This window comes from Panthera uncia, chromosome A2 (assembly GCF_023721935.1).
Source record: "Panthera uncia isolate 11264 chromosome A2, Puncia_PCG_1.0, whole genome shotgun sequence".
In the NCBI taxonomy this organism is placed as follows: Eukaryota; Metazoa; Chordata; class Mammalia; order Carnivora; family Felidae; genus Panthera; species Panthera uncia.
Window position 1 is genome coordinate 105,232,006 of NC_064816.1, and position 288,358 is coordinate 105,520,363.

General features: G+C 38.1%; 4 protein-coding genes and 1 pseudogene across 8 annotated transcripts in view; 3 read left to right on the forward strand and 2 right to left on the reverse strand.

Moving 5' to 3' along the window:
- The window catches only part of BZW2 (basic leucine zipper and W2 domains 2), a 62,782-nt gene extending 16,220 nt beyond the window's left edge, over nt 1–46,562 (forward strand). Inside the window, exons 1-12 of one of the 3 annotated variants that reach the window (XM_049641575.1) lie at nt 3,768–3,985; nt 6,775–6,839; nt 15,075–15,251; nt 19,625–19,728; nt 22,060–22,125; nt 25,475–25,610; nt 28,584–28,693; nt 33,588–33,758; nt 35,623–35,769; nt 37,089–37,227; nt 44,528–44,650; nt 46,102–46,562. In XM_049641575.1, coding sequence (XP_049497532.1) covers nt 6,782–6,839; nt 15,075–15,251; nt 19,625–19,728; nt 22,060–22,125; nt 25,475–25,610; nt 28,584–28,693; nt 33,588–33,758; nt 35,623–35,769; nt 37,089–37,227; nt 44,528–44,650; nt 46,102–46,130 — 1,260 coding nt within the window. In that variant the 5' untranslated portion in view covers nt 3,768–3,985; nt 6,775–6,781 and the 3' untranslated portion in view covers nt 46,131–46,562. Of the gene's footprint in view, nt 1–3,767; nt 3,986–5,477; nt 5,972–6,774; nt 6,840–15,074; nt 15,252–19,624; nt 19,729–22,059; nt 22,126–25,474; nt 25,611–28,583; nt 28,694–33,587; nt 33,759–35,622; nt 35,770–37,088; nt 37,228–44,527; nt 44,651–46,101 lie in introns of those variants that run through there. The other 2 variants (XM_049641574.1, XM_049641576.1) reach the window with 2 other exon arrangements.
- Nucleotides 46,563–90,633: 44,071 nt separating this feature from the next.
- On the forward strand, nt 90,634–195,869 carry TSPAN13 (tetraspanin 13). Of its 2 annotated transcripts, none has more exons than XM_049641587.1 (6): nt 90,634–90,886; nt 113,102–113,269; nt 113,977–114,057; nt 114,691–114,804; nt 116,028–116,141; nt 195,429–195,869. In XM_049641587.1, exons 1-6 carry the CDS (start codon nt 90,824–90,826, stop codon nt 195,456–195,458), a joined length of 570 nt encoding a protein of 189 aa, XP_049497544.1. In that variant the 5' UTR covers nt 90,634–90,823; the 3' UTR covers nt 195,459–195,869. The 2 variants fall into 2 exon arrangements, with proteins under 2 accessions (XP_049497544.1, XP_049497543.1); XM_049641586.1 differs by lacking the exon at nt 195,429–195,869 and adding an exon at nt 121,282–122,411 and having other exon boundaries at nt 90,636–90,886.
- AGR2 (anterior gradient 2, protein disulphide isomerase family member) lies at nt 128,380–138,702 on the reverse strand. Of its 2 annotated transcripts, none has more exons than XM_049641589.1 (8): nt 138,641–138,702; nt 135,687–135,832; nt 135,376–135,439; nt 135,205–135,257; nt 134,672–134,745; nt 132,353–132,416; nt 129,865–129,948; nt 128,380–128,682 (listed from the first exon to the last, which is right to left on the reverse strand). In XM_049641589.1, exons 1-8 carry the CDS (start codon nt 138,652–138,654, stop codon nt 128,633–128,635), a joined length of 549 nt encoding a protein of 182 aa, XP_049497546.1. In that variant the 5' UTR covers nt 138,655–138,702; the 3' UTR covers nt 128,380–128,632. The 2 variants fall into 2 exon arrangements, with proteins under 2 accessions (XP_049497546.1, XP_049497547.1); XM_049641590.1 differs by lacking the exon at nt 138,641–138,702 and adding an exon at nt 138,425–138,519.
- Nucleotides 195,870–196,237: 368 nt separating the features above from the next.
- LOC125930431 (histone H3.3-like) lies at nt 196,238–197,382 on the reverse strand (annotated as a pseudogene).
- Nucleotides 197,383–206,634: 9,252 nt separating this feature from the next.
- LOC125929979 (ADP-ribosylation factor-like protein 6-interacting protein 1) lies at nt 206,635–207,847 on the forward strand. Its single transcript, XM_049641588.1, has one exon. The coding sequence runs from the start codon at nt 206,711–206,713 to the stop codon at nt 207,320–207,322; it is 612 nt and encodes a 203-aa protein (XP_049497545.1). The 5' UTR covers nt 206,635–206,710; the 3' UTR covers nt 207,323–207,847.
- The last annotated feature ends 80,511 nt before the right edge of the window (nt 207,848–288,358 follow it).

A 288,358-nucleotide genomic window follows, 5' to 3' on the forward strand; every position in this document is an offset into this window, starting at 1 on the left:
TGAGTGAAGTCATATGATATTTGTCTTTCTCTGACTAATTTCACTTAGCATAATACCCTCCAGTTCCATCCACGTAGTTGCAAATGGCAAGATTTCATTCTTTTTCATTGCCAAGTAATACTCCATTGTGTATATATACCACATCTTCTTTACCCATTCATCCCTCGATGGACATTTCGGCTCTTTCCATACTTTGGCTGTTGTTGATAGTGCTGCTATAAACGTGGGGGTGCACGTGTCCCTTCGAAACAGCACACCTGTATCCTGTGGATAAATGCCTAGTAGTGCAATTGCTGGGTCGTAGGGTAGTTCTATTTTTAGTTTTTTGAGGAACCTCCATACTGTTTTCCAGAGTGGCTGCACCAGCTTGCATTCCCAGACATTACACATTGTCTTAATTTATTTCTCTGAAGAAGTTGTACATTGATACTTAAAATGTGATTTTTAGAATATTTCTATTTTTGCTAAAAGGAAAACAAGGTATCACCATTCAGAACCAAGGTAGATACGCTAATAAGTGTAAGGTGTGAAATTGTTTTGGAAATATGATAATGAAAATTTTATCATGATGCCTCTATATCAGAAAAAGATTTAGATGAGTAGTAAGCTCTTAGTGCTTTTTTTCCACAGCACAATTCCTTTGGGTTTTGGTCACTCTTCCCTTGTAAGGTGGTTGCTTAGCACAATTTAAATTTCCACCATTAGTGTCCCTCTGGAGATGGTTGTCAAGTTTTTGAGGGGAGAACTATTATTAAGTTTGGTACTCTTTAAGAAAGATTATTTTTGTTCTTTCATACCATTAAGGATAAGAGTAAATGGGACATGAATATAATAGTGATATTTAAATTTTTTTTTTTTTTTTTACCGTTTATTCATTTTTGAGAGACAGAGAGACAGGTGTGAGTGGGGGAGGGGCAGAGAGAGAGGGAGATACAGAATCTGAAACATGAAACAGGCTCCAGGCTCTGAGCTGTCAGCACAGAGCCTGACATGGGCTCCAACTCACAGACCACGAGATCATGATCTGAGCCGAAGTCAGATGCTTAACCAACTGAGCCACCCAGGTGACCTTGGCCTATATTTCTTTAAAGTACTATTTTAGATTTTAGAGGGAAAATGTTTTTGTCATTCACTGTGTAAGAAGACTCGGTAACATGTTTATATGTATGTAATCTGAACCAGTATTAAGTAGAGTGGCATTTGAGTGACTAATATTTTTGTACTAAAGAAGGGAATATCTGATTTTATTTAGAAACTTTTTTTTTTTATAGATAGGCTACTATTTGAAATTTCGTTGTTTGTTTTTTTTTTTTTTTTTTCCAATTATTATAAAAACTAAAACTTACATAGAATGTGCCTGGAGATATAATGAAGAATTCTGTAGAGGCTGGGGATGATTTTGAGTACAGAGGCTGTTTGGTACAAAATCATAAGGACATTTAAAAAGATAATGTTGTTCTTGGCAACAAAGTGTAGTGTTATTGTAGGCATTTATCTGGTCTATTGCTTTAGAATGTTAGTAATTTACACTTTTAGAGAGCAACTTAATTATTTTTGCTTCTTCTGAGATCATTTTTATGAACCTGAATGACTCCTGGACACAACTTTTAGTGAAGGATTTTATGATGTATGTTCCTAGAGTTTTAGCTTTAATGGAAAGGAGGAGAGTTTATAACTTTAGGAAATTTTTAGTTCATTCTTCTTATGGTACATTATTTCGCTCATTTGGAGTATAGAATAAAAGGTAGTTCTTGAACGTTCCTCCTGAGCACAAAGTGCTTCATGGGAATGTTGCCGTGAAGTGGCAATCACATTGCCAGTTTTGTGTGCTGGTGTTACGGTGCCATTCCCAAACACTTTATACTTTGGAGATGATGTTGCTGCCTGGTAACTTTTATTATCTTAGAACGGAAAGTCTTTTTTTTTTTTTTTTTTTTTCCTTCATACTGTCTCCAGGGTTATTTACTACCCAGAGAGAGTTTCACTTTGAAGTTTGCTGGATTCTTCTTTTCTCACAATAGCCACCAGGTTTTGAAATTTGGGCAAAACGCTCCTCCAAGCCACTTTATTTAAAAACGTCATATTCTTTGTATGTATTTTCACCTTTTTATTAAATTGAAGTGGGTTAGGCTATAATGAATGCTTTAGAACTGGGTTGCCCACCGTAACGACTGGCCACATTGGCTATTTTCATTGTAATTCATAAAAATTAAATTTTAATTCCTCAGTTACACCAGCCACATTTCAAGGGCTCAACAGCTACATGTGTCTAGTAGTTGCCGTATTAGACAGTACAAATCTAGAACATTTCCACCGTCACAGACACTCCTGTTGGACGCACTATATTAGAATGGGGGGTGGCAGACTGCAACCTGGGAGCCCAGCCTGATCTACCACTTGTTTTCTGTAAATAAAGTTCTATTGCCATACAGTCACGACCGCCTGTTTACATATTGTCTGTGGCTGCTTTCAGTCTATAACAGCAGAATTGAGTAGTTGAAACAGACCATGTAGCTCACAGAGCCGAAACAATTTTCTTTTATCCCTTTGCAGAAGATTTCCACCCCACTGTCCTGTGTGCATACTCATGATTCTTAAAGGTCAAGTTGTTTTCCCAAACAACTTTTTTTTTTTAATGTTTATTTGTTTATATTAGAGAGAGAGAGAGGGAGACACAGAATCCGAAGCAGGTTCCAGGCTCTAAGCTGTCAGCGCAGAGCCAGTTGCGGGGCTCAAACCCACGAACTGTAAGTTCATGACCTGAGCCAAAGTCAGATGCTCACGCAACTGAGCCACCGAGGCACCCCCTGTGTATGCGTATTCCTAAAGTTGAGGTTGTTTGGATAGCATAGTTATATGTGCATATTAGCAGTGTAACATATTACATAAGGCAGATTATCACACTTCAAATATTATCCAGACCAGAAGAACAATCATCCCCTTTTAGGAACAGTAAGAAGTCCTTCTCTGGCAGATCACATTCTTTCCAAAATGAAGGGAATGAAAGAAGGAGAGCACCAGCAAGAGCACATACAACAGGGCAGTCTACTCACGGTGTGCTGGACAACTGGCAGAATTAGTGCACTGTTGGCAAGAGGCCAGTCCATCTGAGTGCTGGCCCATCATCACACTTGGGCCCTGAGTCCTGTTGGGAGTAAGGGATGGAATCTGCAAAGGACCCAGGACAGCTAGAATATTAATAGAGGGAGGTGGGTGAAATTCATCTATTATGTTAAACCTAAAACTCTTTCCATTTAGACTTAAATAGGAATGTATTCAAAAAATGTTTATTTCATGAATAGGGTGCTTAGTTTTGAATTTTGGTTGATTGAATCATTTTAATACTTCACTGTCTTTTTTGTCTTGTGGAATATCCAAGAAATTTTGTCTCTTAGATGGCAGGTGAAATATTTAAATCCATTTTGTTTTACCATTTTGCATACAGTTTTCTTGAATAATACTATTTTAAACCCTGGAGCTTTTCCATTTTGGGGGACAGCATGAGCTTATTTTTATTTTGTCTGTGTGTTTGGCTTATTGTTTTATATGCATACATATATGCATGCATAGGTTGTACCACACATAAGTTTTGTCTCTGAGGATTCTGTAAAATTTATTTTAAAACACATACACATAGACACATACACACATAAGTATGCATTTCTAGTTGTTGTCAAGTTGTAAATTGTAATGCAACCCAATAAAAATAAGCTTTTGATGTTGGCCTAATAGAGCTGTCTTTGTTACTTTTTGTTACTTTCCCAGGTTTAAACTAGCACAGTTTCTTATTCAAAGTGCCCTTGCTTCTCTTTTGCCACATCTTCAGTGAGTGCCTTATAAAGCCTGACCCTCACTGGAGCAGATTATAATGTAGCGTGGATTGCTAAATTTAGAGAGAAGCCAGACCTCTGCTCTAAATAGTAACAGCTAAGCGATAGAGACTTGCTGAGCAGAATATCTTCATTTAGTCTTTCAATACCAGTAGGTGAGTTTCTGTTTGTGTTTGTTTTAATATTTGCTGTTGTGTTCGTCAAGATCTTTGTATACTTTTTTGTTTGCATGTTTATTATGTTATCTTCCACATATAGTATATGGAGAGTGTGAATGGTAAGCCCAGGAAACTAGACCACGAAGAAACAAACTTTTGTGTTTAGAACTGAAGAAAGTATAAATATAAATGGAGCTAAAGATGTTTAAAATAGAGTAACTCTGTCGTTGGTAGGCTGTGTTTTGTGGTGATTCCTCATTAGCAGAAAAAAGAGCAACAAAATGCAAAGGTAGAGGTAGAGAATTCTGTGAGTTTATCTTCTGGACCTTAAAATAAAACTCTTAGTGAAGGCTCACACTTCAAAAGTATTTTTTATTGATTACAAAATGGAGACATCTTTGGCAAAGAGTAACTCGTTCCTGCGTGTTCATCTGCTGGAAAAGCTTCTGGCTACCTGGGGTCTATTTTTCTTATATCTCAGTATGAGCCCTAAACTCTTTACCAGGTGTTTTTCTTTGCTGGCACAAGAAAACATTTTATGTGATATTTGTGATGTTTGGGGAGGGGGGGTAGAAACTATAAACATGTATGTGCGCGCCCATTTATCACATGTACCCCCAGTGACCTGTTTGCTAATCCAGAGTGAATCTGCTGAAAATGCCAATGAGGAACTTTCTGAATGAGTTTTGTGGTGAATGTAAACAATGCATGAGAAGCTCTGTTTCTGACTTGTATCAAATAGAGTTTATTGCATTTGTAATTATTTCAGTATGTAGCAGCTGCCCCAAACACCAAGAGCCATCACTTTCTCTGAGCTTGTTCTAGGTTGTACTTCTGTTGAGTTGTAAATGTTTGTGGATTTTATCTCCCCTAGGCGTGCTCCTTGAGGGCACGGAATCTGGCTTAGTCACCTTTATATCACAAAGCATGATATATTAAGTTCACACTATAGTATTAATAAAAATTGTCTGTACTGAAACTATAGAAGAAATTTTTGTGTTTGTTACTTTATTTTTTAATCAATTCCAATTAAATTATGATTAAAGTTTTGAGTGATAAGCAGATTGCTTTCTATATGAAAATAGGAGATTTTCTTCTTTTGTTTGTGGAAAGAAGGTTTTGGTGTATAAAGTGAATAATTTTTCCATGTTATTGAAGATTTTTTTTAAACTTTGAGACATAAATAATTCGCTTAAATACTGCAAATTTTCTTGATTGTTTAATAGTGACTTAATCAGAAAAAATCTAAACATTTTCAAATCACAATTTAAAGAAGACCCTTGAAAGGTAATTAAATCATTTGCTTGACATTCTCTTAAATTGTTTGGTCTTCATAATTTAGGCAACCTGGATATATCTTCAGGTTATAATATTAATGCCAACAAAGTTATTCTTAATTTGTAAAAGATCTTATGGAGCAGGGTTTTTTTTTTACTTTTTTTTTTTTTTAAGATAATTGATTCTTTTTAAAATTTTCCTTGCAGAGAAAAGCAAATATTGCATATACTCTCTTTTTAACCAAAAAGTTATGCTTCACACTTTTATTTAACTGGCTTTTTTCCATTAACACTGTGCCTTGAACATCTTTCCATGTCTGCAACAGCTTATTTAACGAGTATTTACTAAATGCTCACTCTTTACTTACCATTGTGTTAGATGCTAAAGATACTGCTTTTAGTAGAACGGACAAAGTCCCTACTCACCTAGAGGTTGCACCCTCATGGGAGAAGTAGACCTCAGGCAAACAGATAACAGTGGAATGTCAGGTGCTGCTAAAGGCTGTGAAGCGAAGTAAAGCTAGGTAAAAGGAGAAAGAACAGACACCAGTAGTGGGGATGTACAGGTAAGGCCTCTCTGAAAAAGAGGCCCTTGAGTGTGTCAGTGAGGGAGCCACCTCAAGGGCTGGGGAGAGATCTTCCCAGAGGAGAGGAAACCTTCTCTGGCACATTGGAAGAAGAAAGAGGGCAGTCTGGCTGGAGCACAGTGAGTGATGGGGAGAGATGCAGGTGTGGGAAACATAATCAGAGAGGTAGCCAGAGCAAGAAGTGCAATACATTTATTTAGATTTAACTCATTCTTCTGTATAGCTTCATAACATTCCACTTAATGGCTTATGATAACTTATCTAACCAGATGACTGTTTATGAGCATTTAACTTTGCATGTTTTTATGCATTCAACAATGCTGCAGCTAAACCTTTATACACACACATAAATATGCATATTTGTGCAGGTAAAATGGTAAATTTCTAGGAAAAGAAATGCTAGACTACACGTTATAACATGTAAATATTTATATTCACCAAATGCTTCCCAAAAGTATTGTGTGGAACTTATTCCCTATGCCAGAGTTTATGTCTGTGGTTTTCCCTATGTCTTTTGTCAACACTAGATATTATTAAACTTTAAAAATTTTTGCCAGTTCAACAGTTAAAACTATACCTTGCTTTGGGGTGCCTGGGTGGTTCAGTTGGTTGAACATATGACTTCAGCTCAGGTCGTGATCTCATGGTTCCCTAGTTTGAACCCCATGTCCGTACTGACAGCTCAGAGCTTGGAGCCTGCTTCAGATTCTGTGTGTCTCCCTCTCTCTCTCTCTGCCCCACCCCTGCTCACATTCTGTCTCTCTCTCAAAAATAAATAAACATTAAAAAAAATTTTTTTAATTACACCTTGCTTTTTAAAAGTATATTCAGTATAGGTGAGGTTGAACATATGCTTATTAGCCATACATTTTTGTATGAACTGCTTATTTGAAATATATAATCTTTTTTTCTTTGTTTTCAGAAATTTTATGAATAAGCATCAGAAGCCAGTGCTAACAGGCCAGCGGTTCAAAACTCGGAAAAGGGGTAGGTTGTGCTGCATATTTGTGGGACTGGGGGGCTGAGAGAGTAGGTGAAGTTCTCAGCAAGACAGGAGTTTGGGGAAGGATTCAAATTATCCTTGTTCACACCTAACTAAGCTCACTAGTTCTACTCTCCTGGGCTCTGAATGTAAAATCTGAAGTTCTTCTGCCTCCAAGCCTCTGAAAGGTTATTTAGGTCTCTGACCTCAGACAAGTCATTTAACTTGTCTAAACTTTGTGTCTATCTACAAAATGAGGATGATTCTGTCTGTTCGGTTTCCTCACTCTCCTGTGAGGCTAGGAAGACACTAGATAAACTTTACTATTTTTGACATCACATTTATATTTGAGTTTTTCTTTCTTTGTTGTTTTTAAGGAAATGTTGAAAGCAAAGATGGTAAAACTTGGGAGAGAGGTAATCTAGGGAAGGAGATATTGAGGAGTTTTTACTCTTGAGAATTTAAGAGGTCACATTAAATGTATTGCCTAAGTATCTTGAAAACTCAGTATTTTCAAGTGTCTTTTATTGTGGAAAGGTAGTGTCGAACCTGTTTAATGACTGGGGAAATTTCTGTTTGTGTGAATGACTTATTGTTAGGTCATGTTCATCTCCCTACCCTTTCTGCATAAAGAATGGTTTTAAATTTCAAGTGTTTAATCAGTTTGGCATTCTTATACAGAAGTCCTCTTGGACTTAAAAGAAAAAAAAAAAAAAATAGCTGAGCCATAACCTGATTAGGAAACTTTTTAAAAGGAAACATGGTACAAGATTATTATGTTGACTAACACTAGGATAGTAACTGAAACGTATTTAAGGAAATATCATGTAGAAAGCTAAATGATGGTGGGATATCTCTCTGAAGGCCTCACTACTGATTATGAAACATAATGGCATGTAATGGTATCATGTGCTACATTGTTGAATTGATGACCCATATGTTACGGCTTTGGCATTTCCAGTGTTGAGGTGGCCCCTGAACCTTCCGCTGTCTTGCGTAAGGATTGTGTCTGCATAAGTAGCAAGTCTAGCCTTGCAGAAGAAAAAGAAGTCTCCATGCAATCAATGGAGTGGAAGAGTTCATGAGAGTAGCTAGATAGCCGTGAGGCTGGATTTCTTTGTAGATGCTGCTTGCAGGGAATTCACATTCGTACTGAAACAATGAAACTAAGAAACTGTAAACTAAGCAAAAGGTGGTTATTTTGTACAGTAATTTTTGTCTTGTGCTTTCCCGTTTTCTATTTTTTTTCCATCCCTGGCTCATCCCTATAAACTAATATACATATGACCTCAGCCATCTCCTTCTGCTTAGTCCCATCTTTGTCATATAAATTGTGTCCCCATGATATTTCCCCATTGAAATCTGGACCCTGATATTAACACAAGGTGTTACAGTCAATGTGCCTTCCTTATCTCATTGTTTAAAGCAGTCAATGGGGGGGAAAATGATGTGGATGATTTCAGAAGGATTTCATCAGTAAGGAATGATATAGTTCAGAAAGCTAATTATAGTTAAGGTATTGTTGGGCCTGGTAATGTGATAATAGCTAATATATGTCCAACTGTGAGGTGCAGAAAGGTTTGCCATCGCCTGCCCACTGGGGGAACATGTTAATCTCAGACCTGGATCTCCAGCTTTATTCGTGGGACGCTGATTCACGGTAACTGAGCTTAAAAGCCAAGAGAGGGCCCAAGGGTGTATTGCACAACAGCAGGCGTGATTCAACAAGTCAACTGGCCCTTAGAGTCAGTCTTCAGTTTTAAGCCAGAAAGGTTTTCTCTAAATCTGAGCTGGTTTATCTCTGATTCATTTAGTGGGCAAGATTGTGCCTGTGTCTTACCGCTGCTGGAATACTCAGAGCTACCCAGAAATATATATTATTTGCCATTGATGTGGATTCATATAACTCAGATCTATTGGGGATTTAAGCACTTGAGCTATTTTGTGCCAAACTGCTGGTTGGAAATCCAAAAAAAAAAAAAAAAAATGGAGTCAACCTCAATTTCTGCTCTTCATAATAGTGAATTGCATCCTGATGATTTATCGTGCTTTGGCTTTTCTTTTGCTCTTATGATAGGGCTGACTTCAGATAAATGGCTGGCAGTTTTGTAGAGGTAAGGAAAAAAATCTAGTGAGGATATCTCAAGGTCATTTTGCTAGGCTGTCTTCTGAAGGTCTGTCTTCAATTTGAAATTGTTTTCTAACAAAGCTAATAATGCTCTTCCATGCCAAGTCTGGGAAACAAAACTATTTTTATTGCCTAAGATCAAAATTAAACATTATGACGCGACACATCATTTAGAAATCCATTCAGACTCTTTTCCTTTATAAAATATGCACATCTTGTTTATGATACTTTCTTCAAAGAGATTATGTTTTCTAGTATGGCTTGTGGGAATTTGAAATGATGGAATTTCTCCCCTGAGCCATTGTTATGCTTAGCTAAATGAAATAGTTAATGACTGAACTCTCCTCTTTATAAATTTTGTAGAGAAATTGGATTAAAATTACTGAAAATAGGAGAGAGAAAAAAGTAACCAACTACAGGCAACCAGAGTGACCACATACTCCATTTCATCTGTGTTGACAGTTTTAAACACTCTTAGATTTTCAGTAAGTGTTAGCAATTAAGCTAGTAAATGTTCAAATGTTGAACTCTGTGTGTGTGTGTGTGTGTGTGTGTGTGTGTGTGTATGCACATAGGTAGAAAACCCATCATAGTTCTTACTCATTTATTATAACTAAGTGACATTCAAAAAGGGATGTAAGTTATGCTATTTATCACTTAATTAACAGGTAGGAAAAGTGTTATATTAAACAGTTACCATGGTTTCCAGTGAAAGCATTTTGTTTAGATAACTTATGGACATATTTGAGCATCAGAAATAGACCTGTTTCTCAGTGTCAGTACAAGGGCCAGCATGACTAACTCTGTAGTGTCACACTTCTGATTCACCAACACAGTATAAATTTGAGACCCTAATTATATACTTCCCGCTTCTAGGGAGGTTTGACCTGTCAAATGGAAACTCAAGGAGTAATAGCATATTTTCATTAGGATTTTGTTAGTTTTTTTGCTAGACTGTCCTCATGTGAAGTACAAATTACACATAATGTTGTTTCAGATAAAAAAGAACCTTTGGGTAAAATGTCATGTTTCTCCAAACGTTTGACAGGGTTGTGGCCATTTTCTTGTTGGGGAATTTTGTATTCCACTGGGTGGGCATTTTATCTCAGCAGATGGGAGTTGCTTTTCAGCCTACAAAAGAATGATTAATCCTTTCATGCCATCACAATTTCTTTAGATTCCCGAGCTACAAGGGATCATCTTGACCTACTGCGTTATTGCTCACTGTTGAAGTATCTTCGGCCGTGATCTGCTGTCTCCCTCCTTTTACTTTCCTCTTCCTTGGCAAATCTCTTAGGAAAATAAAACCGAAATGAAGGGCTTTGTGCAGACACAAGTTTTTAAGTTGTCTCTTAGATTCAAAACAAAGCCCTCTGCATGAATTCTTAGCATAGTCTAGATTTTTACCTGTGTACCAGCTTTCATTTTCCACTGCTTCAAATTAATAATTTTCAAATCATCAAAGTCTGTTCTACCACCTGAGTCAACATCCAAATGTGTCGTAGTGCCATTGCAGGAATGGCGTCAGTTGATTTTGAAAGCTGGTTACAAGACAGTAAACAACTTGTAGAGTCTTTTCTTCTCATGTTCTCATATTACAAGGAAAGAAAACTTTCTCTCCCAAGTGGAAAGGAGAATTACCTTTTGGTAAATCTGGACCCTGAGTGGGGAGTGAAGTTTCCCTTGCTTGCCAGTGAGTTCCTCGTGTGCAGTCACGATTACCCCCTCTAACAGCCTCTCATAATCTATTCCTCTGGAGTTCCCATTCTCTTCCTCCCCCTCTACAAAACAAGACCTTAATTATATATATATATATATATATATATATATATATATATATATATAATTTTTTTTTTTTTGCATTCAACATTTGCATGTTCTGGGCTGCCTAATGTTTTGCTTATGTCATCAAAAGGACTTTTATCTCTTGTTCATGAAAAATAGTGTTCAATTTATGTCTGTCTTTATGGCATCTTATGCTGTGTGACTCTGACTGGTACTGGGAATGCCATTCTTCTCTGGTTCTTGTGCTGTGGTGTTAACCCCTTACAACTCATCCCTTCTACTAGATCAGGAAAACAGTGAGTCTGTACAAACCAGGCAGGTGCTGTCTGGTTTTCAAGTAGTTTTTAATTGTATCACAGTCACGCGTTTTAAATAGTCAAAAGAATTCTGCAAGACACATGATAGAGACAGCAAATCTGATCCCCCAGAGAAATGCCTTCTGCTTTTTACGTGCTTCTTTTAATTTTTACATTCATGTAACCAAATACCATCCTTACATGGTTATTTCCTGACTTTCCTGTTTATACTCTGGAAGATGAAGATTTAGCTCTCTTTCATGTGCAGACCTCTTCTCAATTCTTTCTCTGTGACGCAGTTTTAGCTTGGCCACTATTTAGGGTTTATATTATTGGGACTTTATACCTGCTATTCATAGCTCAACTGTTATGCGGTTGGTTTGATCTCTCTGAACATCATTTTGTCTCTGGAGTTAATGTTTCATAATTTATCTTCCCTTTTTTGCTGAGTTTTCTGTGCCTTAACACTAGTCGATACTAACCTTTCCCTTTGTTATGTAAATCTTCCAATACAAAAACTTTAGGAATTCTTATCCTCCATCACGTTAGACTCTTAGTGAAAAGCTCCCCTGGTCAGTTTGCTCCCTGGGCCTGCAGTACAGCTGTCAACATGAAATGTTTGAAATGTCTTTTCACCGGTGTCCTGGAGAATCCTATTTCCTGGCTCATGTTCTTTTTTCCTCCTTTTTCCTGGGATCTCCTGACTTAAAATCACGAGTTATTCTCTCATTTTTGGCCGAATGTCTGCTTCAGTAGCTCTTTTAAAAAAGATTCTATGAGAAACATCATTTTTGAGGCCTCAGGTGTCTCAAAATACATTTATCCAGCTTTTGTGCTGAGTTAACAGTTTGGCTGAACACTGAGTTGTGGTTTCAAAATCGTTGTCCCTCAGAATTTTGAAGAAATTTCATCTGGTTTCTGATATTTCTGTGGAGCAATTTAATGACATTCTGGTTTTTTGGTAGTTTGTATGTGATTTGGGTTTTTACCCCCGAAACTTCCAATAGCCGCCTTATTCCCAGTGTTGAGATTTCTCGATAATGTGTGAGCCTTGTTGGGGGCCCACTTTGAATCCTTGTGCTGGTGTCTAGACAGTTCTTTATTGGGAAACTCATGTCCTTCAACTCTGTAAAACTTTCTTGAAATTTTTAAATCATTTCTTTCCTTTTTGAAAAAAGAATTCTGAGGGCATCCAGCTGCTCGCTTGGTGGAGCGGGTAACTCTTGATCTTGGGGTTGTGAGTTTGAGCCCCGCCTTGGGTGTAGAGATTGCTTTAAAAAAATTCTCATTATGCTCATTATTTAAACATTTGACTTGTCTGCTCTTTTTCTTATTTTTTTGCACTTATTTTCTAGGTCTTTTTTTCTTGACTTTTAAAATCTCGTTTCTAAGAGATATTCTCAGCTTTGTCTTTCAGCTCTTACTATTGAGTTTTTAACTTATTTTATCATACATCCCATTTCCAAGAACTCTTTTATTCATGAAATGTTTCTTTTCTTTATATAATATATTCTTCTTCCTCTCCTTTCCCTCTTCCCTTCTTCTTAGAGTTGCAGTATCCACTTATCTCCCTAAAGGTATTTATGGTAAGATTTTTGTGAAGTATCTGTTTCATCTTTTGCCCCTCCCTTTCCACACCCAACTCATTCTCCCTAAAGGGAAGGTAAAGGTGAAGAAGTCCTTTGAATTGAATCTTACTTTTACCTTTAATTTAGCTTTTTTTTTTTTCTGCCTCTTCTGACCTCCTCCAATTTATCATCTTCACTTCTTTTCAACAGTGTATGATCCTTGCTTTGTTTAAGATCAGGTTTGTTTAAGGGGTGCTTGACTGGCTCAAGCAACTCTTGATAACTCTGGATCTGCTGGTCATGAGTTCGAGTACCGCAGTGGGTGTAGAGATTACTAAAAAATAAAAATTTAAAAAAAAAAAAAAAGATCTGACTCCAAATGACCTTCCACAAGAAGTCTCTCTAGAGTCTGCTGAGGATAGAAAGCTACATGTATTTTTATTCCCAAATCCTCTGAAGCCCTTTCAGGGCTTCTACAAATTCAAAAATATTGTCATTATAATGCTAGGATATTATTTGTCTCTTTTACATGTTTACTCTGGTTTATGGTGGTTTCCCAGAGGCTACATGATGTGTGATATTACAGTGGATATGGGACTCCATCTGTCTGCTATTAAGCCAGGTGTTAAAGAGATTCAAGAAAGCCTGGTTCATACTAATTTTTTTTTATTTGATAAATATTTTTTAATTTTCTGGTTTAATTTCTATAAAGTAAGTATCCATAGATACAACCTCCTTACACAAAAATGCTCTTTGGCATCCTCAGTACTTTTTTTTTTAGTAATTTTATTTTGTAGCTTTTTTTTAATGTTTATTTTTAAGACAGAGACAGAGTGTGATACAGGGAAGGGGCAGAGAGAGAAGGAGACAAAGAATTTGAAGCAGGCTCCAGGCTCTGAGCTGTCAGCAGAGTCCAACATGGGGCTCAAACCTATGAACAGAGATCATGACCTGAGCCTAAGTCGAATGCTTAACCGACTGAGCCACCCAGGCGCCCCTGAATCCTCAGTACTTTTTGTAAAGGGTGGCAAAGGGTCATGAGACCAAAAAGACTGAGAGCGTCTGCTCTGAAGCTATAAATATACATATCTAGTTCATGATATATATTAAATACTTTAAGTGTGCCCTGGAATAACTTACCTTGTAAAAAGAGACATCCCTCCAAGAAATAACAAGTGTTAATGTAGATGTGGAGAAAAGGAAATCCTCATGAAATGTTGGTGGGAATATAAAGTGGCACAGTCACTATGGAAAACGGGTTGGGAGTTCCTCAAAAAATTTAGAACTGAAGAATACCAAACTAAGAAAATTTTATCTGAAGAAAATGAAAAGAGTAATTCAAAAAGATATATGCGCCCCCATGTTCATTGCAGTATTATTTATAATAGTCAAGATCTGGAAGCACCCTAAGTGTTTATTGATGGATGAATGGATTAAACAATGTGGTATATACATATGTAATAGAATATTATTGAGCCATAAAGAGAGGGAAATCTTGCCATTGGAAACAACTTGGATAGACCTGACGACATTATGATAAATGAAACAAGTCAGAAAAAGACAAATACCATATGATCTTACTTAGGTGTGGAGTCTTTCAAAACAAAACAAAAAACCCCAAACTCATAGAAAACAGATTGGTGGTTGCCGGAGGCAGAGAGGGAGGGGTGGGCACAATGAGTGAAGGTAGTCAAAAGGAACAAACTTCCAGTTATAAAATAAATAAGTCCCAGGGATGTAATGTACAGTAGTTAATGATACAGTACGGTATAAGAGAAAGTTGTTAGGAGAGTAGATCTTACAAGTTCTCATCGTAAGAAAAAAAAATCTAGCAATGCATGGTGGTGGATATTAACTAGACTTATTGTGGTAATCATTTTGCAAAATATATAAAATTGAATCATTATGTTGTATATCTGAAAGTAGTATGTCAATTATAGAATTGATATATTGATGATTGAAACTAATGTTATATGTTAATAATAAAAATAATTTAAAAAAGATATGTCCCTCTTTATTTCCTCCCTCCTAACCTTTGTTTATTTATATATTCTCCTTTATTCTTAGGCAGTTGTCCCTGGATCATTTTCTTTATCTCAGATGAAACAAAATTTTAAGTTTTGATTGTTCCACTTTATTTTTTTTCGGATGGTTAGGATTAGTAGATTACATTGGCCTATTCTCTGAATGACATAAATGATCAGTTATTAATTCTATTATGTATTAGATAGAATTAATGTATTTTTTGGCACCTCTAAATAGAAAGTAAATTACTTGATTTAATAAATGTTTAAACAAGGGGTTTAGAACATCGAAATCTAGTAGAACTTAGTTGTCTTCAAACTTTTAAATAATTACACTGTCAAATAAAGAACAATGAACCAGAGAAATGCATAGTTGCTCTTGGGATAGAATGTGTTTAAAAAAAAAAAAAAAAAGAATAATTTGTAACATTTATTTTAGATGAAAAAGAGAAATTCGAACCCACGGTCTTCAGGGATACACTTGTCCAGGGGCTTAATGAAGCTGGTGATGACCTTGAAGCTGTAGCCAAGTTTCTGGATTCCACAGGCTCAAGATTAGATTATCGTCGCTATGCAGACACACTCTTTGATATCCTGGTGGCTGGCAGTATGCTTGGTAAGCCATGCATTATAGCTTCTTCTTTAGTACTTTAAATTCCATTGAAATAGTTTCTTACAAGATAAAATCTTTATAAATTTACATTTATGAGAGTTGGTAAAAAAAAAAACACAAATGGGAGTCTCTATGATTTTTACCTTGTTTACCATTTGGGATGGTAATGTGGCTGTAGAAACAGTTATTTGTTAAGAGAGGCACAGAAATGATGGTTTTTGTTAATGTTACAACACGGCTACTTGCTTTATAGCTAAAGGACAGCTTCCCCATGTGTCCCTAATTCAAAATGTTTCTGGAACAAAGTCTGCTTTTGTATGTCACTAGTTTCTTCCAGTATATTTAATTAACCCCCAAATGCCCTAGCACCCTTTCCCTTAAAGCCCACCCTTTTTCCATGCAGTGAAACGTAACCCTCCGCTTTTCCTTAAATTCTGTTTAATCCAAAAAATGTCAGAAATATAGTTTAAATCTGGTTTTTTAAAATATGTAATTGTGAGTATATAGCTAAAAGGATTAAAGGTAGAAGTTTGAAAATTATTAAAGTTAGTTTCTTTTTCTTTTTTTTTCTTTTTTTTTTTTAATATGAAATTTATTGTCAAATTGGTTTCCATACAACACCCAGTGCTCATCCCAAAAGGTGCCCTCCTCAGTACCCATCACCCACCCTCCCCGCCCTCCCACCCCCCATCAACCGTCAGTTTGTTCTCAGTTTGTAAGAGTCTCTTATGCTTTGGCTCTCTCCCACTCTAACCTCTTTTTTTTTTTTTTTTTTTTCCTTCCCCTCCACCATGGACTTCTGCTAAGTTTCTCAGGATCCACATAAGAGTGAAACCATATGGTATCTGTCTTTCTCTGTATGACTTATTTCACTTAGCATAACACTCTCCAGTTCCATCCACATTGCTACAAAAGTTAAAGTTAGTTTAAAAGCAAAATAAAAATAATAGAGCAGAGGCATCAAGGTAGAAGGCTTTTCTAAGTGACATGGTATGTTGATCTAAATGTTGATTAGGTATCATAATGACCCATTGTTCTTCTCATGTTTATTCTTAGAACTTAGTTTGTGTAATCAGTTTGTGTGGTAACCATAAATCACTAGAAGTGGTCCAATCCTCTAGGCCAGTGATTTGCAACTACTGAGGGGACATTTGCAAATGTGTGAAAGTGTTTGGGTTGCTATAAAGACTTGGTAGTGGAGGCATGCATGCCACCTACTTTGCAGGGGGAATCAGTACAATGAAAATTCGCCCTACCCAGTGTGCTATCAGTGCCTTTCATTGAGAAACACTGTGTAAGCCAGCCTACTTTAGGACAAAGTGTGTACTTTCATCCATTTTGAGGTATAGCCACATTTTAATTCCTCCTTCTGAGAAATCTTTCCATTTTGGTATGCGGGCTCTAATTACTACCAGGCTCCCTTTTGATCTGTATTGCTGCTTTAGTTTTTTGTTGTTACTATTTGTAAAGATCTCACATCATCACTGTGGATCATTCAAATCCAAGCATAAGAACTATATGTATTGTGTTCAAATCCCATTACCTAGAGACAACTGTTATTAATATTTTGGTTAATTCCATTCTAGAAATCTCTTTACCTACATATGCTAATTTTTGAGAATGGGATGATATTATACAAATAAGGTACTCTGTATGACTGTTTTGTATTTATTCAGCAATCTGTTGTTGCCTTTCATACCTATGAGTGTTACCTTGAATGATTTCGAAAAGAACCAAAATCATACTGATTTTGAATCATATTTAATTTGTTCCTAGTTTCATTGTAAGCACAATATATAATCAGTATCTGTATACACATAGCTTTGTACCTTTATCTAATTATGTCTTTATATATTTAGCAAGGGATAAATGAATTGAAGAATAGAGATATCTATGTCTATCTTTGTCTACCTGTCTATCAGAGAGACACCAGCCCTCAAAAAGAAGATTCTAATTAACATTGTATCGAAAATGGTGTTCTGTTTATCTACACCTTTAGCAACATTAGGTACTCTTATGCTTTTCAGTTTTTTAGGTGTTTGCCAATTAGGTAAGTGATATTTACCTTCAAAATTTCTAAATTAATAGTGAAGTTGAATATTTTCTGATGCAATGATTGGCTTTTGTATTTCATGAATTACGATATACTTTCATTGGTGCACTGCTAAATTCTATGCAAGTCTTCAATGAGTTTTGGTACTTGCCAAAGTCACATGTGACTGTATAAGTCAATCCTATAGACCTTTTTCAGTTCTTCGTGCCCTCCTGGCAGTACTGCTGACCCTCCTATCATTCTTGAAATGTTTACTTTCTTCCCCTACATGAGACCATGTGTTTCTCTGAATGCCTCTTACCTGACTCTTGGGTTTCCATATTACTGCCCCCATATATCTGTTAAATTATCTGTATACTTTGCTTTGATGATCTCAAAGCGTCATTGACCATCTATATAAGGATGATCAGCAAATTTATATCTGTAGCTCAGTTTTCATTCCTTCACTCTACCTCCATACATCTAAGAAGGTAAGGCCAAAGGTATGGTAAGATTTAGGAGCACAGCCAGTACAACCCCCAGGTACCTACCGAGGCCAGACCTTTGATATAATGAATAAACCCAGCCAGGCACATTCTTTTTATATAAATACTTTGTTTACTTATTGAGTATGGGAATTTTCTTAACACCTACCCCAAAATTTACCTTCTTCCATTGTTCTTAAAACAATAGTCATCTTGGTTTTTCAGTTGTGTTTTTTGAAGAGTAGATACAAGAAATATTTTTCATTTCTTTTAACTTACATTTTGAGGAAAATAGCAGGCTCACCAAAATTTTAGAAAGGGTAATTAATTCTTTGTCCCAATATCAGAGGGAAAAAATTTTAATGCAAGCTGTAGCAATATTATTCATGTATAACATGTTTTGTATAAGAATACAATTTTTAAAACTTACCTCTAAAAGAAAAGACTGTAGATTTAATTTCAATTATATAACTAACTTCTGTCAGATAGGAGTCATTAGCCTGGAGTTTTTAGAAGATTATCATCTTAATAAAATTTTGTTCCAGGTGGTTGTTTTCATTACAGAGGGCTAATTAAATCTTATGCATAAATTAATTGCCTGAAAATAGATTCCTGAAGGAGCTCACTTTTCTAAAAAGTAATTTGCTTATGAAATGGTATGCTGGGATCTGAAAAGGTTTGGCTAGGTGTAGCACTTTTCATCCAAAGATCTGAAATCACGAGTTAAATAAAGGCAGTTACATAAATGCATAAAGGAAGTAGCTGGTACAAGTGTATATTCTCCAAATATGTGTTGAGTATATGGAAGACATTAGTCTAACTTGGCTTATTCAAACCTTCTAGAATCCTACCCTAATTATAATGAAGTACAATCAGAAAACAAAAATACCTAGTATGGATTCTGTTCTTCTCATCAGCCAGTGTTTCTAATGGCCATGATTGAAACTTACAGGAGGAGCCTTTGAATGTAGAAAGTTGAGTCATAAGAAAAAAATGCATTCTTTTATGCTAGTACATTAATTCCATGATATTGTGTAGGCCAAGGGGGAAAAAGACGATAGAGAATAAAATACACTTTCCTAGCCAACACAGCTGCCTGATGACCAAATGCAAATAGCGAGCAGTCGAAGTGTATACTGTTCAACTCTGCATGGATAATTGGGCTAGTGGAGGAGGGAACAGTTTTAATACCTACTCAAGTAGAAACCAACAAGGTCTAAGGGAGCCTGAGTAGCTCAGTCAGGTAAGCATCCGACTCCGGCTCAGGTCATGATCTTGCGGTTCATGGGTTCAAGCCCCATGTTGGGCTCTGTGCTGACAGCTCAGAGCCTGGAGCCCACTTTGGATTCTGTGTCTCCGTCTCTCCCGCACTTGCTCTCTCTCTCTCTCTCTCTCTCTCAAAAATAAACAAACATTAAAAAAAAAAGTTAAGAAACTAACAAGATCTACAAGAGCCAGGTTCTGGCCGTTCTCAGTGTTGGTGAAATGGAGTCTGGCAAAATATTATCAAACCTAAAAAGTGAACTATGTCCTGATGTCAGAAACACCAGGAACTACATTGAGAATAAATGAGTCCAGACTTAGAATGTTAGGAGCCTGGTGAAGTCAAGGATCTAGAACAATAATCTCACACACTATGGTAGTAGTGTGAAATGGAACAACTAGCTTGCATTAGATTAGAAACATAAACATAACAACATATGTATCTACATGTACACCTCATCCTATCAATTTTTATGTGATTTTTAGATTTTACATCCACTTTTACTGTTTTCCTTGAGGTGCAGGAATTCATCTGCTCTGTAAATGTTCCTATCATTTCAGTATTGTCTTAACTGTAATTACCTTTGTCTTTTCAGCCCCTGGAGGAACACGCATAGATGACGGAGACAAGACCAAGATGACCAACCACTGTGTGTTTTCAGCAAATGAAGATCATGAAACCATCCGAAATTATGCTCAGGTAAAGCCCATCACTGAGAGATTGTTGTGCGAGGAGGGAGACATCTGAATAGGATTTAGGGAAACCTTAGGTTCAGAAATTCTACAGGCCACTTTTTCGGTAGAAATGTTAGAAAACTCTTGCACATATGAAAAGATACTCAATTGCATTCTTAGTAAGCAGTGGATATTAAAACTTAGCTAAGGTAGATTTATTTATATATATATATTTTTTTTCTTTTCTTTTCTTTTTTTTGCCTCTCATCTGTACAGAACACAAGGAATCAGAGGCTCACATAAATTCTGGTGAGAGTATAAATTGGTCCAAACTTCAGGGAGAGCACTTTGGCACTATCTTTCCAAACTAAAACTGCACATTCCCTTTGACTTAGCAACTCCACGTCTAGGACTTCACTCTCAGATGTGCTTGCATATGTGTAGAATGACGCATACACATATGATGGGAATTATCAGTGATGCTTGTAATAGTATCAAAGGTTGGAAACAGCATAGAAGTCTATCAGTAGAGTACTCATTAAAATTTTCTAATTCATATTAGATATGAATGTAGCTATTCATAGCTATATTAGCTATATTAGACTATCATGTAGCTATTAACAAGAAAGAGACAAGAAGATATTTGTAATATCTATGAGGGATTCATACCAGGATTAAATAAAAAAAATTGCAAGTCACTAGAGAAGAAGACAAGCTGCCTATTAGGAAGAGACGTAGGCATTTCAAAGAAGAGGAAACACAAGGCTCCCCCAAATCAGATGAAGACATAATCAAACCTGCTAGTAATTAGGGAAATGGAAGTAAAATCATGATATCGTTTTGCATTTATTAGATTGGTAAAAAAATAAAATTAGAAGTCTTTAGGCCCTAATGAAGGTCTGGACATTGCAGGACTGTAGAATGGAGCAACCTAGTAAACGTTAACACTATAGAGCTGAACGTACATGCATCATGAGTAGCTGGTTCCTGTTCTATCACTGACTTGTGTTAACAGCCAGTTGTTCTCAGCTAGACTACAAGGGCAAGTACTAGGACTCGAGTGATCAAATCAAATTTATTGGATCTCAATACCATTGATTCTTTTTCCTTATTGCATACTACTTCCCTGCCTGGGCCACTATTTCCTCATAAAGGGCAGCACTGTAATCTTTACTCTTGTACCCCATCTTGATCACATTAGGGGATAATCTAAACTAAAAGTTTTAGATGACAGTGTATTATGTGTATAGAAGAAAAAGGAATTAGGGGCACCTAAGTGGCTCAGTCAGTTAAGCGTCTGACTTTGGCTCAGGTCATGATCTCGCCTTTCGTGAGTTCGAGCCCCCACGTTGGGCTCTGTGCAGACAGCTCAGAGCCTGGAGCCTGCTTCAAATTCTGTGTCTCCCTGTCTCTCAGTCCTTCCCCCACTCACACACTCTCCCTCTCAACAATAAATAAACATTAAAAAAAGAGAGAGAGAAAGGAATTAGATTCAGAAATCGTTTTCAATTATAAAAATAATCAATATTTATAAAAATCTCTATTTAAATAAGAACACTTATTATTCTATTCAGACTACCTTGACAAAATACCATAGACTGGGATTTCTATAAAACAATAGAATTTCATTATTCGCAGTTCAGAAGGCTGGGAAGTGTACATTTAAGATGCCAGCCAATTGGGTTCCTGGTATAGTCTCTCTTATGGCTCTTATAAGGCCATCCGTTCTATCAGGTTAGGGCCCTACCCTTATGACCTCATTTAACCACCTCCTAAAGTCTCTACTTGCAAATATAGTCACATTGGAAGTTAAGTGTTCAACATTTGAATTTAGTGGGAATACAAACATTCATTTCACTTAAATAAACAGCCTAGAATTCCACTGACACACTTACAAACCCTGTTTGTGGGTTCTAACTAGATGGGGTGGGGGGGAGGCAGTAATCCTTTATTACTATGAAGTTATACCAAGTTTTGCTTGTCTTCTAAAGACGTCTTTGTGTCCACCCAGAGTACAATGTGTCTGAGGTCTTCTCTCTCCATCGTATCCATGGTCTCTGTGATTATATGTCACCCCCTTCATTTCCTATTGCCTTTCTCTGCATCTCACAGGTTTAACATTATTGTGTTTTTATCAGCGTTATTTTTGGTTTCTCACATGTTATACTTTTGTTTGAATTTCTTTTATTGTTATGTACACATTTCCCCCCTTGTTATAACTCCTTCGAAATGCTTACAGTTCTTTTACAGTTATCTTTTTACTTAGGGCCATGTTGTGATTATGGTGAGTTTCTACACCTCCTATTGTCTTTTAAACTTGTTCACATAATATTGAGTGCTTCTGTTTTATGTTTAGGTCTTCAATAAACTCATCAGGAGATATAAGTATTTGGAAAAAGCATTTGAGGATGAAATGAAGAAGGTAAAAATTCAAATGTAATGCCTTACCTGTTTAAAGTAATGAAATGGAGGGGGATGAAAATAGTTCATTTACACCGATAGTGCAGAAGTGCCAGGGACATAGTAAGTTTTTTAAAAATGTTTGTTGAATGAATGAGTACAACAGGTCATTAGCTAATTGCTATAGGGGAAAATACACGATTAGCCTAGATTTTGTTCATTCATCTTTATGTAAGACCACATACTTTGCTCTATAGGAGTGGTTTTATAGCATCTGATCCTTGACCTTGCAGAGCTTAAAAATAAAAACTAGAGTTTCCAAATATGCAAGAAAAATAAATATATCAAGGGGGAAATCTAGATGTGGTGATTTAAGCAATTAAAGCATGTGAAGGAGTATATGGCACAACAGCTAATACCCAGTAAAATTCTTTAATTTTCACAAATACAGTCTGGCAAAGAGGATAAAAGCACATCTTGGGAGATAATCTGTGGGTGTAAGTCTCAGTGGTGTTTCTCACTGTAAAATAGCTGCGGTAAGATGCCATACCTTAGGATTGCTGTAGGAATCAATGAGATCACATATAAGGTACTGAATAGAGTAAGTGGCCTCTAGTAAGTAGCAAAATAAATAGTAGCACCTCATTAAAGAAGACCTCCTTTCTGTCATTGCAACATGTTCCCTCTTGAAATTTGTAACTCTTGTGTGTGTGTGTGTATGTAGCACTCACTACATTAACTTGTTACAGATTTGCATGTTGCTTGATCATTATTTCCAATTTTAGATATCTGCTAAATTATAAACCAAGGGAATAAAGGAACCATAGCATCTACTTTACTACTTATTCGCTTCCCCATGTTCAGTGCAGATCCATACATCATGAACATTTGACAGTAAAATCCCTTTTTAAAACAATTTGCATTCTCTATGACTCCATTTTCCCATTTCTTAAGAATAGTTCAGCATGGATACGTAAAACTATATGTATAAAGATGTTTATCACAGTTTGGAGAAATAAGCTAAGTGCGCATTAATGGGAGACTGATTAATTAAATTCTGGTCTGTCCTTACCGTGGAATACTGTACAGTCATGTAAACAATGGAGTGTAACCACATGAATTGATTGGGGAAAATGTCCATGATAAATCGTTACGTGAAATAGGTGCGGAGCAGCCATTTGGTAGTTTAACTTCAGGCAAATTAGTTCATTTCTATCTGCCTCAGTTTACTTTTCTGTAAAGTGAAGATCAAGGCTGGTGTAAATTTCAATACACAGAAAGTATTCAGAAAAATAGCTGGTACCCTTGACAAGTTTCAGCTGTCATCAATGAATAATTCAGTAAAAACAATACATGTTCATGCATATAGTTATGTATATAATATATAGAGGTATATAAGTACATTTAAAAATCTGGAAGGACACATCAAATAGTTATTAATGAACACAATAACAGTTATTAATTCTAAGGAAGCGGGATTAGAGAGGAAATCACATTTTTATATTATTCTGCAGTGATAGATACTATTCTACTAGCATGTATTACTTTTATAAATATGAAAAAAAACTTAAATGGAAAAAAATGTCCATTACATTGCTAGGTGTCTAGAAAATAACAAGCACCTGATTAAACAGAGGAATTGATATAACAGGGAGGGAGAATGTAAAGCCTTTAAATGACATTTTACCACTTTTGTCTCATAATACCACTTATGCTTTTCTTAGCTCATTTGTAACTTGAAAATTTCCTTACTATTTTATTCATGTGATGTATATGTATGCTTCAAGAATGATTTATTTTTCATAGTATATCCATTTTAAAAGGAATATTCTGAAGTACAGGCAGCATCTGATTTTAATGTTGATTAACATAATTGATGAATGAGAATATGAATTTAAGAAAAAGATGTAACTTTTGCACTATTTTAATGAATGAGAGTATATTGATGGGCTTAAAAAGTAGTGTTTAATATTTTATTTTGGGAGCCATTTTTCATTGTTCACTTGAATCTGAATCATCTTTTCAATCAGAGGGAAAGGCCAGATTGATACAAAGTGTCTATGATTTTGTCAGTTCTTTTACTGTGTCCCATTCCTGGTATTCCCTGGAGCTTTACACACTGATACTCTCATTCCCTCCATGTTTTTTTTATGAACTTTGAAGGTGGCTTTGTTTTTAATTCACTGACACTTTAATAGGCATAACCTGGGAGTGAAATGGACTAGTTTGATTCCAGTTCTGCCACTCACTCATTACTCATAATACAAATATTTAGACTCACATAACTTCTCTGTAATGTAATAATCCTTTAACTGTCAAGGATAGTAAGTTAATATTGCCCTACCCACTGTACAGAGTTAATGGCATTTCATTGGTGCAAAGTAATGAGAAAGTGAGCAAGGCCCCAGTAGTGATATTGAGCCCCGGGGATCTGAGTAACATGCCTAAAAACTGATGAACTAGAGAAAATAGCCTGGAATAGAGTCAGAGGAATGCAGGGGGGGGGGGGGGGGGGGGGTAGCCTTAAGAAAGAGGAGGGTACTCCACATGACTGAGAACTCATAGAATGAAAAATGGGAAATGGGGTATAATCACCTTTGCTTTGGTTCTCCTTTAACCATCCTGAGGTTGTTACTTTCTCAATTGCCCCCTCTGAAATTGCTCTTTCCAACTCGCATCAGAGGGCTTTTCTTTCTTAAGAGGCTTTGTCATATCCTCCATTACCTCATCACCAGGGCTGCTAAGACTACATGCTCTAAGAAATACTGAGTTTGAATCTTGTTATTTTAGAAAGAGCAGCAGAAACTTAGAAAACCCCTTTCTCATGCAACAGTCTTGTTTTAAAGAATATTATATGCTCTGAACTCAGAAAAATATATGCTGATGTCAAAGCTTAGTGACTTTCCCTGTTTTTTTGTGTGTGGTACGATGTAACAAACCCCAAGAAAGTGGGTAGCTATAGTATGGGGACAAGGGCATCCCAACACTGAAAAATATGAAGGACAATAATATATTTCAGTAAATGTTCTGCTCATTATGTAAAACTTACCCTTTCTTCTGTACAAAGTCCAATGTAAATTTTTTATATAACCTATTCACACCATTCTCCATATGTCTCTTTTTGTTCCTGTGGATGTTATCTATAGCTACGCGTAAGTGAACTTGGAAGCAAGGAACTGTGCCTGAGAAAGTCACTTTCCTTAGCATCCAGTTTATAAGTGAGCACGCGCATGTGTTTCTGATGGGTAATACTTGCGCTGTGCGTACGACCGACTCGTTGTCTGCCATTCAGCCATGCATGTACCTTGTCTGTTATTTTCCTACCTTAGTCCTTTGCTTTATAGACCTGGTTTCTTTTGTTTGACCCACAGCTTCTCCTCTTCCTTAAAGCCTTTTCCGAAACAGAGCAGACAAAGTTGGCGATGCTGTCGGGGATCCTGCTGGGCAACGGCACCCTTCCCGCCACCATCCTCACCAGTCTGTTCACCGACAGCTTAGTCAAAGAAGGTAATGACGCTTGCGTTTTCTTACCTGTCATGTGTCAAAAGACAAGTAAAGCCACAGGTGATTAGAAAAGTACCGGCAACTCCTCTTAGTGTTCTCTTCTACCCACCCATCATCTGTATGAGCGAATGTGTGTATATCTCTAAACAATAAGAATCGTACATGTTTACTGGAGGAAACTGGAAGAAAAAATATGCACACTTGTACAAAGACAAAAACTATTAGTGAACTGAATTTCAGGGTGTAAGGCTTAATGCCTGGATCAAATACCCTGAAGTGGATGTCGTCCAAACTGTTTCTCTCAATGTAGTTGCCACTGGCATATTTTGTTGGGAGAATGCTTCATTGTACTTTGTGGGGCATTTAAACTGCCAGGCTCTAGCACCCACCTCTATTTAGTGTAATGAAAAAAGGCCCCTTCATGTTCCCAAATGCCCCCCCACCAGACTGTTATTTCGCTGGTTAGGACCGTTCTTCTAAACCGTTACCTCTCAAAGTCTTGTGTTCGATGTTCATTTTGATCCCATTTTTAAGATATTCATTATCTCAGTTTTAGAAAGAAGTCCAGATGGTGGCATCGAAGTCTTGCTTTAATTTTAAGGCAGTAAGAGTTTGATAGGCGTATATACAATCACTTGGTTATGGAATAAAACAAAAGTGGGCTCTTGGAGGAGGATAATGATATTCGAGTTATAATGCAACACAAAACAAAGAGTTATTTTTTCCTTAAAAATAAAAGAGCTTTTGTGAACACATCTGTTTCTTCTTAGAACTTAGTTTCTCTCCTACAAATGTTGAAGTCCCAGCCTCGTTCATGCCTGCAGTGAAATGGATTGTAGTTTTCTTGTAGCTGAGAAAAGAATAGTAAATTGCGAGTCAAGTGATCTTAGAGATTTTCTATAGTTTTGGGCTTAATATAGCTCAGATTTATGACAGTTCAGATTCTGTAATTTATGTGAGCCATTTTACCCTCAGAAAAACACAAGATAACATGTAAACAGTAAATGTTAATTATGTTAGATTTCCCTAGCCTTCATAACAGAAAATAATTGTCTTTCTGGTTGTATTAAAATCCTAAGTGATTTCTACAAATTCCTCAAATAATTTGATGGACAATGATGAAGCAAATATAAAATATTAATGATTATAAAATTTAGATAGTGGGTGTAAGTAACTAACAGTGTTTACAGTTCGAAACACCTGTTTTATTGTCCTAGCCATAGTGGGTTTTTGGGTTTTTTTTTGTGGGGTGTGTGTGTGTGTTTGTTTTGTGTGTGTGTGTGTGTGTGTGTGTGTGTGTGTGTTTTGTTTTGTTTTGTTTTACTCGTTCCTCTGCTCATTCAAGTGAAGAAATTTGGGCAAAGTTTGTGTTTGTATAAATGATACATTGATTGAATGCTCTTACTTGGAACTAACTAGAAGATGGAACTCAAATTGCTGTATAAGAAATTTTGTTCCATATAAGAACCTTTATTTCTTATGTCCAAAACAATAATATTCACGTCTTGGATATTTTCTCCTGTTATTTCTCACTACCAATCATAGCATTATCAACTTTATTCCAAGTATGGTTTCCCTGGTCATTATACGATGTCTGCTGGTACAGTTATGGGACATCCTTTCTTGTTTAGATTCAGTGGGAGAGTACTTCTCAACATAGAATAATTTATCATGCCTTCAGCTGATTGGCCACCATAGGCCACATGACTAGTTTTGGCCCAGTAGCAGTTGCCAGGGAGGCACCCTGGGCAGATGGGCTTAAAGCGAGGACTCTCGACTAATCATTGCAGAAGGAAATGGTACCGGGACTTAGACTTGAAGTCACCTGGCCTATGCAAAATAGAAATTCTCTTAGGAAAAAAAGGGGGTGTGAGGGATTGAGGCTGCAACAGTGAAGACTTCAGAAAAAATCAGTTCAATATTTCAGTTGCATTTTAACTTGGAAATTTAAAAAATGTAACATTAACTTGGAAATTTGTAGTGTTCACAGAGGAACTGTCTTCTAGCTATCTAATTACTTATATTTGGAAATAAATCCTAATGTCAATATGGATATGTAATTGAGTGGTTTTCTGATTAACATTAGCTCTTTTAGTAATCTCTTTTAAAATATCTAGAAAAGACTTCAGTTTGAAACAGCATCTGTATTTTTATAGCTTGACTCATGAGGGTTTTTTTTGATTTTTTAATTTTTTTTAACATTTATTCATTTTTGAGAGTGAAAGAGACAGAGCATGAGCAGGGGAGGGGCAGAGAGAGAAGGAGACACAGAATCAGAAGCAGGCTCCAGGCTCTGAGCTGTCAGCCCAGAGCCCAACGCGGGGCTTGAACTCACGGACTATGAGATCATGACCTGAGCCGAAGTCGGACACCCAACCGACTGAGCTACCCAGGCACCCCATCATGAGTTTTTTTTTTTTTTTTTAATGCTTTTTACAAGAAATAAACTTACAAAGTAAATATTGCCTGTGCATCTATAGCTTTATTTATATCTTTCACTATTAATGCATTTTGCCTAGTATCATTTATCAGCATGTTAATTAATGTGCTGCCATTTCATTTTTATGTCTCAAGATTTAGTTGTTATACCTCAGGATCACTGTTATAGACATGAAATACTGGTGAACCACAGGTGGAAGAGAAGCAAAAACAAAACAAACAAAAAAACTAGAGAATATTGGGCTTTCAATCTGTTTTGAACCAAGGTAAAAATAAAGACACGGTTATTCCAGGTTGGAATTAGGGAGTCTCACTTTGAAAAATGTTTTAACTGTTTTTCCTTTTCTTTTGAGTAATGGAAACAGAACTGTGCCTAAAGAGCTATCCATTTTTCCTCTGTACCAAATCACGTCTTTGAGCAGCAGACTCCTTTCAGGAAACCTAGTGAGCAGCTTGCCCCTGTCTGTCAATTACCGGTGTTTTTGCTTATTAAAATAATTCAACTCTCACTGTTTCTTTTTCTGTTTTTTTAAACAGGCATTGCAGCCTCATTTGCGGTCAAGCTTTTTAAAGCATGGATGGCAGAAAAAGATGCCAACTCTGTTACCTCTTCTTTGAGAAAAGCCAACTTAGATAAGAGGCTGCTTGTAAGTATTGTCTGGATAAGGGGTTGATGTTTCTGTCGTGGCTTTGGCAATGCAAGACTGAAGTGCTTGGGTCTGTGTTAAATCAGAGCATGGTCCCTTTTATTTCTGTATTACTGGCAGAGGGAAATTAATTCCATTTTAACATTTATCATATAAATGAATGGAATCAGAAAATTAAAGAGTCATAGGGTCTATTGTGATTTTCGGATCTGGATATTTGTTGAGATTATGTTAACATTGATCAGAATTAACCTTTTTTTTTTTTTTTTTTTGGAACTAGTAAGTATGCAGATTTAACGTTGCAATATGATAAAGTGCCATCAGTCTAATTAAACATTTCTGATGTGTTAGTTTGGAGATGGGTGACACCAATCTCACATACTTATTAATGTGTTAACAGAATAAGAGTTTAAACAGAATTCCTTGTTTATACCAAGACACCATGGAAATGACTTAGCTATTTAAGAAAGCAAACAAATTTGTTATGGTTGATTTGAAGCTCCCACTATCATAGTTGCTTGATTATGTTTTTTATTTCTCTTTCTTTGTGGTTTTCAAAAACAAATGAAGAGAAATATTTTGTTCTTAATATTTCTATCCACTCCCTACAATTTCTTTCTGCTAGAAGTCACACATGTGCAGAAGACAGAGATTTCTCCGAGTGACATTGCTCTTCTAGTCTAGGACAAAGTCTAAAATTGAAAGACGCCCCTTGGGGCGCCTGCCTGGGTGGCTCAGTCGGTTGAGCGTCCGACTTCGGCTCAGGTCATGATCTCGCAGTTCATGGGTTTGAGCCCTGCTTTGGGCTCTGTGCTGACAGCTCAGAGCCTGGAGGCCGCTTCCGATTCTGTGTCTCTCACTCTCTCTGCCCCTCCCTGTCTTGCACTCAGTTTCTCTCTCTCTCTCTCTCTCAAATATAAATAAACATTAAAAAAATTTTAAAAAAAAAAGAAAGAAAGAAAGACACCCTTGCCATCTTCTCTTCACCTTTTCTCTCGGTTTTCACTTCCACTGTGTTTTAGTGTGCAATTCTGTCTGTCAGTCCAAGGGATTACTGTAAAATGGGCTCCTCCCCTCAGAAAACCTAAGAATAATTTTAACTGTAAATGCTTTTATTCTCTATCTCTTCAAGTTCCTTTGTCTCTTGAAATTTACCTTCAAATAGCCCTTTGGGTATTTCAAGTCTTTAGACTATGATAAAGACCAACGATTAACTAGATGATCATCTAGTTGATTTCTGCCGATAATTATTTTCATTCAGCCTATGTTTCTGTGCCAGACATGCTCCAAGAAGCTATGGAGCCAAGAGAGAACAGGAAGGAAAAGTTCCCTGCCCTCATAGCAACTTACTTTCTCCTGGACTTAGGGCACATCCTTGTGTACAGAAAGAGGAATCATAAAAGATAAGTGAATAGGTTGCCAAGCAGGGTGGAAGTTCATATGAAGGCAACGTATTCTCATCCTTGAGTCTGTGGATTAACTGTATCTGGGCTAGATCCCTCCGTGATCTATACACCTTTTCATTCCGGGACCTAGCCTGCAGGAACACTTCCCATGCAAGCCATTCTGTCCTTATGGGAAAGGGCAGAAACACGGGAGACTGAAGTAAACCCCTCCAGTGCAGTCAAAGCTTACCTTCTGCTGGCCAAAAGTCAGAGTGAAGCCTGGCACTGGAGTAGGAAAGTTCATTCTGTCACAGCTTACTGTTCCACCCTTGCAGGCAGACACAGCAAGGAGGGACTTTAATACTCATTTAAAGAGAGGGGGCACATGACTGGTAATAAAGATACAGTCTGTTACGGTTTGCCACAAAAGACTCAGGTTTATTTGTTTGTTTGTTTTTAAGTTTATTTTGAAAGAGAGAAAGGGAAAAGAAGGGGAGGGGCACAGAGGATCTGAAGCAGGCTCCGTGCTGATAGCAGAGAGCCCAAACTCACGAACGGCGAGATCACGACCTGAGCCAAAGTCAGACACTTAGCCAACTAAGCAACCCAGGTGCCCAAGACACAATTATCTCTTAAGGCATCGTTCCTCACAGATGCCCATGGCAGAGCTTGGTTAACTTAATTAGGTCACTTCATAGATTTATTCTTAAAGTGTCTTTCCTTTTTGAGGAATACATCATTTAACTGTTCCTACTTGGTTTCTATGTCTGCATATATTTTGGGTACGAGAAGCACAGGTAGAAGTTTCTAGCAGAAACACTGTAAGCTCCATGAGGACAAGGTAATCCTCTGTGGAGCCTACCTGCTTGATATTTGCTAACTCAGTGAATGAACGAGAAGCTAGAGGGTCAATTTCACCATCAAGGAGGAAATTTTTATTTATTTAACACATACAACAAAATTCTCTCTGGCCGTACTAGTACATTTTAGGGGAAAAGAAGCATATCTCAAAGTTTGCAGTTACCCGTTTCTGTAATACAGAAGCAAGAAAAACAGCAACTCTGAAAAGAGGGGATGGGAGGCAACAGACTAAATCAACCATTGATTAGGAAACCATAAAGTAGGAAAACTCTAAGGAATATCAGAGTAGGAGGCAGTTTTCAGTGGCAGAGGAAGATCTCTCTGATAAGGTGACTTTTTTTTTAACTGTTTTATTTATTTTGGAGAGCACAAGCTGGGGAGGGGCAGAGACAGAGGGGGACAGATGATCTGAAGCAGGCTCTGCCCTGACAGCAGCAATCCCAATGGGGGGCTCGAACTCATGAACCATGAGATTATGGCCTGAGACAAAGCCAGACACTTAACTGACTGAGCCACCCAGCTGCCCCAAGGTGACATTTGTGTAAAGACTTGAAGGAGTTGAGGAGTGAGCTTTATAGATATCTCCAGAAGAGTTTTCCAGGCAAAGGGAACAGAATGCAAATTTGGGGGCATGCCATGTTGGGGACAGCAGTGGGGAGTGTTTGGTAAGAACAAAAGTATAGATCAGCATGGAGACATAGCAGGTCCCATATCATCTAGGAACTTTGGCTTTTATTCTCAGTAAAATGGAAAGCTTTGTGGAAGTTGGAAAACTCTGGCTTTGCTTTGAATAGACTCAGAAGCAAGAGCAGAAGCAGGGAGACCTTAATCTAGGGATGAGGTGATGGAGATTTGTGCCTGGGTAGGGTTTTTCTGACTAATGCAAACCATGCTCCAAGCCAGTAAATATCATGATAGGACTTAGACTGACTTTACTTCAGCTTAATCTGAATAATAATCCTCACTGTCTTAAATGTGTCATTTATAAGGACTTTGAATATAGTTCATAAATAAACCCCCAGGAATATGTTTGATATATTCCTCTGAACATAACTTTAGATCAAACTTTGCAGTCACATTGTTCCTAAATTGAATACTCAATGTTGGCACGGAGTAATGGAATAATTACCGGCTATGGGCATAGTCTGCTATGTCCTTAAATATACCTGACTACATAATTTGGGTCAAGCTGTTTAGCCTTGTTGAGACTTAATCTATCCTCTATAAGAGTTTTTACTTTATGTAATTTTCAGGAAAATAGCCACATTTTGATTCCTAGAAGAAAATCAAAATTAAATTTGTTCCCCAAATCCCAAATTTGTTAGACCTTTTGAATGCTAGAACCAATGTCAGTGACTAAATTTCAGTCTGATGTGAAATGTTTGTTTTACCATGAATGCGTTTAATAGCTGCTCCCACCAACTCTTCTGACATTTTGAAACTCCTAACTCAACAGGGGAAGTTATGATACAGAGACTGTTGAAATTTGAGTCATGTCATAGAAGCCTTTGGCTATGTCCCTCTACATGGTAGCAAAACTATTAGAGATTTTTCTACTGAGATTTTTACTAGAGGCATATAGCTATCAACCATATATGTGCAAATCTAACCACCATAAAAATTTGGATCTACTTTTTAGACTGCAGCAGTCTGAAAAATGTGAAAGCTTTGAAAATTGCCTTAATATCTTAGCTGGGTGTTGAAGTCACACAGGATTAGAATATGACTAAGTGTTACTGGGACTTTTCCAAGCTGTGTAAGGTAAAATGGAAATGAGGTAAAAATATGCAAGCAGCCATGGTGTATTGCTCTTTAAAAATTTCCAACAGAATTATGTAATGAACTGAAGAGTTGGGAGGGTGGGTTTAGATTAGATCTTCCTGTTACTTAATTTAGAGCCACCACCATTAACAGATATCACAAAAATTCTCTTTAGCTCCAAGCTAGTATTAGACTAATAGCAGCATTTTCTCAGATTGTGAATAGAAGTTCTTGAGATAATAGTCAGTACTGTTTCCTAATATTACCTCACGTCATCTCAGCATTATTAAAACTGACTTTTGGGGCACCTGGGTGGCTCAGGCCATGATCCTAGGGTCATGAGATTCAGTCCTGCATCAGGCTCTGCGCTGAACGTGGAGTTTGCTTAAGATTCTCTCTCTTTTCTCTCTCTCTCTCCCCGCCCCCAACTCGTGCACTCTCTCCCAAATATATATATACTATACATACGTATATATGTATGTATGTATGTATAGTATATATATCAGAAAAACCTGACTTTTGTCCATTAACTTGTAAGCTACGTTATTTACATTTAATTTAGCAAGTTCACTTCTGTATTCATATATGCTATACTTTGAGTAAAGTGAAAGAAAAAGTAAATAATGGTTCAAAATAGGTGAAGCTAGTTTATATAAGTTGATTAGCATTTTTTTCTTTCTCTGTAAACCTGTCCAATTTAGAAGGTGCTTAGCAAATGCTCCAGAAAGATACCCAAGATTCATTCATTTGAAAATCATTCTTTGTTCTGTTCTTCCCACTGTATGAGATAATCTAAGTGCCATTCTAATATGAAAAGTTTGTCCTTTATTGCTTGCTGACATTTGAATAGTTTGTTGTGAAACGGTCTTTTTCCTTTTGTCTTCAAGGAACTCTTTCCAGTTAACAGGCAGAGCGTGGATCATTTTGCTAAATACTTCACTGACGCAGGCCTGAAGGAGCTTTCCGACTTCCTCCGAGTCCAGCAGTCCCTGGGCACCAGGAAGGAACTGCAGAAGGAGCTCCAGGAGCGTCTTTCTCAGGAATGCCCAATCAAGGAGGTGGGGACCTGGACTTATTAGATCACTGCAGAACACACGAATGAGAGGATTAACATCGAAGAGCATAGGCTGGACCTTCCTTAAGAAGACCCACCTTTGTTTACTGCTTGGAACTTAATGTACCTGTTCATACCATCTCAATTGCAAAGTGTTGATTCAGAATCCTCTGGCATATTCCAGAAATTAATGGTTATTTCCACACAAGTGATTTATTTTATCACACTACTGTGATTAATGAAATATTTTAGTCTGTCGAATAGATTTGCCATCTACTGTCAGTTATGCACCATTTATGGTGGTTTTTCCATTTCATCACAGATAATATAATATGGTTAAGTATATGATTAGTGTTTGAAATCAACACTATGTATTGCGTGCATCACTGGGTATGAATATATAGGGTTTTGGTTTTTTTTTTTTAATTTTAAGACAAAAATTTTTGATGGTTTTTGAATTCGTAGCATGGGAAAAGACCAGTTGAACCAATGGCTTGTTTGATCATAGTCACAATAACTGCATATCCCTATAATATAAATACTACATTTTTTATAATAGTTCATGTAGCTATCGCTGTATCTTTTTAAATTTTTAAAAAATTCCTGCCTGAAGAAAACTTCCCATGTGAACTTTAACAACTTTTATGTGACAATCCAAAAATTAAATGAAGTCCTTTCCTTTTGCCATTTACTTCTGAGTCCCAAACCCTTACCACTGTATGTGCCCTAAGCCCCACATGGGACCTTACATGGCTTAAGACTAGAGAATTCCAGACCGATGCTATCCAGCAGATGGAGGTGTTGGAACAAAAAATATTTCTAAGTCTCATGGCAGTAAGGTCAGCATTATAGTCAGTAACATTTCTCCAAGCAAGACCTTGTGATTTTCCATGAGGTGGAAAAAAAAAGCAAACCCAAAAAACGCTGTGATGCTTCTAGATGCAGAGATGTCACCTGTCTTTGCATCTTTCTCTGGCCAGCGCAGTCTCTGGGAATTAACCAGAGCTTCTTAACCCATTCCTGATACCTCTGCAACCCAGGCCAACAGGAAAGAAAAGAATGTATTTTCACTAAAAAGGGGCAATGAGGGGAGTGGTAGTTGTGTTATTCACCAAGTCGTAGTGTACTTGAGGTATAGATTATGGTGTTTTATCACTTTTGAGGACGTAACCTCAATTTGTGGTTGTATTTCAAAAGGAAAAGTTTTTTTTCCTGACAAGTGTGATATAAAATACATTAGGCTAGGCAGACCTTTTATTCCATACTGTCAGATTTGAGGATAAATTGCATATCAAACATAATTTTAAGGGGAAAATAACCTGTCCAGTGTTGCTGCATTAATATGTATCATATAAAAAATGGCTTTGGCACTTCACAGCTTATTTTCATGGCTCATGAGAGTCTAAAGTAATAATTAAGAATGAATTGTGGTAAATCGACTTGTACAAACCCAACACGTTATTCATCTAGAGGTTTAAAGTTGTGAGTTGGAGGTAAAGATTCACAGCTCCGTGAGCTAATTTCAAACCCAGAGAGTCAAACCAGCTCAAGTCGTCTGTTCTGCTGGACCCAAAGGGGTGCTGCATGTAAAAGAATAACTTCTAAGAAACAAAGATTCCCTCTCACTTCCTATTATCCAGCAGCTCCTGGCCAGAGATAAGCCTATTAATTTTGGAACTAAAAATAAATCTGCTTTGAGAACAAATCATTGTGTTTTTCCTCCCTCTTGTAATCTGAGAGTATGTACTGGGAAGGGAGGGGCTGAGCAGAATATTTATCCACCCAAAGCTTTTTACTGACCAGGCATGGTGACAGGGAAACTGCCATCTGCCTGTTAACTCTCTGACCCCTTTTTCCATGAAATGTAGGTGGTGCTCTATGTTAAGGAAGAAATGAAGAGGAATGATCTTCCGGAAACAGCAGTGATTGGACTTCTGTGGACCTGTATAATGAATGCTGTTGAATGGAACAAGAAGGAAGAACTCGTTGCAGAGCAGGCCCTTAAGCATCTGAAGGTACGGGATCAACAGGAAACAGTCTTGGCCACAGACCAATTGTAGCCCTTAACTGTATGATATGTGGGTTCTAACTGCCATTCACCCAGGTTTGGGCCAAAGGCATTATTTCCCGTCTAAGAGTAAAGTCTTACTAAACACAATGTCAGAAAACACACAGAATAATTAAAGTTAAAGAGAAATATGGTCTAACTGTATTGGTTTCCTTTTACATGACAAAAATTCCTGGTAATATTTTTGTTTAAGTAAACTACAAAATGGTATTAGAATTTGAAAAGTTTCTACTCCTGAAACCAGTATTGTACCGTATGTTAACTAAATAGCATTTAAATAAAAATTCCAAAACATTTGAAAAGTATCTGAGTGGTGGAAGAGATCAACTGATTGTGTAAATAGCATGTTTTTGAGCAAGGATAAATGTTTTTGCTTTCATTAATTGTCTTCTCCCTATAAAACTATATTAAGATGAATGAAAGACATATCTTCCTTCAGAGTTTACATTTGAATTGGGAAGTCAAAGACTACCTAGTAGAGGGGCACCTGGTTAGCTCAGTCGGTTGAGCATCCATCTCTTGATTTCACCTCAGGTCATGATCTCATGGTTCATGGGATCAAGCCCCACCTCGGGCTCTGCACTGACAGCACAGAGTCTGCTTGGGATTCTCTCTCTCCCTCTCTCTTTGCCCCTCCCCTCCTCACATGCACACACTCTTTCCTTCTCTCAAGATATAAGTAAATGTAAAATAAAAAGACTGCCTAGTGGAAACTAGGTAGCATACAAATTAAAGATAATCCTTTGTGTTTAGAACAGAGGAGTGAGTGAAATATGCAGGTTAAGTTGATCAGGGAAAGCTCCTTGGAGGAGATTTGTGTTGAAATGAGAAAACGTTGGGTCAACATCAGTGACTAGAAGCCAAGGACAATTAGGACAAAGGGAACAATAGGAACTAAGCCATAAAGATGACCTGTGAGGGTGTCTGGGATGTCTAGGGAAAGAACTCCACACTCCACCAGTACTAAATGTGGCCACCCCAAGACCTCACTCTGCCTCCTTTTCATAGTGCCCTTTAAACAGCAGCATAAGTTACCTTTAATAGTGTCAGAATTTTATTTGGTCTCTTTTAGTGGGTACATTGAGAGAAATCTGATAAGATGCTGGGCTAAAAAATTAATTTTGATTGGACACAATGTTCTAATGAGATAACCCTTAAAGTGAAAGCTTCCTAAAGAAATCTCCAGATTTCTGTTGTGTTTCAAGTATTGTCTCTGTACCTTCCAAGAAAGTTAATGGTTGGTTTTACTCCCCACTTGTATTTCAGCAATACGCTCCACTCCTGGCTGTGTTCAGCTCCCAAGGCCAGTCAGAGCTGATCCTCCTCCAGAAGGTTCAAGAATACTGTTATGACAACATCCATTTCATGAAAGCTTTTCAGAAGATCGTGGTTCTCTTTTATAAAGGTATCTATCCATGTTGCCCTACCGCTCTGTTTCCCTGTTTTGTTGAAGATCTTTGAGGGCCAGTGCAAGGGCTAAGGCAGAGGGAGACATGGGATTCATGCTAAACTTTGTCAGTTTTAGTGAGACAGCCGTATTATGTTAGAAGAGAGAAAGTGCATATGCCACATATTCATGGTCTCAAGAACCAGCCTGATGAAGCCCCTGGGCACATTGCCAGAAGACTACTGATAAACCGGTTATTATTTTGTGGGAGGGTGGGGGGGTGGTGAAAAAGACTGTAATAACAGAAAGTAATTAGGTCTATTTTTGAATTGTAAGAATTAGCTCTAATAACTATAATTACCAAAGTCTGCCTATAGTATATTGAGATCTTCTCAGATGCCATAAAGCTGACTAAAATTATTGAAATAATTAGCTTTTTACTTTGTATTTTAATTATTTGGCCCAGCCATGCTCCTGTTTTTGAAGGAAATGACTATTTTTAGATTTCCCTTTACTGTCTTTTCATTATATTTGTAAGGATTAGGTTGTCATGGCAACTGGCACTGCCTTCAATAAATGAATGCTATTAGGGTTTTAACTGATCTCCATCTCTATACCTACAGTATATAAAAAATAATCTTGGACTATTCTTTGGTCTGAGTTCATGTAGTTTTATGGGGGAGGAGGAAAGAACACTTAGGAAATAACACATTTTGAACATTATAAAATGTTTGGTAGAAGGTACGGCAATCTTAAATGGCAATTTAATATAGAAAGAAAAAGTAAAGTACAAATTAACATCAGCCAAATCTTTCTTTTCCTTTTGATGTGTTCTTAAATTTGTCTACTTTTTTAATGTGTATTTTGAGAGAGAGAGAGAGCGAACAAGCAAATTGGGGAGGGCGGGAGAGAGAGAGGGACGCAGAGGATCCAAAGTAGGCTCTCTGCTGTCAGCAGGGCTCAACCTCGTGAACTGTGAGATCATGACCTGAGCCAAAGTCCAGTGCTCAACCCACTGAGCCACTGAGGTACCTCTTACATTTGTCTATCTTGGATGATCATTTGGGCAAATTAGTATAAAAATTTTACATTATTTATTAATGACTATTTTATAGATGTTAATGTTATTTTATAGTTATAGATGTACTTCACAGAGTCTTAACTGGCCGTTGAGATTCTTCAGATGGATATATATCTTGCCCCAGGTGTTTGGGTGATATTTTACTTTCTCAGCATTAAGGTATTCGGCACAATCTTTATTATATCAGTAGGAGAAAGTACTGACTGCTAAGTCTCATTTGAAGTAATTTGAGTTTTCCTCCGGCCAAGTTAGGTCCAAGTTAGATCCAAGTTAGGTCCTCTTGGACATGGTCATGAGAGTCAACATCCTAAAACTAGGGCATAAATGGTCTCCATGGTTACCCATCAGAACCAAATCTGCAGATCATATTGCTAGCCCACCTTCTTTAGCAGCCAAGGAGAAGCCATGCCCATCTAGCCTATGGCCATTCTGTCCAGACGCACCATAGCAGACTCCACTATAAACAGGTAGAGAGACCTCTGAAATTTGTTTCCCATTTGCTTTGTGAGTGGCTAGTATTTTCCACTACAGAAAAGCGAACTGTTTTATAAACTAGTGCCTAAGCCCACAATTTGCTTTCTTGTCATTTAATAGCTAACCCAACCAGTGTCTCTAACCAAATCTTTTTGTAACTGAAACATATGTGTTGGAGCTTTATCTGTAGGAGCACCTCATTTTATTATTGAACTTATTCACCAAAACAAACAAACAAAAAAACCCTACTTTTTTGTCAGTAATGGCATCTATTAAAACACTTTTCCACATTTCTCATTTTAACCATCAGTGTCAACATCCTTCCCCGTTGACCTCCTTTTAACAACTACTGACAAAACCGGTTGCTTTCAGTTATTTCCTCTTGTTCGGCCCCATATGCTAAGGAACAGTGACCAGAAATGATAAAATAACCAAGAAATGGGTACCAAAAAGTAAAAAAGGAGAAGAATAAACTCTTCCTTAGGCCATTGATAGCTAGGTGGTCACTTTTTAAATAATCAAAAGTTAGTAAGGTCTGTGGAAACTATGAGCAGACCCACGGGAACATAGGAAGGTGTCAACGTCAATTTTATTCTGGCCTCGTTCTTTTTGTAAATGAAATCAGGAAACTGTAAAGTGAAGACTGAAAATAAATCATTGAGAAGTTAAAACTAAATGTTATTTTCTAGGTAATTTCATAATTTCGCACAAAATTATATATGTAGTCTTTTTCTGAAAGAAGTAATTATATATATATATTTTTTCTTGGAAACATGGAATCCCCGAGGAGCGATTATTCCATCCCATTTTTTAAGAGAGTTATGGTGTTTACCTTCTTACCTTTTTTGGATAGTGGTCTTTTATTTGACCTAATTTTATCCAACAAATATCTGGGCACCAGGAGACATATGTTATTTGTTTTTACAAGGATTTGGATGTCCTTGTTCTGTATTTAATACACCTGGAAAGGCTTGATGAACAGTGTTATGTATTAAAGCCCTCTTTTCCCAGCACTGTAACACATATGAATCACCTGGAGAGCTTGTTAAAACACAGATTCCCCAGGGATTTGGGTTCTTTTTAATTTTTTAATGTTTCTTTTTGAGAGAGAGAGCATGAGCAGGGGAGGGGCAGAGAGAGAGGGAGACACAGAATCTGAAGCAGGCTCCAGGCTCTGAGCTGGCAGCATGTAGCCCGATACAGGGCTCGAACCCATGAACCAGGAGATCATGACCTGAGCGGAAGTCAGACACTTAAATGACTGAGCCAACCTTTGGGGATTCAGGTTCTGAAGGTGGGTCCAGGGTTGGGCCCACAAATTTGCATTTTGAGAAATTTCCAGGTGATGCTGTGACTGTTGGTCAGGACCACTTGTCTGATGGGTCATTAAATGCCAGAAATCACAAATTCCGTGAACTATGGTAACATGTTTCAAGATTATACTTCTCATTAATTCCACATACACATACACATTCAACAAATATCAAATAGTATCTTGTTTGTGTCTTTTATGTAATGATGTGGATTCCTTTTATTTACTATAGGAACACTTTGCTTTATAGCAGGGTTGTTTTTTTTTTTTAATGTATTAGAAATAATTTCTTTCCCATTTAATCTATTATATACACACACATCTTCTCTGTATTTCTAGAACTTGAGGATGACAGAAACTTAGGAATTTGATTCCCCATGTCTCTGACAAACCTTTTTTTTTTTTTAAACAAATGCCATTATTGAAAGATTTTTTTTAAACATATAAATAACAGGGAAATAAAAGTGAATAAACTGTAAATAATAATACTTTTCACTAATGAACTAAAAAAGTGGTGATTTGTCATTTAGTAAAGATTCTCTTTCTGATTTAAATCTAGATTTTTGTATTTCTGTGCAATAGGAAAAATAAATCCATCACTAACCTTCAATCATCACATTATTCATTTTTGAAATAATTTCTTTCTCTTCCTTTCTAAAGCCAAGTACCATACTCTCAGCATGTCCATCTGAGAGAAATATAAACCTGTCAGGTACTGGCACTATCTGTGTCATGGGTTTTATTGTTTGCAGATACTTCTTAGGTTAATTTCTGTCCCTTGTGGATATTTTTCTGAAAGAAACTTCCTGTTCTCATTCTAAAAAAAAAAAAAAAAAAGGTGAGTGGCCTTCTCGCTATACATTATCAATATTCTTAGGGTAAATTATTTTTCACTTAATGTCCCTGTGTGATGCCCGTAATGAATATTTTAGTTCATTAAAAAATAATGAATTTCCTAAGTTCCAAGTCATAGTTTTTAACTTAAATATGTAAGTAATGTTCTCGAAAGCTTTGCCATTCTCAAACCACTCGTACAGTAATTCCTCTTTGATCATCACAAAAACCTAACATTTAAATTCTAACTCTGCAAATTGAGAAATATGTAGTTGTTCTCATCGAGTTAATTAATCTGTCCATCATACATTTATTGAATGCACAGGAGATGGCAGGCCTTCCATTAAATGCTGGAAGTGAGTTAATGAACAGAATAGTTCCTGAGTTCCTGGATTTCAGAGTGTAGAAGAAAACCAAGGATTACAGTCCTCGTTTCATTTCTAAAATGAGGCGCACACAGAGGGTGATACTGAGGAAGGGCACACAGCATTCCACCAGACGTGATGAGGAAGTTGGCCAGACAGGATAGAGAAAATTATTTTTTAATCTGAGGGAGTTCTACATGCAATTGTAGGATGTCTGCTTTTCTTACGGGACTTGCGCTGATATTCTGTATTCCTAGTAGGATTTCTCTGGGAGATCCCAGCAAACACTTTGCTGCTTCTGTTAATGAGAACTCTCCCCACTTTTCCTTAGTGGAGAGAAAAAAAGTTCTCTCTTTATTTCTCAAGAAGTTCTTTACTCTTTAGATTAGACTTTTCACTAAACCAAAGTTGAGTGTCTTTTTAAGCTTTTTGATGTTTGTGCTTTGCCCCCTAAGTTGCCCTGGGTGGTTGCTTTTGTCCCTTTGTTATTATTTATTCCCCCCTCTACAAGGAGTATGGTCTTGCAGGCAGAATTCATTACAAAATTAGGCTCTTCTAAGAACTCAGCTTTGCACCTGGTCTCCTTTTCTGCTAACAGTGTATCTGATAAGTTTTACCTAATGATCTAGTATCTGTGGTTGACAAGATTTTAGTAGCTGCATGCCCTCTTTCAGCCTCTGTGGGGCAATAAAACACATGAATGAGTTCTCCATCTTCAGAAGAAAAACCTGAAAAAAAATAATAACCTTAAAGTGCAGCCTCAATCAGCTTTCCACCATGAGCATGGTATCACCACAATTCATTACAGTGGGGAGTTAACATAGCATTTCCCTATGTGTTTGTCACATTTTAAATTCCATTTGTTTTATAATAATAGTTCTGTAGTACTTGCGTATAATTTATAAGCTGAAAAGCATACATATGTTGGTTGTATGCGCTCAAAATTGTCCCATTAGGGGAGCATGATTAAAAAAGTTTGGAACTTAAGCTGTCTAAATCACAAGCATCTTAAAAATGCTACAAAGACAAAATATTAAAAAGGACATTTATCTATTTAAAGTTTATTTATTTTTGAGAGAGAGAGAGGGAGCACACAAAAGTGGGTTAGGAGCAGAGAGGGAGAGAGAATCCCAAGCAGGCTCCACACTGTCAGCACAGAGCCCGATGCCGGGATCAAACCCACAAACCATGAGATCGTGACCTGAGGCAAAGCCGGGCGCTTGACTGACTGAGCCACCCAGGAGCCCTACATAGGACTTTTAAGCTCCATGTTGGAGGGGCACCTAGATGGCTCAGTCAGTTACTAGTCCAACTTCGGCTCAGGTCATGATCTCACGGTTTGTGAGTTCGAGCCCCACATGGGCTCTGTGCTGACAGCTCAGGACCTGGAACCTGCTTCAGATTCTGTGTCTCCCATTTCTCCGCTCTTCCCCCACTCCACACACACACACTCTCTCTGTCTCTTTCTCTCTCAAAAATAAATAAACTTTAAAGTAAATAAATAAATAACATAAAATCCATGTCGGAGCTAATAAGTGTTCTCAAAGTCTGCGCAAAGCAGCCTTGCACAAGAACAAGTCACTTCCTCAGGCTGGGAAGCATTTGCTCCTCGCCTCAACTAACGCTGGGATTCGATGGCAGTTTTTCATCGTTGTGAGTGCAGGGTGTGAGTTGGAAGTGGAAGCTAAAAGCTAACAATAATTCTCTAGGACAACTGATTCTGATTTTTACACCGAATTCTTATAGATGAGTAAATCCAGACTTTTTTCTCCCTTTACACTTTGTAGTGTGTTTAATAATAAAAACAAACAAAACAAACTTGATATTTTCTAAAGCCAGTCCTGTGTATTTTTCGTCAGTTCATTCTCTTCCATTGAATCCAAGCCAGTTATTAATTTTGGAAAAAAAAAAACACTTCAGGTTTTGGTTATGAAAACATCAGTGGTGTTTTCAATGAAAACAATAGTGGTGTTTTCATTAAAAACAATCTCATTATTTTTCTCATTTTTTGTAAGTTAAAATTCTCTTTCAACTGCACAAACATCATTAGCATGATTTATCGGCATTTTTGGTGGATTGCACAGGCATTGAGGACAATAATATCCTTTTTATCTGCATCCCATCTCGTTTCTTACTCTGAAATCTGAAAAGACAACCCATTGGAACATTGGCAAAATATGTAGACTATCATTTTCATATTTTGCTTCCTAAACATTAAATGGTCTAAATTAATGGTAACTTGAGGGTTTCAAGGCACATTTCTGGAGTTTAGAATTTAAGGTAACGAGTATTAGTAGATAATTCATTTTGCTGGAAACCTGTAAGAAGTCCACCTAATGTCTCTTTTTCTCTTAATGGAGTACAAGGAAAACATTACTCTTGTGACTTAAGATATTATGCTATAAGAGATTCATGACTTAGCAGTAGAATAAACATAGGGGCACCTGGGTGGCTTGGTCAGCTAAGCATCTGACACTTGATTTCAGCTCAGGTCCATGATCTCATGGTTTGTGAGATTCAGCTCCACAAAGACCTCTGCACTGACAGCATGGAGCCAGCTTGAGATTATCTCTCTCTCTCTCTCTCTCTCTCTCTCTCTCTCTCTCTGCCCCTTCCCCCACTCACACTCTTAATATAAACTTAAAAAAAAAAAGAGAGTAAAATAGGATTTTGAGTGTGTTGGTCCTGTGATACACCCAGAAAGCTGATCTTCATATTTAATTGTAAATAGCGTTATTACATTCTAGTTATGTGTTTTTATTTGCCATTTTTTTTTTCCTCCTAAAAGAGTAAATCGCCTTAAAAGACCAGTCATTTGAGGTTGCTATTTAATCAAGACGTGTTTGGAGTTGGCAGGACACATAGTGTTCTGAATCGCTGGGATTGCTGATTCATTTGCAAAATTACAAAATAACCCAGTTTCCTACCAGCAAATTAGCACTGAGAAAGACTTCCAAGTCCCAGTAGTGACTCACAGATAAGCTTGCAATATATCATACCTGATGAGATATATATCATCGTCATCACTAAAGTATTTGCCAAGCTAACTCCCAAAATACAGCACTGTGCTATATTGGAAATGAGCTTGGTTCCTGTTTTCTTAATAAGTGTCAGATACGGAGTTCTTTTATAACAGCACTTTCAATATTTAAAGTCATTGCTTTCTATTAAATTATGAGACATAAAGTTGCTTTTTTTTTTTTAACATCATATTTATGTAGTAACTTGGAAATCTTTGCTTTGAAATTGCAGCTGATGTACTGAGTGAAGAAGCAATATTGAAATGGTACAAAGAAGCACATGTTGCCAAAGGCAAAAGTGTTTTTCTTGACCAGATGAAGAAATTCGTTGAGTGGCTACAAAACGCAGAAGAAGGTATGATTCCGTTTAACGACTTTGGTGGTCATTTAGCAAATACTTTCTCATTATAATTTAAGGTATCTACCTCTTGCACAGATTTTTGTTGTTGTAGTTGCTTCTCTAAAACTGAAGGTCTTAGGGTGTCTTCCATATCAAGCATCTTGCCTATAATCTTAGCCTTCCTTTCTGAAATCAAAGCAATGAAAAGTGCTATGTGTTAAAAAACAAAAGACAACCTTTTCAATTATCCACCCTATAGGAGACAAGGGGGAAGAAATCATCAGCAGTTGTGAAAGGAGGAAAAAAAGCATTTGGCTTAATTACACATTATGGGATTATTATTAACCAGTTGACTGGTGCTAAAAATGGGAACACAAGATGGCAGAATAATAATGGATGAGAGTGAATCCCACTAAGCCTGAGAAGTTTATTTTAGATGACCCAGAAGGATAAAAGTAATTACAGTCTTCAATAATATTTATGAGCATGCTGCATTATTAGAAAGGCAAAGTTCAACTACTAGGTGTTTATCCAGGAGATACAGGTATGCTGTTTCGAAGGGGCACACGCACCCCAGTGTTTACAGCAGCATTATCAACAATAGCCAAAGTATGGAAAAAGCCAAAATGTCCATTGATGGATGAATGGGTAAAGAAGAGGTAAATATATACAATGGAGTATTACTCGGCAATCAAAAAGAATGAAATCTTGCCATTTGCAACTACGTGGATGGAACTGGAGGGTATTATGCTAAGTGAAATTAGTCAGAGAAAGACAAATATATGAATTCACTCATGAGGACTTTAAGAGACAAAATAGATGAACATAAAGGAAGGGAAACAAAAATAATATAAAAACAGGGAGGGGGACAAAACAGAAGAGACTCATAAATATGGAGAACAAACTGAGGGTTACTGGAGGGGTTGTGGGAGGGGGGATGGGCTAAATGGGTAAGGGGCTTAAGGAATCTACTCCTGAAATCATTATTGCACTATAGGCTAACTAACTTGGATGTAAATTAAAAAAAAAAAAAAAAAAAAAAATCCACATCTTAAACTCACCAAGTTGTGCATGTTAAATATGTATAGCTTTTTGTATATCAGTCATAGGTCAATAAAATGGTTTAAAAAAAATAAACAAATAAAATAAAAATTAAAAAATAGAAAGGCAAAGTTCATTTAAAAGCAAAAAAGGAATGAATGTTTGACTGTTTTTCCTAGTCAATGCATGACCAGGGCAAAAAACAATGCCTTTTGGGGGTTGGGGTAGGTAGCATATTGGAAACTCTTTCATGACTCTAAAGGAGTCTTTGGGGGCCCCTGGCTGGCTCAGTTGAGAGAGTCTTCAACTCTCCATCTCAGGTTGAAAGTTCGAGCCCCTTGTTGGGCATAACGTTTACTTAATAAACATTTTACAAAAGGAATCTCTGAATAAAAAACCTGACTTTTCTCTCTCATCTCTCCTAGAATCTGAGTCAGAAGGTGAAGAAAATTAGATGGCTCAAGAAGCACAATAGGCCACCACACAACACTTTTACTGGGAATGCTGAACCATTTGAGAAGAGAAAACTTGGCTTCCGTTTTCACAAAGGAAAAAAAAAAAAAAATAGGATAGGCTGCCCTTGTGCGAAGGGGGAAATGGTTTTTGTTTTCGTTTTGTTTTTAAATGGAGCCCTGAGGCATCAGCTATTATACTTGGGACTCTACCTCTCACTCACTATATGCTAACTTAAAGCCATTCAACAAGGAGTCCAGTAGGTATCTGAAATTCAATACTCAACAGACTCCTCTTTTTTAGCTGTATTTTTCAGGTACTGTGTGGTGAACGCCCCACTGGTGTCTATTACAGGGCCACTTTGGTAGTTGTGTATCTGCTCGTGTATGTGATTTGACAAACCAGTTTTTTAAAATAAATGGCTTTTTAAAAATCTGGGCTTATATTCTCAGAGCTTTAATTTCTTCAGAGCACATGACTTCTTCCACAGACGACATTTCAGCGTTAGGCTTTTTTTCTCTGTCCAGAATTTTGAAAGGTTCCTCTCTTGTCATTTATAAAAACAACTCTGTTCCTTTTGCCATGATAAGTACCACATCTCAGTTGTCTTCATACTGAAATGGAAATTGACCCAAAATACATGCACGTTAGCACAAACACCAGGAAATGATCGTATTAACAGTTTTTAGGTATGTAAATACATTGTTCCACACTTCTTGTGTTTACCCTCAGCGCAATTTCCTCCCTGTTTGGATGAGAGGTAATGTACATATGTAAATATATCTTTGTTTATATTTATAACTAGGGGATTTTAGTCTTTAAAATATCTTGTTCTCAGTAGTAGCAGTGGGAGGCATCTTACTGTTGGGTCAAGCTCTTCGTTTTAGGACACAGTTCTTTCTTAACCCTTGGAAAACTTAAGGGCTGCACCTGTTGCTGTTAGGGTAATGGTAATCTTCAAGACAAACATTTTAAGTAAGAGTTGAAATGGAGAGGATACACTGGAAACAACAGTCACCAAGTTAAGTATATGAAGAGCTTTATCACTACCGTGTCACCATCCTGTATCAAAAGATAGTTTTCTAGTTTCCTGTTTGTCCTCAGGAAGAAAAGGAAATCTTTTCCCTAGGACTAGACCACACACGTAAATCTGTAACATGATGGATTCCTCCTGTCTTTTAAGTAATCAGCCTTTGATAACTTTCTGTCTTCCCATAGAGCACTCTCAGGTTCACTGTCCCAACAGAGAAATATCGATTCGAATAGATCTTTTTGAAAAATCATCTATATGTGAGAATATCATTTTCATAACATGAGAAATAATAATGACAGGAATGATGGGAAGTCAGAATAAAGAGCCTTACAGCACCTTGAAGTGATTAGAATACCCCCAATGTATGTATATGTATTCTTTCTTAAAATTCTGCTGAGAAATGCCCCTGTTTCCCAGTCTGCCGTTCTATTTTATAGAAGAAAGTATGAACTCATCCATCCCATTATGGTACACTGCTTTGAAGATGAAAATCACCTGGAAATAAACAAAGGGACAATTCTAGAATGCATTGTCTTATAGGACAATCCTTTGAGAGAAAAGCAGGAAGGAACCTGATATGAGAGGTGTCTGATACCTTCTGGGCCATTGATTCATCACAAGTCTCCATTATCTACCCTACATCCATCTAAAAATTAGAATTATGAAGTGATAGTTACATCCTAGAGTACATACTAAAAGTGTTTATGTGAATTGAAAAAGAAGTGAAAAATTTTAATGGGAAAATAAATTTGGCCATCTCATTTGATAAGTGCTGACCGCCAGTTGGGATACATGGCATATTTCACAAGTAGAGTAAGTTAAATCTGCATCTGATATTTTGACAAAAAGATCTATGAAAGGTAGAACTTTGAGAATTAGATGCAGTTGGTAATAAAAAAATTCATGTCAATGTTTATCTTTTATTCTATATATGTCATGTTGCATTTTATATGCCAATGTGTAAGAGGCTTTTCCCTTCATTTTAGGGGATCACAAATAAAGAGTGTGTTAGAGGATATTTGACTTCTCTCCCACTATATCAAAGGTAGCCACACTGAGATCTACAGAAGCACAGAGCTGTCCAGGGCCTTAGAGTTAGTGACCAAGATGGAACTAGAAGTCCCATCTTCTGAGTCCCACACTTATACTTTTTCTCCCCTATGTTCTGCAGGCAAATTATTTATAATGACTTATGTCTCTACAGTTCAAACAAATGTTTTTGTTTTTGTTTTTAAGAAGCACTTTTTTTTTATTAGAGAGTACTCATGAACAGGGGAAAGACAGAGGGAGAGAGAATCTTAAGCAGGCTCCTCACTCAGCCTGAAGCCCCATGGGAAGCTCAGTCTCATGACCCTGAGATGGTAACTTGAGCTGAAAACAAGAGCTAGACACTTAACCGACTGAGCCACCAAGGGGCCTGCCCCTAAACTACCACTTTCAATGAATAAACATCTGGAGATATCCAGAAAATCAATTTTCTAAACTATAAAATGTAACGATTATAGAATACTAAATAGTCCATGTTTTCTAGCACAGATGTTTTTCCCAAACAGAATTTGAGATAGTGACTCTAAAGAAAGCAAGCATGGAGGGGGGAAATGCTCAAATAGCAAGGACTTATTTAATAAATTCTCAAACCAAAGTCCTTTCTTTTTCTGAAGGACAGGTGTCTCTTTTCTTAGAAAAATAAAACCTGTCCTAATTATAAAAGTAGTTGCTTTAGTTATCTGTTGCATAACAGATTGTCCCCAAAATTTTCAGCTTTAAATAACAATTAACATCATGGTTTCTGTGGATCAGGACCCAGGAGCAGCTTAGCTAGGTGGCCATAACTCAGGGTCTCTCCCAAGTTGTAGGCAAGCTATTGGCTAGAACTACAGTCATCTGAAGGTTATAGGATCTACTTCCAAGTTGACAGTGGGGCTTGGTGGGTCTCAGTCCTTTCCTATTAGCCAGAGACTAGTTCCTCACCACAAGGTCCTCTGCTTAGTCTGCCTGAGTCTTCATGACATAACAGCTGCCCCCTGGCCCTGTTCAAAATGAGTAATCTGAGAGAAAGGGAGCGCTAGAAGGAAGCCATTTTTTTTTTTTTTTAATGTTTATTTTTTGAAAGAGCATGAGCTGGGGAGGGGCAGAGAATGACGGAGACATAGAATCTGAAGCCCACTCCAGGCTCTGAACTGTCACCACCAAGCCTGACACAGGGCTCAAACTCAAGAGCTGTGAGATCATGACCTGAGCCAAAATCAAGAGTTGGGTGCTTAACCGACTGAGCCATCCAGGTGCCCCAGGAAGCCATCTTTAACAACCTAATATTGGAAATGACATAGCATCTCTTCCGCCACATTCTATTGGTCACACAGACAACCATGGTACAATGTAGAATGCTGCTGCATGAGGTATGAATACCAGTTAATGGGGTTAATTGAAGGCCATCTTGGTGGCTGGCTACTGCAGTAGTACATACCCACATACTAAAATAGTTTCTGCATCAATAGAAAAATGGATAAAGAGAAGATATTGTATATATATACATATATATATATACACATATACACAATATATGTTGTATATATACATACATGTATATATATACATACATGTATGTATATACATGCATACATATATACATACATGTGTATATATATATATATATATACACACCCTTGACATTTGTGACAACATGGATGGACCTAGAGAGTATTTTGCTAAGTGAAGTAAGTCAGAGAAGACAAATGTCATACAATTTCACTAATATGTAATATCTAAGAAAAGAATAAACAAAAAGCAAAAACAGACAAATAAATACAAAGAACAAACATGGTTGGCAAGAGGAGGTGGGTGATGGGCAAAATGGTGAAGGGGAGTGGGAGACACAGGCTTCCAGTTATGGAATGAGTAAGTCATGGGAATAAAAGGTACAACATAGGGAATACAGTGAAAGGTATTGTAATAGCGATGTATGGTGGTAGATGGTAACCACACTTGTGGTGAGCATAACATAACAAATTGAGTTGAATCACTATGTTGTACACCTGAAACTGATGTAATATTGTGTGTCAACTACTCAAAAAAAAAAAAAAAAAAGGAAGAAAAACATCCGAAGAATTCTTCCAAAGTTTTAGAGTGCCTAGGTGTCTCAGTCAGTTAAGCGTTCCACTCTTGATTTTGGCTCAGGTCATGATTTTATGATTCAGTTTGTGAGTTCCAGCACCACAATGGGCTCTGTGCTTACAGTGCCAAGCCTGTTTAGGATTCTGTCTCTCTGCCTCTCTCTCTCTCTGCCACTCCCTCACTCATGCTCTCGTGCATGGTCTATCAAAAATAAACAAAAAAATAAAAAATGAAATAAAATAAAAAGTCAATTCATGTTAAAAAAATTTAAAGGTTTAAAAAGTTTAAAAATTTAAAGAAGTTTTAAAATGTTTCTGGATAGATTTAAATTCTTCATTTAATGTTAAAATAAAAGTACTAAAAAAGTGTAGGAAATACCTTTATAACTGAGGCATGGAAAAAACATTAACACAAAAGCCAAAAAAAATCTGATTATAAAATGTCAATACTTTTTCCATATTTAAACATATGTGATTAAAAATGTTTAAGGTATCAGTAGAGTTTCAACAGATTGGAAGAAAAAAATTTTGATACAAATGAAGAATTAACAACAATACGACATAAAGAGCATCTATAAATCAATAAGAAATTGAGAAAATGTAAAATGAGTATGAAAAGTCAATTAAAATGAGCAACATGGAAAGATGTTCAATCCTATTGTTAATCAGTATGTGTAAAATAATAAGATAAAATAATTTACTCACGGTGTTGGAAAAAATTCCTAAAACCAATACTAAATGGTCGTGTGTATGGGAAAAATGGGTTCTTTGCTTTTGCACACAGCCATTAGAGTTATAATTTGGAAATAAATATTAACACTTAAAAATAAATATTAACTCATATTCTTTGACTCAGCACTTTCATTCTAGAATTCACTCCATAGGTGTACCCCCAGATTTACATGTAGTGATCATTCTGTTAGTAATGAAACAGGAACGAACTGAGACATTCTTAAAATGTTAGTGTCCAAAATGTCTGAGAAGAGGACTAGCAGAATAAATTAATAGAAATTCTTATCAGAGAATGAGGTAGACTCAAAAATTTGTTCAAAATATATCATTAAAGGAAAATGCAAGTTAAAAACAATATTTTTCCCACTAAGGAAAGCTGTGTTTATATAATATACCTTTATAAGTACATAGAAAGGGAATAATATTTTCTAATATTTGCTATTCCTGTGTAAGTCTTGGGCAGAGCCGGGAGGAGAGAAGGGAAAGGAGAATTTTTCTCTTTTTACTTTGTGTACTTGAATTTCTTTAGAAAGAACATGCACTACCTTTTTTTAACTTTTTTTAAATTAAAAAAAAATTAATTTACAACCAAATTAGTTAACATACAGCACAATAATGATTTAAGGAGTAGAATCCAGTGATTCATCCCCTACATATAACATTCCGCTCATCCCAACAAGTACCCTCCTCAATGTCCCTTGACCATTTAGCCCATCCCCCTACTCCATATCCCTCCAGCAACCCTGTTTGTTCTCTGTATTTAAGAGTCTCATGCTTTGTCCCCTCCCCATTTTTGTATTATTTTTGCTTCACTTCCCTTATGTTCATCTGTTTTGTATCTTAAATTCCATATATAAGTGAAGCCATATGATATTTGTCTTTCTCTGACGGACTAATTTCACTTAGCATAATACCCTCCAGTTCCATCCCCGTAGTTGCAAATGGCAAGAGTTCATTCTTTTTGATTGCCAAGTAATACTCCATTGTATATATAGACCACATCTTCTTTATCCATTCATCCATTGATGGATATTTGGGCTCTTTCCATACTTTGGTTACTATTGATAGTGCTGCTATAAACATGGGGTGCATGTGCCTCTTCGAAACAGCCCTCCAATATCCTTTGGATAAATACCTAGTAATACAATTGCTGGGTCGTAGGGTAGTTCTATTTTTACTTTTTTGAGGAAACTCCATACCGTTTTCCAAAGTGGCTGCACCAGTTTGCATTTCCACCAGCAGAAACATGCACTATCTTTATGATTTAAAAGGTAAATGCATGTTTATTTTGGAAAATGTAAAAAAGCTTTTGGAAGAAGCTACCACATAGTTTTCTGCCACAGAGATGAGCCCTTCCAATATTTTTATATTTTTAAAAATATGGTTTTCCCTAATTATTTAAACAGTAAGTCCATTGTGTAACAATTTTATGCCTTGCTCTCTGTTAAATATTATTCTACAACATTTTACCATATCAATAACTCTTCTTCAAAACCATGATTTTCAAATATATGTAATTGTTCTCGCTATGGATGGAGCATATTTATCACTCTATGTTCAATACAAAGCAGTTTTTAATTTTGCCTTTAAAAATAACCATTTAAAATATTTTTATATAAATCTTTGTTTGTCCATGGTTATTTAGAAAAATAGAAATGGATTTTGGGTTAAAGAATTTGAATATTTTTAACACAATGTGATCTTATTTCTTAATTTGCATTTATACATTTGAATACGTTTTACTCCCATTTTGGGAGTAGTTCAAGGCAGTATCATTTTAGTCACAAATTTTACAACTTTCTTTTTTTTTTTAAATATATGAAATTTATTGTCAAATTGGTTTCCATACAACACCCAGTGCTCATCCCAAAAAATGCCCGCTTCAATACCCATCACTCCCCTCCCCTCCCTCCCACCCCCCATCAGCCCTCAGTTTGTTCTCAAAAACTATTTTTAAGAGTCTCTTATGCTTTGGCACTCTCCACTCTAACCTCTCTTTTTTTTTTTTCCTTCCCCTCCCCCATGGGTTCCTGTTAAGTTTCTCAGGATCTGCGTAAGAGTAAAAACATATGGTATCTGTCTTTCTCTGTATGGCTTATTTCACTTAGCATAACACTCTCCAGTTCCATCCACGTTGCTACAAAGGGCCATATTTCATTTTTTCTCATTGCCACGTAGTACTCCATTGTGTATATAAACCATATCTTCTTTATCCATTCATCAGTTGATGGATATTTAGGCTCTTTCCACAATTTGGCTATTGTTGAAAGTGCTGCTATAAACATTGGGGTACAAGTGCCCCTATGCATCAGTACTCCTGTATCCCTTGGGTAAATTCCTAGCAGTGCTATTGCTGGGTCTAGGGTAGGTCTATTTTTAATTTTTTGAGGAACCTCCACACTGTTTTCCAGAGCGGCTGCACCAATTTGCATTCCCACCAACAGTGCAAGAGGGTTCTCGTTTCTCCACATCCTCTCCAGCATCTATAGTCTCCTGATTTGTTCATTTTGGCCACTCTGACTGGCGTGAGGTGATATCTGAGTGTGGTTTTGATTTGTATTTCCCCGATGAGGAGCGACGTTGAGCATCTTTTCATGTGCCTGTTGGCCATCTGGATGTCTTCTTTAGAGAAGTGTCTATTCATGTTTTCTGCCCATTTCTTCACTGGATTATTTGTTTTTTGGGTGTGGAGTTTGGTGAGCTCTTTATAGATTTTGGATACTAGACCTTTGTCCGATATGTCATTTACAACTTTCTATTTGTCTCTAAAAACATGAAAGTTTAAACTTCTGAAATTCAGCAGATTGAATTTGTAAAATCATAGGAATATGGGAAAGTAAAATATTTCATTTTCAAGCCAAGAAAACCAGTAGTCTGGAAAGACCTCAGGTGTTGCCTGGCTATAGAATCATTGGATTTGAGCCAATGTGGTGTCCTCAGCTCAGCTGATTCAGCATCTCTGACATCACCTTCTCTGAGCTAATGGCAATTACTTCTTTCCACTTTTGAAAGACAGTAGGATTCAAGGTCCCTCTGGATAGGTGCTTCTACACTGCCATGGCCCTCTTCTTGGAGACTAGATTTGAGTAAGACATTTCTTTCATGAAAAAGACATTTTTAGAGCTATTCTTTACACACTTAAAATCTCTATACCTTGGTTTTGTGTGTTTCAATTACATATTGATAAATAAATAAAAAATGCATAATCTATGGCTTAAATAGAAACAGCACACCTGTGTAATCAGCTGTCAGATGAGACAGTGAACATGAGCAGAGTCCCGTATGCCTCTCCCAAACTCCACCTTCACGTCCCGCTCGAGGTAATCATTGTCCTGTGTTCTGACAGCATAGATTCACTTTGTCTTTAAAGTGGATGCGGACGGTGATATTGCGTTTATGCCTCCTTTTGTTCAACTTTGCTTTACCTCTTTTGTGGTTGTCCTTTGCGTTTAGTTCCTTTCTCGTATGTAATTAAGTGAACACAGGCTCTCTACCAACAATAATACTCAGCTCTTTCAGCAAGGACACGCGTAACGTGAGAACATTATTTTTTAATGAGCCAAAATGTTGTGCTATTTTATTTTGGCACAGAGAATAATTCCTAGGCACGTATCTGTTTTTCAGAGATAGTTTTGGAACACGCGCATTTCCTCCTGTAGCCATTACAAAAAGAAAATGACCCCTCCCTTCTCTGAAGGAGGATTCCCATTTTATGTGGGCAGATCGATTTTTAAAGACTCAAATCATAGATTACTGTGGCTTCAATGACACGTACTGCCTCCCATACTGTGCTCTTGCTGCTCCTGCTACTGGAGGATAGAGATTCATTTGGAATTGTTTGGCTTAAGCTTGGAGGCAGCATCCTGCCATTAATTAGCTGTTTAACCAATTAGCAAGTCACTTAACTCTTAGTATTTACTGTGTTTAAGTGTAAAATAAGGGTCTGTTCAAAATTATCCCTTAAACTGGGACTTCACAGTTCACACCACCCAAAGTTTTAGGGGAGACTCTGTTTTCTGCAGATTCTCCGAGTGGTCTGTGACCTAGGAAAGGTCAAATATAGTTAGGCTAGGTTGATGGTTCTCAAACCTCAGCATGCATCAAGATCACCCAAAAAGCTTAACTTCAATTTCTGGCAGCACCTCTCCTATCCCTGCCCCGGGAGTTTCTGACTCAGTAGGTCATCTGGGGCAACTGGGGCAAGGTCTAAGGACAAGTTTTGGGTGATCACTGATCTTCCTGGTGTCAGGACCGTACAGACACCGGGCCAGATGGTTAGTAGGGCCTGTTCCAGTATGGCTTTCTGCAGTTTATTATGTCTCCAACAAAGGAGGTGGGTTGTATTTTGCTCAACTGTGTATCTTTGATTGCCATTCAGCACAATGCATGGCTTGGCAAGAAGTTGTTGTTCAGTGAATGTTTGAATGAATGAATAAATGAGCGAATGTGCCTTAAGAATTCCCTTTTTTTTTTTTCAATATATGAAGTTTATTGTCAAATTGGTTTCCATACAACACCCAGTGCTCATCCCAAAAGGTGCCCTCCTCAATACCCATCACCCACCCTCCCCTCCCTCCCACCCCCCTTCAACCCTCAGTTTGTTCTTAGTTTTTAAGAGTCTCTTAAGAATTCCCTTTTAAAGTGTTGATCATCAATTCAGTCTAATGTTTCCCTATACCTTCTTTTAAAAGTTCAGCATTGGGACCACAGCCTGACTGCTACTTAGTAAGAGTTTGGATTATTGCACTATACAGAAATGCATCATTATTGATTGTGCCTTCTCTAAAACAGAGCCAATAAGATGTGGGCCCATAACTTACAAAATGATCCTGACACTTTCCCTTATCTGTTTCCGAAAGAAGCAAAAATACTTTCCTGAGTATTGTCTAGCCATATTCTGTAAGAGTGCATTATGGGTGTTGACAACACAGTGCTGAACAACTGTGAGCCCCTCAGCCCACGCCCCGCCCCCCCCCCCCCCCCCCCCCCCCCACCATTTCTAGAACGGATCTAAGAAAGGTAAAATATCCCTGGGCTAGATCCCTAGCTCTCAGACTAATGCATTAGTGCATTTGAATCACCGGGAGGGCTTGTTAATTAAGGTTGCTGAACTATAACCCACCCCCTCCCCCCAGAGTTTCTGACTCATACACCTGAGGTGGGGCCTGAGGATTTGCATTTCTTAACAAGTTCCCAGGTCCTGCTCCTGCTGCTGCTGCTGGTCCAGTGACCACACACTGAGAACCATTGGGCCAGATGGTTTCTAATCCCTCAGTCACTGGGATGCGGAAGCAACCCAATTCCATAAACTGGAACCTTGAGTTAGACTAGCTTGAAAGCTTTTGAAGTTCTATAATTTCTTCCCTAGCTCTCTCAAACTCCTGTCTTGTCTGAAATTCTAAAGTATTCTCAAGACGTGTGAAAGGATTTGAAACATCACAATTCAGTCTTGACATCTCACAAGAGGAAAAAAAAAAAAATCTGTTGAGTAAATACTTTCTTAGCATTCCTCTTTCCCTTTAAACAGGAAAATCCTAGACCAACAGCATCAGCATCACCCGGAGGCTAGAAATGGATATTGTCAGAATCCCCTCCAGACATGCTAAATCAGAAATTCTAGGGGGTAAACCCTGCAATCTATTTTAACAAGCACTCTGAGTGATACCGATGCATGCTTAGTTATAAGAGCCACTGGCCAGATGTAAACTTTAAGTGACCACCTTGGAAAACATCCCTAAAGACATAAGTGTAGGAAGACAGTTACAATAGAAGCTGGACCAGGATTTCGCACAAGATCAGAGGTTAGTGAAGTGATACACTTTTTTTGAAGGTTGATCACTGAAAAATATCTCTCGAGACAAGATGACCTGGCATACTTCAGTGATATAAAAGGATAGACGATGTCAATGCCCTGTAGCTATATGACATAGATCAAACTATGGAAGTAGCTGGCAGCTATGAACTCAGCTTGTAACAAGAGATTGTTAAATTCTGATGCTGCATTAATGCTGGGGATAAAATAACAGATGAAATATGTGATCATTTATCTTCTTTTGGCCAAACCTTAAAGTTTTCCAGGGATCTTAGAAAAGCTGTTTACTTTGCCCATAAAAGTCTCTACTCTTTTGTTCATATCAAAACACGTTTCACATCATAGAATGTGAATACCCAATGGCTTCTAAAATATTATGAACAATGGCAATGGCCCATGGACTGTTTACAAGTGCATTTTAAAATTTCCAGATATCGGGGCGCCTGGCTGGAGATTACTTAAAAATAAAATCTTAAGAGACACCTTGGTGGCTCAGTTGGTTAAGCATCAGACTCTTGATTTCAACTCAGGTCAAGATCCCATTGAATCGTGGGACTGAACCCACGTCGGGCCCACATTGAACCTGGAACTTGCTTGAGATTCTCTCTCCCTCTTCCTCTGTCCATCCTCTGTTCACACTCGTGGCCCCATCTCTCTCTCTTTCATTTAAAAAAAAAAAATCTTAAAAAAAAAAAAAAAAAACTCTTTAATAAATAAATAAATAAAATTTCCAGATATTTGTTTTTCTAACATTACTGGTTTTTACTGTAATTTCATTATAGTCAGAAAAGATACATATTCTATATGATTTCGGAGTTTTTATGTTTATTGGGACTTGTTTTACAGCCCAGCACATGGTCTATCTTGGTGAATGTATCATGTGCATTTGAGAATAATGTGCAATCTGCAGTTGTTGGAGGGAATATTCTATGAATATATGTAAGATCATGGTGGTTGATGGAATTGTTCAGAGATTCTGTCTTCAATGATTTCTTTGTCTGGTAGTTATATTAATTGCTGAGACAGGGGTATTAAAATCAACCTCAATTGTAAATTATCTGTCTATTTCATTTGATCAATTTTGCTTCATGTACCTAGAAGTTCTGTTATTAGATGCATACACATTTATGATTGCTATGGCTTTCTCATGAATTGGCCAATTTTTCCTTAAGAAATGTTTTCCTTAAGAAATTTCCTTAAGAAATGTTCCTCTTTACCTCCAATGACAATCTTTGTCTTGTGAAGTCCACTTTATCTGATAGTATAGTCCCTCCACCCTTTTTAGGCTTCCGTTTGTATAGCATATCTTTTTTTATCCGTGCTATCTGTGCCTTTGTATTTAAAGGTAGACTCTTGTACACAGCAGGTAACTGAGTCTTGCTTTAAAAAAAAAAAAAAAAAAATCCAACCTGATAATCTTTGCCTTTTTAAATGGAGTGTTTGGTCCATTATTGATATCATTAAATTTAAATGTACAATTTTACAATTTTTTCCTACTTCTCCCCTCTGGTTTTTACTCCTTTGTCTTTTGTTTCCTGCCTACTTTTATAATTAATTCAATGTTTGTTAGAATCCCGTTTAAATCTGTTGCCTTCTAACTATACTACTTTATGTTATCTTTTAGTGGTTGCCCTGGGGATTATAATGAACAAATGTTATTGTTCAAAATTATAATGAAAAAGTTTCAGTCTAGTTAGAGTTAATGCTGTAACACTTTACATAAAATATAAGTATATTGTAACAGTACAGATATCTTTACCCTTTCCCCATTCTTTCTTATAAAACTTGTACATACTGCATCTATAAAAATTAAACCATCCAGGGGCGCCTGGGTGGCTCAGTCGGTTGAGCGTCTGACTTTGGCTCAGGTCATGATCTCACAGCTCATGAGTTCGAGCCCCGTGTCGGGCTCTGTGCTGACAGCTCAGAGCCTGGAGCCTGCTTCTGCTTCTGTGTCTCCCTCTCTCTCTGCCCCTAACCCACTCACATTCTGTCTCTGTCTCTCTCGAAAATAAATAAACATTAAAAAAAAAAAAATTAAAAAAAAAAAAATTAAACCATCCAGAAAACAATAACCTCTTGTTTTAACAGGTCCATGTGTTTTTTTTAATTTAAGACAAACTTGTTTTATGCCTATCCATTTATGTACCATTTCCGGGGCTTCTTTTCTGCGGTCCGAGTTTTCACCCTATATCATATTTCTTAATGATAAAATCAAAACCAAAAAGCCCCATTTTTAGAATTTCTAAAGGTATAGATCTGCTGACAAATTATCTTAGTTTACTTTTACTTGAAAATGTATTTTGCTTTTATTATTAAATAATATTTTACTGGATATAATGTTCTGAAATAGTAATTATTTTTTAATGTTTATTTTTGAGAGAGAGGAGACACAGAGAGAGAGTGCAAGGGGGGTTGCAGAGAGAGAGGTAGACACAGAATCTGAAGCAGGCTCCAGGCTCTGAGCTGTCAGCACAGAGCCCGACACAGGACTTGAACCCATGAACCATGAGACTATGACCTGAGCCAGAGTTGGATGCTTTACCAACTAAGCCACCCAGGTGCCCCCGGTATTGCGATTTTTATCTTTCAGTGCTTAAAAAAGCCTGTTTCACTGCATTTTGGCCTCCACTTTTTTGGATGAGAGGTTGGCAGAGAGAAGATTCGAATCAGTATTCCAGAACTGCCCCCACGTGCAAAGCTTTTACGCCCGCACACACTTTTTTGAAAGTATGGAGGAGACATACCCCACCCAGTGCTCTTCTCTTCTTCTAAGTGTCAACTCCTCCCATTGTTTGCCCCCCAAGTAGCATCTGCCTGATTTCTTGTCATTCTCCAGTGCCTTCACATAATTGTTTCTCTTACTTTGTTTGGAGTTCATAGTTGTTACCTATGGAGAGTTTGATCTCGTAGACACTACTTGGTCATTAGCAGAAGCAGAAACTTGAGCAATGAATTCTTTTAGGAATCTTATTGACGAGCCCAACATTCCAGCTTATAGCTATATACATACAATGCCCACACCTCTCCTTGTTCAGGTATACATTTATTACTTGTAAGCTTTTTTCAACTCTGTTACATTTGTCTCATTTAAAAACCTGGGGGGGGGGATAAAAAAAAACCTGGGGGTTCCACATCTGGAGAACTAACACTAGAAGCAATTTATCATATTATTGTTAATGGCCTAGAGTGGGATTCAGCTTACCCCAAAAGTCAAGAGAGACCGAAGAGATAACAAAGAAGAGCCTATGTCAGGAACTCACTGTAGAGTTGTGGCTTTAAAAACTCAGGTAATAGACTTGAATTGTTCAAAACAACAGTGAACTAAGGAGTACGGACCATGAGTGTTCATTTTGGAAGGCAGCTGTGCTTACCACTCTACCGACATTCTTCATACTAGTGTCTGACTCTACGACCCTCAAACAAAATTCACATTCTATACCACGCCTAGATCCTACTCGGGGATAGGTATGAGCGTCGGTTAACTTATGTTCAAATCGATTGCTCACAGTTCCAAGGAGAAAGCTCTGGTTCTAGAAATCTCCTTTTACCTTAGATGTTATTCCCATCAGCCATTAGTTACTTAGCAGAAGCAAGAAAAGCAGATGTTCTGCAGAAATCATCTTAAGTTCCATAAGACAAAAATCTCTATTAAAACTTAACCACGAAGACAGTTATGTTCACCACTATCAAAATAATAATGATAATACTAATAATAAATTTTTAAAAAAGATCAAGGACTGGGAATTTATGTGGAGAAGAGAGAATTCCTTTAGGTCATGATTTATGTAACAAAATTATTATAACTCAGTGAATGAGCATCAATATCACACGTGGGAGATAGGGGCAGGATTGTTTTGTATTCTGATGGGCACCTTTAAAAGCTATTATACCTTGTTATTTTCTAGTTGATAGGAAGAACACAAAATTGTAATTAATGCTGTGTATCTTCGTAGTTTTAATATCACCTCTCCTGGCAGCCTATTCAAAGCACTTAAAGACAATGATGACAACTTTAAAAATAGATATGGGTTTCATTATGTTACAGAACTTATTCAATGATTCAGTGTTTTTAGTGTAATATGATATCCAGATATAAGAATACCAAAATCTGTATTGGTCAGAGTTCTACCAGAAGAATAAAACCAGTAGGAGGTAGATAGATAGATAGATGTCTATCATTCATTTATTTTTATAATAGCTTTGGAGAATCGTGTTTGTTTATTTATGTTCAAAGGCTGGAGTAATGTGGTTTTGGGGACAAGTGCATCATATGGGATTCAAGAGACTATGGTCTCTCCCTCCCCAATTTTTTTTATTAAAAAAAAGAGGCCATGTGCTGTCTGTTCTTCATTCTTATCTTCTCTTGAGTTACTTCTCTTGCAAACTCCGATGATTAGACATGATGGCCTCTAAGAGCATATATCTTTCTACACATGTGTGATGGCATAATTCCATGCATACATAGAACCTGAGACTTGGAGATACTCCAAAACTGCTTTCTGACCTCTTTGAACCCTACATCTGTGCTCTCAGGACACCGTAAAAGAATGTTATAATAAAAAGACTTAAGGATTTGTTAATACCACAATCACAATTTTTAAAAATGCTAACAAAATTAATAAAAAAAAAACACTGATCAGTTCCTCCACTATCCTGTGGTTAAAAATATTCAAGTCAAATGTCAATTCTTAACGTTGTTTTAGATGGAGTCCAAAGATTTGCTTGTCTTTTCCCTTTGTATTTATAAAGAAAATATTTTCCATATACGATGACCAACAAAGTTTCAAGTAAACAAATTAATTCCCCAGAGCTTTTTATGATTTGCACATGTGGGGAAACTATGTTGGTTCTTCAAATCATGCTGAAAATTAAAAAAAAAAAAAATTCTAATAGGGAAAGATTTGTAAATAATTAAATGAATACAGTAGATGTCTTTGAAGATGGGCTTGCAAAATATGTTAGAAATGTGTGCATTCAGGAAAAGTGCATAGAACTCATACACGAATATGAGGATTTAAAAAAAAAAAAAATTAGCAGCCAGCTGGCAAGGGCTTATCAAATAGTGGTATCAAGTTAGCTACTGGCAGTTATAGCTGGACAGGCTGACTCCCACATGAAATGCATGTGCCATTGTCAACTCCCATGCTAGCTTCACATTTTTGTCCCGGGTGCTATTCTTTCTTCCTTCTGACATATGATCACAATGCAAAAATGAAGAGCAGGGGCGCCTGGATGGCTCGGTCGGTTGAGCATCTGACTTCGGCTCAGGGCATGATCTCGTGAGTTCAAGGCCCACCTCAGGCTCGCTGCTGTCAGCCTGTCAGCCCAGACCCATTTGGGGTCCTCTCTCCCCCTTCCCTGCCCCTCCCCCAATTGCGCTCTCTCAAAAATAAACAAACAAAAAAAAAAAAGGGAAAAAGGAATTGGAAAGGGATCTCAGGGTATAGAGATATGAAGGGGCAAAGTTAGGGCTGATGTAATGAAGCGCTTGCTGTAGTGACTCACTTCTTTTTGTCTATCTCAGGAGTTGGCTCTAGAACCCTCTAAGGTACTGTTTCCGAAAAAGTCCTAGCTCATTTTCTAAGAAATATGGAGTAGTTTAGGCAACTCGCTGTACATCTCTGACTTTAAAAACTCAGGTAATAAACTTGAATTGTTCAAAACAATACTGAACTAAGGAGTAGGGCCCATGAGTGTTCATTTTGGAAGGCAGCTGTGCTCACCGGTCTACCACCACTCTTCATACTAGTGCCTGTTTGGGATAAAATAGGTTTGGTTTTGTTTTGTTTTGTTTTTCTTATCCTTATAAATACTGGAAAAAAAATTAAATTAAAAATTAAATTAAATTAATTTAAATTAAATTAAAATTAAATTAAATTAATTAAAAAAAATTAAATTTAACCTAGTGTTAAAGATCTAATTTTTGCAACTTGATTGGGATGTTTAGAGGTAGTACTAGCCTCTAGAATAGTAAAACCCAGAGTCAACTATATATAACTTCTTGCCATGCCTTGTTAAAAATCTTTTCTCTTAGAGACCATCTTTCAGCAGAATTTCAGCCGACAAAACTGGCGGACGTGGGCACACACGTACACACACAGAGACACACACTCAGACACTCACATACACGCTATCTCTGAGGTTATTATCTCAGAAGGTAAATGAGGGAGGAGATGAAAAAGCAAGAATAAAAACCGAGAAGAATAAAAGGAGACAGGCTCACACTCTTAATTTTACGTGGAAGCAGAAGTAAGCCGTAGACAATCTGGGCTCTGAACCAAATAGGAAAGAAGATAATCAGAGGAAACCTCAAAGATCGATATTTAATTAAAGAGAATAAAAGTATTGCAGTTGGGAAACATTTTTCATATCAGTGTGGTCTGATTGTTCCAGACTTATCTCAGAACAATAAAGGTTCAAGATGAATATATTCTACTCAAATTTACAGGAAACTCAAATCAGATTAAGCAGTGATGAAGAGCAGTTGAAACTTACTGATTAGAGTCACTAATTGGGTTCAGGTATTGCCATTTCCTTGAATGGTCCTCTAAGTTGTCTATCTTATTTAAAATTAATTTGTTAGTGTTTTTATTACAGTGAATAGCTTTCTAATCTGTATCTTGGGTAGGGACACGGAAGAGAAACCCAGCTATTTAGTATAAGGCAGTTTAGGCAGCCCCATTCACCTTGGGTTTCAACCACTTTTTAGGCCACTAACTGGAGGTGCTCCCTAGAGCATTACTGACCTCATAAACACACCTAAAACCAACACCACAAGCAACATATGCAGATCCCACAAAGGGGATGAGTAAAAGCTGCTTGCAGACCATTGTTGTCCTAATTTCCTCCCGGCACTGTAGCAAATCACCACAAATGCAATAGCCTACAAACACACAAATTTATTATCTTCCTGTTCTGGAGGTCAGAAGTCTAAAAGGGGTCATCAGAACTGTGTTCCTTGTGTAGGCTCCAGAGAAGAGTCCTGGCCTTTGTCAGCTTCTAGCAGCTGTCTGTCTTCCTCCGCTAGTGGCCCCTTCCTCCAGCTTCACAGCCAGCAGCATAGCCTCTGGCTATGTGCATCTCCCTCTTACAGGACTCTTGTGATTCTTCTATGGTAATTCCATCACACTTGGATAATACACACGACAATCTCCCCGTCTCAAAATCCTTAATTTAACCTTATCTGTAAAGTCCACTTGTCCTATAAAGAAACATACTCACAGGTTCTGGAGATTAGGACAGGGGTCTCTTTGGTAGGGAGTGGGTCACATTATATAATCTGCAACAATTGTCAAAATGCCAACAGGATATAAAGAAACTTGGTCCTAATGCTCATTCACAATGAACTATTATAAGAGGAAAAAGAAACGATTAGCCCAGGATACTTTAATTCAACCTTGATTAAGCTAAAGGAAAAGAGCCAATGTAGGTAAAGATTCCTAAAATGTAACCTGAAAGGAAAAATAAAACAGTACTGAAACAATTAACTCCAAGGATTCAAAGTACCAGGTCAACCATTACTATATGTTTAGAGAGATAAGGAAAAAGTATAAAGAACAAAGAATATTTGGCCTTTATTTGCCATGTATTCTGTTCCTTATCATCCTAAAGTGAATATCTTAGCCTGTTTACTAAAAGAAGGGAAATTTCCCCTAACATTTCAATTTTTTATTTGTTTTTTGTATTGATATTTAATATGTTTTTATTAAGTATTCTCTAAGCACTGTTGACCTTAGAACTACTTTGACCTTAGAACTACTTTTTAACGGGAAGCAGTGTTTGTGAAAATACTCGTTCTGGAGAATTGTTTGTTCACTTAGAGTTGTAAACAATGTTTGTCTTAGGAGGTTGAACTGACTCACCAGCCCTAATAAATTTCTGTGATTTAATTGATCCTGTTAGAAGCAACTCAGCCAATAGAAAAATAAAAGTTTAGGCATTTAAATGAGGAGAGTGTCCCATAGCCTTCTTATTTGTAAAACTTGATTTTGTAAATAAATACTTTGTTGATTTTAAAACCAGTTGTTTTTAGGGGCACTCGAGTGGCTCAGTTGGTTAAGTGTCTGACTTTGGATCAGGTTATGATCTCACGGTTCATGAAATTGAGCCCCTCATCAGGCTCTGTCCTGTCAGGAAGGAGCCTGCTTGGGATTCTCTCCATTCTTTGTTCTCTCTGCCTCTCCCCTGCTTGCTCTCTCTCTCTCTCTCTCTCTCAAAATAAATATATAAATATTTTTTTAAAAATGTAACTTTTTAAAATCAGTGACACTGTATTTTTATGAGTCTTCTGACCCAACAAGTCCTTCAATAGTATGCAATTGAATCTTAAATGTGGATATCCAATCATCCCAGCAGCTTTCTTCCTTATACATTTGAAACTTTTCATATTTCAAAGTAAAAAATATATATATTTTTATACCTATTCTAAAATATACACCTAAACTTTTATTTTATTATTATTATTATTATTATTATTATTTAGAGTGGGAGAGTGCGAGCAGGGGAGAAGAGCAGAGGGAGAGAGAATCCTCGGGACACCTGGGTGGCTGAGTCGGTTAAGTGTCTGAGCCTTGATTTCTGCTCAGGTCATGATCTCACAGTTTTGAAGACTGAGCCCCTCGCTAAGAATGAAGAGCCTGTTGAGAGTCCTCTCTTCCCTTCTCTCTGCCCCTCCCCTGCTTATGCACACATACGTGCACTCTCTCTCTCTGTCTCTCTCTCTTAGAATAAATAAATAAACGTTAAAAGAGAGAGAGAGAGAGGGAATGAGAAAGAGAGAGAGAGAGAGAATCCTTAGCAGGCTCAGTGGGGAGCCTGACATGGAAATCGATTCCACGACCCCAGGATCATGACCTGAGCCAAAATCAAGAGTCGGATATCCAACTGATTCAGCCACCCAGACGCCCCTCAACTTTTAGAATTTTGAAGCTGTACCTGGTGAGAGCTCGCACAGAGCCTCTGGGCTTTGAGCCCCCAAGCAGCCACACCTGGGACTACTTGCCTTCTTCCATGTGGAATATAATACCTACGGCTCCTCCCTGGGCTGTGTCGATGATGGGCAGTGTCACCCATAGCCAGATGACAGAACACCTCTTGGGCATCACCAAGGTATCAGAGGAGCGGTGAGTACCTCTGTCATTCATTTTGCTTATTGTTTTGGAGACCATGACATGCCCTTAAACTCCTCTCACTTCAAGAGCCCCTGAGGTAACTGAATGGGGCTAGAGGTCAGCAGACTGGGACCTCCCACAGCCCCAGAGCCTGCCTGGTCACCAAAGAGCTGCAGATGCCCTGTTGCATTAGATAACAGAGTCTTCTTTCTGTTGGTGTTATTCTTACTTAACTCTTAACAATTTGTTTGTTTTTATCGGGGCACCTGACTCAGTTGGTAGAGCACACAACTCTTGGTCTTGGGATCGTGAGTTAGAGCCCCGCCTTGGGCGTGGAGCCTACTTTAAAAGATTTGTTTGTATTATCAATATTACTGTTCTGCAAGCTGGTGAAAACTTTTGAGAACCAACTTGCTCTAGACTATGGAGTATTCAGAATACTTGCAGCATCTTTTTGGCTCTGTTAGAGACTGCATTGGGTAGTGGCTGTGTCTAAAGGCTAATAAATACAAACACATAGAAGGAAAGTCATAATAGTATTTTAAATTTACTGTGGGTTATTGTGTGCCACTGGGCTCGAATCTGTGAAATGTGACTTGCTAGTTCCTTCTGAATCATTTGAAAACCCAGAGTGGTACATAAATAATTGAATAGTGACTTTTAATTAAGGCTCTGTAGTGAAAGCTGCTTTATGCAAAATTAAATGCTTTTTAATAGCTAATTTAGAAATCACTTTTAAACACTGGAAGTACCATACAAGGAAACTCAGCAAATTACTAATTTGATTTGGCAAAGTGTTCTCAGATGACACTTAGGATTCAATTTCTTTTTGTAAATGAGCGTTTCCTTTCATTCACAAAGCTCAGAATTTTATTTCAATTGCCTATACTTCTCAAAGAAGAGAAGACATCAAATGAGAAAACAGAGACCACATAATATATTAAATAATATTTTATCTTAATGTGAAAAACTAATACGGCCTACGAATACATGGGAACTAAATAAGGTTTCCTATCCTTGTCTAAGTTTTATACTTTTAGAGGTAACTAGGTGTTATGGATTGAATTGTAGCCCCCATTCGTATGTTGCTGTCCTAGCCCCTAATACCTTACAATGTGAATCTATGCAGAAGTAGGACCACCGCAGATGTATTTAGTTAAGATGAGGTTATTCTGGAGCAGGGTCGGCTCCTAACCCAATGACTGGTGTCCTTATGGCCTGGGGAGAATTGGACACAGAGACACGCAGGGAGAACATTGTGTGAAAATGAGGGCAGAGATCAGATTGATGCAGCAGAAGCCAAGGAATGCCAGAGCTTGCCAGCAAACTAGCAGCGGCCAAGAAAGTGGCATGGAAGAGGTTCTCCTGCATAACTCTGAGCAGGAACCAGCCCTACTGATATTGATTTTAGACTCTCAGCCTCCACACCTGGAAGACAATAAGTTTCTATTGTTTATACCACCCAGTTTGTCATACTTTGTCATGACAGCCCTAGAAATGTTATGGACTGAGTGTTTTCATCCTTCAAAATTCATACGGTGAAGTCCTAACTCCCCATGTGATGGTACTTAAAAGTAGGGTTTTTAGGGGTTAAATGAGGTTTAGATGAGATCGTGCTGGTAGGTTCTCCATAATTATATTAGTGTTCTTATAAAAAGAGACAATCGGAGAGCATGCACTGTGTATCTCTCTGCCCTGTGAAGACACAGTGAAAAGGTGGCCATCTGCAAGCCGCGAGTTCTCACCAGAATCCAAGCATGCTAGCATGGCATCCTGATCTTGAACTTCCCAGCCTCAGAACTGTGAAAAATAAATGTGTGTCATGTCAGCCACCCGGTCTATGGTGGTTTGTTAGAGCAAGCAGCCTAAGCCGACCAAGACACCAACTAATACACGAGGTGATGTGTGCGGAACTCTGAGATGCAGCACCAGTAGGTCTGCTGGCTGTCCCAAATCAAGCTGACATAAAATTTCTTCTAAAGTATTAGATGTAATTATGATCAAGAGCCAAATTTTCAAGCATCCTAACATCAATCAGAAATTGCTTTTAGAAACAGATGAATATAACAAATATCATTAAATATGCAGTATAATACCATTTTCTAAAATTCTTCAACATTGGGAATTTTATCACCCAGAGCTAATTTAAACATTTGCTAAATTAAAACATATGGTAACCAAACACGGTTTCCATAAATGTGACTAAGGCAAATAAAATGTTCATTTCAGTAATTATACTTCATTTCCTAAGGCCAAATAATTATATTATCTTTTAATCTTCAAAGCAGCACTGTAGGATAAAGCTAGTATTAATCTGACTGTACAGTTGATGAACCAGCTTAGCAAAGCGAAGTTACTCATCCAAATGTTTACAGAAAACAAGTCATGGAAATCTGATTTTACTTTCTTTGACTTAGTTTTGCCTTCCCACACATGTTCCTCCAAGCCTCCCTTTATTAATGTTATTATAGTCCCTATGAAAAAGTTTATTCACTCCTCATAGGGTCACAGCTGAATAAGATGAAAGTTATTTCATAGTACAATATCTCATATATAAAGAGTATATATCTCATATATAAAGTTATTCAAGTTACTTAGCCTCTAATTGTAGTCACAATTAGGCGAAATAATACATATAATATGCTTAGCGCGTTGTCAGGCCCCCAGTAGGCACTGACTACATATCACCTGTTAATAGCAACAAAATTCTTTTAATAATGGATAAAGAGATTTATGTTACAATAATGGGTCATTATTATATTATATGTATACATATACACTGATAATAAAAGAATGGTGAAAAAGGGAAATAAATCTTTTGCCTATGCTCAATAAACTTAAAACTATGTAATTTTTTGTCTTTTCTTTATACCTGTACACCTTTGTACTTTTACCTGTTTATCTGTAGGGATGACCCAGAAAGTTGAACAAAGAGACCCAGATTGCTCATGGGGGCCTGGACTGCTGTTGTACTTGGTCTCTACAGGTGTTTTATGACTTGTCTCATTCATTCTCCAGGGCTTCCCCTGAGACCAGAAAACAGGTCTCCAAGCCGTGGATGACTCTATTAGTTGGCTGCCCTGAGATTGCTTCCCATTATTTGCTGTCAGGAGGTGCTCAATATATTGAAATTTGTAGCTCCTCATGAAGATGACTGAGCTCATGATATCAGATATCTGGAAGGATGAAGGTTATGCATGCTGCATTCTTCCGCTGGGTAATACTTTCAGGAGTTCCAGCAATTTCTTAGTTCCAGAACCTGGTTAACTCTGTCATTGTCAAGTAGCTGAAGCCAGATGTATAGGTAATTATGTCTGTGCTATCTTCTTACATAGTTCTAGGTACCAGAGTCTTTCTTTCTTTACACTTACTATTTGCCAAATGTATAAGTAATTATATCTTACAGAATTCTAGATACTACAATCTCACTTATTTTTTACACTTATTATTTTCCGTAAAAAAGTAGATTGTTTTTCCATTGGTGATTAAATTATTAGATGACTGACAAAAAAGAATAGATTACTCTTCGATTGTTTTAATGCCGCTGGGCCAGAACAAAATTTGCATAAGCATTTTATATTTCTGTGAGTAGCTTCTGAAATAGAAATGATTCAACCAATCTTATTGAATAGAAACTCTAGTTACATAGCTGATATAATAGTGGAGGAACTTTAGAAATGTCCATGTGGTAAAAGGTTAAGGATGATTCTAGACTGTATAGCTCCTCAAGAAGAGATACATTAATAATGTCGCTGGAGCAGGGGATGGAATCACTAAAGTATGTTAATGGTTGGAAATCTCTTGTTCCCCTGGTGTCCCCGGGTGATTCGAGTGGTATTCCTAGCTGTCATACCTCCCCCACAGCTCATGTTTTATGAGCTACATCACATCTTGCCTGACAGATCTCTGCTTTAAAATAATACTCAACAGTAATCCACCAGGACCCTTTGGGCAAACAGGCACATGGTTTTATCCAGGAAGATAATCTTTCAAACCATAGACTGGCTTGAAAGAGCACAGATTACGAGGAAGCTTCAGTGTTAGGATCCAGTTAGGATCGTAAAGTCTCTTACAATCTTGATTTCCTCATCTTCAGCTCCTCCCTGTGAGAGCCAACCTAGGAATAATGAGTACTCCTCAATCTTCCAGTCAAGAGAATCCCATGGATATTGATACCACGAAAAGAGGAAGCTCCAATTTTAATCATTTGTTTAACAAATATTTAGTGTTTGAGGACTAGGAGACCCGTACGGTGATCCTTCGTGGGCACTTAGCACCAATGAGACAGAACTAGTCTATGACTTCGTGGAACACAAGTTTTCCTGGGAAAGGAAAATCTATAAACACAAAAATAAATGCTTAATTGCGATTATTGGAAATGCTTTGAAGGAAGAATACAAGGTGTTAGTGCATTTATTAAGTGGACCTGATTTAGAATGAGGGTAACATTTAACTTGAGAAACCCAAGGTGCCCAGAATTTGGTCAGGCCAGCATGACAGGGAAGTGGTATGGGGAATAGGGATGTGGGACTGGGGAGAAAAGATGTGAGGACGGGTGCTTCAGGCAAAATAAACAATGATCCCGTATGAAGGCCGCACAGGAGACCAGATTTGATGCGGCCTAGAAATAAAAAAAGAAAAAAAAGTCGGTGAAGACATAGAAACAGGGTGAGTTAGGGGTGGGGGTTGAGAAATTAGCCTGTAAAGTGGACTGGGCCAAGTAGGTCAAATTAAACAAGTTGAATTTTATTCTTAGAGCAAAAGAAATATCTTTTTTATTCTGGGCTTATTGAGATATAATTGACATATAATGTTGTGTAGGTTTACAATGTATAACCTATTGACATGACGCATTTATATATCGCAAGAGGATTACCACTGTAGCATTAGTCAGCACCTCCGTCCTATCACATAATTGCCATTTTGTTTTTGTGGCGAGGACATTTAAGTTCTATTCTCTTAGCAACTTTTAAATATATAATACAGTAATGTTAGCTATAATCACAATGCTGCACAAAGAGCCCCAGAACTTGCTAATGTTATAACTGCAAATTTGTACCCTTAGACCAATACCTTCCTACTTCCTCCATCTCGACCCTGGTAACCATCAGTCTGAGAAAGATCTTGAATGATCTTCAGCAAGAGTGAGTCATAACCAAATGTATATGGAGGATGAATTGTAGGAAAACAAGAGTAGAAGAGAAGCTGGTTCAGAGATGATCCTAGTAACCCAGGTGCATGTGAGTGGGGACTGGAGCCCTCTGAACACAGGAGAGACACGGGGAAATAGGTAGATTTTCCAAAAGTAAAGTCAGCAGGACTTGATGACTGAATGTGGGGGGTGTGAGGTACAGCAAGATGTCAGGTGGTTTTTCCCACCAGTCAGGGGTGATGATGCTTGTTTGAAGTGATAAAGATACCTGGGAGGAGAGGGCAGACACAAGAAGAATGAAGTTGAATTTTGGGGAGATGTGTATAAAAATCAAGAGTTAAGTTTGGAGTAAAACAACACGTGTAGTTACAAGGGTAACTGTGGTCACATGGATAGTAGTCATTATAGCAGGAGGCTAGCAGATCACCTAGGGCAGAGGTACGCAATTCTGCATTTTCATTAAGATCACCTGGAGGGGTGTGTGTGTGTGTGTGTGTGTGTGTGTGTGTGTGTGTGTTTAGTATGGATGTCCAAGACCCAGTCTGAAGGAATTGGATCAAAATACGTGGAACTGAAGCCAAGAAACCAGTATGTTTAAAAGCTTCCTCGGGCAATTCTTGTAGGTCACCAAAATGAAGAATTACTGGCTAAGATGAGGGAAAAGCTAACATTAAGTTGCTTCTCACCTCATGTTCAAATTTTCTTATATTCTTGTGCATCTTAGGACTAACATCACCTAACTGATGATAACCTCATTTGCTCACACACCATTTCTTTTGCGTCTACTATCACCCTGGACCTGGGTTCTTGCTCTTCCCTATTGCCTGGATTAAATCTCCTGGGTCTAACAAGAACAACACAATTTTACAGTGGACAAAATCAAAAGCGGAGACATCGTCCATGGGACAATTTGAAGGTTTAAGGATCTTCTGAATAATTAATATTTGGAGGTCTCCTTAGAGAGTGAATGCCTGTGGATGACATTGCCACACACAAAGAATCCAGAGGCAAACCACAATGCTCTTGCCAAACTGTGTAACATCTCTTTTCAAATGCAAACATCTCAGAGGCTGGGGTATCTTTTACTCTTTCTAAAGAAAAGGTGGATACCCTCAGACCTCGGCAGGACTTCACCCCATCAGCTCAGCTCTTCAGTCACTGTCAGTGCAACTAAAAGAATAATTTCCTGCCTGGTGAGCTGCTGTGGCTTGAAAATTTAAGTATAAATAACAAGTGTCAGAAAGTCTTTAATCAGTGAATTAGCATTTCAAAGATCAAAGATAATAGACCTTGAAGTCTCTGCCTGCTCTATAGAGCTGTCACTAGGCTAATAGTTTAGACACTCCTGTCTCCTTCCTTCCTGTCTCTTTATAGCCCTTCTGTGGCCTAGAGTGTGGCACCCCCCTCCAGTTTCAGGAATGTGCTGGTCACTCCTTTTCCCTTTGTGGTTTTTCTATGAATGTCTTTTTCTATTTCCTGTGCTTGTCCAGCTCTTCTTCCGCCTGTATCTTTCATTACACAAATACTTACTGAGTTTTCAGTTAGTTTTATGCTCTGTGCTAAATTCTGGATAGTTAACTAAAAAATAAAACAAATATGATCCTTGCCCACATATGCATATTTCCTGTTTGCCTTTTCCTTTTCCTTCAGTTTGTCTACTTCATTCTTTTTCTTTCTACTTTGTTAAGAAGAAAACCACAGACCCCAAATGGCATCATTTAGGTTAAAGGCCCCAAAATCAGTAAACCAAGACTTAATACCTAACCTAACTGCAGTTTCAACCCCCTAGAAATAGAACCTTTAACTGGAGGACATGGGAATTTCCTGGTCAGCACTAGGAAATTTATCGATAGTCCCCTTCTTTTTTCCCCAGAAGGGTGACCTTGCCTAAAACAATGGATTCTTTGCTAATGATTTCCTTTTTTTCACTCCCTCTCTACCTGTAGAAACCTTTCCTTTTCTGTAGTCCTTTGGAGCTCCCCTCTGCTTACTAAGTGGGACGCTGCCTGCCTGATTCATGAATCAATTAATAAAGCCAGTTAGATATTTAAAATTTACTCCGTTGAACTTCTGTTATTTAACGTCTTACATCTCCATTAACTGGCAATAACGTGGAATTAAGTTTTTTAGAAATGCAATTTATGCGTATTGAATCTAATCCCCTTCTTTTCACTGTGTCATGTTTTAATGCTTTTTTCCTTCAAAGATTAAAGTAAAACAGTCACTAAAGCTAACTGAGCAGAGTCTGGGATATTATCTGGTATTCAAGCACATTAGTAATTCTCAGTAAAATGTATTAAAATTATTCACACCAAGTGGAATAAATAAAAGACTGTGCTTAGTCTCATGTCATTTTAGGTCAAGTTTTGCTAAAAAAAAAAAACAAACAAAAAAAGAATTTCTGCGCCAAACTTATAAAAACTTTATAATTTTCAGAGCCTTTTAGATTTTAGAATAAGGATGAAGATTTTGGACTTGATTAGCACATGCCTGCCCACAGTAGGTGTCCTTAGAAATATGTGTTCAATTTGCATTGCATCCACGTTATTGTCTGGGACACTAAAATAAAATAAAAATGCATGCATAATGCAAGGATAAATATAAATTAAAAATAAGAGAGACTTGATCTCTCTGTTGAAAATAAAAGATTTTCCTCCCTTTGTTTTTTCAGAAAAGTTGTAATTGGAAGTACTTTCTCCTCCCTTTGAAATGTATATAAATCCTTTTGAGGACTAGATTGGCAGTTGGTCAGTGATAGGACAGAGAATGTGCTTCTCAAGGACCTGATAACCGTCTCTTTGAACCATCTCTTTGAACGTAAGGGAGATAGGACCCTTGTTTCCCAGTTTCTGGGGCGAGGGAGGGGGAGATAATGGCGGCCTAATTTGGTGGGCACCCTGCTCCAAGTTGCAAAACTACTTTCTGTCATAAAGATATGAGAAGTTTGTTTTTCATCATGATAAAGCCAGTTAGCTAACATAGGTGGTCACCCAACTGCCAGGTAAAGTTAGGATGAACTATGTGTGACAAATGGTGTTGTCACATCTTCTTACTTGAGGAGTAGTTATCATTTATCTTGCAAGCATGTATATTACGGGTTGTATCTTCTTGGCTATCTAAAGGGATGTGAGTCCTTTCTGTTTTTGCAGTCACTTAGAGTGTTGCCTGTGATACGTATGACATCTTGGTTTAATGCTTAATTGGTTAAAAAAATTTTTTTTCTAGGGGAGCCTGGATGGGTTAGTTGGTTGGGCGTACGACTTTGACTCAGGTCATGATCTTCCCGTCCTTGGGTTGGAGCCCTGCCTCAGGCTCTGTGCTGACAGTTTGGAGCTCAGAGGCTGGAGCCTGCTTCAGACTCTGTCTCCCTCTGTCTCTGCCTGCTCGCACTCTGTCTCTCTCAGAAATAAATAAACATTAAAACAATTTTTTTTAAGTGTTTCTCAACTACCTTTGTGGAGAGGATTTCTGGGTTGGAAGAAGATTTTGTTTTTAATTTTACTTCCCTAACAATTTATACCATGATATAGTAGCCACATTTTAAAGATCGTATTCAGCTAATTTTAATTCTTTCCTACCAAAACTTTTGCTTGCTAATTAATGATAAATATCAGTTAATGTTAAATTAACTCCTTGCATAAAGTATGGGCAGTTGGCAGATACCACTTGTAAAAGTAATATGTGTACCTCTTAAATATTGCTGCATAAGTCAGACTGTTGGGACAGTGGGAAAGGGATGATATTTGAGTGAAATGAAAGAAAGATAAGGAAATTTTCTAAAGTCTGTCACAAAAGGTAAAGAGAGGAGAGAAAAGGATCAGGGCTGAGCTAGTCTGAGAGATTATTTTATTCAATGAGTGTGAGGGTTAATTTTATGTGTCAACTTGACTGAGTTATGGGATGCCCAGAGATCTGGTAAAACACCATTTCCTGGTGTGTCCCTGAGGGGGTTTTCAGAAGAGATTAGCATACCCTCACCCATGCCAGTGGGTGTCATTGTTTGAGGCCCTGAATAGAACAAAAAGACAGAGGAAGCTCAAATTTACTCCTTTTGCTTGAGGTCAGACATCCAGCTTCTCATGGCCTTGAACAGCAGCACTTTGGATTCTCCAGTTTTCAGACTCAGACCTAGACTTATACCATTGTCCCCTTTCCGATATTGGGGCCTTAGTACTCAGACTTACACCATTGGCTCCCTTGGTTCTCAGGCCTTCAGACTGAAAATGAATTACACAAGTGCTTTTTCTGCTTTTCCAGCCTTTAGACAGTAAATCATGGGACTTCTCGGCCTCCACAATTGGATAAGCCAATTCCTATAAATCAATCTCCTTCTCTCTCCCTCTCTCTCTCCTATTGGTTCTGTTTATTTCTGGACAACTTTGACAAATACAATGAGGTTCATTACAGTGTTCCTGTAGAGTTATCAATTTTTAACTCAGTTAGGATCCCAAACACATGCGCTGTCATGTAAACTTAGTTTATTGGTCAGCTCACTGCATGTATTTGGACTTATTGTAAATATTGTAGACATGCAGATATTTTCAGAATTTAGGTGTTAAATCTGTTATAATATCTTTGGCTGCACAGAGAATACCTGACTCAACGGCCTTTGAAGATTTACGCTAACTCCTTTGACTGCAAGTTTAGAGGAAGGGCAGGACTTCATCATTGACTAAATCCAGGGCTTCAGACTCCATTTCTTTTTTGTTCTACTGGTTGTGATTTTGCGTTAGCATGATCTTCAGACTTTATCATGGTATGTTCCATGCTTTACATCTGCCTACCATGTAAGGAAACTGTTGACCAACTATTTCAAGCAAGACTACTGAGATTCTCCTTAATCACACCACTTAATTGACATCTCTACATCTGGATGAGAGCTTCTGGACAAAGGAAGGCCATTCATCAAACCATGTAAGATCCATCCTTTAGATAGAGTGAAATTACCTTCCTCTGTTACATGTACTGCTTGGGAAATTAGTGTGTACTTTCATCAAGGAAGAAGGTAGTTGGAATAAATGGACACTGGGGAGATACCCAAGTGTCCCAATACATCATGTATTGTATAGGCCAACACGTGTCTGTTACATCGAATTGTACAATGTACCATCTACCAAGGAACATATGAGTTTGTTTTACTAGGTTCTAGAGGAGACTCAGGGTGTATCTGCTTTGTGTATCTTTTCATGCCAGTAATATCATACTAGCAATAAGTCATTACCATGTGACATGCCTGTGGGTAAGATGAACAGTGCTGACTACATTTGGCTTTCTGAACAACACCATAGTCTTTTGCAGTAGTTATTTTAGAAAATGAGCTCTACGGAGTATCTGGGCCATAAGTTCCTTATGCCAGTTTAAGCCTGCCATGCTCCCTCTTCCTGCGCTATGACAACCTTAGAAGCCTCATGTTGAGATATTCACATCACTAGGTGATAGAGCCTCCATTAACCCAAACTGGGTGATAATATAGAGCAAAAGTCTCTGCTATCTCTGATGAGACAGGATTGGCCAGAAATAAACCTTACTTCTGTTAATCCATGAGATTTCCAGGTCATATGACCACAACATAACCTAGTCTATCTTGATTAGATATTATGTCATTATTATATCATATATGGGATTATTTGAGCATTATTATAACTTTCAAGTGTTTTTATCTCATATTTATAAGGTAATATTTATATTAGCAGGTGTTGACTGTGGGCTTATTGAAACATTTTCTCCTTATGGTCCATCTTTGTCTCTTTTAGGGCTATAAATTAGTATATAAAACATGTTTTCCTTACCCAGCCTTGTCATTGCACCTATAGTTTAACAACAAAAGTATGTCACTTTTAGGAGTAAAAATTTTAAGCTTTGAAGTATGAATTTCATGGTTAAGGATTCAAGTAACTACTATACAAGAGTCCACTTAAGAGCACAATTGAGCTACATTGAAAATGCTGCTTTGTTGCCACTAAGTTGAGAATATACAATAATGTTTACATTATAATGCTTTCATGTTTTCAAACATTTTTTTTAGTATGGTTTCTCTCTTTTTCTCTTCACTGTGATTCAATGAGGTATTACAAGAAGAGTATAATTACAGGTTATAGATGAGTACACTGAAGGTCAGATTTAACCAAGGTCTAATCCATGGCTAAAACAAGATTTATAGACTCTCAAATCAGTGGTATTTATATCATGCCACATGTCAAAACCGCTTCTCTAAATAAATGTAATAGTCATATTTCCTATGATTTTCTAAAAAGATGAGGCAATAATTAGTCTTACTTTTAGCAGTATAAACTAATTTACTGCATTTTGCCTTAAGCTAATTGGTTAGAACTGGAAGTTTACTTTATGCTTGCCAACTAACGCAACAATGATTGAAAATTCTCTTATTTAATGCTATTTAGTAAGTAAGCTCCAAGTGTAAAACTATGTATCTCTGAAAATTAGCATTGGCACGTTTTATTATACAAGAGTTAATTATAAAAAGCACTTATTTTCCAACTGGGATCCTAGCCACTAGAAGGAGTCAGAAAGGCTGTTATATGCATGTTGGAGTTTATTATTTATCCAGTGAGAGGATACAGATTAAAATCAGCAAAGGAAAAAGGTGCATGGGGAGAGGCCCAGGAGTCATCAGGTTCAAGTTTTCAGGCGTTCCCTCCAAGTGGGGTCTCAAGGGGACACACTTATTCTCCCAGCAATGATGCGTGACAACACGTACAAAGTGTCGTGAACTATGGAAGCTCACTTAAGCCTTGACGTCCACGGTTTTTGTTGGGGGTCTGTCATGTAGATGTGCAGCCCAGTGACTGACCACAACTCAGACTCCTGTCCTTCCCCTGCTCCCATCCCCTGCTGGAACAAAACAGACATTCACTATAAAAACAGCATACCCCAAGGCCTCGGGCATACAAACACACTTAGGTAAGCTATTCCAAGGGCTCTGGCCTTCTCTCAGGAACTGGTCCAGGGCAGTCCTAAAGACTGGCTTTTCTTTGGAATGCTCAGGATTTGAGCAACGCAGGCCTGCACGAAATAGTGAATGTTTTTTTCCCTAGATATAGAATGGGACTTGAAATTAGAACAAAGGAAGTCTGCCATATGACCAATAATGAATCCTTTGTGATCCCTAAACCTCAACTTTGTGATCTCTAAAATGGAGTAAGTAACATAAAAAATCATAATGATCTCACTGGAGTATAATAAAAGCCAAGTAAAGGAATAGACGTAAGTAAGTTTTATAACATACTTTATTCAGGTGATTATGGGGCTAGACATCTTGTAAATACATGATAGCATCAATATTTTGTGCATTTATTTATTCATTCAGTAAACACAAATTGAATGCCTAGAATTTGCTGAGACTAGGAGAGAAAAAAAATATTAAACCATACTAACATGTTTGTTCTCTCACAAAATGTACCATATACTAATAAAAGGTAGAGAGAGAAGTGAAAAGACCTGGGAACATTGTGATAAAGATGGTGATGGGTCTGGTAGGAGCTATGATGGGGGTAGCTTAGATGAATAATGTGACTAAGTTAGTGGTGTTCACCAATTACTACAGTAATTTGATACATTCTAGTCAAGCAGAAAGTGCATGGAGGCCTTAATAGCAGGTCTCTGTTCTCCAGGCTCTCGGGTCACTGCATGGAGGACAGCCCTTCTGATTTCGACTTCTTCATGTGGGAGGAATAAATGTCTGTATTGCTAGGATAATGAAATTTAATGGTCAAACTGTTATTGCAGCTCAGTCTACCTTAGTTGGCTGATAGGGTACCCAACCCAGACCTAGGAGTGAAGAAGACCCAGAGTGAAAGAATACCAGGGAATTAAAATAATTTAATGTGATTGGATTAAAGAGTGCTTGAAGGGCAGTAAGGAGTACTAAGATGAAAGGTAGTTATGGTCCAAGCTTTGAAAAGGCTTGTAAGCCATGTTAAGGAATTGGACAAATGGCAAAGAACCACTGAAAATTTTAAGCTAGGGGCACCTGTGTGGCTTAGTCATTTTGACAGCCCTGATTTCTTGATTTAGGCTCAGGTCTTGATCTCACAGTCATGAGATTGAATCCCATGTTGGGCTCCATGCTGAGCATGGAGCCTGCTTTGGATTCATTCACTCGCTCTCCTTCTCTCTCTCTGCCCCTCTCTCCCCTCAAAATAAAGAAACAAACATCTAAAAAGAAAAGTTTAAGCTATCATGACAATCAGGTCACATTTATGTTTTAGAATGATTACTCTTGTTGCAGGATAGAGAATAGATTTAAGTAGGCCAAAATCTGAGGTAAGGAGGCTCATTATAGAGGCTAGCGAAGAAAGCCCCAGGAAAGGTATCCTGAATTGATGACAAGACCAGGGTGAAGGGTGGGGGTGGGGTGGAGAAGAATATAAATAAATCTTTCACAGGCTTTGGGAGGGATTCTAGCAATGTGTTCAAATAATTCAATGTTTTTGTAAAATTTGCAAACATAAGATATTTTAACGCTAATCAGGTGACTCTCTCTACTCCAACTTGCCCTCTGTTAATCTTCTCCATCTAGTTGAATGGCTTTGTAGAGACTGTGAACATACTTGGGTTCAGTGAGGGGAAGTTGAGTTGGGAACACATTTAGTTTGGGTTTAGTGTGATATAATTATGTAGCCTGCAGCCACTTCCATATGTAGTTAGTTATTCCATATGTATATTGCATGTATAGTTTAGCTAGTCCCATATAGGAATGGCTTCCAGGAAAATTCATATTGACACTGTGTCAATTCACCCTATGAAACAAGGTGCAGTGCCAGAAGTCATAATGTGTTATGGATTTATCCTATGGAACCCAGCACAAAAAGAATATGAAAAAGAAAGTTTTGTGATTTATAGGGCCAGAAGGAAGTCTGTAGAATTTTTTTTTCAATCATTAGATATGTAAAATTGTAAATGGAAGATTCCATTTCAATCACACCTCATCAAAATGGAAGTTTTCTCATAGCAGATAGAATTACATAAAACTCATAATATTTCACTGCACATGGACATCCATGCAAACTTACTGGGTGTTGTCAATTCAAGAGTATTTAGGATTATGAAATGCCTTGAATTGGAAGAAATTTGTTAAGTGGTGGCAGCTAGCACCAAAGATAGCCCCAAATGCCTCCTGGCGGCTATGCCCTTGTATATAGTCTCCTCCCCTTAAATCTGGGTTGACCATATCAGGCTTTGACAAATAAAATATGGTAGAAGTAGTATAGGGGAGTTCTGAAGCTAAGTTCCAAGAAGTCTTTCAGCTTCTGCCTGGATCTCTTGGAACACGTACTCCAGGAGCAGCAATACATTGTGTAAGAAGTCCAGTTACCCTGAAATTGCCATGTGAGGAAGCTCATGCTACTCATGCGAAAAGCCTGCATCCTCCACCTGCTTCAGCCATCCCAGCTGAGGCTCCAGACGTGTGGTGAGGAAGCCATCTTGAATATCTGGCCATTTTGAGCCTTCGGATCACTTTAACAGTCTCCAACTGATAGCAACAGAATGAGAAATCTGAAGTGAGAAATGCCGAGCTGAATACACAAAAGACACAGAATCATAAGAGTTGATGACAAATTGTTGTTTAAAAAATTTTTTTAATGTTTATTTATTTTTGATAGAGAGTGAGAGCGAGCAGGGGAGGGGCAGAGAGAAAGGGAGACACAGAATCCAAAGCAGGCTCCAGGCTCTGAGCTGTCAGCACAGAGCCTGACCCGGGCTCAAACTCATGAACTGTGAGATCATCACCTGAGCCGAAGTTGGATGCTTAACGGAATGAGCCATCCAGGTGCCCCACAAGTTATTGTTTAAAGCTTTGGTGTTTGAGGGTGGTTTGTTGTATAGCTGATAGGTAACTGAAATAGAATCACTGTGGTATAATTAAAGCCACAAAATCTTTGCCACACTCCCATCAAGAGGGTGGGTCTATTTTCCTTTCCCCTTGAATGTGGCCTGGCCTGTGACGGCTTTGCCCAACAAGTTCTGTGGAGATGATACTGTGCCAGTTCTGAGTCCCATCTTTGAGAAGATTATTAGTGTCTTCCTTGCTTTTAGAGCACTGAGCCACGTATGTAGTCAATTCACAGACACTGCATGAAGAGGCCTTGAGATGACATGGAGAAGGGGTGTCTCAGGTGAACTCCAGGATGTGAGGATGGACCCTCCAGACCAACTTGGCTGCTACCTGAATATCACCAAACAACCCTGTCAATTCTGTACGGAACAGAAGAATTGGCCAGTCAAGCCCTGCTCAAATTCTTGACCTATAAAATGGTGAGATATAATAAAATGGTTATTGTTTTAAGCTATTAAATTTAGGGGTAATGTGTTATGTAGAAATAGATAATGATTAGGGGTTTCCCCCAAATTTATATAGCATTACCAATAATGCATTGTGATTGTAAGTTGTAAAGCAGAAAATGTTAAACTAAATTATTGATAATAAAAAATAGATTTCAATCAACCATGCTAGAGGAAACACTGAATTATGTTTCCATCCTTTTTGTGGAAAATACTACAAAATGGTTGTCATGTAAAGAAGAAATCAGAGTAAGAAGACAAAAGAGTAGGGAAAATGTATTATAGAGTTAGATAAGTGGTTAGTAAAAACAATATGAGTTTTGTGAGGTTTGTAGAATTTATCGTTTATTTTAAAAATTTATAATTTGCTGTGTTTTCTTTTTCCATTTTAGACAATTACTTTTTGCACCTAAGTTTTTTTTTTTATTTTTATTTTTGTACTCTAGTATCCTTTTTCTTAAAGAGCTCCTCCAAGTTTTCAGAACACTGCAGTCAAAGGGAAGGTCTTACAAGCTTCCAAAGAGAGAACAAAAAATATAAATTGTCATAAGCAAAGTATCAGGAATCAGAAAGACTGGATTTTTCAAAAGCACTGCATGATAAAATTTATTAGAGAAAGACCTTCAAACTTATAAAGAGAAACAAATTCCAACCTAGAATTCAATACATTAGGAGCCATTAATAAAATGAGAAGGCAGGATGAAAATATTTTCTGACTAGTGTATGGTCTCAAAAAATTTACCATGCTTCCTATTTCAGGAAAGTTTTAATCATGTGCCAGTATACTTAAACTTGTGTAAATAGGATATGACTTAACTCTGGCACACATTTATTTCCAAAAACTAGGTCTCTTTGCCCTAAATTGTACCTGCTAGACTTTGCCAAAAATATCTTGGAGACACAATTGGCACTTTATGGTAGCAACAGTTAATATACAAAACCCTCTGATGTGAAATGACAAAGGTCACCTTATCAGCTACATTCCCTAAAAAAACAGTTACTGTTCAAAAAAAAAATTTGTGCAAGAAACTAAGTTTGAAAATACACTGATGATTTTTTTGTATTTTTTTCTAGAATAACAATAATATCGTTTATATGATATAAAATCTCAGATTACTCGTACTTCAGGCTGTAAGTTTTTTTCCCCTCCTCCACTCTTCATCAGAGTAATCATCAGAAAGGGATCCTCGAGGAACATGAGGACACTCCAGGAGACCCCCTTTACACTTTTCCAATCACTGTTTCCACACATACCTCCCCAAACGCATGACTATCCTGACGTTTATGGCTACCCATTCCTTGCTTTTATTTAGTTTGCCTCTTTAGTGTTCATCTCTGAATACTGCATTAGAATTGATGTTTTTGAGTTTTATATAAATGGAAGGATGCACTATACATTCTTGTATTTCTGGTTTCTTTTAACCCAGTGTCTGTAAGACACATCCATATTATGGAGGTAGCTGTATTTTGTTCAGTTTCAGTTTGGGATACGTTTCCACTATGTGAGTTTACCATGATTTCATTATCTATTTCCAGTACTGATGGATATCTGAGTTGTTTCCAGCTTGAATGATTTCCAGTGTGCCAGGACCTGCATTATACTATATCAATCTTATTTTAGAACTCATAAACTGTTTATAGGTAAGAGTCAGAAAGATACTTTAAAAAAAATTAAGTACATTTGGTCACCCTTATAAATGTCAGGTTTCCTTTCATTTTCTCAAACATAATGACAGCTTATTTTAATAAATTCAGTTGACCCCTATAATTGTACCTTTTCCTATTCATTTTTTACCTATTTTTTCTCTGATATATGTGTCTTAACGAAGGCAGTATTATTATTAGCTTTCAGATATAAAAATTATGTATTTACTGAAGTAGCCACTGGACTAAATAAATGCAATACACAGTGATCTACAGTACTCAAAATGGAAAGCCTTAGATTTCCAGAAATTTCTTTCATGTGATGGAACCTTAAAAATATCATCAATTTACTTCCAATTGTACTCTCATTGGTACATCATTAATATAGCACATGAAAAAAAAAAAATGGAAGGGAAGATGTGGAGAAAACAGAGGCAAAGGGTAAGCAGATTATCTCATGCTTAAAGCTGATTGTCCCCCCTCATTACAGGCAGCTGATCAGTGGTCTGGTTGGTTTGTCTGGCCATCAAGCTGGATTTGCCTGTTAGGCCCTGGAATTCTCTGCAATGCTGTAAAAGCTGAATTTGCTACTACAAATGGTCACAGAAATTTAGAATTGAGATTTTAGTGCCATAGCATATGACAAGATAGTCATATATATGCATATATTTTAGTCCCATTGACATTACATAGAAGGAAATAAGTCGGTAAAAGCAAGAAAAACTTCAAGTTTAATTTGTGGTTGAAAGAAAAACTTTCTCTGAAAATGAATTATCATTTGAAGTCCTTTGGCATTAATGTTGAAACATTCTGCATAGCAAAAGGGAGACAATATTATTGTAGGATGGAGGAATATGTCACATACAATTGCTAAAACCTGGCAAAACATCAAAAAGGATAACAGGGAAAATAGCGGAAGAGAGAGATTTGGAAGGAGAGAAGTAACAATTGATCAGCTGCTTTGTCTTATTCTTGGCCAAGAAATTCCCTTCTTATGCTTCACTGGATCCAAAAGATTACAAATCATCTCAAATGGAAGATTCTACAGTCCTTTCTTTCATTTGTCCAGGAGACAGAAGAATATCAGAGAATAATGGACCAAAAAAAATGTGGAATAAAAAATGTATTTGTCATTAGAAATCATTTAGCTGGATCAATTTTAGTTAAAACCATTGACAGACATTTTAGGAATTGGCATTTAATTTATTTAATAGTATTTTATTGGTTAAAACAATATACTGGGGTTTAGCTATAGCAAGGTGTACTGTAGTTGAAGTGTTTTAAAATTGCTATATTATTTATGTGGCCATAAAATGTGTATGAACAATTTCATCTTCATATTTCTGAGAAGTCTAAAAAGTTTTTTGGTAGAGTAGTTAACAATGTTGTACAAAAGCTTAGGAGTCATTTTGTTTAAGATTTATTGAAAACAATGAAATCCTTGTATTGAATTATTAAGAGGAAAATGTGGAGGTGCGCTTGGGTGGCTCAGTCTGTTGGGCGTATGGCTTCAGCTCAGGTCATGATCTCACAGTTTGTGAGTTCAAGCCCCACGTCAGGCTCTTGTGCTGACAGCTCAGAGCCTGAAGCCTGCTTTCGATTCTGTGTCTCCCTCTCTCTCTGCCCCTTCCCTGCTCACACTCTGTCTCTCTCTGTCTCAAAAATAAATAAATACTAAAAAAAAAAAAAAAAAAAAAAAAAAATAAAAATTAAAGAAAAATTAAAAAAATATATATATTGACCTTAAACTTGAATGGCAAAAAATAATAAAAAATTAAGGGGCACCTGGTTGGCTCAGTCAATTGAGTGGCTGACTTGATTTCGGCTCAGGTCATGATTTTGGAATCATGGGATGGAGCCCCATGTCAGCCTCTGTGCTGAGCATGGAACTTGCTTAAGATTCTCTGTTGATCTCTTCCTCTGCCCCTCTGCCCTGCTTGTGTGCACACACTCTCTCTCTTTCTCTCTTAAAAAAAAAAAAAAAAAAGATTAAAATAAAAAAGTTAAGATAATATCAAGCTAAATCTAAACCATGAAGAATTTAAATTTATTTTTTATTAAAATTTTTTTTAAAACAAATTATTCTCATTAATTTTTTTAAAAATCTGTCTTTTAAATGTTTCTTTTTTTGAGAGAGAGAGAGACAGAGCATGAGCAGGGAAGGGGCAGAGAGAGAGGGAGACACACGATCAGAAGCAGGCTCCGGGCTCCAAGCTATCAGCACAGAGCCTAATGTGCTGCTCGAACTCATGAACCATGAGATCGTGATCTGAGCCAAAGTCCGACACTGAATCGACTGAGCCACCCAGGCACGCCCCTGTTTAAAATTTTTTAAACAGACTCTTTTTTATTTTTAAGTGAACTCTACACTCAACATGGGGCTCAAATTCACAACCCCAAGATCAAGAGTCCCATGCTTTCCCAACTGAGCCAGCCAGGCACCCCCATGAAGAGTTTTTAAATGTTCATTAAAGCCTGAAGTGGATTACCCAGATGAAGTTAGAGAATTTCCTGCCCTGATAAAATGATGAGGACTGAAAAATTCAAAGATGGTTTGAAATGTGAGTAGGGAAATATTTTTAGGGGAAAATATAGTTAGACTTATCTTTCAAGAAAATGGACCTCTCAGATCTATTGTGGAGAGCATAATTGAAGCCAGTCCCAATGTCCATCACTGCATTTGTGCTGATGTTTCTAGCCAGTGACTGAGTGTGGCAGGGATACTGAGGCAGCTGCATTGCAGGAGAGTGTGCTAGATTCTTTGCACATCTGACTCAAGGACTCTTTGCTGGCCTTGCCAAATCTTCTTAAAACCGCCCTGAAGTCTAACACCTTCCTCTCTCCCTCCTTCTCTCCCTTCTTTCCTTCCCTCTTTACTTTCACGGAAGTCAGACCTCTGTTGCATTCTTTTAGTGCTCACAGCCTTCTGTAGCACCTGTGAAACCTCACAGATGTGTCTTCCAATAAATCTCTTGCATATCTAGTACAATCTTGGTGTCTGCTTCTCAGAGGATCCGGACTAACGCACAAGAATGCTGTTTCCCTGGCTAAAAAAAAAAAAAGAGGAAGAAAGCAAGCAAGCAAGAAAAAAAAAAATTAAAACAAAGGAGAGAGGAGTATAGCAATCTCCTAAATTGTTAAAAATTCATTTCACATTCAAGGACCAAGAAATTATATGTAAAGCTAATTAATTTAGTTTATCTTTGTTATTTCCATCTAAAACTATTAAAAACAATATGCTTAGGAGACCCAATTTTAATTAATTAACTAATTAATTATTTTAAATATTTATTTTTGAGAGAGAGAGAGAGAGAGACAGAGTGAAAGTGGAGGAGGGGCAGAGAGAGACGGAGACAATTCAGAGCAGGCTCCAGGCTCTGAGCTGTCAACACAGAGCCTGACATGGGGCTGAAACTCAGACCACGAGATCATGACCTGAACCGAAGTCGGATGTTTAACCAACTGAGCCACCCAGGTGCCCCAGAAGACCCAGCTTTTAAAGAAAGTAAGTTTCAATTGTCCATTTTATTGATTTTATGGCCAAAGACAATTTTATTGTACAAATACAAAACTTCCTCTTCCACTTAATAAAATAGTCTCTGAGCTTAGTCTCCATTGAAACTCTCTGAGAACTATAGTCCAACGTTCTATTCTTTTTCTCACATTAAAAAAAAAAAAAAACACAGTTTGTTAACAAAGGGGCAATATGGAGGCATTATATGGAAAAAGGACATTACCTATGGCAGATTTTATTTTCCAAAGACACACTGCAGCATTTCCCATATATGTGCTCCTCTGCAATGTGACCTTGCAACCCTCCCATAATAGGTCTGTGTTCCCTCACCTTAATATGGGCAGGCTCATACTGCTGTGGGCATACCAGTAGGTAGAAGTGACCATTCATGGATCCGTGAGTTGATATCTCTTACTAACTTTGGAAAATTCCCGACCGTTATTCTCTTTATATATGTCTTTTGTCCCTTTTTTTATTTTTTTTTTTGTTTTCTCCTTCTGGAACTGCACACACGCTATTTGATTTTGTCCTAAAGGTATCAGAGGCTCTGAACTATTTTTTTCACTTTTTTTTTATCTTTGTGTTTTAGTCTAATTTCTATTTATCTCTCTTTCAACTGAATTTTTTCTTCTGTTTTATCCAGTTTTCTTAAATCACATTAAATTTTTTTTCTGATTGTATTTCTCATTTCATTTACATTTTTTCCAATAATCTTGATCTTTCTGCTGAAATTCTCCATATGTTCCTGCATGTTTTCCACTGAATATTTAACACATTTATGATGTTTAGTTTTCAGGACCTGTCTGAAAATTTGAACATCAGGATCATCTCTGGGCCTGATGCTATGGATCATTTTTTTCTTTTGACCATAAGCCAAATTTTTTTGATTATCCACACCTTTCATAATTTTTGATTGTGTGTCACAAAGTGTATATAAAAGAACTGTTGAGAATGTATTAAATGATACAGGCCTTATTCTATCAGGCTGCTATGCTGGGTGCCTACCTCGATAGAAGAAAAAATACAGGTTTAATTAGATTCAGTCAGCATTGGCTTCAAATATTTTGATCAAGACCTTTTTTCTACAGGAAGGAGGTCTGTATGGAGAACGCTTTGTACTTTGTGCTCAGTCACCAGCTTTCTGAACCTTGGAAGTTCTCTGTTTTATAACCTGGCTGCTGCCATTTTGTCTGCTGTGGAGTGGTCTTTGCTCTCCAGTCATGTTCTCTGCTTTCAGTCATGTCTTTGTAAGATATCTCCTTATCCTGCTGTTCTATTTCAGGAATGGAGGATTCTTACAATATATCATAGGGGGATTTCTCTCTTCTACCCCCTTAGCCTTGAGTAGCCAATGCCTTGGATTAGGTCAAGAGTCAGATTGCTCCATAGGGGTCTTTCTCGTCTTGCCCATCCTGATCCAGCTGTTAACCACTTTCTTGTATTTGGGGAAGATCTGTGAACCTTGAGATAGTTGGGGAAGGAGTACTCTTCTCTGACCACAGACTTTGAAACTTGTAACCCCTGTACTAAGTGAAGGTTCATGGGTTAAATATGGCAAGCAATCATAGACTCACTCTGTAGCTGGAGCCCCCTGGATTATACACTGTCACACCAGTTCACACACGGGCAATAAAACATGGTTAAAAGATCACCTCATTTCTCTTTGTCCCTCTCTATGCAGTCTTCTTTCTACAGCCAACCCACACAAGATAATGGAAACTGTGAACTTTTCTTCCTAAGACTGTCTTATTACTTCCCGGATTTTCGTTCTTTTAGATGTCTTTAGGTCTTCAATTCTCTGACAGTTTTTGTTGTTGTTGTTGTTTTGTTTTGTTTTAAACTGTGAATTTGTAACATATCTGGCTCATTCTTATTGGGATGGAAATAAGTGGTCTTTTATAAATCCTAAGGAGAAATTCATCATGTTCACTACCTCCCACCCTCCTCCCAATTTGCAGTAGTTCCTCGGCTTTCCCCATCAAAGCCCATAAATCCTATGAGGCAATGCTTCTACCACTACAGCTCTTGCCCGGCTTCTGTAATTGTTCCCTAAATTCCCCTTTAGACTTCAGGAAAATCATAACTACCCATTCTTGCTGGAGCTGAGCCGCTCCATTATTTTTTCTTAGCTTCCTTCAACTTTGTCCGCGCTTTAAGAAATAGTCTCTTTATTAAACTCTTTTCAATTATGCTATTTGAATGAACTATATCCTTCCTGCTGGACCCCTAACCAATAGGTGGCCTTTCGTTGAGATAAAGAAAGAGATTCAGCCCACAGGGAGATAGTAGAAGATATTATGAAGGAGACAAAAAAAGAGTTGCCATGACTAGGGGGAGCAATGTAGTGGTACAATATTGGTGGCCTCCAGGAATGAGAAGTGGATGAACCGATCTCCTCGCTCGGACTTCTTTAGTAAGTTTTTGGCTTTTACAGTGGAAGGCTGAGCAGCATTGTATTGTTTGGGTTGGATGGTCATTTTCTAGAGTGATTTTTGGAATACTTCGGGGTGTACAGAAAAGATTAATGTGGAATACAAAAGCAAAAGAATCGATGGAGCCTTCTTGGTGTGGTGGGATTTGGGGAAGTAAGGAGAGCTTAGAAGACAGAGCAGGAAATTCCAAGAACACTAACTATTTCAACCAATTGCAGTGTTCTACTTAACATATGTTTTAGGGCCACCTGGGTGGTTCAGTGGGTTAAGCGTGGGACTCTTGATTTTGGCTCAGATCATGATCCCAGCATTCCATTTGTGAGTGCTGACAGCATGGGGCATGCTTTGGATCCTCTCCCTCTCCCTCTGCTCCCCTCTAATAAATAAATAAACTTTAAAAAATCCATATATTTAGCATTTGCTATCACATAATTTACTCAGTATGAACCTTTAGGTTCCATATAAATATCTGAACATTTCTTTAGAAGAACCTGTTTTGGTAGATGGTACTATGAAACAACCAAGCCTTTACTGGCTTAGCTTAGGTGCCTGGAACACAGCAGGCATTAGAAAACTATTAGTCTTGGGGTGGCTGGGTGGCTCAGTCAGTTAAGTATCTGACTTCAGATCAGGTCGTCTGTGGCTTCCAGCCCTGCCTCAGGCTCTGTGCTGACAGCTCAGAGCCTGGAACCTGTTTCAGATTCTGTGTCTCCTTCTCTCTGCACCTCCCCTGCTTGTGCTCTCTCTCTTTCAAAAATAAATAAACATTAAAAGAAAAAAGCCTATTAGATCTACTAATACTGGCCTACACTTATTGAGCACTTAGTTTGTGCCAGGCACTGTGCAAAAAAGTGCTTAACATAATATCTCAATTTATAGGTGAGAAATCTGAGGATACAAGATGCATTTCCGCAGTAGACAGTCAATAAAGTGATAATGGACTGACTTGAGGTGAAGACTGTATCATTTAAATATTTTTCACAATTCTTATTTGGGAAAAAAAGAAAAATTTATTGATATTTAGTATTGAAAGACAAAAATAATCTCTCCTGATTTTCTCTGGCATGCACGTATTCATAGTTTATCAGTATTTGCAAATTCCTGTAGGGTAAATTTGACATGACAGGAGTCACATTTATGGGCCATGTACTGTACCTATTTTCCTAGAGAAGCCGAGAATTCGCTCTCTTTTTATTCCTTCCCTTATTTCCTTCCTTTTATTTCCCCCCACTTCATTCTCTCTTTTAAATCATTCACATTCGTTTATTTATTTCTCCATTTATTCCTGCCTTCCTTCAAACAAGGCCAGGTGCTTAATTTTAAAATCTCATTCAAAATGGTGCCACGTCATCCACCAGGGCCAAGAACCGAGAGGTGCTGTCATATTTCTCCCTGCCAGCGTGGATCTCCGTCGAGCCCCGCCCTCTTCTCCTCACCTGCTCCCCAGGAAACGACAGGGAGGCCGCTGTCACACGGTCTGGCCTCGAGCTAGGTCCCCTACGGCCTCCACCCCCTCCCCCTCGGCCCCGGGCCGTCTAGCCTCTCCCGGCTGCCGGCAGGCGGAGCGCATTTATTTGCATATTTCTACCTTTGTTCCCTGCCGGCGGCCAATCAGCGCGCGGGGCGAGGCGGGGGTGCTGGGCGGGGCTCGGGCTCAGGCTCCAGCTGCTGCGGCCGCAGGTTCCAGAGCGGGTTCGAGCCGCGGCGGGCGCGCAGCGCACTGCAGCCGCAGCCCAGGCCTCCCACCCCGGCCTCGGCCAGGCCTCTAAGGCAAGGACAAAGAGGCTGTTCCGGAGGCTCCGCCCGAGCCTCGTTTACCTGCGATTTCGGCAACCACAGGCTCCAAGATGGTTTGCGGGGGCTTCGCGTGTTCCAAGAACTGCCTGTGCGCTCTCAACCTGCTGTACACAGTGAGTACCCTGAACCGGTTCCTCCCCGCCTGCGGGCTTTGCACCTGCTCGGTTGCTCCTTGGTTCCCCTGCCTGACCAGCGACTCTGACTTCATTCCGCACCCCTTCCCGTCTTCCCACGCTCTGCGCGCCCCTGACCTCACCATCACTCCCCGCCGGAGACCAGGAGCCGGCTCTTGTCGCAGTCTCTTCCTTTCCCTCATTGTGAAGCCGCCGTCTTTCTGGCTCACTGGCCGCGTCTCTGCCACATTGCTCTACCCCGCCCCCTCACCCACCGCCTTGTTTTTCTGCCTTTTGACCAGACCTTTCCACTTTCCCATCCCTATCCCTTCTGATACTCGCTCCTGGCTTCCAACCCCGTCTGGGGCGGGTTTGGAGGCGGGAGAGCAGCCTCAGGTTTGAGGACAGTTTTGCAAAAATAGCGTGATCTAAAACTGACAAGGCGGCATATGGATGGTGTGCATCTTGGTTAGCTCTCCGTGCTCTTGTGATTTAAATTGAGGTCACCGAGTAGGTTCACAGGATATCCGCAGCTTCCGAAGTTTGTTTCGTGCTTACATAAAGGGATGCCTTTTTTTTTTTTTTTTTTTTTTTTTGTCAGTTTGTTCATACTGGATGCTTTTTCCATGTGGTCTCCCGATTTATTAATATCCTAACTCCATTTTAAGCAAAATCCTCCAGTAAATAAGCAAGCCTCCATCCAAGTCATTCCTTTCTCTGCTAATAAGCTTGGGCCTTTTAGTTTTAATGGTGCAGTCTACCTCTGTGATTTTTGAGGTGCAATTCTGGACGAATGGAGAATGGGAGAGCAGTTGCCGTTTATTGATTGCCTATCACAGCCCAGGTCTTCATTCATGATTTCATTCCTCATTCTGACAGCCATCTGAGGCAAGGGACATTGTGTAAATCTTAAACATGAGATAACAGACCAAAAAGGGTTTTAATAAGTTGGCAAGTCAGGAATAGAACCTAGGCTGTGAGATCCAGATCTTTCCACAGGCTTCTCTCCCAGGTGGAAGAAACTTCCTCTTCTGTCATCATCCCTCCATCATAGTCTATCTCCCTTCTATAAATACACCTGCTGGTTTGCAGCACCCACCCTGAAAACAAACCCAGTTCTCCTGTATTAGCAGCGAGCTAGGCCATCTGTGCAAGCTTAGGTTACATCCTAGGAATGGAGAGGCTGCCTTGTGGTCACCAACAGGAGAGAGAGGCTGGATTGGTTTACCATTAATGTTCCTTTGTACATGAACATGCTTGCAAAGCTTTGAAGGCAAGACAGTGGAATCAAGTATGCTTTTCTGGTTAGTTAGTAGGAATCTAACCAACATGGTCACAGATAGTAGACTTGGGAGAAAAATTGTAAAACACCTGGTGATTCAGCTCCTTGTAATTGGAGAACCATGTCAAGTTTCAGACCAAAATTCACCTTTGTCTTGCTTGAAGCATGCTTATCTTATTGACTGTATATTAAGTAAGTGCTGACCAATTCTCCAGGTATTTTCTTTTCTTGGCATGAATGGCCTGCTATTCAAATTCATCATGTTGTGCCCTGACTTTCGCCCTCTCCCCATGATTTGGTCACCTGTTCCCCAGACACTTAGTCTTATAATATCTGCTTACACACAGTAGAAAGTTTTCTTTGCATGCTTACTTGGCTGTGGGGCCTATATAAATTAATGTGCAATCTATGTATGTATATCTATATCTATATACACATATATATGTATAATATATATTATATATACATGTTAAAAGACAAGTTATTTTTAAGTCTAGTTGTTTTCAAGATATATCATTTTTGGTTGTATTTAGTGTGTATCAGGAAAGCAAGGAGAAAGGTGATCTAAAGGAACATTTTAAGATTTTTATATCTATTCCAACTTATTGGCCTTCAGAATGTATTCTATTGATTTTTAATAGTTATGTAGTAAACCTTAATTAGAAGTCACAAGGCTATATAATAGTTAGCACCCTATTAAATCCTAGACTTTTTAGATAAAACGGGCATTTCTTAAGATGAATTAGTGTCTACTCTTTATGCATTGTGAACAAGCTTAAGTAAGTTCAGCAGTTTAAATTGGAGGTGAATGAGACTTACAAGTTGGACCAGGTCTTAAATAGATGCTGACAATAGCCACTACTATTATTTAGATTCCATATCTTCCTTGGAACATTTTAAGATGAGAAATGTGAAGTAGTTAGGATTGAGGATTGAGGTTGAGGGTGGATTGAGGGTGAAGGATTGAGGGTGAAGACTGAGGAGACATTTCCTTCTAAGGTGGAACTAGGTGGACCTTTCATAGGTTCCAATCCCACCAGGGTAACTACCTCTAAAATAGGCGCAAAGTTGCAGGATGAGTCTGAGATCATTCCTGAAAGTGTTAGTAAGATCAGGATTGCATACGGGAGTGGCAGGTGTAAAGGCCATGGCCTGCTTTTGTGTTGAAGCATTTTCTTGAGGAACTTAAGACTCTACAAGCCCAACTGTCCACATGCTCAAGTGGCCTGCTGGTGAGCCTAAATTGAGAGCAGAATTCATGATCAGACCAGAATGCATGTCACTGAAATAGCTTGGAAGGAACTTCCCCTGAACCTGTCTTGGACTTCTGATCACTAGCCAATGGAACAACAGTTGATTTTTGTTGTTATTTATGGTTGGGTCATTTTAAATCAATAGGATCCCTAGCTTTGAATAAGTTTAAGTTAGTGTAGTGAATATAAACTGTTTATAGATATGGTAGGAAGAGGAGAAGCCGAGTTCTCTTCCCTGCATTTTCATGGTGTTATGAGAAAAAGAAAGGCTTGCTTCAGAACTTCGTATTAAAGTAACTGAACATTTCTTCATTCAGTAAATATTTATTTATTTATAACAGGCACTGTTCTCAGCCTGGGAAGACAGCAGTGAACCAGACTGGGCTTTAAAATTAATGTGCTTTGTGAAGCCTCGTTTTTTAAAATGTACTTTTTTTCCGTATGACCTCAGGAGCTTTGTTCAGTGAATAAATTTGCCTCGTGTATATCCCGCTGAGAACATTGAGAGGTAATAAACACATACAAAGGCAAATACCAATTCTGTGAAAACAGGATCTAATTGGGATTCGTGAAGTGGGAAAACTAAATGTGATGTAAGGGAGGGACTGACGTTAGCTGACGTAAAATTTAGGACTAGGAGACATCTTTGTGGATTAGAGAAGTGGGAAGGGAAGAAGCTGTAATAGAGTCAGGGAAACATAGAAAGAGTGTGAAACTTTTTCATAGTGCTTAGGATATAAATGCAAATGAGAGCTACTTTGGGAAAATGGTCTATTTTATTTTTCATGGTTTATTAGAAAATAATTTTGGTTGGAAATGTTCTGACAAATCATGAAAAACAACTTTTTTAAATTATAAGGGGCGCCTGGGTGGCTTGGTCAGTTGAGTGTCCAACTCGGCTCAAGTCATGATCTCGGGGTTCTTGAGTTTGAGGCCCACATCCGGCTGGGCTTGCTGCTGACAGTGCAGATCTCGCTTCTGTTCCTCTTTCCCCCTGTCTCTACCCCTCCCTGGCTTGTGCACTCAAAAATAAATTAAAAAAATATATAAAATCATACTTCTGATTTATGGGGAATTTTCAGAATATGAAATAAATGTTATACTAAAATATGTTAACATTTAGAAGATTTATAATTTATCTCCTTGTGCTTCCTAAACAGAGAAGAAGAGGCTTGAAGGAGTTGTGCTAATTTTCAATATATATATAATATATTATATATAAAATACACATGCACATGTATGAATAGTTTTAATTGAGAATGTAAAGAACATAAATAACTAATCTTAAAATGAGAAATGTCATTTCAGGAGTTTGTTTCTTTTTCCATATTCATTCTTTAAATTCTTTCCAAGTTTGTTTTATTGATTTATTTTTTGCAATTTTTTTTCCCTATACCTTTGGTTGCTTTGGGAAAAATCTCCATACAGCATCAAAAATTATACTGATTTACATCCATTCTAAGACACTGAATTACAATGATTTACCTCTTTCTCTCTCGGAAATTGTATTGTCTTAAAATAGATAAAACATACCATATTTATAGATAAAAAATATATCTATACAGTCTATAGGGAGAAAAAGGGATTCAGGAAGAAAACGTAAGTCTAAATACCAACTCTACAACTTGCTTGGAATTTATCGTTGGGCAAACAGCTCACTTTATTTGAGCTTCAGTGTTTCCATTTATAAACTGGTGATGATATTTTTCACTCTTCCCAATGAGTTTTTAGGATAAAATGGAAAAATGTGGGCAAACGCTTTGGATGTACTACAGAAAGCCAAAAAAAAAAAAAAAAGTTGTTCCAGCCTCAAGTGGAAAAAGTTTATTTTAAATTTCTGAATTACAAACCTGCGTGTGATGATGAAAATATTTTTAGGCTATTGGGGTTTCTAACACTTAAGGGTAGTTAGTGTTGACTCAAGCAGACTCTATGGAGGCATGAGTTCATGGCCTGAAAATAGTAATGTTAATCTTTCAGTTGTAAGGAAAAAATGATGGAAGCACAGTAGGTGTAAATATGGAATGATTAACCTGTGTATGTTTTTTTTTTTTTTTTTTTTTTTAGTCACTCTGGTCATCAGGGTGCTGGAAAACTATAATTTTGTTCAGTCTTAACTCTAAAATAAATGCCACCAGCACCGCAGCCAAAGAAAAACCTATGTATTGCTGTTACTTTCAAATGATGACACTTGTCATTTTTCAAAATTCGGAGCGTCAGTTTTCAAATTATTCCTGTTTCATATTTTAATGTGTGGTTAGGTGTATGTGATTTCTCCCTGTGTTCCTGTTCACACTGCTGAATGAATTTAAAATGGTTACATGGTTGCTGAATATTTTCTTGCGTTTTGAATTTAAAAATGATTCACTGTTGACAAAACCTGAGATTTTTCACATGATGCTGTTGTGCTGATATTTATAGTCTGCCTTTGTGCCAAATGCGTTTGTAAAATTTCCCAACTTTCGATTTAAAAATGGTAACCCAAATGTGCTATTTATGCCATTTCTCACTTGAAGTGAGGTTATTGACTTTCGTAAAGTTTAACAACATGAGTCAAGAGGCATTGCAAAAAAAGAAACAATTCATTTTGGGAAAAATTGCATTTCAGCCCAAATCCGAAAAGTGAGATTTGAGTATGTCAGTGGCTTGATTTACACACAGTTTTAAGTGGTTTAAAAATGGGCTATTATCACTTCGAACACATTTGGATTACTGGTGAAGGCAGGTTAGGTTTAGATACTCTTCCTTCACCTGAATTTATCCTCCCAATTATTTTATGGCTGTGAAATGAATGACCCAAACCCATTTGTGATAATAGAGGAAAACTCTTAGTGAAATCAACCCAAATTCTTTAACACGGCATTCAAGATCTTTCCCCACCCACCCCTCCTGTCTGCATCCCTTTACATATTTCAGCCACACAGAATTCCCCACACAAAATGCCCTTTGTTGCCTTTCCATCTTTGCTGATCCCCTGCCCTCAACCTATAGTACCTTGTCCTGTCTTTGTAAAGTTACTCGAATAAAGCCTCATTTCTTTTCAAAGGCGTTGTTTCCTTAAATTTTTCCTTGGGTATCTTAATACTCAAGTGCCACTCCAGACTAATTCAGTCAGATCCAGGAGAGAGGGAAGGCATGTGATTATTTTTTTAAACCTTTTTAAAACTTCCTACCTAATTCTAAATTACACTGAAGGCTGAGAGTCAGTAATGTAAGATTTTGTTTTACTCTGTCTTTGCCCTTGACCATACCTACTCTCCATATTGTAGATTGCTTTGTGTTTGCTATTTACCCCAGCTAACCATTAACCGTTTGTTGTTGTTGTTGTTGTTGTTGTTGGCAGAGATCATCGCTTTTCCTTTGTTGGATCCTTCAGTGTGTAGCATTTTCTTTTTTTTTAAACACAGAGGCTATACTCTTCAAATACTTCTTGAATCGAATTGAGAGAATTGGCTGCCCCCTTTTCACCAGGAGTAAGACATACCTAATGAAAACTTCATAAAAATGATAATTTGGTCAAAATTAAATCTAGAAGACAGCGAAATATTTTAAAACGTGGAAGTTAGCATTGGGTTACAAAATAATATTAAGTAGGCATTACATTTATATATCCAACATAGAATCTAATGTGTTTCTTGAAATACTCTTTTTTCCTCTACTGTTGGCCAACCTTTCATATACTACTACTCAGGTTTTCCTGTAACGTTTCCCATGAACAAATACACTTCCTCTAAAATTGGACTGTAAATCATAGTTGGCTAGGGATTTCACATTACTAGTCTAATATACTGTTAGTCTAATATAAATACAAGATGAAACCAAATAATTTTCTTTCCTTTATTCATTCCAATAATAAATACCGACTGAGCATCAAGAGCAGTGAACAAAACAAACCGAAATGTGCTGCCTTTATTGGTCTTTTATTTATGGGACAAAGTTAGATGATAAATAAGTAAATACATTATATATCTTATGAGAAGGTAGGCAAGTGCTGTGGAGAAAAATGGAGTAAGAGGAATGAAGAGTGGTGAGGCAGTGGATAGGTAGGGGGGGATAAGTACATATTTAATATATGGCCAGGATTAGTCTGCTTGGGAAGACAGCACTGGAGTAAAGATTTGAAAGTGATGAAACACAAATAGGAAATAGGAAGTGATGAAAGTGATGAAAGACAAAGAGGAAAAGTGTTTCAGATGGATGGAACTTTGAAAAAGATCCACTAAGAGGAGCATTCCTGGTTTATGTAAGGGACAGAGACGAGTCCATTGTGACTGGGACAGAATGAGCCAGGGGTGGAGTGGTACAGGATGTGAGTCAGAGAAGGTCTGAGGTGAAGATTGTGAAGGGCCTTGAGAACCCTGGAAGGATGAGAGCTTTTATGCAGAATGAAATGGGCAGCCATTGGTAGCTTTGGGCCTGATTTTCATTTAAAAGATTGTCTGGCTACTGAATTGGGAATAGATGATAGAGGGCAACAATGGAAGCAGTGAGATCATATGTAAGGTTACTGCAGTAATTCAGGCGAGAGGTGTACCAGTATAATCTCAATGGAACAACATTATTTTCTGATGGTTTGGAATGAGGTGTGAGAGAAAGAGAGGAGTCGTGGATTACTCATGATTTATGGCTTAAGCCACTGTCAAGATGGATCTTCTATTAATAGGAATGGAAAGACTGTGGGAGGAGAAAGCTTTGGGAGGAAAATAAGGGGTTCAGTATTAGATATGATTGGCCAATCAGATACCCAAATGGAGATGTCAGGTAGCAGTTAGACTACCAACAGTGCAGTTCAGGGGAGAAAAGTAGCTGGAAGTTTAAATCCTGGGAGCCATCAACATAGAGAATGGTAGTTAGAGATTATATTGGATGACATCCACAAGTTAGTAAGGTTAGAGGGAGAATAGCACTTATCTGTGGATTGATCCAGGGGCACTCCTAGTAAGAGTTTCAGGAGCCAGGAAAGAAGCCAGAAAAGGTAAGAGGAAAACCTGGTAGAGGTTGGTGTCCTAGAAACCAAGTGCAAATCTTTTTAAGGAGATAGAATTGAACATCTGTGTCAAATGCTGTTAAGTAAGATGAGGACTAAGACTTGATTCTAGAATTGATCAGTGGAATCATTGGAAAGAGCAATTGCCCTCCTCCTTTTCATATGATCAACTGTGTACCTCTCAGCAGTATGGGCAAGGTCCTAATCACTTTTCCTTTCCTGGGTGCCCAACACAGCCTTGACATATAGTTGACATTTAGTTAATTGAATGAAGGAGTCATTGCAGGGTTCTTGCTTCCATAACTCTATTTCTTGTCTCCCAGAACTGCTCCAGAGAAGGAAGGGGTAGGATACAGTTGGAACTTGGTTGGCAGCCGTGAGCGCCGCCTCAAACTGTGATCCTTGGAACATGATAAGTCAGGATCCCTTACTTTTGATACCTTCTATATCATTTCTTAGCAGATATTATATAATAACTATATGTTATTTTGTGCCTGGTAAGTATAAAATCTGCTTGGCACCAGGGAGAACATAAGGAAGAAAAATATGTGACAAATGCACTTCAGGCTTCTTTGTGTCATTTGAAGAATGAAAATGACACAGAGAACTGAGGTCTTGGCTTCAACACTAAATGTCTGGATATTTAGCAATATCTAGATTATTTATAGAATCTTCAGATTTCTATCCAGATGTTTGGCATGGTAGAAACACATGCTTGATCATCCATAGCTGAGTTGTTCTTCAGTTTTCCGTATTAGGCAGAAGTTCAGAGGGAGAATTGAGCGTTCAAGTGTAATTGCTCATTGTGAATGTTGAAGCATGAACAGGGAAGACAGTCTGGGGCCTTTGCTTTCTTTATATGTCTGGGTGGGGGGTACATTTTGGTGGTATAGTCCCTCTGAACCTTATTACTGTTTTGAATTTCTCATCCTCTGCTACCATCACAACCTCTCTCCTGTTTTAGTGCTGACAAACCATTTTTGAATAATTTAACTACAGAATCGAATCCAGTTCTTTTCAAATGTTCTATCTTCCTTTTTCATCCTTAAAGCAGTTCACTTACATAGAATTCAGATGCTAAAAAAATGCGGAAGTGACTAGAAATATTTTGGAAACAATTCACATTTTTCTTTGCATCTCATTTTGAAATGTGGATATTTGATGAAACAATGAAAATCTTTTTTATAGCTTATATAGAGAAAGGATAATCTGGAACATCATTAAGCTAAATTTCTTTCTCCCAAATACTGTATTGGTTAGGGACTAAGCATTTGCCTGTCCTTAAAACATAATGAGCGCTATCATGAGCTCTTTCTCATTCAGCAGTGTATTTTAAGTACCTCTTCTGTACCAGGCATTTAGCCAGGTGCTAGGAATATCAGAAAAAACATGTGCCTTGCTTGTGTGGCACTTAAAGTATAGAAGGCTCATTGGAAGAATTGGAAGTATGGCTGGAGGTGGGGAATAGTGGCCAATGAATTACCTCCAGTGGTAATTCAGGCTCTGCACATCCTTGGATTTGTTAGCCTGGGATTTGGACTTTATTCTAAGATTAGAGACAAAAGATAGCTGGCCTGAGAATGGCCTGATATTGCTGGCTTTAAAAAAGGACCAAAGACCACTGTATTAGCAATAGGTAATAGAAACCCAGCTACTGCTGCTTAAAATAGTAAGCTTTATTATTTTCATGTAGTAAGATGTCCAGAAGCAGGTAGTGTAGTCCAGAGCAGGGGCACAATTCAAGGATCTTATCAGGCATCACTCTTCATTGTTTTCCTGCCCTGCCATCCTTGGCATGTAACTTTCTTCCTTTTCACCAAGTTACATCAGCAACTCCAGGCATTATGACTTGTTCCATTCCAGAACAATAATGATACTGTAAAATGCTTTTCCTTGGAAAGGTGTATCTTTTTTTGAGACAATTTTATTGAGGTATTATTTACATATCATGAGCTGCCCATATTTACAGTATAGAGTTGATAAGTTTTGAAATATACCTGTGAACCCATTGCTACATTCAAGACCTTGAACATATCTATTACCCCTCACAGTTTGCTTATCCTCCTTTGTAATCCCTCTCTCCTGCTGCACAACCCCTGCTCCCCATGTGCAAGCAACCACTCACCTGCTCAGCAATAAAATTTAGGCTGGAGTTAAATTTGGTAATTCTCGAGAGCGTGTTTGCACAAAGAAGATGCTGTGGGCATTTTTCTGGATCATTGATTTACCTTCTTGTTTTGTCCTTAAAGAGTTTTTGGGAGGGAGGTGTTTTCAGCTAAAAAGGAAGGGCTCATTTTTTTTTAAAGCCTACATTCAAGGTGAATGATTTAGTCTAGGTAGGGAAGGTGGTCTCAATTGTGAAGGCAAAGTTTCTACAAGTATAGAGGTATGAAAAAACTTACGATAAACATTTGCAAGATGAAGCTTGTGTTAACCAGAATTCCTGATGTGTTATAGATGAGCTTTAAAGACTACGTTGATGAGAGAGCACAAATTCTTGAAATAATACATAGAATTGGGACATCCAGGAGTTGGATTGTCAAGTATGGCTTGACCAAGGGGATCAGAAAAGGTCAGAACTCTCTTGCTCCTTTTATCTACTTCTCAGCTCAGCTTGCTTACATTCTTTTTGAAGATCTTACCATGTGCCAAGATGGCCACTGGCAGAATCAATTTTAAATTTTTTTTTTTTTAACGTTTATTTCTTTTGAGACAGAGAGAGACAGAGCATGGATGGGGGAGGGGCAGAGAGAGAGGGACACACAGAATCGGAAGCAGGCTCCAGGCTCTGAGCCATCAACCCAGAGCCTGACGCGGGGCTCGAACCCACGGACCGCGAGATCGTGACCTGAGCCGAAGTCGGCCGCTCAACCGACTGAGCCACCCAGGCACCCCTCAATTTTAATTGTACTTGTAACTTACTGTGCCGGAGAAACTCATTATTATTTTTTTTTTTTTTTCTTTCAATATCCCTATTGGTTTATGGACCCATCCCATGGACCAGTAACTGTGGACAGGAGGATGAACAACCATGGTTGATAGGCCTATGTTGTCTGTCTCTGCCACCGGTACTGGTCAGATGGAGCCAGTGAAATACTATGATTAAGAGGTTTACAAGGGGTGGGGCACCTGAGTGTCTCAGTCAGTTAAGTGGCCAACTTCGGCTCAGGTCATGATCTCACTGGTTCATGAGTTACAGCTCCATGTTGGGCTCTTTGCTGCCAGCTTGGAGCCTGGAGCCTTTTCAGATTCTGTGTCTCCCTCTCTCTGCTCCTCCCCCACTCACACTCTGTCTCTCTCGAAAATAAACAAACATTAAAAAACATTAAAAAAAAAAAAAACGGTTTACAAGGGATGAATGTGCTGGCTTATAAAGGCAACATGTGTCCATTACAGAGGTCATTCCTCTTCTGAGCAGTAATTTGGTTCTTCTATTCCTAATTCTAGAATATTCTAGCAGCTCCCTCATTCGAAAAGCTTAGTGTTTTGTTTTAGTACTTCAACACAAACCTAAGCTAGATTACAAAGAACATTATACACAATGTATTTTTTTCCTTGTTCTGTAATGGCATTGCATGTATCCAGAAGTGTACAAGTACATGTTTATTAGTTATAAACAATTTTACCTGCTGCAGTGATGTTGAAGATAGACTTTTTACTCTTGCCCCTCTACTCTGGGCGATGCACTGTGTGCTTTTGTGTGAAAGTAGGCCTATGTGACAACATTTCTAGGTTGGGTAAAAGGAAAATAGAAAGCACAAAATGAACAAGCTACCGTTTGGTGGTTAACTAATAGAAAAATCCTGTGAGTAGAAGACTTCCCTTTTTTTTTTCTTTTATACATGTTCTTTTATACATGGCTGTGCAGTCAGGTCTCATAAGGAGTAAGCTAAAGAGATACTGTACAAACCCGTAACGATCTGGCCACAAAGCAAGAAGTACATCTTATGCAGTATAATACTGTCTTCAGTATTATATTTCAGTGTTAATAATTACCTAAATATAATGCTAGGCACTATGATATGGAGAAAAAAATGCACCAAGCAGAAAGCTCTACTCTGTGTCGTTGGGCGTGTGACTTAGCCATTCTGATTTATCACCTCTAAGGAAGGGGATATGTCACTGGCCAGGTAGCTTTGTGCCTCACTGTTCTGTGAGTTTGTGCTCTCTTGTGAGCCCTGGTTGAGAATTGCTTTCCCTTCCGCTAGCACCCTCCTGTTGCTTCCTTCCTCACAATCCATCCCTGTGTGGACTACTGGTTCTCCCACCACCTCCTCCTTTTAGGACTTGGTTGGGGAAGTCATGCCAGTTGTAGATACTTTTATAATCTTGCTTTGGTGTGGCTTTTCCATTATAGCTCATCTAATCTCTCTTCTAGAAGCTCTTTTTATGTGATGTACTTTTCTTTGTTTTAAAGAGAAAACAGGAAGGGTTGGTGCTTCCTGCTCATAAAAACATTGCTATTGCGGACTTAACGGATCCATAATCTGTTTTTATCAGTACTCTGTCTCCCATGCGAAGGAAACTATTTGTTATAGATCTAAATTTACTTTCTATTACAATTGGTCTCATAAGGAAACTTGTTATTATTGAACAAAGGATTCTTGCAGTTTCTTTGTCTACCAAGTTCTGGTGACAAACTTAGGCTTTTTAATTATACAGTTAGAATTAATTTTATTGGAATCAATAATTTTTAGATCACTAGTTTGGAAGACTTCATCCAGTCCTATTCTCTTCAAAATTACAAACCAACCATAACATATAATTACCACTACTCAGAAATAAATTGTTGCATTACTATCTTTAAAGGGCTTCTTTTCAGTAAGTCAAAGAAACGCTTATAAGCAAATCTAATTAAAGCCATATCATAAATCTTTGGGTGCTATTTCTACGTAAAAAAAATTGTGTATATTGAGGGCTTTGTGTTACAATGTGTTAGAAACACCAGCCACACAGAACAAAACGTTTATATTGTTTTCAATTATTTTATTTAAAAAAAAAAACGGGCGCCTGGGTGGCTCAGTCCGTTGAGTGTCCGACTTTGGCTCAGGTCATGATCTCACGGTTCGTGAGTTGGAGCCCTGCGTCGGGCTCTGTGCTGTCAGCTCGGAGCCTGCTTCGGATTCTGTGTTTCCTTCTCTCTCTGCCCCTCCCCTGCTTGTGCTCTGTCTCTCAAAAATAAATAAATGTAAAAAAAAAAAAAAATTAAAACAAACAAACATATTTTGGGGGTTATCAGAAAATTGACTAGCCCAATTAAGTTTATGTTTGGCCAAAGTATAGTCATAACTGCAAAGTTTGTTTTGGATTGGACAGTTAAATCTATGGTCTCTTCCATCTTACAGATGAGGATGTATGTGTGTGTGTCAACATGCCTGTGCTTGAGAGCTGGATACAGGAAGGGGAGATAGTGTGGTGTCATTTTCACACATGAGATCATCCAAGTGTGACAGATCTAGAGTGTTGCTTTCTGTTATAAACAAGGGAAGATTCAACAAATTATTGGCTACTGCTTTCAAGTATATACCACCGTTGTTTTAAAGCCTTCCTTTTTCCTAAACGGAAGCAAATTACAGGATAGAATGTGGACAGTACTTGAAGGTGCACAGATGAAAATTAATGTGAAATATTTGAGAAATGAATGAGAATATCTTGATTTATGTGGCTGTGTTTGAGGAATAGTGGGAACAAAGGCTTGATGAGGCAAGTTAGAACAATTTACAAAGGAAGGCACAGCAGGAGAATTGAGAATTGGTGCCCTGGTAAGAAAGGGGATGTTAGATTTTCAAGGCTCATTTAAATTAGGAAATATTTCATGTGCACAGAAAATATGGTAGACTCTTGTGAACCCAACAAGCTACAGATGCCAGTGTTTTGCCACATCTCCCTCTTGTTTAGAAGTACAGGGGTGCCTGGGTGGCTCAGTTGGTTAAGCGTCTGACTTTGGCTCAAGTCATGATCTCTTGGTTTGTGGGTTCGAGCCCTCCTTTGGGCTCTGTGCTGACAGCTCAGAGCCTGGAGGCTGCTTAGGATTGTGTGTCTCCTTTCTCTGCCCCTCCCCCACTCTCACTCTGCGTCTCTCTCAAAAAATAAACATCAAAAAAATAAAAAATAAATAAAGAAGTTCGGTGTTACAATACAGGTAAAGGATCACTCCATTCCCTTTTCCATTTTTCCCCTCTTGAAAGTAGTCACTATTTTAAAATCAACATCTGTCATTTCCATCCATGTTTATATACTTATGACAATTTTAACTATTAACCACAAAGAACATGCGGTGGCTTTTTATGTGTTTGAAAATTGATGAAGTGGTATGTCTTATCAGTATTTATGTAATGTGTTTCATTTCTTTTCTGTTTGAAACTTATTGATTTAATAGAAATAGATTAAAATCATTTGTATTCTACTGTGTGATCACATTAGAGTTTATGAATGTCATATTCATGGTCTCTGAGGTTGTTTTCAATTTTTTACTGTGACAAACAAGACTGCAGGAAAATCCTGATGTATGATGTCTAGTTGGGGACATGGGTATTTCTCTTGGGTATTAATCTAGAAGCAGAATTGCTGGTTTAGTAAGGGATACATTTCTTTAATTTTCCTAGGTGCTGCCAGATTGTTGTGTAAAGTGACTACAAAAATTTACACTTTGACTTAAATGAGTTCTAGACTCTCCACATCATTAGTGTCATCAGGCCTAATTTTTGCATGTGAGATGGTATCCTGTTGTTCTAATTTTTGTTTTCCTGATATATAATGTGATTTAACGTCTTCCGCGTGTTAATTGCCTTTTGGATTCTTCTTCGGTGGATTGCCTATCATTGCCTTTGGCTACTTTACAGTGTGCTTTTTGTCCTTTTAAATTGTTTTGCAGGTATTCTTTAATATTTATGTGCTGGAAATATCCTCTAGTCCTAGGCTTATTCCGAAGTTGTCTGGTGTTTTTTTTTTTTTTTTTATCATGTAGAAGTTTTAAATTTTCACATCAGGTGTAGTGTGATAGGTAAGAACACAGAATCCACAGCCATACAGCCTCTGGCTTCAGATCCCCTCTTATCCCCAGTTCTGTCTCCTCTTTGCTGTGTAACGTTGGGCAAGTTACTTCACATCTCTGTGCATGACTTTCCCCATCTGGAAAATGGAGGCAACAGTATTACCTACCTCTTAGAGTACTAAGTGCTTTATGTAAAGCACTTAGAATACTTCCTTGCACATAGTAAACATTACATTAGTATAATATTTGATTTTGGGGGCGTTGTGTTTAAGAAGTTTTTCTTTAACCACAAAGTCAAAACAGTTTTCTCTATTTTTTCCTAAAACTTTAAGTTTTGCCTTTTATATTTAGGGTTTAAATCTATGGTATTAGGTAGGGACTACTGCTATTTTTTGTTTGTTTGTTTTAATGGGCAGGGAATTGTCATAGGGCTATTAATTAAAGACTACTCTTTCCCTACTTATTTGGAATTCTATCTCCTTCCAAGCCCAGATTATTGGCTTATTTAGTTTTGTGTCAACGACTTGATTTTAATTTCCAAACTGTTACAGTAAGTTGTGATACTTGTTTGGATTTGTAACTTATTTGGTTTTTTTAGTTTTATTTATATGTTTAATTTTACTAATTAAAAAAAATAATAAAACATGCCCAAAAGATGTAGAGTCAGGGTCAGGTTTTGCAGAGTGTGGTGAAAGCAACAAAAAAGAGTCTGGGACAGTTCCTTGTAAGCACTGACAAAGTCAGTTCCATTTGCCACTAAGAGCATTTCTTATGCATAGTGCTGGTGACAGTGCAGCCGGGCTGAGAAAGAGTACAACAGCTATAGCCTTTCTACTTAAGCTTGAAAATGTTCCTAGCCCTTTGGTGACATTTATTCTTCCATGTAAATTAATGGATCATTGTATAAAGTTCTATCCAAAACAAACCTTATTGAGCTTTGACTAGAAATACATTGAATTTGTAGGCTAAATTGGAGGTGAATTGATACTTTATTATAGTCAGCGTTCCTACCCATGAACATGTTACATTTCATTTTAGTTTACTATGTTCTTCAATTAATTTTATAATTTTCTCCATGAAGGTCTTTAATACTTTTGGTAGATTTATTTCTGTGTACCTGATATTTGCAGGGCTATTACAGATCACCTCCGAAAAAATACATTAAAAATTTGGGGCAATGCATGAGCACACTGTTGATGTTTGTATATTGGTCCTATTTATAGCAACTTTTCTCATCTTACCAATTTTAATATTTGCAGTCTCTTGGATTTCCCATGTGGATACTCCTGTTAATATGGATAACGAGAGCTGTGTTTCCTTCTCATCTGTGTTCAGTGCTCAGGCTTACTCAGTTGTCTAAGATCTCCATTACAATGCTGAATAGAAGGGGTGATAGCACCTTGGTTTTATTCCTGAATTTTGAAGGAAAGTTTCTCAGGTTTTATCATGGAGTATGATTTTTGCCTTGGGTTTTTGATGGCTATTCTTTATCAGTTAAGGAAATTTGGGAGAATTTACTCTTGTTCTCATTCTTAGAAAATAATTTTGCTGAATGCCTGTCACCTTTTTTTTTTTTTCCTTTTTTAATAAAGCTTTATTTATCCTTCTTATAATATGCTTTTCTTCTTCCTACTTTCTTTGACTTTGCTCTGTTTGGCTCTTTTTCCAGTCTCTCTTTTTAAATATGGTTTTGTTTTGTTCATATTGTTTTTATTTCTTCTTTTATCTTTTTAGTCAGTTTAAACATAATAATTTTAGGGGCACCTGGGTGGCTCAGTCAGTTAAGCCCCAACTTCGGCTCAGGTCATGATCTCACTGCTTGTGAGTTCGAGCCCCGCGTCGGGCTCTGTGCTGAGAGCTCAGCCTGGAGCCTGCTTCCAATTGTGTGTCTCCCTCTCTCTCTGTCCCTCTCCTGTTCACTCTCTGTCTCTTTCTCTCAAAAATAAATAAACGTTAAAATATTTAAAAAAATAATAATAATAATTTTAGTCTCATTTGGTTAGTTCTAGTACCTCAACTTCTTGGGGACTCTAATTCTTCTTTTGCTGTGTCTGTTGTATCTCTCTAGTGGTAGATTTTTTTTTTTTTCTTACGTGTTTTGTGATTTTTGACAACAAAGTTTTTACTTTTTTCCCTGGGAATGGTGTGAGGGCTAGGACTTGCAGATGTTCCCCCTGAATCATTTTGAATTTGCTTCTGTGAGTTTTCTTTCCCTAAATACCATCACTGCCTGTGATGAGCTTTTATCTGGATTGCTTGGCGTGAAGCTTCCTGCACGTCTGGGTAGTGACATTGAGACTCCATACATTTAGACTACAGACTCTAAGCTTGGAGTTTCTCTTTTTTACAAAAAGCTTTTTAAAGGGACTCAAAATTGTTTGCTGTCTTCCTGGATGTGGTGGTACAGTTTCTATAACTGCTTGCCCTGAAAATATAGCTTTCTGGAAGACCTCATTATGTTAGCGTCTTTAGTTTCACTTCCCAGTCCTGCCTGGTTTGAAACCCAAGTCCCTCCTCTTTAGGGACTCTTCTGATCTAGGAACTCGTTTCTATCCTTCCCATCCAGGAACACCTGCCCACCCCCTACCAGTTGTATGCTTACAGTCTGAGTTTCCATTTTCCCTTCCTTTCTGGCCTGTAGGACTTTCCCATAGTTTTTTAGTGCTCAGCTACATATTTAAACAAAATATTATAATCTTTTTCAATAATTTTTATTGAATTTCAGTCTTTTTAAAGTATTTGTAGTAGGAAAGATTCTATGGTAGCTCGGTTGCCCATTATCCCAGAACCCTCTAAGGTAGGCTGAATATTATCCCTCTGCCCCCAAAGGTGTACATCCTAATCTTTGGATATGGGTTGCTATGTTACCTTACATAGCAAAGGGAACTTTGAAATGTGATTACATTAAACATGTTGAGATGGGGAGATTATTCTGGATTATCTGGGAAAGCCCTGTGTAATCACAAAGGCCCTTATAAGAGGGATGCAGGAGGGCTATCCTCCAAGAAAGAGACCCGCTGAAAAAAATAGGTTGTAGTCTGAGAGGTTTGAATATGCTGCACTGCTGGCTTTGAAGGTGGTGGAAGGAGTTACAGGCAATGGAATGCATGTGTCTTCTAGAAGGTGGAAGGGGCAAAGAAGTGAATTCGCCCCAAAAGCTTCCAGAAGGAATGCAGCCCTACTGACACTGTAATTTAGCTTAGTAAGAGCCATATTGGACTTCTGAGCTCCAGTATTGCAGCAGAATAAATATGTGTTGTTTTAAGCGACTAGACTGGTAGTAATTTGTTAAAGTGACAATAGGGAACTGATATACTTTCTTCAATGTTCTTAAAGGAGGAGTGCTTTGTATTGTTATAGGGATAAACTGACAACTATGTTAGAGACACAGAGAGTAAACTTGGTGAGGAATACTCTTGACAGAGAGCTATATAGAAGGGAGTAGGCTGTTTCTTCCCCTATTAAAAAAAAAAAAATCAGAGCAGAGATACCCACTAGAATGTTCTAGATAATGTTTCCAATAATAGCATAATGCCTAGCCTGAGACCTGGAATATTTTATAGATGTGATAAAGTATCCTTTTCTTTTAGTTGTGGACATTACTTTTCAAAAGGCAAAAGATTCTTATTAATGAGCCTGTAAGTTGGTAGCTGAGAGAGCAGAAGACAGTTTTCTCATTTTGCTGAGATGTTGCTGCTGTACATAAAGGATTTGGTCTGCTAGGAGGGTGCTGACAAGGATACTTGAACACTTTTCTCCAGCTGCATGGTAGGATTTCATTAGTGGCAAAATATTAGGCAGGTTTCTGTAATTGTTAAGCGAGTTGTTCCTGCCTTGTCCAGTGCCAGGCGTGTGAATTGTTCCATATTAGTTTCCTAGGGCTTCTTTGATGAATTACCTACCACAGACATGGTGGCTTAAAAACATTAGACATTTATTCCCACAGTTCAGGAGACGGACACCCAAAGTCAAGGCATCATCAGGGTTGCACTCTCTCTGAGAGCCCTGGGGGAGCATCTCTTCCTTGCCTCTTTCACCTTCAGGTGGCTGGCAGCATTCCTTGACTTGGAGCCACACCACTCTCTGCCTCTGTCATTACGTGGCCAACTCCTCTCTGTGTCTCCCTCTGCGTCTGTCTTATAAGGATATTTATGATGACATTTAGGGTCAACCTGATCATCCTGAATAAGCTCCTCCTTTTAAGATTTTTAATTTAGTCACATCTTTTGCCACATAAAATAATATTCATTCTCTTTTTCTACCATTCTACACTATGGTCATTTTTTGGGCTTACTACCTACTCCTTTACTATTTCTTTGCAGTGTTTGGCCTCCTCTATTTATCTGGATTTTTTGGATTATTGTTATGCCCTCTGACCCATCCTATAAAAATGTCTTATAAAGAGATTGTCCCATTGTAATTTTTTATTCTCTCCTACACTGACTTCTAGAGCAAGGGCTCGCAAACCACGGCTCATGGGCCACATCCATTCCACTGCCTGTTATTGTAGACTGTCAGCTAAGAATGGGTTTATATTTTCAAATGATTGAAAAAAATTAAAGGAAGAGTAATATTTTAGTGCATACAAAAATTACATGAATTTAAATTTCAGTACCTGTAAATGAAGTGTTATTGGAACACAGACCTGCTCATTCATTTGCTGATGCTTTTGTGTTACAGTAGCAGAGGTGAATAGTTGTGGCAGAGACTATGTGATCCACAAGGCCAGATGGTTGCTATCTGGCCCTTTACAGAGAAAATTGGCCCACCTTTGTTCTAGTAGGGCTTGTCCCTGGCCTTTAACGTATAGTGAGCACTAGTCATTTGTTACTGAGTATTTGACTTGTAAGAATGTCATCAACATAGTAAGGATTTGATATGATTCCCAAAAGGATTTTTTAAAACTAGGAGGTTAGTGGGGCGCCTGGGTGGCTCAGTCGGTTAAGCGTCCGACTTCGGCTTATGTCGTGATCTCATGGTCCGTGAGTTCAAGCCCCGCGTCGGGCTCTGTGCTGACAGCTCAGAGCCTGGAGCCTGCTTCGGATTCTGTGTCTCCCTGTCTCTCTGACCCTTCCCCGTTCATGCTCTGTCTCTCTCTGTCTCAAAAATAAATACACATTAAAAAAAAAATTAAAAAAAAAAACAAACTAGGGGGTTAGAAGAAGTGTAATTATTCTATTATTCATGCTTCTGATCTTTTTGGCTCTAAGACTCAAAGAATTAGAGAGTGATAAACCCGCTTCCAAATTTAATTGAATTAGGAAATAGGCATCATACCTAGGAACTGAAGTTGGGAAGTGTGATGGTTATTTTATGTGTCACGTCCAGGCTATGGTGCCCAAATATTTGATTGAATGCTAGTGTATCTATTGATTTGAAGGCACTTTTTAGATTTAACATTTACACTGAATTGACTTTAAGTAAAGCAGATTACCCCATTGTGGTGTGCCTCATCCAATCAGTTGGAAACCTTAAGAACAAAACCCAAGATTTCTTTCTTTTCTTTTTCTTCTTCTTCTTCTTTTTTTTTTTAATGTTTATTTATTTGAGAGAGACAGAGACGGCGTGAGTGGGGTATAGGGCAGAGAGACAGGGAGAGAGAGAGAGAATCCCAAACAAGCTTCATACTGCCAGCACGAGTCTGACGCGGGCTCGAACTTACAAACCCCGCGAGATTATAACTTGAGCCAAAACCAAGACTCAGACACTTAACTGACTGGGCCACCCAGGCACCCCAAGACTAAGGTTTCTTAAAGAAGACAGATTTCTGCCTCAAGACTGTATCATAGAAAGCCTGCCTGAATTATCAACCTGCTGTCCTTGTCCTACAAATTATGGACATGCTGTCCCCACAACTGCATGAGCCAATTCCTTAAAATACATCTCTATTTCTAAATATATATCCTATTGGTTCTCTTGCTTTGGCTAACCCTGACTGATACAGCAGGTTACTGTGATGTGTTGCAAATGTGGAGCATCTGAAGTGTTGGGTCCCACGATGCAGTGAGGATGCTGAGTATAGGCAAGGCAAAGGGCTGTCCCTTCATCAACTCCCCTCGTTCCATACCTTGTGGAAGGAAATGTGTTATATTTGGATACCATAGAGTCAGAAATAAGCTCACTGGTGATGGAGTAGAAGATTTTTTCTCAGTCCAAGATAGCCTGAGGTCCTGAGAAGATGGTAAGAGAAGTGATAAAAACAAGACAGAAGCAAACGGCCTTGCTGATAGGAGAACTGGAGAAAACGAGAGAGGGACCAAGCAACTTCCGGATGGCAAAGTTTTTGAGAATTTCTTCCTTCTTCTTCAACCTCTGAAGACAAAAGCTTTTTGTGTATAATAACTGCAGTGGAGAACACCGAGTCCATGTATCTCCCTAACTTGGTTCTGTCACACTGCACACCGTTTCTTTCTTTCTCAAGTTCTGCTTTATGATAAATGGATAAAAATACAAATAGGTGTCCTATTTGTCAATGTTTGGCAGCTTTGCTTGTGTCTCGACACGTGTAAGAATTTTTAGATACCAGGATATTTAAAATTTGTGTTAATAAACTGTATTTACATATGGAAAATAAAATATTTGAATAAAAATCCATTTGAGTGACTGTTGATTTATATTTCAAAACAAATTTTATTGGGTCTTGAAATGGTGCTAGGAGTATATTTTATGATTTTATGTATTTTAATTCCTCTCAATTGTATTACACTGTCACCTGCTCCAAGAAATGGTTGGCTCCCAATTGAATTGAAGATGCTGTCTCCTTCCTGCCCCACAACACCGACCCCACCCCTCCCACATACCTGTTTGAGCTTTATCTTCTATCAGTTCATCATAATCTTTCTAAGGCATGCTCTTTATTTGCTCTTTTAAAGAAGTAATTGTAACTTTGAGTTTTACAGGTAAGTTTCACTTACCTCTTCACTTGATTTTATTTTATGAGTAAATGATTAGAATGTAAAATAATTTCTTCTTGCTCACAATGCCATTTTACTCAAAATAGTGCAAGTCTCTTGCACTGTTTTTGTCCTAAGAGTTTTAATGATCTTTCACTGTCTGAATTCAAATAGAATACATAATGACATCTAAAGAAGTTATTTTCAACAGTTCCTTGAGAAATTTTGGACTGTTCATAAGGCCTGGGTTCTGAGATAGGTTTCAGGGATATAGACAGGTAAGAAGATGGGAGCCCATTCTCAAGGTGCTCTGAGTCTCCCAGGAGAGACAGGCTTGGCGACAGAATGTGAGTGTGTTCAAGGGAACAGTAGAACCATATTTAAAGAACAGAGTTTATTAAGGATGGGGAAGGTTACAGTGCAACTGGGCTTTGAAGGAAACATAAGTGATTACCATGTGAAGAAATCAACATGTTGGACTGAGATGTATTGGCATTGATAAGTTCTTCATATGCCATTATTTCAAAAGCGTAGGGAGAAATCATATAAAGCTTAGTAAACCAGATGACCTCTGACTCTCCGTAATAATTTCATAGATTATTATTAGTTTTTTTAAAGCATGACTGATTTGTTAAAACAACATTATCTACTAAGATTTGGGTGTATTCTAGTATTGAGTATGAGCAGTCATTTGCAAGATACTGAAAAATGTTCTTGATATTATTCTATAAATTGATGTTTTTCTCCCCTGTTTCTCTTTCCTTTTTCCCCTACCCCATCCCTGGCCCTTTTGGTTGTTTTTGCAGTTGGTTAGTCTGTTGCTAATTGGAATCGCCGCATGGGGCATTGGTTTCGGGCTGATTTCCAGCCTCCGGGTGGTCGGCGTCGTCATTGCAGTGGGCATTTTCCTGTTCCTGATTGCCTTGGTGGGGCTGATTGGAGCTGTAAAACACCATCAGGTGTTGCTTTTTTTTGTATCCTTTTTTAAAAGCCAAATTTTTACCCCAATTGAATTTGTTCTTACCTTTATTGATTATTCTTTCGATAACTTACAACGGATTTGGAATTATCATTAGGAAATTAATTGCCAGACAGCAACTCCTAGCATGCCCTATGTGTATTTGTTGTGTAATCACAACAATTTTTTGTGTAATCAACATTAGGAATGTTTCTTAACAGTGAAATTACTGTATGTTCATATGTTTCCATTTTCTCCTTTTCACATCGTGAAGAGTGTATTCTGAGAGTTCAGTATAGTCCTCTTTATGTGTTGCAAATTCAAAGTTCCGTTGAACTGATTCAGTGACCTATAGACCCTTTCTAGAAGGTTAATATTTGGTTGAGAATTTCAGTGATTGTTTTTTTAGATTTAATAGTAAGAAATCTTACGTATGTTTATCTATACTTATTTCTTGTTTTATACATGTAAAAATGTTTATTATAATATAAATGAAGTTCTGGTATATCAGCTGTTAGTTAAATATTAGTATTTTTTATTATGAACTTATACCTACAGTATATTAATGAAAATAACAATCGTGTGTCTTCTTTTTGAACTTTCTCTAGGTGCCATTTGTTCTGTTTTCTGATTGAATCCCTTCTAGTACATTCTGATGTTGTCAGTACCTCTATTTTATATTATTTTAAGAGTATCAAGAAATGCCTTAACTTCAGTTCTCAGTACATGATTATTCTCTTACTCGTATTCGTTGTTCAGTTTTCTGTATCATGTGCTTGCTTAGCCCTGAACGAGGAGCAACAGGTAAGCAAAGGCATTTATCTCCAGCTTTGTTAGGCCACATAGGGTGTGCAAGAAAAAAGGGGGAGAAATGATTGGAATATAAAATAACTTCTTGCTCAGAATGGCATTTCACTCCACATACCTAACATCTTTTGTTCCCGATTGCCTTCGTGGGGCTGATTGGCGCCCTGAGACACCATCAGGTGTTGCTATTTTTTGCATCCTCAAAGTAGAATTTTGCCTTCCCTGGGTAAAAAGTGCTACTACTAAAAGATGTTCACCCAGTCTTTCCCCACCATTATGCAGTGAAACATTTGTGATTCCATTCTCACAACTACGCTTTCCAAACTCTAGTTGGTAAAAGACTAAGGATCTCTGGGGCAATGGAAAATTTGTCTTGTTTCAGTCTGAGAATTTTTTGAACTCAGTGCTTTTTTAAAAAATGCATGTAAAAATTGAGACTTTTCATTCTTGGGATAGACACAGTGCTTTAATTTTTGTTGCAGATTCAGTTCTTGCCCTTTGAAAACTTCTAATGGTCTTCCAAAGAGTATTTATTTTAGATACTCTCAGTATTAAAAGTTGCAGTCTCTAGCTTTATACATTTTGTCCAGGGATAACTCATTTTAATGCATATACTAATGCATTTTCTAGGGTCAGCTTCTCGAAGTTGGTTGGAACAATACAGCAAGTGCTCGAAATGACATCCAGAGAAATTTAAATTGCTGCGGGTTTCGAACTTATAACCCAAATGACACCTGTTTGGCTGTAAGTACAAAGCATAATGTATTTTTTGGAGATGTATTGCATACAGATGAATAATGATTACTATGAAATAAATGGATTTTCTGATGCTCAGTTGTATTTTTAAAATGCTTTACATATACCATGGACATTATTGTATCATTTGTCCTCAAGTATCTACTGCTAAGAGTGCTAAATATCCCATGGCCCTGCCAGACACAGATGTTTCTGGTTCTGCCCCTAATTCATTCCCATTCTACTCTTCCTAAAACAAGTTGTGAAAGAAAAGTAAGAGCCCATCAGCCTTCAAGATGCAGAGGAGCCGTACAAATATCTTGGTTTTGAAGCATATCAGGGTAGTGGGAGGAGACCTGTCTCTCCTAAATTGTGCTTTTTAACCATTTAAATGTCGTGGGGGAAGGATATGTGGATCCTATTTCCTCCCTCCCTCCTTCCCCATTACAACTGCATGCTCCTTCTGTGTGGGAGCTGAGCTAGCAATGGACAAATTAGAGCCATACTGTTGTCCCAGGCCAGACCCCTGTATGAGGTCAGAGTTGGAGCTTAGCTCTCCTAGGAAGTTCACATGTGTTAAAATTTTGGGGAAACTCCTATAACATCTCTCTGAGCCCTGAACTGGCTTGTCCCTCAATGAGGCCTCTTTCATGGGATTATCAACTTTCTACTGCTGTGGAACACACGAACAACACCCGTGTATTATCTCAGTTTCCATGGGTCAGAAGCGTGAGTGTGGCTTAGTTGGGTCTTCCACTTAGGATCTCCCTTGGGGGAAATCAAGTTGTTGGCCAAGGCTGCAGTCTCATCAGAGGCCTAGCGTCCTCTGGCAAGCTCAGTGGGTTCTTGGCAGAATTGGGTGTCTGTCTGGTGGTTGTAGGACTTAGGTCCCGTTTTCTTGCTCTCACAATATGGCAGCATCAAAGTCAGCTTGATAATTTCCATTCTATTAAGATGATATCTTATGTAACACACTACAAACATGGGAGTGACTGTCTATCGTATTCACAAATCCCATCCACAGTCAAGGGGGGTGATTACTCAAGGTGTGTACACTGGGGGTGGGAATCGTGCGAGCCATCTAAGAATTTAGGACAGTACTAAATAGCCAAGGCCCAGACTGGATATAATACTCCAGCCACTCATTTTTATGTGGGTTCAATTTTTATCAGCTTTTTATAACTGTACTTTGAAATAAAAGTCCTCTTTTTTTTTTTTTTAAATTGATACAGAGCTGTGTCAAAAGCAGCCACCCATGTTCACTGTGTGCTCCAATAATAGGAAAATATGCTGGAGAGGTTTTGAGATTTGTTGGTGGCATTGGCCTCTTCTTCAGCTTCACAGAGGTATGTGCAAATAACTCGCTATCTTTCCACTTTTGTCGTAGGGTTCCATTTTATATGGCAAGAGAGCATTACATTTTACCTTAGCATGGCCCTTAACTTTTGGAATGTATCGATGAATATTTTCACTGAGACTTAGTATTATAATTGTTTGAACCCTGGCTTGAAATCAGAAGACCTCACAGATCTAGCATAAACTTTAGACAGGGTGAGATGCTTCATCATTAAATCATTTAAAATTTAATGAACTAATAAAATGAATTTGGACTGGTTTATTTCTAGAGTCTCTTCTATTTATAGAGTTGTATGATAAGTTATAATTTTAAATTTTGGAATAGGTAAGACATTCATACTGTTTAATATATATAGTATATAACACACACACACATATACACATATAAAGATAAGCTTTGAAAAATTGCCTTCCAAACCCATCCTCCATTGTTCCTAGCCTTCCAAAACCTACAGGTAAACAGTATTATTAATTTCTTATTTATATAACTTGTATTAATATATTTTTCATATTAATACAGTTACAGATAATATATGTGTCTGTAAGCAAAACCACACTCATATTGTTTGATAATTGTAGAGGAATGCTAATTCCTTTTGCATCGTCTTTATTAAATTCTCAGTCTCTGTGGACATTTCTTGATAAAGCTGAGTTGGCAATATGTATCAAATTTTTTTTTACTCATACATTATTTTGAGAGAGTGAGCGAGAGAGAGAATCCCCAACAGGCTCAGCACTGTCAATGCAAAGCCTGACATGGGGCTCAGACTCATGAGCCGTGAGATCATGACCTGAGCCAAAATCAAGAATCAGGCACTTAACTGACTGAGCCACCCAGGCACCCCTATAGCACATTATATATGTGCTATATATTATATATTGTATATATAATATAATTACATATATTATATATTTATATGTTATATACATGTATATATGTTATCTATTTTATTGTTTTCAGTTTCCTTTTTTTTCTCCTCATGAGAAGAAAAAATTCACACTTGGCTGTTATTTACAAAGTGGAGATAAAGACCAAGGTTAATATTCATTTTTTAAAAGAAGTCTCCCCTGACATATCTTCCTATTCTAAGCATTTTTTCTGTTTCACTTTTTCTCAAGAAAGAGCTGTCTAGTGGGTTGGTTGTGACATCGGAAAAGAAAATTGATGTATTGTTTAAAAACAATTCTGTGCATTATTTCTTCCTTTCCTTTAATCAGTATGATTTTTTTTTCCCCCATGAAACAACTTAAAAATACAGATAGAAAAAAATCGGGATGAGCCATCTCCATTACCCCATTAGCCAGATTCAACAATTATCAGGATTTTGCTACTTGGTTTCCTTTTTATTTTGGGATTTATTTTGAAAATTTAATTCTTTATTTATTTTTTATTTTTTTAAAATGTTTATTTAAAAACAAACCATGAGATCATGACCTGAGCTGAAATCAAGAGTTGGATGCTTAACCAACTGAGCCACATGGGTGCCCTGAATTTGATTCTTTTGAGCAGCTCCGTTTTCTTCTCATCAGGTTACACTACCTTCAATTATGCCTATTTTTTTTTAATTTTTTTAACGTTTATTTATTTATTTTTTTTGAGACAGAGAGAGACAGAGTATGAATGGAGGAGGGTCAGAGAGAGAGGGAGACACAGAATCTGAAACAGGCTCTAGGCTCTGAGCTGTCAGCACAGAGAGCCTGATGTGGGGCTTGAACTCACAGACTGCGAGATCATGACCTGAGCCGAAGTCGGACACTTAACCGACTGAGCCACCCAGGCGCTCCACCTATTTTTTTTTCTAAAAACAGACTTTATTTATTATTTTTTTGGAGCAGGTTTTGGTCCATAGCAAAACTGAGAGAAAGGTACAGAGATTCCCATATATCCCTGCCCTTAGATAGGCATGCATAGTCTCCTCCATTGTCACCATTACTCACCACAGTGGGACATTGTTACAATTGATGAACCCACAATGACACATCATAATCACTCAAAGTCCATAGTTTATGTTAAGGTTTACTTTTGTACATCATATGGTTTGGACAAATGTATAATGACATGTATTATAATTACATCATTATAATATCATACAGAATATTTTTTGCTGTCCTGCCCTGTAGGTCTTCTCTGTTCTACCTATTCATCCCTCCTCCTACTGTTTGTTTGTTTGTTTATCATTTCTGTTAAGAATATAAACTCTTGAGTCTTAGGTATCTAAGAGCTAAGAAGACATTGTTCTTTCATAGACTCTTGCTTTATATTTTATATACCATGTCCTTTGAAACCTGGTTAGAGATTTTAAAAATAATTTATCCCACATGATATTTTCTGGATAGTAAATATTTTATGGGTACTCTCACTTTTCAATTTTTTGTTGTATTCGGTATTTCACTGAATCATAGGGATGAGGCTAACTAACCGAACCAATGATTTCCTCTCATAGGTGAAACAGAATGATTTGATTTGAACTATTTATCATGCCTGAAAATAAACTTAAACCCTAAAAAAAACATTTAGAATCTGAGAACAAAGTTAAAAAGTTAGCACATGTTCTTTGTAGAAACTGTAGAAAATACAGAAAATTATTAAGATGAAAAATTACATGTATTTACTAACTAAAATTACAAATACCAATCTTTATATTTTGGCATATTACCTTTTGTCTTTCTATATTTAACAAATAAACATAAAGCATAATATATAGGCTTATGACACAATTTCTATGTTGGTGACCTCCATTCTAGACGTAGGTTCTAGGATCAGCTGAGTTCATGATCCCTTCTAGTCAAAGTTACCCTTGAAAATCTTCAAATCATTTTAAGCAGCTTTGTAAGTTTAAAATCCATTATCTAACTTTGATCTTTTTGCACTTTGGGTGTGGCCTCCCTTCCAAACTCCCTGGAAATGAGGGATGAGATAGTGGCTCAATAATAAGGCAAAAGAAGAGACTGTCTCATTTTGTCACAGCTGAATTGGAGGAATTAAGTTTTGGTAAAATGTGGCCTCCGATTATGAGGGTCTAATTTTACCCATTTGCTGTGTTTCCCCTAAGAACTGTAACATACACTATCGGCATATATCCAGGGCTGATAGTCAGAATATTTAAGGGGCGTCTGAGTGGCTCAGTCAGTTTAGCATCCAACTCTTGATTTCTGCTCAAGTCATGATCTCCTGATTTGCAGGATCCAGTCCTGTGTTGGGCTCTGCAATGACAGCAAGGAGCGTGCTTGGGATTCTCTTTTTCTGCCCTCCCATCTCTCCCTCTCTCTCTCAAAATAAATAAGTAAACATTAAAAAAAAAAAAAATTAAAACCGCAAAAATTCTCACCAAAAGCTCTTTCCATGTGCAGCATTTCTGAGGCAGAGTGAAGGAAATGATGCTTGGGTGGGTTGGGGGGTGTCCACGGAGTTGCTCTTTGACAACAGGTGTGTAAATATTTCAGCATTGTAACAACCAGCCTGGTTGAAGTGGTAGGTGGAATGTAAGCCTGAGAATGGCCTTCAGCACATCAGATTTCACATACAACCACAAACACTGAGAGCATCACTCTGGGTTTGAACCACGGTTCTAGCACTCATGACCTGTGTGACCAGCACTCGGTTATTTAGCCTCTCTTGGCCTCAGTTCCTTTGCTGGTGGAATAAGGATAATGATAGTTCTCATCAAGTAGGGTGTTTGGGAAGTTGTCTGAATTTGTAAAGTGTGAAGAACAGAGCATGTCACAAAGTACTCTTGGTGTGTTAAGTAAATTCCTTTTCTCCCCCTGTCGTATGTATTTCAACTCAAACTTTCCACTTCCTTAAAGTAGACTTATTTTTCCTTGATTCACCTCAGCGATCGTAGTTCCATCAGCTCTTACGTGTTGTAACTAATCAGTGCTGGTTGTCAATTTTATAACAACACCGAGGTTATTATTGTGGTAAGGGAGAAAATTGTGGAGTGATCATAATTCTCTAGAAGTAGTTTAGAGGGCTCATGAGTAGTAATGAAGTCAAATATACAAATTTAGGTGAAAAGTTTTTACAGATCTAAAGTGGAAAATATAATTTGAAATTCATTTTGTTCCGTTAAATTTTTATATCTTTTCAGTCTAGGAATTTTTGATTATTTTAAGTAAATCAACTTTGAGAGGGCAGAAACAGAATGAACACATTTCTTAATTAAAAAAAAAATTATGTTGGTTAACGCTTTGGTAAACCTGGTGTAAGAAACAGCACAATAACAACTTAGTACTTTTCGAAAATTACGGATCTTTGTGCCCTTCGGGAGGTAGGAATTGTAACATTTTTTATTGATCTCCATTAGCAAAATTTGTTACTGTGGGGTTTTTGTTACTGCTGAATTTTCCCTCAACTCAGCTTGTTTCTGAATTATCAGAATATGTGATATTTTAGCTATCCAGACAATTCATTGTTTGTAATAGGTTCCTAGTGCTGCTCTAACAACCACGATTGGAGTTGCTTCAAGCAACACGGGTTTATGATTTTATGCTGCTAGAGGTCAGAAGTGTCAAATGCAGACTCCTTCTGGAGGCTTTCTGGGAGAGCCTGTTTCCTTGCCTTTGGCAGCCTCTAGAGCTTCCTACGTGTGCAGCTTGTGGCCGTGGCCTCCATCTTTGAAGGCGGCACGTGGACTTCGCCTCCATCGTCAAAGGCAGCAGTGCAGCATCCTTTCTCTGACTGTCCCCTCTGCATCTGTCATCACATCACCCTTTCTCTGTGACTCTGATTTTGTTTGTCCTTCTTCCTTCTTATGATTACATCAGCCAGCCCACCCACATAATCTCCCTGTCTGAAGATTTTTAACCCAATCACATCTGCATAGTCCCTGTTACCATGTAAGGTAACCTATTCTGTCAGGTTCTGGGGATTATGTTGCAGACATCTGTGGAAGGCCATTATTTGGCCTACCACAGTAGTCATAGTAATTGTTCTCAGGGCCTCTAATTTGGGCTAGTCACTACACTTTAAAAGGAAAAAAGAAACCTCTTCCTCTTTGAACAAATAATGCAAAGCGCTTCAGAGGTCCAGAATTATGTATTGATGCACTGAAGAAATATATGCAACTGTTACTTTCTCTTTCTTTTTCTTTTTTTTTTTTTTCTTTTTTTTTTTTTCTTCCATTCCAGATCCTGGGTGTTTGGCTGACCTACAGATACAGGAACCAGAAAGATCCTCGTGCTAATCCTAGTGCATTCCTTTGATGCGAAAACAAGGAACATCTTTCATATTCTGATCTTGTTCACTTTCTCTAACTTAAAGTTCAGCTAATTTGCCTGTTTAAGGAAGCAGTATCTGAAAAGTTACATTATTGACAGTGGAATTATATATTTTTATTCTTACGTTTCTCTAAATGTTTTCCTTTTCCATTGCTGAAAAAAATTAGATACTCGTGGTCTCCTCTGAACCTCAGTGGTACCTGTAATCTACTGTATTCACAGTGTCTGGCACTGTCCACTGTGGCCTTTCTTAGCATTTTTACCTGCAGAAAAACTTTGTATGGCACGATTGTGTTGATCATATTGTAAATCTAAATATACATCTCACTGGAATAATTAATTGTATGTAGCACTGTGCTGTGTAGATAGTTCCTACTGGAAAGAAGAGTTGACATTTATTAAAGCCAGAAAGGGTGAAATTCTGTTAGGTTAAATTCAGTAAGGGAAATCCAAATTCCCCCATTTTTTTTTTTGTTGTTGTTGTCTTTTTAGGAAAGCTGTATTGTGAAAATTGTTAACATAAAAGTGATAATTTAGTTCCAGTAGTCTTTTATGATTACACTAATGTAGCCTAGAAATAGCTATGTCTTTAGGAACGTGTGGTTTAGTTTTTGATTCTTATAGGTAAGTACAAAGGAGAAATGGTCTCATGAATGTTCTGATGTGTATATAACATTTGCTTCAGGTTTCGAGATGTAATGAGTTTGGGAAATTGAGAAAGTCTAGCTATGTAACCTTCTTATTCTTTTATAATAATTTGAAGTCCAAAAGACTTCGTTTTTAAACAAGTTACTATTAATGCATTGGCCCATGTAGCAAAAAGATATTTGATTATCTTACAAATTGTTAAATACCTTTTTCATGAATTTTCTCAGTATTGTGACAGCAACTCGTCAAATCCAAGCATATTTGAATGTGAGCTCCCATAATTTGAATTTGAAATAGTATTGTGGTTCTGTAGATTATGTTAAAAAATTAAAGAATGGAAACCTTTCTTTGTGTGTGAATGTTTCAATTAAATTAATGGAAGAATTGCTAAATGAATTCAGTGAAATGGAATTCTTTTCTTTATTGCTTTATTCGCTCTGACCGACAGTCCAGTCCTGCCATTGTAGTGTATAATCTAGCCATGGAAATGAACTCCCAGCATTGATGTCTACTGGTAGTCCTCCCCACATTCTTTCTTGAAATGTTTCAGTGTTTAATATTTTCTCCACAGTGAGAATTCTCCATAGCATTTTTTTAAAAAGAGAAGTCATTCGTATTTATTTGTGGAAAATATGTAAGTTCCTTCGTGTTATTGACAGTTCATAAGTTCTTGCATTCTATGTGCTATATAGTCTTTCATTGGTAATTGTCACGGCGATGGGTTTTAGGCCAAGAAAGGGGGCAAATGGTCGATATATAGAATTTTAGAGCATTTGGTGGTGGTGTCACCTCTATGACTCTGGAAGACCGGGTGATCTTAACAAGAAAACGAAATTGTGCAGTTCCCATGGTACTGTAAGGAAGGAAAAATAGTTTTCCCTTTGCTCTTCCGAGTTCTTGTCTTAGACCATGTGTAAGAAAAGTCAGATCAACAAGGGAAAAGCAGGTTTATTAACATGAATATCTTATGTATACATAGGAAATACCCCTGAAAACTGAGAAACTCCCCATGATAGCCAAGACATCATCTTAAATACTGTCTTTAGCTAAAGACTAAAGAAAGGGGTGTGTGTTGGGAGGTGGAAATTGGAGGGAAGGATAGTTACAGGGGTTAACAGGAAAAGCAGTGTAAACAAAGGCACGTCTTGTAAAATGGGTTTTGGTCAGTGACTTCTACATTGCTACCTTTCTTGTGATTTAGAGTCATTCTCTTCCTGGTGCAGAGAAGGAGACACCTTTACATATAGGTATTTCCTTTATACATGTAAATTTTCCTTAAAGAAGGATTAACCTCTACTCTCATTGCAGAACTGCTCCTGTGTCCTCTTTTTTTCAAGAATAATCAGCTCAAGGGGTGCCTGGGTGGCTCAGTTGGTTGAGCGTCTGACTTCAGCTCAGGTCATGATCTCATGGTTAGAGGCCTACATTGGGCTATCTGCTGTCTGCACAGATCCAAAGATCCTCTCTCTCTCTCTCTCTCTCTCTCTCTCTGCCCCTCTCCTGCTCATGCTCTCTCTCAAAAATAAACATTAAAAAAATAATCAGCTCAAAATAATCTTTATGTCAAAGAGTGGCATAGTCTGCTCTCCTTCAATGCCACATTGAGCCCTGGGCAACCATAACATTGTTCCTACTTATCCCATAAGATGAGATTGGAAGTGATGCATGAAGCAAGTGAGATTTTTGAACACTGTCTTTAAGACATTTTGTATTTTCCTCATTTGCTTTGTTAAATTTGGAAGTTCCCTTGAGATTCTGGTATCTCTTGATGTAATACTTTTCTTGGTACAAAATGATTATATGTGGAAAGGGCTCTTCCATAGCCCTGTTTGCGCTCTAATTGCAGTGACCTTATTTGGGTCAACCCAATTACGAATCAGGGCCTGGGAAGCATGAATCTTTAGGGCTACTAAACTATAGCATTCTAAGAGTGGGTGGTAGCTAATGATTAACCATTCAAGAAATAATACATTCTCAAGTACCAAGAGCAGCCTTGTTAGATTAATCTGGGCCTCTGTTCCCTTGGGCAGATCTGAAGGTGATGGATTGTCTAGCCTCTTCTGGGAGGTCTCCTGTGGATCTTTGTTTGTGTTCTGCAGGCAGAGATAAAGCTCCCATTGCACACTTTATTATAAACCCACTGGAAAGGCCTCTGAATGGGTCTATCCTGAATCCCAGATGGCCACTAATGCGGCTACAGAAGTCAGGCTGATCCCAGCATTACAGGAGGGCCACTGCCTACGTGCACAGAGATGTTGCCACAAACACACGGCATCAGAGGAGGGTGAATTTCAGATCAGAGTCAGTCCTTGTGTTACGACAAACGGCTGTAATACACACTCAAGACTCTAGAGCTCCTCTCTTCTAAAACTAACATTTATTTTAAAAAAGAAGCTACACTTGTTTTTTAAATTTCTTTTTTTCTATTTACATATTCCATTAAGAGGGATATTTATTTCTTAGAACATTTGCCTAGTCAACCTCGATATGAAGGGTGAAATTTTAGTTAATATAATGCTAATACAAGGGAAAAATGTGAGGCTATAATTCCTAAAATCAGAGTTCATGTAGCATACATTCATCTCAGGTACTCTGTGATCTAAACAGTGACTTTGGTATGAAAACCACTTCTGCATGTTCAGCCTAACTAATATGCTACTGAGTACAACCGTGCAGAGAAAAGAAAAGAATCCAGAAGAGTGGCTTAAAATCTTAGTTCCCTTAAGCCCAAAACCTCCTCCTACCTTTTTTGTTTTTAAATATTTGTTTATCCTTGTTTTAGTTTATGCGTCCTTTTGAAAATGCACTGAGTAAATGTATGAGACGATTTCACCTCATAGCTGGTATTGCACAAATTACAATCACATTTTTACACCGTATTTTGTGAGAGAAAAACACTTTCAGACATTGTGACTGTACAAATAGGATCATTCACATGTCAATTTTATTATTAGAGTTGACAATAAAGTTAAGTACCGCGTTTTTCAGGTTTCTGGAAATTCCAGGGGATTTGTATGGAGTTGCTATGCACTTGTTATGCTTGGGGCTAGCAGTTAATTTTCCACCTGACAATGCCAAATGTAATTAGAGTGCGTGTTATTGGTCAATGCTTTCTGAACAATTTTAAGGGAGCAATCCAGTAATGCCCTTTACCCCACGTCTCCATTCAACCCCAGAGAGAGAGAGAGAGAGAGAGAGAGAAGAGAACAGAGGTCTTCTTGTTTGTCGTGATCACAACCGGGCAATTGTAGTCACTGAAATACCTCTGGAGATAGTGGGCAAGGGGGAAAATCAGACTCCTGTACCATGTGCCAGGCTACTTCTCATCCGTCTCCTCAGGAAAATCAGCTTTTGGAATTCCTTTTCAAATGAGGGCCGGAGGGCGTTGCTTGGAGTTAGAATATATGGTAAACAATGGACTGTGATATCACTCGGAGGGTGAAACCACCTTTGCTTACTTTCAAGTTCTTGCGTTTTACAGTTTAGGAGGTCACAACTTGACGAGTGGCTTTTTCAAAGGTTAGGCTCATTTTACTTGGACTTTGAACTCTGACTCATTGGTGAGTGACTGAAGAAAGTTCTGTTCTTGACACAGAGCATGTTTTAAATTCTCCGCCAGCTCCTGTGCTCACCAGTGATTGCTAAATATAAGGACTTTAGAAGCTACTTAGGATTACTGACTGCATGAAACACACAAAAAACCAAAACAGAGCTAAGCAGTCATAGATGATCATTTGAAGCCTGCAGCTCTTAAGCAGGTGAAAATGGTTTAACCAGGCATGTTGAACATCCGTGTAAATGACTCATAGGTGATTTATGTTACCAAATTTTTTTTCTAAATTACTTTCTCTTTTTCCACCTAAGCCATGGGGCCACCAATAAAACTGAGAAAATATTTTTTTTTTAGTGCGGTAAAATACACATAGCATAAAATGTATCATTTTTAACCATTTGTAAGTGTATAATTGACAGTAAGTACATTCACATTGTTCTACAACCATCACCATGAGCTTTTTCTCCCGTCCCCCCCCCCCCCCCTTTTTAATCTGGTCTAGTTAGTTAACATACAGTGTAATATTGGTTTCAGGAGTAGCATTTGGTGATTCGTCCCTTACATGCAACACCCAGTGCTCATCACAACAAGTGCCCTCCTTAGTACCCATCACCCATCTAACCCATCCCCCACCTCCCTCAGCCCTCAGTCTCTTGCGGTTTCCATCTTTTCTCTTTCTCCCCCTCCCATACATTTATCTGTTTCTGAAATTCCACACCTGAGTGAAATCATATGGTATTTGTCTTTCTCTGATTGACTTATTTTGCTTAACATAATACATTCTAGCTCCATCCACATCATTGCAAATGGCAAGACTTCATTCTTTTTTGATGGCTGAGTAATATTGCATTGTGTATATATATATACTTCATCTTCTGTATACATTTATCAGTTGATGGACATTTGGGTTTTCTCTATAGTTTGGCTGTTGCTGATAATGCTGCTATAAACATTGGGGTGCATGTACTCCTTCAAATCTGTTTTTTTGGTATCCTTTGGGTAAATACCTAATAGTGCAATTGCTGGACTGTAGGGTAGTTCTACTTTTAGTTTTTTGAGGAACCTCCATATTTTTCTCCAGAGTGGCTGCAAACTAGTTTGCATTCTCAACAACAGTGCGAGAGGGTTCTCATTTCTCTGCATCCTCACCAACGCCTGTTGTTTTTCTTCTGTTGTTAATTTTAGCCATTCTGACAGGTGTGAGGTTGAATCTCATCATGGTTTTGATTTGTATTTCCTTGAAGGTGGGCCATGTTGAGCATCTTTTCATGTGTCTCTTAGCCATCTGGACGTCTTCTTTGGAAAAGTGTCTATGCACCATGAGCTTTTTCATCTTCCCAAGTTCACAGTGCACACCTGGTAAACAATAACACCTGCCTCACCCATTCCCCTTAGCCTTCAGCCCCTGACGACTACTATGCTCCTTGCTGTGTTGGTGAATCTGACTATCCAGACACCTCATGTAAGTGGAAACAACGTATTTGTCCTTTTGTGACTGACTTATTTATTCACTTAGCATAGTGTTTTCAAGGTTCATCCATGTAGTATTTGTCACAATTTTTTTTTTCCTTTTTAAGGCTGCATAGCATTCCATTGTACGTGTTTATCGCATTTTGTTTATCCATCCATCCACCGATGGACATTTGGGTGGCTTCCTCCTCCTGACTATGTGACAAACGCTGCTATGAACATCAGTACACAGATAGCTTTTCCCTGTTTTCAGGTGTTTGGGGGACATACTCAGAAGTGGATTTACTGGATTATATGGTAATTTTGGGTTTAATTTTGTAAGGAACAGCCATATATATATTTTTTTTATAGTGGCTGTGCCATTTTTGTGTTGACACTGTGCCACCAACCTTTTTATTCAGCTGTTTGAAATAATACTCCCTTGACCTACAGCATTCTTCCAATTCTGTGTAGTTAGGTTGTCAACATACGCTTTCACTTAAATTTATTTGAACACAAAGGAAAGATAGGGAGATGGCAAGAAAGGGTTTGTTAGAACAGGCTTTGCTGATGTTTCCATATGCTTAAAGCAAAAGTTTATGTGTTTGCATCTTCTCTTTCTAACCTGTGTGTGCACACACTTCCTCCTTTTGCCATTACAGCACATATTCCTAAATTCTTTTTCACTTATCCTTTTGTTTCTTCATAGTGTTTATTTTTATAGATGACAACATAGTGCCGTGTGAGTTCATAAACTATGTAACCATTATATTTCCAGGTTGCCTTTTTTTAAAAGTATGTTTAAATAATGTTGCCATTGGCATCTTCACAGAACTCTGTTTTTCTTGAATGATTTTGAGAGATCAAATGTATCATAAGGCTAGTTCTTAGCATTTCTTGAGGGTATGTTCAAGGGTGCAGATGTTCTTTGAATGACCTTTTCACTGAATTAGTGCTCTGATGGAGAAAGCTGTCTGCTAGAGGCTTTCTCTGAGAGGGTTAAATTGTGCAATATCTAACTAAAATTGAATTCTTAAAGTGTGTATAAGGAGTTCCCCACCAGGGTGGGGAGGGGTTGTCTTCAGTTAGGTACCCAATCTTCTTGGGATGCCTTTGTACATATTCTTTTACACTAACACATATTCTGTGTTGATGCTTCTGTTGACTAAGCTCATGACTATTTTAGGCACCCAGTGACAAACTACATAATGAGGTGAGGTGATAACTTTGGCTGTCTTTGGTCTTCATTGCTCCAGTGAAGTTTGTCTTCTTGTCTCCTCTTTGAACATTTTGTGTGTCCAAAAGTCCTATTTGGTGAATGAATTAAATAGCTTTTCTCTGAAGAACTAAGTTGGGGGAAGAAATAACATTGAACACCCCCAAAAGGATTTATTTTTTTAAAAAAAAAATCATGGCTGACTATGGTAGTATGCAAGATTGTTTTCATACATATATACTTCAAATTAAAAAAAAGTAACTGTTGTAACAATAACCCTGATCTAATTAATCAGTGTGTCCATCTGTGTTCCTGCATTCTCCAAAGTCTTCTAGGATCTTCTTAAGTCTCAAGGCCTGACACAGAAGGAAAAGCTTGCAGATGTTGCTTTTTCTCTACAATTCAGTCTTCAGCAATTTGAGAGCTTTCTTCATGTTGTCAAGCACTAATGGGGGAAAAGGTTGCCACAGTCAAGATGCCACCAGCAATTGTGTTGATCTAGTAAACCCCTAAACTTGGGTACTTTATTCATTGTCTAAATGGGGTTCTATTTCATGATAGGGTGAAGAGTTGGTAATCTTATTATGAAATTTTTTCCCAAAAGTATGTGAATGGCTTTTATTTACATTCCAGTTCTCTTCCAATATTTATTGCATGCCTTTTCTACAAAGCACTGTGATATTACCTGTGCAGGATACCTGCCTTCAAGGAGTCCAAAGTCTTATTAAGATATATGCTCTTATCTCGAGAATGTCCAGTGCTTGGAATGTGCTTCCCTGGTCCTCCCGGCACCCACCAGAGGCATTGCCAATGGACCATGATAATCTTTGCTGCTGCCCAGATGCAGCTACACTGTCTTTCCCAGTGTAATATTTTAGGTCAATGCCGCTCAATAGACATTACGGTGATGATGAAAAGTATCCAGTGCCGGTGCACTGAGTACTTAAACTGTGGTTAGTGTGCCAGAGGAATTGAATTTTGAATTTTAATTAATTGAATGTTGAAGTGCTATGTGTAGCTCATGGCTCACATATTGGGCGATATAGTTCTACGCAGCCACTAGTCATTGAGCAGAATTGGTTCTTGGGATAAAGCCCAACTTTCTTCCCAGAAGGACTAATTAGATGTGACAACTAGGTACAGTCTCCCACTGAGGTGCTTTATCTGCACTGTCTTGTCTTTCCATTTTATGGCAAATCCAGGCAAAGTGAGAATCTTTCCAACTACTGGGAGCCGTCTTTCCTTCTGATCTTTAAAATTAAACTTAAACTCAATGTCAACAGACTGGACTACGTTATTTCATTTTCATCTTTTGGAAAAACTACATAAGGCATGCAGATTACCACTATTACTATTGTAATAAAACAATTACTACTGCATTTATTCTTTGGTAGGAGTTATGGGATAGACTGCCTGAGGGAAAGTTGAAAAGCAGGTAATGTGGTCACAGAATCCTCCAAGAGAAAAGGATACCTAATCTAAATAGTCTTTCATTGAGATTTAAAATAAATGAGATCTAGGTGAGTATGATTTGCACAAGGCTAGTTAGGGTCAAACTGATTCTCCTCACCAGAGCTCTACTCCTAGAGCAACAGTAATAGATATGTTCACAGGAGGTAACACTTACAGAGAGCTACATCTGAAGGTTCGTAAGCGTAGAGACGATTTGAGTATCTTCCAGTGATGTCAGCTCTAACTGTCAGGGATGGGTCTACAAAGAAAAACCAAACAGGAATGAAGTCTCTGTTTTCAAGTAAGCTCTGCTGTGTGAGAAAGCCTATGTGTTTGTCCGTGGCCACGCAAGGAACACAGCGTGTGATCTGTCTCACGAAGTTCCATGCCATCCACTCTGCATCCCGGCCAGTGGATGCAGTCCCCCAACCAGGGCCCGGAGCATTTGACAGCTGTGGAATGCTATTTGTGGGAAAGGTTATGAACCCTGCTGTCCTATCTATAGCAACTCGAAAACACAATAATACATACTTTCGGGGTGGTGTTTGGTGCTTTGGTGGAAACATTGGCATTCCCTACTAAAGAATTATTTTAAACTTTTGAAATGCTTATGTGGTAATTGCAGTGTGTTACCAAGAGCAACCTAGATAATTAGAAACTCACATCCAATGCTAGTTTTCAGAACCCAGGGTTGTTTTTAATCAAGTAAAGAATGCCAACCGTAAGAGAAGCGAAGTTCAAATAAGCATGTAGTTCCCCTGTTTTTTTTTTTTTTTTTTTTTTTACTTTATTGTTATCTGGATACATTTGAAAAATAAAGACTTAAGAGTCTTCCCTCATGCATACATATGTCCCTATAGGTTTAAGTCCATTTTTTCATGTTTTGTATTTAACTTGAAGCTTTCAAGTTAACTTTTCACTTAATGAGAAAAAAAGGTATTTTAACAATAAGGTGGATCGAAAAGGGAGATACTAGGGTCTACACATGTCTAGGCACCTTGTCTTGCAAGAGAAGATTGAAAGAGCTTAAGGTACATGTCCTGAAAATCAGATGAAGAGGTCCTGTGAGAACCAGATGCTTGTATGTAGAGTCTGTTGCTGGTACTTAAGTGGGCAGTCTTTCATTTCAGAATGTTGGAATGGTACCAACTGACATTAATTACAGAAAGCAGACATCTATTTGTTCAACAAAGACTTAAAACCTATTATATTTCTGCTACGTGCACAGGATACAAACACACGGTCTACTCTTTGTAATAAATTAACATAAGAAAAGCTTTTTAACAACCATTGGCTCACAAGCCATGGCCTGCACCCTGGAACCACTAAGAGAGCTTTAAGAAATACCTCCAGCCTCCCCAGCCCCCCCCCCCCCCCCCCCCCCCCCCCCCCCCCATGCCTTCCCCTGCGCAAGATTCTGATTTAACGGGTTTGAGATGTGGCTGGGTAGCTTGAGTTTTAAAATCTTCTAGGTGATTCTAATATGCAGGCAGTGTGGAAACTCCGGAGCTGGAAGAGCAAGCAAGCTGCCTGAGGTGGGTTTTTTGGAAGGCATTGAATGTGGGTTAAAATGCCCTTAGACAGGGATAGTATGAAAAGAACTCCTGCACAGAATGTAACTGGGTGACCTATAAAGTCCCGGTTTAAGGGCTCTCAGTTTTCTAAATCCTAACAAAATGGAATCTGTACTATTAGCTCCAGTTCAGCTTTTTTCCTTTATATCCCTCACTTGTTCCTCTCCCCTGTTAATGTGTCTTTAGTGAGTTAGATGGTCCAATAGTGAGTTAGAGCTCAGTGAGCGTGGGCTCTGCCATGGGGTGGATTTATTTATACAGTGTCCTTAAATCACTCTGACTTGGTTCAAAGCCACTCCCAATTCATTTGTTTAATCGTTTAACAAATATTTATTGCCAGCCTACCGGAGGGTCATTCTGCAAATAGGAGGGTGAGAAGAAACAGACACAGTACCTGCCCCCAAGAGCTGTGGTACTGTGGGGGAAAATATATACTAAACAATCACCCACTAAATGCGAACTTATCACTGAGATAAGTGTGACTCTTGAGAGGAACATGATGTCACAAGAGCACATAGTGGGGATTGTGCCAGGTCAGTGAACGACAGGGATGACGGAGGAGGTGATGGGGGAAATGCATGGGGGAAGCAGGAAGACCTTTCCAGCAGAGAGAACAGCACCTGAAAAGTACCGGTGGCTGGAAGGAGCATGACTCCTCTGATTTCTTTTATTCCAGTGCATCTTCCTCACTTTCCCCAAAATAATTATCAAAAATGTCAGAATGAAAAATCCAACATACGAATTGGAAGTTTGCCAGATGAAAAATAAGTATTTACAGGCCTGATGTATTCAGGAAAATGGGCAATGCATTTAAAGAGTTAATGGGAATGCTTCCTTTTCAGATGTATTTGTGACAGGACATGATAAGTTAATGTTAGCAGATGAGAAACAGATGAGGAAATAGGCAGAAGCTTGAATTTTCTAATGAAAATAGGTTGAGAAGCGTAAAGGAATATCATACCCCTTGTTAGGGCATGACAATGGCAATGGCCATGACTGAATAGGAGATGGGGAGGGGGAGTCGAGAAGAGATACCGCAGCACGTGGGAAATGACAGGTGTGCTTAATCTCACTGTCACTTTTACTTACCAACAAACATGATTCTGGGGACATACTGGCCATCAGGAGAAAGGTGTTTATCAGTTGTTTCATACTAAGATTAAAAGAAAAGACAGCTTTTAGTTGGTCTGTTCTTTAGTTGTTTTCATACTTGTTAATCCAGAAATGTGTCCGTTACAGGGCTAGGCATCTTGAGATACTCTAAGGCACATCTCTTCCACAGAGAGTTTATAATACACATGGGGAGGCAGGTTATACACATGAAATAATAAATAAGATAGAACAGACTGTAATTCAAAACCTGATGTAGAGGACTGAATGATAGGATCAAGAGGAAAAACATTCAAGAAGTGAGAATATGGAGGGAGTTATAATGTTTGGGAAGACATGTTGGGTGAGATAGGAAATAGAATAATGAAAGAAACAGAAGTCACATTTAGAGAAATTACAGAAACAAACAGGCTTGTCTTATAGCACTTACCTTTAAGGAATGCACTGTCAATTGAGAGATACAGGTAGGAAAATGAATATCAAGGATCCAGTTGGTGAAGTGTTATGATGGAGGGTGTTCAGGTGCAGTGGGTGACCAGAGCAGGACATTTAGCCCCGTGTGCAAGTTTTACTTAGACTTTCTGAAGTGAGTAGGGAGGAGTCTTAAAAAATGAACAGGAGTCGGTTACGTGGAAAATGAGGTCACTGCAGACAGTGGGGAATGACTGCACAAAGGTAGAAGAAAGGCACAGCACTTTCTGGTCTGACTACGTGTTTTGGGAGGATTGAAATATAGGGGATGCATGAGGTATTGGCGAGAGAAGATGCTAGAGAGCTGCTTCTGGGGCTGGCTCTTGAGCAGTCTTTCACACTATGCCAGTGTTTGCATTTGTTCATGAGTAGACAAGAACAACTGGAGAGATTTAGAAGAAGTACCATAACCCCAGTTTGGTTTTTGGAATCGTTACCCTGATGGCCATGTGGGACTAGCTGGGACTTATTTTGTAGGCACAGAGCCATTTAGCAATGCTGTAGTCAACTAGGCTGAGAAAAATTGTGACACTAAATAGTAGTCCTCATTCTACAGGGAAATGACCAATAGCAAGAATATGTAGCAGTTAGACCACAGGGTTTCTTGACTGCTGAAGGTGAGTAGGAGATTGCCATCTAGAGTAACACTTACAGTGAAACAGGGAATAATGAAAGAAGAGCTCTTTGAAAATCTTGAACCAAGCTTATAAATTCAGCCTTGGACCTGTTGAATTTAAGCTTAACTAATGCAATATCTGGACCACGATTGCACACACAAGTTGGAAATCGTCATGTGTTTGGATGAGATGTGGGGATTACCAGTGTGTGGGCATTGGTTAAAGACAGCTGTAGATGAAGTTGTCCATAGAGAATATAAAATATGAAAAAGACAAGTATGTCAAGTAGAGATTCACCAAGTCACTAATACTGAAAGTTAGAAAGAGGAAAGTGAACCCATGGAAGAGCACTGAGGAAGATGAGAATGCTCTTTGTTTGTTTGTTTTTTTTAATGTTTATTTATTTTTGAGATGGAGGGAGAGAGAGAGAGAGAGAGTGAGAGAGAGAGAGAGAGAGAGAGGGAATGAGCAGGGGAAGGGCAGAGAGAGACAGAGACACAGAATCTGAAGCAGGCTCCAGGCTCTCAGTTGTCAGCACAGAGCCTGACACGGGGCTCGAACCCGTGGACCGTGAGATCATGGCCTGAGCTGAAGTCAGATGCTTAACCAACTGAGCCACCCAGGCGCCCCGAGAATGCTCTTTGAAGAAGCCAACCTATGTCAACTTGGAAAGAAGGGGGAGAGAGAGAGAGAACTTGCAGTAGAAAGCACTTGCAGACAGAAAGCCTGACCAACAGGAGGGGTGTTGATGGTGAAGGAAAGTGGGAATGAAGGGAAGCTATTTTGCATGTGCAGTGATTTCATTTAGACCACCAGGAAACTGTCTCTCAGGGAGAGAGGATACAAGGACTAAGAAGGACTGCAGGCAAAGGGGCACAGGAAGAGGCTTGCGAAGACAAAAACCTTCCAATTATTATAGCCACAGAGAAAATCCTGACCACAAGAGCGCATTTTTCAGACAAGCTAAAATTATTAATCACTAAATAAAAGCATATGCATGCAAGATAGATTATTAATGAACTATGTTTCTCTCTCTCTCTCTCTCTCTCCCTCTCTCTGTCTCTCTCTCTTTCTCTCTAATCTGTGAGAGGAGACATTTGGAACAGACCCCAGTCCGTGCCGTGTGGCTAGAATGCATAGGAAAAGATAGATTGTCGATTTCAAATAATGAGTCACGGAGGAATGTCAGCAATGAAAAAAGTGAACTTACAACTAGATTGAGGAGGATGAACTGCTCTGCCAATTTCTGGATTTCTTTATTTTCAGCAAACACTTTCTTTAAAGCTAGAATACAAAGAAGAATCACTAAGTATCCATTTCATCAGTGGCTGAAAGCATTGCTTTCAACTGTATTTTAAGTTGAACTGTACTTTTATTTTTTTTTTAATTTAAAACATGTGTATTTATTTGACACACACACACACACACACACACACACACAGAAGGGGAGGTGCAGAGAGAGAGAATCCCAAGCAGGCTTCGTGCTGTCAGCGCTGAGCCTGATGGAGGGCTCAAACTCACAAAGTGTGAGATCATGACCTGAGCTGAAATCAAGAGTTAGATGCTTAACTGACTGAACCACTCAGGCGCCCCTGGAGTTACTTTAAAATAGGTTCTTACTACATAAGATGTTATGTTTCATTCAACTATGCTAGGTGCTAAGGATATAAAGATGAATGACCTGAACCTTGGCCCTAAAGCTAAAAGCCTATAAAGGAAATTATATTTAGAAGAACAAATTACCTTGACTGTGTGGGCATTCATCCAAGTGATGAATAATCATTAAGGGTTTGTTGCTGTAAGAGACAAAGAGCGATTGGGTAATTTTTAATGAGTAAGATTTCATGTACAGCTACGTATCACTAGGTGGCGCACTTGCGAGCTTTAGGAGAACTCTGTAACCCTCCTCTTTACCTTGTCTTGGATTTGTATAAAGCTTCTTCGTATGTCTGAGTCCAGATGAGTTGGTCACCCCAACCTAGAACAAAATGAATCAGTATATTTAAAGCTATTATAATTTCAGACTAAAAATGTTGAAAAGCAATGGTGAAGACTGGGATAAATATACACTGGATACCAAACAAGTATAAAACCCTTTAGAGAAAGCAGAAACATTGATAAACTTTGATGAATTTAGAAGAAACACATGCAAAAATATGTTTGGCACACAAGTCTCAGCTTCTCAATTAAGTGGCATTGGAAGCCGACCGGAAGCTCTCTCCTACCTCTGGAGAGGGTCTGGGGCAGTTTGGGTGCCGAGTCCTTTGTGTCCTTCTTAGCTCCTGATTTGACTGTGATATCTTTGGCCAGAGTGTAAGAGAGGGCGACAAGGAGCAAGAATGCTGACACTGAGATCTTCTCCATGGCAAATCTGATGTGGAAATAAGCAAAATATCAGTAAAACAAAAGGGAACGAGCAGCTTTAAAATCTTCAGACTGCATCACGGCCATGGGATACAATGGAATTGAGGCTTAGCTGGTATGAAAAACTACCTTCCACAGAATTTTCCTAAAAATACATAGTGTGGATATCTATTGACTTTTCTACTAACAGGCGTACAACCGTGTGTGTGTGTGTGTGTGTGTGTGTGTGTGTGTGTGTATACTGATGTAGATCTCCATAGAAACCTACAGTATAGAAATAGGTTTATAGATATTTTTTAAGAAAGTAGATAGATGTATATACTCTTATAGCTAAAGGAGTTTACATTTAAACTTTATATTTTGAAATTTTGAGTACTGGACGGCACCTTAGGGGCTACTCCTCCATTCCCACTACCCATGCCTGATGTTATAGATGAAGAGTCTGAAATTCAGAGAGATGAAAGCTTAGGAGGTTGGTACAGAACCCAGTCTTATGGATCTTTCCATTTGCAGGGCTGGCTCCCATTTTCCCATCCTGAAACAAGGGCCCTAAACATACACACGTCTCCAGCCTTCTTGTAAAATGGGGACATTGCCATTAAAGAGTAAGATCTAAGTAAAATGAATCCTTATTTAAATTAAAACCTGCCAACTTTGTCGCTTCACTGAAAACTTGTACCCACATAACTCTCTCCCTAGTCTAACATTTACTCAAATTCCATTTTTAGTTCTGAATTGACTAAAATATGTCGATGCAAGTTCAGTCTACTGAGACAGTTCTTCGACTCTCTCCATGGGCCTGTATCAGTAGGTGACTGTGGGCATGTCTTTCAGTGCCCAAAATATTCTATGGGAATCATAATACAGAGAACCAACCCATGGGTATCTCTTTGTTAATTTTTTTTCCCTTCCTGTATTTCACAGTTAATTCTTTGGGAAAGCTTCACTACTACAAAGCAGATGCCTATAAGTAGGAAAGTGAACGGTAAGATGAGATCCATGAGTGAGGGAGGGAGAGAGCTAGCTGGTAAAGAGAGTTGCATTAGCAAGTTGCTGTAGTTATTGATCACATGCAGAATTGGGGATGGGGTTCCAGGAAGGACAAAGACTGAAATTGCTTAAACATATCTCACTCATATTGGTGTAGGTCTGAATAAATTCTGCAAAGGAAACAGGATGGATTACCAATGGTTAGTATTTTTAAGCTGGGGGTGGGGGAGACCTTTCTCATGTTCTGATAGCTTGAGTGGAAATTGTTGTTGAGCGTTAGCTGTTTTTGAAAAAAAAGCATTGCTAAGTTACCAAACCCAGATGATGGCTTGGATTAAACTGACCAGTTACTATCCAAACCATCACAGGTAGCCACAAACGTCTAACTCAAAAAAGACAAACAAAAAGCAAGGATACGCTTCCTTCATTTTCTACACAGAGAGCCAACAATTCCCAGCCTTCTTAGTACAAAGACATCTTTTTAACACTAGAAAAGAAAAAAACAAAACAAAACAGAACTTTGACATGAGAATAATTGTACTTTTTAGATGTTAGTTGGTTCATAACAAATAATTACTTTGTGGCAAATAATTACTTTGAATTTATCAACAAACATTTGATTTTGTATTTTACTTATAGCAACAGCACCTCTTTATGTTAGAAAAAATAATCACCAACTGATGGTGAGACGTTTTATCTATTTTGCTCACCGGCCGTTCTTGTTGCCTGACTGTCAGGACCCCTTGTAATAGCTGCACAGCTTACCGGCTGGAACTGCTGACATAATACATGCATTTTATGGCAGGGTGACCCATTGAAGCCTAATGTCACTCCTGCTTTATAAATACACCACTGTGGGCTCACTCCTGACATTCATTCTACTGAGGTTTCATGCGAAGTGGACTCTGCCTGCAAATTCCCTGCATAAACCACCTCAAAACAGAACGCCAGCGTGCCTGGGTGGCTCAGTCAGTTAAGCCCCTGACTCTTGATTTCAGCTCAGGTCATGATCTTAGGGCCGTGATATCAAGCCCCTTATTGGGCTCTGTGCGGGGCATGGAACCTGCTTAACATTCTCTCTCTCTTCCTCTGCCACTGTTCATGCTCCCTTCCCCTCTCTCTCTAAAACAAAAGAAAACAAAAAAAATCACAATGCTAACCATAGAAAATGATGAGAATTTGGATACAAACACACACTCTATGAAACGGTGGTTGTATGTCCGTCCTCTTATCTTTAGCAAGGAATGAACTTGCAGGAGGTTTCAGTGTCCCTGTTCGTAAATGCTTCAGGAAAGCCAGCCCATCTCTTTTCTTGTAGCCCATCCCATGAATTTCAAGATTGAAGGTGCAACAAGAATATCTTTACAACAGAGAAAAAGAACCATTTTTCTGATCTGCAGTAATATTCCCAAGTGTAGTTCCTAGCGGGCAGTCTGAGCTGAGATTTCGTAGTCCTGGGGAACTGTGCTTTAGCCAGTGGGAAAGAAGCAGAGCATTAGATGATGAGCAGTACATAGTGACAGAAGACCATAGGCCCTGTCCCAGGCTTGAAAGCTCTTAGAGCTCACCCACTCTTAAACCCCTTGTTTCTAAAAGGAGAAAGCATTACCTTGAAATAGCTCAGGAATGCAGCCCTCTACCAGCTCTGGCCAAGGAAAGGTCCTGGTAAGACTTTGATGGAAATTCCCTCCCCGCATCTCATTTCATTGCCCTGGGAACTACCTTGCACTTCTCTCTCTATTGATTCCTGTAACTTGACACGGTAATCAGAGCCCCAAACTCACTCTAGCCAGTGCCCTGCCAACATTATTGTCGGGAGCCTTACCTGGATTTCCCCATCCACTTGTCTGTGCGAGCCAGCTGGCCTCACTGCGGTCCAAACCTCCTAGTGAGCCAGCTCAGCTGAGCCTCTATTTATGCTCCCGAGCACAGCTCAATCCCACCCACTAATCCCGTAAGGACAGGTTGCAAACTCAGAAAGGAACTTTCCTTTACCCCAGCAAATAGCTCAAGAGTCCCTTGTTTTTAAAAATAGCATCGCAAAGGGTATGCTTTTCAGTGTGCCTGTTTTTAACTGTTTGTGAAAGTCTATTGTTAAAGAGATTTGGAAAGTGGGCAGCGTGCCAAATCCAGGTAAGCTTTAAATGAAGACATTTGATTTGCCTGGAGGCTGATTTGTCTTTACATGATTGGATGGAGTGTGTGGTGTGTAGAATTTTTTTCTCCCCCTTGGGCAGATTGCCTTTTTTGAGTTGAGAACACCCAGGGGTGATTCACAATTCAAACTTCGGCAGTCATTGGACCTGCTACTCTCCATTGTGGGACACATTATTTTCTGCCATACACTTCCTCTTCCTGACGAACAAAATGTACATTCACCATGGCTATGAAAAAATTGCAAATCAAGCATGCATGCACAAAGTATTTCAAAGCTGAGGAAGTCATTGAAAGAAGATACCTAACACTATGAGTTTTTATTAATTACATTGTCGTTGAAAATATGCAACAACTTCCCTCCAAAAAAGTTCAAAAGTGATCCACACATAATCTCATTTAATGGCAAACTTCCCTGCTAGGCAAGCAGAAGCCATTTACCTCAGTTTTCAGACCTGGAGCCTCATGTCTGCGACTTCTTTTTTCACTCAAGATTATGTAATTATTTACAAAAGATTTTAAGACTGAACTCAGATTTTATGTAAAACATTTCAATCCTGTGTTTTGTTCATGAAGCTATGTGCAATCCTTAAAAGCTCAGAATGGATAAATCTTTAGCAACAGAAAATTAACTAATGGGATACAAGCCCTATGAAAGTAACTTTTTAAAATGAGTTAAGATCATAATGTTTCCAAACACCTTCATGTAGATATATTTTTTTTGATAAAACCAAAATTTCCATGGGAAAAATAGTGATTCCCAAAATGCTGAATTTTCTTTCACTTCTAAATGAGTTTACAGAGAGGGGCCACCTGGATGGGTTAGTCGGTTAAGTGTCTGACTTTGGCTCAGGTCATGATCTCGTGATTCATGAGTTCGAGCCCCGCATCGGGTTCTGTGCTGACAGCTTGGAGCCTGGAGCCTGCTTCAGATTCTGTGTCTCCCTCTCTCTCTGCTCTTCTCCCACTCATGCTCTCTCTCTCTCTCTCTTTCTCTCTCTCTCTCTCTCTCTCAAAAAATGAATAAACATTAAAAAAAATTCGGGGCACCTGGGTGGCTCAGTCGGTTAAGTGTCCGACTTCAGCTCAGGTCATCATCTCACAGTATGTGAGTTCAAGCCCTGCATCAGGCTCTGTGCTGACAGCTCAGAGCCTAGAGCCTGCTTTGGATTCTGTGTCTCCCTCTCTCTCTGCCCCTCCCCTGATCATGCTCTGTCTCTGTCTCTCTCTCAAAATAAAATAAAAACATTAAAAAAAACTAAAAAATAAATAAATGAGTTTACAGAGATAATTTCTTTAGATATTTGAAGACAATTATTTGAGTTGAACTTTATTTAAAAAAAATTTTTTTAATGTTTACTTATTTTTGAGAGGGAGAGAGAGACAGAGCAGAGCATGAGCATGGAGGGGCAGAGAGAGGGGGAGACACAGAATCCGAAGCAGGCTCCAGGCTCTGAGCTGTTAGCACAGAGCCCGACGTGGGGCTTGAACTCACAGACTGTGAGCTCATGACCTGAGCCCAAGTTGGACCTTCAACCGACTGAGCCGCCCAGCTGCCCTGAGCTGAACTTTAAAACTGGAAAGGCTTTTACATAAACCCTTAGTCTATTCAGCTCTTAGAGGATTCAACTCAGCCCCCGCATTGTGCAGATCAAATAGTAAAGATGTTTAAAAAACGAATGACTCTGAAGGTCCCACAACTAGTTTAGGGCATTGTCGGGACCAAAGCCCAGGTGTCATCCAGTGCATCACCTGCTCAGAGTGGACAGTGGGTAGGATTTGGGGTCGCAGGATTTCAGTCTGAATCCTGCATCCTGGTGCATGCTCCCTGGACAATCAGAGCTGGCATTTAACTCCTCTGAAACTTCGGTTCCCTTTTCTATAAAATGAGGGTACTATGATCGTAGATGACTGTTTTGAGTGTTAGATGAGATTTTAATGAATTAAGAAATGAGAAAGTACCTGGTGTATTAGTTTGCTAGATCTGCTGTAACAAATGACCACAGGCTGGGTGGCTGAGACAACAGAACTCATTGTCTCACAGTTCTGGAGATTGGAAGTCTGAGATCAAGGTATATCAGCAAATTGGGTTTCTTCTGAGGCCTCTCCTTGGCTTCTCAATGCCATCTTCTCCCATCTTCACCCAGCCTTCCCTCTGTACTTGTGTCCTAATTTTGTCTTATAAGGACACCAGTCATCTTCATTACCTCTTTGAAGACCCTATCTCCAAATATGGGCATATTCTGTGGTACTGATGGTTATGATTTCAACCTGTGAATTTTGAGGGGATAATTCAGCCCATACACTTGGTGATTAAAAGTGTCTCTGGTTTGTTATAATTCATCGTAATAATATCGTAACTATTTTACTATACTCCTGTGCCTGCTGTTTTGTCAATAAATACCTGGTATTTGTCGTAGTGACTAAGATACAGCAGGAAGGAAGTAATTATTCGAACATATCTTACACACATTGTAATGACTGTGGTATCTTTGGCTCACATATCTGTCTTGGTGTGAAGCAATGAGGGTTTTGTAGATGGTACCAGTTTTTCTTATATATTATTAAATGTCGTTACTTTTAATAGCGATGTCCTGTAATCAGTATTTCAGACTTGCCTGATACTGTAAAAATCTGTTGTTAATAAATAACCATTTTATTAATTTTCTATTTATTTTGAAAGGGAGCGCATGCACACGAGTGAGTGGGGGAGGGACAGAGAGAGAAACGGAGAGAGAGAATCCCAAGCAGGCTCCACGCTGGCAGGGCAGAGCCCAGTGCAGGGCTCGCTCTTAACAACCGGGAGATCATTACCGACGCTGAAATCAAGAGTCTGTTGCTTATCCGACCGAGCCACCCAGGTACCCCTGGAATTCATCCTTAAGAGGAAGTGTCCTGTAGTGGTAAAGAGGGCGAGTTGTAGATTCAGACTGGTTTGAGTTCAAATCTACCTTTATGATTATTACATTTTCTACTAACCCCTTCAAATTACTTCAACTTTCTGTACTTCAGTCATCTCATCTGTAAAGTGTGGATAGACAGCAAGACGTGCTTTATATAATCCGTGTAAGATTATGTAAAATAACTGAAGCAAACTGCTTAGAATGGTAAGTAGCACATAGTAAGTGTTCAAAAATATTAGTTATTGTTACAGAAGGTATCACTTGCTTCTCTGTATTATAATCATCGAGGCCTTGGTCCGTTAACTCCATTACATAATATTGAGTGTGTGAACTCCGTGACAGAAGAATCTTTGATTCCTCTTTGATTATAGCCTATCATAGGACTTAAGCTTTCAAACCATGTTGTTGGAAAAATGAATTTGTCATCGTAACAACCTCACCAGATATGATTCTTTTAAAAATAAAGAAAATAAATTCAGATGTGTGGCGGTAACTGATCCAATGACATGAAACTGATGAGTAGAGAGATGACTCAAAGCCCTCATAATTGCTGATAATGAATCCAATATTCCTTTCAGTCTACCAAGCTGCCTTCTGATGTTAGGAAGTAAAGAGAGGAAACTGTAATCAAATGTTAACCTTCCCAAATGGAATGATGATGAGCTTTATGTAGAGGAAGATGAAAATAGCTTCATGTCCTCAAGGACTTTGCCTCCGCTGGAGGCTTTTCAAAAATATTCATCTAACCAGCAAACCAGACTGCTGAATAAATAAGCTTTCTCTAAACTCTAGCTTAGAGAAATAGACACATAGCATTAGTGTTTTGACATATAGGATGAGTTGATTGCCATTGCAGTTTAATCTTGACATACGATGGGGGCTTTTGTGTACAAAATTAATTGTTTCCCACGTCTTGGGGTTTAAATGCTATTCAGTTTATTAAAGGTAAAAATTTCAAGCCTAGCTTTTTCCTAAATCTACAGGCTTAAGACTCAATTTCAGTAAATTAAATTTACCAGATTAAATGTAACCTATGGACTTCAATACATTAAATTAAAAGATCATAAATTGGAACCCCCAGGTGGCTCAGTTGGTTAAGTGTCCGACTTTGATTCAGGTCATGATCTCACGGTTCATGAGTTCGAGCCCCACGTCGGGCTCTGTGCTGACAGCTCAGAGCCTGGAGCCTGCTTTGGATTCTGTGTCTCCCTCTCTATCTACCCCTCCCCTGCTCATGCTCCGTTTCTCTCTGTCTCAAAAATAAACAAACCTTAAAAAAAGTTAAAAAAAATCACAAATTGATATTTTTATTCCAATAGATTAAATTCAATTAATAATTTATTTTACAAACTTTGTTAATGAAATTCCCTCAAATGCTTTTAACTCGAGTTCACAAATTTAATACCTGCATAACTAATTCTTTTAAACTTTACTTGTTTTTATGTTTATTTGTTTATTGTTTGTGTGTGTGAGAGAGAGAGAATCCCAAGCAGATTCTGCGCTCTCGGTGCAGAGCCTGATGTAGGGCTTGATCCCATGAACCTGTGAGATCACAACCTGAGCCAAAATCAAGAGTCAAATGCTCAACTGACTAAGTCACCCCAGCGCCCCAGTTCTCTTAGACTTTTGAAATGCCCCACAGGGCAGATTTGCAGATGTCATTAGCAAAACCATTCTAACCACTTTAGCAATTCTTTTAAATATTGTAAATAGAAATTACTGGATAGTAATTTGAGTACTATGAATCATTTAAATATTGCTCATGAACAGTAAATATCATTTTCAAATTAATATTCTAATTTTAGTTTATTTTTAATCAGTCACAGGCTAATATTAAGATTCTTTAAAATATTAGCTTTTCTTCTATCTTACCAACACTTAAAGAACAAACACATAAAGGTATTCCAATGCTTTCAAAACTTATTCTTCCATTTCACCTAGAAGTCTTGATACTATGAATCTGAGTGAGGAACTTTGTCAGTTTTATTCTTACTTCCATTCCTCCTAGGGGTTAGCAAAGAGAGAGCAGATTTACCTCTCATGTGGACAAATGTTTCTGGGACTCAAGTTTGGGACTATGATAGGCATCAAAGGCTGCAACATCGTCACTGACATGTTATACTGAGAGTTGTACAATTAGGTGTGTTTCTCAAGGGCAAGTGTAGAGCAGAAGCATCAGCACCGAGCCTTGGTCATATTCTTCCATTTAGGAGAGTGAGAAAAATGTGCTTGTAAAGCACACAAAGAAGCAGACAGAAAAGTACGAGGACATCCGAGACGTGCCACGCCCTGAATCCCAGTGTAGCAGGACCCCCAAGCCCTAGTCAACAACCAGCGTCAAATGCAGGTGAGACAGTTCAGGGCTGGAGCAGGGTCCCTATGCATGGGCTTATAAGCATTCGAATGGTTTCCAGAGCTGTTTCTGGAAAAATACTCACACACGGATGATTTTACAGTTATTTCAGAGGGCTCATTTGTACACTCAAACTAATTTCAGGATCCTTTTGCAGGATCCATACACCCCAGGTTAAAAACTCTTGCTCAAGCATTTGTGTATCTATTAGCCATCGTAAGGAGCCCACAGCTTTAGGATTTTGCATTTGTACTTGTTTTATAGCACAGTCTAACATTTCTTCCTGGCTATCAGAAATTTTATACCTGGTACTAAACTGGAAGGAATCCTAATCTCATAGGCATTAAAGTCTCTTGTTTGACCTGAATGAAGGTCCACGTTTGGAAATCCTTTTAGATCATGGTAGAGGTGTGCCTTATTATAGGGAAGAAGAAATAAAAAGCAATTTAAAATGTATCCAGTGTGGGTAAGTGCTTTCCCTATGAACTCTAAAATCTTTTTGAAGATGAGTATTTATAAAGGAAACATTAACATCGTCCTGTTAAATTGAATTGAAAATCAGGAGAATTTGAAGTGAATAACCTCATAAATACTTAGAACCTTCTGTTGAAGTGATATGCTAGCGACGAGTTTGGATAGGCTGGGATCAGGGGTAATTAAAAAAAATACACTAGATGCTGTAACTACTTTAGCTATATATGAATGAAGTTTTCCTAATACATTAAGGAGACGTGTCCTTAGCAGTTGGAGTCTGACCCTAGAGTCAATATTGTTACATGACAAATACACTTCTGAGGGTGGGGACCTGAACAAGCAAAGATGCTGTCTGAAGCTGTCATTCCTCCTTATGCAAGTGACGTTTTTAAAAAACCTAATCCTACCTTCTGAGATAGTTTTACTATATAGTTTCAGATCCATGAAATTTCTTCTGGTGATTTTTTACCTTTATTTCTTTAAAAGCTATTATACCATTATTTTCATATCCAAAGTGAATACATTGTCATACAGTCACGAGTAGAGTTTTCTGTCTTATTATCTGGCCCTCTGTGCACTGACATGACAGGTGTTTTGTAAGGGACAGTGGTAAATGAATACAATATGCAATATGGAAACACAAAAACATTACATGTCAATATCAGCTTGATATATAAAACACATGGTATACTCTATCACATAATACAACACTTCAAAATTAGTGAGGTCTTCTTTAACAAGCAAAAAGCTTATAAATTTTAATATTTTCACCTATAGCAGAAAACACTATTTACTATTAAAACAAATGGGTTAAAAAAGAAAGTACTATTATACTTTTCTCACCTTACAAATAGTCATAAGTAACTTTCTAAAACCTCATTTTTGTGTGTGCCTATAATTGAATATATTTCTTGGAAGATCAAAATAATCCTTCTGTGACTCCAAATTTCCCTTGAGTGTGCTTGTGTGTGTCTTTTATATACCAATTAATTCTGTTATATTGTTTCTCCAAATGGAATAATTGGTTTCAAAATCAGAGTTTGGATAATTGTGAGGTTTTCAAAAAAAAAAAAAAACACTTCTATAATGTTGACTTAAAGAAATATGATCACTAATGGCTTTCACAAATTGATCTTTTTGGGACACTTTGCACTATCCAATTTTTATGTTTTATCCTTAAAGTTAAGCACCAATGAAACAGTAACACGTACTCGTGTTCTCAGTATTCTATTTGCCTGTGTTTTCTGTGTGACTCATTCTGTAATAACTTTATTCTCAAAGTCCTCAGCAATCAGTCAGCCCTGAAAGCAAACAGGGAAGAAACTCATCACATTTACTTTCTTCCTGATTTAAGACCTCGTCATCATTCCAAGACTAAGTTTTGTGATGTTCACCACATTGTATTTTTCTCATCTTTTTTCCAATGTAAATATCACATTTGTTCATTATTTATAGCTTTTTTGACTCTCCACAGTAAGACAAAGTGGGTTCTAATTCAGTCAATATTTAGGATTTTATTTTATTTATTTATTTATTTATTTAGTGTTTATTTATTTTTGAGACAGAGAGAAATAGAGCATGAGTGGGAGAGGGGCAGAGAGAGAGGGAGACACAGAAGCCGAAGCAGGCTCCAGGCTCTGAGCTGTCAGCACAGAGCCCGACGCGGAGCTCGAACTCACGAACTGTGAGATCATGACCTGAACCAAAGTTGGAGGCTTAACCGACTGAGCCACCCCAGCACCGCATAGAGAGGGAGACTCTTAAGCAGGCTCCACGCTCAGCACAGAGCCCAATGCAGGGCTCAATCCCAAGACCCTAGGATCATGATTTGAGCTGACATGGAGAGTCAGACGTTCAACCAACTGAGCCACCCAGGTATCCTGAAAGGCAGCTATTCTATAAGGAGGTTTTCATTTGGAATCATTCAGGTCATTTTGTTTAAAATACTAGAATTAGTACAAGGATTTTTTTTTTCAAGCACCAAGTTATGTATAGGACATTTTTTTTTTAAAAATTCGAACAAATACATGGACATTTTTTACAACTTAAAGATTATTCTTATCTGATTCATTTCACTAGCCCTACTCAGACTCATTTTATACTGCTCTTAAATGAAAATCTTCACTTCCTCAAAGTAATTGCAAAAGACTTTTATGTGACATGTCCAAAATTTGTGTCATGTACAGCTCAGATCAGTTTAGAAAACAGGGATTAATGGCTTTCTGAAGATGGACAAAGGAAATAATGCAAAAAAAAAATCTGTGCAAATGATTGAAATTTCTGAAATGATACATTTTAGTGTATGTCTTAAATTGTTATTGATAGCTATAGCTATGATCTCTGAAGTTTTATTAAGGTGCTAACACAAACAGTTTTCTCAAAATGTAATTGACTACTGATCCTATGTTGAATATTCTTTTGATTCTTTTTTTTTAATATTTATTTATTTATTTTGAGAGAGAGAGAGAGAGAGCATGCCTGTGCAAGAGCAGGGTGGGGGGCAGAGAGAGAGAGGGAGAGAGAGAATCCCAAGCAGGCTCCATGCCTTTAGTGCAGAGCCATACACGAGGCTCAGACATGGGGCTCAATCTCACAAACCGTGAGGTCATGACATGACCTGCCGAAATCTAGAGCTGGTTGCTTAAGCCACTGAGCCACCCAGGTGCCTCTCTTGACTCTTGGTAGTAAATTGGGTGCCATGGTTAGACCATTTTCCCATTGCAGTCCCGTTTGTCAATGTTTATCATAAGCTTTTCCTGCATAATTTTGCCTGTTAGAGTCATTTAAATAGTTTGGTACTACTGCACTATGGAAAAGTGGATAAAAGGACTTCAAATGATAGCTTTGGGATTACTAAACTAACACATGAATTTTAATGAAGAATTTTTTTCTGCAAAATTACTCTCGTAAGTAAAAATAAAATTTTTTATTTCTATTGGTTTTGGGTGTTACTTTTGTAACCATTCCAAACAGTATACATTACTGAATTTTGGCAAAACTGCCTGCCTTTGTTGACTGACTACATGTTCTGAGCTAGATTAAACCAGAGATCTAGTATGAAGTAACAGAATATTTATTCTGGCATGTGATCCAAGACAGGCTAGACTTAAAAAATGAATCCCCAAAGCATATCATGCTGGAAACAATAATACATCCTAGGAAACACTTCAGGTTTCAGTGGAACTGCAGATTGAACTAGCTCATGATGTTTTTAAAATGACAGCGTTCACAGGTAGCTTTGCATACCGTTCTGAGTTTCGGATTCTGTGGCCATTTTCCCTTTTGCAAGGCACTCTGGAAGAACGTTTCAGGGTTTCAGGTTAGGTAATAATGCAACACTGATGTATGATGCTCAGAAGAAGGACACTACCAATGCAAAAGTGGTGCCCAGGGCACCACTTTATGCTAGCTTATTGCTAGGTGCTGGGTGAGTATAAAGAGTTTCATATTTTATTTCCAACCACAAGTCATCATCGACTATATGGCTACAAAAATGCATTGTTTAGTCTGTCTTGTTATCTGAAGTCCAAGACAAAAAGTAATTCCAGAGTCATACCTGAATGATTAATGCAGAAGAAGAAGAAAAAAAGACAGTGCTTTTTCCACCTAACAGCAAGAGCCAGAAGACCCTGGGCCCTCTTTATACCCTCAGCATGTCTCCACAGCTACATGTGCTGCTCTCAAAGCTCCTCTTCCAAGGTTGCCTGTATATTCACTAGGCAGAGCACTGTGTTACAAGAAGTTGTGCAAACCAGAATGGAGTCATTCCTCTGTTAGTATAATGGCACTGGGGCTCTGAAGAGAATTATCTTGTGTTCTCATTGCTAGAATTGGGGCAGAGTGCCGTCCTTTGACATTTTGGAACAGTGTCTTTTTATAGAATTCAAATGAACTCACTTCACGTTTTCCTGGAGAGCACCCGGATGACGTTCCACTGACACTTCCCCAGTTCATGGAGATGGTAGGCTCTGATTATTTTTAAACGACGTTTTCTGTCATTTCTAGAAGTTTAATTGGATTCTTTATCAACCCACCTGTTTATATCGCATTATACCATTATTGTTTCTTTCCTTTAAACATTTCTTTAGTAATTTTAAACCTACTTATTTGAATTGGCAGTGCTAACCAAACCTCTTCTTTGTTAATTGCTCGTTCACTCTTCCTTGGGGAACCAGTTTTTGCAGAGGTCTGTACTCTTTGCTTGTGAACGCATTCTTCCACTGGGGTTATTTTTCTGCGGGAGTCCAGTTGCTGGGTTGTAGATACGTTTCTATAGAGAAGTTTCAAATTTGTGTGTGGCAGGTGCCTGAGTAGTATCTTTGATGAGGACAGTTTTTATATTCTCCTCTAGAAGATTCCAACACAATGGGGATAGGAATCCCCATTGTTTGCTTTATTTTGACTTTCTTTACTAGGTCTCTGGAAAGACAAGTTGTTTTCCTGTGTTTCTTGGCCACAGGGTGGATTTTCAAGCCCCTTTTCCCCTGTTCTCTAGTTTCAGCAGAGATCGTAGTTTTAGCTCTCTATCTTGGACCAAAATCACTTTTCCTGAACCATTTGGCACTGTCTGGAACGGTCAGTTGGCGATAAGTAGGGTATAAAAGCAACCCAGTCCCCTACAATATCCAGGTCTGAGTTGATCTGTGTTCATGCAAGTGATTACTTTTTACTCTGTATTTGCTCAGCGGAAAAGAGGGTCCAGTGCGACAGCATAGAGTGTTGCCTAAGAGGTGATTATTGCCATGGCGATGAGGGAGTGTCTTTATTTAAGGTTGTGGTGGAGCCAGCCCTAGGCTTTACTTATTGATTGGTGAGAGGAGACTAAGGAAGGGGAGTAGGTGAGGAGGGGAGCTGGCCACAAGCCTGGGATGAGCCAGGTGGTAACTACAAATGTAGTGCATAGCAGATGGATACCCAGTGACAGGCCTGATGCAGGCTGGGTAGAATGACAATACTATCTAATTCTTTCTGTAAGGGTAGAAGATGGCCTCTATTTCCTGCTTTTATATATTTATTCTCAAAATAGGAAGTGATGACATTCAGGATATGTGTGCCCCAGTGTAAACATCTAAGAAAGTAAGCTAATGGGATAGAGGATGAGTTAGAATATTTCCTAGGATGTGTGTCTTTATTACAAGAACACACAGTGTTTAATACTAACCATGCTCTTTTTTTTTTTTTTTGATTTTTAAAAAAATGTTTTATTTATTTTTGAGATAGAAAGAGACAGAGCATGAGCAGGGGAGGGGCAGAGAGAAAGGGAGAAACAGAATCTGAAGCAGGCTCCACGGTCTGAGCTGTCAGCACAGAGCCCGACGCAGGGCTCGAACTCACGGACTGTGAGATCATGACCTGAGCTGAAGTCGGATGCTTAAGCGACTGAGCCACCCAGGCGCTCCATACCATGCTCTTAATTTAGCTAATATTCTATCCAGGGGTGTTTATGTGTACATGTGAGTATACATATATGTATACATATAAATACATATTTATATGTGCATGTATATATGTATATATCATCTATATTTATATCTACATCTATATCTATACCGGGTGCATAAGTATTTTGGTGGTAGTGAACCATTATAAAAGTGAAGGAAACTTAATTCAGTCGAAAAATAATTGTTACGTGCTACCTGTTCCAGGTATTTTATAAACATAGGGGATTCAGTAGTGATGAAAACAGCAAAATTCTTGCCCTCATTAAATTTACGTTCTTGTGAAGAAAGGCAGGTGATAAATAAAATAAGTTAGCCAAACCTAGAGTGTGTTAGATGGAGGTAAGTGGGGTAGGGGAAAATAAAGCGAGCGAAGGGACATGGAGAGCTGGTGGTGGATGCCTGTAATTTTAAATCAGGCGTTTCGGGAAGACCTCACAGAGTAAAAGGTTAAGGGTGCCAGCCAGGCAGAGGCAAGAGCAAGGGCAAGTGTGTGGAGGAAGGAGTGTCTGTGGAGGTGGAGCTGAGTGCTCTAGGAGGGGAGAGTAGGAGACAAAGCCAGAGCTCCACTGAAGGGCTGTGGAAATTTCCGGGTGCGGCAGAAGGCACCTCGTCCAGTCTCCATGAAACTAAGAACACTGGGCCAAAGTGCTGGGATGTTTGTGTGAGCAAATTCTTTGGATTAAAGGGTGGAGCAGAATTCTGGGTGGTGTTAGAGGGGGCGCACTTTGTTCCCAGGGTTGGCCTTGGCAATGACAGAGCCCATGAAACTTCCTGCTGAAAGCCATCTCAATTCCTACTTCGACAGTTTCAGACTGTGTTGCATCCCTGAAGCATTGCTTCAGAATCCTTGCTCTGCGGTGATCAGTCATCTGACAAGCCTGTCGATGCCTAAGTGCTGGATGATACCTGGTTGTCACCCACTTTGCCTCTATAGGATGCTTGAGGATGAACTTCCTTTAAGATTCAAAGAGAATTCAATTTGATTCCTTGCGCATAGAAATTTACTTTTGTATTTAATTGCACGTATGGCATTGTGCTAGGTCCCTCAGGGAGGTACACAGAGGAGGGAGACGTGACACTTGCTCCCAGGGAATTTACTGTATAAGACAGGGATGGAAAGGAAACAGACTTGCATAAACAACCACAAATTCTAATGACAGAATTTCAGAGATGGTTACTGACAGTATGGGAGATATGTTTTGGGAGGGGAAACATACCGGTAATTTCTATTTTTATTCTTTATTTTTTTAAATTTATTTATTTTGTGAGAGAGAGCACAAGTTGAGCGGGGGAGAGGAACAGGGAGAGAGGCAGAGAGAGAGAATCCCAGGCAGGCTCCACAATGCCAGTGCAGAGCCTGATGTGGGACTCCAACTCATGAACCATGAGATTGTGACCCAAGCTGAAATCAAGAGTTGGATGCTCCACCGACTGAGCCACCCAGGTGCCCCTCGCTGGAGAGTTTTATAACATAAAACCGTGAACAACCGTAAAAATTGATTTATGTTGAGCTGTGATCATCAGTGCCCTGCATTAGCCTGGACCATGGCGCGGTCCTTTGGGACAATCTGATGCTGTGTTACCAGCATGGGACACAAAGACAGCACTTGGGTTTCAATCTTGGTTAGTAACTGAGGGATCTTAGATAAGTTGCTAATCTTTTTGTTGTTCACTTTCCCACTGGTAAACTAGGGATAAGATAGTAGCTATGGTACAAAGTGTTTTAGAAGAAAAAATGATATTAATGTAATGGACTAAGAATAACACCTGGAACACACCAAGACCTTTGCAAATGTTACATATTATCCCAAGTAATAGATTTTTCTCCTCTTTCCCCTTTTCTAGCCCTTACTTTTCTCTAGTTACACTATCTTTATAACAACATTTATTGCATAAACAACACAAATTATTGCTCCATTAAGAATAATCTGAAAGCTTTCAAGAGAAAAATATATGGAGACATCCTATGAGCCTTGGGAAAAGAGATCTTAATTCCCCCAACTGTTAAGGATGACAGAAATTTCTAGATAGCTTCTAGAATTTAACGTTTGTGGATGTTACACATATACCGTGTGAGGGGTGGTGTAAAATAAAGACTGAAAATAGCCTTAGGGAAGCAGTGGAGGAATTCTTGTGGAAGGGTTTTCCTTGACAAGAAGGTGGAGTATCTTTTCTTGAGCAGCAGGAAGAAACGTGGGAAAGAGGCAGAGGGTAGTTGATGAAACTTGATGTGATTTGTTTTAGTGTCCTTTGCAAATAAGCGATGATTTTGTCTGCTTAAATGAAGCTGGAAATTGGAGAAGGAAAAGGCTCTTTCACTCATCACAAATAGTAAAACTCCACTTACCCAAAACTGAGGTAACTTGCACACCCTATGTGTTGGGGATGAAGCACAAGTTGTGAATGGGATAAGACATAATAAGAACGGATAAAACAGGTATAAGTCAGTAAGGGCCAAACTGAGATCAGAGCATGACTTTGAAGTCATGGACAGCCGATGTTTATAACCTTTCTTCAGAAGAACAAATTGTTTTTGAATTAGAGAAATCATACAGCAGTGGCTCGGCAGTTCCAATTCATTCTTAGTGGTTTTGCCTGTTTGTTTTTAGTCTAAAGTTTGTCATTGCTTGGATTTTTTTTTTCCTCTCTGACCAACCCCTCCCAACAATTTCACACTAGTAGGAGATAAGCTGATAGCATATTTCATGGATAATTTAGCAGATAATTTGGATAAGGGGGAAATATATTCAAAGTAGAGAGGGAAAGAAGAATTTCTTTCATATTAAATAACACAGTAATATTTTTTATTGTATAGCACTAGATTCATATTCTATCTAAGCTTTTTTTCCTGCTAGGATTAAATCTCATTTGCATAGTCAAATGTACTTTGGGGATACAATTTTTAAAAAGCTAAAAATGTTCAACTTGATGACTTCCTTCTCACTTGACTCAGAGTGAGGATAACATTGATGGTTACGCTTGATCAATTTTGTATGCCTTGGGGCCTCAGCTTCTTCATTTCTAAGAAGAATATGATAGTAATGAACTAATTTGGGTTGCTAAGAGGAAAATAAACAGTAAGATTGTAAAAGGTTGGCTAAATATTAAATGCTATACAAATACCTTTGGTGCTGCTATTCAGGAAGAACTCATGACCTTTAGATAAAGTTTATTAAATTTCCAAGGTAAGAAAATGAATGAACAACAAAGCAGTCATTGCAGTTGGAAATCAGTCCTGTGGTACTTTGCTGATAAGTAGACTGTTTTCCAGTTACTTTCCTTTTGAGGAAGTACAAACACTTTAGTAACATGATCTTATGAATAGTCCTAGTCTCATGAAACAGGGGGCCGTTTTTACAAAGAAGGAGGCTTGAGCAAAGAATATAAGTGACTTGATAAGGAAAAGCAGTATGTTAGGTGAGAGGGAAAATTTATATCAACATCTGGTTCTGTAGGTAATGAGTCACTTACTCCATAATTCAACCACAGTTGCACCAAGAGCAGCTCCTGGCACCTAGTAGGTGTTCAATAAAGTGTTCATGGCTTGAGTGAATATTGTTTCCAAAATGTCCTGTTGTACAACCAGCAGTCTGTTAAATACTGTGAAATATGCTATGAACAGATTTGTTCACGACCGTTTCATAAATGTTTTAGCACCGTAATCCTGAGGTTATTTTTTTTTCTTTTGGCCAAATTTTATTTCTATTTGGCTAAATTTTCTTTTTATTTCTTTTTCCACAAAAAGAATAAGCAGTGGCCCAAGTGGAGTAGAAAACAGTCCCTTTTCTAAATGTTACACATTAACCATTTGCAGAACACTTTTACATTCACTTTCTCTGAAACTCCATGAGGTAGGAAGGGTAGGGATCTGTGCCACTTTTCTGAAGAGGAAACTGAAATCAAGGTCACATCCCTGCCCAATGTATTATGACTACTACTTTGCTAGAAATTAGTGTGACTAGAAAGGATGTCTCCTGATTCATATCCCCAGGTTCTTTTTCCTTCCTAAGAAAGATCCTCTGGTAAAAAATAAACAAATGAATACATAAATAAAATTTGAAGCTCAGTCCTTCAATAAAAGGATTAAAGTACTAAGAACCTCTGTTAAGTAGGAATAAATTGCCTAGAAGAGGTCTATTATTAATACTCATGGAATTTTTATGTCATATTAGTTGGAACAATAGGATTAGGAAGTACTCACTATGTGCCAGTCTCGTTACAGATGCTAATTTAATCATCACAATGACTCCACAAGGTAGGTACCACAAATACTCCTTGCTATCAAATTTATTTAGTGTTGGGTAGCAAAGTTGGATAACAAGGGATATCATGCCATCCAAATCAATTTGATTCCTGATTTTCAGACAGACGTAGTGGGAATTCAGACAGGAAGGGATTTATTCAAATTTATTCAGTTCCTAAATTTAAATACTAAGGATATCTATTTTATTCTATTTACTCATAAGGAAACTGAGGCCAGGGAAAGTGAAACAATTTGCCACGCAGCTAGTAAATTGTGGATGTTGAACCTAGGACTCGAATCCAAAGTCACGGGACTTCTTATTTACTGTGATACGCTGTCTTTCACTAGGATACTCGGGGAGTCCCAGTAAGTTTAGGATTTTAAATGCTGAATAGAAAAGCAAAAGAAATCGTTAGAACACGAGATACTAGAATATGGGCTCGCGGTGGGGGGTAAAAAGGGAGACCAGCTTTGTGATATGGGTGTGTAAATTTCGGCCAATTGACATCAGCTTACCTGTACTTTCACTTTAAATCCTGGAAAGCAAAACAAAAAACAAAAACAAAGACCTTGTCTCTAGAATATCTGCTGCTCAGAAGCCCTATTTAGCAATTTAGTTTAATGTTGTTACAAAAGTGATTAACCCAGCTGGAATCAGTGTTTGCTACTCTGGCTTCTTCCTGTGTGTCTGAGGCACATGCTGAATAGGTTCTGCTTCATTCAGCAAGTTGCACCAAAACCAAACATTTTTATTAGTGCTCTGTTTTCTAATGATACTCTGTGGACATTATTGCTAAGAGATGTTGCCTGGGAAAATGGTTTTATAGTCAAATAAACTTCGAAATCACTGCATTCTATAGTGCCCTTGGTGTATTGCACATTAGCATATTAAAGGCATTATGAAGCTCTATGGGAAAGAGGTCTGCTTAACTTTGCTTAACCAAGCATTTTTCCAAATTATTTGATCAAATACAATTTGTGTTTTGTTGTTGTTCTTATTTGCATAATATCTATTAGCATTCAATGGAACAAACTTCAGGAAATCTTGCACGAGTATAAAAATATGTTTATCAAAATAGATATTTTATAGGGGGCACCTGGGTGGCTCAGTCACTTAAGTGTCTGACTTCAGCTCCGGTCATGATCTCATGGTTTGTGAGTTCGAGCCCCACGTCGGCCTCTGTGCTGACAGCTCAGAGCCTGGAGCCTGCTTCGGATTCTGTGTCTCCCTCTCTGTCTGCCACTCCTGTACTCGTGCTTTGTCTCTCTCTCTGTCTCTCTCTCTCTCTCTGTCAATATAAATAATCATTAAAAAAATAAAAAATAGATATTTTAGAGAATCAGACTACTGCTTTGTTGTTATGATAATGTGCAACCTTATCCTAGAAAGATATTCCTACAAAGATTTCTTATTCCTAGAAAGATAGAGCTACTTATACATTTGCATGTCAGAATGTGTCTGTGTTCACAAAGTTCTTTCATGTGCATCATCCCATTTGGCTTTTAAAACCATTGTTTGAGAAACTAGGTCAGCTCTCCTTCTCTGACTTGACATAAAGAAAAATATGGCTTGAAAGGGTGCTGTCACTCTAACTCCTCAAACAGCCAGAGCTATGAGGATGGCTGTCATTTTGTTTCAAAAATGTGTTGAATTATTGTTGGGGGTACTTGTGATCTCAGTTGTGTTCTTCATCCTGGTGACTGGTCTAACATTGATCCATCAACATCCTTTGCGGTTGTCCCCATTAATTGTCAGTGGGAGACATCTTATATAACATCTGGCTGTTGTGGAAAGAGAAGTTTATGGCCATGAAACTGAAAATAGAAAAAGAAATGTTCTGTAAGAAAACAGTGGTATCGATGTGTGTTCTATACAGTTGAAATAACTAAACACCACTAAAGCACTAGAGATTTTTATAAAGATTGGTCGTTGTGAAGTTGTGTTAACTTTCGGAAAAAATACTAAACATTGGGTAATACCCTGGAAGCCGATGGGAATTATAAGTATTATATTCTTCAAACAATCAGGGCTAGGGATATATCCCTAAAATATTTTTAATATTATCATGGAATGTGACTTTTGGAAATGACTTTAGAGATCACTTACTCCAGATTCCTTATTTTACAAATGGGAAAATAGGCCTAGAGGAGTTAGGGGGCCTGCCGAACACTTACTGCTTTAGCACAAGACTGGACAAAGAAAAGCACAAGAAAAGGCCGCTTGCTACAGTGAAAGACAGTGAGGGGAATTTTCAGGGCCAGATCTAGATTGCTTTAGATACGCAAGTATGTCAAAATCCCTCAAGAAAGCCAGACTGAAGAGAAACCCAGTCACTGTATCAGAATCTGTCTATAAGACTCATCCCTTCAAAGGCCCCCTTATGTCTAGAGTAACGCTTGAATACCTGCTATCTAATTTATAGAATTCCCACCCATGATTGATTCCTGAATAAACAGTACTTAGGAAGCTCCTCCTTGTGTGAGAACCTATCAAGGTAATTCAATGACTCTCCCTCTTACTTCATGGTGGCCATAGAGATTTTTCTTTGGTTCTTGTTTCATTGGGTATCTATATATTCAGTCTACTCTTCTGGCTATGTATCTTCTGGGTTGCCTTTTAACGTTGTGATTGTAATTCCTGTCAGCAATTTTTCTCTCTTCTAAACTCAGGATTTCTCCTGGTATCTTCTCTTAACGCTTTGAAATGGCGAAAAAACATTTTTCCAATAAAATTCTCATACCGTGACAGTCTGACTGAGTGGAGACAGACAGATACAACTGGGACTTTTGGCTCAGATACTTGTAAATGAGATAATATACTTCCAGGACTTGTTTCAAAGATTAATAATAATTTGTACAAGATATCCGGTGTGTAGCTATTTAAGAGGGGCTCAATAAGTGGAGGGTATTAGGATTATCACTAATATTGGATGCAGGACTCCCTCTCTGCAAAGCTTTCACATCAGTGTAGCTGACAGCTTGTGCCAAAATGCAATATAGTAAAAGCTATTCTGTATGTGGATGAGGGAGGGAGGGGGGTACAATTCAGTGCAGTCCGAGTGCCCTTATCGCATGATCTTGCTTAATCCAAGGCTTTATTAAGTCTCTGGGAAAACAGGTCTCTTGTTCTTCCGATAGTCAGCCCTATGTATTATTTTTCTCAACACACATTATTATTGATATTGAGTCTAAGACTGTAGTGGCTATTAGGGGGTCCCCACTGAGTATAGACCATGTGTTGAAATTTCTTTTTAATGTTTATTTTTGAGAGAGAGAGAGAAAGAGAGAGAGAGAGGGCGGGGAGCAGAGAGAGAGAGGGAGATACAGAATCTGAAGCAGGCTCCAGGCTCTGAGCTGTCTGCACAGAGCCCGACGTGGGGCTTGAACTCACGAACTATGAGATCATGACCTGATCGGAGGTGGGACCCTTAACTGACTGAGCCACCCAGACGCCCCTAGACCCATGTGTTATAATCAGCAGTCACAGTAGAAGGAGGTTGAAGCTGGGGAATAGCTTTGTATTGATGAAGAACATGACTAAGCCAACAGCATTTTTTTTAAGTTTATTTATTTTGAGAGAGACAAGACAGTGTGAGTAGGGGATGAGCAGAGAGAGAGGGAGAGAGAGAGAGAGAGAGAGAGAGAATCCCCAGCTGGCTCCACACTACCAGTGCAGAGCCTGTTGGGAGGCTCAAACCCATGAAACTGCCAGATCATGACCTGAACTGAAACCAGAGTTGAATGCTTCACTGACTGAGCCACCCAGGTGCCCCAGCCACCAGCAGTTTTTACCCAAATCTTAACAGAATAAGATTCCACCCACCCCCATCTTCATTAGGTTACTTAAACATTTTTAGAATTCCATTTTGAGTTATCTATAGTATTTTTGAGTGTATCTGTGTATATTTTCTAGTTGTAGTAATAGGTTATTCACTTATATATTCATAACAATTTATTGCCATCAACATTTTACCAATTTGAGTGAAGAACAGAAATTTTACTTCCCTTTGAGTCCCTTTATCTTCCTCTTTTAATATAAGGTCTTACATATTTTTCCTCTACACATCTTGAGCACCAAATGATATCTTACAATTTTTGCTTCAGGCATCAAACATAATTTGGAAAACTCAAGAGAAGAAAGCACATTCATTGCATTTATCCATATTTTTACTCTTTGTTATTCTTCCTTCCTTCTTGAAGTTTCAAGATTCTCTCTTTTAACATTTGTATTGTGTCATGTTTTCTTTTTTTTTAATGTTTGTTTATTTTTGAGAGAGAGAGAGCAAGTGAGCGTGAGTGAGGGGGTGGGGGCAGAGGGAGAGGGGGACAGAGGATTTGAAGCAGGCTCTGCACTGACAGCAGTGAGCCCGAAGTTGGGGCTTGAACTCATGAACCAACCGTGAGATCATGACCTGAGTAGAAGTCAGACACTCAACTGACTGAGCCACCCAGGCACCCCTCAAGTGTTTTTTTAGCCATTCTTTTAGAGTAGGTGCCAGCAAAAAATTCTCAAGTTTTCTTTACTGCAGAATATCTTGATTTCCATTTAATTCCTGAAGAATATTTCATGGGATACAGGATTCTGGGTTTACAGTTTGTTTTTTTTTTCTTTCAACATTTGAAAAATGTCCCCTTTCTCTGGTCCTCCATGGTTTCTGATGAGAAATCTGCTGTCATTTCAATCATTATATCCCTGTAAATAGAGGAATGTATTATTTCTCTGTTTTCATTCACTTTATCTTTTCTCATTCAAGTTGAGATTTTCTTTGTTCTTGGTATGTTGAGAGTTTTAACTTTTTTAGTGGATTTTGGACATTTTTGATATTATGAGATTCTGGGTCTTATTTAAATCTGATTTATTAGTGACACATCTGATGCCATACTGATGATAGAAGTGGGGAACTATCTCCTTACTGCTCAGTGGTGATGGAAATCCAGATTTTTCATCAACCTCTGTTGACCCAACCTCTGGGGCCGAGTACCTTGTTAGTGCTATTAGAGGTGGGACTTCTGACTTCCCACTGGGGATATCCTACAGGGATAACATCCTGCCAGAGAAAGGAAGGGGTGCCTTGTTACTCTTCCCTGCATACCTTTACTGACAACCCAAGGGTGGAGAGATGGTGTAATTAATGCTGGGAAGTGGCGAAAGTCTTCTCTTCCGCTTGGTCTCCTTGACACCATTGCACCTGGGAGGGGTGCCATATTACCACCAAATGGTGGTGGAACTCTTGGCTTTCTGCCTAGCCTTTGCTGACAAGAGTGATGGGGAAGCCTCAAATTTTCCCATAGTGTGTGCCTAGAGTAGAATGGTTATTGTCTAAAAGTTTTCTGTCTTGCTGGGTTGTGTCTTTCCTGCTCTTTTGACTAGAAGTGCAGGCTTTTCTTGGAGATTATTTTGCGTGTATTCATTACCTGTTTCAGGTTGCCAACTTCTTCAGTCCCACGTTTAGGATGTCTGAGGCAAGAAGAAAACCCAGGGAACCCAACACAGTGCCATTCCTTGGGTCCTGAGGTGTCTACCTGCTTTGCTTTCTTCTTTCTGTTTTTGAGAGTCTCTATCTCTGTTTTTCTCTCTCTCTTGGTCTCCCCCTGTCTCTCTCTGCCTCTTTCTCCTTTTAAAACATAACATCCATGAATAAGAGGTCTAAGGGAAGGATATACTTTATCGTGTCCCAAACTGGAATTTCAGAGTGAGATTTTTATCCTTACAAAGACTCAAATAACTCAGTCTAAGACGAAAGCTTAGAATTAGGCAGAACTAAGACAAAGAACTGTAACAATGTTGTTCCCATCTATCAGAGTCAATTCTGTGCCAGGAACATACAATATTTGTTTCTAATCCTTATGATACCATGATAAGGCAATTATTATTCCAATTTTGTAGATGAGGTGAATAGCTTCGTAGAGGTCAGTAATCTGCCTGAGGTCTCCCAACTCATAAATGTTGGAGCCAGGAATCAAGTCCTTGTCTCTGTGATCCTAAAGGCTGAGCTTTTGTTTATATACCAAAATATACAGATGAGGTGGGTATGGAGGCTGAACCTGCAGACAGAAAAGAAACGAGTACCCCAAGTTTCAAACAAGTATGAGGCGATATAAATGTGAAAGTATAAATATTCCCTAAAGGGTCAGGGTTAGGGTTAGGGTTAGTGTGCTGGTGTACATGAACAGGCTGGAAGAAAATATGCCCACTAGTGGCAGAGAATGCAATATTCCCTCTTTTTGTACTTGGATCATTGTAGTAAAGAGCTCTGAATATACGAATATTAGGATGGGATTCCCTTCCATTTGTATGACTCATAATTCTTTGTAGCTCAAAAATCATAACATTGGTAGTATTGTATCCACATTTATTGAATAAACAATCATCATAATCAAACACTTGTTAGGCGCTGAGCTAGTTGCCTTGCTACAGTATTTCTCTCCCCTGCAATAGTATGTCAAGTTGGTATTCTTATTATTACAATTTCTTACATGAAGAAGCAGAGGCTTTGATACAAATTAGGTGACCTACCTAAAGTAGGATAGGTAAAAAAAAAAAAAGAGAAGCTAACATAGGTTAAAAATGGCTGAACGAGGATTTGAGTCTAACACCACTCAAAATATGGGTGCTCGACCACAACCCACACTGCTAAGGAGGGCTGAAGAAGCCAGAGGTATGACCATGACTCAAATAGGGAGCAGAGCATCTCTGTAAATTGTCCTTTATTCGAGCCAAGAATCAGATTATGTGATTAATTAACAGCTGTCAGTCCAGCCACTTAGGAAGGCACTTCAAATTTGACCTTTTAGGGAGGGTTGTGGTTTATTTTGATGCTAAGACCCAAAGACATGTGTCCCAAGTTTATCTTAGTCTGTTAGTTATTTCTAGAAAGCCCTAGAATAGCTTCGTGACATCCCAAGGGATGCCCAAGGGCATCATTTTTACATACCATTATTTCTCTCTGGTCCCTTTTTGTTCTTTTAATCCAAATCTTGGCCATTGGTGAGTCTGAGTTTTTAGGTACAGTAGAAGGAAGAGACAGGTAACTTTGTATGGACCACTTTCATAATGCAATTGCATAAATGGTAAGTTCCCCTTTGGAACAGTGCCTTTGTGTTGCCATGAAGTCATACTGCCAATTATCATTAACTCGGACTTTATGATAATGTATATCCGGCTAGTTTGACGTTAAACTTTGATACGCCTTTGGGAAAGGGAGCCTACGCCAACAAAAATGGTATAAATAAGATTTCCAGTGGGAACATTAACCTATTTAAGAAAACGAACTAATTAAAACCTTGAGCAGTTTAACATAAAACCTAGTATTAGTGAAATAAATGCTTCTTACACAGTTTACCTCCTGTATTAAAAACAGACTTTTTTTTTTTTTAATCCATTTGCTAACCATTTAGTAACAGGATCCAGTTATTATCTAAACTTGAAAATAAACTATATTTCTTTTTAACTAGTCTATTTTATGCTGTGTCCTGCAGTAGGAATGAGGCATTTACAAAGGATCCTGGGGTGGGGGTGGGGGTGCCGAAGTGTCCAGATTTTCAACAAATTTAACAGTGTTTGTGAATCTACTGACTGGTGGTATTTGATGGGTGTCTTTGAGGCTCTGAGAGCTGTGAAGGTAGCAAACAAAAACAACAAACGACTACTTGTAGGGAATGGTTTGGAAAGCCTGGCACTGTTTCTAATCCAAGGGGATTTTCCACACCCTTAAGTATATGTAGTTCCTTCTAAAAAACTCTTCCTAAAAATTCTCGGGCTTCTATGATGCTGTGCTCAACATATGAGTGTGGGCTTGGGCTTACTAACCAGTTATCATCGCCTTGGGTCCCACTTGTACTGCCAGATCAAAGCTTGAAAAAATGGCTCAAAGTATGTGCAACTCAATGATGGATTTGAATTTAAGTCCTTAGGTGCAAATGAATAATGAGGTTCATTTCCCGAACAGCATTTTTCCTATTTCTGAAGGTAAGTTGAAGATGGTAAAGTGTGGTCCTTTGAGTGCCTATAATTTAAAGGAAGGTGAACATTCACCGAGTATCAGGATCTGAAATTTCTTCTCTTTTTAGGGACTAGGTTACAGCAGCCAGAGCACTTACATAAGCCAGGAAGCACTGGCTTGATCTCTGGTGGTTTTGTTCAAGTCTATCCGTCCTGAGTCAAATGACCCAGAGGGAAATGGCAGACAGATCTCCCTGTAATCCCTTGCTAGCTGCAGAAATATTTTATCTGCTGCGTTTCCCCCCACCCCCAAATGATGATGTTATGGTAAAATGGTAAAAAAACACGTTCTTAATTGGTTATTCTAGATTTTGAAACTAAAGCTTGAAAAAATCATATCTCTGATATAAAAGCTTTTGAATAGGAAAGGATTTAAACTACCAGCACTAGCTTTAGGTAATATAGAAAGATACTTAAAAGAGAGAGAGAGCGAGAGGACTTCTTTTGTTTCTTCACTTCACTGTGTGTCTGTGTATGTGTGTGCGTGTGCACATGCAGCATTTAAAATTACTCTTACATGGAGACATCCAAATTTGTGTAATTAATAGCTTGGGTCAATTTGACATTTTGTTATAAAATGGTATTATGTAAGCACTTATTGTCAGAGACTTCAATAAAGGGCTCCACCCCCCCCCCTTAAATAGTCAGAACTGGCTTATTTGTGGAAAGAATGTAGTTTAATTACTCTTAATTTGCTTTTCCATTCTCTACTATGGACCTTTATGTTGTGAGGTGTTTCCATATTTTAATTTAAGAATGAAAATTTCACCTACCTTCTTCAGTAAGATGTTGGATAATAGCCAACATTCTAGGAGAGCTTAATGCATTCCTTAGATGAAAAGTATAAGGATTAGATTATTTTTCAGAAGTTAAGTTCTATCATTTGTTTTGTGTTGTGATACATATGTTTAAAAAACACCCAAGGGGGCGCCTGGGTGGCTCAGTCGGTTAAGTGTCCGACTTCAGCTCAGGTCACGATATCGCGGTCCGTGAGTTCGAGCCCCGCATCCGGCTCTGGGCTGATGGCTCAGAGCCTGGAGCCTGCTTCCGATTCTGTGTCTCCCTCTCTCTCTGCCCCTCCCCCGTTCATGCTCTGTCTCTCTCTGTCTCAAAAATAAAATAACGTTAAAAAAAAAAATTAAAAAAAAATTAAAAAACACCCAAGGGTGTTGGGTGGCCCAGTGGGCCGACTCTTGATTTTGGCTCAGGTCATTATCTAATAGTTCGGTTCGTGAGATTGAGCCCCACATGGGGCTCTGACAGCACAAAGCCTGCTTGGGATTCTCTCTCTCTCTCTTTACCCCTTCCCCACTTTCTCTCTCTCTCTCTCTCTCTCTCAAAATAAAATAAACATTAAAAAATAAAGAATAAAATAAAAAACACCCAAGATTCCTTTTTGTTTAAGTAGCACAATAAAATGTCCTTATGGCACTGTCTGGAAATAAAGCTTTCTATATAAAAAAGTTTCACTAGCTCATTAAAATAATTTATTATCTGACAGAAATCTGGAAGGTCATGTTAATTAGACAGTGAGAAAAAATGCAACGTGACTGTGTCTCTAAGGAAATTTCAGGTTATAGCCTAAGAAGTTAAAGAATAAAGAAAATAAATAAAGGGCCTTTTGAAGAGTCTGCCATGTCAATACTTTTGAAATATTTTGCTGTCAGTGTTGATTTTTTTAATGGCATATTGAGCTTCAGAAGCATTGATTTGACATTTATATTTATTTTTCTAGCCAATTAGCACAAGTCTGTATTTCTCTTACTCATTTGTTCCCTAATGATTTCTAACATTTACTTATTTTTGAGAGACAGAGAGAGACAGAGCACGAGCAGGGGAGGGGCAGAGAGAGAGGGAGACACAGAATCCGAAGCAAGCTCCAGGCTCTGAGCTGTCAGCACAGAGTCTCACGAGGGGCTCGAACTCATGGACCATGAGATCATGACCTGAGCCAAAGTCGGATGCCCAACTGACAGAGCCACCCAGGTACCCCTTTTCCATTTTATAATAGAAGACATTTACCTTCTCTTTGTTATTTTGGAGGTTTTCTCCTTTCCCTATACTTGGGGATCCTGTTGACCTTGGTGTTATTCTTTAAAAAAAATTTTTTTTAAATTTATGTTTATTTATTTCTGAGAAAGAGAGAGACAGAGCATGAGTGGGGGAGGCACAGAGAGAAAGGGAGACACAGAATCAGAAGCAGGCTCCAGGCTCCGAGCTGTCAGCACAGAGCTTGATGCAGGGCTAGAACTCATGAACTACAGGATGATAATCTGAGCCGAAGTCAGTTGTCTAACCCACTAAGCCACCCAGGTGCCGCATGACCCCTAATAATTTCTGAAACTACCTATAAATATTTGTACTTTTTTGTTCAAAAATTAATGTCTTGTCTCCTTAGGTAGTCTCCCTGAAGATGTCTGTTTTCTATCTGTTTCTGTCTTTCTTTGTTGGCTCATGTTCCTCACAAAAATACTTACTCCTTTCAAAGCATGTTGCTTCAAAGACCCATTGAGACCCGTTGCTGTTGACTGGGACATTAAATGCCCTCTTCTTTAGAATGTTTTTGGTATGTTAAAAATATAAAGCTTTCTATAATACTTCGATTTTTTTTTTTTTTTTAAAGCAGACTTCATGCCCAGCACAGGTTTGAACTCACAACACTAACATCAAGACATAAACTGAAATCAAAGTGTCGGGCACTTAACCAACTGAGCCACCCTATAGTAGTTTGTACTATAGTACAAAGAACCTTACAGTACTACAGGCACCCCCATAGTACTTTGAATTCTATTTCCCTATTTCCAACTCTGGCCAGAAGTGTCTATTTGGTACTTTCAAAATCCTCTACAAGATAAATTAAATCAAAAGCATTGTATAGTAATGGAAATTGCATAGACTTAGGAATCAGGTAGAAGGGCAAATTGGTTATACCTTCGAGCCTCAGCTTTTTTACCTATAAAATGGGAGCAATTATACTAATTTCATAATGTTTCACAGATATGAAAAAGCAAATACTCTAGTAGACCACACTACATATAAAGGCACAAGAAAAGTCATTATTTTTAACTCATACGAATTCTTTAATCTTAAACAGAATGCTTATAAGCAGAGTTGTTTTTGCCTGCTTTTCTAGGCACATGCTAGCTCTACTGAATTTCTCTCCTTACTCAGTTTGTGATGGGTCCTGAGTGTTGGTATTTCTGACAACTTTATTTTCTGTTAGCTTTGCTCAATGTAGCTAGAGAAGCAAGTTTGAAAATTTTGTTAGCATTGGCTCTCTTTCCAAGTTTATGAGCCTAATGATCTTTTGACGTTTCTGAGTGGGTTTCTGTGCATGGGCAGTGGGTACTTGACGTTTCAAGATTAAGTGTCTCTCCCAGATGTTTTGGTGCATGACTCTGCTGAAAGAGGTACTCGTCTTCCGGGTTGTCTTAATGTTGGTCTCTGTCTCTTCCACTTTATCTAACTCTCTCTGGCAGATGGCATTTTCCAAACAGCTTGTGACAATACCTCCCCTTCCACTCGCTCTCTTTCAGTGTGACTACGACATTCCTCCCATTGAAATGTGGGTTCTGTGCTTCCTCTTTGTAAATCTGGTGGTGTTCTGTGACTTTTTGTGACTTCTAAGTCTAGGTCGTGAAAGCAATAAAATCTCTTGGGATGCTTGCTCTAGGAACCCTGCCACCATACTGAGAGGACAACCCAATTAGTGCCTACTGGCAGAGCAGGAGGAGAATGCACATGCACATTTTCTGGCTGACAGACCAGCTGAGGTTCCAGTGACAACCAGCAGCAGCTGCCAGACATATGAGTAAAGACACCTGAAGATGATTACGGCCCTCGATGAGTTCCCCTTCCCCACCTTCAAGTCTTCCCAGCTGAGGCCCCCAACATCATGGAGCTGTGCTCCGTGTGAAGTCCTGACTGACAGAATCAGGGTGCATAACAAAATAGCTCTTTTAAGAAACCAGGTTTTCAGGTAGTTTGTAAACTAGCAATAGTATCTAGAATGCTTTCCTTTCCCACATGCCTTCCAATGGGCATGTCAATAGAACTTGATGCTATATTACTTATGTATATATATTTTGAATGAATGTAAAATTATAATAATAGCTTACATTTACTCAGTGATTGCTACGTGCTAGGCTCCATTTATCCCAACCACTTTACACATCTTACTTAAGTCTTCAGTAATACTAGGGACGCCTGGGTGGCTCAGTCGGTTGAGTGTCCAACTTCGGCACAGGTCATAATCTCACCGCTTGTGGGTTGGAGCCCCGCATCAAGCTCTATGCAAGCCTGGACCTGCTTTGGATTCTGTGTCTCCCTCTCTCTGCCCCTCCCCTGCTCATGCTCTGTCTCTCTGTCTCTCTCTCAAAAATAAATAAACGTTAAAAAATTTTTTTCTAAAGCCTTATAATAATACTATAAAAGAACATAATTGAAAGTAATAATATATAATACAAGGTCAGAGAGAGCTTGATTTACTTTTTGGGTGTATAGATTGAAAATGTTCGTTGGCAAATATACCAAAAATACTTCATTCATTTAAAACTACTTCCTTTTAGGGGTGCCTGGGTGCGTCAGTTGGTTAAGCGTCCAACTTCAACTCAGGTCATGATCTCATGGTTTGTGAGTTCAAGCCCCGCATTGGGCTCTGTGCTGACAGCTCAGAGCCTGGAACCTACTTCAGATTCTGTCTCCCTCTCTGTCTGTCCCTCCCCAGCTCACTCTCTGTCTCTCTCTCTCAAAAATAAATAAAAACATTTAAAAAAAATAAATAAAACTACTTCCTTTTGAACTTTAAGCAAAATACCAGAAGTTACCTTTTCTTTCAGTAACTTAACTAGTTGCTGAGATCCAGGGAAATGCGAGTTAGTAATTCTAAGCTTAGAAACCAAGATTAGCACCACATTTTGTCTTTGACAAACATTTCTATTCTAAGATGCACATTTTTTATTGTTTTACCAGCCCTGAAAGGGTCATGCTTTTTATAATTGATCATGTGTTGTAGTTGGATTAGCAACACTTTTAATTGTTTATAGTGTTATATATACAAAAAAAATCTTTCTTATAATAGATTGTATCTTTCTTTGGTAAAATGCACATATTACGTTTTCATTTATATTTTCAACCTATCAGATTCTGGAATCTGCCATATGCTGTTGTTGCAACAATGGCATACATATACAAGGAAATGATATATAACTCAAGAACCATTTGAAATGGCTGACGCAATGCTAAACTGAATAGTTAAAGACTGTCAAAGATCTAGCAGGCTCTAAAATGAAGCCAGCATTAGCATCCCATTTTTGCCATGTACATACATGTATTTTTACTGAGAGAACTGTCATCACATACTCACTTGGTAATCAATATTAACGGGGTCTCTACTGAATGAGACTTATAGGGATACAGCCAAAACCCAGTGAAATTTACTAGGACAATTGCTTGTGGTATTACCCATTACTCCCCCCTTCTGCAAATAGAGGCATCTCCTGCATTAAATGTCTCTGGGACCTTGTTGTATCCTGACATTTCTCTTGTAAAACTTTCTTCTAAGTTAATTATCATAAATTTAGATTTTCCCAAAATATCACAGCATATCTCCAAGCTTTTATACCAATTTTTAGTTTTGCCATCCTTGTTGTAGTAACTGTGCTAAACATAGATTATTGTTTTCATCTACAGTATCTAATTTTCAAAGATTAATCATACTTCTAAAAGTTTAACTTAGTTACTTTACTACAGTGGATCAGTCTAAATTCTTGCGATTCATAAGAAAATGATTACAATATAGTGCTTTAGATAGTGCTTCTGATCAGGTGGCAACATGTCTGCCTGTAATCAGGGTTATTGCATCTTCTGTGGCCATTGTAAATAGGTCTCTGGCTCCAAAGCTCCAAATGTGTTAGTTTATATTTCTTCCTTTAGTGGAGTTGCTAAAATAACAGAATTTCTTGTCTACTCAAAAACGCAAGGTTTCAAGATTCATTCTTTTCATGCTTCTCTGAGAGTTTCTTTCTTTCTTTCTTTCTTTTTTTGAAGGAGAAAATGGCTAATAACTATTTTAAAATTAAAAGAAACCTCTATTTCAATTAATACTATATAAATCATTATAATTAAAAGTAGACAGAACTTTTAAGTCATTATACTGTATGTGATGAAGTCTCTGAGAAACGTAGTGATTTCCAAGACCCCATGGGTAGATAGCTGGCATGTATAATGTCACAGTTTATTAAATAAACCAGAGTTAAAGATGCAGTGTTCTGAATTAAGATCAGAGGAACAAAAGGAATCAGCCACTTGAAGAGCTGCTGGAAGAAGAGTATTTTAGGCAGGAGCAGTGAGTGCAAATTATCTGAGGTCTGAAAGAGCTTCTTGGCATGAGAGGGCAATATGAGGGCCAATGTACCTGGATATGGTGAGTGAGAGGAGACTGGTAACAAGACTGCTGGAGAGAAGGCCCAGAGAAGGGAAATAGATCATTAGTATCTTACAGGTCATGAAATGTGGACATTGTTGGTTGTCTACCTAACTTCCAATTCCCCCTTGTTATGGAGTAAATATCTTTGTCCCTCTAAAATCCATATGTTGAAACCTTAACTTCCAAGTGTTAAGGAGGTGGGGCTTTGTGGAGGTAATTAGGTCATGAGCATGGAGCTCTCATGAGTGGAATCAGTGCCTTTATTTTATTAATTTTTTTTTAAATTTAATTAAAAAAATTTTTTTAATGTTTATTTATTTTTGACAGGAAGAGAGACAGAGCATTGAGCAGGGGAGGGGCAGAGAGAGAGGGAGACACAGAGTCCAAATCAGGCTCTAGGCTCTGAGCTGTCAGCACAGAGCCCGACATGGGGCACGAACTCACTGATGGTGAGATCGTGACCTGAGCCGAAGTTGGACGCTCAACTGACTGAGCCACCCAGGAGCCCCTTTTAAAATTTATTTTTGAGAGACAGAATGAGCAGAGGGAGAGAGAGACAGAGGGACACAGAGGGAGACAGAGAGAGACAGAGGGAGAGGGAGACAGAGGATCTGACGTGGGCTCTGCGCTGACAGCAGCAAGCCTGTTGTGGGGCTCGAACTTACGTACCTTCAGATCATGACCTGAGCTGAAGTCTGAAGGATGCTCGACCGACTGAGCCACCCAGGGGCCCCTGGAATTAATGCCTTTATAACAAGAGACCCGAGAATGCCTTCTCCCTTCCTCCCTTCTTTCTTTCTCTTCTTGCTCCTCTTTCCCCCTCCCTCGCTCCCTCCTTCAATACCATGTGAGGATACAAGGAGGAGACAGCTGTTTCCTGGAAGAGGCCTTCACCAAGAATCCAGCCATGCTGTCACTGTGATCTCCGACTTCCAGCCTCCAGAACTGTCAGATATAAATGAGTGTTGTTGAAGTCATCCCGTCTGTGGTTCTGTCATAGTAGTCTGAGGCAGAGCATCCCGTTTCCATTTTCCTGATTTTCTGGCTCTTGTCTATCTTCATGCATTACCCTTGCACTTCAGTGGGAAGCTAACCCCATCTCTAGCTCTGTGATTGGGTTATCATTGGCTTAGGCCAATCAGCTTATTCCAATAACTCTGGCCACAGTCATTGTTTCAAGTGTGGGCTTGTGACCCAAGAGACCAAATTGGGGCAAACCACTGGATCCTTGCCTCCTCCTTTTGGACACAAACAAGAAAATCTACTTTCCTGATTGTGTCTTATAGACTTCTTATGAGCTATTACCGGGAGATATTGACCACGGAGGACAGTAGAAGAGCACAGAAAATGGAACCTTGATGACATTTTTGAACTGCTTCACTGTTAGATTTTTAAAATGTGAATCAATACATTCCCTTTGCTGTTTAAGCCAATATGATTTTTTGCTTTTGTTTTTGTACTTAATTTCAGCATGCACAGTCAATGGTTCACCCGGAAGCCATTAAGTGGCTTGATATAGGGAATGGGTTACCCTTGTTCCATTTTTTAAAAAGGTATTATTTAGATTAAACAATAAATTAGATTTATTAATTTACAGAAGGAAAAACTAGAGGAAGAAGAATAGTAAGAGGCGACTCTAATAGTCTATGTGAAACATTACAGAGAATAAACCTAGGGGGTGACATTGGGATAGAGGAAAGGCTATACAGAAAGTCATTTCAGCAGTACTATCAACAGGACTTGTTGAAGGGTTGTGGGGGATGAGGAACAAAATAATTCTGGATGACTCCCCCAAACTCTACCTACTAAGGTTTTGATTGTAATAATTAAGTTGGTTCCAGTGCCTGAAATGGACAAGCAGCTGAATTGGAGTCTGGGGTGGAAAACAGGAGTTTTAGTTTGGGATATGTTAAATTTTGAGGTAACTGTTTCTTTTGTTTTGTTTTGTCTTGTTTGTTTTCTAATGGGGAGATATCAAACATATAGTTGTATAGGAGTCTGGCATACAGTGGAGCAATCAGGGCTGGAAACCAAATTTGCAAGTCATTAGCTTATCAGTGGCGGATTTTTAAAAAATGCAGTTAGATGAGTTAAATTACCAAGAGATTGTAGATAAAGAATAAAGGAGGGCCTGGTATGGAGTCCTAGTGCTTTCAAAGCTTGGGGGTTGATTAGAGCGCATGGGAGGATATCGGGGAAGATTGGTCAGAAAGGCAAGTGGAAATTCTGCAGTATGGAGAGTTTAAGGAACAAAAAAAGAAAATATTTCAAGAGAGGCATCCATTCTGTGGATTTCTCCTGAGAGTAGTAGGGAGAGAACTGTCCATTTATTTGGGCATGATGGAAATGTGAGGTAGAAGAAAACTCAATAATCAAAGAATATATATTTCTTATTTATTTAAGAGAGATATGTTCTCATATTTATGCTTTAAACATAGTATTTCATGGATTATGAATCCTAATTAAGCAGAATGTTTTATGTAAGTAATGATCTTAACTCAAATAACTCCCAGGTCCTATAAGGCTTCATCCAACAAAAGTAATTAAAAATGATCCCTATTTTCACTTGCACTTCTCAAAAAACACGAATGAAGATTCATGTAATAACTCATAGCCCCCAATTTTTTAATTCTCTTTGCTTTGCTCTTCCAATTCTCTCAAAATTGCAGAACAGAGAAAAAGAGAAAGAGGGAGAATGAGAGAGACCCACAGAGAGATGGAGAGAGAGGGAGGGAGAGGGAGAAAATGTGTGTGTGTCTCTCTCTCCTGGTATTTTCACCAAATCTCTCCCAGCTACCCATCTTTGACTTTCTCTTTTCTTTTACCTTCCTCCACCTCTCACCACATTGCCTTCTCCCAATGGTTGCTGAGATTTTTGGTCCCAGTAGTAGCCATTTCAGGCCACTCCTGGATAATTGGAAGATCCAATTACTGCATTTCTCTGGACCTTCGTTCTGAAGGGAAATGCAAGAAGTCTTTGGGAAATTGTATCTCACTCTGATTGCTTTTTCTTTGTGGAGAAATTCAGATGAATCAAATTCTCTTCCTTCTTAAATCTAATTTTCCACTCAGGCTGGAGGAGGTTTATGGGTCCAATTATTTTGCTTTTTAGAGGAGTATTCATTTAAAGAAATTTTCCCACTGCTACTAATTTTCAAACGTTAAAGTACCACATTTTAGAGGACTTCAAGTTCACGGCATTTGTGAAATTGATTTTCATTCCAATGGCTGACTCTTGCTTTTCTTTTGTGGCTGCTTTGGAGAAGGTTATCTGTTTTCTATCATGTCCTCACCCGTTGGAATCCATCTGTTTCATTCCCCCCTACAGCGGGACAGCTTTTTCAAGTTCAGCTGGGAAGCTAGACTAAATACGAATCTCCACCTTTTCAGTAAGTCATGAAAAACAAAAGCAAAAACAAAACAAAACAAACCAGGCCCACACGGAAGTGACAAGTGACGAGTGCATACTTGTGTTGTAAAGATATAACGTGAAACTAATATTCTGTTAAATCCATTGAGCACTTCCTCGTGTTCCTTCATCAGTACATTCACATTTAGGATGAAAAATGACCATGTCATACTGTGCAAAGAAAGGACATAAATTATTAGAGAAAGAAAACTAGATTGGCCACACTCTGGCTCAGTCTGGGAACTTGACTAGTGTCCTTTTATTAGAGCTAAAGTATGCTTATGCTGTATACTACAAATCGCTCTCCAAATGGGAGAAATCTACTATTTCCCCAATACACCTCACTACACTTCTGCCTTCCAGCCTTTTTCCTTTATTGGTTAGGGCAGGATCTAAACACGAGAGAAAGGAAAGGACTTGCGGCATATTCACCCCCCTCCTACAATAGTTTGAATGCTGAGGTGTCCTAAAACTTCAGATATTCGTTAGAAACTAAGCCGAGGAATTTTTTTTCTTATTTATTCTGGTCCAGTGCAAATATTTGTCTATTGAGAAATGTATAATACATTAGAATCATAAACCCACCATCTGCTTACAGTGAGTCAACACCCACCTGGAAGGAGACGGATACAGGCTGGTATCCTGTTCCTCCTGCTCCTAAGTGAAGGCAGCTGACGCTAAGGAGCCCTGCTTTGTTTGAGCTGCCCCCTGCTAAGATTTCCTGATAAAATTACATACGGGTGTGTACATTTTCACAACCTGTAAAGATTACTTTCAGGCTCTCTTAGAGAAATCCTTTTTACAGTAATTGGGTCAAACGGAGGCTAAAAGTTACCGTCAGCTTTGGGTATATGGGTGCATGTTTGAATTCTTCACATTAATGATCTAATGCAACGAATGAAACAAAAGAATAAATCACCTCAAGTTTTGCAATGACCACAACAGGTCTGACTGGCCACATTTGCTGAGAGATCTTTACTGGGAGAAAGAATGATAGCAAAAAAGGATGCTCTACTCAAAGTGGTTGGTCTTTTTTTTTTTTTTTTTTAATATTTTTGTAATGTTTATTTATTTTTGAGACAGAGAGCATGAGCAGGGGAGGGGTAGAGAGAGAGGGAGACACAATCCGGAGCAGGCTCCAGGCTGTGAGCTGTCAGCACAGGGCCTGACGAGGGCCTGAACTCAAGAGCCGTGAGATCATGACCTGAGCCGAAGTTGGACGCTAAACCGACAGAGCCACCCAGGCACCCCAGTGGTTTGTCTTTTTAATTCACCATAAGTTCTCATTTTAACTGACCAAGACATTTAGGGTTCTCCTTGAAATGCTTGCTTTTGCTACTTAACGTAAATGTATAGAATCTGGAAAATGAATTTGTAGTGGAGCATCGTTCTTGAAGGAGCTGCCATTGCTTTTTGAAGCAGCTCTCCAGAAGATAAAAATACCAGGATTTCAGAATTTCACATCACATAAAGCGTTCCCCTGAAGGGCTTGCCTCTGAGATTGCCCTTCTTTGGGAAGACTTCAATACAAAACAAAGATAGAAAGATGACTAGTCATTACGTTTTAGAGTTTGAAAAATTTTAAACAAATTACCAAGGAATTTTTATGAAGATTTTAGACTGGTATTAACATGACTGAAGCAAGAGACAGGATTGTCTATGATGATTGGGTGGTTTGTACAGGTTATTTGCCAAATAGAAGTACAAAAGCAAATCAAGTTAACCTGCTCTTATGGCACACATCGCTTTACTCTCAATTTTTTCTTAGGAGACCAAAGAGTTACATGACTAATGTAAATAAAATTCTTAAGTGCCCCTTAGGATTAATGCAATGGGAAGAAGTTACTTCAATATGATAAAAGATAATGTTTTTAGGTAGACAGGTGATTTTAAGAAGTAGTTGAAAGCCCACTATTGTTAGTATTTGGAACCTTTAGCGCTTTGAAATCTCCAGGTTTCCCTTGTTAAATATGGAAGCTCAGGTGGAAGTATTAATCACAAACATCTCGAGAGCCAAAGTTGCTGAAGTAAGGCTTTCCCCGGAGCCGTTCTACAAGGAGGGGCTCTGGATAGTAGTTGATGTTGAAGGCAATATGTAACTCCGGAAGAGGTCTTCAAGAGAAGGGAAGAATGCTACCAAAGGTAACTGTCCTCTTTACAATTTTCCTGTGCATATAGTGTATAAAGTAAGAATACTGGGTCATTTAGATCAGGGATTTTATCGAGGGAGTGTGTTGAGGGTATTGGAGTCATGCTCTCCTGTGCCTCCTCTCATGGCTCCTACAATTCTCAGATGGAGCCTCACTGAGTCACCAAAAGTTGGCAGAAACTTGTCCTTGGGGTTGGGGGTGGAATCTCAACGCTGGAAAGGGTGAGTGAGACTGCCTGTGATTTTTCTATACAAAGTTAACTGAAAGCATGTGAACTGCCCTTCTTTTATAAAGGACATACTCTGAAGACTTTTGGTTGTGACACGATGTTAGTTTTGATTAAATACTGCATTTTTCACAATCTACAAATCCAAAGCAGAGTGGCATGGCATTTCAGGGTGTTGACTCTGGAGCCAGATGTGCTGGGTTTGACTACTGGCTCCACTAATTACCTGTGTGACTTTTTTTTTTTTTTTAAACCTACTTATTAAACATCTTCAGGCCCTGGCTAACCCAGAAGTAAAATGAGGATAACAATATTTGTGATCAATTAAGGAGATGATCCAGGAACAGACTTCAGCACAGCCCTAGAGTGCAGGAGAGGTTCTGTTCCTGTCTGCTTTCATCATAACTGAAAGTACCAAAATAATGGCTTTTTCTCGGGGTGTGACTTGTGCTTTTGGATTGAAACCACAGCATTGACTTTGGGTCTTTCATCGCACGACTTCATCAATTTTATAAACCGTCTTGAGTACTGAAATAACATTTCACTGGGAAGAAATGTGTTTGGAGGGTAGAATTGGAATCTAATAAACTTACTGTAAATAAACAACTCTTGCATTCTGGCAAGGCTCCTTGGTAAGTGCGTGACGAGAAGTTGTGATGTTTTCTTTCCAGTCTTGGAAATCCCGCAAGTAAGGGAGGGAAAGGCTAGAACCTGAATTGGTTTGCCATTGCTCTTGTAATAAAGTCCCACATATGGGGTGGCTTGAACAACAGAAATTTATTGTCTCTAGCTTTGGAGGCTAGAAGTCAGAGATCAAGGTGTTGGCAAGCCTGGTTGCTTGTGAAAGCTGTGAAGGAGAATCTGTTCCATGCCTCCCTCCTGGCTTCTGATGGTTCGCTGGCAATAGTTGGTGTCTCTTGGCTTCTGTTGTATGGCCAAGACTCTGTCTTCATCGTCACAGAGTTGGCTCTGTGCGCATGTTTGTGTCCAGATTTCCCCCTTCTGTAAAAACATCAGTGATACTGATTCAGGGGCCCACCCTACTCCATTATGACCTCCTCTTAATGAATTATTCAGTGACTATTTTTTAATGTTTATTTTTGAGGTAGCTCAAGTGGGGGAGGGGGAGGGAGAGGAGGACAGAGGATCTGAAGCAGGCTCTGTGCTGACAGCAGAAAGCCCAAGGTGGGGTTCAAACCCTTGAGCTGCGACATCATGACCTGAGCTGAAGTCAGATGCTCAACTGACTGAGCCACTCAGGTCCCCTTTAGCAATTATTTCTAAATGAGGTCACATTCTGGCAAACTGCGGGTTTAGGACTTCAACCTGTGAGTTTTGGGAGATAAAATTTGACCTGTACCAGTATCCTATCCTGGAATACTATGGTAGAGTTATAAAATTTACAGTAGCCAGTACTCAACAAAAATCTACTTGCTTGATTTCAAAGCTGTGGGCAGCATGTTTGTCTGTTCTTTTACCAAAAAGTGTTGATAAATTGGTGTTTGTCAAGTTAATCACTGCAAACACCAGGGGAGTTACACATTTAATAGCATCCTGTTGTTGATGCTTGCCCAACACTGAGACAATTTATTTTGTGAGTGTGTGTGTGTGTGTGTGTGTGTGTATGCACGATTATGCAGTGGAGGGCAGGGGAAGACAGAGAGACTTAGGTTTTGTGCTTTCAAAGTCTTTCCATTTAGAGAGAGAGAGAGAGAAAGAAAAAGAGAAGACCTTGCATAAAAAACAATTTTTAAACACAGCAGAAAGGGCTTATGTGTCCATATCAGGATGTCTATGAATGCACGGACTGTGTAGTTTATTTCAATTTAACTGCAGTATGTTCTAAGGAGTAGAACTGTAAAATATGAAGCAAATCGTACTGATTTCCATAATGGTGGAACACAGTCTTGTATCATTCAAGGTTCACGAATTCTGCATCTTGTGTAAGGACAGCTCTACTTACAGGTGGGGCCATCTCTTCTCTGCTCACGCATCATCCCATTACACCACTGAGCAAGTTAGTGCCCATCACCTGTCTGATCACTAGACTAGGAACTCCCCAGGAGAACAAAATTGCCTTATTTTCACCTAGTCCATCTTTTGGGCCGCAATACAAACACAGTAACTGATGAAAAATAGAAATTAAATGTTTGAATAACTGGGAAATCTTAAATACTATAAAATGAGGGTTTTTTTGAACTCCAATTGTGAAATTGATTTGAAATAGAAAAGAAAGGTCACCATTTTAGGCAAAAGAACAAAACAACAAAGAAAGGGAAAACAGTGGAGAAGGAGCACTTACTGTTGTGTTTTTTTTTTTTTTTTAAACGTTTGTTTTTCAGAGAGAGAGAGAGGACAAGAGGGGGAGGAGCAGAGAGAGAGGGAGACACAGAATCTGAAGCAGGCCCTGAGCTGTTAGCACAGAGCCCAATGTGGGGCTCAAAACCGGGGGCTGTGAGATCATGACCTGAGCTGAAGTTGGTCTGAAGTCTGTCTGAAGTTTTAGCTGAAGCTAAAACTCCTGAGCCACCCAGGTGCCCCCTCAGTAGTTTTAAACTGGGGTTGCCAATATTAGCAAATGAACGTACAGGTCACTGATATAAGTTTGAATTTCACATACACAGTGAATAAATTTTTAGAAGTATGTCCCAAATATTGCATAGACCTACTTGTACTAAACAGTCGTTTATTTCTAATTTATATTTAACGGGATGTCCTTTACAACCGTATTCTAATATCTTTTGGAGTATGTCATGTTTTTACTGTTTTATCTCTTTGAAATGCAAATAAGAGCTCAGCTCATTTATAAACCTGCCTGTACATACAGAATTGTGCACACTATTTCAGGTAGTCAATGTTAGTAATAATTAACATTTAGTGTGTTAAAGAAGGAATGAAGAATATTTTGGAGGTTATAAGGCTAAAAGTAATGGAAATAAAGTTATACATAAATATATGTATTCTAAGCCTAGTCTTTCATTTCAAAGCTAGGGATAACATTAGAAGCAATAGAACCTAAACCACTAATTTTATAAAGGTTAAGAAATGAGATGAGATAGAAACATCAACCAGGATATAGAATTTAATTGTTAAAGTAGGTAGGGTAGAGAAGGAAGCTAAATTTGTTATAGGCCACACCAATAAAACTAATGATCAAATAATTATATGTATATGTATTTGAATATTAATATATTTATACTTATATTCATAATTATGTGTATTAAACTACAAAGAAACATTCATTTTTATGATGAAGAATAATTTATTGCATAACATTTTTGCACCAATTGAAGAAAAGTAAGTGACTATTCGGTTTCATTTTTTAATTTTTAATTTTTTAATTTTTTAATTTAATTTAATTTTTTTGTTTTTTTCATTAAAAAAAATTTAAAACAGCAAGTAAATTGTCAACTGATCTCTTTGTGTGTTGCAGACAACCATTCACATTTTTCACCTCTCTACTCTTGTATGCATCAATGGAATCAGCTATATTACTTTAGCTTTCATGTTAAATTTTTAAATCCAAGAATGTCATTTCACTCTGATATCTTAACATTTATTTTTAATAATGTTTTGCAAATAGGACACATGGATATCTAGTACTCATGGTCTTGTAATGCATTTATATCCAAGTAGATTAGTTGATAAAAGTCTACTTAAAAGAACAGAATAGGGATCAAATAAAACCTGAAAAAACTTATGAAACATTGAAACTAGTCAGATACCTATATTATATAAAGGTGTACTTTCATATCAAATTCTAATTATTTAATACAATTCAGCCCTATAGGTTAGGAAAATTTCTGCCCGTGGGAAGCATTCTTTCTCGGGAAAATTACTTCCAGCTGATGATGAGATTTCCATTAGTAATTAGAATTTTCCCAGCTGATCATGAGATTTCTTTTCCCCATAAAAAATTAGAATTTTGGAGGGTGTTATTTAAAGGAATGAAAGACATGGTAGTGATCCTCCTGAAACTTCGTGTGAAGAATTGAGTTGGTGGTTGGATGTTTGATAATTTCAGATTGGACATAATCCTCTCCCGCTAGGCAATTGAAGAAAGTTTTTAATATTCCAAAGGCAGGTACATTTTTCCTAAAATTATCAAAAGTAGGAAATATCCGCCCAATAATTAAGATAAATACGTAGTTAAAATTTTAAAACATACTTTAATTTGTTGTAATCAGTTTTTAAGCGTCTACTTCAGAATAAGAAAAGAGGTCATGGTTAATTAACTCTGCCATACGCTGCTAAAGGTTCAGATAATAAGCAGAAAGAGAAGCCCTCGTTTGCTTTGGCAACATGTGGATCATTTAGGACGCATAGTAGCAGGTTTGATACCGTGGAGGGGCGGAGTTAAGATGAGATTACTTGGTGGAGTGAATGAGAGGTGACAAAGAAAGAGCCAGTGTTGACCTCTCCTCTTCGGGTCTGTTTCCACCACAGCCCTCAGCTCATGACACGCTTTCTTTACTACCAACGCAGGCAGAAGTCACACTACTGAATTGTCATGCTCAGATCTTGACATTTGTTCTCAAACATTTACCTTCGTAAGAATGTTGCAAACACCTAAAAATCTAAATGGTTGTGCTACAAAATCCATACCTTTGCACATTTAATATTAGTCAATTAACCAAAGGTTTTCAGGGCACCTGGGTGGTCCAGTTGGTGGCATCTGACTTCAGCTCAGGTCATGATCTTGGGGTTCATGACTTGAAGCCCCACATCAGGCTCTGTGCTGACAATGTGGAGCCTGTTTAGGATCCTCTCTCCCCCTCTCTCTGTCCCTCCCCCACTTGTGTACTCACTGTCTCTCTGTCTCTGTCTCTCTCAAAAAATAAACATCAAAAAAACCCCACAAAGTGTTCTTCATGACTTTTGACCTCGTAAAAGTAATCCTCTACAACTCTGAATGTTTTAATGCTTTGTTCATGTTTTTTCTATCACTGAAATAGAATATTATCTATTTACTTTTATCAGTAAAAAGAAAGTATCAAATATTACCTTCATCTGAAACTGGCCTATTTACATTAAGAGCTATAAGAACATGGGAACTTACCCACAACATTAAAGAAGGTTATGCTAATGGCATACGTGTAAATTTAGCAATTAGACCATTCAGAGTTGATAATCAACTTTGTTTATGTTAAACAATTTCATCAGAGGGGTTTTGAGGGAGTATCTGTCTTAACAGATCATTTTGTACCATTATTGCTGGATCTGACTGGCATTATTCTGTTACTACATATACTTGATAGTGATAAAAAGATCGAATTACTATTAGTTTGAGGAAATCACATGTGACCTTTGATACCACAAGAATGGACTGGCTCTCTTAAGGTTTAATTCCAACCCGTGCTCTATTCTTTTTGGTGGTCCCAAATTCAAACGTCATAAAACGTATTGGATTTCTCTGTTAAAAAAAACAAAATTAGGAGGTGTCTCAGAAATTCTCCACCACGACCACCAATTCTAGTGATGGTGTTTTGTGAGTGGTCGGTGAGTGGGGCAGTACTGACCCTTCTGTCACAGTCCAGTACTAGCTTGTGGCCTGTTTAAGATAACTTGTGAAGACTTAGATACTGTGAGTCCTGAGGTTCACATGTATATAATCTATGAGAGTATCTTCCAGTTATATCAGCTCTGATTGTTAAAGAAAGGTCTGCCAAGAAAAAATAAGCCACTGATGCGGTATTTAAAACGTTCCTAAAATTGTTCTTGCCTCTTATTCTAAACAAATGTTAGGCCAGTATATAAGCAAAATCAGTTTTCATGCATTGTGAATTCATGACGAGTTAACCTGCATCCTCTTCGATTGTGTCCTGACTCCTTCACTACAAGTTGGGAACTAGACTGAAAGTACATTGGGATATTGATTTAATAGCATCAGTTAATGTAACATATATTTGAAATTTGCACATTACAGACACAGTGAATTTTGATTATAGAACTTAAAATAGCTGTTAATGACTGGGTTAGTAATATCTTCTCTCCAAGAAGAAGAGTACTTCAACTAGCATTTAAAAATGAAAAAAAAAAAAAAAAGCGTGATGCTACTGAGTTTGTAAAACTGATGGAATGAGACATCACATACATAACTACACACATGATTCTAGGCACATATTGTCTAGACACATATCACATCAGGTGATAAATTCTTATCAGCGGTCTCATGCTAGTGGGAGAAGGAAAACATGTTATTGGATTGGATTGTTTTTGACAATTCATTTTGAAAATATTTTATGTGAACAAAATTTTAAGTAGATTGTATATTTTGACCGTTGACAATTATAATTATCATTCTGTATTAACCCACACTTTGTATCTTTTTGGGGGGGGGTTAATAATAGCAAAACATTTTTCAAAATTTCCATTGAATTGTGATATTAAGAAAAGATTGTAGAGTTCATGTATCATGATATTCAGCATGATGTTGTTAATCTGAGCCATTTCTTGTGTTTCTTAATTTTGGGCAAACAATTTTTTTAGTGCTGTGGAGAGAAACAAAATGCCAGTTAGTTTTCAGAATAAGGATACTTTCAATATAACAGGAAAATAAAACTAGTATTTTGCACTTGTTTGCATTTAAACTTTGACATAAAATTCTAAGGACATGTAATATCAATACATTGAATAGATTGCTAACAATCATTGTAGTCTTGAGGAGGCTTAGTAAAATGGTTGTATTTTAGCGTTTGCCATTTTTCGGTGGTGGTGGCGGCGGGGGGTTTGGTGAGGGCCTTCTTAACAATTCTTATGAGGTCACTTTTTCCAACTCATGTTGGAAATCCCATAAGATAGAAGGAGCTAAAATGATCTTGGGCAGTATCGACAAACCTCCAGGTGGTGAATAACCATTAGTGCCTTCTTATTGAACCGAGAGTATAGAATTAAGCAATTTGAGTCAAAATGTACAATGAAGTTTTAAATTTTTGTACTTCATACAAGACATAAAGTAAAATTTGATTGACGCATCATAGCAATGTAGTCTGTTGTAGTGGTACTCAAAACATGGCCCCAGAACTGGGAGTTAACACCACACAGCTCATCAGAAATGCAAGTTCTCTGGCTCCATTCCAGACTCACCCAATCAGGATCTCTGGAGGAAGGATCTAGGGATCTATAGCTTCACAAGCTCACCAGGTCATTCCATTTATTTATTCATTCATTCATTCATTCATTCATTTATTAATGTTTATATTTTTGAGAGAGGGCAAGCAGGGGAAAGGCAGAGAGTGAGCAAGACAGAGGATTCAAAGCGGGATCTGCAATGACAGCAGAGAGCCTGATGTGGGGCTCGAACTCATGACCCCTGAGATCATGACCTGAGCCCAAATCCAGAATCAGACACTTAACCAGCTGAGCCATCCAGGCACCCCTCACCAGGCACCCCTCACCCCTATTTTTTTTTTTTAAGTTTATTTTATTTTGAGAGAGAGAGAGACAGAGAGACCTAGAATCAGAGGCAGGCTCTGCACTGTCAGTGCAAAGCCCAATGCAGTGCTTGAATTCTGAACCATGAGATCGTGACCTGAGCTGAAGTCACCATCTTAACTGACTGAGCCACCCAGGCACCCCGGTCATTCTTTAGTACATTGTAGTACAGCTAAAAAAAAAAAAATAAGAATCAAATCTGTCTCCAGAGATGAAAGGATATGAACAAAATAATCATTTTCACTGAACATCTGGTGTAAGATTTCAAGAGTCAGAGTTTTTATTTGGGGTTTTAAAAAAGTTTTTACGAAACAGCTGATGATTTTCATGTTTTCGTTCTTGTAACAACTCACAACATAGAAGCAGTCTCAGTAACAGTTATTTCTCTAGACATTTTTCAGTATCCATTTGATTTTAGCCTTCTGAAAAGTTTTTTTTTTTTTTAAGTTTATTTATTTGATGGGGAAAGGGCAGAGAGAGAGAGAGAGAGAGAGAGAGAGAGAGATGCTAGGGACAGTAAGGGTAAGATGGTTAGCTGACTGACCCACCCAGGCATCCCTGAAGAATTTTTTGGTAGCTAACTGACTATCCTTCTCTTTAAGGTAACACAAAGATGAGAATTTTAACGATAGCGAATGATAAAGAAAGAATGATTTGCATATATAAGATGCTTTTTTATTTTTTTAAAATTTACATGTATTTTGAGAGTGAGAGAAGTGGTAGAGAGGGAGGGAGAGCAAGAAGACCAAGCAGGCTCTGTTGCTGTCAGCACAGAGCCCAAGGAGGGACTCGAATTCATGAACTGTGAGATCATGACCTGAGCCGAAATCAAGAGTTGGACACTTAATCAACTGAGCCACCCACATGCCCCAAAAATGTTTCTTTATTTTTCACGGCATTCTGGGTACAAAAAGGGACTGTGGAGTATATATATTTTAAGCATAAGTCTTCAAAAATAACAGAAGTAGTCATAAATGACTTGTCATTTAGTAACCCTATTTTTTTTAATTTAGTCTTTTTTTTTTAGTTAATTTAGTAAACCTATTTTTTTAATTTAGTCTATTTTTTTTTTAGTTAATTTAGTAACCCTAATTTTTTTAAATTTCTAAATAAGAAACTTTGAATTCTTGATAATTAATTCTGTAACTTGGAGCAAAAATAAATTTTAGTTAAGAATGAATCTTACAACTTAGCTTTTCAGATTTATGATGTAGATAGAAAGCTAGCATTTGCCGGGGCGCGTGAGTGGCTCAGTCCATTGAGCGTGTGACTTCAGCTCAGGTCATGATCTCACAGTTCTTGAGTTCAGGCCCCGCGTTGGGCTCTGTGCTGACAGCTCAGAGTCTGGACCCTGCTTCGGATTCTGTGTCTCTCTCTTTCTACCCCTACCTTGGTCAAACTTTCTCTCTCTCTCTCAAAAATAAATAAACAATAAAAAAATTAAAAGAAAAGAAAGCTAGCATTTGCCAACAAATTTCAAACTTACGGGTGAAAAGCCTGGAAATCTGATGAATGACATATTATTCCTGCCCCCCCCCCTTTTTTTTAACTAAGCCTAAGAATATATATTGACGTTTTAGGCAAATAGAGAACTCAGACCTCCCAAACATTAAGTAGTAATCTTTCTACTAGATAATTCTTTCTCAAGTTAAGCTTTGGTAAATATAGGTGTCTTGAGGCACAGAATAGTGTGATAGCATGGGGCTGTCTGATTCCTGAACTTGAGCTACCATTTCTTCCCAGCACGTGCCCCACAGCCGGGAACACGGTGTTGTGTCTTGTGTCTTGTATACAAAGAAAAGGCACTGATGTAACTCTTGGAGAATTAATTTCAGCATCAGATTTCTGGGCAATTGGAGTCCAAGAAAAAATTTATCAAGACCACGTCCTACTCACTCTTAAGAGTTCAACTGTCAATGGGTTGTTCAGATATTTAAACCTAGGCTCTATTTCATTTCAGGACAAGCAAGAAGTGCTTCTATTTCTGGTAGATATTGAAGTAGAGAAGTCTAAAAAATAGCTTAAAAACATTGTAAGTGGAGAAGCAGATAGTAAATATTTGAGGTTTTACAGGTCCTTATGGTCCCATTTGCAACTACTCACCTCTGCTATTATTGTAAAAAAGCAGCCATGAACAATACTTAACAACATGAGTGTTACTTTGTTATAGTAAAAGGATTTGTTACACATGTAACACAATGTCACACATGTAACTTTCATGTGCCACAAAATATTCTTTTCAAAAAAAATCTTAGATTTTTAAAAATTGGAGTGTAGCTGACACACAATGTTAAGCTAGTTTCAGTACAACTTAGTGATGTGACAAGTTTACACGTTGCTACTTTCACCATCCGGGTAGCTACATCTATCCCATTACATTGCTACCACAATATCACTGACTATATTCCTTGGGTTCTTTTGATTTAAAAAAAAAAAAAAATTAAGGCAAAACTTGTCATTATCAGCTCACAAACTAAATAAAAATAGGTGGCCACTCATCTAACATCTCATGAATTAGCCCAGCAGATTGTGAGAAAGGGCAAAAATTGTTGGCTGAACATCTGAGGGTCTAAAACTAGAGCTTGTCAAGTCTAGTTGCTTATCAGCATCCTTTGGTGAATTATCTGTTAAAATTCTTACATGAAAAATAGGTTACAAATGCAGATAGTTTAAAATTCAAGTTAAAATGGTGAAAATTCTTCCCATTCCTGCCTTCCAAGCGTAAGCGATGTTAACATTTCTTACAGTTCCTTCCAGAGGTTGGCAGTTCACATAACTGAATGTACATATGGATTTGTATATATAATAATGGATATGGGTGTGTTTATGTGTTTATGTAAATGTGTAAATTATGAGAAGGAATTGTATATGTTTAATGGGAAGGAAGTTAATGTAGTTTTACTTTCTTACAAAAAACAGTCACTCTGTGATCCAGCAATTTTACTTCTGGGTGTATATTTGAAAGAAATGGAATTAGGATCTCAAAGAAATACTTGCCCTCCCATGTTGATTGTTTTTTGTTTGTTACATTCCTATTTGAAAATGAGATGACTCTATAGACTTCTCCTTTTCCCTTCTGTAATATTGTCCAGTGTTTTAGTCAATTCTCATTTGGAATCTATGCCTCTTCATTTATTGGAATTGAGGGGCACCTGGGTGGCTCAGTCGGTTAAGCGTCTGACTTCAGGTCAGGTCATAACCTCACGGTTCATGAGTTTGAGCCCCATGACAGGTTCTCTGCTGTCAGCACAGGGCCTCCTTCAGATCCTCTTACCCCCCTCTCTCCTCCCATCCCCTGCTGGTTCTCTATCCCTCAAAAATAAATAAATACACTTAAAGAGTATTGAAATTGAGTGTTATTTGGATACTTGATAAATTCTTGGAGTTTTTCAAACTGAAAGTTTCCTATCTCCATACCCATTTAATTGATCTTCAGGGATAAAAATGGTGTCACTTAGTCACTGAGCAGAGAACAGTGATTGGCACATAGCACTGGATACTCAGTAAGTACTTGACTGATTGATCTACTTTGAATAACAGTTAGAGAGAAAGCTCTCTGAATTGTTCTGATGATCAGACAGGCTTTTTATAACTGCTGGTCTGAAACTATTTTTCTATTTAAGCTTGCATAATACCTAATTGAATGATGCTGTTTTGTTTACGCACCTTATATTCAAAAGCTTGCTTCTTGGGTGTTAACTAGACTTGATGTGGTGATCTTATTGTGTTATATACAAATTTCAATCATTACTGTATACACCTGAAAGTAATATAATATTATGTCAACTATACTTCAATAAAAGTTTGTTGGGTAATTAAGAAATCAATACAAATGTGGATAGAGATCTTGTCTATAAAAAAATGCCAGTGGCAACTGTTAGTCAAAACAGCTTACTATAGCAGAGCAAATACCTGTATCCCTTTAAAAGTGGACACACTAGTTTTTAGTTGTTGTATGAGAAGGTGTCTTACATCATCTACCAAAAATAACTGGGGGTGTTTTACCTTTTTTGAATATGAAAAGACCTTCTTCATATGACTATATCCAAATGATGCCGTCTCTCCATCCTAAAACAGAATAGAGAACTAAATACATTAACTCAGGACCATGGCAGAGCTCTGAAATGGGCATTGTGATAAGCAGGTGTCTATCTACAGACAGTTAACTAAGTTAGCAAGCAATTGTGTGATGGTATAGAGGATACATAATTATAACTAGATAGAAAGAGATGGTGTCCTTGCTGATGACAGTGCTGAGGTTTTTGACTTTTTCAAATCTCCAGGCCCATGTCAGTGCTCATTCAGTGCTGTTTGAATTAGTGGTGATTGAGAGAACATCTTTGGACCATGCAGAAGGTCTGACTTTCAGAATGTACAGGAGGAAATAACAGATAATCTTTGCATATTTGGTAAACATGAATGCTTTGGACTATACTATACAGTGCCTTTATATCTTGAGTGACAAGAGATGTTGGCCCTTTCAAAGTCAGAATAGATAATGTTGAAACAAATTCCTAATTTTACTTTGAGCTCTGACATGGAAAAAGTCTAGTGAGGGAATTTCATGGTTGAGAGACACAATAAACAAATATGCTTCAGAAGCCTCCAGAAGAATGGAGGAGAGGGAAACAGAACATAATGAGTAGAGAGAGAGAATCCACTAGGCTTTAAAAAAGTGAAACAAGTAGTTGGGAAAGTTATGAGATTAAAGAATAAAATCATTGAGAAGAATGCACAAAACATTCAAAAATATTGCACAGTATATTCAGGAAATATCTCGAACTACAGATGAGAAACATTGAATTAATTTGAAAATAGAGTTGCAGACTGGTTTGGACACCCAACTGTATATTTTAATTGTTGTCAAACTGTACTTTCTGGTTTTGATATCATGGTTGAAAGATGGCCAGGAATTAAGAAGCAGAATTAGGAAGCAAGGCAAACATGATTGCTTAACTTTGCTGATGGGTTTGTTTTTGTTTCCTTGTTTTTTTGGCAACAACTTTATTAAAATAATCATGCATTAATACAGTTCATCCATTGAAAGTATGTGCTTTTTTTTTTTTTTTGTATATTCACAGAGTTGTGCAACCATCACTGTCATAACTTTAGAACATTTTAGTCACCTTAAAAGGAAATGCTGTACTCTTTTTTTTAAGTTTATTTATTTTGAAAGAGAGAGAGAGAGAGAGGGAGAGAAAGAGAGGCAGAGAGAGAATCCCAAGCAGGCTTCATGCCAACAGCACAGTGCCTGACAAAGGGCTCGATCCCAGGAACCAGGAGATCATGACCTGAGCTGAAATCAAGTGTCAGATGCCCAACCAACTGAACCATTCAGGGGCCCCAGAAACCCTCTACTCCTAAACTATCACTACGTAATCTCTGCATTTCCCCTGGCCCTAAGAAACACCTAACCTACTTTCTGTCTCTATGGATTTTATTTTTCTGGATATTTCATGTAAATGGAATCTCCCAAGATGCAGTCTTTTGTGACAGGTACTTGCAGTTAATGGAATGTTTCCAAGGTTTATTTGTGTTGTGGCTAATATTGACTTAATTCCTTTATATGGCCAAATAATCCATTATATGGATATACCATGTTTTGTTTATTCATTCACCAGTTAATGGACATTTGGCTTCTTTCCTGCTTTTTGGCTTCTATAAAGCCTGCTTCTATGAACATATGTGTACAAGCTTCAGTGTGAATATATGTTTTCATTTCTGTCTTGTGTGTATACCTACAAGGGAATTGCTGGATCAAATGCTAAGTCTACACTGAATCTTTGGAGAAATGAAAAGACCATTTTTCTAAGTGGTTACACTATTTTACACTCTGTTATTAGCAGTGTAACTGGTTCATTTTACCTGATTTCAAAATCTTAACATTGCAAGACCTCTTCTATTAGTTTAGTGCCCCACCTTAATGAAAATTCCTTGCTATCTGTACAAATCCCAGAAGATTTTCTTCACAGCTTTACTTGAACCTTTGAAGTAACTTCACATCACATTTTGCATTAGGTAAGCGTTACTCTTGAAATAGCCTCTAAGACTGTGCTCCTACTTACTTTCCCTGTCCTGTTGCAAATCTTATGCATTGTTGGAACTTCAGCAGTGAAAAGAATTAATTTTCTCTGCTCCCTATTCAGCTTAGTTCCACAAACATTAAAGGAATGTCTGCCATAGGCCTTAGTCCACTTAGCACTGGGTGTACAAATGTAAAACAATATAATGTCTGCTCTCAATTCATTCATGGCCTTGTAGGGAAGCCATACTGTAGTATAATTATATTTATACACTGTGTCTCATAATAACAGTAGGCTGAAAGTGGTACAGAGTTTCTGTTCTTTACCATAATTCTGTCTCCAGCTCTGGCTATGCTGATCTGTCTTCTGAGATGTTATTTATTTTCTAGTATGTGTTTCCTGAGTACCTGTTTTATGCTGGGCCGAGTGCTGAGCAGTTCTTTTGATTCAAAAGGAAGTTAGGATTTGGGGGCTCAATATTTGTTTTCTTGAACCAGTTATTACCTTTTTCCAATTAATCTTCCATTTTGTCCCTAACATACATAACTGTTGGGTGCTGTCCTCTGCACTGAGGGTCTCCATATGCTACTCTGTACACTATCTCAGACTCTGCTTTCTGGGCTTCATTTTGTCATTTGTTTCCTACATGCTGCTAGATGGTAAAATGCTCAACCAAGTGTAAACCAGCTTTTTTCTTTTTTAAGTTTATTTATTTTGAGAGCAGGTGTGTGACAGAACATGAGCAGGGAAGGTCAGAGAGAGAGGGAAGAGAAAATCCCAAGCTAAAAGTGCCATTAGCACTGGAGCCTGACAAAAGGCTCAATCCCATGAAGCATGAGATCATGACCTGAGCCAACATTGAGGTGGACACTTAATTGACTGAACCACCCAGTTGCCCCAATTCTTTTTATAAATAAAAGTTTATTTATTTACTTGGAGAGAACAAGAGAGAGAACACGTGTGGGAGAGAATCTCATGCAAGCTCTGTATTGTCTGTGCAAGCCCGATGCAGGACTCAGTTTCAGGAACTGTGAGATCATGACCTGAGCCAAAACCAAATCAGACAGTTAACTAACTGAGCCACCCAGGTGCCCCCCTCACCCAAACAATTCTTAATGGAGTTTCCAGATGATGTCAGGCATTTTTTCCAGTAAAATACTTTCTTAATTGAAATAGCATACTCATCAAGTTGTTTAAGATTTATGGCACATTTTTAATGTATTACTCACAAATTTTACCAAAAAGTTTAATGGACATTTGAAAGTGAATACGCAGAATATTGGTGCCCTCTGTTACCCCATGCAGTTTAACTCTGTCCTGGGGGGTCTTTAAGGGTAACAACTAGTTTAATCTTTGGTACATTAAGGTTACTGAGCTCACAGTTTTAAAACTATTGTGTTCATATACAGAGATGCCTGGTAAATTATACTTAGGGAAGTATTTCCCTTTTTGAATTTATTTTGCAAAAGTTTATTGCTTTTTTAAGTATGGAGTTTCTGTGGCTGTTAAACTGAAGTAGAATTAACTTGGCTGAACACAGATGGATAATTGGCTTGTGATTAATACAACTGTGAAGTTGTATCAATGAATGAACTTGGGAAGAAAGTCAGTATTTTAGAATTTAAAATGATGCCATTGTTGTTCTCTCTTTGGTCCATTGATGTTACCATTTCAAGGAGTGGTCAAGTGTTTTATGTCATACTGCTGATTTTTGAATTGGCTATGTGGAGACAAATGATTCTATTCCTATTTCTTTTACATGGAGATGTAGGAATCAATTTTGAGAATTTTCTTTATATAATATCTCTTTATAGATGAAGATTCATGTGTTTGTTGCCTAGGTCAAGGTAAAACACTAAGTATAAAATAGAAGTGTTTTTTCCTTTTTAAAAAACAAGTGATTTCTAAACATAGAACCAATGACAAATTTAGATTATGAGGTCGAAAATCACTGCAGCTGTTAACTGGAATCAATATAGCAAATACTTGATGAACTGAAATTCTTAGCAGGTGGATAAAGGATAATTCCCTGCAGACCCTTCTATAAAATCATTCTACAGTATTTTCTTAATAAATACAGGTCAGGGAATTGGAGCAGATTTTCAGGGGTCTTAGTTGGTTTTAGAATATCATTATGACCTGCCAGTCAATAATTATTTTCCAGGACTCTGGTTACCGCAGCTGTAGGCAAACAAATCAATTCTTCCCTATTTTTATCAAAGATGGAACAAACTGTTACTGTCTTTCAATTGTTGTTGATCAGTCCTTTAAAAACATCTGACTTCTGATTTCTGCCTCCCCCCCGCCATTTGGAGGTAGTACATAACACATTATTCCAGTTAATTTTCTTTTTAAGTAGGCTATGGATAAGAGACTAGGTATCTTCAAACAATCTAAATGACATAGCTGAGAAAATAAAATGAGATCCCAATACCACCTGAGAGTGTCAGGGGAGTTCTCTTTTCCTTACTGAGAGCAAAGACAAAGTTAGAAGGAAGTGTGATGAGGGCGAAGCGGAGGAAGGAAGCTACATGTAACGTAAAATCTGGTCCAAAAATTTCTCACAAGAAGCTAGATGATAGCAAATCATTGTTAGAATCTAGTAGGTTACTTCAGGCTGTTATTAAAAGACATTGACTAAAAGTCAGAACAAACCTATGGTGACAGATGGGTCTGTTTATGTCAGTTGACATGGAGCAACCAGTTAGAACTTGGATTCACATTTTAGTTAAAAAGTATTTTAAAAATATCATCAGCTCAGTTCGAGTCCACTTGGTGAAAAGCCACATCCTGGGATTGCTGGGAACAGTACAATGAAATTGAAAGAGAACTGAACCAGGACACCAAAAGTTTGCTTCTGGCTGCAAGGCATGAAACTCAAATAAGATGATGCTTATTAAAGGCCTTGCAACTGTGAGGGGCAATGCAAAGGTGACTCCTGGCATGCAAAAACACTCTTTTGACTTTTTTTTTTTTTGACTCTTCTTGATTGAATAGATTAAAACCTCCTTTTAAATCTATACCAAGATAATAAGAGTAGGCATGAGCAAACATTGCTTAAAATGGAATTCAGAGGACTGTCATTCTTGAGTTTTTTTGTGGTCACTTATCTTTGTAATCCTTCCAACAGTTACTCAGCCTTTGTCTTTTCAACTTAGAACGCTGTCCTTCTTTAAAGTTGTTCTTCTCACTCTAATATCTCCCCTTGCCAGCAGTGAATCCCTTTAGAACTCCTCCAGATTGAACATGGTCACCACTCCAGATTGGCTCTATTTAAATTACTTCTGTCCCTAATCTGCAGTGGACCCATTTTTTTTTTTAAGTTGACTTAAGTCATCTTTATACCCAATGTTGGGCTTGAATTCATGACCCCAAGATCAAGAATCACGTGCTCCTCCAACTGAGCCAGCCAGGCACCCCTGCATCAGAGCCTGCATTTGAACATGATTTCTTTGTGTTCAAACATCGGAAAACCCTGTTAAATGGTAACCATGACACCTGATAAGAATCTCCATTTCGGCTTCTATAACCTATACCATACATTTCAGAATGCCACCTTTACCTTACGGACTGGTCATCTTATACCTTAAAGACAGAAATAAAAGGGTAGATTTAGTAGAGGGTAGGGACACTTGAATCTGGAGCACAAAGTCCAGTGTGAGGAGACCGCAGGCTCTCTGTCAAGTTTAAGTTGCCATGGAGAAAGGGAAGCAGTCATCAAGGGCAGAGTCTTTACCTGGATCCAGTGGGCTTCTTGATGGTCTGTGTCAGAGCTGCGGTAGAAGGCTCAAAAAGCCCTGAAATGGTATGCAAATTTCTATGTGCCTCTGTTCATTGTCCTGGGGAATAAAGCTCCTAATTGCCTTAAGATTCTTCCTAGGGTTTTGTATGCAAAGAAGTGTTAAGAAAAAGTGAATGAGGCGAAAACACTTAAAAAGGGCTCTCGATGGTAGAGTTAGAGCTAAGTAGGCAAAATCTATATCAAATCTGTATTAAATCTCTATCAGAATCGATATATCAGAAGAGAGAAAGAATAATGTCACTGTTTTCATATTTTAAAGCTGCCAAATTTAGAGTTGAGTGGGAAACCATCTTTTTTTCAAAATTGAAGTTATGCTGTATTATTGTCAAAGACTGTTACACTTTAAAAAATTAAAATAGTGGTTTTTCATTTTATGCTGATGAGTTGTAAAACAGATGTCAAATACATTCTATGACCGAGCAAATCAATTCATATATTATTATTTTTGGATTCATAATACTTCACTTTGTAAAATAGAATGTTTATTCTGCCTCTAGTATTTTACTTTTCAAAAGTATTTTAATACAAGTCATTTACTTAAATATTACAATTAAAAATCTCTACTTTAAAATAAAACAATTAAAAAACAGGAACAGTTGTTATTTGTAGAATAGTTTTTAAAGGGTCATTTTGGCTAATGTCAGTTTATTATACTATCATTAATGAAAGTAGAGAATAAAAATAGGAAGTTAGCAGAGGAAATCCAGTTCAGTTAAAGAAGACTACTACAATTTCATTTAACTTTCCTCACCCACAACTGAAGACCTCACTTCGGAATAGTGACACATTGATCATGTAAACGTAACTGAGCTTGACCAGAGATTAATTAATCTGGAAATTTTGCTTGCTTACCTGAACTAGCATGTGGTCTTGTTGGAAGTATATTCTGGATATTTCTGGTTAAAAATGGGTGTGCATTTATAGACACACACACACACACACACACACACACACACACACACACACACACACCTGATCAACAGCCCCACCTGCATTGAAACAAGATCACAGTCACCTGCAAACTTAGAAAAATAGGCTTGTCTGAAAAACCGGTATTACTTTGCAGTTCTCAGGATTCTTATACCAGAAAGCTTTTTTCTTTTTCTCTAAATTAAGATTGAATGTCGTCGTAAAACGAGTCTAGATACTGTCTTTGGGCTTTTTTCTCTTGTACCTTTTTTCGCTTCCCAAGGTAATTTAATGTGTGGCTGGAGTTCAACACCAAAGGTGGGGGAAGGAAGAAAGGAACTTGTATGAATGTAGGTACTGTGTGTTTGCCATTGTTCTTGTTCCTGCTGGAAGTTAAGTGAGGCTTGCAGATTAGATAGAAAGCACACAGAAATTCCTCAGGGTTCCTCTGTTTACAGGAAAATAATTAACAGAGTGTGGATCTTTTTTTTTTTTTTTTCCTGAGAGAAAGAGAAATAAAAATGCTGTTTTAAAATTTAACACTTCTCTAATCTTATAAATTGATGACCTTACTATGCCAAAAATAGGAAAACAGGCAATTGGATGAGTTTGTTGATATTTATCTAATAGTTAGATTAAAAAAAAAATTTACAGTACATGGTTGTGGTAAAACATTTTTTAAAGTACAGTGCTGTGTCAAAATAAAAAGTAGAATTCTGTTCCTCATTCACCAGCCCTGCCCACCTCCAAAATACAGCTCTGACCGAGTTCTACTTCCTTGAGTTAATTACTATTAAAGTGCAGGACAGGTTCACCACATCTGACCTACCTGTTTTTTTTTTGTTTGTTTGTTTATTTGTTTTGTTTTGTTTTGTTTTATACAGCTCAGGAATGAAGAATGATTTTTACATGTGTAAATAGTGAGGGAAAAATGATATTTTTTGACATGTAGAACTCAGATGAAGTTCAAATTTTAGTGTCTGTAAATAGAGATTGCTGGATGGAGTGCAGCTGTGTTCAATTCCTTATGTATTGTCTATGGTGACTTTGGAATTCTAACAGCAAAGTTGAGTACTCTGACAGGGAGTGTCAAAGATAAAATATTTACTATATGTTCTTTAACAGAAAAAGTTTGGTGACCCCTAATCCAGGGTATTGTTCCATGAGTTTTCCTCTCGATCTCCCTCTTTTCTTGTTTCTCTGTTTTTGTCTACTCAATATATTAACAAATACACTGTTAAAGAGTGGGAGAATTGTTAAAGAGTGGGCATGATGTTTATCTTCCAACGTTAAAGTGTGCTTCTAGTATTTTAACTTTAGACCTAGTGATGGTTTGATTTACCATGTTAACATAAACATTTTTCCTATACTGCATCTCTTGAAAGAAAGAATACTGGTTTTGTCCTATGAACATGGATATGAGGTTTTTCATTTTATATAGTAAATTTATAGTTTTCCTAATTGAACCTTCCTTGTGGTCCTAAGAGAAACCCTATGTAGCCAGGTTGTATTTTTCTTTAACTATACCATTGGTTTACATATTTCTTCAATTGTGCTTTCTTCCTTACATGGGTTTCTCCGAGGGAATCTTCCTTGGAACATGCTTTTTAAATAGAATCCTTCTTTCCATACTTTGGGTATCGTCAAATAGATGAACATAAGGGAAGGGAAGCAAAAATAATAAAAACACAGGGAGAGGGACAAAACATAAGAGACTCAAATATAGAGAACGGAGGGTTACTGGAAGGGTTGTGGGAGCGGGGATGGGCTAAATGGGTAAGGGGCATTAAGGAACCTACTCCTGAAATCATTGTTGCACTATATGCTTATTAACTTGGATGTAAATTCGAAAAAATAAATAAACTATAAAAAAAATAGAATCCTGCTGAAGATGAAGCAACTTGACATACAATTTTAATTTTATTTTACCTTTTTAAAAAATTTTATTTTTAAAAGTTAATTTATTTATTTTGAGAGCATGTGAGTACCTGTGAGGGGGAGACAGGGGAGAGGGGGAGTCCCTGGCAGGCTTCCACCTGTCAGCGCTGAGCCCAAAGACTCCATGACTTGAGGGAGCTCCATCTGACTATGAGATCATGACCTGAGCCATTCAGGCACCCCTACAATTTTAATTTTAAATCCAGCATTTATGAATCAAAGAAACAGATGGGCAGTGATCCCTAAATATTTTTCTCACCGAGAGTTGGAATGCTTTTACCTTGTTCTTGATGGCTAGTGATTTATGGAAAAATCTCAAAATACTCTGACATCCCTATTAAACTCCTCACATATTATCTATCGTAATAGATACGGAGATGGTGGTACTGCCTAAAAGGTAACAAAATCAGGTCCGTGTTATCTAAGCTGATTAATGTCTTTGGTTCTCACCCAGTAGTGTGATCATATACTATGTGCTCTAAACAAGGACGACACTGGGAATAAAAGGAAGTAATAAAAGCCATTGGAATTGTATAATTTGAAATAATAATTTAAAATGTTTGTTGGCCCAAATTGGTTTTATTGCATAACACATCACAAATTGTTCAGTTAATGATGATTTGCTAAAGTAAAATTACTTAAAATATATTCATGTACATTATACCAAAATTTTAAAAAATATTCTTTGTATATATGAACATTAATCAGTTTTTTTTTTAAATTAGGCTCTACACCCTGAGTGGGGTTTGAACTGATAACCCTGAGACGAAGAGTCACATACTTCCCTGACTGATCCAGCCAGGCACACCTACGTTAATTGGATTCTTAACAGTATTTGTCTCTTATACCAGGTACCTGGTAGTTTTCTGAAGATTTCTTTTTCTGATATCATCCGAAATAACTTTTCAATGTGGTCTTTTTTCTCATATAAATGACAGCAATTACCTTCAGTTTTCCTTGTAGTTAATACAGTTAGAATTATCATAAGTTTTAAGTGGCACTTCCCTGTAGACTATTTTTCTTTCTTTCTTTCTTTCTTTCTTTCTTTCTTTCTTTCTTTCTCCCTTTCTTTCTTTCTTTCTTTCTTTCAGAGTTTAATGTATCGTAATAGCAAACTTACAGGAACAGCACAGAAGACAGACAGCATTAAAAGCCTGTGCTTGCATGTAGGACAACTCATTTAGAAAAGTATAGTGAATGGATGGAATCTACTGGATGATAAAAATGCTGCAGACACTATTTAGTTGCCGCCAAAAAGAAATTTACTTGTTTAAAAAAAAAAAAAATCCAAATGCTGGCATTGTCCAGAAAAGTTTAACAGGTTTATTTATCATTGTTATAAAGTTAAACTGCTGAAATGTGTTCACTGAAACATTTTGACTTGCCTGAACGCTTGATGTCCCCGCATTTATATTAAAAATGCACACACGAATGAAAATGGAAAAACTGCCAATACTTGATATCTCGTCCCTATTTTTCCGTTTGCAATCCATTTTTTTTTTTAAAGAGTGAAATGTTTTCCATCAGTGTGGATGCTTAAGCACGTTCGCCATGTATGCGGCATGCTGGCTGGATGTCTTTTGGCATAATTGTTACTTACATGTTTGGCATAGCACACAGGTTGGCATCTTCAAAGAGGCCCACCAGGTCGGCCTCCCTTGCATCCTGAAAAGCCACGCTCTGGAAGCGCAGATCTGTTTTGCAGTCCTGAGCAATTTCTCGCCCCAGACGTTGGAAAGGAAGTTTGCAGATGAGAAGTTCGGGGGTTTCTGACTGATTTTGCCGAGTGCCACGATACGGGGCTTGTAATGATGAGGTTTCTTCACCTTCCAGTAGAGGGCGCACTCTTGCCAGCGGCATTTGTAGCCAGTTGCTTCCTCGGTGCTTGACCACCGGTCGATTTGCAGGCAGTCTACGAGCCATGGTACAGAAACCTCCTTACTGACACCCCCATTCTTCTTTGCTGGAGCTCTGCGAGCTACAGTCGGTAGGCGGCGGCTGCCAGGAAAATTCGACTCTATCATTTTTAATTAAGAAAATACTCTTTCCATAGGTGCTTGGTTACCTGGTAAGTTTGAGAAATTTTATTTCAGTGGAGGATAATCTTTTGAATCTTAGAATCATAGTTAGTCTTACTGAGAAATGATCTCAAATACTTCATCTCAGTTAGAGTCACTTCTTCAAAAGCAAATTTTATCCTATGAAACATGCAGTATAAATGGTTTCTTTTTATAATTATTTAAAATGTTATATTAAATTTCCAAGCTATTGTAGGTTTTTCAATTTCTTTCCATTGGGGAACAAAATGTAAATTTATCCAAGTTAATAAATATTTTTAATAAATCAAGATAGTACCACTTAGGGTTCATTCTTTCCAGGGCAATAACCACATTTTTACAAAATTATTTGGTCACATAAATTGAATGTAGGGTTAGAATTACCTATCCATTTATAATGTGTGTATGTATTTGCATGCCCCTGTCCATCTGGCTGTTTGAGTTTGTCAGTCTTGAACTGAGAGAAAATAAACAGTATGAAAGATGAACAGTGGAACATAGGTCTGCCTCTTACATATTGCAGGGCACGGGTCTCTTTCTTAGAGGCAATAGTTACTACCAACTTCTCAGGCTTTCTTCCAGAAATACGTTCTCTATATTCAAGAATGTCCCCATTTATCATTCACTATCATCTCTGTATATACCTACCTATGATAATTTTTTACTTTTTATTTTAAAAATTTTAATTCCAGTATGGTTAACATACAGTGTTAGTTTCAGATGTACAATGTAGTGATTCTATAATTCTATACGTTACTGAGTGTTCATCATGATGAATGTACTCTTTAATTCCCATCACCTTTTTGGCCCATCCGTCCACCTACCTCCCCTCTGATAACCATCAGTCTGTTCTCCACAGACTCTAAATAGTTTGCTTTTTGGTTTGTCTCTTTGTTTTTCCTTTGTTCATTGGTTGTTTCTTAAATTCCATATATGAGTAAAATCATATGATACTGTTTTTTCTCTGACTTGTCTCCCTTAGCATTATACCCTCTAGATTTATCCACGTTGTGGCAAATGACAAGATTTCTTTCTTTCTTAAGGTTGAGTAACATTCCAGTGTGTGTGTGTGTGTGTGTGTGTGTGTGTGTGTACATTTGTGTCTTGATTTTTGGATACTAACCCTTGATGAGGTATATCATTGCAAATATCTTCTCTCATTCAGTAGATTATATTTTAGTTTTATTGATTGTTTCTTTTGCTGTACAGAAACTTTTTGTTTTGATGTAGTCCTAATAGTTGTTGCTTTTGTTTCCCTGGCCTCAGGAGACATACCTAGAACGATGTTGCTATGGCCAGTGTCAGAGAAGTTACTGCCTTTGCTCTCCTCTAGGATTTTTATGGTCTCAGGTTTAGGTACTTAATCCATTTTGAGTTTATTTTTTTATAGGATGGAAGAAAGTGCTCCAGTTTATTCTTTTGCATGTAGCTTTCCAGTTCTCCCCACACTGTTTGTTGAAGAGACAGTTTTTTTTTCCCATTGCATATTATTTCCTTTGTTGTCAAAGGTTAATTGACCACATAATTTTAGGTTTATTTCTGGACTCGCTATTCTCTTCTATCGATCTCTGTGTCTATTTTTGTGCCTTTTGATTACTACAGCTTTGAAACCTGGAATTAGGATACCTCTAGTTGCATTCTTTTGATAGGGATTGCATTAAATCTCTAGATTGCTTTGGGTAGTATGGATATTTTAACAATATTTATTCTTCGACTCTATGAACATGAACATCTGGCCATTTGTGTCATCTTCAGTTTCTTTCATCAATGTTTCATAGTTTTCAGAGTACAGGTCTTAAACCTCCTTAGTTAAGTTTATTTCTGGGCCACCTGGGTGGCTCAGTCGGTTGAGCGGCCGACTTCGGCTCAGGTCGTGATCTTGCAGTCTGTGAGTTCAAGCCCTGCATCGGGCTCTGTGCTGACAGCTCAGAGCCTGGAGCCTGTTTCGGATTCTGTGTCTCCCTCTCTCTGACCCTCCCCTGTTCATGCTCTGTCTCTCTCTGTCTCAAAAATAAATAAACGTTGAAAAAAAAAAGTTTATTTCTAAGTATTTTATTATACTTGGTGTAATTATAAATGGTATTGTTACCTTAATTTCTCTTTCTGCTATCTCCTTATTAGTGAATAGAAATGCCATGGATTTCTGTATACTGATTTGGTATTCTGCGTCCTTACTGAATCAATTTATCAGTTCTAGTAGTTTTTTTGGTGGCCTTTCAGGTTTATATACACTTGCCTATTAAATTTTTATATTAACATAAATGATGCCGTTCTGTCAATACCTCTGAACGTACCATTTTCATTTACTAATAATGAATATTGTACCATATCAGAATAGGTACTTATGCAACTATTCACTAAATGGAAGAGAAAGAATGACCTGGAGAGAATATTTATCCATCTCTATTTTCTAAATCCTGTAGAACAAATAATTTTAAAAATAGTGTTTTCTGGAAAAAAACAGACTCTTTGGTTTAAAGGAGTAGATATCTCCAGAATTCGTTAGTGAGCAGTGTTATTTTATATCAAACATTTTAAACGCATAGGGTTTTCATAAGCTGCTCATGTTCAGCATCTGCAACCTATGGATTCTTGTTATGTCAAGAATGATTGCATTTTCTGGTACAAAATAATATCCCTCTCATTTCCTTTAAGCCTCTCAAGTTTCTAAGTCTTGAGGATACTACAACTAAACACTTGGTAAACAATTGTTTTTTTTTTTTTTTTTCAACAATATGGATAAAAAAGAGACATTCCTTGGTACTTGCCCTGTGGGCCCTGTAAGCACAGCACTTTTCCTCCCATACAGGAAAGGAAGAGAGGAGTAAGCAGTGGGTCTGGGGAGCAAACAGGGACAGGGCTCCTGGATGATGTATGGGACAGCTGGCTCCACTGAAGAACTGGAGAGAGTGTGGATTAGTAAAGTAAGTAAAGTAAGATGACTTGGTAGAGGTGTATCAAGCCAGATATTAAACCTTAGGAGTGTCCTCTGTTTCTTAAGCTGGCATCTTGGGCCAGATTTATACAGTGAGTGTCTTTGTGGCTTCCTACTCCATGAAGATTCAAAGTTTGATTGCACTTCATGAAAACTCCAGCAGAATTTAAATTTACTCCCACCTACCATGTCATGACTAAGCCTATGTGCAGGACTTATTGCAAATCTCCTGGATGGTGGTTCCTTTCAGTTTTGCCTTGAAGGCACACCTTGATAATAGGCATATCAATCCTCTCTCACTCTGGTCTTGAGTGTACTTGAATTTTCACTTTGGCTAACTGCACCTTTTTGTAGTTTCCAAGAAGGAATGATTTTTTTTCTTTTTCCCTGTAGTTCTCAGAGGAGAGTTTGGAAGAATGTGGACTTCAGTTGCCATCTTGATTTGAAAGATGTCATTTACCTCACTTTAAACTGAGCCTAAAATGGGTTCAGTCACTTGGCCAGGCTCACAGTAGGTGGCTCAAACTTAGATCTATTCAACCCAAATTTTATGTTTTCCCCATTAAGGGAGACATGACACATAGTGCTTAAGAGTGGAGGCCCTAGTGAAGAATAGACAGGTTCTAACATCTGGAAGAATGGGCCCATTAATGGGCCATTTTGGGGACCTCAGTCTCCAGGGCTGATTGGAGAGAAAGCAAAAACCTGCAAGGGGAATTTCCCCTTTTACTGTCTTCTTTACAATGGGACCACTGATTTTAATCATGTATTTGATCATGCTTCATTTAACATTCTCATCATTGCCTTAACAATTGTCATGACAACTGATGACTTACAGAACTCATTTGAGAAATAATGATCATGGAGCCGTATGTCCTCTGTACCCACCTTCCCATTGTCCTGCTCCAGGCCCAGAATGTCTAGGTTCAAATACCTCATTCGTAGCCACTGCAACCCAAGTTAAATCATTAATATAGGTAGCGAAGACGATAACGTTCATCTTACAGACTTGTAAGAATGAGTGAGGTAAGAATGAATGAGTGAGGACCTGAATGAGTAAGAATGAATGAGTGAGGACCTGAAAAGTGACAGAAGGGGAACTCTGCCTTCCCAGACATGTTGTTCTACTGTGGACCAGGCTCCTGTAATTGTTACTGGAGATGACATAGAAAGTACCAATGTCAAGTTGGTCTCTTTTTGGGAGAGATGATAAATGCATATAAAAAAATGTTGGATGAATTCCCAATATTAGTTTCCTTACTTATTACTATAACTATTCTTCACATGGGCCCACTAAGTCCAGAAACTAAGTAAGAAAACTCTTTATCAATAAAATTAGTGGATGTGAATTTTCAAAAATTCACATATGTTTAGGGATTTTCCAAAATTGTATTAAAAAAAAGATGATTCACAGGTTTCAAGTACTAATTCCACTTCTATTTTAAGCAAATTTAATTGTGTCTTCATCATGTTTTCATGGCTCACCAAGTTACTTTAGTGAATGCTGTCTGCTGAGAAGGTGAGATTATAACCTGACCACTCCAGGTAGTTGGGAAACTACAAAGGCTGAGCTGAATATATTCTCTGGTTCTGACATTAGGTGTCACTACAATCAAGGGAAAGCAGAGCAAGCAAAGGAGTCCAAAGTGGAATTGTAATATGGAGGGAGAAAGATACGCATTTAAATTGTGGTGTGAAGTATCTGGAGAAGAACCTATGACTTCAAGGTTTGCATATTCACATTGTCATTGAAAGAAAAGAACATCCTAATAGATGTAAAAGCATCCATTTTCCTAAAACTCATAAGAAATACTTGCTGATACTTTGCATATCTTGCTATTTCTTCCCCTAACTGATGGTAAAACTGACAGAGGCTGCCAGGAATTGTCAAAAAAGATAATTTTAATTTGTTATGAATGAGACCAGCTCACCTTAAGAGTCTAATTCTTAAAATTACTTAAAGGAAGATTTTAAGTTTAAGCTTCAAGTATATTTTAATTACATAACTTATTGGATGTTTCAAAAGACATTTTGTTTGATAAAGATGTTATCAACCATTGACCTTAAAGATTGAAATTAAGATTCAAGGACCTTAAATTAAAAATTTATTTCCTACTTGGAAGGTTTTTTTTTTTTTTTTTCTTCCACATCACTACCATTTGTGTGCTAAGTGTATAGTTATCAGATACATTCACATTTGTTTAAGGAAAATATTTGTAAACAGTTAGAGAGAATGGAGCCCATCTAATGTTTCCCCTAATTGTTAGGCAACATGGTCAGCTGAAAAGTCTGAAAAGTTCATACTCCTAAGAGATGTATTAAATTAATTTTCCCATGTGTATGCATTGGCAAACACTGTTGGAATAGATTCAGAGTATTAACGACTCTAATGTCCTATGTATTGATGAGTCAAATGGATGCTAACTCAAGTGATGTCTGAGGGTTCTAGGGGGAAAAAGAGTGTTCCATTTGTATGTGGGGTAGGACTGATGATGAGCATTTCATGAAGCAGCTATTTATGAATCAAACTTATGAAGTAATTGAACATAGTAACAACTGGAATGGCAGTATTGGATTGAGTATCAGCTTCATGTGTATATAACTCAACTTACCAAGGGTCCACAGGATCTCTGGTTTAGACTCCCAAAACAAGTACCAAAGTTCAGTCTTCCTTCCCTGTTGATAATGGTCTCTACTGACAGATTTTGAATGGGAGTGGTTTTAGTGATTGGGAGTTTGGACCTGGGGAAAAAGTGGGAAAGATCCAGAGGGAAGATTGGTCTGTGCATTTCTGTAACTCTTTCTTCCTCAAGCTGTGATGGAGGCCTGGATTCACCCCCTCTCAAGGTTCTTTTGGGCATTATGAGCTTACTGGTTTACTGAAGATTTAGAAAGATGAGTATCTGACACAAGTACATTACTTTGGTGATGCTGGGGAGTATACTGATGATGGAGATACAAGTGGGGTTCTCAGTGTTAGAGATAAACACAATTTAAGGTGTCTTGAACACTGCTTTCTTTGTTCCACTTGATAACTAATATACCAGCTTGCATTATATGAAAACTGTTGCATTTATTTGGTCAGAGAGAGAAGACCAGACGGTATGGTCTAGAGAGCAGGCTGCTGTCATGTGCAAGGTGTTTCTGCATCATTTGCAATGGCTAGATTATGATCCCATAGTAATTGTCCAACTCTTATTTGATATTTTATTGACGGTTTGTATTTTGTTGGTTTTCTTCTCTGAAAAGAAATGGATATATGACATATCTCAGACTAGTGATTTTAGTATTGTTTTGAATCTGCTATAATTATTGAAACTGTTCTTGTGCTTCTCAGTATTATATTGATGATTCACAACCAAACTTACAACTAAGTTATCCAGGTTATATTAATCTTTATATTAGCATGCCTTAGAATTGCTAATTTTTTATAACTGGAAAGAATGAAATATCTAAATATGTCTCAATCTGCCTCTGCCAAGCTGTTTCAATAATTATGTTCACAGCCAAAAGTATGGATGTGTCATAAAATGTTAAAACTATGAACATATACCAGTTACTATGGCTTCAAGAATTAATGATTATCTTCATAATTAGGGACCTTGTCTACCAACATGAGGAAGCCACTGATGTCACGATATGCTGTATTTTACACTATACAAAAATTAATTTCTTTTAATTCCACAGTTTAGTATTCTTTACCCATATTTACTTAGTTTGTTTCTTTAAATTTCATTGATAGCTGCATACTTTTTGTTCCAATTCCTTGACAATTTTATTTCTTATGATTGATACCATCATACATTTATGGATTTCATGGTATAAGTTAGTTTTACTCTTCTCAAAATGTGAAATTACCTTGATGCTATGGTAGCTTTAAGTATGATACCTGCAAATGAGTTTAGAGGTTGGAGTATGAAAAGTGTCACAGAACAAACTGACGAGCTCCTATTACATGGCTTATTGGATCAACACACAGAGAGAAGCAAGGGGAAAGAGATGTTATAATTAACATGACTTATATGGAATGCAAATGGAGAGGAAGGCCACATGCTTAAATCTTGTGCTATATATAAAATCTGTACTTCCTGCCCCTTTCTGCTAGATAGCTCGTCCATGCTAATAGTGGGTTTATGATAATGGAATTTGGAGATGGGCAAGGGGATCAGTAGAAGAAAGGTACCTGAGTCAACTTGTCCTATTGAAGAGAAATAGGACAAAACATTGGACCGGTAGCTCTAAACAAAGAGCAATGGCTTTTATTTGTGTGGGGTAGAAAACGTGGGGAGCCAGTATGAGTGTCGTCAATAGGTGACTGATTTAAGCATGACATGAACGAAGGAGGCATGATTGGAACCTAGGAAATTTGCAAGAATTTTGGCACCTTAGTTGAGACTTGAATTCACTTAATTGTATGCAAATTATTTTAGGTTACACTTCAATGACTTTTTTTTTGTCTCCAAAATATCTTTATTATTTTTTTTCTCATTGACAATTCAATCAAGGGTAGTACATTACATTTAAGTATATGCCTGTAGCCTTCTTTAATCTACGATAATAACCTCATGCCTCTTTAAATGACATTATAAGATATTCTCCAGTAAAGCCACCAAGGCATTCTTATTTCTTTGTGTGAAGATTTTTCATTACAGATTCAATTTCTTTAAGGCAAATATTCAGATTTTGCATTTCCTCTTTTGGACATTTTATCATTTTTGTCATCTTAGTCCTTTGAATCTGTCAAAAACTCTTCTTGTTCTGTTTTCTTTTTTTCAACGTTTTTTATTTATTTTTGGGACAGAGAGAGACAGAGCATGAACGGGGGAGGGGCAGAGAGAGAGGGAGACACAGAATCGGAAACAGGCTCCAGGCTCCGAGCCATCAGCCCAGAGCCTGACGCGGGACATGAACTCACGGACCGCGAGATCGTGACCTGGCTGAAGTCGGACGCTTAACCGACTGCGCCACCCAGGCGCCCCATTCTTGTTCTGTTTTCTATCCAGCTTCTTCTTAGTGGAAGGGACATTCACCTCTAGGAGAAAGTGACCCAAATTCCAGGAGCACATTTTCTGGGTTTATTTGTCCTATTCCCCACCCATCTCCCTCCATTGACACTCAGTTTGTTCTCTGTCTTAAGAGACTCTTATCATTTGTTTCCACCCTCTCTCTTTTTTCCCCTTCCCATATGTTCATCTGTTTTGTTTCCTAAATTCCACATATGAGTGAAATCATATGGTATTTGTCTTTCTCTGATTCACTTACTTTGTTTAGCCTAATACCCTCTAGCTCCATCCCCATCATTGCAAATGGGAAGATTTCATTCTTTTTTGATGCCCAAATAATACTCCTATATATATTTCCCACATCTTTATCCATTCATCAGTCGATGGACACTTGGTCTTTTTCCATAGTTCAGCTATCATTGATAATGTTGCTATAATAACACTACTATAAATATTGGGTGCATGTACCCTTTCGAATCTGTATTTTTGTATCCTTTGGGTAAATACCTAGTAGTCCAGTTGGATCATAGGATCGTTCTATTTTTAATTTCTTGGGGAACTACCATATTGTTCTCTGGAATGGCTGTACCAGTTTGCATTCCCATCAACAATGTAAGAGAGTTCTCCACTTTCTCCACATCCTTACTAACATCTGTTGTTTCCTGTGTTGTTAATTTTAGCCACTCTAAAAGGTGTGAGGTGATAACTCACTGTGGTTTTGATTTGTATTTCCCTGATAATAAGTGATGTTGAGCATCTTGTCTTGGGTTTGTTGGCCATCTGGATGTGTTCTTTGGTAAATGTCAATTCATGTCTTCTGCCCATTTCTTAACTGGGTTATTTGGTTTTGGGTGTTGAGTTTGATTAAGTTCTTCATAGATTTTTGGACACTAACCCTTTATCAGATACATTGTTAACAAATATGTTCTCCCATTCCATAGGCTGCGTTCTACTTTTGTTGATTGTTTCCTTTGCTTTTTATCTTGATGAGATGAAAGTCCCAGGAGTGGACATTTGCTTTTGTTTCCCTTGCCTTTGGTGACATGTCTAGTATGAAGTTGTTCTGCCCAAGGTCAAAGAGGTTGACACCTGTATTCCCCTCTAAGATTTTGATGGTTTCCTGCCTGACATTTCGGTATTTCTTCTATTTTGAATTTATTTTTGTGTATGGCATAGAAAAATGAAGTTGAAGATTAGTTGGCCATATAATAGTGGGTCCATTTCTGGGTTTTCTCTTCTGTTCCATCGATCTATGTGTCTGTGCTTGTGCCAGTACCATACTATCTTGGTGACTGCAGATTTGTAAAAAAACTTGAAGTCCAGAATTGTGATGCCTCCTACTTTGCTTTTCTTTTTTCAGGATTTCTTTGACTATTTGGTGTATTTTATGGTTCTGTACAAATTTTAGGATTATTTGTTTAGCTTTGTGAAAAATGCTGGTGGTATTTTGATAGGGACTGCATTAAATATGTAGATTGCTTTGGGTAGTATAGACATTTAAACAATGTTATTTCAGTGCATGGATGTGGAAGGCTCTTCCATTTCTTTGTGTCCTCTTCAATTTCTTTCACAAGTGTCCCGTGGTGTTCAGAGTACAGATCATTCACTTTTTTGGTTAGGTTTATTCCTAGGTATCTTAGGGTTTTTGGTGCAATTGTAAATGGAATCAATTCCTTGATTTCTTTTTCTGCTCCTTCATTTTGGTGTATAGAAATACAACAAATTTCTGTACATTGATTTTTATATCCTGCAACTTTGTTGAATTTATTTATTAGTTCTAGCAATCTTATGGTGGGGTCTTTGGGTTTTTTAACATAGAGAATCATGTCGTCTGCAAATAGTGAAAGTTTGACTTCATCCTTGCTGATTTCCATGGCTTTTACTTCTTTTTGCTGACTGCTGACTTCCAGTACTGTGTTAAACTCTGTCTTGGTTGGGGTCGCCGTGCAGGGCTCTGCGGAAGACTCGTTGGGAGAGTGGCCTGTGTTCGCTAAGGCAGCGCCTCAGGGACGATGGCGGAGGGAGACAATCGCAGCACCAACCTGCTGGCCGCAGAGACTGCAAGTCTGGAAGAACAGCTTCAAGGATGGGGAGAAGTGATGCTGATGGCTGATAAAGTCCTCAGATGGGAAAGAGCCTGGTTTCCACCTGCCATCATGGGTGTGGTTTCTTTGGTGTTTCTGACTATCTACTATCTAGATCCATCTGTTCTGTCTGGTGTTTCCTGTTTTGTTATGTTTTTGTGCTTGGCTGACTACCTTGTTCCCATTCTGGCTCCTAGAATTTTTGGCTCCAATAAATGGACTACTGAGCAACAGCAAAGATTCCATGAAATTTGTAGCAATCTAATAAAAACTCGACGCAGAGCTGTGGGCTGGTGGAAACGCCTCTTTACACTAAAGGAAGAAAAGCCTAAAATGTACTTCATGACCATGATCGTTTCTCTTGCTGCGGTTGCGTGGGTGGGACAGCAAGTCCACAACCCGCTGCTCACCTACCTGATAGTGACTTTCTTACTGTTGCTTCCTGGATTGAACCAGCACGGAATCATTTTGAAGTACATTGGAATGGCCAAAAGGGAGATAAATAAGCTTCTCAAACAAAAAGAAAAGAAAAATGAATAATGCGTCTGCTTTACTGAGTGTAATGAATGGCATACACCTTGTCCTTGGGAACAGTTTGTCTTAATGCTGTCTGGATTCTGAAATGTTACAGAAATAGCTCCTTGCTCTCCCTCTTTCTGCCCTTAGTAGAAATTCAGCCTTGCCAAGTAAGGCTTTATGCATAGTGTCTTCATGTGAAGTGTAGCTGAATGCATTCTCATCACTTGGCCTTATGTGGACAATTCATTCGTGAGTACGACTTGTTTTGATTTTTCTCACCCAGGTTCATTGAATTCTTACTTTTAGGCAACTTCCTTTAAAAATACGTAGTGGTGAACTTCACCTTTTAGTATACTTAACTGTGACGTTGGATAATTGTTCCTGTTGATCTTCGCTTTAGCTAGATACAAGGTAGTGGTCTGTGGCTACAGGAAGCTGGTTCTACTGTCTGCTTCCACAGTCTGCTTAAACTGTCTGGCTCCATGAATACAGAGACCAAGTTTCCCGCTTCTGATGAAGAGACCAATTAAGTAAGATTCATTCCTCACACTGTTTCTGTACTGTGGGAGAAGATCCTTCTGGAATCAAATGAAACCAATTCCACGCCCTAGTATGTGTTGGTTTCTGCCTTGTGCAAAACTTAGCAATTTGTAAGAAACACTGATCCTTCTTCCCAAATGGGGAGTATGACAGGCTTAGAGCTCTTCTCTCCTTGCTCTGAGACTTCGAGTTAGTAGATCCTTAAAGGCTTTTTAACAGCAGGCTTCTAAAAGTTTGTGTTAAGTATTTTTAGCATATTTTTAATTTCAGATTTTCCAGCTGACTGAAACTAAAGTATATAATAGGTTAAGACTCAGGTCTATGACCTTCACTCCGACACCAGCCAATAAAGGACAGAAGTCTTCCTATATGTAGTCAAAATTTCATTTCAGTAGAAAATAAATCTTATCCCTACTAATTTTTCAAGACCAGACTAAGCCTTTTAAAGGTAAGCCTCAAGATTCTCATTTGAAGGTAATTGTGGGCTGCTTTGGTCCCCTTAGATTTGGCATACGAGGTGGTGACTATGCTGGCATCTGACTTTTTCCCTAGTTATTTCTGTGAAGAATGCAGGGGCTGTCGGGGAGAGCAGACTTTTGGCGACGATAGGTGGCCTCTGGTCTACAGAGATTTTGTAACTCCTTGGAAAGTGTAGAATCATCCTCCCTCTCGGTAGCTAGAAATTTAGAATAGTTGAAAACTGTAGGAATTGAAACTGAGGGCTGAAAATGTGACATTTGGGAACAGTTCTTAAACTCTGATTAAGTAGCTGTAATATAGTTTTGTGAATTTATTGCACTGATGCTGTAAAACCTGGACCTTGTGGTATATCTGTCCCTAAATAAGTGTCGTTTTCTCCCCTTCAATATTACTGTAAACAGTGGCACCCATTGTAGCATAATGTTTGATTTTTTTTTTTTTTATGTTCCATATGAAACCTACAAACTACCTTAATTTTTACATGTGTTTTCCATTGTAGATAAGCCTGTCTTGCTGTCTGGATTTTTTTGTGTATATGTGTTCTACCAATTAACTACTTTTGCAGTTTTAATCTTGTATTATTTCTTCTACTTGGTTTTGTGTAAAAGGGGAACAATAAAGCTGGAATCCCTCCTTGAAAAAAAAAAAATAAAAAATAAACTCTGTCTTGTTCCTGACTGTAGAGGAAAGGCTCTCAGTTTTTCCCTACTGAGGATTATATTAGCTGCGGGTTTTTCATATATGGCTTTTATCATATTGATGTATATTCTACCTATACTTACTTTGTTGAGGGTTTTTATCAGGAACAGATGCTGTATTTTCTCAAAGGTTTTTTTTCTGCATCTATTGACATGATCATATAGTTCTTTTTTTAAAAAAAAATAATTTTAGAGAGAGAGGGAGGGGAGAGGGGCAGAGGGAGAGAATTACTAGAAGGCTCCATGATCAACGTGGAACCTGATGTGGGTCTTGACCCCACAACTCTGGGATTGTGAGCTGAGCCAAAATCAAGAGTAAGACACTCAATTGACTGAGCCACCCGGGTGCCCCAGGATCATAGGGTTCTTATCCTTTATTTTGTTAATGTGTTGTATATCATTGATTTATTTGTATATGCAGAGTGGTTTTTTTTCCTTTTTTTATAAACACAGTATAGTACTGTAAATGTATTTTCTTTTCCTTTATGATTTTCTTAATATTTTCTCCAGCTTAATTTATCAAAACCATATAGTATATAATACAAATAACACACAAACTATGTGTTATCCAACTATGTTATAGGTAAGGGTTCTTGTCAACAGTAGGCTATTAGTAATTAAGTTTTGGGGGTATCAAAAATTAAATGCAGATTTTTGACTGTGCACAGGGTTGGTGCCCCTTACCCCTACTTTATTCAAAGATCAACTGTATACTCATGTAACCATCTGCACAGTTAAGATATAGAATATTTCCATCAACCTCCAAAATTCCCTTAGGCCATTTCCCACACCTGGTCCAAGAGACCACTAGTCAACTTTGTTACTATAGATTAGTTGTGTCTTAAAAAATTTTTTAAGAAAATATTTATTTTTGAAACAGAGAGATAGAGAGCATGAGCAGGGAAGGGGAAGAGAGAGAGGGAGACACAGAATCCAAAGCAAGCTCTAAGCTGTGAGCACAGAGCCCGATGGGGGGCTTGAACCCACATACCGTGAGATCATGAACTGAGCTGAAGTTGGACACTTAACCAGCTGAGCCACCCCTAATTTTGTCTTTTTAAAGAAACATATATATGATGTAGTCTTTTGTGTTCAGCTTATTTTGCTAACCACAATGTTTTTGAGATTCATCCATTTTGTTGCTTCCATTAGTAAACCATTCTTAATGATTGCTGAATATTATTCCATTGTGTTGCTATACGTCCATGTACTTAGCTATTCATCTATTGCTCAACATTACGGTTGTTTGTAGCTTTGGGTTATTATGAATAAAACTGCTGTTAGCATCCAAGTGCCACGCTTTGTGTGGATATGTTCTTATGTCTTTTGGACAAACAACTGTTTCAGGGTCATGGGGTAAGTGTGTATTTAGTGTAATAAGAAACTACCAAACTATTGTCTAAAATTGCACTAATTTCTATTGACATGACTTGTTCCACACAGTTGTCAACACCTACTATTGTGAATCTTTAATTTTAGACATTCAAAGGATGTTTAGTGATACCTCCTTATAGTTTTATTTTTATTTTTCTAATCACAAATTACTTAGAGCATTTTTTCATGTACTTGTCATTTGTATATCTTCCTTGGTAAAAACTCTATTAATGTATTTTCCTTACTTTTTAAAAATGAGGTTGTTACTAAGTTGTTAGGAGTAGTTACATATGGTGAATACAACTTTTTTTTTTAATGGAGAATATTGTCTTCCAGTGTGTAGCTTATTTTCTAATTTTCCTAGGTCTTTTTTATTTCATTATTAAAAAAAATTTTTTTAATGTTTATTTTTGAGAGAAGACAGAGTTTGAGGGGGTAAGAGGAAGAGAGAGAAGGAGACAGAATCTGAAGCAGACTCCAGGCTCTGAGCCTTCAGCACAGAGCCCGATGCAGGGCTCAAACCCACAAACTGTGAGATCATGACCTGAGATGAAGTCAGACACTTAACCAACTGAGCCACCCAGGCGCCCCTAATTTTCCTAGGTCTAATTATGAACAGACATTTTAAAAATTCCCTTTTCTAACTTTGTGTGTGTCTGTTCTAAGAAATCTTTACTTACTCCAGTATTGCAAAATATTCTTTCCTATATTCTAGAAACTGTATTGTTTTAGCTTGTAGGCTTAGGCCTGTAATCTACTTTATTTTGGTGTATGTTCCCCCTGCACTTGAGAAGATGCATATTTTGTTATTCCTTGGCAGAGTATTCTATAAGTATAAATTCGATCAAAGTGGTTGATAGTGTTGTTCGTATTTTCTGTATGTTCTGTTTTCTATAAAATTAATAATTTTCTGTCCTCGTATCTATTAGTTATTGCAAGAGAAAGTTGAAATACCTCATAATCATGAATTTATCTCTTTTGAGTCTGTCACTTTTTTTGCCTCATGGGTATGAAACTCCATATATATGTGTATATATGTAGTATATGTGTATACATACATATACATACACATATAATTTAGGATAGTTGCATCTTTATGACAAATTGGCCTTTTGTTGTTATGAATTCTCTCTCTTCATCTATCCTCCAGTCTACTTTTTCTGTTCTTATCCTGCAGTCTCCTATTTCTGATATTAATATAACACCTCTTTCCTGGGATTTATGTTTGTATAGCATATGTTATTTCTATCTTTATACTATAAACTTCAAATATTTATAGTTTAAGTGAGTTTCTTGGATAGAGGAAACAGTTGTTTACTCTTCTAATCTAGACTGATTACCTGCTTTAATTGGGTTATTTAGACAACTTTCATTTAATGTGTTTATTGATATAGCTGGGTTTAAATCAATCATTTTATTGTTTGTTATCCATTTGATCCATCTGTTACTGGTTTCTTTTTTGCTTTTTCCTTCCCAACTAAGGATTTTTCTTTATTGTTGGTTTATGAACTCTGTTTTTTATATTAGTTTTTAGTTAGTTCTGTTCAAGTGTTGACAACATTTATCTAATGTATCACAGCCTACCGTCATATATTATACCACTTCCTGTGGAATGTAAGAGCCTTACATCAGTTTACTAACATTGCTTCTTCTAACTTTTGTTTTATTGTGGCCATATGTTTTATTTCCACATATGTCTTAGTCACATAATACATTGCTATAATTTCCACGTCTTGTTGTTAAATCTTGTAACAGCTACTCCTTTCTGGAAAGAAGTGAAATCTCTGTGTCTTATGAATATTTAATGCTTACTAAGCTCTCCATTTCTCCTTATCCACAAGTAATGCTCTTGTTTTTTTCCATCCTTCTAAATCTTGGTAAAAACACACATGTGCTACTTGCTTATTCCATTTGTTCTATCTGTTTCACAGATTTCTTCCTATACTGGATACAGCTTACATGTTTTTCCATCACATTTGTTTTCTTCTCTTCAGCGATGCTATGTTTTGTGCATAAGTTTTTCTAGTATGTATTAAGGATTGTGATGACAACTATTATAGAGCGATCTGTTCATTCACAGATGTAAGCAAGTGGCTTTGTTCTTAGATATAAGGGAAGAAGATCTTTGAAATATTTTAGTTGATTAAATCCATGGCATGCTCATGGTACATTGATTTTTGGCTAAGCGTAACTGCCAGGATTTTTTCCTATAAGGGTTATTCAGGTTATTTCAAAGGTAAATTCATAAAATTATTCTGGGTTTATCAATTCTTTTTTCTGCTATAAGTGACTTTCTAATGCTGGCTGACATTTAAGAAAAATAATTATCTGGCACCTGGATGGCTCAGTCAGTTAAGCGGCTGACTCCTGATTTCAGGCCAGGTCATGATCTCACAGTTGATGAGATTGAGCCCTGTGTCAGGCTTGTGCTGAGTGTGGAGGCTGCTTGGGATTCTCTCTCTCCCTCACTTGCACTGTCTCTGTTTCTCTCAAAATAAATAAATTACGGGGTATTGTACTAAATATGTGGGGATTTCTCTGTGAAGTTTAAAGAGGTTCTAAGTTTTTGTTTCCTCAAGGTACACTGTTTGGTTACCACCCTCCTGATGTTTACATGAAGTGGACATGGTAAAAGGGCCCACCGTGTTTCTTCCTTGGAAAAGCCTTATCAAGGAAGACCATGAGAACTGGCTTAGCTCTCCCCAACTTAGTGCATTTTTCCTTGGATTTTTTTTTTTTTAAACTCTTGATACAGTGGCAAAATGATAAGGGCCAAGATAAGGATGTGAGTCTGGACACTAAGAAGCCATTGGTTAAGACTTATCTAGGCTTATAAAGCACCAACACATTTGCACACCTCACTACAGCTGGCTTTTTTATAGGAGACCATGACTTCAATGCCTTGCAGTAATAAACATATACATTGTCAGGCGTGTCTACTTTGTGAATTTTCTTTACAAACCAGTGCAGATGGTAATGGGTTGGTCAAAGTTTTAGCATTCCAAAAATCTTTTTCATAGCTTTTTCCCCCATGGAGTCATGGGTAAATTGTGGTGTAGTATGACAGATTGCTATTAGTACGGGCAAGATCCACATACTTGAGAAGCAAAGTCCCTCATAGAGGTTAAAACTCCAGCATTGGAGGCATCTTCTCTGGTTAATACCATAACCTACAAGTGTTTTAATTGCTGGGTAGAATTTGTGAAATCTGGGCTGATGGAAATATTAATTCTGAACTCTTAGGTCAAACTCCCATGTGGAAAAGCAAGATTGGCATTGGAGAGCATTTTGATTCCTGATTCTTCTTAGTGGAAAGATGATGCTAGTTAAATATTTGGGGGAGAGGACAGAAAAGGCTCATCTCAAAAAAGATAGCATTTAATTATGTAGGTTTTGGGTTTTAAATTAATGGTGCCACGATTGGTGGGTTGTACAGTGTTTGCTAACCTGGAGTGTTCTGTTTCAGGTTTAGCTTCAGTTTCCTTTATATCAATGTGATTGATAAGCACCTGCCAACATCTAGGACCCAAGAGGCAGTCAAAGAAAGAATAATTTTCTAATTCCCCCACCCTTCTCCATGGGCTATCAAGTTAATTCTGATTTCTTTCTTAGATATTTCTTATTTCTGTAATTGGGTATAGGAGTACAGGTGAACAGAGAAGAAATAGAACCGACCTGTGGTGATCTGAGTGGTTTGATTATGTGGTATTCAAGGATTCCATTTCTGATCAGGGGCCTTTAGTAGACATTTATGAAGACCTGCTCATGGTTGTCCTTTCAGGGACTCCAGAATGTAGGCCAGCCACTTAGGGATAATGAGGCTGATCAGTAAAGAGTTAAGAAGTGTGAGGGCATTTATACCAGCCATGTTTATACTACTTTGAGTAGAGGTAGAAGAAAAACTTGACAGATAGTAAACCTAAAGTTAAAAATTAAAAGTGGTTCTGTGGGAAAAAGAAAAGGAAGGAGGAGAAAGATACTTAGACTGAACCCACAGTATCTGCACAGTACAAGAAGCAAGTTAAAATATCTTTTACAACCAACTAAAGGCTTTAGGGGAAACACTGGACTATCAGAAGAAAAGCTCAACCTTTCTGTTGAAGAAAAAGGAAGCTCATTAAGGTTGAGTTATGTCCCTGAGTGAAGTGGCGAGTACTCAAAATCAGAATTGAAGGGTTAAGGAAAGGCGAATCTTTGAGAGGGAACATATGATAAAGGTCAGTCTGGTTCTCATGGCCCATAACAAAAGAGGCTTGAGAGGGACAGTGTGGAGCCTACTGGGTTGTCATAACTCTCTCTCTCTCTTTTTGAACAATATCTGGTAAAAACACGGTAATCTGCTCACAAGAGATTGACACTAGATTCCTGAATGGAATCCACTGTTAACTGAATATTGAAGTAGTTGAAATGCAAGAGTAAAAGCATAACTAGAAAATGAGGAAATATTTTTAAATATCTGGAGTGGTTACTAAATACTGAGAAGGAAATTTGGGAACTGGGAACAGTGGTATCACCATTGCTAATTCTGACTTGAAGAGAAAACTACTATATTTTGGATGCCAAATTCTGAAAGATGGCAGTGAAATTGTTTTTTCTTGGATAGGTAAATGTAAAATCAGAGCGGCCCTGTTTACCTCTTGATAGGAGATTTCTCTTAAGTCCAAATTCATTCGAATTTACAGATTGGGAGATTATGGAAAACTAGGAATTAGTGCTAAACTGACCAAAAATAAAACCATGGTCTTTTTGTCCTTCTATTTTCTCTGTGTTTTATAATTTCTCTCATATAACACAGTCGGCCATTGTGTATGGTTGACTCAATACTCTACTTTCACGTCAGTTTTAGTAATTAGACTGCACAAGAACTACCACTCCTCCAACCCCTACCTCTGCAGACACTGCTCCTTAACTTTAGCCTTTACTGGTGTAAGATGTTGGGAAGAACCCTCTAGCTCTGAGCAGTGTCTTTATCAAGGGATCTGGGGCACTTAGTTCTGCTCAACTACTCCCCAATGTTCATTGATTTTTGCTGTTTACATTAGAACCTCAAAGATTCTATGATCACCAGAAGATACTGCTGAGGTACAATTCTCAAAATCCCTATTTTAAGATTCTGATTATTTAGTGTCTAAGTTATTGGGGAAAGAGATGTGTGAACAATCCTGTAAACTAGAGCGGAGTTTAAACTGTGTTAACTTTGGTGAATGTTATTATTTGAGCTGAAATTAAGATGTTTGCTTTACTACTCCCGTGATGTCATGAGGTAAATAAAAATAACGAAACCAAAGCCAGGGTGATTTCAGTCTTCACTATGTTACTCCAGCAGTTTCCAGGAAGTCATGGCTATTTACTATGAGGGATTGTAGAACTGGTTAAAACATTTCCAAAAGCATCATCAGAAAGTGTTAAAATATGTGTTGTAACATACACTATATGTTCCGGGTACACAGTGGTCCAGAACCTGGTCTGCAACTCTGTAACCCTAGTATCTCATGAATATAAGCTATTTGGATGAGGTCTCTGGGGTGATGATGAAACAAAGAGAGTTGTGCTGAACTCGGTGAGAACTCGACAGTCAGGTACATCTTGCATCCAGTAAAGCTGCCTGGATGGAAGCAACAACATACTGGGAGACAAGTTTGAACATTTAAGTGTCAAGGAAGGGGTTGCAAGTGACCACCCTACGTGGTTGCATCTGCCTTTGGGGTGCCTGGGTGGCTCACTGGTTAAGCATCCGACTTCAGCTCAGGTCATGATCTCAGAGTTTGTGGGTTTGAGCCCTGCTTCAGCTTCTGTGCTGACAGCTCAGAGCCTGGAGCCTGCTTTGAATTCTTTGTCTCCCTCTTTCTCTGTCCTTCTCCTGCTCATGTTCTCTCTCTCTCTCTCAAAACTAAAATAACATTTAAAAAAATAAAAAGAGAGAGAGAGAGAGAAAGAGAGAGAGAGAGAGAGACTTCCTTAGTAAGAGGAATTTTAGGGAAGAAGTCACCAGTGATGAGCTACTCTGAGGAGCTTATAAAAGTGTCCCTCCAGAAAGAGCCCTAAATTTCTTCATAGAGTGTGGGATGCCAGCTTAAAATAGTACCATTTCAGGTAAACGATTTCCCATCCATTTTATTCTTAATTGTTTCTCATCGTGTACCTACTCCTCTGCCCCCATTGCCCATGCTCACCCCTTCCCATCCTCAGGAGGGAGAAGAAAATAGCTAAGGAATAGGGAAGGAGACAAAAAGGAGATACGGGCAAGTGGAAGGAGTAAAAAACAATCCAGCTGTGCCCATCCCTCCACCACCTTTGCCAGAAGGTAGCCTAAGCCAGGGAAAGGAAGAGGTTTTGGTGGTTAATCAAAGGAATTTTGATTCATATTATGGACTGAAAATTTAATTTTGTAATTAGTTTACAATTTCCAGTGTGTACAGAAATAGAGAACTGTGCATTACCTAAGAGTGAGCAAAAAGGCACTGGACCTGCTGTAGATCAGGAATTATCCTCACGAAATACATTTTGAAGTGTGATAAGAAGCCAAAATGAAGTGTTTTGAATACAACTGGAGCCATGCATGGTCAGCATACCACAAATAGTATGGAGAAAAAAACTGAGGGGCTGTGGTGTTAAGGGTGCAGAGGACACTGTGAGGAATGAATAAGTTAGAAGCTGTGCTTTTGTTGGCTGGGGCCTTTTGGGGTTGCTTTTGTCCTCATGTCCCTCCCTTTTGATTTGTGTGATCTGTCATGCATAGAAGGCCTCGCTGTCCTGGGAAAGCCTGTGGAAGAATTCTCTCATCCTGGATACCAATTTGCTCCTGAGAAGGTAAATATGAAGGCCAACATTCAGGTGTAGCTTCTGGTAAAGGGAGTCATGGATTTTTTTGTGTTATGCCAGAGAAAGAAGAGAAACGACAAGGTCCAGTCTAGCTCACTAGGATCCATTCCTGGAGGCCTGAAAAGAAAAGCTTAATTTATTAAAACAGTGTTCGTGACTCTGGAATGTCCCTTCTTCTGAAGGGTATGGCCTGAAATGACTGAATGGAAATACGAAGTGCTGTGTAACGTTGGTCCCCAATTTATCTTTACTTCAGAGATGACTTAACAATTTTTTTAGACTGATTTGTCTATTAGAAAAATCTGGAATGCTTACTCCTGTACTTACTTGCTTTTTCCTCAGCTTTTGCATCCTGTATGTAACTTTTTATTTAGGATGGTGTCATAACTATCAGACAAACCACAGATTACTCCCCTGAGCAGTTCAGGAAATTATCTGATCGTGAAAATGTCACATTTTAAATGTGTCAACAGCATACTTCTTTCTCCTTTCTTTGCTTCTTGACAAAAGATCTCAGTAATTTAGTTGCTTTTTGTTCACACATAAATGAAGTTTATATAGTTTTTGTGTTTCAGGTTGCCTTTTATTATAAACGTTGTTCAAAGGCCTTGTCCCAGCAAATGGACTCAATGGGATATCACTTTTCATTCTTAATTTTCTCAAAACAGAAATAAGGTCAAACTTGTTTTAAGCTTTGAATGAATTCCAGAAAAAAGCAGTGAAATCCAATTAGCTTTCTTAATGATGTGAATTAGGGTCATCTGCGTGTTAGGTAATCTTAAACCACCCATCTCTGCATTCTTCTGTTAAGCCTGTCTTTGAAAGGTCTTTTCCACAATGCTGGGAATACTAGAGCACAATGTGTACTGTGGGGTAATGTGGGTGACATGGGCTTTGGGGGGGCCAGATGTCATTTTGAAACTAGATTCTCCTTTTAAGATGGAAATAATACCCTTTGAGTTTGTTAGTGTAGGGAAGGAAAAATTCTCCCTCTACCCTTCAAGGTCTTCCAGCTGGACTAGGAATTAAATTTACATGAGACCAGTTAACAGAAGAAAAACAACAACAACAACAAAGTTTTATGTGGGCAAGGAGGTCCAGTAATGAAATGGAGATCTCAGGAAATGACCAAGGCAGACAAGTTTTATGCTAAACAAAGAGACAATACATCTGTGAGAAGTTGACAAGACAAGACTTAGCTTTGAGCCCTTCCATCAATAAGTAATGATGAACAGAATTTGGGCTGGGGTTGTTTATATAGACCTCTTGGCCCTGAATTTCCTATGTCTGGTGATAAGAATGTCTGTACCTCCTGATCAAGGGAGAGTACCATTCTCATGGGAGATTTATTTCCTGCTCTCAGGGGGACAGAGGAGGGTCTGGGTGTCATTGTTGCACAGGGTATGTCCTGAGTAACTTGTAATTAAAATAATCAGTACGCCAAAGGGGTGCATTTTGAGACAGACTGCCCTTGGCCCCTACACTATGATTAAGTAAGATGCTTATGTGAACTCAGTTAAGTGCCTACTCCATAAGTAATACCCTGTCCATAATAGTTAACATTATTAATGATAAAGATAATGTTTTAAAGGTCTCTTCTATGTTTTAATTGAATTAAATATCTTAGCATTTCAGAGATTCGTAGGTAGCCAACTAATGCCAAGGGTTGTGAGCTTTATTATAAGTAAGGTATGAATACAAAAATTAATGAGTTATTTTAAATTTCTTGTAGAAGAAACAGATTAAAGAAAGTGGCCATTGTTAGGTTTTTGATTTCAGTGGTAAGTTGACATCGCCATCTGCTGATTGGAAAAGCAACTTTGGGAATATGTTGAAAGACCAGAAATTCAATTTGGTCTCTTTTCTGTATTTTTTTTTTTCCCAGCAAGGGAAGCCAACCTTTCATTTCCTCACTTGGGAAATGTAATTTTATTGAAGAGCTTGGTGACACAGAATATTCTCTTCAAGTATCTGTCACTGTCTTCAAGGAAATGATTGCCTAAAGTTGTTACCTTCTTTAACCTTTACCTTCTTAATCCATTTAGTGACTGACTCTTATCAAGGAATTAAAGAGAAACAGAATTTGGCACCTAGAAATAAGGGTTTTTGACATAAGGGTTATTTTAGGCTAGTTATTTTGAAGAAACTGCCAACCTGGGAGAAGCTTTAAAACTTTTCTAAGTGAATTTATATCTATAAAAGAAATCTCCATTTGTAAGGATGTCTGCCTCTCTGTACTGGGAAAACAAGGATGACTCCTAATCTCTAGGAAATCTTACTGAACTGAAATCTGCATAACAACCTTCTTCCGGTTTACTGTCCTTTTCCTCATAACCCTCCATAACTGGCCTCCCTACCCCTTTGTATCTTTTTTTGTCTTTAGCTGAAGACAGGAGGTATACGTGTTATTAAATTTCTGTTTTTCTCGTATTAATCTGTCTTTAGTTACAGGGGTTGGGGGGGGGGGTCTCAGCCAAGAACCTAGACGGTATAGGGAAAATTACTTTTTCCTTCTCTTATTGGATTTTTTTTTTAAATGTTAACATGATATGATCTATTGAAATTGTGAAATATAACATCTTCATGAACCTAAATTTCAGGTAGGTTTTCTTGCTCACTTAGAGGCTCATCCAGGATCAGATTAATGTGGGTAAATGCTAGTGATTGGCATTTTGCTCCTTTTTACAAAATGAGCTATACGTTCACAAATAAGTAGGCTGCCTACAGAGGCCAGTGTGAAAAGACTCCTGGGTCTGACTGACAAATTGTGCAGAGATGTCTGTGTTACATATCCTAGACTGGACCCTTGACCCAAAAAGATAACCCGAGTCCCAGGGTCATTTGGAGCAAGAGCATGATTTGGAGTGTCTTCTAGCATAACCATAAATTGAAATCTATAGATTCTTATCTATAAAAGGTGGCAAATAAACGAACATACCACACGACACATGTTTCTAGTCGTGTTTATTGGGGTAAAATTTGTAGCTGGGGTATAGGGGTGCAAGAGCATCTGGCTCTGGGGGTCCAAAACAAACCAAGTGCAGGCACTAACCCCTGACAAAATCTATAGGCAGAGAGAGCAGTGATGGTGAAACCAGAAAGGTATTTCAGTGAGGCCAAAACTAGCATCTCACAGACTGTCCCTGAGGTGCCAAAAAGACTTTTAGGTTTATATAAGGAAAATGTGAAACAGAGGTTGAGGGTATGAGCAGGTGAGCCATGAAGGTTAAGTTGAGTTGTCTTGGATTCAATCATGAGGGGACTTGGTGGCTCCGGGCAGACTTTACTCCTTGAGGCAGTAGTTTGTATTCTTACCAGAGCATACTTGGCCCTCAGAGTCTTTTTCCTGAGTTAAGAGATATGCTGGAAAGAAGAACTTAATCAATTAGAAAGTTTGAGGTCAAAATGGAGGTAGTTGAAATCCTCTTTCAAAATCACTTAAGATGAGATTTATCATTGTAACCATTTTAAAGTGCACAGTTCTTTAAAGCGTACATTCACAATGTAGTGCACCCATTCCCACTATATATTTCCAGAACATTTCATCACCTCCATTGAGCAGTTATTCCCATCCTTCTACAACTCCTGGCAATCACTAACCTTTTGGTCTACATGGGTTTGTGTACTATTGATATTTCATGCAAGTGGAATCATAGAATATCTGGCCTTTCTTGTCTGGCATGTCTCACTTAGCATAGTGTTTTCTAGGTTCATCCATGCTGTGACATATATCATTCCTTTTTATGGCAAATAATGTTCCATTTTATCTATTTACCAAAATTGGTTTATTTATTCATCAGCATTTTTTTGCTGTTTCTGCCTTTTGGCTATTATGAATAATACTACTTATTTTTTAGATTATTTTACGTGTATGTCTATGAGTGGAACTGCTGAGTCATGGGTAATACTTTTTCATCCGGTGAGGAGCCACTGCACTGTTTCTTGCAGTCATTACACCCTTTTATATTCGACTAGCAATGGAGGAGCGTTCCAATTTCACATTTTTACTGGTGCATTTTTGAATATAGCTGTCCTAATGGGGGTGAGGTGGCATTTCGTTACATTTTTGGTTTGCATTTCTGATGACTAATGACAGGGAACATCTTTTCAAGTGCTTGTTGGCCATTTGTGTGTCTTCCTTGGAGAAATGTGAGGTCCTTTGACCTTAATGAACTTTGAAAAGCATCAGACTAGGGCAGAGAGAATCATGAGTAGGCTCTTGAAAATTCTAAAGGACTGAACCTCCTCAGTTCACCTCAGGTAGGTTGTGGTTCTTGTTAGGCTACATGAGGAAACCAGCATAAGAACCAATCTCAGCAGCAATCCAGGTCTTAGGAAGTATTGGAATGCAGGTTACCACTGGTTATCCATTCAGTACTTACTGACATTCAACACTTGGGGGCCATTGTGGGAGTGTGACAACCCGATCTCCAAAATTTGGTGTCTATTTGCCCCCTTTCCTGCTCACTCTGTCCACTTTGTCCCTGGCTTTTCTATCTTTTTTTTTTTTTTTTTTTTAAACTGTTTTGACACTCCTGTGGTTTTTCTTTTTTTGTACTATTATAGCCTTCTTCGTGTCTTGCACTCAAAACTTTCTGGGAGAGGACCTGATGCCTTTGGTTGGTTGTGTTCCATGATGGAGTATTCGCCAGGCAACCTGCTCACAAAAGGCTTCTTTGTAGCTTCGGCCCCCATTAGTGTAATTATAGGTTCTACTGTCAGAGATAGCCCGATAGCTTATACCCAAGCAACTCACTGAACATTGTTCAAAATGTAGCTGAAGGTGAGGCAAACATAGAGGTTTTTCATGGATTGTTAAATGTAATAGTTGACACTTTGCATACATGTACAGGTGGATCTGTTTTAGTTTTGTTGTGGCTCTGTAACAAATGGTCACATGCTTAATGGCTTAAATGGCTTACAACAACACAAGTGTCTTGTCTTACTGTCCGGGAGGCCAGAAGTCTAACGTGAGTCTTAAGAGTGAAAATCAAGGTTTTAGAAGGACTGATTGCTCCTAGGGCCCCAGGGGAGATTTTTTTGTTCTTGGGTTCTTCCTGCTTCTAGAGGTTCATATTCATTGGCTTGTGGCTACAACGATCTCTGCTTCCATTATCACCTTGCCTTTCCCTTTACCTGACCTGTCTGTGTTCTTGCAAGGACCCTTGGGATAGCAATATCCTCACACGGATAACCGAACACAATCTCCTTTTCACAAAATCCTTGACTAAATAACACCTTCAGAGTCCTATTGCCTTACAAGGTAATGTACACAGATTTTGGAAGTTAGGTGGATGCCTTTTGGGGGAGTTACATTCTGTCTATCATGGAATCATAATGAAGAAAAACTACACAGTTTAGACCAAGGGGGTTTGGTCTTTAAAACATTAAGTGGAACAATTCAGGAGAGTAATATAACTCTAAGTTTCTAGTGTTTCTCTTAGTGTTTCATTTACCAGACTGTGGTGTGCAAATAATGTTGTTGCCTTAATGTTAACATTTTGGAAATGAGCCATGAAAGGTCAAACACAAAGTATTGCTTGGCACAATTAATAAAATGGATTACTTACAGGAATTAAGCAGTTCTAAAAAGTAATTAGGCCACCCCAGGGGTTCTTTATAGCTCATGGACTCATTAATATTTAACAAATCACCCTGCAGGAGGCACAGAGTCTTACTGTAGATCTTTCTGAAAGAGCTAAGTAGTCCAGGGTCTCAGAAGTTACCTTCCTAGGGGCAACTGGCTGCCTCAGTGGTCAGAGGATCTGGCTCTTTGTCCTGGAATTGTGAGTTCAAGCCCATGTGGGGTGGGGAGCCTACTTAAAAAACAAAATGTTACCTTCCCACTGAGGTATAGTTTCTCAAGGAAATCATTGCCCCCATGATTCCCCCCCCCCCCCCCCATCACATAGGTGAAGCTTTAAGCCATGAAGAGATGGGGTCAAATTATATAAGGAGTACATGGATAAATATTCAACTAGTTAGACCTTTTCTAGAGCCAACTTATCTTGGAGAAATGGACTGGAGTGTTACCTATACAAGAGAGATTAAAACACTTCTTTTTGTTTGTTTAAAATACTTACCAAGGGAGTAGCCAGGATATGTGTTTTATCTGAAATAGCTTATGAGTTGAAAATGTTTCTCTAGTGAAGAACTATTTTTTGTTTGTGTTTATATATCACCTCACCTTTACTCCCTAGAACTACAGGATTTGAAGTCCAATGCACTTGTTTTTTAGCACACTCACACACATGCTTTCCTTTCATATGGCTCACATTTGTCCTCTGCACACTTTTACCTGCCTAACCCCACACGTGTGCATGCAGAACTTTGGCCCTCTGTTCCAGGAGGCGAAATAGTTGGGGCCTTGGTTTGGTCTCTAAAGCCCTGTCTTTTGCAAGCAAATGGAAGCTGGGGTGCTTGGCCTGCCAGTCAACTGAGCATGACTTGTACGATCAGCATTTTTTCCTGCTACTTCAGGTAGGATCCATTTCTCCAAGCAATACAATTCACCCTCTGAGACACCCTCAATCCCTCCTTCACTTGACCCCAAACTTGTCTTGGCAAATTTTTCACAAAATAAAGTATGGTAGTACAGGTGTCTCCCAAAGACTTCCCAAAGAAGTCTTTTAATACCTATCTATCTGCTATCCTTTCTGAGGTCTCATAGAGCCTTAGAATGTAAGTTCAAGGTGTGGGATTTCTTCAACTCTTAAAGATTTTTGGATGATAATTGTGGGTTCTAATAGACCCCTCCCAGGAATGGGAGCTCCACTTGAATTGCATTGTTTTTCCTTATCCAAGTACAGTTTATAAAAGAGGTGATGGCAATGTGAGGGAAATTGCTGAAAACTCTACTGGAAATAGGCCTAGAAGGATGCCTCCAATGACTGGCTTTCTGGATGTTTATCCAAAAGCTTCACTCTTCACATAGTTTGGGATCCAATCTTCAGCTTTGAAGTGTCAGAAATTTGACATCATCCTTGGAGCTGAATTTGAGGAGACCCATAAACAAAGCTCATGAAAGACTAATAGGCAAAACCAGAATGCCTGTGTGTGACTTTACCGTGGGAAAAAAATAGTTTCCAGTAAGGCAGGTTAAGGGAAAGGCCTTTAGAATCAGACCGGTGGTGGCTTTGCAAGCATTAACAGCTTGGCTAGGCCTTAATTTAGTCAAATGGGGATAAGCATAGTACCTAGATAACAAGGTCATGTGCGGAATGATTGTAAGAATCCATGCCGGGCGTTTGGTGGGCATAACTGGGGTCACTGTTATCATGTTCATTATTCACACCATTTTCCAATTGAGTACACTGAGGTTGACAGTATTGGTTAACTCCCAAGTGGCAGACTCAAACTGGAACCAGGTTTGCTGACCGTGTTTCTGAAAGAGCTATGCAGTCTTGGGTTTTGGCATTGAGCTTCAGACAGAGGGTCTTTTCTTTGTCCAGAACTGCTTATCATTACCCTACTTTGCCTTACACAAAGTGCAAAGCTAACTTCCAAACCTGACTATTCATCAGAGAGGAAGACATGGTGCTGAAATTTCCATCTGTTCTGAATCCTTTCACTACTAAGTGTAAAAGGTTCTGGAAAGCTGGCTTTTTATAGACCAAATATATTTCTCAGGTCAGTATTTGTGAAAAAAACCCAAAGTAGCAATTGAAGTCTAAATTCACTGATAAGGTTTCACCCGTTCCTACTTCCCCCTACTTTATTTTCTCCTAACTCATTGCCCCTCACAGACATTTTTTTATTGAGGGTATGACTTTTGTGCATTTTAAGCCTTTTTTGTACTAACAATTATGTATAAATAAAAGCTGTAATGTAGATAATCTTTTCTGGGCGCACTTTTTCTTTAGAAAATTTTCATCTAACTGTATTTCTGCATTTCTTCAGGGTCTCTACTCACTTCATCCTTCACTCTCCTAGTAGGTGACTGCCGGAATGTACAGGTAGCAGTAGAAAATAGTAGGAAGGAAACTGTGTACATTCTCAAGATTGCCTTCCACCCTCAGCTCCAGCTCTGCCTGACCTTGAGCAAATCCTTTCCCCTCCCCTTTTGATGTCAGTTTTTTTTCACTTGTTAATTATGAATGCAGTCTGCTCTACCCATCTTGCGGCATTCCTGGGAGAAATAAATGAAACACTACAAGTTTTGAAAAGTCTAAGGTCATTGCAAATTATTTCTGACTGAAGCAAGCCTAGCATGGATCTAGACCACAGCTCACAGCCATTACTAAATCATTTCTTTCTCTGAGAGAATCGCAGTCTTCTGAACTCAAAGTGGGGAAAGGCAATGCTTTTGTGAGGCTCAAGTGAAGGAGACACAAAGATCTGAAAGCATTCTGTAAACTACAGAATACCACATGAATGCCAAGGTGGCATCAGAGAATTGTGCCACTTCCTTGCTTGGTGTCCTCTGGCAAATTGGGAACCTTCAGGCCTTTCCATTTCTACTGGTGCCTGCTGGAACTTTTAATCACCATTGGTTTAAAATCAGTTAATACTCCTGTATGTGTGTGTGTTGCTTAGCAATGTTTCAGACTCGTAAATACTATGCAGGTGCGTTAAGATGTGTGTTCATCAACCATAATGACATTTGTTTTTTGATTTGTTTTTTGGATGACATTTGTTTTGAATTGCTTCATGGAATCTTTCCTATTGTAAGTTTATTTGGAGAGAGAGTGAGTGTGAGCAGGGGAGGGGCAGAGAGAGAGAGAGAGAGAGAGAGAATCCCAAATAGGCTCAGCACCCCCAGCAAAGAGCCCAATGCAGGGCTTGAGCTCATAAACTTTGAGATCATGACCTGAGCCTAAATCAAAAGTCAGATACATAAGTGACTGAGCCACCCAGGCAACCTAATTGCTTCTTGAAATCTTATTTTTTTCCTTATTACTGACAGAAACAATTTCCAGACAACTCTCTGTGACCTTAAGATAGAAAAGGCCTAAAATATTGAAGAAATCAAAATTTGTTTTAATTTTGTTGGTGAAAATCGAAGTGAGGCAGGAATTGGACGGGCAGGGCTGAGGGTGAGGCGTTAGGAGCCCTTCTCTAAGGCACTGCTCTCAGCAATTTTTACCTAACACCACCTGGCCTGCCCCTCCCCCTCTCCACAGGACGCACTTTATATCCCTTAGCATGAAGGGATGGGGCTGTTTTATTGCCCTTTGGGTCTCCTCTTCTTCAGGGTAGAGGACACACTTGCTAGTACTTCCAAACCTAGATTCTTTAATAGTTAAAAAAAAAAAATCAGGCAAGGTGTCAATATGAAAAATCTTGAAACTTTATGTTCATGCATATATAACACAGGAGATGTTATAATATGAAACAGAATATGGCCATTAATCTCCTTCTTGTTCCTAGGTTGAAGTTGTTCAATGAACCTGGGTCATGCCCCAGGAGCAGACAGGAATAGGATTCTACAGCTGTGTGTTGGGGAGGGGGAGCAACCCACATCAGTAGAGAGAGAAATGTTCCAAAACTTAGGACTCATTTCTAGTCTCCTTCTCGCAGGGTAACAATTATTGATAATGTAGTAAGTGCATCACATACTGCTCTTTAGTGCTACATTTGAAACCTCAAATTGCAGCAGCAATTAAATTTGTTTTTTTAATTTTACAGAGTGCGAGAGGGGCAGAGAGAGAGAGAGACAGAGACAGATTGAGTTTCAAGTAGACCCCATGCTCAGCGGGGAGACTGACAAGCAGCTCAATTCCACTACCCTGGGAAGCTAAGGGTCGAACATTCAACAGACTGAGGCACTCAGGTGCCCCTAGCAATTTTTATTCTTCAGTTAAATTTGGGGGAATTCTAACCAATGGATGTTCTGAGTAATTGACTTCATTTCTTAGAAAGTATGCTTAAAAAATCAACAATGCCCATGTAAACAGCAGTTAGGTCTTTGCATGGAACTTTGCAGTCATGTGACATCTTGGCAGACTTGTAGGATCAGCACAGTCCACTTGGTGGTGCTCATGACAGGGCAACTGTCTCTTCAAAGAAATAAAACAAAACAAAAAAAGTCCCACCAAAACCACATCTTCACAGCTGTGACATTTTAGTTCTGCTTTGGTGAACAAAAAGTGGTTCAGTTCCAAATTTGATCCTGTATTCAAAATCACAGTGTGCTATAAAACATCGAGCATTCCTATGAAAACAGACTGAGGTAGAGTGCATTTGTACAGTTCTAGAACATTCTTTTGTCAGCAGCCTCTTACAGAATTGGAAATTTAATGTGTGGCTGAAAAGCATTATAGTATGTCATACCAAGTATTGACTTTCCATAGTTAGAGAAATGGTCAAGAAAATAAAGAATGAAATTCATAAGGAACAGGGAACTTATACATAGATTCAGGACTATGTAGATTCACTCTCACTCACTAGACTCAGGACTCGGAAATCCCAAGGAATACAGTCAGAATCTCTCTCTTGTAGGATGTCTGCTTAAAAAAACAAAATGAGCACAACCAGGGCAGTTTTTCTAAAAAAGTTTTGATTTATTTATAAGTAAATTCTGGACCAGGATTCGTGTATTAGGCATGCATTTGTACATTCCCACCAAGGCTATTTGCTTTTTCCTTACTTGATTTTATGTTGTGTAAAGAAAACGTAAGTCTTAACACACCTCTGCAACCTCTTTGATATTTTCTATCAAATATCCATGAACCCTGAATTCCTTCCTCATGTAGAAGCAAAGTCATACTCTTTAAAAGCAAAACCAGATAATACCGTGAGTAAATGGCTTTCCATTGATACATAATAAAAATCAAACTCCCTATTACGCCACCAGGACACAGCTTTTGCCTGTTTGTCCTACGTCATTTCTCAGGATGCTTCTCTTTATTCTTTGGGCCACAGAGTCACTGGTTTTCCTCAAGTGCCCCCAGTTGGCCCAGCTCCTTCTGCGTGCAGGGCATGAGTGCATTTTCTTCTCTATTCTTGTGCCCCCGCCCCAGTTCTTCTTCTAGGTGACTCATCTTCATCCTTCAGTGTTCAGGTGACATGTCTCCTTTGAGACTTTATCCTTGTGACTTTATCTTAAGTGGTTCCCCTGTTACTTTCAGACTTACATTTGTTTCTTTTCAACATTTATCCACTTACCAAAGCATGTCATTACAGTTGTTAGTGTTTGCTTCTTTTTAAAAGAGATTTTATCTTCGTCTACCTGAGTTCAAATTGTGTCTCTACACATTATGAATGGTGGACCTTGACCAAGCATGTGGCTTCTCTAGAGCTCAGTTTCCTCATCTATAAAGTGAGCATAGCATTTATCTTACAGGATTGTCATGAAAAATAAACTCATTAATACATGCAGAATGTATAGGATACTACCAGAAAGGTAATGAGGGCTTGGTTTTCTGTCAAGCATAATTAGTGCTATCGTAATCACCATGTCTGGGTCATGGTGTCTGGGTGACACCATGTCTGTCTGGAACATTCTTTCCCTGAGGACTGTGTCTCTCCTCTTTCCCTTCCTTCAGGAACGGCTTCCCTGACAACCCTACATAAACTCATGCCAGAACGCCCTCCCAGAACTCCATTTACTGTCCCTTTGTCCTGCTTTATTTATCTCCATAGCATTTTAACACTTTTTATGTATTTACCTTTTTATTGATGATATCTCCTTATCACTATAATTTCAATCCCATGAAAGCAAGGAGTTCATTCTGTTCACTGCTATATTTCAAGGGTCCATCAGAGGCACATATGAGGCTCTCAGTGAAGATCTGTTGCATGAGTGAATGAGCAATCATTACCATCATCATCTGTCTTGCTCTCTAAAACGTAAACACGGATTGCGTCTGCTTACGTGTATGTACCTGGTAGGAATCAGTTCCTAGAGAAATAGGCTCTGTAAATATTTGTTGATGGAAAGAGTTTTAAAATGTGGAAATAATATTTTGAGACTTTGCTCAAGTCATAGACACAATAGCAATAAATACCTCATGATTACCACCCTTTCATTTATTAGTGGTTCTAGTGATGTCTCGTGGTCAAATCAATTTCTGTAAAGAACTGTAGCAACTAAAAAAAATCCTCCCACCTTAATGTTCTTTTCTTACATACCCTTTCATTCACACGTGAAGACACAAAGAGGCATTCCCTGTCTTTTTATTACACACTTGGGATGAGGGGACGGCACCTTGCATGCAGTACTTACCATATGATCAATCACATGAGATTTACCAAGAACTTGGTGCTACATAATACCTGTGTCCTTACTTAAACATCCTAACTAGATTCAATCTTAAGTTTGGTTACTGGATATCCACTGAACATCGATCATTTTTGTCTTAATTTTAAAGCTGTCTTTATACGTAAAATACAGTGTTCTTCATTCGTACTAAAGGGATACTGCTAGCACCAAAGACACTGTTTTCCTTCTTTGTCGTACATAAAGTCTGATGGTTCAGAAATAGATAGTACATTCTTGGCCTCCTAATCTCCATGTCTCTTTGTGGGATTTCAGACCCCTGTCCAAAGAGAGTTAAATATGTAAAGCATTACACTTAAAGGGCCTAAGAATTGGGGAAGAAAGTAGATACTGTTCAATTTAGAAATAGATACAGTCCACCAGTTCTACAGACCACAGGTGCCGACCTCAGATAGAAATGCCAGCATCTGGTATTTGTGTTCTGCTGTCTGCTTCTACCAGTTACAACATTTCTTTTACAAATGAGATGCTATTACTGTCTGAATCTGCACCTGAAATTCTTAAAAGAATTAGTGCATTTAGTAACTTTGCCAGGTTTGGCATTTTGATTGTCCAGGCTAGTTTGTGATCTTAGTTTTTTTTGTTTTTTGTTTTTTTTTTTTTAATGTTTATTTATTTATTTTGAGAGAGATAGAGGTAGGGAACAAGCAGGGGAGGGGCAGAGAGAGAGGGAGACAGATATCCCAAGCAGGCTCTGCACTGTCAGTTCAGAGCCCGATGTGGGGCTCGAACCCACAAACCGTGAGATCATGACCTAAGCTGAAATCAAGAGTTGGGCGCTTAACCCACTGAGCCACCCAGGTGCCCCAGCAGTTTGAGATTAATTCCCTATGCATTATTCCAAGGAGAAGCGAGGTTTTACTTTCAAATTCTCATTAGGTTAGACACAACTGATGATGTCATAGAAACACCTTTCCAGTGATTTCTTATTACCCAGCTCTCTGTCAACTCCCTTCCACATGCTCTATTGTCCTACATACAAGTTTACTTTTCCCTTCCTTATTGCAAGTGTTTTATTGCAAGTCCCATTCTTTATTTTTTGCAAAAAACCCTTGATCTAATGAACATTGCTCTTTTTACTCTTACTAGAAAGAAACATCATGAGAAAACAATTCGATCATCTGTTTTCCCACTAAGTCCTGTGACAGTGAAGACAGACTGTATTGACCCCCTTGTGAAAGTGATACATGAAGGAGAGAAAAGTTTTTGCAGTTTCTCTTTTCCCCAAAATATTTTTAGTTCATTTAGGAATCTCAATATTTAATAATCATTGTTTTCTGATTTTAACATTACTTTCAAAATGCTTTATGCTTGCCATGCACAGGATAGAGAATGTTTTTTTAAAAACCTATATAGTGACATGGCAGAGGCAAAACATCTTTTATATAATATTAAAATGTTTTCTAATATTTTCTCTTACACGTATATTTAACAGTCTTAAAAAATGTTTTGGTATAGGTTGAGGTGGCAAATGCATTAATTTTCTTCTTTAGTTGAGTTTATGTTTTTACATTTTTAAAAATGTTTATTTATTTTTGAGAGAGAGAGAGACAGAGCATGAGTGGGGGAGGGGCAGAGAGCGAGAGGGAGACACAGAATCGGAAGCAGGCTCCAGGCTCCGAGTTGTCAGCACAGAGCCCAACACAGGGCTCGAACTCACGAACTGTGAGATCATGACCTGAGCCGAAGTCGGACACTCAACCAACTGAGCCACCCAGGCGCCCCAGTTGAGCTTATGTTTTTAACATCAGTCATGATGGGTATTTCTGAGTTTATACGTTGCTTATGAGTATAAGTGATTGAAATACAATGAAGAATATGGCTTCTTTTGTATGTTAAGTATTATAATTCCGTGCAGAGTATTGTGAACAGGTGAGGCCTCCTTGGTTTTAGGGAAAGCTTTGCATGTCTCCTGCTATTCTTTGCAGCTGCCTAATTCTTAATAGTGGAAGGTATTTTCTTTGGTTGTTCCCACGCAGAGCTGGGTGAAAACCTGAAGGCAAGAGTTCTACTACAGTTATTAGTTTGGGAAGATTGTCCACGGGGGACAATTACCTAGATTGATGGAAAAAGGTAGTAGCATGGCATGTGTTTTGAGTTAATTTTTGCTTGATATAACTTCTTATATCTTCCTGCCAATAGTTCTATATTGCTCTGATTTATTTTAGAAGCAGGAGCTAAAAATAAAGAATCCATTTCTTCTTGTCTCAGGAGGAATATGGCTTGTGTTTCTCAGAAAGGACAGGGTAGGTTGGTTTCTCTTTAAGCAAAAGTGAAAAAAGAACAGAGATGTGGTTCCTACCCTAGAGGAGCAACAAAGATAACTGTAAATACAATCCTCAGTGGGTTGGGATAATGTAAAGTCATGGAACTTAATGGAACTTAACAACAACAACAAACAACCTAAAACTTAGGATGGTGAGACCACATGAGAAATGACTCCTCAGTACTAGGAGCCATGGGGCTTTTTATTTCTTGTGTTGCTAACTTTGAGAACCTCTGTGATGAGATTGGAATAAATACCCCAACTGTACGATCAAAGGAAGACTTAAGTGTGTTTGCTTTGATCCTGCCAACACTAAAATGGAACAACAACAAATAATGCCTAAAATCTTTTACTTGAGGGCTCTTTCTTGTTGATTTCCATCTGAGTCAGAAATCATTGTCAACATAATAGACATTGTCATGATGTTACTTTTCTCAGGTTTTAAACCAAAGGGGAAAAGAGCAGCTGTTTCACGCGTTGTGGGATAGGCCATGGAAATGGCGGATGGAAATGGCAGCACTTAGAAGCAGCATCTGTGCCTCGCAACATTTATCCCTCCACTGGAAAGATGTTCGTCTCTCAGGCAATGGTGGTGGGCTTGGCATCTGGAAGAGCTACCCGCTCTGGTCCACTATGTCTTCCTGTACTCTTTCTATTCCTTATGATCTGCTTCCCTTTTTTGATAACCGGCTTCCTCTTTGCTTCTGGCTTCTCCTCCTAACGTGTCCCTTCCCCTGTCCATAATGTTGTGACTGTATACTGACTCACATTTTATTAACATTTGAGAGATCATTTTTTGTTTCATCAGCATCCACACGTGTTAGCCGGGAAGAACATTGCTCTCACAAAAAAACCACTTAAGGTATTGATAAGGTGGTTGGTGGGACCCTAAAGTGCCCATTCACTTACATTAGGATGTACCTTAAAATAATGTACCACTTTTGCTGATACTGTTTTGGAACACGGCAGGTGATAAAACTATGAAAGTGGGTGTGAAAGTGGGGCCACATGCTAACTGTTCATGCACAATTTACAGTTCGTTAGTTAGAAAGTGTTAGTCAAAACAAACCTCTTTTCTGCTCTATAAAGAAAAAACTCAACATTTCCATATAAACCAAAAAATGCAAATATGTGCTATCCTCTAGTATTTTCCTACCCTGATACATGGCTAATCAAGTTTCTTTAGAATGCACACTGGCAGTCCTGAATTACCTGTGCCCCTCCTGGAAAACATTCATAAGGTGCTAATGCACCTGACAAGCAGAGAAGAATGGATTTTGCCTTTGTGCTTCTGTGTAGTTGATAATAAGGTAGAGATAGAAAGGGAGACGATGGCTTTCTAATTAAGAAATTGCCATTGCTGATGATGACCGGTACTTTTCTTCATTCCTGTCCAGGCTTACCCTTGACAAAGCCTAGACTCAACACTTACTCAGTCCCCGTGGGCTTCTTTAAGCTTACATTGGCACACGGGCAACTCCATTCAAGAGGCCTAAGGGCGTTGGAGCCACCAGAGGGTACAACTGTTATTGCCACTCTGTTTGCACTAGACAGTGAATGGTTGTGGACATTTCATGCCAGGGTCCACTCCCAACAGCACATGAGTTGCTCAAGGCATTTCCTTTGCATCCCTTCCCCACCCCATCCTTGACAGTGCTTAATGATGCACACAGATTCTAGAACCAATGTGTCACCATGGGTGAACATGGTTAAAATGCAGATGCCTGGGAGGCCCATTTTTCATGGCCTAGATTTGGAGTAACTTCCTGGAAGATGAAGGTACCTTGTTGCCAGGTACCCCTTGTTGTTTGAATCAGACCACAGTTTGTGAAACCTTGAGTAAGGAAAAAAAACATTCAGCTAAAAAAAAAAAAAAAAAAAAAGCCAGATTTCCCAGGACCTAAAAAGTAAGACAACCAATAAAGGTATATATTTAAAAGAAAATATAATGTGGACACCTCTTGTATATGTAAAAGCTTATGAAAGTCAAGTAATAAATTGGTGTGCTGTTACAAGAATTCCAAAAAATTCCAGCGAATAATGCATGCCATTGGAATTAGGCATAAGATGATGGAAATCAGGAGCAGTCCCCAGACTGGCTCAGATATTTGCACCTTCCTCATAGTGTTTAGCTTTCAAACGCTGTGGTGATGTAGATGTGAACCATGCCAAGATTCCCGTTGCCAGGGTCATGCCAACGGGTGCGGACATGTGTGGACCACACTTACCTGTACTGTAGTCTTTTGAGAGGCAGGAAGCAGGAAGCAATCAGACAATCAGATAATCACGTTGAAGGATAGATGACACCTGAACAAGGCTGAGCATAGAGGGGGTGCTCAGTTAGTGTTTGTTAAGTATTTAAAAGGTTCAACACTTGATTGTATTTTATTTCATTGGGGCACCACTTCGCCTTTTGCATTTTTTTCTTATTCACCTCTGTTGAGGATGTGCGAAGTTACCTCGGGCTCTTTGGCTGTGCTTTTTCTCTCTAACCCAAACTCCCTCTAAACATTGGCACCAGGTAAGACCTCTAGTTTTGTGTTTGTTTTTCTAAAATGGTCTGCTTCCTACGTTCCTTGCCTGACGCCTATTCTTGTCATTTTGTTGAGAGAGGGAAAAAAAGGGAGTTCCTTTTCTAAAATGTGAGGCTTCCAGTGTGGGGGCTTTTACCGGAGATTAAAACCTTCCCCATTCTGGCACTGGGAGGAGCTTCCTAACCCAAACCTAGGTTTCCTGTCTAAATGCCCAAGCAAATGTAGCTAGTCCCAAGTCCTGTTCATGTTTATATATATTCCTATACACTGAAAAGAACTAGAGTTCAAATATAAATGCATATTTTAATAGGCCCAAGTAAAGGAAGTCAGCACATACCAAGCAGAGGAAACTTATAAACCACTTAGAAATTAGAAACTAGGCCTGCATTGTCAAATTTGTTTAACACCCAAATATATAAAGAAGAGCAATGGTATGAAGGCGACAAATCAAGAAAAAATAGATTTCAGTAGAAACAGGGATAATTCAGTGAATAGAGGATAATGTAACAACAAAAAAATCAAGAATCTATGAAAAATTAGAGAACAAGAATGAGGTTTTAGAAATTAAATACTTCTTGAGTAAACTGCAATTTTCTATACAAGAGTTCAAAGATAATATAGAAAGTTGCCTAGAAAATAAAGCAATGACAAGAATAAAGGAAACTTGGAAGAAAAGTTAAGAGAAAATCATTCTGAGATTTATAATAGTGCAGGTCTAAAAATGAGGAACAAAGAAAAAGGGAGGGTGGAAATTTGCAAAGATACAAGAAGAATTTCCCACAGCTCAAGAGAGAACTGAGTCTTTGGAGTAAAAGGCTGCTGATAGCCAGAGTAACTGAAAGAAGACACAGCTGGATTCACATCTGTGACATATCCTATCCTAAGGATGAACAGAAGATCTTAAAAGCTTCTAGTGAGTCAGAAGGAAAATACTGACATAGGTCAGGAATAATCAGAACAAGATAGGAATCATTGATGCCAGACAACAACGAATGGCTAACATAAAAGGTCCAAGGAAAAACGGTGTGAACCTAGGATTTTATGTTCAGGTGAACTGTTTTATCATGTGGGAAGGCCAATGTCTCAAAAACATAGAGACTTAGAAATTGCAGTTTCCATGTACCTTTATTCAGAAGAAGTTACTCACAGAAATAACCTAAGAAAGAAAGAAGGAACGGAGAGGGGAGGAAGGAAGGATTTCAAAGGGTGTGATAAACAGTGGTGCTAATCCAGGAGTTTGGAGTTAATTCTAGGATGGCCGTTGTATTAGTAGACCTAGAAGGCAACAGTTCTGAAGAGAGAAGGTCACCTTGTTTTAAAGGAGAACATTCACATGGATGTCATTAAGATGGTGGATGATATTAATGACATAGTGACAAAAGTCTACGTCAAGTTTTCCACAACAAAAAAGGAGATGCCACTTCCCTGATGAACAAAGCCATGGCTCCAATGGGTGTGATACTGAATAACTAATCAGTAAGGGAATATTCTCCTTTAAATGTCAAAGAGATAATGACATTGGGCCTATGGAGAAGAAAATGTACTCCTAACATATTCTTTGGCTCTTCTATGAAAGAAATATACATTAAAAAAAAAAATCAGTCTGGTTTCATTGACAAAAAAAAAAAAATACTGACAAAGTCTTAAGGACAATGGGGTTTATGGCAGGGAATTAGGTGCTTGCTTAACCATGGAAAGGGTTAGCAGAGTGAAAAGCCACCGCTAGCAGAATCTTTGGTGCTGCCTTTACTCATTGGATCTAGAGGTCTGGAAGCTACCACTGTTTCAGAGGGGAAAAAGCTGCAGAATCACCACAGAAGTTACTGGGCACTCTGCTGGTCCCAGGGGACATGGAATCTACCTTAGCTACTGTAAACACTTAGGTTACTGAGGTCTAGGTATGCTAGCCACCACCTATGCCTGAGGAATAAAAAAATGGCTTCTGCCTCCTTTCTGCCTTCCAACATTTTCCCAGGTGTATATCACTGGACCACTCTAAATTTATTCTGGAACCCTCTTGGTGAGGGAGTATCGGGGAGATATGTTGTAAGGTGTCCTACCCTTGCAAAAGTAGGCAGAGTATAAAACAGATTGACGATATGTGTGGATTTCCAATAAGCAAAATCATTCCCTAAGGATAATAAACGTTAATTTATTTTAAATTTTTAGAATCAACCTATAGGCAAAATATGGAAGATGTAAAAAAAAAATAGCTATAGTACATAAGTATTACCAATGTTTAAGGTAAACAGAATAATGCAGTATTTAAGTATACTATTAACAGATTTAAATGTAACAATAAAATATATAACAGGTTTAGCAGATATTACAAATGTAACAGATTAAAATATAAAAGATATGAACATAATTAACAGAAATAAACAATGAAATAAATGAAAATTCTTTTTTAGAGTAGAAGTAAATAGATGATGCCTTAAATGCTTAAAAAATGTGTGTTAAACATATTATTTTGAGTGGGAGAGGGAACCATGACAAGAAATAACAGAAACAGAAATAGGAAGTGGTATGTGAGGTTGGGTGGGTAGGGGTGAGGCTTGACACTATCACTTTTCACTTTAAAATCCTTTTACGGTGCTTGCTTTAAAAAAAATATGCCTATGTTGCTTTAATAAAAAATTAAAAATATAAAAGACTGTTCTTTTTATTCTCATCCTCAAAGATACGGCTTGAAATAAAAAAAAAAAAAACTGAAGAAATGTTACGCCTTTAATGATATTTGTTCTTGGCTGGATTACTAAAGCTACTTGGCTCTATTTGGATCAAAGTGACCAGGATTTTGTTTTTCATCAGTGTGACAAGTGATTCCAATTAGTTAACTCTGTCTCCTTTTTACACCACCATGTTAGGCACTTACCTGAAGCAGGTGTGTTACTGACAGTGATTTGCAGGTGCCAGGCTCTGCCTCCCTGGCTATTGGTTTCCAATAAGGCACATATACCATATCTGGGTAGGGCCAGGATCCAAATGTATCCAGTTAGATCAGATACTATCTGAAGGTATCTGGGGAAGAGAGTTTAGTCAGGAATCATTAGTTGAAATGAGTGTGCTTGAAGTGTTTTAAAGTGGCATGTATTAATTTATAAAGATAGTAATGAGTAATAATGTGGAGAAAAATAACAAAAGTCCTCCATGTGCTAATATGATATACTTACTGCTGTTTTCCTTTTAAATAAGACAGATTGGATTGATTTCTGCCTTCTCCGAGCTGTTAAATACACTAGCCTCTACAAAACTAAGTTAAATAGGAAAGAGCCATCTTTCTCAAAGTATGCACCAAAAGAGAGTTGCAAGGTCAAGTAAGTTAAGGAAATGCTGGTTAAACCTACCTGAACAGACTGACTCCCTTACTGAAGAATTTCTTAGTCAATTCTAACATGCATCATGAACATCTAAGACAAAATATGTGGCATTCCCAGTTCTTGTTTCACTAAGTGCAGATATCTTTACAGGATTAAGATCCTATGAAATACAGATTTGAAATTTGGGAGTTTAAATCAGGCAGTTATGAGAAAAAGAAAGAACAGTAAAGAAGGTCTGTTAACATTTAGGCGGAGGTATTGATATTGGGGGAAATTACTTAACAATTCTAACATTGTTGGGAAATAGTCCATTGTATCTGTCCCATCTTTCTATTCATCTGTCCACCTATCATCTATAATTGTTTTTAATTGAGATAAAATTGGCGTATAACATTATATTAGTTTCAGATGTACAGCATATATATCTATATATATACATAAACTACAAAGTGATCACCACAGTAAGTCTGGTTACCATCTGTCACCATGCAATTGACCCCTTCCACCTGTTTTGTGCACCTAAAAACCCCCTTTCCCTCTGGTCAACAATCTTTTTTTCTGAATCTACGAGTGTGGTTTTATTTTATTTGTTTTTTGGAGTCCACATGTAAGTGATATCATATGGTATTGGTCTTTCTCTGATTTGAGTTAGCATAATACCCTCAAGGTCCATCCGTGGTGTTAGAAATGGCTAGATTTCCTTCTTTTTAACGTATGAGTAGTATCTCTCTCTCTTCCCCCCTTTCCCTCCCCCCTCTCCCACTGTGTGTGTATGTGTGCATCACACCTTCTTTATCTATTTATCAGTCAATAAACACTTAGGTTGTTTCCATATCCTGGCTATTATAAATAATGTTGCACTGAAATGAATTTTTCATTTTCACTGAATTAGTGTTTTTGTTTTCTTTTTATAAATACCCAGAAGTGGAATAGCTGCATCATATGGTATTTCTAGTTTTAATTTTTTGAGGAACTCCCATATTGTTGTCCATAGTAGCTATACCAATTTACATTCCCACCAACAGTGTATGAGAGTTTTTCTCCACATCTTCAGCAACACTTTTAGGTACTTTATTCTTTCTGATGCAATTGTAAATAGGATTGTTTTCTTACTCTCTTTTGCCGATAGTTTGTTGTTAGTGTATAGAAATGCAGCAGGATTTTGTATATTGATTTTGTAGCCTGTCACTTTACTGAATTCATTTATTCTGACAGTTTTTTTGGTGGTGTCATTACGGTTTTCTATATGTAGTATCAAGTCGTTTGCAAATAGTGACAGTTTTACCTCTTTGTTTCCAATCGGGATACCTTTTATTTCTTTTTCTCGCCAAATTGCTGTGGCTAGAATTTTTAATACTTTGTTGAATACAAGTGGGGAGAGTGACATCTTTGTCTTGTTTCCAGTCTTGGAGGAAACGCTTACAGCTTTTTACCTTTGAGTATGATGCTGACTGTGGGTTTGTAACAGATGATCTTTATTATGTTGAGGTGCATTCCTTCTGTATCCATTTTGTTGAGAGTTTTTGTCATAAATAAATATTGAATTTTTGTCAAATGTTTTGTTTCCATCTATTGAGATGATCATATGATATTTAGCTTTCATTTTGTTGATGTGAGATATGGTGTTTTACTTGTGGTTGTTGAACAACTCTTGCATCCCTGGAAGTAAAGCTCATTTGATCATGATGTATGATCCTTTTGATTTTTAAAAAAAAAGTTTACTGATTTTGAGATAGAGAGCACTCATGAGTGGGGGAGGAGCAGAGAGGGAGGGAGAGAGAGAAACCCAGGCAGGCTCTTTACTGTCAGCACAGAGCTTGTGAGGGGCTTGAACTCGTAAACTGTGAGATCATGATCTAAGTCTAAATCAACAGTCAGATCCTTAATGGACTAAGCCACCTAGGCATTTCTGATGTATGATCCTTTTAATGTATTATTAATTTTACTTTGCTAACATTTCCCTGAGGATTTTTGCATCTACGTTCATCTAGTATAATTGCCTGTAATTTTCTTTGTATGTGTGTGATGTCCTTGTCTGGTTTTGGGAACAGAATAATGCTGATCTCGTAAAATGAGTTTGAAAGCATTCCCTTCTCTTCAATTTTTTGGAAGAATCTCAGAAGGATAGGTGTTAAATCTTCTTTGAATATTTGGTAGAACTAACCAGTGATGTTTTTTCTTCTGTATTTTCATTTGGGAGAAGTTTTTTTGATTATTGATTTAGTCTCCTTTCTAGTATTAGTCTATTCATTTTTTTTTCTTTTCATGATTTAGTATTGGATGATTGTATGCTTCTAAAAATCTTTCAAAAAGTTTTTTTTTAAAGTTTGAAGTTTATTTACTTGAGAGAGACAGAGACAGCATGCATAGGGGAGGGGCAGAGAGACAGAATCCCAAGCAAGCTCTGTGTTGCCAGCACAGAGCCCATTGTGGGGCTTGAACTCACGAAACTCTGAGATTATGACCTGGGCCAAAACCAAGAGTTGGACACCTAATCGACTGAGCCACCCAGTTATACCGTATGTTTCTAAAAAATTTGTAATTTCTTCTAGGTTTCCATTTTATTGGGGTATAACTGTTCATTGTAGTCTCTTAAAGTCTTTTGTATTTTTGTGGTATGATTTGTAAATTCTCCTCTTTGATTTCTGATTTTGTTTACTTGAGCCCTCTTTTTTTTTCTTATGAAGTTACCTAGAGTTTGGTAATTTGTTTCTTTTCTCAAACAGCCCTTAGTTTTCATTGATGTTTTCTATTCTATTTCTCTACTTCATTTATTTTTACTCTGATTTTTATTATTGCCTTCCTTCTACTAACTTTGGCCTTCATTTGTTCTTTTTTCTAGTTCCTGTAGATGTAAATTTATAATGTTCATTTGAGATTTTTCTCTTTCTTTTGAAAGAGAGAGTGTGTATGAGTGGGGAAGTGGGGCAGAGGGAGACAGAGAATTACAAGCGGTGTGGAGCCTGATGCAGGGCTAGATCCCAAGAACCTGGCTGGGATCATGACCTGAGCAGAAATCAGGACTCAGATACTCAACTGATGTAGCCGCAAAGGCACCCTGAGATTTTTCTTGTTTCTTGAGGTAGTCCTGTATCACTAGGAGCTTCCTTCCTAGAACTGCTTTTGCTGTGTGCCATAAATTTTGAATGTTGCATTTCCATTTTCATTTGCCTCAAGGTATTATTTTGATTTCCCTTTTGATTTCTTCATTGACCCATTGGTTGCTCAATACCATGTTTAATTTCAATGTATTTGTGATTTTTTTCCAATGCTCTTCTTACAACTGATTTCTAGTTTCACACCATTGTGATCATAAAAGATGCTTGGTATAATCTCATTTTCTTTAAATTTTTTTTTTTTAATGTTTATTTATTTTGGGGAGAGAGAGAGAGACAGAGACAGAGACAGAGATAGAGCATGAGCATGGGTGGGGCAGAGAGAGAAGGAGACGTAGAATCTGAAGCAGGCTCCAGGCTCTGAGCTGTCAGCACAGAGCCTGATGCGGGACTTGAACTCACAAACCGTGAGATCATGACCTGAGCCGAAGTCAGACCCCTAACTGACTGAGCCACCCAGGTGCCCCTAATCTCAGTTTTCTTTAATTTATTGAGACTTGTTTTGTAGTCTGACATGTGATCTGTCCTCCTAATCTGGAGAATGTTCCATATGCACTTGAGAGGAATATGTATTTTGCTGCTTTTGAATGGAATGTTCTTTATATATGTACCAAGTCTATGTGGCTCAGTTTTCCACATGAATTTGTCATTTAAGGCTCATATTTCCACATGGCTTTTCTGTCTGCATGATCTATACTTTCGTTTAAGTGGGGTACTGAGCTCCCCTACTATTCCAGTATTGCTATCAATTTCTTCCTTTATGTTTTTTCAATGTTTCCTTTGTATATTTAGCTGTTTCTTTGTTGGGTGCATAATATTTACAAATGTTATATCTTCTTGTTGGATTATTCCCTTTATTATTGTGTAATGCCTTTTTTGTATTTTTTTACATTCTTTGTTTTAAAGTTTATTTTATTTGATATAAGTATAGCTACACCACCTTTCTTTTTATTTCCATTTCCATGGGTTATTTTTTTTAATGTTTATTTATCTATGTTGGGGGGGGGTGCACAGAAAGAAAGGGAGACAGAGAATCCCAAGCAGGCTCTGTGCTGTCAGTGCAGAGTCCAATGTGGGGCTCAAAACCACTAATTGTGAGATCATGACCTGAACCAAAATCAAGTCAGTAGCTCACCTGACTGAACCACCCAGGGGCCCTTCCATAGCTTATCTTTTTTCAGCCCTTCAGTTTCAGTCAGTGTGTGTCCTTAGGTCTGAAGTGAGTCTTTTCTGACAATATATAAATGGGTCTTGTTTTTTTTTATTTGTTTTTTTTCTTTATTCATTAAGCCACTCTATGTTTTTTCATTGGAGTGTTTAGTCCATTTATATTTATAGTAATTATTGATAGGTATGTACTTTGCCATTTTCTTGATTGTTTTCTGACTGTATTTGTAGTTCTTCTCTGTTCCTTTTTTCTCTTTCTCTCTTCCCTTGCAGTCTGATGACTTTCTTTAGTGTTAGGTTTAGATTCCTTTCTCATTATCTTTTGTGTATCTACCATAGGTTTTTGCTTTGTGGTTACCATGAGTTCCACACATAACAGCTTCATATTCAGTCTATTTTAAGGCAATATCAACTTAAGTTTGAACACACTCTAAAACCTCTACGTTTTTATTCTGTCTCCCTCAGGTTTTGTTTCTGAAGTCACATTTTATATCTTTTTTATTTTGTGTATCCTGTAACTAATTACTGTAATTATAGTTAATTTCACTCCTTTTGTCTTTTAACCTATACTTTGTTTATAAGTGGTTAATTCACTATCTATATTATATGTTTGACTGTTACAGTGAGATTTTTACTTTTATATGGTTTTACCTAATAAAACCTTTACTTTTATATGGTTTGTTGTTACTAGTTAGTGCCTTTTTTTTTTTTTTTTTCAACTTGAAGTCCCTTTAACATTTCTTGTAATGCTGGTTTAGTGGTAATAAACAAAGTCCTTTAGCTTTGGTTGTTTGGAAAATACTTTACCTTTTTATTTATTTATTTATTTATTTTTTTATTCTGAATGATAGCCATGCCATGTGGAGCATTGTTGGTAGGACTTTTATTTCCTTTTAGCACATTGAATATACCATACCATTCCCTTCTGGCCGGAAGTTCCTGCTGAAAAATCAGCTCATAGTCTTTTGTGGGTTCCTTCGTACATAGCAAGTTGGTTTTCTTTTGCTGTTTTGTTTTTTTTTTTCCTTTTACTATTATTTTTTCAAATACATTTTCTGCGTCTTCTCTTTCCTCCCTCTGTAACCCCTGTAATGTGAATGTTTGTGTGCTTGATGTGGTCACAGGGGTCCCTTAAGCTATCTTCCCTTTTTTAAAATTGACTTTTCTTTTTGCTGCTGTGTTTAGGTGAGTTCCACTGGCCTGTCCCAGGTGGTTGGTTCATCCTTCTGCTTCATCTAGTCTGTTATTGAACACTTCTGGTGTAGTTTTAGTTCAGTTACTCTGTGCTGCAGTTCTGTGACTTCTGTTTGGATCTTTCTTTTATTTCCTTTCTCTTTGTTGACTTTCTCACTGTTAATTCAATATTCTCTTGAGTTTGTTGAGCATCTTTATGACCATTCCTTTGAACCCTTTATCATGTAAATTATTTATGTTCATTTCATTAAGAGTTCTTCACCACCCCCTCCCCCAGGGGTTTATCTTTTTCTTGTGTTTGAAACATACTCTTCTGTTTCCCCAGTTTGATTTTCTCTGTTTGTTTCTATGTATGAGGTAAAACAGCTACCTCTTCCAGTTTTGAAGGAGGGGCCTCATGTAAGTGATAAGTCTTTTTATTTGGCCTTGCCCCAGTTCTTTGTTATCTCTCAAACTTTTGGGATTTTTCTAAGCAGCCTGATTTAATCTTGATTGGTCCTAGTTATTGAAGTCCTGCCAAGTCATGTCCATATTTCAAATAAAGGGATCTCTGTCAGAATCTAGCTCCTTACTGATTTGAAATCAGACCCTTAAGCAACACCTTTTACAGTTTGCAAATGTATACTGTCCTGTGACACCGGGCATAAGCCCTGCTGAGCTGTAGCCCAGGTAATTTGGAGGTGTCCTCTTAGTGATAGTTGGAAAAATGAGGGCACCAGGATGGTGTATAAGCTCCTTTCCGGGAGATACAAGCAAGGTGTAGTGTGGCCACAGGAAAGCATCAAGCTGCCATCCCCAGGATTATATTCCCTGAGAGTTTCTCCATAGTTTCTTGATGTGTTGCGTATCTGAAGCCAGACCCTCATGCTGAAGCTCCAGGCCTATTTCACAGGATGAGTGCAAATGTGTTTAAGTTTGCTATCTATGACATGCCCTGGGATTGGTGACTTGCCAAGAATTATCTCTCTTAATGACTTGTGGGGCCCTGCAACTCAAGTCCCCCTTGTCATCAGAGTCAGGCATTCATGTATGTCTGCTGGGTGGACTGTCTGCATTGGCTGACTTCAGCAGGGCCACAGAGGAGCTTGGAGCTCAAATGAGCCTGCTGGCTGAAGCTGGTCTACAAGAATATGTGTAGTCAGGGCAAGCCTGTAGGCTGCAGTGGGGCCATGTGAGCCCGTGGGGGCAGGACAAACCTGCCAGTGTTACCAAGGTAAAGAGAGAGTAGAAATGACACCTATGTGCTAGCAGCATGAAGTAAACATGCAAAAATGGCACCTGCCAGTGCCTCCTTCCCTGGAGAAAGTCCTACCAGACCCCTGCATCTCAGGCAGATACTTAAGGATAAGCTACTGAATCTCCTTTGCCCGTGGTCTAAGCACTTTTTACACTGCTACTTTTATGCTGGGTCCTGGGGTGATTGAGTCTGCACACAAATCCCTTAAGACTGGACTTTGCACTCCTCACAGCCTTTTGGGTCTCTTGGACATAAGTCTTACTGGTTTTCAGAGCCAAATGTTTTGGCTCTTTGCTTTCAAGTGCAGATCTCAAGGGTTTGGTTTCCTGATACGGAGTACGAGCCCCTAACCCCTCAAGGAGAAACTTGTATTTATGAAATCCTTCCTGGTCATGGGTTGCATGTCTCTGCCTCTTCTACAGTCTCACTGTGGCCCTTTTTTAGTGGAGGAGCTGTTTAGCTGGTTTTCAGTTCTTTTTCGGAGGGAATTGGTACATACATAGCTGTAGTTTTGGTGTGTCTGTGGGAAAAGGTGAGTTCATGATCTTCTTACACCTTGAACACATCTTGAAGTGTTTTCTATTTAGAAAAATATCGTGGAGAGGGGTGCCTGGGTGTCTCAGTCAGTTGAGCGTCTGACTCTTCATTTTGGCTCAGGTTATGATCTTATGATCATGAGACTGAGGCCAATATTGGGCTCCACTTTGGGCATGAATACTGCTTGGAATTTTCTCTCTCTCTGTCTCTCTCCCTCTCCCTCACCCTTTGCCTCTTCCCTGCTTGCATGTGTGCTCTCTTTCTCTTTCTCACAAAATGAATGAATGAATGAATGAATGAATGAAAAAGAAAAATGTCCTGGAGAAACTGTCACAAAACCCCCTCCTCAGTGGCCAGGGACATGACCAGGAAGGTTTTTCTTCCCGGTGAACACAGTCCCAAGATGTTTCACCAGTGTCTCCTACGTCCTGAGGAAATGCAGCTCTTGTCCTCACCCTGGACATAGCACTGATATCCTCTAGAGCTGTATATCATGTTATTTTTATTTTTTAAATGAACTGATTTTAAATTCTAGATTGACTCAATATATGTTATCCAGTTAACTAAATGGAATCTAGGGATCAGCTTTTCAAGTTTCTTGGTTACTAAAAATAAAAAGTAGCTGTTTTTAGTATCACTAATTATTCTAAAAGTGTTTTTCTTAACCACGTTTCAGGAATAAGATTGTAAGAACTGCAACATTCTAGCTGAAATTTAAGCAAATATATTTATAACATTAACAAGAGGTAAAAAGAACTGTTATCTTTGAATTTAAAAAATCTGATATTATCTAATCTAGAAAGGACTTCCTTTCAGGTAATTGGAATCCTTGTTACAAAAACTCAGGGAAAAGCCCTAAGAAAGAAGGAATTTGGACACAGAATGAAAATATGAAAATGAAAAACCTCTTCACAATATAGTAGCTTCATTTTCTTCTCAGCAGCTTTTTTTATATGACAAATTCCCCTGAGAATGTAAAACTTTGTACACTGTCTGAAGCATAATTTTAAAGAGAAGACATAGTCTATTAGATTAATATTGACTGTACTGTTCCAATAGATGAGACTGTAATGATGGCTCAGAACCTAGTGTGGACAACAGTAGATGGAAACATCTGTGTAAAAGATATTGTTTTGTCAGAGACCCACATAAGATTATTAGTAGAGATTTCTTGTTCTAGTATATCCCGGGGCACACTTAAGTTTCTGTGACTTGTCACCATGGAATTTTCTCTAAGGCAATTGCAAATTAGACTATACAGAAAAAAAATTTGATTTGCTATGCCTATATCTCATATTAGCACATCATTTCAAGTTTTCTCCTAAAAAGATAAATTTTTCTGAGAGTGCTAAAATTGTTGCTATATATCTTTTCCCACCTTCTTTTTTAATGATCTACTTAATTTTTTCTAGTTCAAAAGAAGTTCATGATTTTTTTTGGTTATCATAGAAAACACAGAAAAATTGAAACAAATGAAAAAAAATCATTACATAAAAAAATTTTAAGCATTAGCCATTAATTACTATCTAGATGGAGATAGTAATCTTTTGGTGACTTAATTCTCAAATTTCATTTATTTCTTTTATGTATGTGTGTTTGTATTTATTTTTAACTATTTATTATTATTTCTTAATTTTATTTAAATCTAAATTAGCTAGCGTATGTTGTAATAATGGTGTCAGGAGTAGAATTTAGTGATTCATCACTTACATATAATACTCAGTGCTCATCCCAACAAGTGCCTTTCTTAACACCCATCACCCATTTAGCCCATCCCCCTACCAAACACCCCTCTAGCAACCCTCAGTTTGTTCTCTATATTTAAGAGCTTCTTATGGTTTGCCTCCTTCTGTTTTTATTTTTCCTTCTCTTCCCTTGTGTTCATCTGCTTTGTTTCTTAATTTTCACACGTGAGTGAAATCGTATGGTACTTGTCTTTCTCTGACTGACATATTTCAATTGGCACAATACATTCTAGTTGCATCCATGTTGTTGCAAATGGCAAGAATTCATTCTTTTTGATCGCCAAGTAATATTCCCTTGTGTGTGTGTGTGTGTGTGTGTGTGTATATATATATATATATATATATGTGTGTGTGTGTGTGTGTGTGTGTGTATATATAAGTATATATACGAAAATATATATACATATAAGTATATATATATAAATACATATACTTCATCTTTATCCATTCATCTACCATGGAAATTTGGGCTCTTTGCATACTTTGGCTATTGTGGATAGTGCTGTTAGAAACATTGAAGTGCATGTGCCCCTTTGAATCAGCATTTTTGTATTCTTTGGATAAATACCTAGTAGTGCAATTGTTGGGTTGTGGAGTAGTTCTATTTTTAATTTTTTGAGAAACCTCCATACTGTTCTCCAGCGCAGCTGTACCACTTTGCATTCCTACCAACAGTGCAAAAGGATTCCCCTTTCTCCACATCCTTGACAACATCTGTTGTTTCCCGTGTTAATTTTAGCCAGCCTGACAGGTGTGAGGTGCTCTCTCAATGTGGTTTTGATTTGTATTTCCCTGATGATGAGTGGTGTTGAGCATCTTATCATGTGTCTGTTAGCCATTTTGATGTCTTCTTTGGAAAGGTGTCTGTTTATGTTTTTTGTCTATTTCTTCACTGGATTATTTGTTTTTTGGGTGTTGGGTTTGATAAGTTTTTTTTAATGGATTTTGGATACCAACCCTTTATTTGATATGTCATTTTCAAATATGTTCTCCCATTCTGTAGGGTGCCTTTTAGTTTAACTGATTGTTTTCTTTGCTATGCAGAAGCTTTTTGTCTTGATGAGGTCCCAATTATTTTTGTGTATTGTGTAAGAAAGTGGTCCAGGTTCATTCTTCTGCATGTCACTGTCCTGTTTTCCCAAAATCATTTGCTGAAGAGACTGTTTTCTGTTGTATATTCATTCTTGCTTTGTCACAAATTAGTTAGCCATATATTTTGGGTCTATTTCTGAGTTCTCTATTCTGTTCCACTGATCTATGTGTCTGCTTTTGTGCCAATACCATACTGTCTTGATGATTACGGCCTTGTAATAAAGCTTGAAATCTGGAATTGTGATGCCTCTGGAGGGCTTTCTTTGATTTTCAACTTGGCTTTGGCTATTCAAGGTCTTACTTGGTTCCATACAAATTTTAGGATTGTTTGTTCTAGTTCTGTGAAGAATGCTGGTGGTATTTTGATAAGGACTGCATTGAATATGTGGATTGCTTTGGGTAGCAAACACATTTTAACTATATTTGTTCTTCCAATGCATGAACATGGAACATTTTTCCATTTCTTTGTGTCCTCTTAAGCTTGTGTCTTATGTCTTTTATAAGCTTTCTATAGTTTTCAGCAAATATATCTTTTACCTCTTTGGTTAGGTTTATTCCTAGGCATTTTATGGTTTTTGGTGCAATTGTAAATGGGATCCATTCCTTGATTTCTCTTTCTGATGCTCCATTGTTGGTGTATAGAACTGCAACTGATTTCTGTGTGTTGATTTTATATCCTGTGACTTTGCTGGATTTATGTATCAGTTCTAACAGTGTTTTGATGGAGTCTTTCAAGTATTCCATGTAGAGTGTCATGTCATCTGATACTCAAATAGTTAAAGTTTCACTTCTTCCTTGCTGATGTGAATGCCTTTTATTTCTTTGTGTTGTCTGGTTGCTGAGCCTAAGACTTCAAGTTCTGTGTTGAACAACATTGGTGAGATGTTTATGATATTGAACTATGTTCCTTCTATCTCTACCTTCTGATGATTTCTACCAAGAAAGGTTGTTCTGTTTTGGCAAATGTTTTTCTGCATCTTTTGAGAAGATCATATGGTGCTTATCCTTTCTTTTTTTAATGTGGTGTATCACATTGATTAATTTGTAGATATTAAACCACCCCTGCAACCCAGGAATAAATCCCACTTGATCGTGGTGAATACTTTTTTAAATGTATTGTTGGATTCATTTGCTAGTATCTTGTTGAGAATTTTTGCATCCACGTTCATCAGAGAAATTGGTCTGTAATTTTCCTTTTTAGTGGGGTCTTTGTCTGATTTGGGAATAAAGGTAATGCTGGTCTCATAAAATGAGTTGGGAAGTTTTCCTTCCATTTCTTGGAACAGCTTCAAAAGAATAGGCGTTAATTCTTTAAATGTTTTGTAGTATTTGGGTGCCTAGGTGGCTCAGTCAGTTGAGCGTTTGACTTCAGCTCAGGTCATGATCTCACAGTTTGTGAGTTTGAGCTTCACATTGGGTTCGCTTTGTCAGCGCAGGGCCCTCTTCAGATCCTCTGTCTCACTCCCTCCCTGCGCCTCCTCTGCTTGCATGCTTTCTCAAAAATAAATAAACATTAAAAAAAGATGTTTGATAGAATTTCCCTGGGAAGTCATCTGGCCCTGGGCTCTTGTTCGTTGGGAGATTTTTTATTATTGATTCAATTTCTTTACTGGTTATGGGTCTGTTCACATTTTGTATTTCTTCCTGTTTCAATTTTGGTAGTTTATATGTTTCTAGGAACGTATTCATTTCTTCCTGATTGCCCAAATTGTTGGCCTATAATGTCTCATAATATTCTCTTATTGTTTGTATTTCTGAGGTGTTCATTGGGAACTTTTGTCTTTGATTCGTGATTTTATTTATTTGGATTCTTTCCTTTTTCTTTTTGATAAATCTGGCTAGGGGGTTATCAATTTTGTTAATTCTTTCAAGGAACCAGCTCCTAGTTTTATTTATCTCTTCTACTGTTTTTTTGATTTTGTTATCATTAATTTATGCTCTAATCTTTATCATTTCCCTTTTTCTGCTATTTTGAAGCTTTATTTGCTGTTCTTTTTTTTTTTTTTCAGTTCCTTTAGGTGTAAGGTTAAGTTGTGTATTTGAGACATTTCTTCCTTCTTTTTTTTTTTTTTAATTTAATGTTTATTTATTTTTGAGAGAGAGAGACAGAGAGCAGGGGAGGGGCAGAGAGACAGGGAGACACAGAACCCAAAGCAGGCTCCAGGATCTAAGCTGTCAGCACAGAGCCTGATGTGGGGCTCAAACATATGAGCTGTGAAATCATGACTTGAGTTGAAGTCAGACACTTATCTGACTGAGCCACCCAGGCTCCCTTCTTCCCTCTTTAAGAAGGCCTGGATTGCTACATATTTCTCTCTTATGAATGCCTTTGCTGAACCCCAATTGTGCAGCACTGTCATGTTTTCATTTGTATGAATTCCATGTACTTTTTAAATTTTTTCTTTAATTTCTTGGTTAACTCATTTATTGTTTAGTAGGATGGTCCTTAATCTCCAGGTATTTATGATCTTTCCAAATTGTTTCTTGTAGTTGATTCTAAGTTTCATAGCATTGTGTTCTGAAAATATGCATGGTATGATCTCAATCTTTTTGTACTTGTTGAGGGTAGATTTGTAACACAGTATGTGATCTATTCTGGAGAATGTTCCATGTGCACTTAAGAAGAATTGATATTCTGCTCCTTTAGGCTGAAATGTTCTGAATATATCTGTTAAGTCCATCCAGTTCAGTGTGTCATTTAAAACCATTATCTCCTCCTGATTTTCTACTGAAATGGCCTGTCCGTTTTTGTAAGTGGGGTGTTAAATTTCCCTATTATTATTGTATTATTATCAACAAGTTTATTTATGTTTGTGATTAATTGATTGATATTTTTGGGTTCTTTCAAGTTAGGGACATAATGAGTTACAATTGTTAAATCTTGATGGATAGACCCCTTATGATAAAATGCCCTTCTTCATCTCTTGTTACAGTCTTTGTTTTAAAATCTAGTTCATCTGGTGAAAGTATGGCTACTCTGCTTTCTTTTGATGTCCGTTAGCATGATAGATTGTTCTACATCCCCTTGCTTTCAGTCTTCAGGTGTCTTCAGGTCTGAAATAAGTCTGTTGTAGGATAGATATAGATGGATCTTGTCTTCTTATTCATTCTGATAACCTATGTTTCTGATTGGAGCATTTAGTCCATTGACATTTAGAGTGATTATTGAAATATATGAGTTTAATATCATTGTGTTGCCTGTAGAGTGGGTGTTTCTGGTGATGTTCTCTGGTCCTTTCTAGTCTTTGTTGCTTTTGGTCTTATCCCCCCCCCCCCCCCAAAGAGTCCTCCTTAAAATTTCTTGCAGGTCTGGTTTAGTGGTCACAAACTCCCATTCTGAAGACAACCTTGATGGATAAATAATTCTTGGCTGCATATTTTTCCAACTTGGCATTTTGAATATATCCTGCCACTCCTTTCTGGCCTGTGAAGTTTCTGTGGACTGATCTGCTGTGAATCTGATCTCTCTTTCCTTGTAGGTGAAGGACTTTTTTTTTCCCTTGCTGCTTTCATAACTCTTGTCTGTGTATTTTGTGATTTTGACTATGATATGCCTTGATGATGGTCAGTTTTTGTTGAATCTAAAGGGAGTTCTCTATGCTTCTTTGATTTTAATGTCTGTGTCCTTGACCAGATTAGGAAAGTTTTCAGCTATACTATGCTCATATAAACATTCTGCCCCCTTTTCTCTTTCTTCATCTTCTGGGACTCCTATGATATGAATGTTATTTGTCTTAAAAAGTTTTTTTAAATGTTTATTTTTGAGAGAGAGAGAGAGAGACAGCATGAGCAGGGGAGAGGCAGAGAGAGAGGGAGACACAGAATCTGAAGCAGGCTCCAGGCTCCGAGGTGTCAGCACAGAGCCCAATGCAGGTTTTGAACCCATGAACTGGGAGATCATGGCTTAAGCCAAAGTTGGATGCTTAACTGACTGAGCCACTCAGGCACTCCAGTATCATTCCTATTTAATATGCCTCTGGGTTCTCTAAGTCTTGTATCATGATCTTTTGACTTGTTTCCCTCTTTTTTTCTGCTTCATTATTTTCCATAATTTATCTTTTATATCACTGATTCGCTGCTCTGCTTTGTCCATCCTTGCCATTGTGGCATACATTTGAGGTTGTATCTCAGTCATAGCATTTTTAATTTTGGACTGACTAGATTTTAGTTTATTTATCTCTGAAGAAAGGGATTCTCTAGTGTTTCCTATGCTTGTTTTCAACTGTAGCTAGTATTCTTAAAATCATGGTTTTAAATTCTAGTTCAGACATCTTAAATATATTTGTGTTTATTAAATCCCTGGCTGTCATTTCTTCCTGTTCTTTCTTTTGGGGTGAATTCCTCCACCTTGTCATTTTGGAGGAGGACAAAAAAATAAAATAAAAAATTAAAAATTAAAAATTAAAAATTAAAACAAAACAAAATCAAATAAAGTAAGCTAGATGTTAGGTTTGTTTCCATTTGCTTGTAGAGAGAAGCTTGATAGAAAAGAAAAAAGAGAAAGAAAAAAATTTTTAAAAATTAAAAATTAAAAAACTTAAATAATAAAATAGAGGAAAATAATAAAATAAAATAGAATAAAAAGTAAAAAAAAAGTTTCCTTGTGTATCTGAGCAAAAAAGAAGAAAGAGAACAACATAAGCAAAAACAGAAGCAAAGAAAATGAAAAACAGAATGCAACCCAAATGAAGTTACATCCCGTTTCCCCTAGAACTGAAACTTTGTAGAACACTGTAGTCTGCAGGCTAAGCAGGTGGGAGGGATTTGTGCTGGTCTTCTAGGGAATATGCCTGGAGGGTGTAGTTTAGTGGGTCTTGGTGTAGTGGTTCCATTCTCCACTTGGTGGTGTTGCTTAGCTCACTGGGGTCGATCTGTGTGCATGCACGCTAGAGGTGAAATGGCTTCACCGGGCTCTCTAGTCTGTTATGTGGGAATTTCGTTCCCTCACACACATTCGATCAAGCACCCCTCCTTGGTCTCAGGCTTCCATCCATTCCCCAACTCCTCCCTGTCTGTGTCCAAGCTGTCTGCCAGCCAGGCAATGCCTCCCTCCAGAATTTTATCTCAAATGGGGCTGTGTCTCAAAACCCCACATTGAGAGTCCCCTGGGCTTAGACCCATGCCAACTCTCTGGGGGAGGATGTCAACGAGCAATGTATGGGTGCCAGCTTTTCCCAGAAAACATTCACACAATTGCACGGCAGCACAGTTTCAGAGATGATGACAAATCACAACACGCAGCCAGTGCCAGATTTTGCCACTCTCTGGCATCTTGTCCCAATACCAGCAGAAGTGGATGCTCTCTGGAGTCTACTGGGACCTCTGCCGGCAGGGAGGCTGTATGGCCTTTACCAAATATAGTCCAAGCAGGGGAATTGCCTCTCCCCATATGGCACACGGGCCTCTCAGAACACGCTGCCTGCTCCTAGGGATTCACCCTACTTCCTCACCAGAGCACCACCAGGCACTGAGCTTCAAACCTTCAGACTCTGCACCCTACTCTTTATAGAATCCTGGCAGTATTGAAATCCTCTCCTTTCTCCCTGTTAGTGATTTTAGGGAACAGATTTCTTGTTCAGTCCCTGTGAATTTTTTCGCCCTTCCTCTCTCTCCAGCTACTTTTGAGGGGAGTAGCTCCCCTTTTGAGGGGAATGATTGTCTTGCCTGATCCCAATGCACCACACTCTTCCCCTGGCTCTTGCTCTTTCTGTCTTCTTTCTGTGAAAACAGCTCCCTACCTTCCGTGGCTCCACAGCTTTTCTCTCTCCTGATTCAGCTCTCTGTGCCACGTACCAGCCAAGTTCTTTGGCTCAATTTATGCAGATTGTTGTGTTAATCCTCAGATCAATTTCCTAGGTGTTCAAAATGGTTTGATGCTGATCGAGCTGCATTTCAGGGATGAGAAAAGCTCAGGGTCCCCATACTACTGCACCATCTTTACTCCTTGTCCCACTAATCAATTTTATTTATTTCTAGATAAACTTAAACATATATGTGTGTGTGTGTGTGTGTGTGTGTGTGTGAGGATACTCTGGTCTTTTCTGTTTTATTTTCTACTATAGAATCTGGAAAAAATGTAAGGAAATACCACTTTTACATCTCAGGGTAGCCAAAGTTGTACTCCAAGGTTCTTTATGATTTTTCTGTTGACCAAGAACTAAAGTTACCAGTTCCTCAGAAAATAATCCTTACTTATGCTTTCATTCTTGGAAAAGCTGAGGGTGTGAAAAACAAAAGCAAACAACTTTTCAGACAGAAAATGTTCCTTGTAGTTTTGGTTGATACTAGAATTTTTTTTTCCTATGGGGCTTATGAATGTGGCAGATCATGAGCTATAGTGAGATTGTTGGTAAATGTGAAGAGCTGTGATTTGGAAGTTCAATGAAGAATTCCCAGGTGACAGATTGGCAAGGACACTGAGGAGCTATGAGGTTTCTAGCAGGTGACCGTGAGAAACTGGGCAGCAAGACTGTCAGTGGTGTGTAGTATGAATTGAACATAGATGCCTCTCCCCAAACATTCTAAGTTTAGCTAAATATTCGAGATTTTTTCAGAAAGACTGAGAAGAAGCTTCTCTTGCAAACAACATATAGCTTAGAATTTTTTGACAGCCAAGGAGATGAGATGTGGAGCAGATTTATCTGTTGTAGAGAGACTAAGAAGACCAACACAGTCTTAATGTTCCTCTCAGCTTGACTAAACTTTAGACAGTTTTAGTCTAGACCATTATTCTCTGACTTCTCTTTTCTTAGAATATTTATGTTAGAAAGCTTTCCGTTGTAAATTCTTTCTCTGCCTTTAAAATGTAAATTTTCTGCAATCCACTAATGTCTTTCTCCAACTTGAGAGCCAGTTCTTTGAAATCTAATCATCAGAAACATAGGGGGCTCCTATCTCTAAGTCCCTATGTGATGGTAGGAAGCTAACTTCGATACGCTCCAATTAGAAAATACAGAAGGCCTGATTACAGTGTCCAACCTCTCTCTTCAAGCTGGCACCAGAATTTAAAAAAGTTCCTGACTTTTGTTTCAAAGAAGTTGAGTTCAATCTTTCTTCCCTATTATAAGTCTTGACCCTGTTGCAATAGTCTTGAGTAAAGTTTTTCTTGCTATTTTAATAAGTATCAGGTACAATTTTTGTCTTTAACAAAAAAATAGGACATTAGTTGCACCAGAGTATATGAAATACAATTCTTCTCCTCTCCTCTCCTCTCCTGTCTTCTCCTCTCCTGTCTTCTCCTCTCCTTTCCTCTCTTTTTCTCTCTTTTCCTTTCTCTGGATAATTTCCTGAGACCTTAATTCTGGACTTGTTTTCTGCTGGAGACATGAAATATTATTTCATTCTTTACATTGGGAACAACAAGGCCTCTGTTCCAGGCTTCCCTTGCCTGAGGCAAATTAACTATTTTCAGTGTTTCAATTATGGGAAAAATAGTTACACTCCCAAAGTTGTTTTTTTTTTTTTGGTATTATTAAATGAGATGCAAATGAGAAGGCATTATAACACATATACATATAATATGTAGAAATATCAACCAATAGTAGTAGCTCTAATAATATTATTTGAATATACATGCAAAAATCAGGATTGAGAAGAGTCTGCATCAGAAATGAGCACGTTTATCTTGGTCACCTTGGCAAGTTCCAGCCTCCCAGAGAACTTACTTCTCTTACATTTGTCTGACATGGTGGTTGTGGTTCTTTTGGAATAATAATCAAGTATGATTATATATGTGAGAAGCAATTTTGCAAGGGGATGACCTTATTATCATTACAATTCTCTACCATTTCTCCACTTACTAGAAACTCAATTTTAAAAATGGGAAAGGACAATAAAATAGAAAAGCTTCCAGAAAAATTACCTGAAAAAAGGAGGTAAATTGATAAATGCTCTATAATAGATATAGTCAGATATGCAGAAGATCAAAAATTGAGTTTTTTTGCCAATATAAAAAAATGTGAATGAAATACTTTTGAAAAGAAATTATTAGATTGTCTAGAATGTTTCCAGAAACTAAAAAAACCTGAATGGACCTATATATATGGTGTAAAAATGACAGAAATTTGTATAAGAGAATTTCTGTCAAATATTTAAGGGATAAATAATCCACAAGCTATTTAAGCTGTTCCAAGGCAGAAAAAATGGTAACTGTCTTGAATTTTACCAAAGTTTCATAACAATTTATTTTCCCGAAGTTTAATACCAATTTTTAACAAAAAAGAACTTCTTCCCTATTTCCCCACAAGAAAGCAAATCACAGATCAATTTTTCTTATAAACACTTTGTAAAAAAAATCCTTAATAAAATGTTAGCTAACTGAAGTCCTCAATACATTAATTCAATCAAATCTTAATTGCAACAACTGAATCCACTGTGACTTTAACAGAAATGAAGTTTCTAAGTGTAACTTAAAGAATTTCATGGGAACAGAGGCTCTGTAGGCTGGGGCTGATGGCTTTACCCAGCCACAGGTCCGCTCCAGGGAAGATTTTCTGGTCTTGATACTAGGCTCGGGTTCCATGGCTGTGTTACTGATATGGATGATGCAGGAGCCTGGCCAGTGCCGCTTTTGAACTGGCCTTCACAGCAGCTATCCTTGCCAGACTGGAGCTGCTTCTCCATGGCATTTGCTTCTTCTCTGTGTATGTCAATTTGACTGATCCTGGTTATATAATGGGACTTCTCCTTGTAAGGGAGGCTGAAGAAGAGTTTCTGTCTCGTAACGTTGGGATTCACAGTTTGAATAATGTGTAAACTTCCCCAAACAGAAGAACATTATGCAAAAGCTGGTTAGTGTATAAACCAGGTAATGTGAAGCCCATTAACTCAAGGATAATTCAACATTAGGAAAATATGACAAAAATTAGTCATGTTAAAAATTCGCATGAGATAGGATGCCTGAGTCACTCAGTCGGTTCAGTGTCCGCCTCTTGATTTCTGCTCAGATCGTGATCTCACGGTTTGTGGGATCAAGCCCATGTCACCGTTTGTGCTGACAGCATGGAGGCTGCTTGGGATTCTCTTTCTCCCTCCCTCTCTGCTCCTCCCTCCCTCCCTCTCTCTCTTTCTCTGTCTCAAAATAAATAAATACACAAAAATTTTGCATGAGAAAAATAATTATCTCAACAGATGATGAAAACATTGGATTAAATTCAGTATCAAGTCTGGATGAAAAGTCTCAGTAAGTTAGGAAGAGAGTTTTTTGATAATGTAAGGAATATTTACCTTAAAACAAGAGATAATAACATACCTTATAGTGAAACATAAAATGTATTATTTTTATCACCACTGTCGTTTCATGTCATTTGAGAAATTCACATCACTATCGTAAGAACTGTGACTAACAATGGATCCAGGAGAAAAAAAGTATCTGTATTTGCACCTGTGTTTTTCTTCTTTGAAAAGCCAAGAAAATCAACTGAAACTAACAAACAAAGAAGGAGACAAGTGGACTGCTTAATAAGACAAAATAGCAGTAGAAATGCCCTCAATTCATAAGCAACATGTGAGAAATATTATGGGTTAAAATACATTAAAAATATTAAATGACTAAGAATAATTTTAAATTTATGCTACAAGTCTTCTCTGAGGAGAATAAAATATTTCAGTAAGTGGAGATGCATCACATTTACTTGGATGAGGAGACTTAATTTTATTCCATTATCAATTCTAATCAAGTTATTTCTGTTAATATAAGACAGGATAAGTTTTGGAAACTGGCTGAAAAATTATAAACTTCACTTGAATGAATTAAGTTTCTGTACTATTCTACATTTGGAATTGACACATTACTACGAGGAATATATTTACAGTTTACTTTTGTTTTTTATATGCTGCTATTTTTCTCAAATTCTCAAGTGCTACCAGAATTTCCTGCTGGAGATATGGCATAGCTATTTGTACTTTAAAAAAACAAAATAACTTGGAGAAAGAAAATGTAAAAGAGACCCTACCCTTTGAGATACTATCACCATTTGAAAGAAGAAATTAGAATATCTGTCTATCCTCTCCAGCCATCATAGGTCCTACATAGTGGATTTTAAGTGATCTCAGCACAATGTGAGAGGGCACTGTGTATACAAGTATATATGCAAGTGTATATATAAGTCACCCTTCACATCTTCCAAATGGGAGTTGGGTTCATGCTCTGTGATTCCTGGAATTTAGCTTTTGGAATGATCTGGTAGATTGCAACTGTTAAAAATATATCAGATATTATTTGCACTGGTACATCATCATGGGCTATATCAGACATTATAAGAAAAGAGTACCGGGGTAACAATAACAAAGTCATGGGCTCGTCTAAAGGAGCTTATCCTTGCAAAAGCTTTTGTCATTTTTAGGATGAATTTGACATAGGCTTAGCATAAACATAATCATAGATTGGAGTCTGATCAGATGTTTTAATATTGTAGTTAAAGTAATTTTTTGAAGTGATGGATGATATTTAGGCTTTATGTGTATTAAAATATTCATGTGAAAAATCACTGCTCTACTGTTCGTAAAAATGGTTTAGTTATACACACATTGCTTTAAAATGCTTGGGTTGCTCAGTCAGTTGAGTCTCTGACTCTTGGTTTTGGCTCAGGTCATGATCACAGGGTTATGAGATTGAGCCGTGTGTCAAGCCCCATGCTACGCATGGAGATTGCCTGAGATACTCTGTCTTTCTCTCTCTTTCTCTGTCTTTCTCTCCCTCTGTCTCCATCTCTCTTCCTCTCTCTCTCCCTCTGTCCTTCTCCACTGCTTACACTCTTTCTCTCTATGGTAAAAAAATAACATGGTCTACAAAGAAAAAATGAATTTACATATATGCACAATAGCTAGTCACTGTCTTTGCCAAATCTGAGGCTTACTTCATTGGCACATCTAACCTTGGTCTACTTAATATGATTTTTTTTCAGTCTTCCTGTTTATGTAGTTTTCGTTCCTTAGCTAAGATTAGGTAAAGTGAAATCCGTAGCATTCTAAACATATTAACTTGTATATAAACAGGAAGATTCAAAGGAGGTTAGCTGGAACAAGGGTTAGACCTACTAATGAATTACAGTCTTAGATTGTAAAAGAAGACATCATTGGATTTTGCATATTTTCCAGAAAACTCCTGTGGTTTTATTTTTCTCAGTTTTTCTTTTGTGACTGTGCCAGGAGATAAAAACTGAACAGCTACATGGTTTAAAAAAACATGCTTTTAAAGAACAGGTGTAGAGTAGAATTTGAATGCATGTCTCCAGAGACGAGTGAGAAGTCCAGGAGATAAAACTGAACTTTCACCCTGCTAAAGCAAGCAACTTTAAAAAGATTGCCTGCAGGGCCAGAAATAAAGACTGAGAGAAATTTACAAGGTTGGTTAGTTATAGTGAGCACTGTTACTTTAGTTTTAAATGTCAGGCTGTAGTGATAGCAAATTTGCTAGCATAGACATGGTTAATTGCTCATTTCTATACAGGTCACATCAAAATTGGTGTTACTGACTTAAGGTAGTTGGTTCATTGGGAGGGATTATTACAAAATTTCATTTGTGATATGAATAATGATTTTCTAGGTATTATTTACTTTGATAAAATGAACAGCTTTCTAGTACTCAATTTCAGTGTTAATGGAATAAAATCAGAGGTACCGAATGTGACTTTATAACAAATATTTTCTCAGTGAAGTGCTCATTAGTTAAACTCGACATTTTACCTGTGACCTTGGTGCCAGAGCATATTATTTTAACCTACTAATGTAGCTTTGTATGGGTTTCTCACCAAGTTATGGAAGGAGTTAGATTACCTTTCTTCTTATCCTGGGGTGCCTTCCTAACACTTTCCCTAACTACACTCATCACACTCATTTCCTCCAAATTAAGTATGTGTGTAGGGCAGATCATGCGAGTTCCTATGGACAATTGGGTTGTCTAGCTCTGTGTAACCTGTGCCCATTTCAGGTTGTGGAAGTTCTGTTTATCTCCTGCTTTTCTTCCTTGGCTCCTATTTCATGAACACCGACTCCTAGCTAAGTAAACATAACTTGAGTTGATTTTCTCCGGCAGGAGTAGGAACAGGGTCTGCAATGATAGCAGCCCTAAGACTAAATAGGCTGCCCCCATCTCTCACTGTCTGCGTTCCAGAATAAAAATGACAGGTAAAATTAAATGCTTTAAGCCTAAAACAGAAATGGATTCCCCATCCTTTTATATTCTTGAACAGTAATGTGAATTACTCTTTTTAAAGGTTTTGGTTCGACTAGTCACAGTATTCAATTGTCTGAACTGGACAACACCTATAGCATGATCCACTATATTTCATTTTGCATTTTAGGCAGGTTTATATATCTTCCTGATGGCATGGTTTTATAGCCAAAACAAAAGAAAACAAGAACACCTTCAGCCAGCATTTGGAAATTACATGTGTTTTTTTTTTGTTTTTTTTTTTCAATCATCATTATCAGTGTTGAAAATATTACCCTTGACATGTGGGAGATTTTGCACTATGGTATGCCTGTAAAATCCCAGATTTTTACTTAATTGATCTATTATTTAGATCTGTTATTAGATCTATTATTTTTAGACAGTGATGCATAGCAAAACTTGCCTTGCCCTTGAAACTTGGCTCTTGAGCTGTAATATGAAACAAACAGCTGGGTTTACAACGAAAAGCTGTGATTGAAAAGGCATTTTCGTGAATTAAGTAACTGAAAATATGTGATCTCATTTCATACATTTACGGTTGCGTACTGAGTCTGTACAGTAAATAAACTAGGATGGCTATAAGCCTTTCAGATATAGTCATGGATCACTTTTGGTTCATTTTTGGTTCATTTTTACACATAGAATAAATGTGTGTGTTTAGATGAAATGTATATAAAACTGAATTAAGATTCTGAATTAGGTCAGAAATAGTAGTAGCCATTAAAAATTTTGTTTTTAACTGCCTATATGAAGGATAAAAATGCACAAAAGAAACAGTTATAAGACATGAAGGATTCCAAGAGGGGACAAATATCTCATTCAGTGCTCTGCATGTTCCTGCAATGGGAAATCAAGACTTTTCATCTGTTCTTTCTCTCATTTCTAAGTCAAGAAGAGGAGAGGAGTGATAGTGACCTGGGTCGGGGACAAAATGGATTCCTCAGAGTCATTATAGGAAAAAGCACTGGGCATAGGCGTTTTAATGTAAAAATGGAGAAGGTTAAAAGTGCAAGTGTTTATACATGACTTGTTAATTAGATTTTGTCTTTTTGGAGTTAAGGCTTCTCTCTTGTGATTAACTCTCATTTTGGGTTCATTTTCTGTTTTTCTCTGATGAAGCTAAAGAGGACTCTGGGGCTTGCTTCTGTTTGGAAGTAGACAACTTGCCCCACTTACTCCCTAACCCCTCCACCCAGTGAGCTCAGGGGAAGTCCAGCAGAAAGACCTGCGTTGAATTGTTTTGACTATTGTTCATGGCCTGAGGGGGAAAATGGCTTCTTTCTTCAACGTGCTTTTGCTTACATTCATCTCTTTTGGGTTCTTCTCTCTTTCCAAGTGTTACAATCTAGTGGGCCTAGGTTAGGGTGTAAGCTGAGGGAAAGGGGGCAGAGTGAGTTACTCCACCTCTTTCTAGAGTGGAGCACGTAGAGGTGAGTGGCCTTGGAACTGTCTTCAGCCTAAAGGAACGCTTGGCTTCTATAGTCTAACAACCTTGGCACAGCTAGGTGTTTCATATATTTTTGGGTCAAATTCTCTGTTTTAGATTTTGGGTGTCCTTATCCTTTCTCTGTATCTGTGTATGTGCATGCATGCACGTGCACGCGCGCGCACACACACACACACACACACACACACACAGGATGTGAGAGACTCATTCTGGCCGGAGATCTGGCATTGACAGGCACCTAGTAGTGGTGTTGGGAATGCTGGCCATCTCTCTCCATCTTGGACATACTATTAAAACCATGTAACTCTCTCTCATGGAGATTTGCCTGTGGCACTTACCACTTAATTGTTTTATTCTTGCATGTATTCAAGCTTTGTCTTCTTTCTTAGGCTCAAAGCTGTGTGGGGACTAAATCTATGTCTGATTCATCTTTAATTCCCATCGGTGCTTATACATAATAGCAGCTCAAACATTTGTTGATTAATGTATACTTGTTGTAGCAACATTTAAGCCCTGAGGGACTCTTTATGATAAATTAACAAGTGGTTCTTTGAGCACCTTTGATTGAACATTTGTAGAGATGGAGATAAGATGTCTCAGTAGTACCCACATTTTTAAAAAACATTTTATTATAGAAAATTAGACACATGGAAAAGAAGAAAGAAGAGTAAGCCTGATAATGAGCCTTATTTACTCATCACTGAGCTTCAATAATTATTCAGATGTGAGCAATCATTTGTCATCTATCCCCCTGCCCAATCTCCCCAGATGTAGTCAGACTATTTGGAGAAATCCCAAGACATTGGCATTATTTCATTTCAACTACAGATATTTTATCATACTATATTTATTTTAAATACTATGCTGCACGTACTCTTTTGGGTTTACTCTGTTATATTCTTCTAAAAATGATAGCATATATCATAATGTGTTTGGGGGGTGTGTGTTGAGCTAAGTGGGTGAGTTTTAGGGAGTTGATTTGGGGATCACCAGAAGCCCAATGGGAATCCTATGATGAGGTGGTTAGAATACAAGATGACCCAGTAGAAGAGCTTAAAACACAACGAAGGGAAGTTTTGTGTGTTTCTTGTTACTCTTATTTGAGTGCCAACTTTCCAAAATGGAATCAGTTTTTCCAGACCAAGCTCAAGTTTAGTGATAAATTATGGTGGCTAACACATCAGGTGGACCAAGTCATGGATCTCCTGCAGGCACACTTCCAACATCTGGAACGTTTAAAGAGTTACCTCCAGAAACCACAGTGAAAATATGAGTGGAGACAGACGTACACATGCTGCTGTTGTCATACATATAAATCTGCCAACCAATCACAGCAAGGCTCCCTGTGACTCAGCTTGGTGGAACATCACCATGTTTTCTAAGCATGGTTTCTAAGCAAGTCCTGCTGTTTAAAAGCGTTATAGTCATCACATTGGTATCCCTACAACAGTTAGCAGAGTGTCTAGAAGGTGCACAGCAGGTACTCCATACATTTTTGCTTAATTCAGTGGTGAAGACAAATAGGCTAGCACTTACAAACCAGAGCAACATTGGTTAGGTGCATTTCAGGATTTCATGAAACACTGCCTAACTTGAATTTTACAAAACACAGGGGTAGAGATGTATTTTTGGCATGTGGCAAACAGCAAATAAGATGGATGACTTTTTTTTTTTTAATTTAATTTAATTTTTTAGAGAGAGAGAGCAAGCTGGGGAGTGGGGCAGACAGAGGAAGAGAGAGAGAGAATCCACACTCAGCATGGAGCTCAGTGTAGGGCTCAATCCCACCCCTCTGGGATCCTGACCTGAGCTGAAATCAAGTGGCATGCTCAACTGACTGAGCCACCCAGGCACCCCAGGATGGATGACTGTTTTAATATCACGTGGTCAAAAACACATATATACTCTGGTTAGATGTACATAAAGCACTTGAGTTTGAGGTGTGTAATGGGTACATAGTGACAGGTGGGAGCCTGGATCTTAAGCAGTCTGAAGAAATCATGTTAATGGATTTCTTTCAGCGAAGGTGTGGATATAAATAGATTGTTATGGGGTGCCTGGGGGCTCAGTCAGTTAGCATCTGACTTCGGCTGAGGTCATGATCTCGCGGTCCGTGGGTTCGAGCCCCGCGTCGGGCTCTGTGCTGACAGCTCAGAGCCTGGAGCCTCCTTCAGATTCTGTGTCTCCCTCTCTCTCTGCCCCTCCCCCATTTGTGCTCTGTCTCTGTCTCAAAAATAAACATTTAAAAAAATTAAAATAAATAGATTGTCATGAGGGAATTTCTCTTAGCAGAGGGCATCAGGAGGTCATATTTCCATTCACAGTATTTATGGGAAGGAGAAAGGAGAAATATTTTGATATAGATTGATGATAAATAATTTCTCTGTGATTATATAATTCTGAGGTCCTTACTTAAATTTTCCTCATGTAGATTTTGACATTCCTTAGAACTAATGGAATTACTATGGCATTGTAGGTTGGGGATGAGGGCAGTGGGTCTTGATATGTTTGATGAATATAGATGATTCCTGCCTGTCAGTCACTTTTCTTCCATGTGAGCTGAAAGGGCTATGCAGTGATTACTTTATTAACAGCTACAGAAAAGTCCATTATTTGAGAGGAGAACTCTGGTCAAAGCCAAGTTGGAGTATAGGCCTTAGATGAGAAGCCTGAGTTACACTTCCTCCTCCATCTACCCTTCTCCCACCCATTTCTAAAACTCAGGACTCGTATATTTTTGTGTGCCCAGGCACAGAGAGGGATGGATAGCCCTAGATGGGACTGGATGAAATCTGGGAGTATGAGAATGTGTCTCCAAATGGATGCTCCAACTCAATTCATTAATTCTGCAAAAAGGAGGGCGAGAGCTGTTTTAGAGGGGATGGCTCACAGGTCCTTGTAAGGCATAGTGAGATCCCATCCCAGAGTCACCATGACCAATCAGTCCCTGTGTTTCTGACCAATCTGATTAGCAATTTTTTTTCTACTTTTTGGCAGGGTGTTAGGAAGAAGGTGGGCATACATGAAGGATATATGATTGTAGCTTCCCTTATTGTTTGTTAGTAGTTAATAGGATACATTAAAGCATTGTCTGTAACTAATGTTTCTTCCGGCTCATTAGCCTATAGGTAAAAATAAGGTCACAGACCATCTATCTAATATTTTGTTGGTTTAATAGTCATACCTGCTAATGCAGAAACTCCATTTCCCTGAACATCATCTCTAGGTGCTTTTGGAAGCAGGGGAAACCTGTGTGTAGCATTCCTGAAAGTAGCTGTCCAGTCTCTCTGGCTGCTCACAGAGGTACTACATGTGCCTTTCTTGCCCCTCCAGGCACAATTCCCTTTGGTGTCCTTTGTGTTTTAAAGGTATCAGAATTTCATGGTAGTTTGTGGTGAGTGAGGAAGAAAGGCTCTTTTCTGTTAGATTTCTACTGTACTAGAGGTCTCTATCAATGCTGCATGGACCCAGGGCATATAGAAAACTGGCTTTTCTGTTCTTAAAACTTTCTTTTAAACTAGGACCAAAAACCTGTCAAGGCCTAGCTAGGTATTGGTTGAAGTAACCGCCCTCCTTGTGATACTCAAAATGACTTCACCCCTTTTGACACTAAGGTTTTGTCACTTGGTAATGGCTACTAGCTGACTGCTGTTTTTCGTTTTGCAAAGGATCCTCTGACAAGGGTTTCATATGCCTTCGTGAAAACAGGTTTCTATTGTGTCAAATCTCTTTGAAGTGCGGCTGTGGACAAAGCTTCAGTTTGTCTCCTGCATGACCGCTTCTCCCATCTGCTTATCTGATGTGCCCAGACCCTGAATCTCGAATCAGATTTGGCTAGGGCACTCCCGGAAGTGACTGCTTTCTTTCTTAGACTTGTCACTCAAGCATCCAATGTATTTGACTTTGACCCATAGATTTATTGCAGTTCCACTTGCATACCCAGTTTAGCAGATGGGGTCCACTATCTTGGTGCACAGAGTGTTCTAGAATTTAGGTTTGGGAGGGAATCTTATCCTTGACTGAATTTTAAATTTGGTAATGGGATTCATGTGCCTCACTCTATGTCCTGTCTTTTTGCATTCGAACTCTTAGAAAATTATAACATGGGACCCTTTTGTTTTGCTTTGTTTTTGTTTTTGTTTTCAGGGCTGTCTGGGATATTAGCACATTTTGTCATCTGTCACTTTGTGCCCTCTAAATATATTTAGAAGTAATTATTTTTTATTATGTGCCTATTAGGTACATAAAATGGTTGCTCTCATTACATAAAAATAACTGTTTCTTACTTAGTTTTACTGTTTCTGAGTTTTTAAATAATTCACTTATTTACATTATGCTTATATTTTTATATTATTTTCTTAAGTATCACCTGTATTCATATTTCTTCAAGAAGAGGTCTAAAATTCCTATCAAGTGAAAGAAAATGGTGAACAGAATCATCTCTAGCTCCTCAAACAGCCTGAAAATTCTGCTTACTCTTCGAACCTTGCCACTAGCTTCTCATTACTTTTGTTTCTAAGTTAAAATGATGGGATTAAATTGGCCAGAAACCCTTAGCTTAGTTATAAAATTTTAATAACTGGAAGCTTTTAAGCAGTAAACATACACACTTTTTTTTTTTTTTACATAAAAAAGAAAGCATTTGGAGTCTCAGAGATTGAATATTAACTATGTAATTGAGAATACTTGCCATAGTATTTTTAAAAAATTTCATGCTTTTTATTTTAAAATAGTAAGAAGTGAAATTTTAACCATGTGTTCTGTCTGGCATGGGGGTTGGGAACACCCTAAATCTGAATTTAAGGAAGGTATTCCTCTGGGAAGTGAAAAAAAGACTTAGACAAATGGCTCCTTAAATCTCCTACGACTATAAGCACAGAAAGGTACTTTGAGGAAGCGCTACTCTGTGGGAGAAGACGCGTTGCAGGCAGTGCTGAGAAGTGAAATGTGAGCGGTTGCTTCTGCCTTTTTACAAACACTTGACTCACTCTGGAGATACAGCTCAGGGAATGGTGTGCATCAGCACATAAGAAACAGATGGCCATACTAATAGCTGTCCTGGGGATGGGCTGAATTTAGGGCACATGAAAGCTGCAGCGAGGGGCCCGGCAGAGTTCTATTTTGAGTTTAAAATGTAAATGCTAAACTATGTAGTGAATCACAGGCTTTTGGATGGCCAATAAAGGCAGTTGAAATCATAGGCTTGGAATTAACAAGAACTAGTGGATGAAATAGGGGATAGCTGGGTCTTTTTTTTTTTTTTTTTTCCTCCTGGAACAATAAGAATTTAATGGGATAGCTCTTATTACTTCCTTTGAAACAGTGACATTTTAATGTATGGATTCTTAAGTTTGTCCACCCAAGAAATTTAGATGAAATGTTTCCTATAATATAAAGACATTCTATGAGGATTAAAGTAATGTGAACAGGTTAAAGTATCAGAATTATAGAGCTGGAGAATGTGAGTACAAATGCCTCTGTCTACATGAAGCCTAAAACAACAGTGACATTCTACAAATGGCAGAGCTGGGGCTAAAACTCAAGTTCTTCTTTTCTTTTTTAATTTTTTAAAAATGCTTATTTATTTTTGAGGGAGGGAGGGAGAGGGGGAGAAAGAGAAAAAGCCTGAGTGGGGGAGGGCAGAGCAAGACACAGAATCCAAGGAGCAGACCCCAGGCTCTGCGCTTTCAGCACAGAACCCAAAGCAGGGCTCAAACCCATCAACTGCCAGATCATGACCTGAGCCAAAGTCAGGCGCTCAACCAACTGAGCCACCCAGGTGACCCCTTTCAGAGTTTCTTATCTCAGTGGTTGCCTCAGTCAGGAACATAAGGATCACCTTAGACATACTGCATTTCTTACCTCCTGGCTCAAAAACTTTTTTCTCCCCTGCTTCAATTATTTATCCTGCTTTATTCAATTATTTTGATACTATGGACACATTTGGATGTTAAGAAACTCTTTGTAAAAGTATTATTTTATTTTTAATGTTTATTATTTTTGAGAGAGAGAAAGAGAGAGAAAGAGACAGAGAGACAGGGACCAAGCAGGGAAGGGGCAGAGAGAGAGAGGGAGACACAGAATCCGAAGCAGGCTCTGAGCGCTCAGCACAGAGCCCGATGTGGGGCTCGAACACACAGACCGCGAGATCATGACCTGAGCCGTAGTCGGCCACCCAACCCGGCCGCCCAACCGACTGAGCCACCCAGGATCCCCATTGGTAAAATTATTTTTAATGATTGATATTGTACTATCGGGAGATACACCATAATTATCTATTTTCTAACTCTGTTGTGGTGATTTCACAATATATACACATATTAAATCATTATGTTGTACACCCACACTCACACATTGTTATATGTCACTTATATCTCAGTAAAGCTAGGGGATAATAGGGTTGAAATGTCTTAGCAGCACGCAGCTAATAATCTTAGGGCAAGGGCCAAACTCTTTATCCTAGTAATCATAGCCAATTACCAGTCTGAATTTTCACTACTCTTCATATTTATTGTCTTAAGTCCCGTCATTCACATCTTTTGCTGTTTCTTACACTAACCTTGCCCTATGTGTATCTTTCCATCAGGCTCTGTTTTGTGGGCTGGATTTTGCGAAACATTTTTAGTCCTCTTTATTCTTCACTCACTCTTTCATCTTTACTTTCATTTGTATTTTTTTTTTTTTCTTCGTTAGGGCATTCATGCAGGGAAAGAAGTGAGTGTTTGGGGTGGTATTACTAGAAAACCAGACGCCTCTTCATCAAATAATCCCTGCTCCTTTTTCTCTGTTGGAATATGTTCCCAAAGAGGGGATAGACTGCTTGATGAACTGTAAGCACGTTGCTGATTCCATCCTAAAATTATGCAGGAAAATACACGCTAGTGTTTGGAGGAAAGAAATGGTAGAAATGAACTAGAAGATTGGATGCAGAATGAGAGAGGGTTGGGAAGAGGCAAAGGGGCGCTTGTTTGGGCATTAGCAGAAATTTTCTGTTAACATCTCTCTAAAATGAACTACCAAGGAAAATGCTTTTATAAGAGAGATGAAAAGAAAATCGGGTACAATACAAGTATTGGTTTTCCAACTTGTTTCCCTACCTTCAGCCTATTACTATGCTTAAGAACTATAATATCTTCTATTTTTTTCAAAAAGGTGTGTAAAATGATTATTAAATGGTTTATCAACTAAGGTACTTGAAACTATTTTCAGTTTTCAAAGCACTCATATAAAAAAGGCTTGAGATACAGTGTGTGGAATCTAAAATATGTGCTAGTAATCCATTCCTATGAAGAAAGCATGTTGTTAAAGCCAAAATGTGCTATGACATCTGCTAAGTCATTCCTGAATCCATATAAAAGGAAGGCCAGTTCCATAAAATTCTGAAAGAATCAGTCAAAGCCAAAAAGTTAATGTGACCAGTTGTTTTGCATTATGTAGACAAGAAAACCATCTGCTTTTCCAAATAGTGGTCTAAGTGACATTGGAGTCCTTGTATCTTGGCCTTGAATCAGAAAATCAGCTGCATCACCCCTGTGGTCACTTTCTAAACAAGGACATGGCTGGTGCTGGAGGTTCATCAGGATATACATATTAACCCATCACCCATCACCTGTCCCCAAGTGTGCTCTCTGGGTCTGTGGTTCTGGTCTATTTTTCCCTTCCTAGACTTGTGCCTTGAACATGGCAACTGCCATTACTCTTCTAGAACTGCATCTCATTTTCTCCCTAAATCAGAGCTGTACTTGCCCCTTTACTTGCTATCAATGCATCCAGGTTCAGTCTGAGCTCATAAGGCTCTTGGGATGCCAGTGTATTCCCACAGTTACGATTCCTGATTGTTTCGCAGTTTCTCTAAGCCATTCACTGACCCTTCTCATTTAAGCTTCTTCTCCAGTCTCTGTGTACTGCCATCGACTCTGCACCTACACCCACTTAAAAATGTATTTTCTTCTTTGTAAGCTTTTTCCTTAACTGTTCCTTCTGTCTGGGAAGCTTCCCTGAAGCGCCCATCCGCAAAACATTTCTACTTATTGACTGATCAAATGCCGTCTCTCCAAGAAGCCTTTCTTAGATTCTCCTAGATGAATTTAGACTTTCTATTTACCTATCCACCCATCCGTGAGTTTCTTCTCCCATAGCACAGTGTATGTATCTTCATTAATCATGTTTTCTGAAATGCTGCTTTGTATCACTTTTCTGCTTGTGTTTTATGGCTGTAGGGGTCTGTTTCTCTGAACAAGTTATGATTCAGAAAGGCTGAGGCTGTCATTCATTTTTATATTCCCACAGAACCTAACATGCAGCTTTGCAGGCCACGGTCATTCAGAAAATATTTGTGCAATTTAATAGAAACAGAGGACAAATTAGGGCTGATCAATCAAATTTGATGGTTGATGTTAACATTTATTAGTTGGAGAACAGTGGGTGCATGGATAGGTATGGGGGCTATTTTCTAATGATATTTTAGAATATTAGTTTCAGATGTTTTGAGGGGAGTATAGTAGAGCAGACTTCTACATATATTGCTGCTTATAATGCTGACACATGGTTTTAAGATTTAACATCATCCCCTGCCTTTTTCTCTGCATATTATGGATTTGAACAAAATTTTAAAAACATTTCTTACTCTCCCAGGAAAAAAAACAGTTTCAAATTCATACCAGTTAGCCTTCTCATTAGTTTTCAAACATAAATGTATTGACAGGAAACAAAACCCTTATGTGTTTAATTAATATTAACATTCATAAAGTATTATTTGAATATAACTTAATATCTTAGAACACTTAGAGGCTTTGAAACTGGAGATTATTTCCCAGGGGAAAAGTGAAATGGTATTCTCTGTGACTGCTTTTCAAAATCTAGGACCCAGTGAATTAGTGGATTCTAAACTTGGCAAGCCAGTCTCTCCTAGTCCTAGTGGGAAGTATTTTGGTTTTAACTTCCTTTGGAAAATCTCCCAAGCTGGAGGGGAAATAAACATACTTCAAGAATCAAGGCTCCTTTTAGAAATTCAGTTTTAAAATATTTTTTTTAAAGGAATTCTGGCTCCAACCCTTTTTTAATTTTTTTCCTCCATCTTAATCAACATTTCATCCTTCTCTTGTCAGCTGCCAAAGCCCAGCCTTTTCCTGGGTTCTTAGGGATTTGAAACATTTTGGCAGGCTGAGAATGGGTGGGAGATGCTCACAAAGAGGGTGAGAAATGATGTTTTCACTTCCTAATATTCTTGGCCAGATTGATTTTCTGTGTGGGAGGAGAAAACTCTGGAATCATGTCAAGTACTCCACAGAGATTCAGACAAATAGGACTGGACGCATTAAATCAACAAATACTAAGCATGGGTGGGGGGTGGGTTTTAGCCAACATAGAACTTGAAAAACTTAGTACATACTCTTCAAAAGCTTAGATACAGTTGTGGAGATAAAGTGTTTGCAGCTTTTAATGGCAACATACCAGATACACATAAGTCCAAAAAGTACACACTCAGTTTCCAGATGTATGGAGAAGAAACAAAAGGAGCTATGAGAGGGAGGGGACCCTTTTTTTGTCATCCTTTCTTTTTCTTTATTTTTAAAAATTTAAAGGCAACTTACTCTCTTAAATTTTTTTTAATGTTTCTTTTTGAGAGAGAGACAGAGAGATAAAGGGAGAGAGAGAGACACAGTGTGAGTGGGAGAGGAGCACAGAGTCAAAGTATGTGAAGCAGGCTCCAGGCTCTGAGCTGTAAGCTCGGCCGCTGGGCTTGAGCTCACGAGCCTTGAGGTCATGACCTGAGCCAAAGTCAGACTCAACTGACTGATCCACACAGGCGTCCTTAAGTCCGATTTAGTTAATATATAATGTAATAATGATTTCAGGAATAGAATTCAGTGATTCATCACTTACATATAGCACCCAGTGCTCATCCCAGCAAGTGTCCTCTTTAATGCCTATCACCCATTTAGCCTATCCCCCAACCCAATACCCCACCAGCAACCCTCAGTTTGAGAGTCTCTTATGGTTTGACTCCCTCTTTGTTTTTATCTTACTTTGCTTCCCTTCCCCTATGTTTGTTCATCTGTTTTGTTTCTTAAATTCCACAGATGAGTGAAATAATGTATTTGTTTTTCTCTGACTGACTTATTTCGCTTAAGACACTCTAGTTCCTTCTACATTATTGCAAATGGTAAAATTTCATTCATTTTGATTGCCAAGCAATACTCCATTGTGAACATATACCACATCTTCTTTATTCATTGACCTGTCGATGGACATTTGGGCTCTTTCCATAGTTTGGCTATTGTTGATAGGGCTGCTGTAAACATTGGGGTGAATGTGCCCCTTAGAATCAGCACTGCTGTATCCTTTGGATAAATACCTAGTAGTGCAATTGCTGGGTTGTAGGATAGTTCTATTTTTAATTTTTGGAGGAACCTCTACACTGTTTTCCAGAACAGCTGCACCAGTTTGCATTGGAGGGAGTCTTTGTAGACATACGGTAACATGCGGGTCATCTATGTTACCAGAGGGAATTGGAGAAGTATGAGAATGTGTCACTGAAGATTGATATTTGACTGGGTTTTTAAGGATTATTAATGTTGATAACTATTATTATTTGTCTACCTCCTGTTACATGCTTTGCATGTATTCTGTCTAGTCTTAACAAGTGTGCAAAGTGGGTATTATGTGATTTTATTGTACTGTCTGCCATTTCATCAGACTGGAAGCTCTGTGAGGACAGGGGTAGATTTACCTGCTTTGGGTCGTCTTCCTCTCTTGAGGCTCAGCAGTGTCTGGCAGATGAACAGTACCCAGTAATTATTGGTGGACTACAGACAGGAAAGCTGCCAATCCGAGGTTAAGTAATTTGCCCAAATTCAATGCCCGCAAGTGGCAGAGCTGGGATTTGTGCATGTCTATTTGATGGCAAAGCCTGAGGTCACCTGTGGTGTAATGCTCTTCAGTGATGAATCTGATACAAAGAGTTGGAGAGAAACCAGAAAACCATTCCATTTTGGAACATACAAGCATTAGGAAGATAACAGAGAAGTAACGAATAGGCCGCTTTAGCTATGGTAGTAGGCAAATTGGAAAAACACGTTGGGGCCATATTCTGTAAAACTTGATATATCAGACTCTTTTTTTTTTTTAATTTTTCTTTTAGTGGAACATAATAAAACATTTTTTAATTAGAGAAACAATGATCACAGCAGTACTTTAAGGAAAACTCACACAATAGATGTGCAAAGGAAGTTTTGGAAAGAGAGACTGAGAACTAAGGCCAGCGGGGAGACTCCTCCAGAGCTCTAGCAGGGTATGATATATATGCAAGTTCTCTGTATAGATATGGGTCCTGTGTTAGGTCAGTGGAAATGGAAATAATGCGTACGAAAGAGATAATCTAAAGGAGGTATCTTCAGGTATTCATTATAAGGCGGAATAATAATCACTTTAGTGCACTTCAGTTTTAAGTCTGTTATAATTGAGACCATGAATGATGCATTCAATGGGAATAAATTTAACCATTGAAAACTTGTACTGAAGTTAGGGGTCAGGAATAGAATAGCGTTAGGGAGCAAAAGCATAGAGGAAGCAATTGAAACTGGTGGATGAAGACAAACAAGGATTGATGTTAGAAAGAAGCTCCATTAAAAAAATAGTAATTGCTTCTTTTTGATAAATATTCATAGTGAACTATAAATAATCAGATGGACACATTTTAATTGTATGGCTCACTGAAATTTTACAAAGTGATACACCCATGTAACACACAAAGATCATGATCTAGAATATCACCACCATCCTTGAAGCCTCTCTCATAATAATTCTCTTCAAAAAAATAACTATTATTCTGATCTCTTTTAGAGATATTTTAGATCCTTGAATAATTGAAACCATACAATATGGTATGTATTCTTTTGTGTTTGGCTTCTTTTGCTCAACATTATAGTTGTGAGATGTACTTTTTTTTTTTTTAAGTGTGACCCATGGGTTATTCAGAAATGTATTGCTTAATATTAACAAATTTGGAAGATTGCTGGGTTTTTTTTTTTTGTTTGTTTTTTACTGTTACTGATTTTAGCTTAATCCCACTGAAGTCAGAAAACATTCCTGGTGTTATTTCAGTCCTTTGAAATTTATTAAGAGTTGCTTTATGGTCTAGCAAACTTTCTTTTATGGGTAAATGCTCTATCCCATTAAAAAAGAATATGTGTAAGAATTTATACTCTGAAATGTTGAGGACAATGTTCTATAAATGCCAATTAGATTAAGTTTGTTAGTCATGGTGTTCAACTCTGGTACATTTTAATGCTTTTTTGTCTGCTTGTTCTCTGTTACTGACAGAAGTATGTTACACTTTCCCATTATTAACATAAATTTGTTTAGTTATTCTGTTAGTTCTCTTTTTTCTTTGTAGTTATTGACACTTTCTTAGTACAGTGAATTTAGGCTTATTATATCTTTCTGTTAAAATGAGATTTTATCACTCTGAAATGTATCTGCTTATCTCTAGTACTATTTCTTGTCTTAAAGTCTACTTTATTTAATAACATTATGGCTATGCTAATTTCTTTTGTTTGGTATATTTGTAATACACTTTTTTTTCTATCCATTTATTTTCAATCTTTCTGTGTCTTTATACATAAGGACAGATATTGACACATATTAGACATGTATATTATATATCATAGTCATATTATGGAAGCCAAAGTTTAAGGATGAGGAACAAGCAGGGCTAGAAAATAGAAGCATCATCAAAGATGTAGGAGGAGAATAAGCCTAGCAAGGAATTAGTAAAACTAAGAAGAATTTCAAGCAGGATGGAAAATTCAGCCTGCTTTTCTGCTATCCAAACAGAGGCGCATGTCAAGTGCCATAGAGACAGGAAGGCGAATAGAGATGATGAAACATCATTAGATGTTACGTAGTCACTAAAGATTTTTTTCTATCTTATTATAGTAATGACAATAAAATGTAATCAGCAGATTTAGGCGTATTATTTCTTACATTTAGCTGTAGAAAGAGTAATGCTCTGAAAACATGCTTCACTCTTGAGGGTCAATCTGGTCACATCTTTTGGCCTTTCCAGTAAGTTATTCAAGGATCTACCTGCTGTTTTAGCAGACACTGGTATCTCCTTCTCAAGGCTTAGTCTTCCCCTTTAATTATACAGAAGTCTCAAGGGCTTGCACAGTGCAATGCAGGGTGTCAGGCTACGGGCATCCCTGAGGGCAATGGGCACTGACTACTGCCAGTGTTCTCTCTGACCTATAGGGTGCAGGGCTGAAGCTGAATCCTGTACGGCGGGACTCTCAGAGCAGGCCTGGTGGTGGGTGGTCCTTTGCTGGTCCATTTCTGTTTCTCCTTCTTCATCTTCCCCCAAAGATAAAAAGTTTTCTGTTTGATTTATTTATTTATTTATTTATTTTTATTTTTTAAGTTTATTTATTTTTGACAGAGACAGTGCAAGCGTGAGCTGGGGAAGGACAGAGAGAGTGGGAGAAACAGAATCCGAAGCAGGCTCCAGGCTCCAAGCTGTCAGCACGGAGCCGGATGCGTGGCTCGAACTCACAAACTGTGAGATCACGACCTGGGCCGAAGTCGGATGCCCAACCAACTGAGCCACCCAGGCGCCCCAAAAGTTTTCTGCTTTAAAGCTTCAGAGCACAAAGCATATGTTTAAATAAATTACGGTTCAGTCACCCAGAGGAAAAGCTTGTACCTGCAAGGAAAGATAGAATGACTTTTTTCCTCCCTTCCCCTCCCTCATGGTCTTCTGTTAAGTTTCTCAAGATCCACATATGAGTGAAAACATAAGGTATCTGTCTTTTTGTGACTGACTTATTTCACTTACCATAATACCCTCCAGTTCCATCCAATTTGCTGCAAATGACCGGATTTCATTCTTTCTCACTGCCAAGTAGTATTCTATTGTATGTGTAAACCCCATCTTCTTTATCCATTCATCAGTTGATGATGGGGGGGAGAGGGCAAAGTGGGTGAGGGGAATTGAGGAGGGCACTTGTTGGGATGAGCACTTGGTGTTGTTTGGAAACCAATTTGATGATAAATTATATTAAAAAAATAAATATATAGAACACCCACATAAAAGAAAGAATGAATATACTATATTGACCACATGGAAGCACCTCCAAGCCAGACTAGTAATGAAATAAAGGAAGGTACATGTCAGTGGGTGTGAATATGACACTTTGCCTGGACAGGATGACTCTTTGCCCAAAGGAAGTTACTCTCAGTGACTTTCCATGCTTTCTCCGCCTCTTCACAGGGGGATTCCCTCCTTGATTGTGAGATATGTACACAGTCCCAGGAGGAGAGGACCCCCTTCAGCCATTTCACATTGATATTCTGATACTTCTGATTGAGAAGAGTGAAATACAAATGATCTCTCATCATTTGTCCTTCTATGTTAGGTAGGCAGCTACATTGTGCAATTATTTTCACAGCTATGTTAGCCTGAGTTTATTTGCAGGTAGCTGAGTAGTATGGAATGCATGTAAAATGCTAAAAGGATAATGAGGTAAGTTCTTGGAAATAGGGGAAATAGTTGGAAAATGAGGGAGAGACTCCTCATCATCTGAAACAGAAAGCAAAGAGTATTTACTCAGACTAAATACGTAAAGAACATTGATGCTGGCGGTGGTAGATAGGGGAAGGCCTGGGAAATTCACAGTTGTTGGTATTAATTTTTTTTTAGTAGAAGTTCACTAGCAAAGCATTTGATTGTGATTTTCATCCTGACAGTAGCTTAGAAAAAGTATATGTGATATGCATAAGTCTAGACAGTAGCTTTATTACTATAACAAAAATAGAAGAAAAAATTGCCCCGAATGTTTGTTTTTATTATAGAAATTTTTCAGAAAAATATGAAATTAGAATAGAATGATCAACCTCCATTAATCCATCACTTAGCCTTTAATACTTATGAATACAAAGCCAGCCTTGTTTCACCTAGATCTTAGCCACTTTTGGGGATTATTTTGTAGCTAATCCCAGACATCATATTATTTTATCTGTAAATCATTTGCTATGAGATAAAAGAAAAATTTAAAAGCCTAAGGGGATACCTACAACTCTGTAGCCACAAATTTAAAAATCTGGATTTAACAGATGATTTCTATCAAAATACAAATGGTCAAAAATTGATCTAAGAAAATAATAAAAGAATCAGGGGCACCTGGGTGGCTCAGTTGGTCAGGCATCCCACTTCCATGGGGCTTGAACTCAGGAACTGGTTATTACTAGGTGCTGGGTAAGTATAAAGAGTTTAATATTTTGTTTCCAACTACAGGTCAGCATCAAAGATAAGGCTACAAAAAATGCATTGTTTAGTCTGTTTTATTATCTAAAATCCAAGAAGAAAGTAATTCCAGATTATAAAACAAAGTAGAAGTTGAACAGACTAAATAAACTTATTCATTAATTTCTTTTTTTTTTAAATGTTACTTTTAAGAGAGAGGAAGAACAAGCAGGGGAGGGGCAGAGAGAGAGAGGGGGGCAGAGAGAGAGAGGGGGACAGAGGATCCGAAACAGGTTCTGCTCTATGCTAACAGCAGAGAGCCCATTGTAGGGCTGGAACTCATGAACTGTGAGATCATGACCTGAACTGAAGTCACATGCTTAACTGAATGAGCCACCCAGGTGCCCCTTATTAATTTCAATTTACAAATCATTTTTCCATCCATCAAGAGTTCTTATTAACAATTATTTTTTGGGACCTCTCTTTTCTGAGTAGGCTATTAGCCCTGGGTTTGGTTTGCCATGTGCATTTCCTTCTCTGGGGTTTTTATATGGAGAAGGCACACAAGGATTATGAATCAAATGAAGAGCAAGGTGTCAAAATATTAGGGCAAGAACCAGAAAGTATCCAATGATGGGCTTTATGGTTAAAAAGAATGTGGTTTAGACCTGATGATAAAGTGAAATGTTCTTCCCCTTGTTGTGTATTTAAATCTTAGAATAAAAATGATCGGGGATGCGTCTTAGAGGAGTGGGTTAAGACTATGTAGGCAGAACAAGGCTCGGGGTCCTGTCAAAACAAGCCCACAGAGCAGTCTTATGTCTACTTGGCTGGAGGGGAAGGAGTGCAAATGGAGAAAGCATAGTCCACATTTTCTAACCACTTGGAATAATAACCAGTAGAAGAAAGAGGCCACACCTTGCCTAAGGGTAGGAAAAGAAAGCGGAAATGCCTGCACTGATTCTCATTTCTGAGCTGTTGCAAGCCACAGCCAATAAAACATATCTTGTAAATGTCAAGCTCTGGATAATCAGTTCTTCCTCTGTTCTGGAAGACCAAATGTTAGGATCACAGGGAGAAGCCTGAGACATTTGGTGTAAACCTCCTCAAAGTGAGGGTCAAGGAGAGATGCCCCTTCCCCTGCAGGCTTCCTGTCATTTTAAAAGTTGTCCCCTGTAGTCAATAAGAGTGCACTTCCCATTTCATAAGAAGGATGGCTGTTGGATGGTTTTCTTCAAGCAATTTGCAAAATGCCTTTTCCACCTTTTTCTAAAATGCTTGATTTTTTATTGGGCCAAACCAAAGAGCAAGAAAGTTAGAAGAAATCCTTTGGAATACTGCCAACAGTCTTAACTTGAAATTTGTATTTGATTAACCTGTGGACGCGAGATTCTCCTTGCATTCATGCAAGAGTTATAGGCAAAGCTTTGCCATTAATGCTGTCTAAATTGTATAATGAGAAAAGACAGTTGTACTATGATGATAGTTTGTGTTAACAACTTGGAACTGGTTTAGAAGTGATTTGAGTTGTTGTTTGCTTGAAAATAGCATTCAAACAGCTTGAGGGATTGAGTCTTAAAATCCTCAAAGCTTTCAAAAGTGTGCAGTAACTTGTATGAAGATGCCAATTAGTAAATATGTGCAGTTACATGTGAACACTTTCAAGATTGCTTCAATGTTACTGTTGTTTTGAGTGTTGGCATGAAAATATACGTGTAAGTAAGTGTTTACTAGTACTTACTCTGCTCCAAGGACACTTCTCAGCTCCAGAGAGGGACAAATTAACAATTCTCTGTGATGATACTGCTAAAGAATAAGTCTATGGCACAATACAATCTACCTATCTTGACTGTGGAAGAGAAAAGTAAAGCCAGTTGACAGTATCTGACAGTATCTGGGGCTCTCTCTCTCTCTATCTGTCAATGTTTGGTAGTATTAGGGCACCAAAGTCACCAACCAATACATGGTTTTCCTCTATCTGTTCCCTCCCTTCTCTATTAACTGCCAGTATGTAGATCAGATCTTCACTTTCTCTTGCTTAGGGACTATCGCAATAGACCACATACTTGCATGCATATCCAGTTTTGCCCCCCTTGCTTCCTCCACTGTCCTTTAACCTATCTGACACTGTCAGTTCCTCAGTGTAACTCCATGACTTAATGTTCAACTACACCCAAAAGATATTAATAACTTTAGACTCTGAGTTCCTCAGGGCTTCATCATACTCTCTCCCTGTAGGGACTGGTGTTTTCTGTTTCCTCACTTCCTAACTCCTATAGGGTCTAGGTGTTATATCTTACTTAACATCTTTGCATCTCTAGGGAGCAGTAAGTTGCTTGGCACCTAAGGGCAGACCTACCTAAGGGTGATCTTCCTGAGCTGAGATTCTCCAACAGATTTTCCGAAGGTTCTACTTTTGTTTGTTTTGTTTTCTTCTTACTTTAGAGATGAATATATATACATGTATATATATGTATATATATATATATACATGTATATATGTGTGTGTGTATATATATGTATATATATGTATATATATGTGTGTATATATATGTATATATATGTATATATATGTGTGTGTGTATATATACGTATATATACACATATATATTTGAAGATTGAAGAGTTAGATCAAATTGTTTACTAAATATTGGGATATGCCATAAATTAATTTTATTTAGAGGTATAGATTGTTTAATTCTACTGTAATATTTTATTGCAAAGTAACCAGACATGTTTTCATTTAAGTGGATGCTGAATTTCGTAAATAATGACAACTGTAATATTTTCATTACCTTTTGTCATACTCATTAGAGCCATAATGATGATGAGGGTGTATTTTTTAAATATGTTTTTAAGTTTATTTATTTATTTTTGAGAGAGAGGGAGAGAGAGAGAGAGCGTGCGCACAAGTGGGGGAAAGGCAGATAGAGAGGGAGACACAGAATCTGAAGCAGGCTCCAGGCTTTGAGCTGTTATCACAGAGCTGGATGCAGGACTCTAACCCAAGAGCTTTGAGATAATGACCTGAGCCAAAGCTGGCCTCTTAACCCACAGAGCCACCCGAGGACCCCTTGGATGTGTTTTTTAATCAATAGTTAGAATTAGTTTGAAAATACATTTAATTTTTTTAAAGTTGTATTTTTCTTGAAAATACTTTTTGATTAATCACCTGATTTTTTAGAATTTGGCAGGCCCTGGATTTCTGAATACATTGTATAATTAACGTAAACTTGAGGAACGTTCTTTTGTTTTGTTTTGTTTTTTTAATGATCCAAAATTAAGTTGCTTTTAGTCACAGGATTTCTGTAAATACAAACTTATGTCAGAAGAGGACTTTTATTTACTTTTTGATTCAACTCAGCATGTTTATTTAATCTGCAATGATTCAGCTTACTGGCTGCTCTAGAAACTTGGAGTGTGTTCTCATGATGGCTGAGTAAGTTGATGGCTTTGATCTGAAAAGTAAAGAAAGGCTTAGAGGAAAGCATTTCTTCCCCTGCAAATTTGCCTTTCGAATTTCTTTTTCTGTTAGGCAAGTATTGCTTTTTGGTTGTATGTCACTCTCATTTAGCTTAGATTTCTTATATGTGGAAAATTGAAGGATTTGGTTTTCAATTTGTGATGGTTTTTGGTGTTTTCAAATGGAACAGGCAGACCCATTCCAGGCACTGACAGATCTCTGCGTTGTTGATTTTGTCTCCCTTCTGGACATCCTGGAGCAAACACAAAAGATGATGTTGATATTAATCTGTTAGGGAGGTCACAAAATAACCAATGTATGAGTCATTGAGTTTAATTTTTCAGAAGGTCTAGCAGGAGAAAGATGACCAGTGTTCATTTCCTCTGTAGGCAAGGTTGATGTATAGAGTCTGTCCTTCCCCATCTCAGGCACTCTACATTTACTCATTTTCTTCTCCTCTGGCATCCCTCCTTCTGGCCATCCTCCCTTTGCCTTGAGTGGTTATCGTTACTTTTTTTTTAGAGAGAGAGAGAGAGAACATGCCACGAGCTGTGGAGAGGGGCAGAGAGAAAGAGAGAGAGAGTGAGAGAGAGAAAGAGAGAGAATCTTAAGCAGGTTCCATGCTCAGTGAGGAGCCTGACAAGGGGTCTGATCTCAGAACCCTGGGATCACAACCTGAGCTGAAATCAAGAGTTGGCTGCTCAAGTGACTGAGCTCTCCAGGTGCTTTTACTTTTGTAATTACTGTGCAGGTGACTCTTACCTCAATTTGTGCTCACTGCTGAAGTTTAGGCTTCTGCATCATCTGAATTCCTAGGTGCTGGGTGAATCTCTCCATAAGGTTCATGTAGCTTATCATTATGCACTTAGATTATGCCTACATACAGGGACTGCTTCCCTGTGTTCTGCTGAAATTTGATCTTTTGGAACCCTGGCTTTCAAGCAAGTTAGTTCTAAGGCCAAAAAACAAACAAACAAACCATGGAGCCATTCTGCAGGCTTGATCCTTTCTTATGTGAATGAATGGTTAGTATTTCTAATATGTAAGATCTTCTTAGATTCTGACATTTTCAACAGGGACATCAATCATGACCTGAGGGTTTCATGGTTTGCTTTCACAAAAATCAGATGCTTTATAAACTTAAACCCAAATGACATTTAATATTTAAAAAATGACAGAATTAAGTATCGCGGAACCTCAGTGTTGGGAGGGACCAGAAGGTAACTTCTCCTTTGTATGTACAAATGTCCTCTCCTTGAACATCTCTCACAATGGGAAACACAATACATCCTGAGGCAGCTTGTGTTGTATTTGCACAGACCTGACAGAAATTTCTTCTTACTCAACTGATATTTGCCTCCCTGAGATTTTCGTTGCTCGCCTCCGGTGCCAAGCCTTTGAGGTCGCCAACCCAAACTTCCCCTTTTGACTGTAGAAAGCTGTCACATAATTCTCAGCTGCTTTTGTTTCGGGGATCACAGCGCCGATTCTTCCAACTGTCCTGCCTCTGATTTGATATTAAGTCCTCTCATTTCCTGGCTGGTCAGTTCTTCTTTTAGTCCGTCTCTAATTTGACTGAAATGTGTTGTCCAGACCCAAAGATGAGGTCTTCTCCCTCAGCTCTTCCTTGGTGCTTTTGATACTGCAACCTAAAAATGAATTCAGCTTTGAGTGTGTGTGGATGTATCGTACTATGAGTTCAGACTGAAATTATGGCATAGAATCTTGCATTTTTAAATAGATCATGCTAAGTCACTTCCTGCTCCATTTCACATAGTGAACTTCTGAACTTCACATCAGTGTATTATGTTCATCCATGTTATATTGTACATGGTTCTTAGAACTATTATTTAAATAGTTTGAATTCTGAATCTGTGATCCAACATATTCATCATCATTTTTGATTTCATGTTTCCTCTGTGCTTTGTGAATGGGTCTTCTCTAACTTCATTAAAGGTAGTGATGAAAATGGGCCAAGAGAGCCCAAGGGACCCCTGTGAATTGCAACTGGAAATCTCCATTCAGGTTGATGCCCATCTTTTAATTGGAGCCACTCATAGTTGTCCAATAAGTCGCAAACCCACCTAGTTGTCTAAACACATGGCCCGGATTTCCATCTTTTCTTAAAAGATATTATGAAACATCTAACCATACATACCCTTTCTCGAAAACTCCATAGACCAATTACTTTATCAAAGAAGAAAATAAAAATCATTCTTCATAACTAATCTTTAGTAAATCTGAAATGCATTTCAGTTATCAGTTCCTTCCTGCCCATTGTTTAGAAACCATCATTTAAATAATCTGTCTTAGAACCTTGACATGCGAAGCTACCATTTCTAAATTATCTCTTCTGTTGTAAAAAAAATCAGAATAAATTCCCCACATCCTGCTTTTCTGTATCTTGCTATGCTTTTTGATTGTTAAATTATCATCATATCTCATTTTAAGACTCTGAGCTACCCTCATGGGCTTTTCCTTAATTAATTAATTAGGAGTCTTTAGGTAATTGTATAAGTCCTTCTAGTGTAGGGCTTGCACCCCCCCAGGACTTAGCCAAGTCTTGACACAAAGCCTATTTTGTCATTTTGGACAAATGATTCTTTCCTTATCTCGATACCACAGCACCTTCAACAAATAGGGGAAACATGGTCCTGAGTGAGCAGGGAACCAGCTTCTTTCTTTCTACTCTATCATTTTTTTTTGTTTTTTTTTTCTCTTAAATAAAAATGATTTTAATAGTATTTTATTATAAATGACACATTACATTTTTAAATGGGAATTTATCTTGTTATTGTTTTTTAAATTTATTGTCAAGTCAGCTAACATACCGTGTAGTCTTGGTTTCAGGAGTAGAGTACCGTGATTCATCACTTACATACAACACCCAGTGCTCATCCCAACAAGTGCTCTCCTCAATGCCCATCCCCCGTTTTCCCCATCCCTCCCAACCCCCCACCCCATCAACCCTGAGTTTGTTCTCTATATTTAAGAGTCTCTTGTGGTTTGCCTCCCTCTTTTTGTATCTTATTTTTCCTTCCCTTCCGCTATGGTCATCTGTTAAGTTTCTCAAATTCTACATACGCCTCCTCTGTCATTTTAGTACTTGGGTTTCAGCTTCAAGGTCCAACAGGAACTCCATCCATCCCTTACATCTTTCAGGCAGCTGGAAGTAAAAGGGGCAAGGAGACAGACTGCTGAGCCAGCATTTTTAAAACAGCTTGTCTATCCTTGTTTGCCAGAACTTTGTCAAATGGCCACACAAAACTTCAGGGAAGACGGAAAATGCCATCTCTGACCAGGTGCACCACAATTCCACTGGAAGTTGGTTTGTATTACTCAGAAGGTGAGATCAGTTTTTGGGTGGCAAGGAGCCATGTCTGCTAAAACTAGAAAATAGAGTAAGTAGGAGTTGAGGGGTTGTCTCTTCTTGTCCTTCAAAAACACATTTGTCTTAAGTAAGTCTAGTATTTCTGACTACTTTTTTGCCGCAGACATCAGCAATAAATCCATTTTATTGACCTTAGAAGTAAGTAGACGTTTTGTATCTTGAAATTCAGCCTTCTCAAGAAGGTTTTATGTTTGTTTTTGTTACTGTGTCTGTGTCTCCACACTGGCTTCCCTAGCTTCCTCCTCTCTTTAGTCCTCTTTGGAGATTAGCAGTTGCTCAATCAGAGCAGCATATTTGCCGGCTCTCCAACCATGCCGAGTCACGTTGACGTCCACATGTGTAGATCATGCAGTTAAGTTTTTTTCTCCTTTTCATTTTTGAAAAGCTATCTTCCCTAAGTTTTCAAGAGATTGTATCTAGTAGGAAGCATTCATCTCTTCCTGCCAGTTTTTTTTTTTTTTGCCCTGTTATCAATCAGGGTTTCAGTGTTTCAGCCTGAGCTTCTACCTCCTTCTGTAAGGGCTGGGCATGTGACCCTGGTCTAGTTTAGTATGTTCTCCTTTCTTGTTCATCATGATTGCTGCAGGCATGGGCAAGTGATCTGGCTGACATGTTTCACTGGAGACCGTGCAAGGGACCCCTTCTCTCTTTCTGAGATTGTTTGGGGTCATGTCCACCATCCCACAGAGAGAGAGAGCCTGTCTGAGAATAAAGCCAACACAGAAGAAAGCCAAGCAGTGAGAGGGATTAAATGAGCATTCTGAGGATAGGAATCTACCCTAATTCTAGTGCTACTCTTGAACTTGTATGTTATGTAAGCCAGTAAAGATCCTTTTCCCTGTTAAGCAAGTTTGAGCTCAATTTATGCAATTTGTACTGAAGTGAGTCCTCATCAATTCAGTTTGTTCACTTCTGGATTCTTGTTGATTGCACCAGCCAACTTCTCTTTCCTTATTTGTTAAATGAAATGTACCAGTTTTATTTGATACAGATGACCCTACATGGGCTAGTTGAATTATATGAATTGGGTGTGCAATAATTACATAGTAAAACCTCTAATCTGTCAGTGTCCATTTAATGGTGCTTCTGAGTAATCATCAGGTTCTGTGTTTACATGAAATAAAGCAATAGGTCTCATCTTGGACTCAATCTCATTCAATCTCTGCTGCCTCTCCTTATCTCAGCATGTAAGGAACACAGAGAGGAAAAGTAGAACAGGCACAGATAAATGCATTGCAGAAAATGCATGGGAGTAGGCCTCTTTCAGAATGTTTTGAAGGCAATTAAAACCTCTCCAGGGATCAGTTAATGATGTCTCTGTTCCTTAGAACTTGGACTTTGAGCAACTATGGAAAGCAACTCTGAATTTCTCCAGGAATAATTAGGATCTTGATATGGTTAAACAGTCATTTCAATCTAAGACAGTAAGGGACACAAAGGAAGGAAAGCAAAACTAACATTGGTTGAGGGTCATTTATGTTTTCAATGTGGTCCAGGTTCCTTTTATGCAGAACTTGCTGCTAAAAAGAAAGCAGGCAGAGGCATTTTCCAAGCCAAAACTGTCTAAGGAAAATGGGAATATAGTGCCTGGTACATGGGAAATATTCAATTAATTACAGCAACTATGGGGATAGTGACGATGATGATGATGTCCAGACACCTGGGTAAAGCACATCTCTGTAGAGCGCTGAGGTTCAGGTGCTGGTACCCTGAATGAGAGACCAGGTGCACGGTGGTCCTAAGGGTAGAGCCCTGGCCACCTGTATTTTTATAAATTATATTTTTAAAAATGTTTACTTATTTATTTATTTTGAGAGAGAAAGAGGGAAAGAGGGAATCCCAAGCAAGCTCCACGCTGTCAGCATAGAGCCCCACATGGCGCTTGATCTCATGAACCATGAAATCTTGACCTGATCCAGAATCAAGAGTTAGACGCTTAACCTACTGAGCCACCCAGGAGCCCCATGGTCAGCTGTATTTTTTTTTTTTAATTTTTTTTTAACATTTATTTATTTTTGAGACAGAGAGAGACAGAGCATGAACGGGGGAGGGGCAGAGAGAGAGGGAGACACAGAATCAGAAGCAGGCTCCAGGCTCTGAGCCATCAGCCCAGAGCCCGACGCGGGGCTCGAACTCACGGACCGTGAGATCATGACCTGAGCTGAAGTCGGACGCTTAACCGACTGAGCCACCCAGGTGCCCCTGGTCAGCTGTATTTTTAAGAATCTCCCTAAGAGGCTCTGGGTGCTCATTAAAATGTGAGAATCTTGTCCTCAGGGGTGACACTAGAGGGGGACAGGAAGGGATAATATTAATTAGTAGTAATCATAACCAATATTAGTTGGTATTTCAGTAACTCTTGAATTTGTAAATCTTCAAATTAACTTAACATCACCAGACAGTAATTTTAGAGCAGTTTCAGTAACAGCAAGATTTTTTTAATCTTTCAAGTATGACACTTTCTGCAGTAAAGGTGCAGTCTCTCTTTCCTTAACAATCCTAACTATGGGGCAAATATACTTTATTTTTCATGTATGCCAAAGCCAGTTAAAGATTATAAATAGAAATTTTACTTGTTCATTTACTTTATTTTCTTTTTTTTCCCCCTTTGCTTTCCCTTCTCCTTCTTCCTTACTCTTCCCTTCTGCCCTTCTCTCCCTTTTCTTTCCTGCCATCCTTTCCCCTGAGGTTGTCCCCTTGCAATGTAATGCTTCATTGTAATCAGCAGAGGGCACTGTTCTGCAGCAAATGTGGAACAGCAGTATCCGAAACGTAATTTGGGGATCCTATTAAAGGAATCAGAATAAAACAAGCTCATAAATGTTGTTACATGAATGCTGATTCCATTTGAATTATGGTGATAGACGTGAACCTGTAATGATGACATGGTTCATAAAACAATCTCCATTTTAATAGCTGTGTTTAGTGATGTACCCTTTCCTTTATGAGAATTTAATTCTCTTTTCAACTCCTAAATTCCTGAATATGATACTCTTTTCAACAAGACAAAGGCTTCTCAAGCCAATAAGGCTGTGGCTCCTCCTGAAAACCCTGTTTTATTGGTCTCTTCTGTGTAATCGTTTAGTTTAATTTGATAAGCATTTCTGTTTTCCCAGGATAATTAGGTGGATAAACATGAAAATGTTCAAAAAGAAATGGAGCCAATTAGATTCTTTATCAGAGATTTCCACAGAAGAAATGCTTTGCAGATGGACAGACTTTCCCTTAGAGATTTGAGCCTAAATTAGAATTCCTGGAGTTTACAATGGACAAAGGAGGCAGCTTTCTTAAATAGAACGATGTCTCAATTATCTGAAGAAAAGAGCAGATAAAAGCGAGAAACTTTCACATGCTTCAGAATTAACACTTTTGTGGTAAATGCAGAGGGACATGCCTTCAGTCAGAGCAGAATTTTATCCCCAGCCAATTACAACCACCTTTAAACAGGTTGGACAACTGGAAGAGATTGCTCTGTGGCTGTGGGTGATTTTCCTGGCCCTGGCTGAAAATAGACAGGTGTCCAACATTTGTTAATGCTGTAGATATGTCAGTATGCATGTAAAAGATACTCACGTATTAGGCCGACTGAATGTTCTCTAATTGTCCTGATGATAACGGTCCTTTAATACATTAGCTCCTTCTTTCTGTGGAGCTTAAGGAAATGTTTTGAGGAGTAAACAACCTAACATTATGTTCTATTTATTTTTGATTCTTGAAAATAGACTCCTATTTGAAGTGTAGTATCTGATCTTCTCTCTCCAAGTTTGATCTCATGTTTTCTGCTTTTCTATGAAGATTATTTGATCTCTCATTAAGTGATCATTCAAGGTGCTACAATTCAAGACGTGGTCCTATTAGTGTGGAATCAAGGAACATGTTTTTTTCTACTTGAAAAACTTTACAGTGTAACTCAAAGAATAAAACATGTACTAACATTTTTTTCTTCATCACTTCTTACGCATCTTTCATGGTTTTCCTAGTTACTCTCTGAATTCTGGGAAGCTGCTCAAAATGAAAAATCTTCAGAATTAAGAAAATATGTTTCTAAATGTAAGAATCCCCTACCCCCATGATGACTCCCACGTTTTTACACTTGAAACTTGAGCACACTCTTGCAATTTTCTGGTTCTTTCAAGCTTCATGTGGGATGATCATAGATATCTTCTAGAAAAATAGCCCTTTCATTTCATAAGGATAGTGTCTGTTTTTCTGTATACTTCATCTCAGGGTTTCTTCACCCTGCTCCCAGTCTTGTCTAGATTTCTATAGGGCCTTTTCTTTTGCTTGTCCCAGAATCTCAGAGTAATACTAAAGTCCTCTCCTTTTTTTGTCACAATATCTACTACCACTGACAACCTCAGAACTCTGAGTCTCTTGGGTACCAGAGCTTAAGTGGCTTGAACCAGATATTAATTGAGGAGGCAGTTGGGATGTTAAATTGTCACTTGACAGGTAGAAATTAATAATTGAGTAATGTACTAAGCTTTTGTTTCCATTTATGGGGAGAACTTTGGATGAAATTTTGGGGGTATGATCTAGGCCATGTATAAAAAATACGTCATTTGAAGTTAGTTGTAGTTTGTCTGAGAGCCCTCATGTCTGAGACGAGTGTGTGCTCTCTCTGAAGAGAGAGGTGACTGCTTCTCTCAAAATGGTTTTCTCCCAGTTTTATCTATCTAGAGATCCAAACCTACATTCAGTATTACAGCCCTTAGCTAGTATTTGGAGACACATTTTTCAAAGAGTCCCTAAGTATTTTGATGTTTTTACAAGGACTTTCAAAATTCAATTGTTGGCTTTTCCTCTTAAAATAAAACCACTATATTTTGAATAAGATTTGAAAACAGGGTGATTTTTAGTTTTTACACTATCTTCCTAAATAACAAAACCAGAGAAAACCCTAAAAACATAGACAGAACTATAAAATGTGATCATACTATAATGCTATTTAAAAATAATGTACACTTAGTGTTATACTTTAATAAAAGAAAAACATAAAGC

Excerpts from the sequence above, each read along its gene's own strand:
- LOC125929979 (XM_049641588.1), top strand. The coding sequence starts at position 206,711 with ATGGCGGAGGGAGACAATCGCAGCACCAACCTGCTGGCCGCAGAGACT.
- AGR2 (XM_049641589.1), bottom strand. Across the intron at positions 134,746-135,204 it reads TGAATGCCCACACAGTCAAG|CTTTAAAGAAAGTGTTTGCT; the intron begins GTAATTTGTTCT and ends TTTGTATTCTAG. Across the intron at positions 132,417-134,671 it reads TCATCCTCCTCAATCTAGTT|TATGAAACAACTGATAAACA; the intron begins GTAAGTTCACTT and ends TTTTAATCTTAG.
- TSPAN13 (XM_049641586.1), top strand. The coding sequence starts at position 90,824 with ATGGTTTGCGGGGGCTTCGCGTGTTCCAAGAACTGCCTGTGCGCTCTC. Across the intron at positions 113,270-113,976 it reads ATCAGGTGTTGCTTTTTTTT|TACATGATTATTCTCTTACT; the intron begins GTATCCTTTTTT and ends TTCAGTTCTCAG. Across the intron at positions 116,142-121,281 it reads TCTTCTTCAGCTTCACAGAG|ATCCTGGGTGTTTGGCTGAC; the intron begins GTATGTGCAAAT and ends CTTCCATTCCAG.